General features: G+C 40.1%; 4 protein-coding genes across 13 annotated transcripts; 1 reads left to right on the forward strand and 3 right to left on the reverse strand.

Annotated features, from left to right (window-relative positions):
* Window positions 1-4,971: 4,971 nt before the first annotated feature.
* MRPS35 (mitochondrial ribosomal protein S35) lies at window positions 4,972-49,470 on the reverse strand. Of its 2 annotated transcripts, none has more exons than XM_032855191.1 (8): window positions 49,315-49,470; window positions 45,344-45,390; window positions 43,683-43,850; window positions 40,861-40,921; window positions 32,474-32,613; window positions 25,748-25,857; window positions 23,315-23,384; window positions 4,972-5,255 (listed from the first exon to the last, which is right to left on the reverse strand). In XM_032855191.1, exons 1-8 carry the CDS (start codon window positions 49,424-49,426, stop codon window positions 4,986-4,988), a joined length of 978 nt encoding a protein of 325 aa, XP_032711082.1. In that variant the 5' UTR covers window positions 49,427-49,470; the 3' UTR covers window positions 4,972-4,985. The 2 variants fall into 2 exon arrangements, with proteins under 2 accessions (XP_032711082.1, XP_032711083.1); XM_032855192.1 differs by lacking the exon at window positions 49,315-49,470 and adding an exon at window positions 49,206-49,308.
* Window positions 49,471-54,957: 5,487 nt separating this feature from the next.
* On the reverse strand, window positions 54,958-57,868 carry REP15 (RAB15 effector protein). Its single transcript, XM_032855195.1, has one exon. The coding sequence runs from the start codon at window positions 56,144-56,146 to the stop codon at window positions 55,436-55,438; it is 711 nt and encodes a 236-aa protein (XP_032711086.1). The 5' UTR covers window positions 56,147-57,868; the 3' UTR covers window positions 54,958-55,435.
* Window positions 57,869-57,875: 7 nt separating this feature from the next.
* PPFIBP1 (PPFIA binding protein 1) lies at window positions 57,876-231,862 on the reverse strand. Of its 8 annotated transcripts, XM_032855182.1 has the most exons (30): window positions 231,646-231,862; window positions 114,905-115,003; window positions 110,984-111,189; window positions 101,778-101,864; window positions 100,726-100,839; window positions 99,700-99,831; window positions 94,934-95,026; window positions 94,520-94,612; window positions 93,029-93,143; window positions 91,156-91,188; window positions 89,765-89,826; window positions 86,527-86,611; window positions 82,831-82,985; window positions 77,459-77,574; window positions 76,429-76,485; window positions 75,066-75,126; window positions 74,679-74,708; window positions 72,566-72,737; window positions 72,051-72,083; window positions 69,751-69,901; window positions 69,336-69,464; window positions 67,683-67,833; window positions 66,884-66,995; window positions 66,648-66,736; window positions 62,878-63,000; window positions 62,034-62,159; window positions 61,263-61,451; window positions 59,771-59,950; window positions 58,999-59,064; window positions 57,876-58,712 (listed from the first exon to the last, which is right to left on the reverse strand). In XM_032855182.1, the coding sequence occupies exons 2-30, from the start codon at window positions 114,966-114,968 to the stop codon at window positions 58,626-58,628; spliced, it is 3,111 nt and encodes a 1,036-aa protein (XP_032711073.1). In that variant the 5' UTR covers window positions 114,969-115,003; window positions 231,646-231,862; the 3' UTR covers window positions 57,876-58,625. The 8 variants fall into 8 exon arrangements, with proteins under 8 accessions (XP_032711073.1, XP_032711069.1, XP_032711074.1 ...); XM_032855178.1 differs by lacking the exon at window positions 231,646-231,862 and having other exon boundaries at window positions 86,536-86,611; XM_032855183.1 differs by lacking the exons at window positions 94,520-94,612; window positions 231,646-231,862.
* CUNH12orf71 (chromosome unknown C12orf71 homolog) lies at window positions 150,822-153,011 on the forward strand. Of its 2 annotated transcripts, none has more exons than XM_032855193.1 (2): window positions 150,822-150,847; window positions 151,310-152,155. In XM_032855193.1, the coding sequence occupies exon 2, from the start codon at window positions 151,353-151,355 to the stop codon at window positions 152,136-152,138; it is 786 nt and encodes a 261-aa protein (XP_032711084.1). In that variant the 5' UTR covers window positions 150,822-150,847; window positions 151,310-151,352; the 3' UTR covers window positions 152,139-152,155. The 2 variants fall into 2 exon arrangements, with proteins under 2 accessions (XP_032711084.1, XP_032711085.1); XM_032855194.1 differs by lacking the exon at window positions 150,822-150,847 and adding an exon at window positions 152,592-153,011 and having other exon boundaries at window positions 151,256-151,997.
* Window positions 231,863-248,540: the final 16,678 nt, after the last annotated feature.

The following is a 248,540-nucleotide window of genomic DNA, read 5'->3' on the forward strand; positions in this document are numbered from 1 at the left end:
ATTGAGGTAATGATAAATCATTCTCTAGCCCCTTACTCTCAGTTTGGAGTTGTGTTTGGACATACAATAATGAAGCTTCCAAATTTCAGATAAAGAGAAAAACCTGAAAGCAGCTTAGGACAAGAGGTCCATAACCTACAACGGTAGAAACATAAAGCTGACAGCAGTCTTGCCCACAGAGACCTGGAAGGCCAGTAAGGACTGGCATGATATATTCAGGGTACCAAATGAGAAAAATATGCAACCAAGAATACTTTATCCAGCAAGGCTGTCATTCAAAATAGAAGGAGAGATAAAGAGTTTCCAGGTTAGACAAAAACTAAAGGAATTTTTGATTACTATACTAGCCCTGTAAGAAATATTAAAGGAGATCCTTTGAGGGAAGAGAACCCAAAAGTAACAAACAGCAGAAAGGAACAGTGACAATCTATAGAAACAGTGACTTTACTGAAAATACAATGGTACAACTTCGTATGTAATTACTTTGAATGTAAATGGACTAAATGTTCCAATCAAAAGACACAGGATATCAGAGTTTATAAAAAACAAGACCCATTGATATGCTGTCTATAAGAGACTCATTTTAGACCCAAAGATACCTCCAGATTGAGCATGAGGGGGTGGAGAACCATTTATCATGCTAATGAACATCAAAAGAAAGCTGGAGTAGCCATCCTCATATCATACTAGACTTTTTAAATCAAAGACTGTAATAAGAGATGAAAAAGGACACAATATCATAATAAAAGCGTCTACCCAACAAGATCTAACAACTGTAAATATTTACGCCCTTAACTTGGGAGCAGCCAATTATACAAACCAATTAATAAAATTAAAGAAATGTACTGATAATAGTACAATAATAGTTGGGGACTTCAACACCCCACTCACTGTAATGGACAGATCATCTAAGCAGATGAAAAAGGAAACAAGGGCTTTGAATGACACACCAGACCAGATGGACTTAAGAGATACATTTAGAGCATTTCATCTTAAAGCAACAGAATACACATTCTTCTTAAGTGTACATGGAACAGTCTCCAGAATAGATCACATACTGCATCAAAAATCAGGTCTCAACTGGTACAGAAAGACTGAGATCATACCATGCATATATTTAGACCACCATGCTTTAAAACCTGAACTGAATCACAGAGAAAAATTGGAAGGAACACAAATACATGTTGGCTAAAGAGCACCTTACTAAAGAATCAATCAGGAAATTAGAGAAGAACTCAAAATATACATGGAAACAAATGTGAAAACAGGATAGTTCAGAACCTTTGGGATACAGCAAAGGTGGTCCTAAAGTATATAGCAACACAAGCCTTTCTCAAGAAACAAGAGAAGTAGGGTGCCTGGGTGGCTCAGTGGGTTAAAGCCTCTGCCTTCGGCTTGGGTCATGATCCCAGGGTCCTGGGATCGAGCCCCACATCGGGCTCTCTGCACAGCGGGGAGTCTGCTTCCCCCTCTCTCTGCCTGCCTCTCTGCCTATTTGTGATCTCTCTCTCTCTCTCTGTCAAATAAATAAATAAAATCTTTAAAAAAGAAAGAAACAAACAAACAAACAAACAAGAGAAGTCCCAAATACACAACCTAACCTTAGACCTAAAGGAGCTGGGAAAAGACCAGCAAATAAAGCCTAAATCTAGCAAGAAAAGAGAAATAGAGTAGAGCAGAAATCAATGAAATAGACATTAAAAAAAAAAAAACAGTAGAACAGATCAACGAAACTAAGAGCTGGTACTTTGAATTAGTAAGATCGATAAACCTCAGTGCCTGGGTGGCTCAGTCGTTAGCCATCTGCCTTTGGCTAAGGTCATGATCCCAGGGTCATGGGACTGAACCTGGCATTGGGTTTCCTACTCAGCAGAGAGCCTGCTTCTCCCTCTCTCATGTCCCCTGCTTGTATTCCCTCTCTCGCTGTCTCTCTCTCTGTCAAATAAATATATAAAATCTTTTAAGAAAAATAAAAAAAGATTGATAAACCTCTAGCCAGACTAATCAAAAAGAAAAGAGAAAGGACCCAAATAAATAGAATCATGAATGAAAACGGAGAGATCACAACCAACACTGAAAAAGTACAAACAATTATAAGAGAATATTATGAGCAATTGTTTGCCAACAAATCAAGCAATCTGGAAAAAAAATGGGTGCTAGGAACATGTAAACTACCAAAACTGGAACAGGAAGAATAGAAAACCTGAATAGACCCATAACCAGCACAGAAATTCAATCAGTAATCAAAAATCTCCCAAAATGCAAGAGCACAAGGCTGGATGGCTTCCAGGGGAATTCTACCAAACATTTAAAGAAGAATTAATATCCATTCTTCTGAAACTGTTTCAAAAAATAGAAATGGAAGGGAAACTTCCCAACTCATTCTATAAGGCCAACAGCACCTCAAACCCCAAATCAGACAAAGACCCCACCAAAAAGGAGAACTATAGACCTACATCCCTGATAAAAATGGATGCAAAAATTCTCACCAAAATACTAGCCAACAGAATCCAACAGTACATTAAAAGGATTATTCACTATGACCACATGGGATTTATTCCTGGGCTGCAAGGGTGGTTCAATATCCACAAATCAATAAACGTCATAAATCACATTAATAAAAGGACAAGGACCATATGATCATCTCCACAGATTCAGAAAAAGCATTTGACAAAGTATAGCATCCTTTTTTGATAAAAACTCTCTGCAGTGCACGGATAGAGGAAACATACCCCAGTATCACAAAGACCATATATGAAAAACCGACAGCGAGTATCATCCTCAACATGGAAAAACTGAGAGCTTTTCCCCTAAGGTCAGGAACACGGCAGGGATGTCCACTCTCACCACTATTGTTCAACACAGCACTAGAAGTCCTAGTTTCAGCAACCAGACAACATAAAGAAAAAAAGGCATCTGAACAAGCAAGGAAGAAGTCGAACTCTCACTCTTCACAGGCATGATATTCTATGTAGAAAACCCAAAAGACTCTACCCCAAAACTACTAGAACTGATAGAGGAATCCAGCAAAGTTGCAGGATATGAAATAAATGCACAGAAGGTAGTTACATTTCTATATACTAACAATGAAGCAAAGGAAAGATAAATCAAGGAATTGATCCCATTTATAATTGCACCAAAACCTGGAAGATACCTAGGAAAAAGCCTAACCAAAAAGGTAAAAGATCTCTACTCTGAAAATGATAGAGCACTTAAGAAAGAAATTGAGGAAGACACAAAGAAATGGAAAAACGTTCCATGCTCATGGATTGGAAGAACACATATTGTTAAAATGTCGATGCTACCTACAACAATCTACACATTCAATGTAATCCCTATCAAAATACCATCAAGATATTTCACAAAGCTGGAACAAATAATTCTAAAATTTGTGTGAAGCCAGAAAAGACCCCAAATACCCAAGTAATTCCGAAAAAATTAAACCAAAGCTGGAGGCATCACAATTCTGGACTTCAAGCTCTATTACAAAGCTGTAATCAGCAAGACAGCATGGTACTGGCACAAAAACAGACACATAGATCAATGGAACAGAAGAGAGAGCAGATATGGACCCTCAACTCTATGGTCAACTGATCTTCAACAAAGCAGGAAAGAATGTCCAATGGAGAGAAGACAGTCTCTTCAACAAATGGTGCTGAGAAAATTAGACAACCACATGCAGAAGAATGAAACTGGACCATTTCCTTACACCATCACAAAAATGGACTCAAAATGAATGAAAGACCTAAACGTGAGATAGAAATCTGTCAAAATCCTAGAAGAAAATATAGGCAGCAACCTGACCTCAGCTGCAACAACTTCTTGCTAGATATGTCTCCAAAAACAAGGGAAACAAAAGCAAAAATGTACTATTGAGACTTCATCAAGATAAAAAGCTTTTGCACAGCAAACAGCTGACAAAACTAAAAGGCAACCTATGGAATGGGAGAATATATTTGCAAACGGCTTATCAGATAAAGGGCCAATATCCAAAATCTATAAAGAAACTTATTAAACTCAACACCCCCAAAGCAAAAAATCCAGTCAAGAAATGGGCAGAAGACACCAACAGACATTATCCCAAAGAAGACATAAAAATGGCTAGCAGACATAGCATCAGGGAAATACAAATCAAAACCATAATGAGATACCACCTCACACCAGTCAAAATGGCTAAAATTAACAAGTCAGGAACAACAGATGTTGGTGAAGATGTGGAGAAAGGGGAACCCTCTTACACTGTTAGTAGGAATGCAAACTGGTGCAGCCGCTCTGGAAAACAGTTTGGAGGTTCCTCAGAAAGTTGAAAACAGAGCAACCCTATGAACCAGCAACTGCATTACTGGGTATTTACCCCAAAGATACAAACGCAGTGATCCAAAAGGGCATCTCACCCCAATGTTTATAGCAGCAATGTCCACCACAGCCAAAATATGGAAAGCGTCCAGATGTCCACTGACAGATGAATGGATAAAGATGAGGTATATATACACAGTAGTATTTTTATTCAAAAATAATTAAATCTTATCATTTTCAACAATGTGGATGGAATTAGAGTATTATGCTAAGCAAAATAAGTCAGAGAAAGACAAATACCATATGATTTCATTCATATGTGGAATTAGGAAATAAGAGATGAACACAGGAGAAGGTAAGGAAAAATAAAATAAGATGAAAATTGACAGGAAGGCAAACTGTAAGAGACACTGAACTCTAGGATACACACTGAGGGTTGCTGAAGGGGAGGTGGGTGGGGTGATGAGGTAACTGGGGAATGGGCATTAAGGAGGGAAACTGATGGAATGAGCCCTGGGTATGTTATATGCAACTGATGAATCACTAAACTCTACCTCTGAAACTAATAAAAAAAAATCTGAAATGTGTAACAATGGTTTTTTTTTTTTTTAGCATTTTCAAATTTATATAAAGTGAGAATGATTACAGATCTATCATAAAATTAAATCAAGGAGATTTTTCTAAATAAATCACATTAGATTTAATAGTTTCTTCACTGATTCTTTGTACTGAGAAAGGGTATTTTCATTGTCCCCTTCATTCTTAAGACTAACAACAGACTTTTTGTAGTCTTCAACTTCTTTCGTAGCAAGGAGCTCTTCTTTATTTACTTCCAGATTTTTCTCAGCAGCTTTCATTTGGAGAAGTGTTTCCAGAATATTTTTTTCAGAGGAGCTATTGTTCCATACATACTCTTCCATGTCTGCTTCAGTCTTATCTTTCTCCCATTCTTCAGTTTTCTGAAAGGAAAAAATGAGTTCTGAAATCTGAGAAATACGATCTAAAAACAAAGTTTTGTTTTTGTTTTAGGGAAAGAGAATCTGCAAAATGTGGAGAGTCCCTGTGGATACTCTGTATGTGAACTTTGATTTCCCTCCCTTACAGCACTGCTATCCACCTGCACCAACTGTTTCAGGACCCCACACTCTATGATGTGACTACTCCATTACCACTCACTAATTCTACAGAATTTATCTGGCTTGCAAATTCCACTCACAAAGCAACACTATTTCCCAAAAGATACAGAAAACTCATTTTTTGCAGCTTTCTAATCCCTAAACTCTTAACACATCAACACTTCACATTTCTGAGGTTAATAATAATGCGTTGAGAAAAGACTGTATTTATCTTTGTAACATGCCTGTGGGGATGACAAGGAATACCAATAATTACAATAAAATAAAAAATATAAAATACATGTGTAATACATGATTTTTAGTCCTAATGACTTCATATATTCTGGAATTTTATTTTGTTATATCTTTATTTTCGGTTCCTCTAAGGGAAACAATTTTTGTTACTACTTGTTTTCTCTTTTCTTTCTTTTTTTTAAGATTTTATTTATTTATTTGACAGAGAGAGACACAGTGAGAGAGGGAACAGAAGCAGGGGGGAGCGGGAGAGGGAAAAGCAGGCTTCCCTCGGAGCAGGGAGCCCGATACGGGGCTCAATCCCAGGACTCTGGGATCATGACCTGAGCTGAAGGCAGACGCTTAACAACTGAGCCACCCAGGCTCCCCACTAACATGTTTTTTCTTACAAAAGTTACTACTACGCTATCTTAGGGAACACTGTTAGGTTTTATAGCAACATAATTCAGATTTATGATTTAGATGAAGATGTAATATTCTGTGAAAAATCAAGGAACGCAGCTGATAAATAATAAGCCCTGGTTCAATAAGTGCTGAATGCCAGCCACATTCTTTCCAAACTAACACAGAACATATTCTGAGCTATATGCTATTATAGAATCATCCAATATTCTTAAAACTTTTGAAGGTGGTAAACCCCGCTAATTATAACATTTCTGAAGTATTAAAAGAAAGACAGATTTGTAAGGCTGTCAAAAATATTTTATCTCTGAAAACTCCTCTTGAGAAAGACCCCAACTTGAGCAGACAGAGCTCCAAGTCTGTTCAGAATTAAGTGAGTACCAAGGAGACGGATTCCACTTCTGCCTCCCTCCTGTCCCCAACCTCACTATTAGAGTCCATGAAAAGAGAAAAAGTACAAGAGGGGCGCCTGGGTGGCTGAGTGGGTTAAAGCCTCTGCCTTCGGTTCAGGTCGTGATCTCAGGGTCCTGGGGCATCAGGCTCTCTGCTCAGCAGGAAGCCTGCTTCCTTCTCTCTCTCTCTCTCTCTCTCTCTCTCTCTGCCTCTCTGCCTGCTTGTGATCTCTGTTGAATAAATACAATTTTTAAAAAATCTTAAAAAACAAAACAAGAAAAGAAAAGAGAAAAATCACAGGAAATGCATCCCTCAAAGGGTAAAGAGGAGCCCCACCAAATGCAAATAGGCCCCTGGATATGCCATGGACTCAGCTAACCCCATTTGGGTTAACTGAAGGCCAGGAAAGAGTCTCCTCCACCACAAAGAACCACAAGAAAAAGAAATCCTGTTTAAATCCGTCAAACTAAATAACCTTTCCTTCAAGATAAACCAATAGGATGTGGAGTGTTTCCCTGACCCTCAAATTCCTTAGCCAGAGGAGCTATACTCACAACTCCCTATATACTGTTTGCCCCACCTCCCTATCCTGAATTTATGGCTGAGGAAAACATATCAACTAACGTTCTAGAAACATACTAGCTGGTTGAGAATTAACTCTATACTCCTTTTTTAATCTGGCTGTGATTCACCCCATAGGCTCGGCAAAGGGGCGGGGTGGGTGAATAATGTGAAACAACTTCTTGTATCCTGTGCTTACAAGCCTGTTGCAAATAAGTTCTAACAGCCAAACTCTGAATTTTACATTAAAAAGAAAACTGACAAAATCATCCTACCCTACCTACTTTTTACCGTAATATTTGGGGAAGAAATAAATGTCAGCCCCTTAAAAAAAACAAATGCCCTAAATTAAATGTACCTTTGGTCCTATCTACTTTCAGAAGTGCTTTAAATGCTGAAACAGGGTCATAGTTTCTACATAATTCTAACTTATAAATGAATATCCTTAAGATTCCAACAAATACATTATATAAAGCACTATGTAAAACAGTCAATCTACCTCATACTTTTAAAAAAAAATCCTAATCTACTTCATTCTTGACTGCTAGAATACAATTAAGAGAAGCAATTAAGAGATGAACACTTTAAAAAATTATAACTTTCACCTAGGTTTATGTGGATTTTTTCACCTACTCTGAAATAGATACTTAAAGAGGTAACAAAAGTAAATTCACTGTAATCTCCATCATTTCATTTATCTTCCGCTTACGTTTGGTGTACACAATTCTAGGCTGCTTTGTCAAAGCGTTACAGGTGTGCCATGCTATTGATTCCCTCGGCCCTCAGGTGGCCAGGTGAGCCTGGAGCAGCGGAGCACAAGCACCCTCTTCCTTCACTGATCTCAGTAAAGACTTTTCTCTGTGTGCAGTGACACAGAAAAGGTTAGGAAATACTGCACTAAGGGATAACAAACATTTACAGAAGAAAATCATACTGTGTTAAATAGCCAGTGGTAAGTGAAAGTGACTACAATGTGTAGAAGGCATAGTTTCCTACTAATACTACACAGATACAAAGCAGTGTTAGGCTTCAGCTGCAAGCTAAACAAAACTCATGTTTTCAACAATTCTAATAAATTTAGGATCCAAACTCTGCACAGTTGAATATAAATTCCAAGATAATGATAGTAGCAATACCAGTAAATTAAATACTTATATGCCACGGACCTTAAATGCCTACAAATGTTAATTATTTCATATAACTCTTATTAAAACCTACTGGGTTCGATGTTAACATCTCTACAGAAAGAAAATTAAGTATTATGGAAGTTAAATAGGGGCCACAGACACCTGGGAATGTTTCAGATTTCACAATTTTTTACATTTTAGAAAATTAATACAGTGCATACACCATATATTTTGTTAACATTTCCAGAGAAGATCGACCACAGGACACCCTAAATCAAATACATCACCATTTTTGCAGCAACGTGTATACAGTCACAATAAATGGGATAAACAAAGGCTATAAATGCTTTTCATCCATTCAAGTCTCATTTTGCCACCAAATAAGTTATGAAAAAACTAGCAATTTCCAAAGATTTGGGGGTTACAGAGTTAGGGTGTGTATGTGTGTGATTTGCTCAGGATAGCACAGGGAGGTGGTATGACACAATATTTAATATGGGCTTTGGTGTGTTACGGAACTCAGTTTACATCCTAGTTTCATCACTTACTACTGTGACAGACTTGTGTTACAGAAGAAGTGATTCCAAGGGCTGTTCTGTGAATAAAAATAAAATAAAATAAAATAAAATAGGTAAGGAATATCCATGTACTTAGAGCAACTGGCTCAGAGTAAACACCAAATAAATGCTTGCTACTAATAACAACATAGCTTATTAAGATGAATGAAAGAGAGTGGGATTCAAATCCTTGTTAGCCTATCTACAAAATGTGTTTCTATGTCAAGGGCATCACTACCCCCATCAAACAATAAATAGAAACTTTCAGTGTAAATATAAACACATACCAATTGTCTGAATGTTCTGCAATTATTTCCACTCACAAAATTGTATCATTATTTTTATAATGTTTAGATAAAATAGTTAAAGAAACAAGAGGTCTTTATTTCTTATCCCTGATATAAAGGTAATGTTTTTCGTGATTCTTGTAACTTCATGTCTTCTTGATAAATGCTATTGCTGATTAAATTTTCCCAGTTAATTGCCTATTCTTACTAAGTTATCTCCAGTTTTCCTGCAGTCTCCTTTGGATATAGGCATTTTATGTCTAATCAGATGTAGATTAGAAAACACAGACACACACACACGCACACAAAATAGCATTCTTGTCAAGAAAAAGAAATTTACTTTTTTGAAGTCCTGTGTTAAATGTAAGAAAATATTTTTACAACATCTTTAGAATGTCTCTGTTTTTCAAGCAGGAAAAGTAAAAGCTAATTATTATCAATATATTTACTTTTTGAGGGAAATCTTTTCTAGTCATTAATGTATAAGTTTTCACAGATGAGTTATCAACCAAATAGAGCTTATCAGTGAAGAGAGAACAGAACTAAAAGAGATACTGTTCTATAAATGATATATTAGGAAGCTATTCTAAAACATCTTAATCTTTGTCAATGATATAAAAGCAGTAATACTGTCCATAATACTTGTCACGTTAGAATATTTTTCATTTCTGAGAGGTATAAATATAAAATCCTTGGGGCACCTGGGTGACTCAGTCAGTTAAACACCCAACTCTTGATTTCAACTCAGGTCATGATCTTAGGGTCCTGGGATGGAGCCTCCAGTAGGGCTTCCTCCTCAGCAGGGAGTCTACTTGGGAATCCCTCTCCTGCCCCTCCCCCGCTCTCACTCTTTCTCTAAAATAAATTTTAAAATCTTAAAAAAAAAAAGATATCAGAGAGTTACAGAATCAGTGATGACTAGATGAATGTGAATTTCAGACTGCAAGGATGTGAGGAGGATCCTTCTGAAAATCCTTAACCATCTTCTTTCCTGAGGGCATTTTCCAATTCTGTACAAGACTGGCACTTGGCACATGCAGGATTCTACTTAGGTAAAGAGAAATACGTGAAATTTGAGCTGTTACACAGGGCTCTATAAAACAGACTGGAACTGAAGAATCCCAAACATGACTGGTTTTAGTTCTGGGGTTACTTATGGAGAAGTTGGGGAATCAGAATCACACCTCTAAAAAGCACAGTAAAATCCCCCATAATCTCAGAGTGTTTAGGAGACAAAGTCCCACTAGAAAGAGGAAGTGTGTTTTAAATGCACAACCAATCACTCTTTTTTTTTTTTTTTTAAGATTTTACTTATTTATTTGACAGAGAGAGATCACAAGTAGGCAGAGAGGCAGGCAGAGAGAGAGAAGGGGAAGCAGACTCCCTGCTGAGCAGAGAGCCTGAATTGGGGCTTGATCCCAGGACCCTGGGATCATGATCTGAGCTGAAGGCAGAGGCTTTAACCCACTGAGCCACCCAGGCGCCCCCCACCCCAATCACCCTTTTAAAACATCTGCCAGATTCTGCTTCAATGTTAGAGGTTACCAAGCAAGGCTCAAAACTTCTGAAGAGTACAAATGACTCTACAGCAGATATAGAAGTTGATTAACCAAGTTCCCAATCAAAAGCCTTGAAGGCTATGCCTAAGGAAGAGCTGGACTAAATCTTAAAAAAACTGCAGCCCAGCCCTGGTGTAGCTAAATCATGACTGGACTAAAATGATAAATCCCTGAACCTCTCTGCCTAAGAGAAAAAAGAGGAAGTTCATTCTGATGGATGACAGCAGCTGGAGCATCTATGAGTCTTTTATACATAATGTCTAGCATGCAAGAAAGTTCCTAGGCATTTGAAACATTTGAAAAGAAGAAAAATGTAATTAATAACCAAGGGGAAACAAACAATAGCAGAACTCCAGATGATCCAGATAATGAAGTTAGCAGAGAAGGACAGTAACTAAGAAAAAATATGTTAAAGAAAAAAAGAGGAAAAGATAACCAATATGACTTAAATAATGAAAAGTTTCAACACAGAATTGGTATCCATAAAGAAAAAGCAATTAAATGAACACCTGGAATTGAAAAACACAGTATCTAAAATTAATAAATTACTGGATGGGATTAATAAGTCTAGATAGAGCAGAAGTCAGAATTAATGAACGCAAAAACAGACCAACACAAAACTACATTGTTATATATATCAGATCTGTACTATGGGATTATAACTATGAGATTCTGAAATCTTTTTATATTTTATGACATAACTCCAAGATTCCCAATGATTCTACTTAACAAGTTCCAACAAATCTTTGGAGGATAACTCTTAACATATTTCTTATAGACTGAATGCTTGGGTCTCTCCCCCCACTGCCCACCCTCAATTCTTGTTGGAATGGAACTCCCAAAGTGGTGGCATTGGAGGTGGGGTCTTTGGGAGATGCATAGGTCATGAGGTGGAGCCCTCATGAATGAGATTAACACCCTTATGAAAGAGCTTCCAGAGAAAGCCCTTGCCCCTTCTGCCATGTGAGGACACAGCAAGATGACAGCTGTTTATGAAACAGGAAGTGAGCCCTCACTAGACACCCAATCTGCCAATGCTTTGATCTTAGATATCTCAGCATTCAGAAAAACAAGAAACAAATTTCTTTTGTTTATAAACAGACCAGTCTGTGGTATTGTGTTATAGCAACCTAAATGGAGTAAGACAATGTCTTATACAAATAAAAATCAAAACTTATTTTTTAAGTTTGCAGTAACAAATCTTGGGAATTTAGTCTGGATCAATTTTCTTAAATAAGTTTATTTAAAAGCCTATAATTTTCACCATCTAAAACATAATTTTTCTATAACTTCAAACTTAAAGAACTAAAAGTGTTAAATTTCACAAAAATAATCCGATACCATAGACTTCCTGATGGGAGAGAACAATACTAATTACACAGTAGTTTTAAAAAAGTCAAAATAGAATCTGATGAAGCTCTAGATCCAGCTATCAACTTAAAAAATTACAGTATGGTAATACGATCAGCAGAATTCAAATGATGGGAAAGCCCACAGCAAACAAGAGCCCAAGATTTCGTCAACAAATAAATTGCAAGGAAAGAGCTCAACAGACCAAGCTCCCTTTCGGTCTGTGACTGCTCCTGCATACTCTTTCAAAAAACATTTCCTGAGAACCTACCATGTGCTAGGCAGTACTGGGAGAATCAGGATGTCTCTAGGTACCTGGCTAAAAATGAATGTTTTCATATCCAAGTATTTTAGAAAAAGAGTACCTATGCTTGTTTGTATTAGGCATCTGCTGATGAAAAAAAAAAAAAATTCCTCATTATTCAAATACAATAATAATGTAGTGGAACGCAGGCGGAGAGAGAAGTAGGCTCCCCACCAAGCAAGGAGCCTGATGCAGGGCTCAATCCCAGGACCCTGAGATCATGACCTAAGCTGAAGGCAGAGGCTTTAACCCACTGAGCCACCAAAATCCAATTTATAAGCTAATTATTTTCTTTTCTTTTTTTTCTAATTCTTTCTTTCTTTTTTGAGAGAGAGAGGGCACGTGCTAGCAGGGGGAGGAGCAGAGGAAGAGGGACAAGCCAACTTAGTGCTGGGCATGGAGCCCAACTGGGGGCTCAATCCTATGACCCTGAGATCATGACCTGAGCCAAAAATCAAGAGTCCAACAAACAATCGACTGAACCACCCAGGCACCCCTAAGTTAATCATTTTCTATGAGGTTAAATACACTTTGTTTTTGTGACTTAAAGGAGTCTATTACAAAAAATTTCAAACACATACAAAAGAGAATAGCACTATGTAAACTCTCACGTACCCATCAACCAGTCTCTCTCCACCGCACCCCCAAAGATTTTATTTATTTGAAAGACAGCAAGAGAGAGAGCAAAAGAGATAGAGAGCATGTGTGGGGTAAGGGGCAGGGGGAGAAGCAGAATCCTGGCTGAGCAGGGAACCCAACGCAGGGCTTGATCCCGGGACTCCGGGATCTGAGCTGAAGGGAGATGCTTAACCAACTGAGCCACCCAGGCGCCCCAAGAGTTTCTTCTTTTGAAGTGCAGCTGCAATGTATTAATTTTAAAGTATAAATAATGTCATCTTCAAATTACTGGGTGGCAATTAAAAATACCACTAAGCTTAAATTGATCACCATTTAGGCAGAGTTTGATTAACCTATAGACTCCTATTTTAATACTTCAACCACTAAACATTTATAATTTTAGCATTTAATTTGTATGAGTGTGTGTATAATACATATACATATATCTGGGCTCTCTTTTTTCTTCCCTGCCTACAACGAGAGAACCTGCACTGACTACAACCCTAGAGGAAGCAACCTTCCATTCCACATGATCTGTTCTCCTTTCTACAAATGCCTCAATTATTCATTAACTCAATAAATATTTATTGCACAACTACCCTGCCAGGCACACACTGTGCTGTCCTGCAATTGCCAGTCTAGTAGGAAACCTGGAGTTGAGTAGGAGCCAATCAAATGGAAGACTGCGATCCCAGCAGAGAAAAGAGCATCCACAAAGACCTGGAGATACCAAAGAGCTCAGTATATTCACGGAACTGAATGGAGGCCAAGGTGAGGAAAGCAGCATGGGATGAGTATAGCTTTTAGAATACTTACTTTAGAATACATACTACGTATGTCAGCACCATACATACAATCATTCACTTAACTTCCACGACAACCCTATGAGGTAGTACTATTACTATCTGCTTTACAGACCAAAAACTGAAGCCCAGACCCATTAAATAATTTGCCAAATCATACTGATTTTTAGTGGTAGAACAACATATTCCAAGGAACACAGAGACACTGTAAAAAAGAATATAAAGAACAAAAGAATAATTTAATTGAATCGATCACCTTTTTGTCCTCTTGTAAACATAAATTCAATACAAAGAAAAACACTGCATTCCATGCATTGGTCAGTGTATTCTGATGTAACAGAAGGCAAAGAAATAGCTGTTCCACTGAACACACAAAGTTGTCACCTTCTACCATCTTATTTACAGCTCCCTTTGCTTAGAAAATGAATCACAGTAATATTCCACTTCTCATGATTATAAGTAAGGCATTGAGCTACATGAGGAAAAAACAGTTTAACCATTAGAAAAAAATTCAAGTTATTTGAAAATCATAAAAAATAAGAAGAGGTAAATATCCATAATGAATTTTTTAAAAAAAGAAAGACTACTGCCAATTCTTTCAGTTACCATGGCCAAATGTTTAACTGAATATGTCAAGGAACTCAATTTAATTCAGATTGGTTTTTTAAAAATTTACTGAATGCTGTTTTGCCAGACATTGTACTCGGGGTTGGGAATACAACAATAAATGAAAGATAACGTCCTTCCCCTCAGGAATCTCATAGTCTAACAGGGTCAGTCAGACATGTATAAAGACAATTACCATAGAAGCAATAAGAAGAATGCTAACAGGAGGAGGGGGAAAGGATGCACAGATAACTTCTAGGACAGGCTACATCTGAAGTATATTAAAAGATTCATATGAATCAGCAAGGCCGATCAATTTGAAAAAGGGATCATAAACAGAAAGAACAGCATGTGTAAAGTTATAAAAGAATACATTATGTTCATTACGGCTGAGATACAGAATACACAGCTTATATTTCCTGAGAACTGGTAATGAGGTGGCAAACTGTTGTGAACAGACAGGCTAAGTAGTTCAGATTTTATCCTGGGTAATAGGGAACCACTCACTGAAGGACTTTATAAAGGAATATGATACAATAATTTGCTTTTTAGAAACAATTACTTTAACAGAAATCCAGAAGATAACTGGGATGGGAAAATCAATAAGGCTATTATAGTTAAAAGATGATGAAGACTCAGGGTGGTAGCGGTAAGGAACAAGAAGAGAAAATAGTTTTAAAGGATGTAATATGATGTTTTCCCTGACAGCAAAGAGAAGTGTCACCTTCATTGTACCATCATCCAAGAATATAGAACAGCTGCCTACTGCCTAACACATCAAGTAAAAAAAGTCTGTATCACAAATTTTTTGCCCTTCTTCTTCTTCTTCTTTTTTTTTTTTTAAACGATCTTATTTATTTATTTGAGAGAGAGAGCAAGTAAGAGAGAGCATGAGAGGGTAGACGGTCAGAGGGAGAAGCAGTCTCCCTGAGGAGCTGGGAGCCCAATGTGGGACTCAATCCTGGGACTCCAGGATCATGACCTGAGCTGAAGGCCGTCACTCAACCAACTGATACTAGATACATATACAAAAACCATCTTAAAAGAGATATACCAGCCTTCTGTGTAGTTTCTTTATTAAGAAGACTCAAAGATTGGGGAAATTATTCACAATCAGAACTTACATCAGACTCCCCTGTGGAGACTTTAAAATGAAACCTTCCTGAGTTTCACCACTAGAGATTTTAATTATATAGAGTTCATGGATCTGTAGTTTAAAAAAAGCTTCCCAGGTGAGTCTAATGCAACCCCTAGCTGAAAACAGGTTAGGGGGATAAATTTTCTTTCTTTTTTCTTTTTTAAAAAAGATATTATTTATTTGAGAGAGAGAGCACAAGCAGGGGGAGAGGCCGAGGGAGAGGGAAAAGCAGGCTGCCCCCTGAGCAGGGAGCGTAATAGAGGGCTTTCCATCCCAGGACACTGGGATCAGAACCTGAGCTGAAGCCAGAAGCTTAACCAACTGAGCCACCCAGGTGCCCTGGAAATAAATTTTCAACTGTCAATTGTTCAGTTTGAGAACACAGTAAGCTAGCAGCTAAAGTGCAGATTTGATTTCATCTCTTATTTAATAATCTGTTTTAATGGAAGTCAAAGTTGAATAACACTAAATATGATACCATGGGAAGAATATGAACTTTGAAGCTGCAGTTCAAGTCTCGAGTCCCTCAGCTAACAAACACTGTAACCTTGAGAAAAAGTATGTATCTCTCTAATTCTTGATTTTTCAATTTATATCATGAAGAGGTTGTAACAGATAAATCTGATTCCTGATCTTCAAAGTCAGTACTAATTTAAAATGGATGGACACACTAAACACTTTGTGTTCAGAAAAAAGACACCATTTTAAAGCACTTTTTAAAAATGGAGCTCCTCAGAGCACCTGGATAGCTCAATCAGATATGCATCTGCCTTTGGCTCAAGTCATGATCCCAGGGTCCTGGTATGGAGCCCGGCATGGGGCTCCCTGCTCAGCGGAGACTGCTTCTCCCTCTCTCCCCTGCTCATCATGCTCTATCTCTCACTATCTCTCTCTGTCAAATAAATAAATAAAATCTTAAAAAAAAAAAAAAATGGAGCTCCTCTCTCACTCCTCATCCCCTTTTTGGTTTCCTTTTTATTTTTATCCAGGGTGATCATTTGGAAAGCAGAGGTAAAAAAAAAAAAATACACAGGTGACTCTTGGAGCAAGACTAAAAATTTCTTTTAAAACGAAAGCCAAGGGGAGCCTAGGTGGCTCGGTCAGTTAAGTGTTGGATTCTTGACTTTGGCTCAGGTCATGATCTCAGGACTGTGATACCAAGCCCCATATGTGGCTTGGTGCTGGATTTGGAGCCTGCTTAAGATTCTTTCTCTCCTCTCCGCTCCCTCTCTAAAAATAATGATAACAATAATAAAAATAAAAATAAATTAAATAAAGGCCAGATGTGCTATTAGCCTGGAATCAAGGAAAAGGTAGCAAGTAAGCACTCTTTATTGTTCTGGTCTACTACAAATGCTCAGACTCATCATGGGAATCCAATTAATGTATTTAGTTATTTTTTTCTTTAATAAACACTGTAATATTAGTTTATGCATAATTAGATTACACAGAAGTTTATGCATAAATACATTTCACATTGAAGAGATGTACCCTGTTAGAGCAGCCATTATTTTTCTGGAATACAGAGGATACTAACATTGTCAAATATAAATTAGCATCAGGAAATAAACTCATAGAAGCAAACGTTTGTGGAAAACTTCCAAAACAATAAAGAATTAAGAATACTTTGTAAGTATTTGAGAAAACATAATCAAATGAAAAGCAAACCTAATCTACACATAAATCATACATCCGTGAAAATTAAGTATCTCAAACTGTTGCAAAGATATTTCTTATAAACTGGGCACAATTATGATTGCTGATTGTTAATAATTTTATCAATAGATCATTAATCTATACCAGTAAGCTAATTACTGCTAACATCTAACAAGTACGCTACATTTTTACTAAAAAGAGAGTTTGATACTTTGTCACCTTACTTTTGAAGACTTCTACTTCAAAAGGCTATAGAAATTGGGCACCTGGGTGGCTCAGTGGGTTAAAGCCTCTGCCTTCAGCTCAGGTCATGATCCCAGGGTCCTGGGATCAAGCCCCGCATTGGGCTCTCTGCTCCGCAGGGAGCCTGCTTCCTCCTCTCTCTCTCTGCCTGCCTCTCTGCCTACTTGTGATCTCTGCCTGTCAAATAAATCAATAAAATCTTAAAAAAAAAAAGTCTATGGAAATCTAAAAGAATGGACAACTGTTATTAAACATTCAGTGTTCTTATAAAGCACTGACCTAGATACTATGAAGAACAAAATACAGTAAGGTTGGATATATGCTAATGAAGACCTTATGATAGTCAGAAAGACAAAACATACATGGAATAACAAAAACACACATGGGAAACAGTCAACTGTTTCCAGTCATACATGGCACAACTGTCTGTGGTCAAGGGTCCTATTAACCAATATAGATGAGACAATATAACTTGCTATTTATGTGAAGTAGGAGTTACGCAAAGAATAAGAGGCTCAAATTCATCTGTTGAATTAATATCCAAAATATATGAAGAACTCATAACAACTCAAGCAGAAAAACAATTTGAAAATGAGAAGATCTGAATACCCACTTTTCTAAAGACATACAGAAGGCCTAAAAGACACATGAAAAGATGTTCCACATCAGTCATCAGTGAAATGCAAATCAAAAGGACAATCAAAGACAATGAAAGAACACTTCACACCTGTTACAATGGTTATTCTCAAAAAGACAAGAAATAACAAGTATTGATAAGGATATGGAGAAAACAGAACTCTGTGCACTGTTGGTGAGAATGTAAATTGGTACAGCCACTGTGGAAAACAGTACAGAAGTTCCTCAAGAAATTAAAAATATAACTATCATAAGATCAAGCAATTCCACTTCTGGGTATACATCCAAAGAAAAGGAACATTAACCTGAAAAAATACCTGCACCCTCAAGTTCACTGCAACATTATTTACAATAGCCAAGACATGGAAACAATCTACACGTCCACTGATGGATAAATGGATAAAGAGTTAAGTGTGTATGTATGCAAGCATATATACATATACACTATGGACTATTATTCAGCCATAAAAAAGAAACTCCTGCCATCTGTGACAACATGAATGGCCCCTGAAGGCATTAAGCTAAGTGAAAAAAAAAGAGAAAGATATAAAACATATGATCTCATTTATGTGTGGAATCTAAAAAACCTCAACGCATAGAAACAGAACAAATTGGTGGCTGCCAGAGGCTAGGGTTGAGCCAAGTGAGTGAAGATGGTTAAAAGGTACAAATTTCCAGTTAGAAAGCAAATCATGGGGATGTCATGTACACCATGGTGACTATAGTTAATAATACTGTACTGTATATTTGAAAATTACTAAGAGTAAATTTCAAAAGTTCTCATCACAAGAAAAAAAATTCGTAACTATATGCAGTGATGAGTGGATGAATGTTAACTAGACATAATGTGATCATTTCATAACATATACGTTATGGAAGCATTACTGTTTACCACCTGAAACAAATATAGTATTATACATCAATTATATCATAAAAAATAGGCTCAAAGCAGGTATCAACTGAAGTCTTGAAGGATATACTATAAGCAGAAAAAATTAAAAATTAAATAGTAAACTATACAACAACACTTTTGTAATATTTACTACTAAACCTTGTTTCTACTAGTGTTCCTCAATGGAAAAGACAAAGTCTTCCTCCTTATATATTAATCCCCATATGGAACAACACCAAGCAAGTAATAGGCAACCAGTAAACATGCACCCATCAATCAATAAACAGTTCATTTTAATGAAAGCACACCTGACCTTTGCTATATGGATGGTTTACTATTTGATAAACATTAACAAAGTGAAAGGGGTACCTTTTCAAACAACTAGTAAAATGCTACCTCGGCTCAATTTTGCCCTCTGGATACAATTTTACACTCTGTAAATAAGCCATACAACCTGTTCACAACCTGGCTCTGACTTATTTTCTTCATCTCAACTCCTTACCTCTGCCCTATCAGCCTTACACCCCGGCCACACCCAACTTCTTCGGGCTCTCTACATCCACAAGGCCAGAGTCCTTCACCCACTGCTTTACTGCATCTTCCTATTTATCTTCCAGAACCAGTCACCAGTTCTTGTGAAGCCTCCAGGGAGAATTAATACTCATTGGTGGCTCTCACAGCACCGTGTTCCTACCTCCGTTACTGAGTGAAACAGACTACATTATAACTACTGGTTCTCTCCAGAAATAAAAGTACCTAAAGGCAGAGCTCTTTCACTTTCATAGTCTGAGCAATACCTAGCACTGTACCTGGTACACAAGACAAAATCACTGCTGAACGCAGGAAAGAGTACACAACATTACAAACATCATTCAAGAGTTCTTTACTACCACCTGGAAATGTACGTGCATTCCATGTATTCCATGCATCATAAGGAACTCACAGACCAAACAGATTAAATGGTGATGATGGAGCTGCAAAAGGACTCTTCATTTTCATCAGATATATCTGCGATAAGATCTACTTTAAAAATGAACTTTTTTTTTTTTTTAAGATTTTATTATTTGAGATAGAGAGAAAGGGAGCAGGATCCCCACAGAGCAGGGAGCCTAACACGGGGCTCAATCCCAGGATCCTGGGATCATGACCTGAGCTGAAAACAGACACGTAACCAACTGAGCCACCCCACTGCCCCTGAACTTCTTACTTTAACATGAACTCTTTACTTCAAAAATGAACTCTTTAAAAATGAACTGAGTGTGAAATTACCAGACTCCGAAGTCTGTTACGTGACTTTCCAGAACCAATTTAGTACAAAGCTAGATGTATTTTTGACTGGCAATAAGATCATAAGATATAAGATCATAAGAATCCACATAAGACAGTTGAAAATTCAAATTTAAAAAAGGAACTATTAGTAATTAATATCAAAATCATTCAAGAATCCTTGGAATTTGATTTCAGATCTCTATAAAGTAAGGGTTTTTTTTCTTCCCCCAGTGTCTATCTTTTGTGCAAATCATTTTACAAAATGTTTCATCTGATCATTTCTTAACCAAATTACTTGTGGAAGCTTTAAAGAATATCATGGCACAAAGTTAAAATTTAGGAAGTTTTGTTATTATCAGCATGTCAGAATGCCGAGTAGGATACCTGTTCTAAAAATTCAAATACAACAGGGCACAGATCTGATTACCTATATAAAGTCTCTGTCAAGTTAAATGGGAATAAATGAATTTGAAATCCAAAGATAAATCTTTCTTCTTTTTAGTATTAACAGTAATATTAATAGCCACCATTTACTGAGAACCTGCTACCTGCCAGACATTTCATGCAAATTCTACCCGAAAACGCTTAGAAGAAAAGTGAACCTAGGAGGCCAACTAGCCAGCCAAAGCTACATAAGAAGTAATGGAATTCAAATCCAGGTCTATCAGGTTCCAAAGGATAAAACTTAATTCACTCCTATGCTAACAACTTGTCATACTGAAAGACTGAAACAAATTTCGACAACTCTCTTTCCTTCTTTGAACTGCGGAAGGATAAATGGTCTAAAGCATGTCTCTTATCACCTCCTAGCACTGCCGTAACCATTCTTTAACTCACTGCTTGAAGTCTATGGTATGTGAAATCTATGCTTTTCGACATCTACTTTGATATTTCCCAAGTTAAACTGTTTGAATAGCATACAGTAGTAATTTCTTTATCCTCAAGTCTAGATGAACACGTTCTCATAGAAGTTTCTGAACTGTGTGCTACATAAAATCAACTACTTTCCCCTCAACACTTAGAGGTAACCTCCACAAAAAGATTAAAAAGCCAGAAAATTAAGAGCAGCTTACTTTTAGGTATTAAATACTCCGAAACTAGTTAAAAAATAAAGAAATGGATTAAAAGGAGGTTCTCTAAATATTTGATTAAATACCAGTTTGGTAACATCAATTTCAAGTCTGACTTCCAGAAAGGAAGGAAAGTGAAGGAAAAAAGAACTTCAATTCAATAAAAATTCTGTTCCACCAACTCTGCAAAATTTCACGGCTCATCTGCATTCTCTTAAAGCTTCTTCACTGATGGTACTTATTTAGAAAGGATTAAGAGCCAAGTTTAATACAGAAATTCTTTAATTGTATCTGTTTAGGACAGATGTATGTGGCTACTTATTCTGGCATCAAAGTAATTAGCATTAAAGATCAAAGGCTACTTGTGTGAATCCAGAATACAAACTTGTTTGGATTCTATGTCATGGAACCACAGAAAGAATCCAGTAAGTCAACTTTCACTGAATTTATTTATGCCTGTCATTTCCTTTGGGGCAAATTTATTTTACAGGCTGTTGGCAAAAGAGACTCAAAACTGGTCAGTTTTTATTGTTTGGTATTAACTCTTTCAGCATCAGCCATAGAGCTGTAGCTAATTCGGCCATGCTGCTGGTTCAAAAGAGAACTTAATTACATTAAGCCAAAGGCATTTATAAAATCAACTGACAGGAAAGAGAGATTAACTGCTATTATGATGTTGCTCCTGAAGCCAGGAACTAGAAAATCCGGATGAATTATGATAATTAGAATACCTCAAAAGAAGAGAAAAGCTACCAGCTACTTTTTGTTCTTTACTAATCTGGCAACAAAATTTCCTTTTCTTTTATTTTCCACTTAAACTCTTGTGCTACAGTTTTATTGTTATTATGAAGAGAATGCTATGAGCAGTCTGGAGAATGGTTCCATGTGTTTATTCAATTACATCTCACGGATGGCAGGAGATTCCCAAGGGCATCTAATCCAACTATCTCTCCAAAGAGAGTGATCCTTTCACCACCATATCCCCATTAAGTAGCCAACGGATGGAACGTTCTCTACCAATTAAAAGTAGCACACTCCATCTTTAGAGGACTCTTAGAAAGTTTGTACTCAGTGACAAAGTCTGTTTCTCTATTGCTTTTACCTTGTTGTATACCTAAAAGTCATGAAAAACAAATCTACCCTTTCTTTAATATGAAGTCCTTCAAACATCTAAAGAGAGTAACACTCTCCTATCTCCATTCCTTCAAATGTTCCTAATAGAAAATACTACCGAGTCCCATGTCTGTTAGGCAAGCCACAAAAAAATTAATTTATGCATATTTAAAATTATTTTAATTTTTAAAAATAATATTTAAAACTTTGAGTTACCCAAACATATTAGATACCAACTTTAAATTAGTAAGTTGAGGGGCGCCTGGGTGGCTCAGTGGGTTAAGCCTCTGCCTTCGGCTCAGGTCATGATCCCAGGGTCCTGGGATCGAGCCCCACATCGGGCTCTCTGCTCAGCAGGGAGCCTGCTTCCCCCTCTCTCTCTGCCTGTTGCTCTGCCTACTTGTGATCTCTGTCTGTCAAATAAATAAAATCTTTAAAAAAAAAAAAATTAGTAAGTTGATGCTCAAGCAAAAACTTCCTTATAAATAAATGTGTATGCCTGTATTAAACCTCAATAAACCCAGACACAAGACTATTTTTAATACTAAAATTAAATAAATAATTGCCCTTAATTGTCCCTAATGTAAACTAGTGAAATGTTCACACAAAAGGCTATGTGTTAACTAAAAATTTTAATAAATATTTAAAATACCTTTCTATAAAGTTTTGGGGCACTGTTACGAAGTTTATTTAAACAGCAGGATGCATTCTAAATTCTCGAGTTATACAGATGAACTCCCTTCTATAACTTTGATAACTTTCAGCCAAAGTCAAACAAAAGAAAAAAAAAATTCCAATCTTCTAACCAAAGACATAAACTCTGAATTTTAAAGGCATTTAGTACTTGGTCATCTGATTTCTGTAAGATGGAACTGAGATGGACTGCTTAATCTATTTCAAGGTCCTCAATTTCAATGTCAGTAGAAGTTATTTATAACATTTCATCTGTAGTTTAGTGGTTCATTAAATCCTCAACTGAGTACTTGTCACAGACTGTTTTGAAATGTTACCACCATCTAAATTATACTGACAAAATTATTAAACATTCACACACAATAACTTACCCAAGACTCATGGTATAAAACTGTTAGCAGATATAGTGCATAATCATAATTCTGTCTCTTTAAAGGGCACCTGTAAGAGAAAGAGAAGAAGTCAAAATTTTAAAAATTCAGTACATAAAATAATTTGCAAAATATACAAACACTAAATACAAAGGATAACTTATATTCAGGTATTCTCTATATTCAGGGAATATCCTACCTTTTATTTCTCTTTGTTTTCATCACTAACGGAGTTATTTGTATCTGATAATAGTTTTACACTATTTTTAATATGACTGTGTCCAATCCAAGTGCCCTTCACAATCTTGGGGCTAAGAGTCTGCTGGACAGTGTGAGTGTATCTACTGAGTTCATTTTAAAAATAGAGATAGACTAGATAGAAATAGAAAATAGAGATAGATGGAGATAAACTAAAGACAGAGGCTAATCAAAATGTTCATCTTGATTTCTCCAGAGCCAAGTTTTTAAAAAATGAGCTACACTATTCAATGCTATATTGTTGTATTTAAAATGGAACTAATGACCTAATATTAGATAAAACTTCTACATAAATATAAGATAACAAATTAAGCTTTTAGAAATCATTAATTCCAATTTCTTTAAATATAAAATAAAATCATCATTTGACAGGAGCATATGGGTGGCTCAGTAAGTTAAGCATCTGCCTTTGGCTCAGGTCATGATCCCAGGGTCCTGGGATGGAGCCCCACGTTGGACTCTGCTCAGCGGGGAGCCTGCTTCTCCCTCTGCCTGCTGCTCCCCCTGCTTGTGCTCGCTCTCTCCCTCTTTCTGTTAATTAAATAAATAAAATCTTAAAAAAAAAAAATCACATGACAAGTGACTTTAACGGTACTCTGCTTATTCTATATATTTAGGTTTAATAGTTCTCTAAATAATTGCTACCATAAACACACACACACACACACCCCAACACTTGAAAACTTAGGGAAAAACTTTGTCAAATACTTACAGAATTTCAAAGAGCAACTTTAAAAGTTATTTTAAAAGCAACTTTAAAAGTTATATTTAAAAATTACTTTAAAAGTAATTAAGTTGCACAAACTAAAAACTCAACCTTATTTTACATTTTCTAAAGACAGTAAAAAAGAATATTACTAATATATTTCAAATCTATTTTCCCCCCATACAATAATACTCTAAAACCAGGGTTCCCAAGTTTTTCCCACCCCCACATTACTGCCTTCATTTATATATACCATAGTACTTCTTCTCACCATTAAGAAGGAGGACATAAAACTTAATTGATATTGACTCCTCCAAGAGCTTTGAAACTAGAATGGGAAGGGAGAAAAGATATCTGCCCACTTGCTTTTCTCTAAAGGTAGGTCTTTATATTTTGACATAATTCAAAAACAGCCAAATATGGTAAGATAAAAATAAAATAATCCTGGGGCACCTGGGGGCTCAGTCAGTTAAGTGTCTGACTCTTGATTTTGCTCAGGTCATGATCTTGGGGTCACAAGATCATGCCCCGTGGTAGGCTCCGTGGTGGGCATGGAGCCTGCTTTAAGATTCTCTCTCTCCCTTTCCTTCTACCCTTCCCCACCTTCCAAAAACAGAAATAAAATAACCCTTTTGTAAAAACATACCAATAACCCTCCTACACTTCAAATAACATAATTTATAAATTCATATGAGGTAAATTCAATACTGTTTTTATGAAGCAAATTCACTAAAATTCTTATTTACAAAATTGCCTGGGTAAATTAAATTTCTGTATTTAATCATTTAAATTTTGAACTAAAAGATCTTTGACTTTGTAAAAATCGGTTTAAACCTTAATCACTAGCAAATCACATTTTTGTTCTCTTCTAACATCTTCCCTGAGTCTTCTACACATGGATATATTAGAATCAAGACTGAAAAAATAACAATAATAATTTAACTAGGCAGTTAGGCAAGCCTCTCCATGTCCATAAAGAGGACAGCAACAGTAGACTAGTATGAAGATATTAAACACATGAATTGCAGGTGGCTGGGTGGCTCAGTTGTTAAGTGTCTACCTTCGGCTCAGGTCATGATCCCAGGGTCATGGGATGGAGCCCTGCATCGGTCCCTGCTTGGTGGGAAGCCTGCTTCTCCCTCTTCCACTCCCCCTGCTTGTGTTCCCTCTCTCACTGTGTCTCTGTCAAATAAATAAATAAAATCTTAAAAAAATAATAAATAAATAAACACATGAATGGGACAACTTCACTGACCTAATAAGTTAATGTATGTTGATGTAAAAGGCTACCCTGATTTTTTTTTATTGTTTTAATTTCTTTTCAGTGTACCAGAATTCATTGTTTATGTATACCCCGATTTTCAATGTCATTTCTTAAGGAAAGGACTGCCAGAGGACTGGAAGATAATAAAACAACACAATGACCAATAAAAACAACACAATGACCAATCCGCTGAACTTTTCTTTACCTGTCTGTTTTGATGGTAAGTACATCTGTAGTCTTGCAGTATCGCTCTCCCACAAGTTTAATGAGTTTCTTCTTTGCATGATCATCTAAATTCAAACTGGAAAGTTTAACCTTAAAAATACAAGAAAAAGTTATTTGAAAAGAATTATTTCAGATACTTTGTTTAGTGAAAAGAAAACCCAAAAACCCAGTAACAATATTATTTAATGTTAAACTAACCAAAAAGAAACTTTTGCAACCTGTACCGTTGTCTATATAGACTTAGCAAACGGCAAGCATTATGAAGCCTGATCTTACTCATGGGGAAAAAAAAAAGAGGAGGAGGAAACTGTTTTGAGTTGAAAGTTCTGGGCATTAGCACCTTTCCTGTAAGAACCAGTAAGTCTCTTAAATAAATGATATTATAGCTTATGAGTAGCACTAAGAATTAAACTCAATTAGTATTAGTAAAGCTGGAATATAAGAATACTTGGATAAAACAAAAATGCTTTAAGATATTTCCACCATGCAATTATGAGACTTTTATCATTGCAACTTGCTTAGGGGTATTTATTTTAAAAGGTACAGGTATCTCATGGAAGATGGTATAGAGCATTCAAGAAGGATCAAAACATTTGAAATTCAGCTCAACATTTCTCAAAATGTTAATACTAGTCCCAGAGGCTGTTAAGAATTATTTATCTAAAAAGGCTATTTTTGTTGAATATATTAAGATAATACAGAGTTAAGCTGGGTTCTTTATAGAAGGATTTCTTAGAAGAGGTAATATGCTAATGAGCATTCTGAAATTTCAAGACGCAGGGTTCTTATGTATCAATTTCCAAATTTATCTGACCTCATATTCTATTTTTCAAGGGACAGTTCATGGAATTAGTCTTCCTTAAAACATATTTTGGGAAACACTGGACTACATGAACAGTTTTTAATTTGGAGAGAAATTATGGCATGGATTGAAGGTATCTAAAAGAAGACTAGACTTGACACAGAAAAATAGGTTAGATATTAGAATAGAGTTAAGTAAGGTAAACCACACACTGTTTTTCCATGGACGGCATTAAGAATAAGAAAAATTCATAACTATATGAAGAGAAAAAAGCCTCAATAAGATTTTACAATCACATCCACTTCTCTCTAGCTTCAATAACCCTGCACTTCCCTCAAGACATTATAGCAGAAGAGCTTATTTATTTTTCCGTTTTTGCCACTAGACTGCAAACTCTCCAGGGTAAGAATGGTATCGGTCCTATTTTTGGTGATGGCCTAGCACTTAAAGAACATATGACATGTATTTGTTGAATGAACACATAAATGAAAAAAAGAAAGGATACATTATTTTTTTTAAGCACTGTGAATTTTTATTTGAACTAAGAAAATACAGGAAATAAATAAATAAAAATACACTTTTAAAGAACAAATGCAGGAAAAACAACCAGGTTATCAGCTTGAGGGATAAAAGAATATAATTCTGATTATTAACAATAAGAATTACTTATAAGGAAATAGTGAAATGAATGTACCCCTAATTATTAACATATTTGTACATATGCATGCATACAAAAACAGTACAAAGAATAGTTTTTATGTTAGAATAAGAGAATGGAATGATTTTTTCCTTTTAAAACTCCCTTCAATGTAATCATTTTCAACAATAAATTTAAAAATTTACAATTTAAAAAATTTAAGTGTTCTAGCTTTTTATGTAAGAAGTAGTAAAAAAAAAAAAAGGCACCAACGCTGATTACTGTAACTGCTTTAAAACTTACATTCACATTAACACTCTGAATGTTCAAAAATTATACAGCATTTATGCCAGAAACTCAAAATATTTTAGAGCTATGTGGTACACTCACGCCACCTGCTAGCACTCAAAGGCACTGCAAAATTGTAGTCGTTAACCTAGATTAATAGTCTGACTCTGAAGTTGAGCAGCAATCATTACCATTCTTTTTCCAAAATTCTAAAGAATGCTTGGACTTTTCTTTTGCTACATTTTAAAGCATCAATACTGTACTATTAACATTATCCCCAAAAACAACACTGATATTTCAAATCATAGGAGATCATGGTTTTATGTATGTACTTTCAAATGCCCATATTTAAGAGTTACATAAATTGAGAAATAAATCTAATTGTGTGAAATATCTTCTCTATTTAGAAGCACAGTACGTCAGTTAAAGAACTATAGTTATATACAAAAAAAAAGACCTGGGTTTGATTTCTAGATTTGCTACTTTATTTGCTAAGTGACCTTAAATCATTGGATCTTACTGTTTCCTCATTTACAAAACAAAGTACTCACAGGATTTTTGTCAGAAATAAATGAGAATAAATAGAAGAAAGCCATTTTTAAAGAAAAGTCCTACACAAATATTGTTTTTAATTCAGCACTACCTTTATGACTATCAAGAAAAATATGATACCATCTTTCTTTCTCTGAATTTAAAAATTTGAGTATTTTTTTTTAAAGATTTTATTTATTTGACAGAGTGAGAGAGATCACAAGTAGGCAGAGAGGCAGGCAGAGAGAGAGGGGGAAGCAAGCTCCCCACTGAGCAGAGAGCCCGATGCGGGGCCCGATCCCAGGACCATGAGTATTTCTTAATATACTACTTTATAATATTTGACTGGCTTCACAATATTACTTTAAATCATGCCATGCAACACCTGGTTAAACATCTGACTCTTGATTTTGGTCATGATCTTGGGGTTGTGACATCAAGCCCCACACTGGGCTCTGCACTGGGCAAGAAGACTGCGTGGGATTCTCTCTCCCTCCCTCCCTCCCTATACACCCGAAGAGAACTCAGGTTCTCTCTCATGCTCTCCCCACAAAAAATAAATAACAACAAAAAATAAGTCATACAGGAATGCACATGCTTTAGTCCCACTGTTTTACCTACTTTTACCCTTGAACTACATGACACCATTCAGGACACCACCACTGAGCTTCAACCGTCAGTGGGTAGAGTGAAAAGAGCCCAAGAAGGGCAGATGTGAGTTAGGAAAAGAACACAAAGAAGTGATGAAGGTATCACATGGTGGCATAAGACAAAAAGGAGACAGGAGGCGCCTGGGTGGCTCAGTGGGTTGGGCCTCTGCCTTTGGCTCAGGTCATGATCTCAGGGTCCTGGGATCAAGCCCCACATCGGGCTCTCTGCTCAGCGGGGAGCCTGCTTCCCCTTTTCTCTCTGCCTGCCTCTCTGCCTACTTGTGATCTCTCTCTCTCTCTCTCTCAAATAAATAAATAAATAAAATCTTTAAAAATTTTTTTTTAAAAAAAAAGGAGACAAAAGAGGATGGTAGCCTGATAGGTAAGTGGTATCTTGTGGGATACTTCAAATAATGCAGTCGGATTATTTTTATGTAAAATAAAATAAACAAACAGAACAAGTAGGGAACTGGATGTCTATTCTGGTACTGAAGATTAAGGCCCACAAAAAGTAAGGCAAAATTCTAGATTTCCGGATTCTGAGTTCAGAGATTTTTTTAAATCACTTAACATAGAGCTTGACAACAGTTGGTTGTTATTATCATCATTATTATTAAAAAGAGGCAACATTTATTAAATTATTAAAAATGTATCAGGTATTAATTACCCCTAGGTACTTTTAAAAAGATTTTTTAAAAACATTTTTAGGTAATCTCTATACCCAATGTGAGCTCAAATTCACATCCCTGAGATCAAGAGTCACATGCTCCTCTGACTGAACCAGTCAGGTGCCTTACTCCCTAGGTAATTTATATTAACCTGTGGAATGTTGGCCAACTATAATTTTAAGGCTTTTTTTTTCCCTTTTATCTAGATTTTCTAAAATTTATAGAGTAAACATGTATTGTCTTTTGTGATTTTAATATTTTCAATTTCTCCAAACATATAATGCTATGAAATTTAAACTATTCTAGGGGGAAAAAAAGGCTGACAAGCTTTGTAAATTTATTTCATAAAGAAGGCACAATCCTGATACCAAAACCTATCAAAGAAAGAAAATTACAAATCAAACATGGATGTACCTCTGATAAAATTTCTAGAAATTAAAGTTTATCTATTTGTTACCTTATAGTGTAAAACTGGTTGCAAGACTGTCAACATATTTTTGCAGTCTACATGGAATGTTCTTTTTCATTTTTTTTAAAATATTTTATTTGACAGACAGAGATCACAAGTAGGCAGAGAAGCAGGCAGACAGAGAGGGGGAAGCAGGCTCCCCGCTGAGCAGAGCGCCCGATATGGGGCTCGAACCCAGGACCCTGGGATCATGACCCGAGCCGAAGGCAGAGGCTTTAACCCACTGAGCCACCCAGGAGCTCTTTTTCATTTTTAAAAAAGATTTTATTTATTTGACAAAGAGAAAGAGAGAAGGGGAGGGAGGGAGAGAGAGAGCACACATGAGCAGGGGGAGGGGTAGAAAGAGAGAAGCAGGCTCCCTGCTGAGCAAGGAGCCCGAAGTAGGACTTGATCCCAGAATCCCTCGATCATGACCCTGGCCAAAGGCAGCCTCTTAACTGACTGAGCCACTTAGGCACCCCACACATGGACTGTTCTGATTTAAAATACAGATTACATGGAGTACAAAAACCAATTTTTTGAGTGTAAAAAAAAAAAAAAGGAGTCTCTACCCTTGCTATGATGTGATGAAATGGCACTTTACTGGTGAGGTTTTCCTCCCCCAAATACATACCAGTCTAAGCATGAGAAGAACATCAAACAAATCTAAAATGAAGTACATTCCACAAAATACATAACTAGTACTTCTCAAAAGTGTCAAGGTCACTAAAAACAAGTAAATTCTGAGAAACCACCACAGTCAAGAGGTGCCTAAAGAAATCTGAATAGGGGCACCTGGGTGGCTCAGTCTGTTAAGCATCTGCCTTTGGCTCAGAGCAAGATCCCAGGGTCCTGGGACAGTGCCTGGTGTCAACAGGGCTCTCTGCTCAGTGGCGAGCCTGCCTCTCCCTCTCCCATGCCCCCCAACTCATGTTCTGTCTCATGAGTGCTGTTTCTCAAATAAAGAAATAAAATCTTTAAAAAGAAAATCTGAATAAAGTATGAACTTTAATTAATAATGTATCAATATTGGCTCAGTTGTAATAAATGTACCACAACAGTAAAAATGTTAACAACATAAGAAATTTGGTGTGAAATATAGGGGGATTCTGTGAACTATCCGTGAAACTTTTTCATAAATCTAAAATTTTTTTAGTTAAAAACAAAAAAAAAAAAACAAAAAACAAAAACCCATCAGGTAACTGCTCTGTGACTGCTGTGTGAGAAAGCTATGCCATGTGGATCAAGACTCTTACGGGAGGAAACAGTGGTTTCAAATACTAACTTGGGAGTTACTACAGCAAGACACTTGGAACTGCAATAGTATGTGACATGCTCTGATGGGTAGAAGCAGGGATTTAATGTTTCTCCAAAGCAACATGAGATGAGGACAAACGATCCTAAATAAAATGCTAACAGCAGATCCATAGTAAAGTAAAAGAATGATGTACTATGAAATAATCAGGGTTCAGAACACTTCAGTAAGTGTAAATATAACAATATAATTCATTACTACATTAATTCAAAGGAGATCATTTAGAAAATGCTATAGGACTAGGACACATCGTTAAAATAATAGAGGCTATTATCTCAAACTGAATACCAATGTATAATTAGAAGCTAAAAGCCAGAGGCACATCCATTGTATAGAACAGCATAAAGGACTACATAAACATTATTTTAGAAGTTTCATCTAATGAAAAAGACAAAAAGAAAAGATAAAAACAAGGTATAGATATTTAAAAAGAGGAATTAAAACCACTATTATTTATCACTTATTTCCTAAGAAATCTCTGAAAGAGTAAACAAAAAGCCCGAATATTCAGATTTTGGTCTCTTATCAATGTTCAGCCTCAAACACTCTCTTAGCACAGAAAAGACCCTGATTTATGTTATTCTATGTAGCCATTAATAATATATTAAAGAGGGGCACTTGGCTGGCTCAGTCAGTAGAGCATGTGACTCTTGATCTTGGGGTTTTGAGTTCAAGCCCCACATTGGGTATGGAGATAACTTAAAAATAAAAAAAAAATATTAAAGAGTGATAACTTTGTATGCTAACAGATGGTAACTGCATTTATCATAGTGAGTATTTTGTAACGTATATAATCGTCACTAGGTTGTACACCTGGTATTAATATAATAATGTATGTCAACTATAGTTCAATAAAAAAATTAAAGAATGTTTAATAACCTTGGAAAAATTTTAATTCACATTGTTAAATAAAAAAGAGCAGATAACTAATCTAATATAGTATCATCCTATTAACATACACAAAGGTTGACTATATATATACTAAAATGAACTCCAGTAGTCAAGGTTATTTATAAGTGGTAGAATTAGAGGCAATTTTATTTAATACTTTAAAATTTTCACTGTTTTCCAAATTTTCTACGGTATCAGTTTTATATATACAAAATGTTATTTTGAATTAATGTATTATAATAATTTTTTTTAAGATTTTTATTTATTTATTTGACAGACAGAGATCACAAGTAGGCACAGAGGCAGGCAGAGAGAGAGGAAGGGAAGCAGGCTTCCTGCTGAGCAGAGAGCCTGATTCGGGGCTCAATCCCAGGACTCTGGGATCATGACCTGAACTGAAGGCAGAGGCTTTAACCCACTGAGCCACCCAGGTGCCCCTTATAATAATTCTTATTTAAAAAAAAAATATTCCTTACCCTTAAGGTTACTACTCGTGCTTTGGGGTTTCGGATAGATGGTCCTGCTGAAACATAATCAGTTGTGTCCACTTCAATGGGAAAATGCTTCTCACATTTTTCATCACTGTCCAGAGCAGCTGGCCACTCAGTACAGAAATCTGAGAATTAAGAAAAATAATCTCAAGTATAGTTTTGCCAAGTACATTCTCATTGCAATGTGCGCTACCAGACAAAATCAAATTACTGAGGGAGAGGACTCTCGAGCTACATGGAATGAAAGAGCAGACTGTCTTCTGCACCTCACAAACACATCATCATCCTTCACCCCTTTTCCTCTCAGATGAATCCTAGTTAGGGAATGTGATTAAATGAATGACTCAGATAACCTGGGTTTGGTGAGGAGCAGTAAGCTTGGTTAAAAGGAAGCTCTGACTTGATGGAAGCTTATTATTAGCTTTGCACATACCTAGTTATGGGACAGTTTAATCCCCCCTCACTCACCAACTAAAAGCAAACAGTTCATAGTGCTCAGAGTGTTAATTATTTTTGAGAAAAGCAACAGTTAATAGTAATTCATTCCCAAATGAAAGTTACTAAAGGTCTGAGGGGAACTAAAAGAGGCTCTGAAAGAGCTCTTAGAAGAGAGATATGGTCTCCATTCTCTCAGAAACTGAGCTGAATAGGGCCTCAAACTGAACAGGTACAGTCTAGGGCATTATTAAATAGATCCTTACAGTAACTCATGTTTCCTCTAGGTGACTTCTGTGCCAATGAAGCTAAATGGAAAGAGGAACAGACTTGTCCTCAGATTCAGGCAACACAACTAGCCTAGAGGGGAGGGGGGACTGGCTGTGACAAGTGGGCCACAACGGGAAGTTTCAAGCACTGTGACAAAAATGTGGCGCACCATCTATCTCCACAGCACAGAAATATAAACTCAGGCCTCCAGTGGAAGGGTGGGGCACAGGTGAGAGGGGGCTGAAAAGAAAAAGAGCTCCCGGCATGTCCTATAGCTATCTGTATTGAGGGACTCTGTAAAAAGGTAGCTGATTTCATTTTGCCCTATTCCTATAAAGTTAGTGCGGTAGAGGGCTCTCAGCTTGAGATGAAAACTTCTGGCACTATCAGCCTCCCCTCCATGGAAATTTCACTGCATTCTAAGAATCTTCATTCATTCTAAGAATACCTAAAAGTAATCGGTTTCTTAGGTCAAACCTATTAAACCTCAGGGGGTCTGTGCTTTCTCCAAAAAGCATGACTGCAGGAGAGGCTGGTCACAAGCACAGGCATATGTGGGAACTCTTCCACGTGATGATTTAAGGGACAGTGAAAGGTACTTTGTCAATAACATTTCCTATAGTTAACAATTTTCTTATAGTAGGTACTATATTTAGCTCCCTTTATAGGCTTTAATACCAGTCAGCAAAATGCCACAAAGACTCCAAGATCTATAACTAAATATATGGTAACAAATTAAGTATAGCTCACACCATTCCCTGAACACCCTGCTTAAGAGAGTAATACTCACACACTTGAGGGGAAAGAAGTAGCTCCGCAATTCTGACATTAAAATAAAATGAAAAGAGCATGATTACTGAAGTTAAATTTTATTCCCATCATGGAATAATTCCAATATCCTGCACTATAAGATGCCACACTGCCAAGCACTTTATAAGAGACTAGTTTGGAGAATTTTATGAGTTCTTGGGTTTGTACTGAGTCTTTTATTTTTTATAACTTTGAATAAGTCATTTCAATAACCAGATGATAATTACAACTTTTAAATTACCGGATTATATGTCTAAAAAATACAGCCAACTGGAAAGTACATAATAGACCCGTATTCATCTGATAGGTAGAGCAATAGACTAGACTTCGGAAGACCCTGGTTTTTACTTAACTTCTACCACTGATTATTAAAGTTTGGGTAAATTACCTAACTTTCCTGTGCTTCAGATTTTCCACTTGCAAGTTAGATATAAAATCTGAACTGACCTACTTTAAAAGAAAATTGAGAAGAAATATTTTAAAAGCTTTTGAGTTATTTGGAAGATACAAGCTAAATCTAGAAGCTGGCAAAAGTGTAAAGACAAAATCAAAGAAAGATTAAACACTTAAACACTTAAAATATAATGCTACTCTTCTGAATGTGCTATATGAAAACCATTCATTTAAGAATTATGAAGTATTTTAGAAGCACCTCATTTAAAAACCCATTTCTAGATTATAAATGCACATTCCAAATTAATATTTAAAAAGGAAAAAAAAAAGAGATTTATCACAGTGTAGTACATTCCTTAACTGGCTTCACAAAGGATCAAAAAGTGCTACATGGTTTGTGGCAAACAAGAAACAAATCTGGAATAATGATCAGCGACAGTCTATCACTAGGCACCAATGAAAACAGATACATACTAAAAGGATAGAAATGCATTCTACTATCCCAAAAAGACCACATACATGAAAGATAGGAGAGACTGTTCTTCCCTCATGTAAGAGTAAAGTCATTCTTCCTACTTTTTAAGACTTATTTCTTCCTTACATTTCTCAATAAAAGGCCCTTCCAAAAGCTCAAATTTTATCATAATCATGATCACTATACTATTTCTCCTTCCAGCATTATCAGGCTGCCTGTGAAGAGTTTTTACAGTTCATTTTCTTTTCTGAAAAGCCTTAACAAGTGTACTGAGCATTTATATATCTCCTTTTTAATTAGCATGAAGAATTCATTCAAAGGTACTAACTCTTGAATTAAACTACACAACCAATCGCTAACAGCTGTGAACCTAAAACAATTCCAATGTCCTTCTGTATGTAGTCCAATGCAAATTAGATGAGAAATTGAGTCTATGTATACATATGAAAACATGCATAAAACTATGAAAAAAAAAAATTCTTTGCCTTTACCTCCGCGCATGTGGGAAGGAAAAAGAGTAAGTGAGTGAGGGGTATCTGGGTGGGGCAGTCAGTTAAGCCGACTCTTGGTTTTGGCTCAGGTCATGATCTCAGAGTCATGAGACTGAGTCCCGTGAGGCTCTGTACTCAGCAAGGAGTCTGCTTCAGATTCTTTTTTTATTTTTTAAAGATTTTTTTTTTAATTTATGTATTTGACAGACAGCGATCACAAGTAGGCAGAGAAGCAGGCAGAGAGAGAGAGGAGGAAGCAGGCTCCCTGCTGAGCAGAGAGCCTGATGTGGGGCTCGATTCCAGGACCCTGAGATCATGACCTGAGCCGAAGGCAGAGGCTTTAACCTACTGAGCCACCCAGGTGCCCCTCTGCTTCAGATTCTCTTTCCCTCCTCCTCTCTCCCTCCCCTCTGCATGCTCTCTCTGTTTATATCTAGGAATCAATAAATATTGTTCAAATTCAATAAATTTAGAATTGGAAATATAATCATGGTCTGGTGATTACTTCCATTTTACATATGTATAACAAAAAATATATACTAACATAACTATACATATATAAAATATATAGAGAAAGAATATATAATAAATACTATATAGAAAGAGACTATGTGGGGCACCTGGGTGGCTCAGTGGGTTAAGCCTCTGCCTTTGGCTCGGGTCATGATCTCAGGGTCCTGGGATCGAGCCCCACGTCGGGCTCTCTGCTCGGCGGGGAGCCTGCTTTCTCCTCTCTCTCTGCCTGCCTCTTTGCCTACCTAGGATCTCTCTCTCTCTCTGTCAAATAAATAAATAAATAAAAGGACTATGTGGAAAAATAAGCAAATATACTCTCAGCAAGTAATTATCAGACCTATAAACAATGACTAAAAGAGAACACTTCTAAAATGAGGGGCTGAGGGGAAAGGAGAAATAAGACTACTGCTTTTCATCATCAGTTTTTCTGCTACTTGATGTTACCACATCTATGTATCACTGTGAAGTTCTTATTTTAAACAATTTCTTCAAGATAACTCTTTGCAAAGTATCCCGTTACTGACTCTACTAACTATTGTCTTGGCATCTTTCTACATTATCTTCAGTTTGGATTAAACTGATTTCTATCTATTGGCAACACTAGCAATATTTTCTTCCATCACTTTATGTATGTGCTATCTATAATGCAACAATTAAGTCCCTAGCCTACCTGAACAAGGACTACAATTTCTGGTTCTATTTATTATTCATAGCCACTTGCAGAGTAGTCTGAAAAAAAAAAAAAAAAAGGAACTTGCAGATCTGACAACTTAACAATTCACTGAAAACTTGAAAATTTTTCTAAAAAAAGGAGAAACTAGCAATGAATATAAGGCAATTTAATACATTAAAAATGAGGTTTTGTTCTTCCATTTTTATTGAGATACAGTTGACATAAAACATTGTGTAAGTTTAAGGTACACGATATATTGACTAGATGCACTTATATATATGTTGCAACATGATTACAATCACAACACTAACACAGTGTCACGTAATTACCATTTCTTTTTGTGTTAAGAATATTTATGATCTGCTCTCTTAGCAAATTCCAGTTGGAGAACATAGTATTAATAACTATAATCACTATTCTGTATGTTAGATTCCCAGAACTTATCATAAAACTGGAAGTTTGTATTCTTTGACCAACATCTCCCTCCCCCACCCAGCCCCTACTATTCTGAGTTCAGCCTTTTTAAATTTCACATATAAGTGAAATAATAATCCAATTGTCTTTCTCTGTCTTATTTCATTTAGTACAATGCCCTCAAGGCCCATCTGTGTTGTCACAGATGGCAGGATGTCACAGATTTAGTTATTCATAACTAAATAATATCAAACACATATACACCTTTTTTTTTTTTTTTTTAAGATTTTAATTTATTTATTTGACAGAAAGAGAGACAGTGAGAGAGGGAACACAAGCAGAGGAAGTGGGGGAGGGAGAAGCAGGCTTCCCACTGAGCAGGGAGCCCAATGCAGTGCTCAATCCCAGGACCCTAAGACCATAACCTGAGCTGAAGGCAGACGCTTAATGACTGAGCTACCCAGGAGCTCCCCACTTAGGTTGTTTCCATTTTTTGGTTGTGGTAAATAATGCTGCAGTGAACAGAAGAGTACAGATATCTCTTCAATACCATGTTTCCTTTTCTTTTGAATATATATATATATATCCAGAAGTGTGATTGCTGGATCACATGGGAGTTCTAATTTTTTAAGAAACCTCCCTACTACATTCCATACTGGCTATATCAATTTACATCCCTATCCATCAGTACAATAGGGTTTCCCTTTTTTCCACATCTTCACCAACATTTGGTATCCCTTGCCTTCTGGGTGATAACTATTTCTAGCAGGCGAGAGGTAACAGCTCCTTGTGGTTTCAATTTGCACTCGTCTTTCCACAATTAGTTATACTGAGCATCTTTTCACTTGTCCACTGATGATCTGTATGTCTTCCTTGGAAAGATATCTATTCAGGTCCTCTGCGCATTTTTTTATCAAATTATTTGGGATATTTTGGTGTTGAGTTGTGTTAAGTTCTTTATATATTTTATATACCCCTTATTAGATATATCACTTGTAAATACCTTCTCCCATTCAGTAGGTTGCCTTTTCATTTTGTTGATGGTTTCCTTCATTGTGCAAAAGCTTTTTATTCTAGTGGTCTCAAGTTTATTTTTGCTTTTATTTCCCTTCCCAAGGAGACATATCAAGAAAAATAGTGCTAAGATCAATGTCGAAGAAATGCCTATGTTTTCTTTAAGCAGTTTTATGATTTCAGGTCCACATTTATGACTTTAATCCATTCTGAGTTTATTTTTGTGTGTGACTTAAGCCAGTGGTCCAGTTTCTTTCTTTTGCATACAGCTGTCCCATTTTCCCAGCATCATTTATTAGAGACTGTCTTTTCCCCATTGCATATTCTTGCCTCCTTTGTCATAGCTGAATTGACCATATAAGCATGGGCTTACTTCTGGGCTCTCTATCCTGTTCCATTGATCGATGTGTCTATTTTTGTCCTGATACCATACTGTTTTGATTACTATAGCTTATAGTATATCTTGAAATCTGAGACTGTGAGATCTTCAGCTTTGGTCTTTCTCAAAACTGTTTTGGTTATTCAGGGACGTTTGTGGGTCCATACAAATTTTAGGATGCTTCCTTCTAGTTCTGTGAAAAATGCTGTTGGTATTTGATAGGGATTATATTCAATCTATACTTTGTTTGGGTAGTATGAACACTTTAACAATATTAATTCTTCCGATCCTCTATTTATTTTTAAATTGAATTGTCTGGGATTTTTTGTTATTGAGTTGTATGAATTCTTTATATATTTTGGATATTAACCTCTGACCCGAGGTTTGCAAATATTTTCTCCCATTCTGTAGATTGCCCTTTCCTTTTGTCAATGGTTTTCTTTGCTGTGCTATAGCTTTGTAGTTTGGTATAGTCCCACCTGTTAATTTTTGCTTTTGTTGCCTTTGCTATTGGTATCAAATCCAAAAATCAATGCCAAAACTCACGTCAAGGAGCTAACTGCCTATGTTTTCTTCTAATTTTGTTTTGTTAATGTGATACATCACTCTGACTGATTTTTATGTTGGACCATCCTTGCATCCCTGAAATAAATCCCATTTGATCTGACATGATCCTTTTAATGTACTGTTGAATTTGATTAAGTAATATTTTGTTGAAGATTTTTGTATCAATGTTAATCAAGGAATTTGGGCTGTAATACTTTTCTTGTAGTACCCTTGTCTGGTTTTGGTCATCAAGGTAATGCTGTCATCATAAAATGAGTTTGGAAGTGCTCCCTCCTGTTCTTTTTTGGGAAGAATTATTTTTTAAACAAGATTTTATTTGTTGATTTGAGAGAGAGAGAGCACGAGTGGGGGAGGAAGAGAAACAGAGGGAGAGGAATAAGCAGACTCCCCACTGAGCAGGGAGCCCAATGCAGAGCTTGACCCCAGGATCCCAGGATCATGATCAGAGTGGAAGGCAGATACCTAACTGACTGAGCCACCTTGGCACCTCTTTTTTGGAAGAATTTGAGAAATATTGGTCCTATCTCTTTAAATGATTAGAATTTGCCTATTAAGCTATCTGAGCTTGGATTTCTTTGTTGTTGGGAGGTTCTTGATTATTGATTAATAGCCTTTTTTTTTTTTTAAGATTAAAGATTTTTAAGATTTTTTTTTTTTTTTAAAGATTTCCTTTATTTATTTGAGAAAGAGTGAGAGAGCACAAGAGCAGAGTGAGGGCGAGAGCGCGAAGCAGTCTCCCTGCTGAGCCAGGAGCCCGACAGAGGACTTGATCCTAGGACTCCGGGATCATGACCTGAGTGGAAGGCAGATGCTTAACCAACTGAGCCACCCAGGCACCCCAGATTTCCCATTTCTTCATTGAACCCTTGAACCTGGTAGGCTGCATATTTCTAGAAGTTTATCCATGTCGTCTAGGTTGTCAAATTAGTTGGCATATAATTGCTCATAGTAGTCCCTTATGATCCTTTATATTTCTGAGGAATCAACTGTAATGTCTCCTCTTTCATTTACAGTTTTGAGTCCTCTCTTTTTTCCTAATGTGCCTAGTTAAAGGTTTGTATACATTGTTTATCTCACCAAAAAACCAGGTTTTAATTTCGTTCATCTTTTCTCTTACGTTTTTAGTCTGCACTTCCACTCTAATCTTTGTTATTTCCTTCCTTCTACTAACTTTGAGCTTAATTCTTCTTTTTCTAGTTCCTTGAGGTGTACACTGAGATGTTTATTTGAGATCATTTTTTTTCTTAAGGTATGCTATCAACTCCCCTCTTAGAACTATTTTGTTGTACCCCGTAAGTTTTGGTACGTTGCTTCCATTTGTATTTATTTCAAGATTTTTTTAAACTTTTCTTTTGATTTTTTCCTTGAACCAATGGTTGTTTAGGGGACATGTTGTTCAATCCCCATATATCTGTGAATTTTCTGGTTTTTTCTAGTAACAGAGTTCTAGTTTTATACCACTGTGATCAGAAAGGGTGCCTGATACGACTTCAGTATTTTAAAATTTGTTAAGACCTGTCTTTTGGCCTAACATATGATCTGTTCTGGAGAATGTTTCATATGTGCTTGAGAAGAATCTGTATTCTGCTTCTTTTGGATGTAACGTTCAGTAAACATCTGCTAAACCCATCCAGTCTAACATATAGTTTATATCCAGTGTTTCCTTACTGATTTTCTGACTGATCCATCTATTGTTGGAAATGGTATATTGAAGTCTCCTATTGCTGTACTACCATCTGTTTCTCCCTTCACTTCTGTTAATATGTGCTTTATATACTTAGGTATTCCTATCTTAGGTGCATAAACTAAGATGCATAAATTTAGGTGCATAAACAAATGTTATATTTTCTTGATGAACTGACCCCTTTATCATTAGAAATGAAATTCTTATGTTCAATGGTATTGTGAAGTTCATATACTGAAACAGTCACTTACCTTTAAGAGCTTCACAGTGCTTTTTAATTGCTACAGGAGTTAAATGCAGAAAATTGGGGATCTAAAATAGAGAAATTTAAAGGATAAATTCGCCTACTACCTCAAAAACATAAAAAAAACAATTTTTCATAAAACTAAATCCTAAGCACAACAAACCTTGTAATAAATAAAATCTAGTTTTTACAATATTAATTCTATGTCACATGTGTTATGAATTGAATAAATGAATTCTGTGAAATATAGATTCATGATGTATCTTACAATGACCATTGTGGGAAAAAAAATGCTGCTTTTATAGTACTCTTCCTGCCAAAAATCTACAGGTACACATATTTTAGTTATAAAACTAAAAGCACTCAAGGACACAGATTATTGTTTAATCATCCTAATTTCCCTGGAATACAAAAAGAAATAAAACTTATTCAAGGTTCTACAGTCTTAACATTTTGGTTAACATCCTTCTAGACATTTCTTTAAAAAATAGATACATGTATACGACTTTACATAAATGGATTCATACTGTTCTAGAAACTGCTTTTTAAAGATTTACTTATTTGAGACAGAGAGAATGTGCACATGTGTGCACACAGCTGGGAGGGGCAGAGGGAGAGGGAGAGAGAATCTCAAGCAGACTCTGCATTGAGTGTGGAGCCCAATGTGGGGCTCGATTTCACGACCTTGAAATCATGACCTCACCCAAAACCAGGAGTCAGACACTCAACCACTGTCCCACCCAGACACCCCTAAACTAAGTTCCCTTCTTTCATTTAAAGAAATGATAAGTTTCTTCAATGTTTGTTTTCTTTTATCCCTTGAAACATTCAGATTTCCAAATTTCATTTACCCCTCTCTAGCAGCGGTCAACTCCTTTTCCATGTTACCATCTCATTTTTTAACCATCATCTTTCAGCAATTTTTTTTTGTTTTTCGGTTTTTCAATACTGAACATATATATATGCTATGTATATAAAAGTAGCATATAAAAGTAGCATACATATGCTAAGTGAAGTAAGTCAGAAAAAGACAAATACCATGATTTCACTTATATGTGGAATCTAAAAACAAAATAAACAAAAAGCAGAAACAGACCCATAAATTCAGAGAACAAACTGGTGGCTGATTGCTAGAGGGGAAGGGACATGGAGGGATGGGAGAAATGGGTGAAGGGGAGTGGGAGATAAAGGCTTCCAGTTATGGAGTAAGTAAATCATAGGGACAAAAGGTAGAGCAGAAAATATAGTCAATGATATTGTAATAGTGCTGTATGGTGACAGATGGTAGCTACATTTATAGTGAGCACCGTATAGCACACAAACTTGTGAAACCACTATGTTGTATACCTGAAACTAATGTAAAATTGTGTGTTAACTACACTTCCAATAAAAAAAGAAGAAAAAGATTCTCATATAGTGGAAAACACAGTTTATGATAATTTTACTGTATATAACATGAACCATCTAAGATATGCCTTCTCAGGCAAAACATATTCATATTTTCTTTAAAAAGCTTATAGTTCATGGCACCTGGGTGGCTCAGTTAGTTAAGTGTGTGTGTTCGGCTCAGGTCATCCTGGGATTGAGCCCTGCATTGGACTCCCTGCTCAGTGGGGAGTCTTCTTTTCCTTCTGCTCCTCCCCTCCCCCTGCTCATGCTCCCACGTGTTCACTCTCTCTCTCTCGCAAAAATAAATAAAATCTTTTAAAAAAAGCTTATAGTTCATAAATCATTATAGATGCTACCAACTGAAGCATTTAATATGACATATTCTGCTTCACAAAATAAAGAAGTTGAATGACTATAAAAATATTAAATGATATTCTACTTTTCTGGGCAGAAAGTTTTAGAATCTCTTTTTTAAAAGTAGATTTCAAGGGTGCCTGGGTGGCTCAGTGGGTTAAGCCGCTGCCGTCGGCTCAGGTCATGATCTCAGGGTCCTGGGATCAAGCCCTGCATCGGGGGCTCTCTGCTCGGCGGAGAGCCTGCTTCCCCCTCTGTCTCTGCCTGCCTCTCTGCCTACTTGTGCTCTCTCTCTCTGTGTCAAAAATAAATAAAAATCTTTAAAAGTAGATTTCAGGGGCAGCTCGGTGGCTCAGTTGTTTAGGTGCCTGCGTTCGGCTCAGGTCATGATCCCCGTGATCCCAGGGTCTTAGGATCAAGCCCTGTACCCTCTGCCTCTCCCCCCGTTGGTGTTCTCTTGTGTGCATGGTTCCTCTCCCTCTCTCTCTCAAATAAATAAATCAAATCTTACAAAAAAAAAAAAAAAAGTAAATTTCAGTCACAATTCTCAATCTCAAATTAGGTTATTTCATTTTTCTGAGTTCCACTCAAAAGATATAGGTAGAAAAAATACAATAGAAAAGAAAAAGCCAGAAAGGAAGCCATGGGACCAACTGGTTATATTCTTTTTTTTTTTTTTTTAAGATTTTGTTTATTTGTCAGAGAGAGAGAGAGAGAGAGAGTGCACAGGCAGACAGAGTGGCAGAGGGAGAAGCAGGCTCCCCGCTGAGCAAGGAGCCCAATGTGGGACTCAATCCCAGGACGCTGGAATCATGACCCCAGCCGAAGGTAGTCCCTCAACCAACTGAGCCACCCAGGCGTCCCGCCAACTGGTTATATTCTTAAATGCTCAGGACTCTTTGAGTCTTCTCTACTATGGACAATCAGAATATATCATCCATTATTACCTGAAAAAAAGTTTAAACTAAAATACAATACCTGCTGCTACATATTGAACCCTCAAGTACAAGGCAGGGTAGGAGTGGGAAGAGGACCAGCATTTATTTAGAAATAAGTCTTAGCCAATGAATCAGCAATTTATCTTACCTTTAATAGTTCTAGATTTCCCTCCTTTGCCATGGGCACCCCCCTTTTTACTGGATAGCCCATTCGAATGGGAAGAGGTACAGCAGAAGGTTTAAATGGTGCTGCAACAGGATAAACACTAGGCCAATCTTGGTCAACAGTCATTTTCTCTGTCCTAGGAGGTAGTGCCTATAGAACATAAAATGGTTTAGTATGTTAAATATGAATATGATCTTTAATTTTAAAGCAAAAAAGCTACAAAAAAGGAAACACAAGCAGAATTGCAACTGATGTAAAATCTGACCTCTTATAAAGCTGCTGCTATTCAAATGAAAAACACCAAATCTACCTAATATTTTTGCACTGTTTCTGCAATGCTTCTGGTAAGGGACTCCTTTAATAGCACACTTCCTTCACTAAAAATTTCTGTGGATTTAGACTGTTAGCAAATTTTTTACATCTTGTTGAAGAGTAACAATGTATTTTGAAATACAGATCTTCCTCAACTTACAATGGGTTTATTGAACACTCAGTGTTTAAGTTGAAAACACCGTAAGTTAAAAACGCTTTTAATACACCTAACCTACCAAACAGCATACCTTAGCCTAGCCTAACTTAAATGTGCTCAGAACACTTACATTAGCTTACATTTGGGCAAAATCTTCTAAAACAAAGCCTATTTTATAATAAAGTGCTGAATATGTCATATAATTTATTGAATACTGTACTGAAGGTTACAAAAAAAAAAAAAAAGAATGGTTATATGGTACAGACTGGTTGTTAAGTATATTGGTTATTTATCTTCATGACTCTGTGGTTGTGCCTAACTGCCACTGCCCAGCATCGCGCAAGCTCATACCGCATAATGCTAGCCTAGGAAATGATCAAAATTCAAAATTCCTAGTACAGTTTCTACTGAATGTGTACTGCTTTCTCACCACCATAAGTTGAAAAATTATAAGCTGAACCAGTGTAAGGTGGTGACTGTTTATAGTTTTCAGAACTTTATTGATGGAAGTCAGTACAGGAGAAGACACTGAAAACTGAGAAATAGAGGAAATAAGAAAAAAATAATACGAACTTGGAAATAAGTAAGTAGGTTAAACTAACTGAATACATATATAATGAGAGATTATACGTCTCCTAGTTTCAGAGAATAGCTATGTGACAGTTTAGTCAATCACATTAACATACACGTATTTTTTTAAAAACTGTATTCATTAGAAGGGGATGGCCGGCATATAAAAGTAGGGTTTAAAGAAGCAAAATCTGGCAATGCCCAACAATGCAATACCAAAACTAGGGTAGTGTACGCCTTGGAAGAAGGTAATATTCCTGTGAAAATAACTATGCCTACAGGGTAAGACCAAACTGGTGAGATTAATACACACATCCCAGGCTTCATAATTATTAAAAGCACCATCAAAAATAATTCTATATTCTAGTTTATATCCCTATTTCCCAGGAATATGTGAGTCTATTTCTCAAAGATGATCCATTTCTTGGGGTACTGACAAAAACCAGTCAAAGACTAGAGCCAAGGCTCTGGCAGTCACCAAGTATGCATCCCCTTGTGAAGCCTTCTCGGGCAGCATTCTTCTGCCTGATCATCAACATGTGCCTCACTTCAGAACTTCAGAGATCATGAAGATGATATACAGTAGCGTACATTAGTTGTTTACCTTTCTTCTCAGTGGTCTTTCATATCTGGGTCTTCTGTCTGCTGTACCTAAAAGACAACACAGTAGTTGCAGAGAACTGATTATGTGCAGTTGTTCAACACTGACCATGATCCCAAAACTCTGAGATTATTTCAGGTATTCATGAAAATGAAACAATAATCCATCTTCTGTAAGCGCTGGGACTAAATCATCTTAATGAAAAGTCAGAAATAGTTAAGAAATGTCCAGTTATTTTTTTTTTAAGATTTTATTTATTTATTTGACAGAGATCACAAGTAGGCAGAGAGGCAGGCAGAGAGAGAGGAGGAAGCAGGCTCCCTGCTGAGCAGAGAGCCCGATGCAGGGCTCGATCCCAGGACCCTGAGATCATGACCTGAACCGAAGGCAGAGGCGTAACCCCCTGAGCCACCCAGGTGCCCCAAAGTCCAGTTATTTAAATATAAAATGTATTGTGACTGATGATATAGTGAATTAATCACCTAAAGAAATATTTTCAATAAATGTTAAGGTTCATAATCAAACTCACTTTCCCAACTTAAAATATCTAGTTAGAAACAAGACCTTTTACATCTTTAAAGATATTTGAATGGAAATGTTTTAACTATAAATATACTTGCTCATATTTGGCATTATTTGGTTCCACCAAAAAAAAAAAAACCCTTTGTTTTTCCTTCTGTATTGCATATTAGAACTGCCAATGTTACAGTAATACCAGTAATAACAAAAATCATGGCCATTCCTAATAAATCATATAACTACAGAAGGCAGTAAATTATTTACATATAGTATATACCTTTCAAAATATTACCTTATGTCTCTCTAAATGTTCTGCTTCATTACAGCATACAGTGCTGTAATTATTCAGCACTTTCACATGCCAGACACTGTGCTACATGCTTTTCATTATCTCACTTAATCTTATTTTTCACAATAACTGTAAGGACTATTATTATCCTTAGAGGTCATTTAGAGCCGAGAAAAGAGTTAGGGTGACAATAGGATTGCATATAGGACTCTCCACACTCTGAACCACTTCTATCTCTAGCTTCATCTCCCTTCACAAGGTCCACAGCTAAACTAAACTTCTAGTACCAGAGCCTTTGGACTTTCTCCAAACTTACTGGCCCCTCTGCCTGGAATGTGCATCCCTTCCACCTGTCTGGCTCCTGTCCCCTTCTGCCTCCCCATCTCATTTCTTTATCTGACAAATTTTTATTCATCCCTTGATAGTAATTCATTTATTCACTCAACCATTTGAGTGATACTGTATACCAGAAACAGAGAAGGCAGCAATGAGCAAAAGAAACACAGACCTTGCTTTCACAGAATGTAGTCTGTCAAATAAGATATTTAACAAGTGATTTCAATAAATAGTCATACTATTAATGGCAACATATAGCAGGGGACAAAACTTAAGTCAGTTAATTGGAGAGAATTGCCCTGAAAAGCTGGATTTTAAGCCTAAACCTTAAGGATAAGCAAGAGGTAGCGCTGGGAACAGGCAAGTGAGAAAGTTTCTACACAGAAAAGGAAATGTAAAATCAATTGAAATAGTTCAAGATAGCTGAAATTTAAGACTAGAACAGAAAAGACATTAAGAAAAGAAGTTGGAAATATTTAATAAGCACCTCAACTACAATACATCATTAAGAGAGCTCTTGATTTTCTTCTTCCAGACTTCCTGATCCCTGTAAATGATACTGCCAATAATCCGCTTACTCAGGATAAGAATCTAACCTGATTCCCGAGACTTATTCTTATGCCCCATATCAAATCCATCAGTAAGTCCTCCTAGCTGGTCCACTTTTAGCCCACTAAAGTTGGTTCTTCACACAGTGATTTTTTAAAAATATTTTATTTATTTACCTGACACAGAGAGAGAGAGAGAGAGAACGGCCAAGCAGGGGGAGCAGTGGGCAGAGGGAGAAGTAGGCTCCCCACCAAACAGGGAGCCTGATGCGGGGCTTGATCCCAGGACCCCAGGATCATGACACAAGCCAAAGAAGGCAGATGCTTAACTGACTGAGCCACCCAGGTGCCCCAGGGGTCAGTGATCTTCTAAAAGTATAAATCAGGGGCGCCTGCGTGGCTCAGCTGGTTAAGCATCTGACTCTCGATTTTGGCTCAGGTCATGATCTCAAGGTCATGGGATCAATCCCTGCGTCAGGCTCCACACTCAGCAGTCGGCTTGTCCTTCTCCCTCTGCTCCTCCTCTCCTGAAATAAATAATTATATCACTTCCATGTTCAAAACCCTCCAGTATAATCCCAAACTTATAATAAAATCCTAGAAGCCGTGCAGATCATTACATCAGATCATTACTTATCTTTCTGACATCTTTTTTTTTTTTTTTTAAGATTTTATTTATTTATTTGACAGACAGAGATCACAAGTAGGCAGAGAGAGAGAGGAGGAAGCAGGCTGCCTGCCAAGCAGAGAGCCCAATGCAGGACTTGATCCCAGGACCCTGGGATCATGAGCCAAGCTGAAGGGAGAGGCTCAACCCACTGAGCCACCCAGGCACCCTCTTTCTGACATCTTAAGACTATCACTTACCTATGTTCATTTACCTCATTGACTTTCTTTCTGTTCCTTGATCACACCTCTAAGCTTGTTCTCAATTCCTGGCCTTTGCCCTTGCAGATCCCTATGTCAACAATGCTATTCCCTTCGGAGCTTGGCATGGTATATACCATGGGCTCTGCTCAAATGTCACTTCCTCAAGGTGGTCTTTCCTGACTACCCAAATTTTATCTACCCTATAGCCAGTACTCCTCCCATCTATCATTTTCAGTACTCTGCCTTATTTTCCTTCAAAGCCCTAATCACCACTTGACACTGTACTGACATTGTTTTTAGTCTGACTTACCCAAAACAATATAAACTTCATAAGGTGAGAGACCTTGCTATATCCCATTATCTAGAACACTACCCAGCACACAGTAGGAGTTAAGTATTTACAGAATGAATAAAAAACTTACAAGACACAATCATTAAGACAATAAAGGGCCACTCTGACAAGGTAAGGAATCTATCCTATCTTAAAGCAATGAGAAATCATTCACAGATTTTGAACAAGGGAGTGGCAAGGTAAGATTCGCTTTTTGTATACTTCACTCTATCGCTTCTCAGCCTTTTGGCTAAGATCAAGTGTGAATACTTCACTCTAGTTGTGATAATTCAAGGTAGGAGAGCATGAGCAGAAACAGGGGCCCGTAAAGAAACTACTGTAGAAGTGAGAGATGGTGGCCTAGACTGAACTCTTGGTAATACAAAGATTAGCGATTGTATAGAAGGTAGCTTGGACAGCACCTGGTAAATTACTGGACACGGCCCCTCTTTGACATAGCTTTCCCCGACTCCCTCCCGAGGGCTCTTCCTCAATGCCCGTTACTCTATTCACTCTTCCATTACAGCGCCTCACACTGCATATAGTGTGACTCCGTTAACAGATCTGTCTTTTCCACAGATTCTTCCAAGTAAGAACAAGTGTCCTGAATGAAGGTCATCTCAATGATGTCTGTGGAATGAAGGTCATCCCATTTGGTGGCCTAGCTAGGGCTGGAATTCAGAGCTGCAATTTGTCCCACGAGAGCTGTATGCTTCTCTTAACGTTCGAGAAAACCCATGGTTCAACACTGCCCAACAAACATCACCCGGCACCAGTAACTAGCGTGACCCTGTGCCAGTGGCCGCGCAAAGGGAGGACCAGAAAGCGCGGGTCACTGTAAGGGGCTAGGGGCAGAAAGCTCGCAACGTCCAGCCCATCCAGAAGCAGAAATCGGCGACTAAAATTCCGATGACAGGGGTACAGAAAGGAGACCCACACCTGCGGCTTTGCTACCGGGAGCAAAGGACGTACCGGCTTCCCCTAGGCGGTGCGGACTCCGCCACCGCGGCGGCTAGCATGGATTCGGTGTTCCGCCCTCTCACCTCCCGCAAAGCCCGGAGGGGATGCGACAGACACTCACGCGGGCTTGGTATCGCGGAGCGGGTGGCCGGAGACACGGAGGTACAGAAAGCACGCAGGGTCCTGGTCCCCGGCTGCAGGGTCAGCCACGCGGAGAGCGCGGCAGCCGCCATGGTCGCGAGGACGGCAAGCCGGATGGGACAAACGCAGTCGGGAGTCAAGGGGCGGCTCTTGAGGCCGCTACTGCGCAGGTTCGCCCCGCCTTGCCCCGCCCCTATGGTGGAGAAACAGGAAATAGGCGGGCGTGCAAAGGCTGCCCGCTTGGAGTCAAATATGTAGGAAGATAGCCCCAAAACAGGAAAAACTAATAAAAGAAAACAAAAAGATAACAAAATGTTTAATTGATAAGTAAATAAATAAAGAGAGAGAGAGATAAATAAATAGATAGATAGATAGATAGATAAATAGATAAATAAATAGATTTAAAAAAAAAAGAAGCAGTGAGTCCAAAGAGGACCGTAAGGGATGGGGAAAAATGTGGTTTACAGAGGGCAAATGTGATCTGGCTGGGATTTCAGATGACACAAGAGTCTGGAAGTTTACATTAGGGCCCTGCTTCTTTGCCATTGCTGCCTTTCCACACTTTCTCGGTTTAAAGAAGTCTTGAGCTGGTGCAAGTGATATACTCTAAGAGCGAGACAGTATCTGAGAGTAGTTAAAAGGATGGCCTCTAGCCAAACTACTTCTGTTTAAAACTTGACTTCATTTTTTCTTGGCTGGGTTGATCCTAATCAAGTAAATATAGCGAAAGCTCTGGGTGAACTGTTAGCCTACAGTGAGCGCCCTGTGTGCATAGGCTGTGACTGTCATTAATGATTTCGTTAGTTCCTTTGTAGATCAGGTTAGAATTACAAAAAGACCTCATCAGGACCTCAAAAATAATGGTCTTTCTTTTTTTTTAAGATTTTTCTAAAAAGTTTATTTGACAGAGCACACGAGGGAGCATGAGCAAGGGAGCATGAGCAGGGGGAGCAGGAGAAGCAGGCTCCCCGCTGAGCAGGGAGCCGCATGCCGGGCTGGAGGCTCAATCCCAAAACCCTGGGATCATGATCTGAGAGAAAGACAGACACTTAATGACTGATCCACCCAGGCGCCCCAATAATGGTCATTTTTAAAATAAGATTTTTTTTTTCTACCCTCCTCTATTTCAATAAAAAGTTGTAGATTTGTGTGTCTGTAAAGGAGGTGAGTTCAAGGTCTTCCTGCCTCAAGGCATCTTGGATTGAAACCTATTTTGACAACCCTAGGATGGATTAATGTACAACCATTAATAAAATTATTCTCTATTGTTTTTAATAGGTACTACAATATTTAACCAAAGTACAAAATTACAGTAACAGGAATAACTGGGAACCAACATGACCGACTCTTGGTAAGCATACCAAGTAGAGCAGGGGGCTGCAGGTGTCCCAGAGTAGTGTGTGTGCAAGCATTCTGTGTGCTATGGACATCAATCATTATTGTTGGGGCGTGGGGAAGGGTAATTGGCAGATAGGGACAAGTATTTGTGATAATCACCATTCTCATCTTTTCTGGCCTTTTACCATCCCATAATTGTTCCAAAGCAGAAGTACAGTGTGTTAAATGTACTAGTTTCCTAGGGCTGCCCTAGGAAAGTACCACAAATTGAGTGACTTAAAGTAACATTTATTCTCTCACCAGTTCTAGATGCGAAAAACCCCCAGGTGTTAGCAGGGAAAATTAATAAAAGGAAATATCTGTTAAAACTAATAAAAGGAAATATCATTTAAAATGAAGTCTAGAGGCCAGATGAGGGAGCTCTCACATCCTACCACTAGCCAGCAAGTACAGACCCCACCAGGAACAGAGAGTACCTTGCAAGTCTTGCCAGTGGATACCAGTTTACTAACCCAGCAGGAGAAGACAGTTGTTCTCCTACCCCACCAACAGCCCAGTCGGTAAGAGACTGTCACGATTCAGCTAACGAAAAGGCAGCATGCCTCAAACTCCCAGTTTACTCCCTAGGACTTTTCATCCATAACAGCCCCTCCCAACTCCCTTCTTTATAACAAAGCAATCGTCTGCTATGTTCTCCATACTTGCCAATGGTTTTGCTGTAGCATTCATGTCCTGAACTGCAAGTCTCTGCTAATCCCTAGTAAACCCATTTTTGCTGGTAAAATAATTGACGGTTTTAAGATTAACAGTTGCTTCTGGAAGTTCTGAGAATCTGTTTATGCCTCTCTCCACACTTCTGATGGTTTGCAGTAGCTCGTAGATACATGGCTCCAATCCCTGTTTCTGTCTTCACATGGTGAGCTACCCTCTCCTCCGTTTTTAAGATTAAAAGTACAGCCTTTTGGTCAGATGGGTATGGGGTTTGAATCCAGGCTCTGTTTTTTTGTGTTCTGGGGAATATCTGCCTAACATCTCTTGAGCTTCAGTTTCATGGAAAATGGAACCGTAAGATCTTCCTCAGGGCTGTTGTGATTAAGTAGGTATGTTGCAGAAGGCAGAATATAAATGGTGGTCATGGGGCGCCTGGGTGGCTCAGTGGGTTAAGCCTCTGCCTTTGGCTCAGGTCATGATCCCAGGGTCCTGGGATTGAGTCCCACATCCGGCTCTCTGCTCAGCAGGGAGCCTGCTTCTCTCTCTCTCTGCCTGCCTCTCTGCCTACTTGTGATCTCTCTCTTTCTTAAATAAATAAAATCTTAAAATAAATAAATAAATAAATAAATAAATAAATAAATGGTGGTCATTTGAATTAAGCTCATGGTCAACAGAGCTGTGATTTTTGCTCTCTCCAGTTTGTATGTTCTAGTACAGTGAATTACAAGACCTATACCATACAAATTTGGGACAAAAGAAGTATGAATCTTTACAGAATTATTTTATATTCAGGGATCTCTCAGTTTCTGAGCAGGAAGTTGAGACTCATGTCCTCACCCTGCCTTCCTGTGTTTTCTTTTTGTCTTACTATCTCCCTAAGACATTAGTGAACAGACATGACCTGAGTTAGAGGAGCTGGAAAAATACTGTTTTCCCAGACATCAAGTACAATAAGGTTCATCCTGAATTAAAAGAACTCATTTGCAATCCTGTCAGCAGGCAATAATATGTTTCAGTCAGTGTAAACAGTAACACATGTACCTAGGAGTCACTAAGAATTACATAATTTTTCAGTTGGAAGAATTCTTAAAAGCGCAGTTGCTCACTTACGATAAACACTTTTTGTTCAGCTTTCTTACCAAATTATGGCACCGCAAATTATGTAGCCAGTGCTGTGTGGAATAATTTTAAATATTAAGGATTTTTATAATGGGGTTTTATTATATCTAAAACCCAGATTAATCCAGTGACTTTCTGTCAGAGAGCTACTTTTAGTTAAAACTTCTTCAAAACGTCTTCTTAGTTAATAGCAAAATTCTTAATTCTTAATTATGCAAATTTCTTAATTAAGCAAATTCTTAATTAAGCAGAATTGCTAATTAAGCAATATTCTTAATGTTAACTCTCCAGCAAACTGGAGAGAGTGGGTATGGAGAGAGGGTGAGACTCCCGAAGGCTTAACTTCCTGTATTTCCATACTTTTTTACAGCAGAATGCAGATTTTTTAAAAGTACAGTATTTTTTAAATCAGCAAAAGCTTCACATTTTTATTTTCACACAAAAAAAAGAAGACATGGTAACTCTGATTTATATCTTCCAGTTGTTTAGAACATGAATATTTACAATTTGTACTAGAGTTCTCAAAATTATTGTTAGCTTATAATTTAGTATGGAAAAATGTTATCACTGGGGCGCCTGGGTGGCTCAATGGGTTAAGCCTCTGCCTTCGGCTCAGGTCATGATCTCAGGGTCCTGGGATCAAGTTCCACGTCAGGCTCCCCACTCTGCCGGGAGTCTGCTTCTCCCTCTCTCTGCCTGCCTGTCTACTTGTGATCTCTCTCTGTCAAATAAATGAATAAAATCTTGGGGGAAAAAAAAGTTATCACAAGCATCATCTCCTTCGAATTAATTGAACTCATCCCCATTTACAGATAAGAAAACGAAGAGTTAAGTTGCCAGACTCTGCTCTTAAGATAATTCAACTCAAACCCACATCTGATTTCAAACTGAATGTTGTTTTTACTACCCTAACCACCTTCTTGATAGTTTCCTCGACACAACATTGCTACAGATATACATATACCGTCCCCATATGCCAAGGAAACATTAATTGGGTGTCAGGGTATCTTCCAGGCTCATTCAAAGTGTGTGCCTTTATTTCTTCCCTTGCATCCTTAATATTTAAGGTGTTTGGAAATACAGCATTAATTGTGGTAGATTTCATCCCTACATCCAATCATCAGCAAACACTGTATGCTTTACCTTCAACTCTTGTAACAGCTTCCCAGCTGCTCCCATGGGTTCTGATTTCACTCTTTCCTCCTTACAACCTAGTCACCACCCAGTAATCAAGTGAGGTGTTTTTGGGTTTTTTTTTTTTTTAAGATTTTATTTATCTGAGAGAGAGTGAGAGAGAGCATGAGAGGGGAATAGGTCAGAGGGAGAAGCAGACTCCCTGCAGAGCTGGGAGCCCAATGCGGGACTCCACCCGGGGACTCCAGGATCATGATCTGAGCCAAAGGCAGTGGCTTAACCAACTGAGCCACCCAGGCGCCCAAGTGAGATTTTTTTTAAAGTGTAAGTCTGATCAAGGCATGTCTGTCTGTCCCTTTATCACTCACAATAAAATTGGGTCCTCACAAGTGTGATTTGCTTGTTTTATTTGCTGGGTACTTCAATTTCGACTCCTATCACTCTCTCCCAGGCTCCCTGGACTCCATTCACACAGGCCGCCTCTGCTTTGCTTTACACACATTGACTCTGCTCCCATTTCAGGCTCTTTGCCTTTGCAGCACTCTAAGCCTAGAACATTCTTTCCCAGATCTATCTGTACTAATGCTCTCCCTTTTCATTCAAATCTCTGGTCAATTATCCCTTCTCAGAGGTCTTCCTTAACCTAAATCCCATATAAAGTAGTACCTCCTTCACTCTCTATCCCTTTATCCGTGCTTTATTTTCACATAACACCAGATATATTTTTAAGATGCATTTTATATAATCATATATTTGTCAATTGTCAGTCTTCCATCATTAAAAGAGAAATCACCAAGAGTAGGGACTTTGTTCTTCTTACTACTGGATTGGAAGGGTGTAGGACAGCACCTGACATAAAACTAGGCATTTACCAATCATGTGAATGAATCTTTAATTTACATTCTTAAGCACTTTTTGCTTCACTTAGCTTTCCTCCCTTATAGTACTATTACAATTCCACCCAGGCTTTTAAGCAAAGATGCTTTTTATAAGTGGATACATGTTAATCATCACTACGAGGCATTGCTATAGGGATCACTGTGTTTATTTATTTTAAATATTTTATTTGACAGAGCGGGTGAGAGAGCACAAGCAGACAGAGTAGTAGAAGGAGAGGCAGAAGCGGGGAGCCTGATGTGGGTCTCAATTCCAGGACCCTGAGATCATGACCTGAGCTGATGGCTGATTCTTAATCATCTGAGCCACCCAGGCACCTCAGGGGTCACTGTGTTTAACGCATAGGGAAAGTGGACACTCCAAGCAAGTCCCAAAGTAAATCCTACCAAGAGTCTCTGTGCACAGAGAAAGCAGGTAGGGAGGAGATGGGATCAAGGGCAGAGCTTATAGGAAGAGAGGGGAATGAGGTTTTGTTTAGTAGGAGTCCTGAATCGAAACTGGTGTTGTCAATGTAATTAAACCCATTCCGTAGTCTCATGGACCAGCTTCTCCCCCACTCTGCCACCTTCCACCCAAGCAGTAAAAATAAATTTTACACTTTACAGTTCTAGACTATTAAACAATCAAACAAAGACTTTTTCTTAGCAAATCAAACTTCAAGGCTGACTTTATTCTCTCCTTTCATTTTTATTATTGAATAAATTAATTTTCCCTGCAATATGAGCAGGGTTTTTCCCTCTCTGTTGTCATGACATTATATGCTTTGGCCCAGGTGATTATTTTCTTGCAATGGAGGGTGGGTAGGAAAAAAAAAAAAAATCCCATGTGGGATGATGCATGTGGATGAGCTCGCTAAAATACTTTTTCCTTTTTGCCTTACAGTCTCTTTGCCCACATCCAGTTCAGAGGATGCTAATATAAACCTTGCCCACCTCTCTCAGCCCATCTTTCTTACTCAGACAGTTCCCCAGCAGCTTTCTGATGGAGACACACTCTTCCGTTTCCAGGACAAACTGTGCCACGGCCTTCCGTCCTGGCAGCTGGCCTTGCACGGTCTCACTTTTGACACTGTCCAGGACCACTCCTCTGATATCTTTGGGCTTACCTGGCACCCCAAAGATGATAAACAGGCCCAGACAATCATCTCCTATCAAGTGACAGAATTCTTCCAGCTTATCAAATCGACTTCTCTTCCTGGAAGACCCCTCTGCCCTGGATTCTGCAGGGGACATGTCACAGGGCTGAGATGCCACAGGAGGGAGGGAAGACATCTGCAGAGTTTGCACTGCCAGCTGAAGCCTGATCTGTTTGTCGGCTCCCCAGAAGGTCCAAATCCAGTCTGCCCCGAATAGTACAGCTTGGTGCTTGGTCATCTTGGTGGTGGTAAGCCATTCGTCCACTCCCTTGTCTTGGCAGAAAGTGATGAAGTGGATTAAGAAGATCTCGTTCAGAGTGTTGGAAGCTGGGCACAGATTGCTCAGAGGCTCTTCGAATCCAAGATACTCCCTCACTTTCCGAGCTGCATGGACTATAGCCTCGCTGACAACCTCACAGACGCTGGAAACCTCTTTGCTGTCCTTCGGAGGCAACTGTTGCGATGAGTTTTGCCCCATATTTCCTCTGCACCTGATCAATACTGCTTCCAGAGATTGAACGTATGAAGCTCATGCGGAATGACTTCTTCAGAGTAGAAGTTTTACAGTGTTTTACAGTGAAGTCATGTCTGGTAATGCAGTCCCAGTTTTCCGACTCAGCATTGACGTGGCGTAGCTGAGGACACAGACACACAGCTCAACAAACATGCCCAGTCTCTGTTTGCCAACGAGGTGTGTTGTATTCACACATTCCTACTGGTTTATTAAGTTAGAGATGATTAACTCTCACCAAAACATCTGTTCTTCTCTAGCGATGTTCACTCTACTTCTAATACTGGGCAGTCTCTTCCAGGATAGGTTTCTGCTTTTCAAATTTTACTTAAAGACAGTATTTAGTTCTTTAAAGAAACATACATCTCCTTCTAAAACGAACTTCTTCAATTTTGATGGCGAGTCATTTTCCTTTGCTTTTCTAGTAACCCCTCTGCTAGGATTCCTTACGCCCCACCCAGTCCAGCTGCCTATTTCCTTTTGTACAGAAATTCCTCAGAGCCCTCAAATTTCCACCTGTCAATATATGCTATAACCCTCCCCCATGAAACTTATGGGAGTTTGCAAAGATAAAGCATCTGTGTCACTGTTCTAATAGGTCAGAAATAAAGCCTACTGGGTATTCTGCACAAAGGAAAATAAAGTCACAGAGCATAAAAACAGGAGACAATTATCAACTGACTTTATTTCTTTTCATATGGTAAAACCAGCAGTGCACAATGTTTTGTAAATAAAATATATCTCATCAAAAAAAAACCTTAACTTTATCATGTATCATCAGTTATGTTACACTGCCCTGAATAAAGAATATTTGGCATCTCTAACAGTCTTCTGGCACATTTTTTTTTAACCAGGTTTGAATAAGAAATTGTTTTTCAAATGGTGACATATGTTCACGTTAAAAAAAATACTAATATGTAAGAGTCCAATACAGTTACCAGACAATGAATAGTAGAGAGTAAAGGATTATTATTAGCATCAGATCATTTTAGTCACGAATAAACAGTAATTTGGTATTACAGGCCCTTGTTGAAAAGCTTGGTAACCTGCTAAGAACTTGCAAGATCACACCACTGATATTCAAATAGAATTTATAAGCAAATCCACGAGCACATACTGAACTGCCTCTCCCCACACCAATTTGTGACAACGTGTCTTTACCATGTTGGCTATCGTAGGAAGTGATGTAGTAGTGAATAAAAAATAGGATATTTTTTCAACTACCCCTAAAAAAAATGATAAACACAGTAAGTTTTTGCCACAGCTATTTCCTTTAGAAATAAATGTCATCTGGGCCCTGTGCTAAAAACATGAATTACATTTTCTCATCACAATATAGCCATTCTAAAACTCATTGTGCAGCCTCAGCATTACTGAACTCTGAGTGAAATGTTCAGATGCATATTCAGCTTAACAAAATCCCATCCACTGATAGCCTGAGAAATATACAATTAATAACAGTAGGTAGATTGTTAGTATTTTGATGTCATGAGATACTCAGCAAGAAGGAAAATAAGCAGCTTAATGCTGTGAAAGTTTTTGTTTTGGTCTGGTTTCTTCAGAAATTTCTACAAATTTGGGGGGGAACTTCTGAGTGCATTTGAGTTAACAGTATTCAAATGTCCCTGGTGTTCTTCCTTTTGAGGCTAAAGGATCCAAGATGAAGGCTGAAACTTTTTTTTAACTCTTCAACAGGGTGATGTGTCATCAGAGAAGGGGTATTTCATATATCCTAATTTAGTTGGGATGATCAATATTAACATCATTTTTAATATCATTAAAATTTAGTTGTGGGGAAGGAGAGATCATCCCAACCTTTCGAGGACCAGCTGGTATATGACCGTTTGGAGCACTGTATTCGCTTTTCATCATCTCCCCTATGTCACAAAATAAAAGTTCTGTTTTCTATGTACTAAATATATACACGTATTTAGAAAAATATATAAAATAGGACAAGAAGAGGCAAGTGGAGGTGGCCGCTGGCATTTAGCGGGCACGCGGAACACTTGAGGAAATTCCACATACGGATTTTGAAAGCATGTAATGTCCTGCGCTGACAGCTACAGTGCTGCCACACAGACGTGATGAGATCATCCACGCACTGCTTCCTGATCCCCAAATCCCGTGTACTGTTGAATGGGAACGTGAAACGCTACAGTAAAACACTCATATTAAATGCAACACTTTAAATATAATATATCACAGATTTTTACATTAAATAGAGGACAGACCACTACACTCTCATTCACCAGTGTCTCATTTTTCATGGTGTCTTCGGAATAGGCACACGCTGCCCCCCCCGCAACCCAGCCCTCCGTGTCCACTTCTGAGAAGGTGGAATGATCAATCGTGTATAATCTGCTGCTTGTTCTAGATTCTTTGAGTTGTTTGAGAAATCAGGTGGAGGAAAGCCGAGGGGCTCCTCATGCTCGTCCAAGTGCTCAGATTAAACATTGGAGTCCTCGTCAGTGATGCTGGCACTGGGGGAACGGGCGGCAAAATCCCGAAACATGTCATCCTCCTTTAACATGTGCTGGAAAACAAGGAGACGGGGTCATGAAACAGGAAGCCAGGAGCTCAGCACGACACACATTCCACTAAAACATGCAGTCCTTTGGGGTTATTTTAAACATCTTTTTAGAATAACATTTTTTCTTTAAACTTCTTCTCATTTTTAAAGATTTTATTTTTAAGTAATCTCTACCCCCAACGTGGGGCTCGAAGTCACAACCCCAGGGATCAAGAATCGCACGCTCCACCAACGGAGCCAGCCAGGTGCCCCTTTAGAATAACATTTTAACTTCGTTTTACAGACTTACTGTTAGATTGTTGATGCCTTCGGAGAACGCCCCTATCTGTCTCACCGTACCTTCTGAATCCTCCATCTGTAAAGAACACACCCATCACGTGACCTACTCGGTTGCATCATTTCAAAGAAAGGACAGCAAAATGAGCAGAAGTCAAAGAAGAAATAATGCAAGTGATACAAAACAGGCTGGGAGCAACAGAACACTTCTGAGGATACCTCCTTTCATTAGAGCAACCAGAGGCTAAGAATGAGCCCAAACGACCCTTTACAGGCACATCTAGCCTAATGCTCTGATATTGACAACGACATCAAAGGATTGGTGACTAGGGGGCAATACTCAAATCCAGGACTTCGCATTGAAAAGACTACATGAGCTGTGTATTTCCACTTGACTTAATACACAGATTTCCATAACCCAGAGACAGTATAACATCAGTAAACAGCCCAGCCTGGCAGCTTGCAAGCCCAGGTCTTCGAGCCGCTCTTCTATCTCAGTTAAGAATTACTCAGCCTCTCTGTGACTCGGTGTCCTTCCCCCTACACTGAGGATGACAAGGCTCTGTATGTTTTACTGTCACCGTGAAAGCTGATACATGTTAAGTGCTGAGGATAGTGCCTGGGACATAGCAAGCAACCGGGAAGCTATTGACTACTTTCTTATTATCTTTATTTTCAGATATTAGAGAAAAAACTGATCAGTAGACACAGTGCAGCAAGTTTCCATTTAGTGTTTCACGGCTGGAGGAACTTGAAAGAAAACAGGCATGTCCTATTGCCTTTACCTGCTCCAACCGGTCCAAATCATCTTCGTCATACAGGCGCATGTCCAATCCAGGTTTAAATCCCTTCTTAGAGGTACTTCCTGATGTATGTCCCAGTTCCATTGGACAAACATATTCTTCCCCATCTTCCTGTCTCTTCTTTCTCAGATTCCCAAAATTGCTGAAGGTAAGTTTCCTTGGCTTTAAAAGAAAAGCAAACATCCAGGGATTTAATAAAACTCATATGGCAGAGGATTGAGAATATGCATGATTCACTTATTCACTCCATTTATAGAGAAAAGCAACTGGATGATTAAATTGGTGTGACAAAAATAAAAGCACCCTGTGTGTGTATGATAGATGTGCCCAAATATAATAAATGATCCAGACTATGAATCTCAGAAGATTAAGCTTGTTCTCCTTATTCACCCCAATTAGCTGTGCAGTCACTGTGATAAGCAAAAAAATGCCAAGAGCCTTAGTTTTGATTAAACAGGACTTAATGCAATGATATTTCTCAGGGATGAATCCAGTTTTGCAAGGTTTTCCCATCTCAGATCAGGAAAAGAGAATGGTCCTAACTGTGTTTTCTTTTCGGGGGAAGCTATGATTATCCTGTATGCCCACTATGCTTCCACAACAGAACTGAGGTTGCTAAAGGAATCCTCGCTTGTTTGGAGAGAGAATTTCTAATGATACTTGGAAGAGAAACTCCATCTTAGTCACTGCATAGTCCCTGTGACTATCTGTTCAGCAGATGGTGATCAGGCTGATGTTGAGAATTTAAATAGAACAGAGTCTTTCAGAAGTTTCAAATCTGGCAGATCTTTTAAGAGAGAAAGGGAGCTAATGAGAAAGTGTCAGGCAGGTAGAGGAGGTAAAAGAGAGAGAGAGAGAGAAAGAAATATCTATGTATATAAAGAACTTGATACAAATTTGCAGAACAGCTGATAAACCCTATCTCCACATTAAGTTGGCTGAGATAAGAGACTCAGAAGAGTTCTCAGAGAAATGATTGAAAAGAAGAAAATGTAATCTGAATTTGGTATGACCCATGAATCCGGGTATACCTGGAAACAGCCATTCTCTGTTGGTCTACCTTGAATCATTTCTTAAGTATCTTTTTCTAACTTGCAAGACTGGTTTATTGCAAGCCAGACAAGTTGAATCTGTGTGAGAAATCTTCCTCTTCTGCTGGATTTATCCATAAAACAACTGCAATCAATGTTTGAGCCCAAGTCATGGACTCTGCATTGGCAATACATTGACTATACGCCAACGTCATCCTCTTCATCACTGTTAACTCTTAATAGAATAAACAATGTGAGCAAAGGTTCCCCCAGAAAGACACTTGCAAAGATGCATTTTCTTAATTACTCTTAAAGATGCACAGACCATTAACCCATCCACAAGACTCAGTAAACTCCAGAAAATGGGACAGTCGGGTCAAAACTAAGCCCCAGCTTTAGTTTTTGCTTTAACCAGTTATTAGAAGACAGAAGCCTGAACCAACCTTCACTTTGGCCGTGGCTGTCAGGAGTACATAATCTGGCAACTCCATGGCATCACGCTTTTGGTGCTGGGCCTCGGCCCCGATCAGAAGGTTGAAATGAGTGGCCAAATGTCTTCGCAAGAGGGTCTTACTTGGTGGGATGTTCAATAACTGAGCCATTGTTTCTACATTAAAACGAGGTTCTAGAACCTATAAAAAAAAATTACAGTCGTTTAAGGCACTGTGTATCATACACGTCTGCCCTGCGCTTTGTAATTGGCAAAGCTCCTTCATTTAGTCGTCACCAATGATCCCGCAACAGCCCAGAGAGACAGAGCGTGGACTTCGATCTTCAAGCTATATATCTTTATTTTGCCTAAGCTAGTGAGAAGTAGAGCCGTTCCCGACATCCATGCATTCCAAAGTTAGGGCTTGTAGCTCCCCGAAGTGGAGCCTTTGGAAGGCAACTCCTTATATCACTGTGCAGAAATAGAATCTGGATGTGGCAGGTGTTTCAAAACAGGATCCCATGAGAACCAGTGGCCAGATGTCACATAAGATAAGAGACAATGAATAAGAAATGGATTGAAATCTGATCTAGCCCTACATGATACAAATAAAAATATGGGGGAAAATACTCGGAAAGTAAAAAGACTCCCTAGAAATGGTTACAGGAGGGTTCAGTTTGATGATGCTAGGATTATGACAAGCAAACTGATAACGTCCTACCTCATTCGACTGATGGAAACAAAATGAGAAGAAGTCAGTTTTTCAATTAAAAGAGAGTTTTACCATGAGCCCACCATGGACACCACTGCCTCTGAGGTTGGGGGCATATTCTGCCAAGTCCACGGAGCGCAGCCACTCCATCACCCGGTGATTGGTCCACTGCTGAACTTCGGACGGGGTGACGCTATTCTGTGAGAACAAACAACCCCCAGGAGCTTCAGCCATGAGAGACTGTGGCTCTGAGAAACAAACGGAGGGTTTTGGGGGGGGGGGGGGGGGGGGTTGGGTGAGCCTGGCGGTGGGTATTAAGGAGGGCACGGATTGCACGGAGCCCTGGGTGTGATACATAAAACAATGAAATCTGGAACATTTTATTTTTTGTGAAAAAAGTAAAATAAAACAAAATAAAAGGAGCTTCAGCCTATTGACTGTGGGATCCCAAACACTCAAACTGCACCTTCTACAAAGTCTGCCTTCTAGAGCACAATTCACTCGACATCCCGCTAAGTGTTTACAGAAAAGGTGAAAAGGGGTCTGCTAAGCTCAATTTTGTTTTGAGGCATCTGTGCCAGTGTTCCAAGCTTTTTTCACAAACTCATGAAGCAGTGCTTTAGGAAAGCAAGTCTCTAGAGTGATATTTAACTCTGTGGCTTAAGAAGACCAGAAAATAAAAGACACCCGAGAAAAGGAGGGAGGGAAATTAAAACACAATCACAGATAGAGCTATCACAATGGGGGGGATATAGGAAAATAAGACCCGAGAAAGTAATGAGGCTGGACTTGAGGCTCTGAGGATGACAGAAGCCTTCCCTGCCGGCCCCATGAAGACGTGTGTGTCTGTTTTGCCCGCACAGTTGTCCAGTGCACGGGGAGCGCATGCAGCGGGAATCTCAACCTCAGGTGCTACCTCGTCAGACGGCCGCCTCCGCAGACAGTTAGGTTCAAAGTTATTGATCCTCAGGACCTGGATAGCCCTTTTGATACTGAGATGGTGTAGCACACTCACGACCTTCAAAGACAGTAAGTCATCCTGAAAAAAAAAAAAAAAAAAGAACAAAAAGAGGAGGTCACTGAGCTGGCCTAGAGCAGAAGGACCTTCTCAGGGAAATTTCAGAAAACACAATTGAAACTAGGAAACCCCTCTACCAACAGGCCTCGAGCGCTTGTATTTTCAAACCCTTTATTTGGTGACAGAACATTTTTTTCCTGTTCCCAACAAAATCCTCTCCAGGACCCCAAATTAAAAACAACAACAACAAAATTAATGTTGTATCAACAGAAGCCAAGTTTCACCTGTTTCTCTTCCAGACACTTTGAAACAGGATTGAGACCCCATAGCTCTGTAGAACACAGTTTGAAAGGAATCGGCTGGGTCACACTTTGATTTGGTGTGATAAAGCAAAGAGCTAAGAGCACATGATGTTCAGTGAGGACAGCAGAGCTGGGTTTGCTGAACTAAGGCACATCACCATTTGGGGGAAAATCAGAAAAGTATCTCTGTTACAGTATTCCCCAAGCCTCAAGGAATCTCTAGTTCTTGATTATTATGCTCTATCTGGCAGAGACTGTGAATAATTTTGCGAAAATTGTGTTGATCGCTGCGAAGGTTTTGGTGAGAGTTCAAGAGAAAGGAGACATGAAGAAGTTATTAGTAGCAACATGTATCACCATCAATTCCTTCCAGGTGTAACTTTCCTCAGTCTGTGGTTATTGGGAACGTTTCAAACATACCAAACACACCAAAACAAATTATTTCAGAAGGTGATGTGGAGGGCAGTGTCAAGATAAGCACCAATCTATTTCCAAACACACCCAGAAAATAAAACAAGAAAAATACCCATTTTAGACACACCTTACTGATAAACACATTAGTTGGTGGGGGCGGGGGGGGGGGGTGATAATCTATTGTAGAAATAGTTTTTAAATAAAAATATTGGACAATCAGCTTAAATTCTTAAAGCTACTGAGCAAAATTATTTCCTGAATTTTTTTCTGGATCAATTTCTTATAGGCACTTCCTTATAGTAAGTTGGAAGGCATTCAACACATTTTAATCTAAGTTTGAGACACCCATTCAAAACATTTCCACGTGGGTCAGTTTCAATTAAAGTTTTTCAGATTAAAAAAAAATCTAAATACTTAATGATTACAATGTAAATACAATGCAAATTATTTTAGCTTGAAAGATTTTTTTTTAAAAGCAGGGGCTGTTTTCTTTTAAATCAAAACAGATACTTTTTTTAGATTTTTTTAAGGTTTTTATTTATTTATTTGACAGAGCGAGATCACAAGTAGGCAGAGAGTCAGGCAGAGAGAGAGAGAGAGAGAGAGGAGGAAGCAGGCTCCCCGCCAAGCAGAGAGCCCAATGCGGGACTCAATCCTAGGACCCTGAGATCATGACCTGAGCCGAAGGCAGAGGCTTAGCCCACTGAGCCACCCAGGCGCCGTCTTTTTTTTTTTTTTTTTTTAAAGATTTTATTTATTTATTTGACAGAGAAAGAGATCACAAGTAGGAGAGAGGCAGGCACAGAGAGAGAGGGAGAAGCAGGCTCCCTGCCAAGGAGAGAGGCCGATACGGGACTCGATCCCAGGACCCTGAGATCATGACCTGAACCGAAGGCAGGGGCTTAACCCACTGAGCCACCCAGGTGCCCCTAAAAAAATCTTTTAGGTAATTTTAATTTACCAAAGAGCTGCCAAAGAGAGATAATAGTTCCATATATCCTTCACTCAGCTTCCCCTAATAGTTAACACCTTCTATAACCATGATATAGTCATCAAAACTGAGGAATTAACATAAACAAAAAATGGTAATTAAAACTACAGACTTTACTCAGATTTCACTAGTTTTTCCACTAGGTCCTTTCTCTATTCCAGGATCCAGCCCAGGATACCGTGTTCAAGTAGGTATTTTTGTGACTCAGAACTTCTGGGGCCAAATTTTCTAAGATGATTTACTCTTTTATAGTCACAAAATTTATATGCACATTTCTTGTGGTTTTAAGCCTGAATCTGCTCACGTTCCTGCAGAAGCATACGTACCTAGACAGGCAGGCAAGTATTTACTGAATTTGTTCCAGGCTGAGCTATTAAGAGGAGGAATCTGGAAACATCTTAGGTTCAAACACCCTGTGACTTTCGACTACTTTCTGGCTGTGGAAACTTGGTTGAGCTACCCCGTTTCTCAAGTTTCTCATTCCCTCATCTAAACACTGGGGGATAACAAGAAAGTCACCTCAAGGCTTGCTGAAACTGGAGTATTCATAGGAGTACGGAGCTTGAAAGAGTGTCTGGCACACAGTATACATGCAATGTGCCACATGCTCGTATTATTACAAGCAGGTTTACGCCATGTGCCCACCAAGGTACGGACTTTGGTTCAATGACAGAGAAGAAAACGAATCCTATTAAAGGAACCCCACAATTCTTTGACATTGAAAAATTAGCTGTTTGAAATTTTCAACGAAATTTTTTTAAAGATTTTATTTATTTATTTGACAGACAGAGATCACAAGTAGGCAGGGAGGCAGGCAGAGAGAGAGAGGAGGAAGAAGGCTCCCCGCCAAGCAGAAAGCCCGATGCAGGGCTCAATCCCAGGACCCGGAGATCATGGCCTGGGCTGAAGGCAGAGGCTTTAACCCACTGAGCCACCCAGGTGCCCCGAATTTTCAACAAACTTAAAGAAGATACTTCTGGGAGTTGGTTCCAGAGCACAGCTCACAAAAGGCCTTTTAAAGAAAAGAATCTAAAGCAGCAGTGCACTAACAGGACTGTGGAATCTAGAACAAGTTCTCCTGGAAACCATCTCTCCCACTGTTATAAAGTCCTTCTACCTCTTAGATGGAAGGATAAAAATACGAAACAGTAATGCAGGAATCAGAGAGAGTCCACCTCACCCTACTTCTTGCCTCTGCGATTCCTCCCCTAGTGGAACGGGGCTAAAGAGAGAAAGGAGGCAGGTTTTGGGTAATATTCTCCAAAGCAGAAGGGAGGAGAGGAGACGAGTCTCTAGATGTCAGGTCAAAAGGGTGGTCTCTTCTGAGCAGTCACTGCATATAGGAAGGTGTAACTCAGAAACTCCCAGGGCTTCGACACTCTACACTCTATTTTTTAAACATCTTTAGGAGAGGGGCGCCTCGGTGGCTCAGTCAGTTAAGTGGCCGCCTTCGGCTCAGGTCATGATCCCAGAGTCCCGGGACCATCTCACATCAGGCTCCCTTCTTAGTGAGAGTCTCCTCCTCTCTCTGACCCTCTCCCTGATCGTGCTCTATCTCACTCTCTCTCAAATAAATGAATAAAATCTAAAATAAAACAAAGCATCTTTATGACATATAATTCGCATATGAAATTATGCGAAAATTTACTCCTTCAAAGTGTGCACTTCAGTGTCTACATTGTTGAATATACATAAAACCATCTTCCTGGAGAGCTGAGTTTAGATTAGTCTTCACACAGCTTAAATCAAAGTTTTAAATTTCCCAACGGTACTGCAATCACCAAATCCTCTGACTTCAACTTAATAGAAACTCTTCTGGCTCTTCTTAAGTTAAGGCAACACCCTGAAACTCTGGTGGAATCATTGTGAAAACAATGTATTTTGCTCACTATTTCTGTGTCTTTCCAGAGAAAAGCAATTTGACACTCCCCTTCCCCAACTCCCAGGAGCCAATCACTTACAACAGTCATGTAATGGAGCATTCGACCATCTACCCGACCTTCGTCAAACTGGGTCTTGTACTGGGGGAGACCAATGTCATCCAACCACCCTACAGGAGAGAAATCAGTGTTGTTAGTAAGCCATGCAACACCTGTACTTGTGATTCAAAAGAAAAAGCAGCTTCATTCATTTATTCATTCAGTCAGTCATTCATTCATTTACTCATTCATGAATGAGTGAATTTAAAACCTCTTACTAGTGACCCAGTTGAAATCCAGCTTTCCATGGTTGGTTTCTTCTTCGGACCCCAGGGCTTGCAGTGCCAGCTGGAGCTTCTTTCGATGAAGTGAATGCTTAATCCCAAGTTCCTGAAATAATAAGCAGAAACACTGGTTTTACCATTCTGTCACTATGGGCTAGATGCCACTGGCAAAAGATGCCAGTTCCCCCCAAACGAAGCCAGTGTTAAAGACCCGACAATCCCGTTCAGTCAGCATACCAAGTCGGGCTGGTGAAATGTTGCTGAACAAAAGGCCCCTAAAAAGCCAAGACCACAGCAACTAGTTTAGCGGGATGCTCCATTCCCTAGTAGGCTCCTTCCTCGGCAAGACTGGAATTCTACTCTTTTTGTACAAAAGGTTAAACAATTAGGAAACATGTTAAATAATTTGACGTAAGATGTAGGGCTCTTTCCTTTTCCTTTTTGCAAAGTAAAGCTGAATTGCATACTTTACACTGAGAAGTTGGGCCAATGCTAAAGCCTCACAAAGATTCTGAGAAATACGAGCTTAAGGTTTATTATTATGTCTATACAATTATTTCTCATTAAAAATGCCCAGTGGCTTACATGTTTCATAAGGAATCATTAAGATCAGGTCCTTCTTGTTAAATCCATGTGATTAAATTAGAAAAAAAAAAGTGTGAAGTAGAAAACACAAAGTTTTTCAAGAGTACTGATTAGCTCCCCCCACTCCCCTTTCTGGAGTATAAAACAATTCTACATTTTATTCTCTTTCTCAGTAGCCATTGTCTAAACAAAACAGAGAAGCAGTCACCTTCTCCAGATCTTGCTGAGAAGCCTGCAGAAGTGTTTGGCCAGATGCAATCCAGTGCTTGCCCGAATTCAGGTAGGACCCCAAGCCCTGTTCCACAAGCCAATTGCAAACCTGCTCCTTGGTCCATTTGGCAAATGGCATATCCAAGTCACTATAAGAAAACGAACAACTGTATGAAGAACAATTCCAAGTCAGCCCTGTGGCTTCTCGAGATTGACCAACGTATACTGAATTAATGTAGAAATTCCCTAGTAATGCCCTATTTGACAGTGAAAAGCTGACTTTTCAGTCCATGTTTGGGGGAGGTGGTACTGGCATTGAAAATTACCTCAACAGGACCACAGCTTTCATTTCAAATGAAACCACAGAAGATTCAATATGATTGAGTAACTAAGATATCGTATGGAAGAAAAGCAAGTTGAACCAACAAGTCAAGTCACTGTACTAGCTTCAATCAACACGGTTTGAAGACTGAATCTCCAAACAGAAAACACTAGGTTAGATGGAGAGAAATCAAGTCTAACTTGAACTAACTGTAGCAGAATTATGGTTTCTCTCCAAATGGTTATCAGTGAGGAGAGCGCAACACGCCATCACAGAGTACAGGGAAATGTAATCACAGCAATTTCTGTGTCAAATTTTCAACTCTGACATGTAAATCATGTCTGAGTAGAAAAGGAAATCATGTTCCTTTTTGGGGAAAAAAATGTAGATAAACAAGACTTTTTTTTTTAATTTTTTTTTTTTTTTAAAACAGCACAAGGAGATCCTCTGCTGTGTATAAAGAAAACACACGGCAAATGAGACCTTCATGTGTTTGGAGAAAGCCAGGGTTTCCTCCTTGTTGAAACCTGTGCCCAGTCTTCTGCGAGGGTAGGAGGGACCATGTTCCAAAGATTTAGTGTCAATGATTTGTGCTAGATGTTTGCCACCCTTCTCATGCTGAGTAGGTCAGTACAGTAATTTCAAAACAGCCCTCAATTGTGGTAAGGATGTAGGAAAAGTTCCTAGAGTCTTAACAGATAAAGCATTACACAGTCCTGATAAATTCAGGAATTCTGTTAGAATTTGTGTCTTATGAATTTATGTAGGTGCTTTCACAGAATCCATTAGTCAATAATGTTCATCGAACAGTTACTATTTACCAGATACTCAACACATATTAACTCATTTAATCTTCACGATTAGACTAATTCATACCATGGGAAACGGCGGCGCAGAGCATGGATGTAGTTGCTCAAAGGTCACCCAGGTTACAGGAAGCAGCAAAGCCAGCAATCAGATCCAAGCAGTCTGTCTCTAGAACCTACTCTTAACCACTATGTTAGCCCATCTCTCTAGAGCTATGCTTTAGAGTACTTGGAGTAACTATTTTCTCAGTCAGACTGAAGTCAAAGAATCATTCTTGCACAGATGTTGCTGACACTTTAAGCTTCTATTCCTCCCCTGGCTCACGCAGCCCTCATCTTCTGCATGATTTTCACCAACCACTGCCAACCTGCACTGCTCTAAAGATGACGGACCCTTCTGCCAGGCAAAAGGGTAAGCAACAGATTCTACTGCTCAGCCCAGGGACAATCCTAACACTGCAAGTGCTCACAGCCTGGACATGTGGGTAGAGATGTCAAAGTCCATTCGTTCAGTTTTTCTCACCTGTTAGATTGTCCCAAATCTCGAGACCAACCCAGTCGTGGCCCTGCAGTTGCCCTTGTCCCTCCTCTTTTAAATTCAGGCTCAGACATGTCGTCTGGGTTGAATGTAGTTGACTGACTTCTTCTAAGTCTGAACAGAAGAAACAACATCACATTGCCTTGTAGAAACCTGAGGAGACCTTAGGACTTTAAAATTAAAAAGAACATTGCTTATGAATGGTCAGAAGAGACGTCTGGATTTACACTTTAACTGAGACCCAGTGAGTAAGCGAATCCCAGATCACAATCTTCCTTCCATAAAAGGAACAGCAAAGCCTTACAACTGCATACTTGTTTCTAGGCAATCTTCCATTTATTCCTACATTCGAGCAACACACAACACAAAGCCCCCTCCATATGTCTGCTGTGTTACTTACTTTCCAAAGAGTTTCATGATACCTCTGGATTTCTTTTTGGAATCCGGCGATGGTGGAGATATCTGGAAGGGACTGCCTCCCTGCGAATCTTTCGACTGGGAAGATACACCAGCCAGATCTAGGTGCTCAGCTGTCTCCTTCTCTGTTTCAGCTATTCCAAGAACAGAATACATACTTGGTGAGTTTTAAAGTATGGAATGAACATGACTAGATGCTACCCTTCTGACTTTAGCAACTGTTAACAAATTCTTCTTCTGTTGGTCTGTAAAGCAGTAATTTACAAAGAGCACCCTACAAATATTACAGATGGAACACAAATGTATGTCCTGCTCTACAGTCTGCTGTGTATCAGTGAACGATGTGTATAATATCATGTATGATATCATGCCTAAATTCATTAACTCACAAATTACTACCTCTTTGAAGTTCAAAGGTGGGATAGGATTGCCACATTCTTTCTTTAAGTGATCTGAGTACATAATGAAATTAATCTCGTTTTTTCCGTAGCACTTGGTACTGTTGACATTCTTCCCACATTCTTCAAAATCATCATCTCCTTCATCTTGTTAGGACGATCTCCCAGATCTGTCATCTGATCATTTCTTCTCTGCTATAGGACCTGTTTTCTCTTCTTCTTCCACTCTGAGATTCTGTTCTAGGCTCCTGCCAGCAGGATCTCTGAACAAGTTCACCCACTCCATGCCCGGCACTAAATGATGGCTTCTCTCATTCATAAGCAGCTGGTATCACAATCTCTGGTCCTAATCTCTCTCCCCAGACTCAGGATCTGAATGTTTATGGATATTCCCAATTTGCTGTGCCAGGAACATCTTAGACTCAACAAATCCATCCAATTCTCAGAAGAATTCTCTTAGATTTTCTTATTTAATATTCCCTTGATACTAATTAATATTCTTCCTGTTACTCCCGTTCACACTCTTTGGCATTTTCTTTTCACTCCCTCCTCTCCTTTGGCACTTACATCATATCCTAGTCACCAAGCGCTGGCAATTTTTTTTTCAAGAGAGTTATTCCTATTTATAACTTGCTATGTCCTACTGAGAAAAGAATGTACTGGATATGCACAAATTTTTCTTTTGATATAAAATCAGTATCTGTTGATTCTGCCTTGAAGAGTAACATCCAAATTTGCTACGCCCAGATCTCCCAGCATTCTCTATTTCTTAATTCTTTTACCTGTCCCTTAAGGCATGATCCCCCACTAACAAACACAAGCGGTACTGTTTCCTCAGTGTGAGACTACACATTTTTGGGAAAGAAAAAGTTGTACAAAAATCACAGAAATGGTGTTTCAGCAAGATATAAAAGTCGCAGAGGTTGACTTCTCTACGAAGCACAGCTGTGATTATAGGTTATAATAAGCAGCACTGGGCTCTTAGCATTAACAATGTATTTCTTCTAAGAAAGATGCAAAAACATTTGAAAATGTTGTCTGGATTTTATTTATCCCATGTGTCTTCTAGAAATGTAAGACCGCAAAGGGAGAGAAATCACCTGTGTTGACCCACATGAGTTGGTGTATGGGTATCTCAGGGAAAATCCAAAGGAACTTTTCCATCCAAACCCCAAAGCCATCATGGGTATGGGTGTACCAGAAAATGTTGCCTAACTCACCCTCATTCTAAAAGCATCCTGTTTTCATGTTTTGTTTTGAGATGTTTCCTCCCTCCCATGCCCCACCCTTTTAAAAAGGAAAACAGAGTTTCCCCTCTCCTAAAATCACTTTGGGGGAGGCTCCTTGGATATCCCAGAAAGCTTCCTCCAGTGTCACTAAATGCCACCTCCATCTTCAAAGCAATAAATGTCAGAAGAACGTTCCCTTAAGAAAAGTCAGTCTAAAGCAATCATTTGCAATGTCTTCTACAGACTTCTCGATTTGGCTGAAAACATTGCTCTCTGGGGATAATGGAGACATGGAGAAGGGACTGCCAGGACCTGGGAGTTAGTGTGAGACAGGATGCACTGGAAGGGTGAGAAAGCTGGAAGGTACGAGGCAGGAGAGTCCTGCCCTGGACTCTGAGGGTGCCGTGCGCTTCTGGGTCCTCCCAGAGCTCCTCCCAAGGTGTCATTAGCAGGGGTTAAAACAGCACGTAGGTTGGGAAGCAAAGGCTCTCCAGAGAGTCCACTTTAGCAGCAGGCGGAAGGAACTCTCTGGAGTCGAGGACAACATTTTCTGATCACTGCCAGCTTGCTTTCTAGAGATTGCAGATGCCAAGAGCAAGGATTAGCTCAGCCTGGAGGACAGCACTGGCGAAGGCTGGCATGCAGGGGTACGATACCTAGGGTGGGTGCACTGGCACTTCGTTTACGATCTTCAGATATCCCAACAACGCACACAATCACACGCAGCCCAATGGAGAGAACACAGGAGAATGACAAAATGAAACACAGCTCAAAGTCCTACTCACAAAATACACACAGGGGGAGGAAAGGCAAGCACCGCGCTGTGCTTCCAACATCGCAGATTCCATTAGCAGGAACAATATGGGGTTAATTGGTCCACTTTCGAAACAGATGAGAAGCTGTTTACAATGAAGTCAGAGAATGTCAAGGGTTTTGGTCTTTCCTCTACATTTATGCTCCAACAAGGAGAGCAGGGTGACAGCCTGCATAGAGCTATCTTTACCACCAAATTAAACCCATGGGGGCAGTTTCTTGCAAACTTTTCCCCCAGCTCATTCACCTTCATTTCTGAGAAAGAGAAACGCACAGATCGATGAACCAGGGAAGGGAGGAGATTGACCTTGTCCTCGTTCTGAGTGAATTAAAGCAAAGGCACGCTGGCCATACGCACCCAAGTTTGGTGCACTTGCTGTCCTCTTGTTACTTTTTATTTTAAAAAAGCCACGCCCAAAGGACGATCTGGCTTTCCGAGTGCCAAAAGGGTTGTCGTCCACAGATGCGTCATGCCCCGGAGCTTTCGGAGGGAGGCTCCTGAAGGGGCTGCTTTCTACCGGAGCTTTATCCTAAAAGACAAGTAATAATAAATGGAACACGGCATGGCTGTGCACAATTAGGAGTACACGCTGGGCACAACACCTGATCTGTTACACATGTGATTTTATTTAAAAGAATCATGGAACTGACAAGTTGATTATGAACACCAAGCACCATATTACAATTTAGAAAGTCAGTTCTGAAAGCTACTTAGGAAGCAAGAGCAGCAACAAAAATATGTTCGTCACTGACCTATAACCTGCATGCTTCGGATGTAAAATATTTAGGATATAGAAATTCTCAAGCTTTATTTTAATTTTATTTGCCTCATTCCCCCAGATGACATGGAAATAAGGTACTGCATAACCAGAATACTGGCAGGCTTCCTATTTTTCAAATGGTTACGACACAGACTAGGCTACAATGCTGTTCGCAGTCTTTGTACCGTAACTGCATCAGAAGCCCAGAGTAATATAATCACTGTGCAAAGTAGGCGTTATCCCCAAGCTTCTACACCAGCAGCAGAAAGCGATTCTACTCCAGTTATTTAAAATATTCTTCTCAAGGAATTACTAGTCAAATGAGGACACAACCAGTGACCATTAAACATTTTGTTTTTGAAAGGGTGTTCTGAGACATATTCATTATCTTGCCTGCAAGTTACCTGACACGGATCACCAATTTTCAAACACTACGACATGCTCAGATACACTTAACACCAAAACTAAACTTGTTGTAATTAAATTTTTCTTCATCGATTCAGAAGACTCTTTGGCTGTCTCTAACATGTCAAGGTCTTTATCGCAAACCTTAACTGTAATTAAGTTATACTTCTAAGTACTGTTGATTTTTTAGCTTTCTCGTTATTTGAATTAGCAGTTACAGTAACATGATCTATTATATTGTTTTAGTAGGATCCAAAGATGCTTTGATTTGCATGCTCTCATTCCTCTAACATCTCCTGCCCTCTGTTTCTGTTTTTGCAGAGGTGGAGAAAGGGGAGAGGGGACACAAGCTTTGAAGGTGGTTATTTTATCCTCCAAATTTATTGCTCATTGTAACTACAAGTTTATAGATGCCACAGTTTAGTGCAACCATTACCTATGTCTCACCACAGATGTCAAAATCATTTAATCATTTACTGAATTGGCAAGACAAAAAAAGGACAAAGGATGCCTGTAATTACAGCTGTGTGCACAGTCTGTGCCTTATCAGGGACACCTACATTACAACTCAAGGCATTCAGAGCCAACAGTCAAGGGAGTGCATCTGGAAGTGGCCTGTCTACCAGAATGTAGCCTTTACAGAGTTAATGATTGAAAATTAGAGGAAAGAAGAACCAGAGCCCTTGTTGATGAGGTCTTTAAAAAAGAAAAAAAAAAAAAAAGACAAAAAAACAGAACACCAAAATGTTTGCTGTATACACAGTGGTTATATTAAATAAACAGCTGTTCTCAGGCAGGTGACCTAAGGACTTTTTGTGAGGTCATAGGAAGCCCAAATATGATCATTAAGAACATCAATAGCCTGATTGAGAGTCTGGGGTTTTGTTTGTCTGGCTTTTGTCCCCCACCAACAGTTTATTGAGCTGAAACATAAAAAGTAACTATCCTAAATTGAACAATTCGGGGACATTTAGTAAACTCACGGTGTTATGCAACTGCCACCTCCACCTAGCTCCCAAACATTTCCATCATTCTAAATAAAACCCCTTACCTAGGAAGCAGTTTCTCTCCATTCCCCCCTCTCCATCTCTGGCAACCGCCAAGCTGTGTTCTGTCTCTATGGATTTATCTATTCTGCATACTTCACATAAATGGAATCGTGTACTATCTGATCTTTCATGTCTGGCTTCTTTCATATAACATGTTTTGGAGGTTCTGAGTTTGGGTTTTTTGGAGACATTTAAACAATCACATGTATCAGACATCACAAACATTTTTCAATTGTGATCTGGACATAAAAATTACCTCTGGAGGCTTCTGAACAGACTCCTTTTCCTGTTCAAAACAACAATATTTTAGATTCTTACAGGAATGGCTTCATATATTCACAATCTGTTACATACAATTCTAGAAATTAAAATAAACTTACATCTACATCTAAGCTACACAATCTCAGTTCCATTTATTTCCAATAATGGCTAATTAAAGTCTTCAGTTTTGATTGTATACACTACTTTCAATCGTTCATATTTATCCTTCTTAACATTTACCATTAACTGTGGTATCTAATAAATCTACATTAGAGGAACCTCAAGCTCTTCTTGAGAGTTTTATTTGCAAAATGGGAAAATGTGAGGATCCCTAAATATTTGCGTCTCAGGGTAACAGACAGAGAAACAACACAGAACCAACCCCGTCTGATGACTCTTTCTTCAGATTGCCCAGGCTGCTGGACTTTTGCAGACTTGAAGTTCTAAAAATAATAATAATAGTAATTAGGATTAATAATAAGTGGCTCTGGTGCCACCGTTTCTTAGGAAAATATCTTGGAAAGAAACTAAAACTGTGTGTGGGTTGAATCCTGGTCATAAAAGAAAACCCGGATTCAGGCAGTCACTTATGTGCTTTACAAAATTGTAACATTGAGTTCTTAAAAAGCAGAGGTGGTTAACTGTCCTGCCAATAACTCTAAATGTCCCACACATGTTAGAATAGCTGGAAAAACACTTAGACTGTCCTTGTGATGTCAACATTTGAAAATAAACCAGCATTTTTCCATGGACCAGTGGTGTATCCTTTTATGTATACATTTAGACCAGGAACTTTTTTATTTTTTATTTTTATTTAAATTTTAGTTAATATACCAGGGAACTTCTAAAATACTCACATACTATTTACATATAATCCTTGTAATTAAAATAAAGGACAGAAGTGTTACTTTTCAATTCACAAAGGAATCCATTTTCTGAATCTGGCCAAGTAGTTCATTTTATAGTTCTGATCGAGGCATAGAAGAAAAATCCCTCTGGCTGCCCATAGTAATTTGTTTGCTATCCTTGCAAAGGCAAAGTGACACTGTAAATATCCAGAGATTTTTTTCCCTTTCACATAACTAGCATTCAAGTGTACAGGGCTGCTCTTTTCAAAAATGGAAGGCAGGAATAGGTGACCAGTTTAGAGAGAGAAAAAAGCTCTAAGAAGCAGAATAACATAGATACACAAACTTTTAAAAGGCAATTCTCATGTACTCATGTGTACATAAGTTACTAGACATGTCCAGTACCAAATAAAGTAAAATATAATGGCAAGAAAAGAGAAGATCTCATCTTTGAACACTGCTCTGGAAATAGATTTTCCTAATTCAGACTTGAACTTGGATAAACATAGATAATGGACCAGTTTACTACATGGAGAATGCAAAAAACTACTGCAAACTTTCCAGCCATTACATCATTCTCTCTGACTCTTTTCTGCTAGGGTCAAAATGCAAGCCAGTACAAACCTGAAATTCAAAGCACTGCACTTCACATGAAAACTGATGAAGGAAGGCTAAAGCCGTGCAAACATTTGGCACGAGATAACGGATAATGGTCAATGAGCAAGTATCTCTTTGTTAACTCACAACCTCTCCTTCCCTGACATCCAACCACCACACCTGCATTAATGTATTCAGGCCTCAGTCATCTGCTTCTCACAGTGGTCACTGTGAGTGTGTCAGAAGCTTCCTCTCTCCCAGGTATCAATGACATTTCCCACATTCAAGAACGTGACTTACGAAAGACTATCGCACGGCTGGGTTTCAACAGAAGCACCGAGGATTATTTTTCCATCACTAAAAGAAGAAAGAAAAGGAAAAAAAAAATGGAATGTGTGTGCTTCACAAGTAAAAGACCATATATATTCTAAGTAAGCAGAACTGTCAAAAAAACAAAAAATTGTGCTAGGGAAGCTATTTCTCTTTTAAAATAGTCTTGTTTTGTTTTTTTTTTTTTTTTTTTTTTTTTTAAACACAGGCTCCATGCCCAGCATGGGGCTTGAACCCACAACCCTGAGATCAAGACCTGAGCTGAGATCAAGAGTCAGCTGCTGAACTTACTGAGGACTCCCAGCTGCCCCTCTCTTTTAAAATATTCTGTATTTTCTTTTGTTAAAAAAATATTTTATTTATTTATCTGACAGAGAGATCACAAGTAGGCAGAGAAGCAGGCAGAGAGAGAGGAGGAAGCAGGTTCCCTGCCGAGCAGAGAGCCTAATGTAGGGCTCGATCCCAGGACCCTGGGATCATGACCTGAGCCAAAGGCAGAGGCTTAACCCACTGAGCCACCCAGGTGCCCCTAAAATATTCTATTATATTTTCTTTTATTTGGTCTCATTATAAGGTTAAGTAATTGAGAACATGCTCCCTCAAAATTCTACTTGTTAATGGAGAAAGTGCTGTATCCCTGTCCCAAATCCTTCTTCCAAACAGCCTGGGCCACATGACCATTGCTATGGGGCTTGGGACCCACTGGTGGCCCCCCATGACTTAGGACATAAAACTTGAGTCCCCTAAAATCTCTCTCTAAACTGAACACCACACCTCCCTGGACTCCTGTCCTAGGACTTCTTGCTTCACACCCTTTATTTCAATAATCCAGAACTGACTGTAGTGATTGATTTACACTGGTTCCCTGGCACATGCCTTACAGTTTCTTGCTTCTCACAGTAAAACCTGTGTCTGTAAATAAATTGCAATGCACTCTTGTGTTTGCTTGATCTACTCTGCTGAACATTTATATTGTAATGTTGGGTCATAAATGACATACCTTTCTTCGAATGAAGTCTCTGGTTGAGGAGGCAATTTTGCTCTTTCAGACGTTTCCAAGCCCTTAGATGTTGGCAGTAATGAAGGGATTGAAACTTGCAAGATGCTGGTGTGGAACTGTAATGTAATTAGAGAAAGTAAAAAATCCACGAAATAAGTCAAGCAGAGAGAGTCAATTATCATATGGTTTCACTTATTTGTGGAGCATAACAAATAGCATGGAGGACAAGGGGAGATGGAGAGGAGAAGGGAGTTGAGGGAAATTGGAAGGGGAGGTGAACCATGAGAGACTATGGACTCTGAAAAACAATCTGAGGGTTCTGAAGGGGCGGGGGGTGGGAGGTTGGGGGAACCAGGTGGTGGGTATTAGGGCACGGATTGCATGGAGCACTGGGTGTGGTGCAAAAACAATGAATACTGTTACGCTGAAAAGAAATTAAAAAAAAAAAAATCACAAAATAAGACAGAAGTCACAGAGAAAAAAAAAATAACTGAGACAATTACATGGTCCATCAAAAAAATTTCATACACCTATGTTTAAAAACACTATTCTTCTATTTATAAAATGGTCTCTGGATATAAACATCAATGACTGTTAAAATCAGAGAAAACATTCTGGAGGACGGTCATTTTTGAACTTGGTTCTGAATAAAACATAATAAATACCATTAAGTAAGTCAATAGTTGATCCTGACAACTTTAAGCCCTAGTAAAAATCTTGGTTCTAACCTTATGCAAGTCACTTAACTGGGCACCAGTTTTCTCCTCTGTAACATGAGAAAGGCAATGCCTACCTTACAGGGTTGTCATGATTTGAGATGTGATTTAGGTAAAGTGCTTTGTAAACACACCTGTTTTCACTTTATTTTCTACCACGAGTCTAATATAGAATGTTGTTCAAACCAGTTCTTTTTTTTTTTTTTTTTTAAGATTTTATTTATTTGACAGAGACAGACATGGCGAGAGGGAACACGAGGAGGAGGAGTGGGAGAGGGAGAAGCAGGCTTCCCACTTCCCTGAGCAGGGAGCCTGATAAGGGGCTCCATCCCACAACCCTGGGATCACGACCTGAGCAGAAGGCAGACACTTAACGACTGAGCCACCTAGGCACCCCCAAACCAGTTCTTTGTGGATACCACTTAAAACACTTGGCTGAATAATACTACAGCAGCAACAACAAAAATGCCTAATACACCTTCCTAAGCAAATGCTTTGTGTATCCTAAGGATGGAATCTATGGAAGAAATTTTATACTCTGGGGTTGAATAATTTCCGATGACTGTAGAGCAGTATGGTGTAAGAGCCCATCATAAACTAATACATGAATTACTTAAAAAATATTGTGATAAAAAAATAAAATTTTCCTCAGTGAATTCACTCTGCCAGTCAACCAACCAATTAGTGACTGCGCCTCCCTTCTGAAGTCAGCCAGGAAGGTAGGGATTCACAACCTGGAACACACTTCTAGATGCCAATCAATCAACAACAGTCTCACCTCTGTAACCACACGTCCACAGCGGATGTCAACTCTCTCTAGCCTCTGAGAGTCCCTCAAACCCTGAGCTCCAAGCAACCCCGCATGCCCCACAAATGATCAAAGAAACTGTCCCTGACCAACAAAGTTCACCAAGATAACTAAATAAGCAATACATTTAGCTCTGTGGTTTTTTGTTCCAGTTACTGAGCGGTGGTCTCATTCCTTGACACTAAGAGGTTATAACATGTGAAGTCTATTAAAATCATCTGATTGGGCCCACGATGGAGTGGCTCGTGTTAAGCTCCATGTCAGTAAACCCAAACTTAGCTAAGTTTCTGTGCTTGGGGCTCCCAGAAAAGGCAGACCTAGGTCAACCAATAGGGACTTGCCTGCCCTTAGTAAGTTACCTGACCCACCCCGCCCCGAGACTTCCCTTTGCTGCACATAAGGAAAGTAACCCTACTTAACCAACCAGGAAACGACTAGCATGATCCTCTGCTCCTGCTTCCTTCTGCCTAAAAAAGCCCTTCATTTTGTACAGATCCATAGAATTCCTTTCCATCTGCTAAAATGGACGTTGCCTGATTCATAAATTGCTGAATAAAGCCAGTAAGATGTTGCAAATTTACTCAGTTTAAGTTTGTTCTTTAACAACAAGTCTGATCTTGTTGCTTCACGATTTCTTTTTGGAATCTTTATGATTAGTTCTGGGCAACTTACTGAGCCATCATCCCTGTGTTTAAAATTTTCTCAGCTGAATTTTTTTTTAAAGATTTTATTTATTTATTTGATAGAGAGAGATCACAAGTAGGCAGAGAGAGAGAGAGAGAGAGGAGGAAGCAGGCTCCCTGCTGAGCAGAGAGCCCAATGCGGGACTCCATCCCAGGACCCTAAGATCATAACCTGAGCCGAAGGCAGAGGCTTAACCTACTGAGCCACCCAGGCGCCCCTGAATTTTGTTCTTTAACAAGTCTTATTGCTGTAAAATAGGAGATTACTTCACTATCTTTTTTTTTTTATTTGAATCTTTATGATTAGTTCTGGGCGAATTATTGAGCCATCATCCCTTGTGTTGTCAAGTTCACAGTAGCTCCCGGGTTCCTAATCATGGGGAAGGAAATGGCTCCACTAACAAACTGATCCATTTCCTTGATTTTGTTTTGAACTTAGGACTTTAACTCCCAACTCCAATCTCCCTCCTAGCTCTTGTTTAACAATGTGGCTCAACACACTTAATCCTCATCAAATCATTCTGGTTCCAAAAGAAAAGTCTCATTAAAGTACAATTCACATAGGAAAGACTTTTTTAAAGAGATTATCTAGGCAAATCTTACATGTAACATCTGCCATTCTGTAAACAGGCAGCAAGCATACTCATTGACTGTCAGATGTTATTTTTCCCTTCAGTAGAAATATAATTAGCAATTAGGGAATTTTCCCCCTCTAACATATTTTTTATTTCCCCCTCTAAAATATTTTTTATTCCTTAACTAATCTTTTGCCTCTTTTTTCCAATTTTATTGGGATATCACTGACATGCAGTACCGTACAAATTAAAAAAAAAAAAAAGAAAAGAAAAGAAAAAAAAAAACATATTTTTTTTCCTTGCAATGAGAACTTTTCGGATCTACAGTCTTAGCAACCTTCAAGCATACCGGACAGCAGTGTTAACTATAGTCATCATGTTGTACCTTGTACCCCCAGCACACTTGTCTTATAACTGGAAGTCTACACCCTTTGATCACCACCCTCCAATTTCCCCTACCCAGTAATCCTTATGACTGACATCTTTTAGCCCTCTCCTACAGTGAAGAGAGAAATGTTCCCTCCTTGAATTCATTTTCATGCAATTCAAATTTCATTTTCTCATTAGGTAATCAGCAGGAATAGATGTGAAAAGAAAAGATGCCACTTGGTTTTTTCTCACTGCAAACAGTAAAATGTTAAAGGAAAGACGACCAAAAGGGGAATTGGAAAAGGTAGCCAAGACTGTTTAGTTAAAAAACAAAAACAACAACAACAAAAACAATTTTTCCCATTCCCAGTTTCTCTAGACAGTACACTGCACTAAAATTAAAAGTTCTATGGCAAAGAGGGCGGTGCTGTCAGGAAGCCACGGGTGTGCCTAGGTTAAGACCTCAGGAAGACTTAAGGTACAGCTGTCTCATTGAAACCTTCAAAAAGTTCGACAACTCTAAAAATAGAGGGATATTCTATAGCTGCCATACAGAAAACTTAAGATAGAGAAAGTCTTATGGTGAAGATAACTGTGGATATCCTTTACCTGATGGAGTGGATTATAAATTGATTCATAAGAAATTCCAAATGAATAAAATATTATACCAAATTAGACCAAGAGGGATAGAGATAGTAGAAGGCAGAAGGCCCTGGACCCATATAGATACTTTTGCAGAAAACAACTTATCTGCAATTACAGGTTCTTTCTCCTGGAAATGGAAAGATGACTCCCAAGGAACAACCAAGAGCCTAAAGGTCTGGGCCCTGTCAAGGAACTGGCCACACGAGCCTGGCTGGATTTGGGAACTGCTACTGACTAATGATACGTGGGTATCTTCCATGTCCATGTTCCCTCTTCTTAAATGGGAATGCCTAGTAGTTACTATGCCCATTCCACCACTGTATGTCAGGTGTGTAGGGGACAAATGGCTTGACCTTGAATTTCCTGGTTCTTTAAATGGAATGGAGCGCTACTCGAGAAGCCAAATCTGAGCAACTGCACCTACATCTTGACCGGGTCTGGATGACAAGGTCTTGGGATGCGGAAGCCTGACTGGAATAAGGCCAAGAGGTCTTTGACGAGGGGATGAGGACATTTTGCATGGGGGAGGGATATAAATGATTGTAACCAGAGAGTGGAGGGCAATTGTACTAGTCGAATATGGTCCTAGGGGTATATGCCATCCCATGTGTTCTTCTCAAATGTGATATTATTACTTGTCCATCAAGAGGTAGGGTTTTTGTTTCCTCTCTGTGAATGTGTGTGGGCCTATGACTACAGGAGAAGAGATGCCACAGGATTTCTGAGTCATAGCATAAAAGATGATATAAATATGCCCAGTCCTCTTATTGGGATGCTCATCCTTAGGATCTAAACACTATGCTAGGAGAAAGCCAGGCAGTCACAGATATTTCCAGCTAGTGCCTCAGCTGAGGTCCTGGCCAACAGTAGCACCAACCATGCGATATACAAATGCATAGCCTTCAGATGACTCAAGCCTCCAGCCTTCATGCCATTCCAACTATTGCCCAGTGGAGCGAAGAAGAAATGTTCCTGCTGAGCCTTACCCACATCACACATTTGTTAGCAAAGCAAGTGCTGTCATTCAAGTCACAAATTTTTGGGGTGGTTTGCAATAGATAATGGAAACAGATTTTGGCACCAGTCTGATGTGAAAGAAAAGTAAATGAGTTCAAGACTAAGTATTCCTGTCCAGCTGCTTTTTTCCAAGTCTAAAGAAGTCAGGGAAGATTTTAGTCCAGAATTTTTCAGAGGCACCATTGAAAGTGACTAAAACCAACCTCTTAATATAATCTCACTTTATCCCTCTTCATCTATTCCCTATTTGTTCTTTACTAATAAAGATTATTATTGTATAGACTGTAATCTATTTAGGATGGCATCTTTCTCTCATGTTCTTTCTGAATTATTTAAGCAATTTTTACATTGCCCAAGGTATTTATTTATTAAAGAGGGGGGAAAAACCAATCTTTCAAATAAAGTCCCACGAGACTGAGTTTTGACATGAAAATTGTTAAGACTCCGTCAGTAGCCACACTGAGAAAAGATCCCATGTCTTTCATGCTGTCAACAGCATTTTAACCTTCAATGACACAGTCTCTTCACTACAAAGATAATGTTGAGAGTCTGTAAATACCTCTTCTGGAACACTTGTGTTAAATGGGTCACGACTGGGAGATCCCATGACTGGTGTAGATGATAGACTTTTCTCCAGGTCACTAAAACCCTGTGCATCCAGCAAAGTGGAGATGGAACCAGAAGTGAGCAGACCGTCAAAGTCGCCATCTTGGTCTAGGAAAAGGAGGAGAATAGCAGCTTTTCATTTACTTTTCATTTTTGGAGGAATACCAACCGAATATAAAAATTTTTCTCATCCTCAAAAATCAAAAGTGAGTTTCCTCTGAAATCCTTAGAAAAATAACAAGAGGGCCTCTAGGAGACATGTTAAACTATGAGCACCTGAAGCCCGAGGGTGGTATTTATAGCTACTACCATGGACTCACAGCCTTGAAATCAGAAGTTAATTTAGTCCAACAACCTTCCCTAATTTTGTTTCAGAATTTGGGGCTTTACAAATTTCAGTTCAGAAACAACCAAGCTGGAGAATATCAGTGGTACAACAAACTAATTCTGAACAGCAACACAGTCACCATGAGAAAATCAATATTCATCATTCATCATTTCTGTGTTCTTATTTTTTTATAAATTTTTTAATTTTTTTATAAACAAATAATGTATTTTTATCCCCAGAGGTACAGGTCTGTGAATCGCCAGGTTTACACATTTCACAGCACTCACCACATCATTTCTGTGTTCTTAAAACAAAACAAAAACCACACACATATAAAGAAAAAAAAACAACAATAGGCAATCTTCTGATTCCTTAAGATGATCCTTCTGTGCCATTTATTTTAAAGAAGAAAGAATAGCCTTACGAACAAATGCAACCACACACCCAGCAAAGCGGCCAACTTTGAGAACTACATCTACATCTCCAGCGATGAAAAGGATTAGGTGCTGAACAACTGTGTCAGATACTCTTTTTTAAAACCAAAAAATGATGCTTAAAACACTATTCTCTGAATAGTACAAAATGGCAAATCATAAACTCATTTAAAGCTGTTAACTAGACTTACCTTCTTAGATTTTTATTAGGCATTTATTCTAATTTCATTAAAATGTAGGTATTATTGGCATTCTCTAAGGACTAAGTAAATACAAATACTAGTTAGAAATCACTGTTTACAAACTCTTCATTAGAACAGGACATAATTTTCATAGGTGGTTAAAAACTACCTCTTTTTATTATACAAATGTCAGTAAGTACATGATAAGATGTCCAATAGTTTTCATCATGAGGGACTGTGATGAGAATACTTAAACATTAAACCAGTTAAATCAAAATCATATCAAATGTACAGGATTGTTAAGTTTTAAATACCACACCAAGTGTTGGCAAGTGTGTTCACCAATTATAACTGATACATTGCTGTTGGCAATGTAAAATAATACAACTAACTTTGGAAAAGAAAATGAAAAACAACCTCTTTTTGCTACACATTTTATATGCATTAAAAAAAGATGAAGAAAAAATACATGAGGGGCGCCTGGGTATCTCAGTTGGTTAAGTGTCTGATTCTTTTTTTTTTTTTAAGCTTTATTTATTTATTTGAAAGAGAGAGAGCATGCACATGCACACACAGGCCAGGGGAGGGACAGAGGGAAAGAATCTTCAAGTAGCCTCCAGCTGAGTGCAGAGCCGAGGTAAGGCCTGATATCACGACCCATAAGATCATGAGTTGAGCTGAAACCAAGAGTTGGACGCTTAACAAACTGAGCCACCCAGGCGCCCCAAACGTCAGACTCAATCTCTGCTCACGTCTTGATCTCCAGGTCGTGAGTTCAAGCCCTATGTTGGGCTCCATGCTGGTCATGGAGTCTATTTTAAAACAAAACCAGATTAAACAACAACAACAACAAAAAAAACACCATGAAACTGACAAAAATGATCATGTCAATGCAATTATGAAGACTATTTACCCCTTTTCTTGATTTTCTACGTTTCATAATTATAGAAATTAATGTTTTCCCTTGATTTTTAAATATAAAAACTACAGTATTGAGATTCTATAAAATCAAATACTGTTTTAAATGTTATGACTAAGAAAAATTAATCCCTTGTTAATTTGCAATATTGTCTAAAAAGAGATACTCTCTTGAAGACAGAGAAAATGCCGAGTGATGAGAATCGCTGTAAGAACACTGACAGAGGTTCATTTGCTTGCTCATTTGGGTATTTACAAAATTTTAACATACACTAAGTCCTGTGGAAAATAAGATGAAGATCCATTTTTTTCCCCCTCAGAAATCCCCGTCTGAAGTAGGATTTTCTTTCTTTTTGAACTCATCGAAATTGAAATTCCAAAATCTGAGTATTTCACAAGCATCTCCGAAAAAATTTATTACTCATGTTTACTTTTAGAGCAAATAGCCCACCTTGCATTGCTAATGAACAATAAAAATTCCAAAGTTCTTAACACTTTTGTTTTAAATGACCCCCAGAGATTTTCCACATTTGAGGATGGCCAAATGGACCATGCACAGATAAAATAATACCACATCAAAAGGCATAACTATTTTATTAAGCTTTTAGTTCTAATTAACATACAGTGTAATACTAGTTTCAGGTGTACAATATAGTAATTCAGCACTTCCAAACATTACCCTGTGCTCATCCCAACAAGTGCACTCCTTAATCCCCATCAAAGCGTGACTATTTTTACTTAGATGTCTTATGGTTTTGATTTTATTTTATTTTATGTCTTAACTTAACACATTCAAAGCTGAACACAATCCCCCTTAATCATTTCAGTGCACCCTCACCAGGCTTCGCTACCTTGGTAAATGGAATCATCACCCACCTGGTCGCTTTAGTCAAAAATGTCAATCTTTCTTGATTCTTTCCTCTTCTTCACTCTCATCTAATTCATCACACCACTGTGTTAGTTCGAACACCAAAATATGTTTCTAATCAGTACCATTATTAACATTCTATTTGGAATCCTGTGAGAGCCTCTTGACTGGCTTCCCTTCCTTCCGATACTGCTCCCTCCTCCCAGTATGGTCCATTTGTTACGAAGATGCCACGGACTTGTAAAAACCCTTCAGTGGATCCCTCTGGGCTCACAGAGCAGAATGCCTCACATTGCCTGACCTGGCCAACGCTAACTTCTATCCGTTCGGCTCATCTCCTCTCATTCTCTCCCTGATCACTACCTTCCAGTCAGTCACAATGGTCTTTTTACTTCTTAAATACACCAAGCCCATTTTCCCCATAGGCTCTTAAAAAAAAAAAAAAAAAAAAAAAAAAAAAGATTTTACTTATTTATTTTTGAGAGAGAGAGAGAGAGAGAGAGAGAAAGCATAAGCAGGAGGGAAGGGTAGAGGGAGAAGCAGACTGTTTGCTGATCAGGGAGCCCAATGCAGGACTCGATCCCAGGACCCTGGGATCATAACCTGTGCTGAAGGCAGACGCTTAACCCACTGAGCCACTCAGATGCCCCTCCCCACAGGCTCTAGAACACACTGTTCTGTCTAGAATGCTATCTGATGAACTCCACACAGAGGTTCTCCTTGACCAACCAGTCCACAGTATTCTCTTTGGCCTACTCACCAAGAAAGTGTGTGATATTGTTTCCTAATGATACTGTTCAATGAATGAACAAACGAATTATTTTGGAATAATGGATATTCCAGGAAAATGAAACCAAATGTTAAAGTTCATAGCCACTTAAAATCAAGTAAAGTAGAAAAATCTATAGAGCTACACTACCTTTTTTACCTTGGGTCAGTATCACTGTATCTTGCATTTTCTTGTACCTGTTCAGGCACTGTCGAAGATCTTCTATTTTCCGATCCTATTAATAAAATAAATTGTCATCTTTAAACTATGACCTTAAACAGTAAAAGTAATTGCAACACAAAGAATAGGGAGACATGAATTATTTACATTATTCAAGGAATATTTCTAAACTTTAGTAAAACTGGTAATATCTAAAATAGTTTTCCTACGTATATCAGAGATAGAGAAAAAGTACCTCTAAATTTAGAGATCCTATCCTTCAGCTGCCATCTTTAAAAAACAAAAACAAAACAAGGTAATAAGATACAAAACAAAAACAAAAACAAAACAAGAAAAAATCAACTTTAATTATTCTCCTCTCCAACTTATGGGCATGTCTTGAAAGAAAGATCTACACCTGTCGTCTTTATCTGCTGTCATCAATCACAATCTGGCCTTTCTCTTCTCAAAACACTCAGCCAAAGTTGTACCAGTTAGTCATCAGAGACTTCATATTTACTAAAAATAAGAGAACTTTTCATCCTTTTTCTAATTTGACCTCTGATACTTGACTGACCCCATTCTTTCCTCCTTCTTTCTCCTTCACTTTTCTTTCCACTCTTTCTTTTCTTCTATTTTGATTTCTTAATTCCTCAACCAAATAGATATTCTACTTCCACTATCCCCACTATCTACCCAGCCCAGTCTATAAAATGTTAGTGCTTTAAGATTTTGTCCTTTACCCCCACTCTGGTGGATTCTAAAAAAATGGGTTCCCTAGCTTTTCACTCACTGGTTTTGGACCTGGCCATGTGACTTGCTTTGGCTAAAGAGATATCAACAAATGTGGTTAGGGTTTGCCCTCTCTCTCTGCTCCAGGGAACCTTCACTATGTGAAGAAGCACAGACTAGTCTAATGGAAGATGAGAGATCATTTGGAAAAGAGACATCCCAGATGGGCCCAGCTTATGCAAGAGTGTTAATCACTAGACATGTGAGTCATACCAGCCTAGACCATCCAGCCCCATCCCACCCACCAGCTAACTGCAGAGATCAACAAAGTCAGCCCAGACCAGGAGAACCCCCTAACCAACCATCAGAAGTATGAGAAATAATACATGTGATTTGTCATGGAGCAAAAGCTAACTTACATATCAACTACAGCTTAGTCTCCGAAAATCTACAGTTCTGTACTTTTCCTAAAATTGATTGGGTTCATTCCCTACCCAATCTATAATTATACATTAACCCCCAAATTTAGATTCATTTTCCAACTTTCTATGAGAAATCTCCTTTTAAAAGTCCCATGAACACATCAAAGTGAATGTCTCTAAAATTAAGCTCATTATTTGCCCCTGGTACTTGAGCTTAGATTCCATTAACTCTTTGAGGACACTATCATTCACCTCATTACTCAAACTAGAAACTTGTTCTCAAATCCAAAAAAAAAAAAAAAAAAAAAAATACTTCAAAGATTTTACTTATTCGAGACAAAAAGAGGGTGAGAGTGAGAGAGAACAAGTAGGAGGAAGGGGCAGAGGGAGAGGAAGAAGTAGGCTCCCACAGGGAGCCTGATGTGGGGCTCAATCCCAGGACCCTGTGATCATGACCTGACCGAAGGCAGGTGCTTAACCAACTAAGCCACCCACGAGCCCTCAAATCCAAAAAATTTTTTTAAAAAATCCTGTCAACCTGTGTAAATGTCAGCTTCATATACCCCTCTACCTTATCTCATTCTGAACTTTCCCAACATGCACTGGGCTGTTCCAAGCCTTGGCTTTTGAGACATGTTTGGTTTGTAAATACTCTCCTTAGAAGCTTTCATTTTCCTGATGAACAACTCTTAACTCTTGCCTTTCCTCAGATTTTGCTCAAATGCGACCTCTTTGAAGCCTTATGGAACTACTAAAAACTTATGTCAGCTTTGGTGCTCCTAAAGCAGTTTGAATGTCTAGTAAGCCCTCAGTCAACACTGGGAGATTTGTTTGTTACTGATGCTTTTTGAGAGAGAGAAATTAAGACTAAATGAATTTGTGATTACTTTTTTAAAAGTAAAAGCTATGGGGGCACCTAGGGGACTCAGTCAGTTATGTGTCTACCTTTGGGCTCAGGTCGTGATCCCAGAGTCCTGGGATCAAGCCCCATATCAAGCTCCCTGTTCACTGTTTTTCTCTCAAATAAATAAAATCTTAAAAAAAAAAAATTAAAACTACATGGGCCCCTTGCTAATGACTTTCTTTCCTTTTTATTCCATAGTGGGAAAGACTAGCAAAAAGAAACCTATATACAGGTGGGTGGAGAGGGCAATGAGTTTATTTCCTAATAAAGAGCAAATAAAGAGAATGAAAGGCAAAAATACAGAGTAAAACAGAGAACACAAGAATTAGAGAAAGAAACAAGATGAGACAAAAAGATCAAGGCAAAGTTCTTTGGCAGTTGCTTGTTTTTTTACTTCCTTGAAATGACTCTTTTCTTGGGAAAATGCCTCCTTGTTCTATTCATTGAGTAACATGAGGTAAGAGTAGTTCTGATGATGGGAGCTGAGCCCGACTGTTGCTGTCCGCTGGATATATGGCTGATCAGGTAGGCCGTGAAGAAACACCTTGCTTTAGAGGACACTGTTTCCCTGCTCTAAGCAGAATGAAATCAGGGAAACAATAGGAAAGAAGACTCTGGAGTCCCTGGCATTTGGCCAACAAAGCTAAAAGACAGCGTAGGGCCATGTTTTATTTCATGGTGCTGATGCCTCTGTTCTCGTATCTCACCTCTCAGGAGAACAGAGACAATCCCTCATGTGAAAGAATCCAGGAGTGTGAAGAAAATATATGAAGAAAATTAACCTCATCAGGAAGCTAACAGCTGTCATGGGCCACCCCTTTTAGAGTTCATGCTAGCCCAGAAAGGATGCACTATGGACTGTATCCTTTTTCTCATTTCCCACCTGAATATAAAGAAATGATCTGAGGGCTTGAACATTTTTCCAGATTCACAGGGAGGTGGGGGAGAGAGATCTCAGTGGACCCAGTGCTGCCAGTCACTGCTCTACCCACACAGTCACAATGACAACTGCCATCACTGAGAGCAGGCACATGAGGGTAGAAAGGGAGAACGGTTGTCCCTCAATGTCAGTAATATGTAGGGTTCTTCCAACCTGACATATCTCAAGAAAACACATGGAATGATCAAAATGGTACACACCCACATAAATACTTTAATTTCATCTAGATACCTTTTCTTCATTTGCTGCCATCAAAGATTCCACAGCCTTTTTCATTTTTTGCACTTCAATATCTGAAAATATCACAAGAACATGTCAGAAGTCAGTTTTGTTAACGTGTGTGACAATAACAAGGGGCTGACTCTTCAGACTGAAATGTTTTAATGAAATGTTTACCATCTATATCCTCTTTTGGGGAAAATCTGAAAAATGAACACCTTCCATGTCACCTGAATAGTCATCACTCCAGAAAGCAAACAATAAGGGTGAGAACTAACTACCCTCTCTCGAAGCAACAACAAAATCCTCACGAGAACACGGAAGGTGAAATTTCAGTGCTACAACCACGAAAACACAGTTTTTCATTAAAAAAAAAAAAAAGAAACCTAGAAAGCAGTGGGTGAAAGCGATGGACGGTGTACATGATGACATAAGCAGAGGACAGGATACTCAGTTTTAACCAAGATGGAGACATGAATGGCAAGAGCCTGATGGAATGTGGCATCTATAGCAGTCATGCTATGAAGTTGGTTGTAGGTTCCATACAGAAGGATAAGTACTTTGCTTCATCTATAAACATCATTTCCGACACTATTTTAAAAGATAAATGTGATTCTCCTTAAAATTTAACAGTCAAATATAAAAGCACATTACTTTAATAATAAAAGAACCAATATTTTAAGATGAAATGTCAACCTAAAACAAAATCACAAATTTAAAAAATTCAAACAGAAAAAAAATTGAGCTAAGGTTACCTGCTTCTGAGAAAAAAAAAACAAATTACTACTTAAGGTAAGTTTTAAAATGCATCATTCATCACTGATGCAACATTTTCAATATGAAGGTATATTCTGTAGAAATTGTTTTTTTTTTTTTTTTTTTATGCCCAATTCTCTGGACATAAGAATTCAACATCTGGAGGAAAGAGCCTATTAATTAATGATTTATCTCGATGATGCATTAGATAATCTGGGTTCTGTTAATCAGCCTGGGTACAATCTCTTGCCTAACACCAACAGGGTATGTTTAGTTCCTAATGTAGATCTCAGGGAAGAAGTGGGCTACAAAACATTGAAAAGTAATTTTCTCCTTTGACACTCTGTCTCCTGAACTACAAAGAAAATTCTTCCTCACCTCTGCTACTCTGGGTGTTCTGCTGTACCCTGTGGAGCAAAAGGGCTGAGTCAGAAAAAAAAAAAAAAATCAGCAAAATGACCTTTTACTCCTTGTTTTTACTATTTATTTACCCTCTATTTTGTGCACTCAGAAGAAATGGAGAGCTTATCGATGAAGCAACTTCACATCTTTGGTGAGAGAAATGTTTTTAAAACACATGCAAAGAACAGTCCAAGTAGTACTTTTGGTGAATGTAAAGGCTGATGGAAATACACCAAAAACCTTACTTTTGTCTTTGAGCTTCTTTTTAAAATTTTCATCTGTGCAGGAAAACCCATCGAATTGGAAGTTAGTATATATATTACAACAATAAATATTTTAAAAGTATTATTATTTAGTCTTTTGCCTAAGATAAAGAAACTAACCCTATAAAAACTGAATATTAAACACTATTTTGTGGCTTTAGGAATGGAACTGCAATGCATGATGCTCTGTGTAAGGTTAGAAAGAAAATATAATTCATCCAAAGACCTAGATTTGAGTTCCTACCTCTCTCACTTCTTCTCTGTGAACCCTGATTTCCTGGTATATTAAAGTTAGGTCTGTGGAATACAAGCAGTCCTTATATTCTACGGGGTGAAAACACCATTAGTGATGTTTGGTTGTAACATTTCCATTACAGGTCAGCACATGGCTTTCCTGAATGTGCCCAGCACTTGGCTTATGACACATGGACCTCACCACTCAAATTCAATGACTCTGACACGGTCTATCTCCCATTCAATGAGATGAATCCACTGATCACGCAGTGAGATCTTATGCCAACATCAGATTGCTATGAAGTTTCTAAACATTGCTCCTGACCCTTGTATTTATCGGGCTGTGCGTTGGCGATAAGCAGTTCATAGACCAGTGTCCGTCTTTGGGCATACTACTCCAACATGTCTTCTAGCCCACAACAGGATTCCATTTTATTCTTAAAACCCTAAAGGCATGACCTATCTGTGAACGTCCTTTAAAGACTACACAATTCTAGGGATGCCTGGCTGGTTCAGTCAGTATAGTATGTAATTTTTGATCTCGGGGTGGTGAGTTCCAACACCATGTTGACTGGAGAGCTTCCTTAAAAAACAAAAAAACACAACGCCAGAATTCTATTATATGCCAAAATATACAAGGGGGGAAAATCCTTCAATGGTTGATGAGTTGAGCTTTCTGATCCATAGGGAACTGCAACTACAGGGATATAAAGCCAGGGTATTCTAGAACCAAGAAAGACATTATAGGTAACCTAACTGAAGCCCTTCATTGTTCAGACAGTGAGGTTACCAATGCTCCCATAAAAATGTACTAAAGCTACACTCAATGGAATTTTTAGTTTCAAGAGTCAGAAGTTGATTTGGTAGCTTGCATGCCACAGTGATTTATAATAGCAAAGAAAGGTTAAATCAAACCTAGTGTTGTCAGGTGTTCTGTGCATTTATATTTCCAAATATAACATAAAAAACACATTTCATTCAAGTTATTTTCTATCACATATAACGTGTATTAAACATGACAGTCCATACAATATTCAAGACAAACTTCCTCAGTTACGAGAAAAATTTTTGATAAATTCACACATGTTTTCAAAAAAGAGGATTATTTTTGCTTTCTAGCAGGTCGAGGGCTCAATCCATGATAAGAAATTTTCATTGATTTTCCAAAGATGCAAAGTCCTTTCCTCTCTTCTCTCAAAAGGGTAGGAACGGTTTCTAAATCTCTTAGTTCGTGCTGTTTCAAGTTCAGTTCAGAGGAAGATAATCCTGGGACATGATAATGTTCCCTTTTAATGCTTTCTGTCACTTCCTTGTATTGCCATCTGAACAAGAACTGTCTCGGCAGAATTTACAATTTAGTAATCTAAAATAAACACCGCATAAAGTACGGAGTTGCCCTCCTCCAGCTGCTGAAGAGGAAGCTACTAGATCCCCAGGCACAGGGAAGAGTTTCGGAGGAGGCCCTGCTGTCCTGCCTCAGCTGGTTTCTGCTACCCTTCTCCTTTCTCTGAAAGGACTCACCACTGACACAGGGTTCTTTTGCAGGTGTGGGGAGTAAGGGAGGGCTGCACAGGGATTTTCTAACAAAGTAAGAGAACAAATGTCAAATGTATGTACCCACCTCGATCGAGAATTTCCACCCCTTCTCCTTTCATCTTGCACACCAATTTTTCCTGTAGCCTTTTTACTTCAGATTCCTTCTCTTCTAGCTGTTCTTTTAAAGATGCCAGTTCGTCCTACAAATGATAAGCTCATTTTACAACAGTGGATTATGACTAAAGGAGAATATTCAGGGAGCATGTTAACTCTTTAAGTCAATAATGAGTTTTTGGGAATGAAACAAAAAAAAACGATAGGAATCTAGATGCAGACTTCAGAAACCAGACAGTGGCAATAGGAAGCAGGAAGCAAGACAATTAATGAAGGTCAATGTCTAATAATTCTGGTATAAGTGTTTCAAGTTTCTGTGTGACCAAATTAAAACAAAATGCTTTAAAGTGTAATTAGGACCTGAGTAGCCCTAAGTTTTAAAGCTTATGTTAAACAAAAAAAAAATCTCCCCCAGTTAATCAAGGATGATAATCAAATTAGACCCCGAGTGTCATAAAAGCAAAATAAAATGCAAATTGGAAAATGTACATCAAGACTTGACTGAGATTTATTTAGTATTTCAAGATGGCATTCATGTTCCCTGAACATGAACAAGGCAGAGCTTAATTGATGGGTAAGCTAGCAAGTGATGAACAATGTTAGCCAAATCATGGGACTAACTAATTCATCTTCATCACCAAAATAAAAGGACAGAGTCTCCCAAAGCAATGGAAAAAAGATTTAACAGATTTTAAATCCCCCGCTTCTTTTTTACTATGTAGCTATTAAAGATTCCAAAGATTACTATGTAGCTATTAAAGATTCCAAGTCCTATTTACTAATGTTAAATTTTCAGTTTAATTTTGGTGAAGAATTAGCTTTAGCAAACTGAAATTTTGCTGGCTGTATTTTAGCACAGAAAATAAAGCTATGCAGTGCTAATAAGTGTATTTTTATAACTGATAAACATTTTATTTTCAGTCTCTTAATGTAGGTATTGTGTTTAGTACTATGAGAAGATCTCCAAAGAAGCAAGAAAGCTGGCCCTATACTTTTTACTTATGATAGGCACGGATCCCAAGTACAAGGAATTTTCAGTAGCACTGGCAAAAAGCTTCTTTACAGCAGTAATTTCAACTCACAGTCACGATATAGTTAACCTGTAAGAAAGTCCCAAAGGAAGAAGCAGTCTGATGCAAAATGGATATCTTTTTCCAGGTGCATTTTTACAACTATTTTACCAAGCTTGGATCTCAGGTACTCTAAGAGGGTGAGATCAAATTTCTAAATGAGTATTTTTATTTTGCCCATTTATTATTTTTCATTAATTATTTCATATGTTTCTGAAAACAACGTCAGGGATCACACTGTCCCTTCCATCAGCTTTTTTAAATGTATTTTTAAAAAAACAGATGACACACACACGATGAATGCACATGCTACTAAAAACACTATCAAGGCAAAACAGCGCAAGCCAGAAAGCAAACAGGCCCAGGACCCCATTACCCAAAGTCTACTACACCTTCAGTGACTCCCATTTTTGTTCCATCCGCTGCTTTTCATACTGCATCTGACCCACCTTGATTTTCATGCTAGAAAGTTTGGCCATTAAAGACTGGTAGAGAGACAGAGGTGTGAAAGAAACCACAGATAGAAAAAGACAAGCCTAAATATCCAAGAAAATAGTATCGGCTTATAAAGAAGGTTAGGTTAACTAACAGAAATAACAGGCTATGTTTCACTAGATTAGTTAAAACCCCAATTTTTTAAAATTCAGAATAGTGGTGTTCAAATTCAAGAAAGTCTCCAGCTTGGGGGGAAATTTCATTCACTTGTAAGATACTTCTTTATCATCTATTGAGTTGAGAACTTGTATTATGGATCATAGATAAGTGAGTCAGGCTATTTACAAATTTTTACCTTTGAGAAAACTTACCTTGGTTGATTTCAGCTTTTTTTCATACTGAAGTCTTTCATTGTCCATTTCACTGACTCTTAACCTCAAATCATTGATCTCTTGCATTAGCCCCTGTCAAAGAAGGAACAATGAAACACATTAGGAAAGTAGCAACACACCTATGTAGGCCAAAATAGCAGCTTGGAGACCTAAAGTCAACAAGCCCCTGGGTTCGGGTTGTATGAATTGGATCACACAAATGGAAATAAATGTATCTCCCTGAGACCCAAAGCATCTTTCTAGTTAAAACACTATTTTAAATTCTCCATGCATCTGGCCTACAAACATGAGATTATGGAAATCAAAGGTAATTCTTTAAAATTAATTAATGTATCATTAGTTTCAGAGGTAGAGGTCAGTGATTCATTAGTCTTATATAACATCCAGGCTCATCACATCAGGAGCTCTCCTTAATGCCCATTCCCCTGTTACCCCATCCCCCCACCCACTACCCCTCCAGCAACCCTCAGTTTGTCTCCTATGCTTAAGAGTTAAAAGGTGACTTTCAATTTTGATTAACAAAGGTAGCTAATCGCATACATCAACCATCAGCTATTTCTGGACTAAAAATCACCAAATAGATTCCGACTTTAAAAATTAACTAGAAAAATTTTCTTCAGTAAAGCCATTACTTTTAGGGCCTTTTCAGTGATCTGTGGGTTATTTATAAAAACATTTTTACAATTTCTTCCTTTGTCTAACAAAAATATAGATTGTTCATCAACCCAGTCTGGGAGAATGGAATGGAATTTAAATCCTTTTATTGTTTTTTTTGAAATGTAAACCTTTTAAACCAAGGATTCTCAACTTGTGGGTGGATGAGGGCCCTGTGATTTACAAATACGTTGTCATAACATGAATGTTACAATCAGAACAGGAAAAAGAAAATAATCCTAAGGTTTTCATAATACAAATACAGCCAGATGCTTTTCTCTTTCACATTAAAAAACAAAACAAAACAAAACAAAAAAAAATAAACTAATTTGCTTGTAAAACTTGTCTAAGTGTTCTAAGAAACAGTAACATATTTTTGTCTAGAGCCCAGACGGTAGGAAAAGGGAATCAGAATGCCACGCAATACAAACTTCAAATACTGTGGAAAGGATTTCTTTTTTTATTACAAACCATCAAGACCCCACCAATGGTTAACATGTTTTTATTCCTCATTTTACAAGTCCTCTACTCTTGAGCCACAAATAAGCAGATAACAGAATTATACAAAGATGCCATAAAAAAGAAAAAATACCATAAGAAATAAAACTTTCTTACTAAACTTCTATGAGTAATGATTCACATATGGGGAAAGGGATGCCTTTCCTAAATTACTTAACAGTACTATATAATAATTACTCATTAGTTATTATTATAATTATTTTTTCTTTTTTCTTTTTCTAAAGAGAGAGGGGAAGAAGGAGAGATGTTACAAGCAGACTCCTGCTGAGCATGGAGTCCTAGGCAAGGCTCAATGAGATTCTGACCTGAGCCAAAATCGAGTCAGAGGCTTAACTGACAGGGCCACCCAGGTGCCCCTAGGACAATTGTTTATTAATACAGTACCTCAGTAAGGGAACAGCTATTTTCTCCTTTCACGAATGAGGTCAGGAACTGTTTGACATCATTTAATAACATTTTAGTTGTGATTCCTTATCTACAGGTTCAGAATTCAAGTCTAAGGAAAAAGTCAGTTTCTCCCATTTATTTATCTCCCATTTATTAATCCCATTTATCTCCCATTTATTAATCCCATTTATTAATTTATCTCCCAGTAATTAATCTCCCATTTATTAATCCCATTTATTAATTTATCTCCCAGTAATTAATCTCCCATTTATTAATCCCATACTAGAATTCTTAGTGACCTTCCTTTATCTCCTGGTCTTTTAAATATATATCTTGCCACTTTTTCATGGTTAGCAGCTTTGAATTCCTATTTGGTATTGTCTTATTTTACCACTTCTTTTAGAAACAGTGACAACTTGCAAAAAGAAGTAACTGAAGAAAACAGAATTATAAATTGAGATAATTTTTCTATTAAAAAACAAACAAACAAACAAACAAACAAACAAACCCTACCCAAATTTCCCTTCTGGCAACACTGTAAGTATGAATATAAATCCCAACCTGAAAGAAGTCCTGTTTTTCCATAGTCACTCAAGCTGGAAAGTCTGGAAATAGCTCCTTAATATAAGACTTTAAAATAATGGAATTCAAATTATTTCCAATTCAGTTCTTTATGAAAAGAAAATCCCAGTTACTAGTCCCTTTTCCCTCTCCAAGTAACTCTTCAGGCTCCACAGAAACGCAATTTCTGGCATTTGTACTCTTACCAGAAGGGGGCACTGTTGAATAGTGTTAAGCATCTCCTATCAGCCATTCCAGGCAAGTCTTCAAAATTCCAGGATTTCAAGACTTTTACCCCTAATCTTTCAGAAGTGCTTATATTTCTTCCCCACTCCAATATTTTCTTAGAAATTAATCTCCAAATAATCTAAAATTCTAAGACAAAGTTAAGGAATTTTGGATTCATAAAACAGCCAGGGAAACTTTTGTTGTTTGTTTTTAAAGGAGGCTCCAACCCAATTTGGGGCTTGAACTCATGACCCTGAAATCAAGAGTTGCACGCTCTACTGACTGAGCCAGCCAGGGGCCCCCCAAACATTTTATTAAGGGAACAATAATAGGAAAGAGCATATTCAATTCGGTTTTAATTTTGAGGACTATTTTATTTATTGTCATATGTAACGAGGTTGATCAGATTATAGTTTATAATCTCTAGATATGCATGTGGTATTTTACCAATAGTGTTGAAAATATTAGAAAATTATCAAGGACTGAGTTTACAGAAAGTTTGATGACAGGATCACTTTGATTATGATTGAAAATGCATGAATGAAGGAAGGAAGCACCAGGAAAAAAAAGTTTTATTAAAAAAATGCAGACTGGGCACCCGGGTGGCTCAGTCGCTTACATCTCTGACTTGATCTTCAGCTCAGGGTTATGGAATCGAGCCCCACGACAGGCTCCTCGCTCAGCACAGAGTCTCTTGAGATTCTTCCTCACCTTCTCCCCCTGCCCCTCCTCCTGCTCACGCGCTCTTTTTCTCTCAGCTAAATAAAATCTTTTTTTAAAAAATGCAGACAAACTCAAGAGATGTGACTATTGCTCTGGAGTCTTACAAAAAAATCCTAACACATCCACTTCTATTTAGTCCCAACGCTTGGTTAACATCCCAGATCCAAATTAACCAGTCATGCAGGTTGACTCCCCCTCAACTTTATGGACACAAGGGAAAGGGCCAACTCTTGACCAGAACACTGCAACTTCTTTCCCTGCACCACAGTAACCTCTATGGCACACTGTCCATCTGTTGACTGAACTCTGTCATGTTATGCAGCAAGTGCGGAGTCAGGGAACGACAGAGAGGAAATAGAGGAAAATATCCAAACGGATTTTTTCAAGAAAGCACAAAAGGGACAATTTTAGAGAAACTGGGTGACTTTCTCAGTTCTGTTCTAAGAGCCCCAGCCTCAATCAAGTGAGGAACATGCTCATATAGGTTACTGACAAAGAACTTTAGAAGATTAAACGTGAACTAAGTTGGGGATTTTCTTTTGCTGTTGAGGAAGTAACACATACACCAAGACTTTCCATTACAGTTCCATTTTGGCAGAAAATTTAATTTGGAAAATAGCAATGGAGTACATCTCACTAAAGCCAGTCTATGCGGGACTTGCCCACAGTGGGTAACATACCTAAGGTACCCCGTTATCATGATGGTATAGAGTTGGCTTCAAAGAAACGTGTGCAAAGAAAACAGAGGGGGAAGAATACTTAAATGAGCTCTCCTCTCCGCTTCTTGGGACCCAGTTTCTAATGCAGTATGACAACTTTGCATACTCCAACCGAGGAAACAAGAGAGAGAGAAAGGAAGAGATGTCCTTGGGAGATAAGGGAGTCCTGCAGATCTTCAAATTTTTTCCAAATAAACAGATTTCAAACGGATATTATCTCTTTTCCCAGCAACAAATAATAAGCAAATAAAAGACCCAGATTAACAATAAAACAGTCCAAAGAACAAAACATGTTTAACCACAAAAATGGGTACTTCAAGTTGTAGAATCTATCCCAAATTTCACAAAAGTATAGCGAGCTTTATTTAATTGGTATGATTTATGTGTGGAAGAGACCAAAAGTAGAAGGCCAAACTAAATAAACTCTAAAAATCTGACTTTATGATTATATAATAAAAGCATGTTCTCTGTACGTATTTTCAAACTTACTTATTATATAGAAAATAATCAGTACAACTTAAAAATGGCTATTAGTAAAGTGATACACTTAAACCCATTATTTCCATAATGAAGAAAACCACTATGGATGGACAGGAGGACAGACAGGCAGACGAACAGAGAGAAGCTCCAAATGTCACAAAGTGAAAAGTTCTTTTTAAAGACTAATGAAAGGATTAAAATTTCATATCAAAAGTCTCACAATTTAAAAAAAGGTTATGAACAACAACAAAAAGTCTCACAATAAATATTGCCATGAGCATTTAGTGATTAAAAAGTCAATGTAAAAAAGCCAATGTAATTAAAGATTATTCCTAAAAAGGAGCACAGATGAACGAGAGCATGTAGTAATTAACTACCTCCCCCTCATGCCTACAAGGAATTTCAACTTGCTCTGGAAATATGTGTATGACATATACACATGCATATGTATGTAAGGGGGAGGGTATCACTTACCTCCGTGTCTCTGAACCTATCTTCATAATCCAATCTATCCTTCTCCACAGCGGTCAGTTTAAGCTTCAAGTTAGATATTTCAGCCATCAGATCCAACTTCTGAGTTTCTAAGGATGTCCTACTCAGAAGCTCCTATTGGAATTTAAGAGATACACTCAAAACTTGTTTTATTACAAATCACCACATATGATTGTGTCTTACCCCTGCAAAGCAGTAACTATCAAGTCGGGAATGTGGTAAAGATTAATCACTAAACAGATAAAATTTGAAAAAATTATCTGCTTCTGTGAAGCTTCATTGAGCAGAACTAAGTGTGCGCTGGCTTCCTGGGGAGACGTACATGCTCTAATACGCAGAAATCTTAAATGCGTCAAAGCCTGATGAGAACACTGATGCTGACAGGGTCGCTCTGCGTCAGGCACTGTTCTGATGTGGTTCGATCCTCAAAACAACCTTCTAAAGTAGAAACTCCTACTAAAGATAACTCATGAATTATCCTTGTTCAACAAATGAGGAAGGTGAGGAACAGAGAGGCTGAAAACCTGCCAAAGGTCATACAGCAAGGATGTGGCAGAGCAAGGACTCAAACTGAAACAGTCTCCCTCCAGTACGTACCCTACCCGCTATATTATAGGTGCTCTCGTCTAAGAGCACTGTGTGTGTGTGTGTGTGTATTACAAGTTTGGGTTTGTTTTTTTTTCCCCAGTAAAAGTCACATACGGTACGTATCTTTTTTCTTAACCATAAAATATATGCTCATCTCTGGGGGTTAGGAAACCATATGCAAATTTAAAGAACATTAAAACTACCTATAATCCTATCAATATTTTATTCCAGATTCTAATTGTATTTTCTATTGTATGCATGTGTTTTGAGACTCTGTTACCCTAGGTTTTTGCTTAAAATATGCCAGTCTTGGTGAATCATGAACTTCAATGCTGCATCTGAAGGGACACAACATACAAGTGCAGAACTTCAAACAGGTGAGCAAGAAAACCCCACCTCAGTGAAGGCTTCTGAACATACCTGCTGCAGCATTTCCTCTGTGGCGTTCAGCTTCTCCCGGTGCTCTTCAAGACAAAATTCCAAATCTCGAATCTTCTCCCCCTGAGCCTCCACCTGGTCTGTTAACACACTTACCTGTATTTAGAGCAAAATACTGCAATAGATTAGGAAGGATTTGGGTCCCACTGCAAACTTTATTTCTCTAAATAGAACAAAAACTGGAATGATGTCACTACCCATTTGTTGTAAGGAAAAAAAAAACTGTCAATAAGACAGCAGTCCTTTACAATCCTATTTAAGTGATGCTTCTTGACCTGCGGACTCCCAATTTTTAAGGAGGTTAGGGCTGATTGGGGATATGCAATACCTTGTAGTTATAGGTTAACATCATTTCAACCATTTTATACGAGAGGGTATGTGCATAGATCATCATTTTGGGGAGGTTGGAATGGGAGTGGGAGGTAGTATTAGAGATTAAGAGAGGAAATGGAGTTATGTTTGAAAGAGAAGCTGTCAAGGACTACATGTGAGTTTTTCCCCATGATCACCAATCCCGTAAATACACTGCAATTTACTTAGCTCAAAATATCAAAATAAAAATGTTTGTCGTGCATTTAAAACATTAAGAAGAAGAAAACTCAAATTTAGCCACTAAACCAGACTCCACTACTCACTTCTGTTCAGCTCACGGGATCATTTTTAAAATTGAAAATTAAATAGATTCAGATTCAAAAACATTCAGATTTATGAAAATCTGTGGTACAAAATTGCAATTTATGCTGTAAATTAAAAACACCAGATCAACTAAGATGACAGATCAGATCAGAAAGTCAGCTTAGATGACACTGTGGCTGTCATCAGAGGGGCCGAGGCTGCTCACTCTAGACTGGGGAGGCACACCTTTGTGCTGCCACAGTCCTCACCACTCCCTATTGTGTGTACACACTTACTTCTATCAGCACTTATTTCTATCAGCAATCCAGCTCCCAAGTATCTGAATATGCCATCCCAATTTAAAATGGTCTTTGTAAATATGTTGTGGAGGAAGAATAGCATTGTTAAAAATCACTTGCCTGAAGAACAAGAGATTCTTTATCATTTTCTAAACGTGCTAGTCTTTCTTGATACACCTCTCCATTTCCGGGCAGGTGTCCATTTGTCTGAAAAGATGAAGGAGTGTGTGTAAGGCTTGACTCTCTTTAAAACTGAAACGACTGTGGACAAATAAAATGGCATACATTCTTAATCCAAGGAACCTGAATAGAATTCAGCCAGCTTCTGCCGCCACTGGTAGAAAACACGAGACTAAAACTTGGTCCATTTGCCTCAAAATAGGTAAAACGGGCATGGTAGGCATGTTATCACCAAACCAGACAAGTTCCCATCAAGCAGAAAAATCATGACCTAAAAGGAACAGTGGTTACTAACAGTCGCTCGCAGGGACGCACAGCTGGGTCATGCAAAGTTTTGCGAGTGTGTGGTCAGGCAGAAATTCCTTATGCCACCTGAATGATCTGTGCTACTAATTCTGGGTGGGGGCACTGAGAATGTCCTGGGCTGCCTTTACGTGCCTCCCCTCTCCTCCCAAGTTGCAAACCCAGAACTGCAAATGCCTGTCTTTACAGAGGAGGCTGTGGGGGCAGCTCACATCAGCTTCCTCCCTGCTACTCAGGACCAAATCTCAGGGCAAGCCTTCCCTTAAGCTTTGAAGCCTTTCTTCCTTCCACTGAAAGCTTAGGAAGCAGTCCACAACGACTTCCCCCAGCCGTCCCCATCCACACCTTATCAGGAACTTTATTAGCTCCCATCCTGACTTCACTCTTCGTGACTTTGCTCAAGTCTATTATGTTATGCCGAGCTCCTGCAGAGCCTGGAAACAGGTATCATCCTGCAACCACAGCACTGGCCTGGGGCTCTGCTTAGACTCGTGCTCACTTTCTTCACCTCCCTCCAGCCCCGCACATTTTTATCAGATTTGGACATGTCTGCGCATGGTGTAAATGCCGAAGGAAACACCGATTGGGAAAGCGAGTCACATTTTTCTTTTTCTCAGCTGTCTCATATATAAAAGTCATTAAGGAGACACACAAAAAGGCTCACGGAGAGCAGACAACATAAAAACATCATTTTGAAATACAGCAGTATATCTGATATGTCCCTTGTTATCTCATGTAAATAGCTCATAATCATATGACGGGTAATCCCAACAGAATTTCCTGATTCTCATTCAACTACAACAGAAATAAAAGCCACTGGAGCTCAAATTGGTTAGACAGGGCCATCCAGAGGTCAATCAAGAAAGCAAATAACTTCAGGGGCGCCTGGCTGGCTCAGTCAGTTAAGCATCTGCCTTCGGCTCAGGTCATGATCTCAGAGTCCTGGGATGGAGTCCTACATCAGGCTCCCTGCTCAGCAGGGAGTCTGCTTCTCCCTCTCCTCCCTGTGCATGCTCTCTCTCATTTTTTCTCTCTCTGAAATAAATAAAATCATCAAAAAAAAAAAAAAAAAAAAAAAGCAAATAACTTCAGGTTTAAACCAGAGAAACACAAACTCAACCTTATCGCCCAAGGACACAGCAGATGTGACATCTATTATTTTCCAGAATTAACTGGTATTCTTATACTACCTTTCCAAATAATGCAGTTTCCCATATAAATTCTGGGATTAATAAAAGGCATGTGTTGAGCGCGCGCGCGCACACACACACGTGCATGCACATGCTAACAAAAAAAGACATTGCAGGATCTTGCTCCTAAAAACTTAGATGCACTGGATACATTTCCCATGAGGCCACAAAAGAATCAGAAGCTAATTGAGGAAGGCTGCAACATGTATTTAGAGTGGATAAAGTTTTTTAACATCAGCTTGACCACATACCTGCCCTATAACCATTGCATAATTCTGTTCATATTGTAAACTGAAGTATCCAAATACAATTACAAGTTGTGGCCTGAAAGACTTCCAACCCCAGGGACTACCATGAAAATGAAATTTATATAATTTCTTAAGGACAGTTTTTTGGAACAGAGCCAGGATGTATGATACACGTTCTCAATCTGAAGCAGTACTCAGACTGGCCTTCTACAGCTTTGAATTCCTCATTCTGATGATGAATGTTAGCAGGCATCTGCTTTTAAAACCCCATGTACTTTTATAAACAGATACATTTCATGAGGTAGAAAAAAAAAAAAGGTTTCTGTTCACTGAGGATAAAAAGCAAAAGTTGTTATTTCTTCTGATGAAAAGATTAGAAATGTTGCTATAGCAAGTTCTAGAAGGGTTTCACGAAGCTACTGCATTTGAAATGGAAATCAGATGTTCCAAAATCAGTATCACAAAACGATCTTAAAATCAAAATACTAAAAATTGACTCACAATGAGGATACTCACACTTCTCAAGACTAGTGATATTTACGAGAGCTCACAATGCTTGAGGAGTTCTTTTTTTAAAAGACCACAGGTCACCACAGCAAAACAAAGCCAAAGTTAAGAATCACCAATGGAGTAGTTAAATACTTTTAAAGGAGTGCGTTGACCTAGTCAAGCAGGTAAAAGTCTAGTCTCTTCACACATTTATTTATATTTCTACCAATTCTGTTACCTTTGACTTACGAATGCTAGCAAGAGGTAAATTCCATTAGGCAAATACCTTACCACCTCTATTTTTCCTCCAACTCCCAAGCTTTACCAACCAGACCACTCAAAACCTCCCCAGATGTGGCATGCACTCTCGAATTCTATTCCTTTGGCATGGGCCGTATTTTGGCCTGTGAAGTGTTCCTTGAGTTACCTGTTCACTCATATGCCAGTTAGAGATTCCAGATGAACCCTCATCGTGGCAGGCATCACACTGAACAGATGAGGTTAGACTTGGCTACATATATGTTCCCCTCTTCCAACAAACTGCCTTCTTTGTGAGTAGGTTTGCCTTTGCATCTGGCACACAGTGAGTTTGAACCAAATGACTGTGGAATGAATAACAAGTGATAGGTGTTCAATAACCATCAGATGAATACAGGATGAATGAACACTTGGTTGCAAGTTGGCCCTCTCACTTCTCACTCCGTGGTTGACCTGAAGCCTGTACTCCCTCTTGCTACCATGTTTAGGAGGTGTTTTCAGAGCCTTTTTAATGGACTATACTTGAGACTATCTTGCATGAACTCCCTTATATACTTATCTTCTCCAAAGCAGAGTATATATGGCCTCCAACATCTTCCCTTTCTTCTGCCATCTTGGGGGAATTGAGTCTTACTTCCTGCTCAAAGCTCATTATTCCACATAACCTTTGGATCCTTAATGTCCTGCTTCCCTGAGACTTACAATTACCACCTCTACCCATACCATTCTCAATTTCTTCCTCCTAGTGAACTTTCTTCCACTGGCCACTCCAACATCTACTCCAAGGCTGCGTGTCCACCACCATATTCACCCATCATTCCTCTCTGCCTCTACAGATCCATTTTTCTTAGCCAGTTCTCACCTCCTCCTTCTTACCTTATGCCATACTCTCTTCTCCCCTTACACTGGTTTCCCTTCTCTGTCTTGTCTTGTCCTTCACCACTTAGCTTTTCACCATATTCTGCCATGGATGGCTTCCTCGTGACCTTACGAGAGTTGGTCACTTATTCTCCTTAACGGTCCCTCAAGGCAAAACTATCTTACATTTCTTTTGATTCTCCCAAGATTCTTATAAAATCATGGGCATAGAATTAAAAACACATTGAGTATCAACTCTCCTTGAGTCGATTGGACATCCAAAGCACTGAACACCAGCTCAAATTACTTTACTCAAAATCCCAGAGATGCCTTCAAAATAACTCTTCCTACTTTCACTCATGATACAACCCCATACTGACCACATTCGATGCAACTGAAAGTTTAAGTCAAAATCAGCATCGGCTTGGGGATTTCAATAGTACAGTAGCCAACTAACAGTGTGTGTGGAGGAGGGTATGGGACACTCAGGAGGGAAAAGCAAGGCAAGGGATCCAGCTCGAATGCAACAGTGATACTTTAATTAAGGAACTCATGGTGTTTGCCAGATTTTCCTGGCACGATACGGGTAAAATGTCTAAACGGCTCTATTCCTTACAGAATTATAGAATCCAAAAGTTAGCCAGCAACCACCCCTGGGAATATGAGTTGCCTGAATTCACGCGGCAGATGCTCCATATAATGTTAAAGGCACAATATACCTCGCCCACAGTCATCTAGATAGAAGCTCTTCTATTTATATTATTTTCCTTTTAATGATCAAGTATAAAGATGTAATAAATGTTAGCATCTTGCCTCCCATGCCTCCCTTTCAAAAACTGTTTTATTATACAAAATTTCATTTGTACCTGAAAGTAGAGACCTTAAGCACCCATCACACAACAGCATCAAGGAGTACTACTTCAAGGTAGGCAGGAACGTTTCGCCCGTTATTTTTACTTAAAGCATCGTGCTATATTTTCCTTTAATTTTCTTAGTTCTGTTGGTTTGCATTGGTCTCCAGTTGACTCCCCTCTCTCCCCAGCTTCATTTTGCTTTGTTCTTCTTTCCAGAGCTCTGCTGTCCTGTCTAAATCCCAAACCAACAAGCAAGCAGTGATTTGCCACAATTACACTTAACTTCTGTTGTAACACACAACTCCGTTTGAATAGAACATTCCCAAATCAGAGTGCTGAGTAGCTAAATGACAACACGGAAAAGAAAATCAATTCCATTTTATAAGGACAACAAACGTTAAGAAACAGTTGGACTGCTGCTATAACACACACACACACACACACACACACACACAGATACACAGTCTCCACCAAAGTCAATACACTTATTTTTTTAAAAGATTTTATTTATTTATTTGACAGAGAGAGAGAGATCACAAGTAGGCAGAGAGGCAGGCAGAGAGAGAGGAGGAAGCAGGCTCCCCACTTGAAGAGAGCCCAATGTGGGGCTTGATCCCAGGACCCTGAGCCGAAGGCAGAGTCTTAACCCACTGAGCCATTCAGGCGCCCCTCAATACACTTATTTTTTAAATTAGTTTTAAAAACTGCTATCCAGTTTTTTATTTCATGATGACATTTTTCAAAATTCTGTATCAAGGAAAAAAAAGGAAGGCGCAGCCCTCTAAACCTCCTTTGGTTAAATTTATCTCCAGCCACTCAAAGAACCCTCTCACACCAGGGCCTCGTGCACCCTAACCAGCATTACCTCTCTACCGCTGCATGCAAAGATTCGTTTGCCTGCTCTCTACCAGACACTGGAGTAGGAGGAGAAACGGAGAAAGACAGGAAGGCCACGAACACCACAGTCACATTTCACCGGGGCCTAACAGCACAAGAAGGAATCTCATACGCTGCTGTCCAAAGAATAAATGAACGTGATGGTCAAGAGCACTGGAAGTCAAGCCACCAGGCGGCAATACTCCGCTCCCCTGTCCTCTCACCAAATGTGATGGAATCAGGGCGGTGAGGCTCTCACCTTGTGCCGTGCATAATGATCTCAGGGCAACACCACTGTCACTGGGAGCCACTGGAGCATCCCCACTGGAGTGTCCCCACTGATTGGCTGATGACGCTATGTACTAGCAGGTCTGCCTCCATCAATCTTGAAACACCCCATTTATTGTCTCCTCCGAAATTTCTGTTATGACTCTAAAAAATAAATATGATACCGAGGCAATACGGACAACCTTTTCAGGAAGCGGTCTATTTCTTCCAAAATCTCATCAGGTCTGCTCAAAAAGAAATCCAAAGGGAGAAATCCATCTCACATACACAGCATCACACCCAAAAAGCCCACTCGTGACCCTCTCCTAGAAAAGATGCCTGTTTATTCAGTGTCGCCAGAAAGTGCATCGAAGCCCAAAGCTCAGGGTAAGCCTGAGTACCTCCTGTACTTTCCAAGTCAAGAGAGCAGATGTGGTCAAAATCAGAAATATGGCTTTTATTTCTGGGTTGTAATTTTTCTCGGTGCTTGTTTTCCAGAAACAGAACACATCTTCTTCACTCAATAGCCAATGGGAGCAAGAAACAAGTGTTCTGGGGGTGAGAAGGATCCCAGTAGCAGGCCAACTTCTAGGATGCCCTACTGCAAAAATGGAACTCCATCTCAAATGCCTGTAAGAGCAGCAGGTGCCAAGTGCTTTCATCTGCCGGTCTCATTAGAAATATCTTGAGGGAGCGTCCCTGGAGGTATCTGGGTCTCTGTGGCCAAGCTCCAGTGGCTAGCCCGTGACACAGCTGATGCAGGCACAGCTCCCTGTCCATGCCTCCGTGGCCAGGGCCGAGTTTGACAGATGTGTTTAGTGTCCCCTAAAAGGTTCTTTCAGACACCTTACTTGAGCAGGGGAGACACGTTCTGGCCCTTCTTCACCTCATTTTCATGCCCACCACCATGTTCCCTGAAGCTTCTGCAGGCGGGAGAAAGGGACATGTTGAGACTACACTATTCCGGTTGCAGGGATAGTCCAAAGCCCTCTGAGATCCAGAATGACGAACGAGAAGAGCCCTAGAAGCTAAGACCCAGCTCCCATGTGAGTAGCTTCTGATATTCATGTGCCCATCCACTCTTCGTTCACTTATGCAATATTTCCTGAAAGCCAGCGATGTGACAGGATGCACATATAGCAAGAGAAGGGGAACATGAGATCAAGAAAAAAATGCTGTCCTTATTTTTCCCGCCCCTTAGCCCTTCCTGACTCGCTTTCATGAAAGAACAGACACATCTCTTTCCATTCGGTCCTCACAAACATTAGTTGCTGGGGATTTCATGATAAAGCTCATCTCTCACTTATCACACTGCGCTGGCTTCTCCCAAGAATTCTGCTGACTCGCTCCATTTGTTGCCCTGCATCTGTGGACACTTTCCATGGGAGTTTACCAGAAGCCTGGTACCAGAAGGGGGGAAGGCGGCTTTCACGTGAGCTAGGATGTCTCAGTGAGAGACTGCCGAACTCAGATGATCTGTGACCCTGTGACCCAATCTTCAGAGGAGCCTTGTTTGCCAAAGCTGGAACGAACATTCCCTGGAGACACACATGAAAAGGAAAGCTGGGCAGAGAGCAGCGGGGGGTTCTTGGGACGGTGGGCCTGGAACGGGTCATGTGGCGGAGAGTCGGGGACTGGAGAGAATGTGCCCCAAGTCTGAAGTTATGAGTATTTTTATTTCTATGAAAATTGCTCTAAAAACTTTTTTAAAAGATACACTTGCAATTAATAGGGCCTATTTTTTAAATGTAGGAATAAGATGAAAATGTATTGTGACTTATCAGGTCAGAAGCCAGTGAGGCAACACTTCACTTTATTGGCCACGATGCAGATTTGGATTTCTATTATCACAGTTCCACTCACTTTGCTGAAAAGTGCACTTTTGTCATTTCTGCTGATTTTGCGAAAAGCCTCATATTAAAGCTGCTAAGTAACTGGACACTTGTGGGATTTTATGCCCTGATCAAGGTCATGATCCTCAATGTCATCTATTGGGAAAGCATAGTATGAATGTTCTAGGCAACTCATGGAGTTAGACCTAAAGCAAACAGAAACTGCTTGCTTGGCTCAAATAATTTGACATATTTTTCTGTTTGCCCTCTTGAACTTAGAGCTTGATAAAGCATGTAATTCTCCATCATTAATATCTCTATTAACAGGATAATACTTCTATCTCGGTACTTGACCAAATACGGCATACTCAACAGATTTGGGTTTTTGTTTGTTTGTTTTAACCACAGGAGAGGAACTTCGGAGTCTTAAACTTGTCAGTGTTTAGAAGGCTACAGCTAGAGCTACTTTATTCAAACAAATTCATTCTTAGTGATTTAATATCCCCTCACAAGTAACAAACTATTAATGTGACTATTTTCTTTCTTCTCAACCAGCTTCTGATCATATGAAAGAATGACACAGGCAGCAGAAATCAGTAGGAAGATGCGACACCTGACAGGAAACCAGGGGGTCTCCTGGCCCAGACAAAGTAATTAGAACTGCAAATGCCCAGTGGCATTAATGAGAAGATCAGTATCAGTCTTAAGGACATGGGACTCCCAAGGTGGCTATCATTAAACATAAATGAAATCTTAATTATGTAACTGGTAATAAGTTTCTAAAATATTGTAAAAGCTTCTCCATAGTCTGAAAAATGTCTGTACTCTTGTAAAAAAGTGAATCATGTAGGAGTAACACGGAATTGGAGCCAACACTTTCTTTCCCTCTTTGCAAATGGATCCCGTAGTTTTCCCTCCATTCTCTACAATCTCTTCAGTATTATATTTTTGACTCATCTACCAGGCTCACTGACGAGCACTCATAAATTAGCTCCCGGGACTCACAATCCTGTGCGGCAGAAGCTGTTGTCCCCATTTCACAAACGAGGAAATGAGACAAACAGCTTAAAAAATTTCCCCCAAATCATGCAAGCTTCTACGAAACAGCCCCAAAATCAAAATTCAGGTCTGCTGTCTCCAGCACCAGCATTGGGAAATGCCAAGATACAATCCAACCATCAATTTTATCACAGTATTAATAATGTTCTCATTTTTGGTGGTGGTAAAATACACAGAAAATTTGTCACTTTTACCATTCTTAAGCATATAGTTCAGTGGCATTACTTGTATTACAGAAAGAACACTTTTTCTGTCTTCTTCTCTCAATATTTTTAGTGGCATTCTTTAGATTTTATTTGTTCCAAATGTATTAAAACCATGGTATTTACCAATGTGTTCAGGGAAAGGGCAGATCCGCCACACCATCCATTTTTGAGACAGATGCCTAGAAAGGGGCTTCGCTGTTCGAGGAAGAAGAACGCCATTGGAAGCCCAATTCTACAGCTTCCCTCACACCCTAGAACTGACATGACCCCCGCAGATCACTAGATGGCACTTCCTATCAGATACTGCAGACCTCCGCCTTGCTGCCTTTGGAGGTTCTATTCACTCTGCTTCCTATCTGAATTGCTCTTGGTCCTTTTACAGTAAATTTTCCAATAGTACTAAGGAAGCATCTATTACGTGCAAGGTTCTTTCCTTTACAGGACTATTTGTTCTAGGCCACAGCAGGTCATCCAAGAAAGCTAGTCCACCTTTAGAGGCAAAATCAGGTGATGGGCTGGAGCCCATGAAATGTACACTAACATTATCCTTAAAGGGAACTGGGATGCATTAAGGGATAAAAATCAGTGAACCTGCTGCTCTGTACTTTTTTGTTGTTGTTGCTCGAATCAGCTACTCTATGTTCTCAATTTTGGAATAAGCCACAGGAGATTCAGAGCACAGGATCTGTAATGTGCCATTATCTACCATTTGACTCTGAAGCCATTCGACGAGTGTTTCTGCTGTTGAATCTGGGATCTGGCATCTCAAACCTTCCTTCTCATCTGTGTCCATCATCTCCAACAAGCCACGCAGGTCTTCCACAAGGTGCAGAGCTCGCAGGCTTCCCATGAACGGGGAAGTGGGAGACTGGCAATCAAAAATCCCATTGGAATATTCCAGGGCCTTAGAACCTAGGTTAAAAAAATAAAAAATCACAGAGAGAGCAACAGGGTTTATATTACATAATGTCCAAAAGCTGAGGTGGCAAGCAAGTCCAGTCACAGCGAGGAATAATCAAAACAAGCAAAAAGGAAAAGAAAATAAAGCAGTCACATGAATCTCTCCAAGTCATAGTGATTCGGTGTAAAAATAAAATCCATATAATTGATGGTAAATATTAATCACCAAATACCTAACAGGGACGTCAACTGTGTATTACGGTAAGAATATAATGAATGGACTTTGGTGAAAGATGTGCTGACCTCATGGAAATAAGGGCTAAGAAGGTAGCAGATCAGTGTGGATAGAGCCAAGTACTCCCAAAAATATAAATTTAGGTACCATAAGTTTTGAGAAATTCCCTGCAAAGAAGTTGCACAATTTGGTGGAAACTGCATAGCATAATGTCAAGGGTAACAGGACCGGCTCCCAGTTAATTTACCAGAATTTAATCTTTGGAGAATTTCAATGAATTACATGTATACATTTGTGTATGTACACGAGTGTGTGTGTGTGTTAACGTTTTCTCCCATGATTTTGTTTGCAGCCTCGCATCAAACACTCTTGCTAATATCAGCTTTAAAAAATAATTTAAGCCCTTCTTTCCCTATTACTTATAAGGGAAAGCATCTTATGACTTGAATGTACATAACTAACCCATTGCCTGCTCAGAAACCACTCATATATACCTCTTCATCTCTTTGATTTTTATTTTCTGGTCTAACAAATATACATATTAATTATATGTACTAACTTTAAGTGTCAATAATTATGATATTTTGACTACCACACCTCATTAATCTGAGGGTCTTATAAAGGGAAGAAAAGTGCAAACCCATGTGTAAATTCTCTCTCCAGTTGCCACACAGCTTGATCAGTTCCAACCATAGGGAGAGGCATTTTCTTTCGGTTAGTCCGTTCCACTGACCTTCCTTAGAACTGGACCAAATGATGAGGACCAAAATCTGCCAAACTGTAATAATGGTAACCACTGATATGCCAGGCCCAATGGTAAATGCTTCCCATGACCTTCCCCTCAGGAACCATGTAAGGCTGAGAGGAAAATCCAGAAAAATAGAAATTGAGGAGAGTATGTCAGGGAAAGGAGGAATAGTAGAGCATTTTAAAAACAAAAGAGGCCATCATGTCCTATTCCAGTAGTTTTAAGCACTACGAACACCTGATAATACTATTCACAATAGATGTACCCACAATAACCTTCCACTCTTCTAAGTCTCCATCACAAAACAAGGTGAGGGATAGGGGAGAAATGCGTATTTAGAAAAACTCCTCAAATATTTCCAGTCACATCTCCGTCTACCTTAGGTGGAGAGCTACTGATAGTAATCTGAGAACATAAAGCCAGGTCCTACCCACAAAGCTACTGACTGCATCAGTGTGAGCTGGGACCCAGGAAGTCTTGATTTTCTGAATAACTCTAATGTTGGTCCTGAAGCCCTGCCAGGGCAAAGGAACAAATATACTCATCTAGTAGAGTATGTAAAACGTCAGTCCTCAACTACTGTCCAGAAACACCACTTGTCTTGACTACAGAGTTCCACCAAGAGTTTGAGGTTATAACCTCTGATAACAGCCTAGGATCTGGCTCTGGTTATATTTTCCGAAACTGTGATACAGTAAGTCCAATCTCTTTTCCACGTAATAGTCCTTCAACTGTGTGAAAGTATCTATCATGCCCTGAGCAAGAATATACTTTCCCAGGTTACACTTAACCAGTTCCTTCCTTACCAGATGAAGTTGTTAAATTCTTCGCCTTCACGGACACCTCCTCTTAAGTTTTACCAATAACCTCTTTGAAACGGATATTCCAAGAACTAAACACAGTACACAAGATGTGTTCTAATCTACAAAGGAGGTCAAATTAAAATCTGGTCTCGGGATATACAAGTAGAACAAAGGAGGCCAAACTTTGACTTGCCATAGCCCTCAGGGGAAGAACACCTGTGGTTTCTTCAAACCACTGAAACAGAGTAGGGTCAAATTTATGACCAGAAAAGATAAGCAACAGGGGCTGGGTAGCTAGAATGGAGGAGCAGTAGAGGCCACCCACATCTTGACCCTGACCATCAGATGGATGACAACCCCATCCACTGGCCCCTTCAACCCTTTCTTCATGACCATGGGCTCCTAAATACATAAAGGTACTTCTCCTGTGACAAAACACAGAATGTAACATGAGACCTTAAGGAGCCACTACCCCTAGGAGAGCACAAGGACCTGAAAGGATTTACCTACTGGTTGGTCCCTCTGGTCATGATGAGAAAACAAGCAGGTCATGATCTACACTGTTTTTGCTCTACTCCCGTAACAGAGAATCACTCAAGATTCATAACAAGGGAGGAATATGACCAGATCTGTGTTTCAGAAAGAAAATTCTGGTGGTCTAGAGAATGAGGAACCAGAGCAGGAAAGCAAGAGTGTCAAGAACATCAAGGGAGAGGGTTGCCAGGACAAAGCAAGGCAGAGCCCAGACAGGACAGATTTCAGAGGGGAAAAAAAGGAATGGCTAAGGGGCACGTGGGTGGCTCAGTCATTAAGCGTTTGCCTTTGGCTCAGGTCATGATCCCAGAGTCCTGGGATCAAGCCCCACATCGGGCTCTCTGCTGAGCGGGAAGCCTGTTTCTCCCTCTCCCACCCCCTGCTTGTGTTCCTTCTCTCAATTTAAAAAAAAAAAAAAAAGGAATAGCTGACTTTAAAATTTTACTTATTTATTTGACAGACAGAGATCACAAGTAGGCAGAGAGGCAGGCAGAGAGCGAGAGAGGAGGAAGCAAGCTCCTCTCGGAGCAGAGAGCCTGATGCGGGACTCGATCCCAGGACCCTGAGATCATGACCTGAGCCGAAGGCAGAGGCTTAACCCACTGAGCCACCCAGGCACCTGGAATAGCTGAATTTAAAGGGAGATAGAAGTGACAGAACTTGACTAAGCAGGGGCTATGAGGGACAAAGGTCTAGTGTGACTTAAATTTCTATGTAGAAAACTGTGTGGATGGACGATTATGAAACTAGATAAGATAAAGACTACTAGAGAGGCCTCTGAGAAAAGAAAATAAGCTCAAAGCTTTCTGTGATGACGCGGATATGCATATAGGCTATTTCAAAGGAGGTATCTGATTGGCAGTTAGAGACCCAAAGCTGAGCAGAGAATTGAGAAAGTAAATAGAAGTGAGAGTTACTGGTGGCAAAATAAATGTCGAATTCAAGGGAATAGATCAGAATATCCATGGATCCTAGGTAGAGCAGTATCTCTCAAAGTGTGACCTGCAGCTACTACCTGCACCGAAATCCCATGAGATGTACTTTCTTTCTTTCTTTTTTTTTTTTTTTTTGGTGGGCAGCAAAGCAAGGTTTATTTGGAGTACAGTAAAGTACAGATAAGTACAAAGCTCCCGAGGAGGAAGGGAACGTGAGAGGGTTGCCCGAGATGTACTTTCTTTCTCCTTGAGTCAGAACCACAGGATGGAAATGGAATTAGACATTTTCAAACAAAGTTTGAGAATAATACTGGTATAAAATGGAGAAGAGAGGCCAAGGTGAAACCATGGGGAATCTAAAGGCAACCAATAAATGAAAATAAAGTGGAAAAGGTAATAAAAGAGTTGTAATGAAAAAGCCAAAAGCGCAGAGTAAATGTCATGATTCCATCTTTCAGAGGACGCAGATTACCTGCTATAATCCCATCCATCTGCTCCAACGCTGCGGCCAACATGTCACTTGCGTCACTCATCATTTTGTTATTTGTCAAGGGCCAATTCCAACCTAGATCTGAAAAAACAATGATGTTACCATTATATCCTTTTAAATGACACATGCTTCCCAGCAGGTGTGACAGCTCAAGGCCAAATTACAACCCCACTTAGACGTCAGCTAGGGAGAGAAATTTTCTGAACTGGCAGAGCTGAATTACCTCAGTCACTTAACACGCTATGGCAGACCTTCTACCGTACTGCAAGACCACACACTCCACTAGTTAATAAAATGAGTTTCAGTTCTTGCATGCAAGGTGTTGAAAGTCCAGTAGAACGGTTTCCATGATGCCCTCTCCAGAACTCGAGGCCTCTGTGGAGGGCACCAGGGATGGCTGTGGAAACTTCCTGAGGGCCATGAGGAATGCTCAGTAGAGGAGATTTCTTTCTTCCTGCACCAGCCCCACCCAATTTCTGCTCTTTCAGTTTGCCTTTGTTTCTGTTTCTGTTTTGTTTTGTTTTCTGTAGATGGATTTACCACAGGACTTGTCAAAAGGGTTTACTAGCAAACACACTGAACACACACATACAACCACTGGTATTTTGTAATACGACAACAACTACCATGTACAAGTGTCTATAGTGGTCCTTATACATAGACACAAATTATTCATAAGCCCTAATCATGGCAACAACCCAATAAAATGGATACATTTGTCTCCATTAGATAGGTGATATCAACGATGTTTGTTGATTTTTGTACAGAAACACAGCAAATAAACATATAGTAAAGACCAGGTTTTAACCTAGGTCTGTCTGACTTCCACTATGATACATATTAAATTTCTGTTTATCTCATCTTATCTGAAAAATAGGCATATGCTGAAATTATGACATAATCTACTCACTCTTTCACCTGTTAAAAAATATATTGGAATTATTCTTGCAAAAAATTTAATTATGAACAAGAAAAAGTCAAGACTATGTGATTTCCAATATTAATTAATGCACTTCAAATACCAGACTAAGCACCTATGTGAATTCTCCCAAAAGGCCTAAATAGGGCCCTAGCTACTTTGCAGATACTATGGTATAGCAAATGTCTGGGAAATAAAGGATACGCTGTTTAAAAGAAAACTTTGCCCACTGTTTCCAAGCAGCCAGATCTCACCACTTTACTTTTATGAACATACTTACAGTTCTGATAAACAGCTTCTTGGATCAATTTTCTACTCTGCATTCATTCTGATAAAATGCCCTATCATCATGAAGCATTGCTTTGATTTCATAGTTTTTAGAGATTTCGTTGCAGATTTCTCAGAACTTTACTCAACTTCAGAAGTTGTAAAGTATCACTACCATTTTTGTGGAAAAACTATGGCACAAAAGTACTCAAGGCAGGTGTTTACAGTCACCCAGCAATTAGGAGTTAACAAAGCAAGGTTATGAACTTAGCTAGTTCTCAAATATTTACTTGCACAGTCCAGAGAGGTGGGGAGCAAATTTAATAGTCACAGTTCAGGATGAAAACTCAAAATTCAGTGACAACTGAGAACACAGAGATTTAAGCGGAAGACCATGCAGTCCCTGAATTTCATGTAATTAAGTGGCTTGCATTCCCTTTCATTTTAAAAGTAGCACTTCCAAGAGCTCCAGATACTACGATAAACATAAAAATAACACAAAGAAATTCAAGCCAGGCTCAGCTATAACGATGGCTAATAAAACAAAGTAATGCTCATATTAGAAAAACTCTCACTACCTCACTGAATTAGAAAAACATATATTCATCTTTGTTAGCAATATTTGTGTGCAGCATGAACACTTTTCACAGACAACAGATAGTTATGTATTTCTTCTCTGTTCCATTCAACGAGCCTTCAAATGCTCTGACACAGAGGTCTGAGAACCTAGACTGTGGTTTTCAGAGTGGTGAAGAACCAGTGGTTTTTTAAATTTCCAATCACTTGTTTAATAAATGACAATATTAAATTGCAATAAGTAGGGGCACCTGGGTGGCTCAGTTGGTTAAGCAACTGCCCTTAGCTCAGGTGATCCTGGAGTCCCAGGATCGAGTCCCGCATCCGGCTCCCTGCTCTGCAAGGAGTCTGCTTCTCTCATTGACCCTCCCCCCTGTTATGCCCTCTCATTCTTTCTCTCAAATAAACAAACAAGTAAAATCTTTCTAAAAAAGAAAAATTAAAATAAATAAATAAATTGCAATAAATGTTTATGGATGCTTATCTCAATCTCTATACTTATCATGTAACAGCCTGCATATAATAGTTAAACAGTCAATAAAAATGTATTTAATACTGTAAACGAGGTAGGTGCTAAAGGGGAAAAATGGAGCAGGAAAAAGGGGTTAAGATTTAAAGAGTTTGCAAACTAAATGGGGTAGTCTGGGAGAATGATGGATTCAAAGGCCTATGATCTCTAATAAATTAGAAATAGTATAGGTGGTCTGCTTCAGAGGCAGTCAAAGGATAGAATTCCTACAAACTGATTTTAAAAAGGGAGAGGTGAGGACATGAACAGATATATAATAGAAATTATCTCCAGCCAATAAACACTTAGAGGCTTAATGTCATTAATACAAGAAATTTTAGGGGCGCCTGGGTGGCTCAGTATGTTAAAGCCTCTGCCTTTCAGCTCAGGTCATGATCCCAGGATCCTAGGATCGAGCCCCGCATGGAGCTCTCTGCTCAGCAGGGAGCCTGCTTCCATCTCTCTCTCTGCCTGCCTCTCTGCCCACTTGTGATCTCTGTCTAATAAATAAATAAAATATTTAAAAAATATATTTAGAAAAATACAAGAAATTTTAGACAACAATGTGATACCATTTTATACTTAGTCAACTGGGGGAAAAAAAACTGACATTACCAAGTATTACAGAGGATGTGGATTCACAGAATCTCTTATAGAATGGCGGTGGGAATGTAAAATGGCTTAACCACTTGGAATAACAGTTTTGCATTGTCATCTAAACTTCAACATATTCATTTTCACGCTAACAATATTTATTCCAAGGTACATAATCATGAACACACACAAATGTTCATGGTAGGACTCCTTGCAAGGCCAAAAACGTGGATACAAACCAAATGTCCAACACAAGAGATGAATAAACTGGTGTATTTACACAACAGAATTACATACAGTTGTCAAAGCTAACTAAAGCAATATATGTGTGGTGTGAATAAATCTATGCAGTATAATAGCAAATAAAAATAAGTCTCCAATAAATTCAGTGAGACTTTTAGGAGTTAAAACAATATAAATTTAAATATATTTTAGAAATACATGTAAGATTCAACAAAACTATAAATACAAACAAAAAAGAGGAAATAGTAACATGAAATTCAGGATATGGCTACCTCAAGTCAGGGATATGGGGGGATAGGCTGAGAGGAAGAGTTACATAGTTAAATAAAGGTTACTGTTCAAATTTTTGAGTTAGGTAATGGGTTCAGAAGAGTGCTTAGTTTATTAAACATGACAAAATGAGAATTCCACTTCTGATAATGGTGAAGTAGATTAATTGGACAAACTACCCCACAAATAGCAATACAAAGCACTGGATAAAATATAAAAACGGTTTTGAAGAAACTGGAGAGTGAGCAAAAGCTGGTAGAAATTGGAGGGAATTCAGCTCTGAGTAAAGGGAACCATAATGAGTGAGATTCATTTTTATACCTCTTTTATCTGTGGGCACTTCCCAGTCCATGGGAGGGAGAGTAGCTAGGATCATGAAGAATATCAAAATCTTATTGGCTCAAAGGGAAGAAAGGGGTAAACCTCTTACATTATACACAAAGATGTTTAATACTAATTCATGGTAGACAGTGATAAGTTAAGAATATACAATGCAATCCATTAAGATTACAAAACAGAGAGATATTAGTAAAAAGCCAATTAGGTTAATGAAATGGAATACTAATAAAATCCTCAATCCAAAAGAAGGCAATAATGGAACAATGAGGAGATGGGAGAAACAGAAATCAAATGGCACGATGGTAGATTTAAATTCATATAAATAATTATATTAAATATAAACAGAATGAACACTATTAAAAGCCAGAGATTGTCAGACTGGCTAAAACAAACAAACAAACAAACAGAAAAACCCCACTAACAATATGCTGTTAATAGAGCTATACTTTAAATATAAAAAAATAGAAAATAAAAGGATGCAAAATGAAATACCATATACACAGTAAGCCCAAGGCATGGCTTTATCAATATAAGAAAAATGGCTTTCAATTGAGAAGTATTACCAGAAAGAGACAGTTTATAACAATGATCAACTCATCAGGAAGTCCTAACAACTGCAAATGTTTTTGCAACTAATAACAGAGCTTCCAAATATACAAGGCAAAATTCAACACAATTAAAGGAGAATCACATAAGTCATTTATATTTGATGTAATTTTTGATATGGTTAGATTTAAGTGTATGGTCCTGTCCTTTTTCCAGTTTTGTTTTGTCCCATCAATCATTTTCAACCCTCTTTCGGGAGAGCAAAAGCAGATACAAGGTAGGGGAAAAAAAATCAGCAATAACACAGAAGATTTGAACAATAGCATCAATCATCCTGATCTAATTTGATTTATATAAGGAAACACCCAAATGCAGGACATACATACTTTTCAAGTCCACATGTTTATATTCCTCAAGATATTCCACATCCGAAAGGCAACAAAGTCTCAATAAATTCCAAATGGACTTCAAAGGACTACACAGAAGAGTAAAAACAGCAAACTGAAGTGATAAAGTACTAATGTTAAAATAGAATTTCCATGTTTGTTAAAATTCTGACTTGCCCATTGGCTTGAGTTACTTCAGAGGCAGCTTAATTTAATGAGCATCTGTGTTGATAAAACGGTGTCAACTTTCATGGCTGGATCGAAGTATTTTTAAAAATAGAAAGGCAAAATGGAAAGGCTTCAGAAAGTCCTATGTTCTAAAAAGATTTTCCTATATCCCAAAACCATTTCTGAGAGGAAGATTCCCCTGGAATCCTTACATACTCAATACAATATTACTCCAAATACACTAAGAGGAATGTTAAAAAAAGACATTAAAAAAGACTGAACTACTGACACATGCAACATTATGCTGAGCAAAAGAAGCCAGACTTAAACAACGATGTACTATATGATTCCTTTCGTCTGAATCAAGAACAGGCAATCTATAGTGATAGAAAATAGGAAACGGTTACTTGCAGGAAGTGGTAAATGATCCTGGGGGACCTCCTGTTCCATATGCTGATTGAGTAGTTGGTTACACAAGTTTATACATTTGTCAAAACTCATCAAGCTATACACTTCAGATGTGTGCATTTCACTATGTATATATTTCATCTGAAATTTTTTAAAAATTAGGGATGAAGATTATTAATTAAAACTGAAATTGTAGTTTTAAGGTAAACTACATAAATGGATTAATATAAGTAGGAAATGCGTGGACTTATAACGATGTTACAAATCAAGGATAATGAATAACTACCAATTATAGACTTGAGGTCCAAAATAAAAGACTCAGAATATCCAAGTCCCTTTGTTCTAATTCTTTGCTTACCCAGAAACCTGATTATAACTCGGTCTTCTGGGTACACAAAATCATTTAGAAAATTAAACCTTCAACAGCCAATAATTCTCATACGATAGCAAATTCATTTCTGAATTCTAAATGGTTAATAATTTACTTCTTTGAATGACTTGCTTAAGGGAAAAAGTACCAGAAAATACAACTACCACAACAAACGAGTGGGGTTTGGGTTTAAGGTCATAGCTCAAACTCGAGAAAGCCCTATTTGTTGGGTAATTTAAACAGAGATCGGCTCTGTTTGCCGGAGTCCTCAGTCGGGCGGTTTCCTATTCCAATGGCTCAGTAAAACTAAGTTTAGAAAAGTCTTAGAAAAGCAATCTCCTGGGGATAACATTCATATATTATATATTAAAGGACAAAAAGAAAGACCCAACAGAAGTAAGTTTTGGGTGCATTTCAAGCGTGGTCAGGACCCATTTAGAGTAGATGTGAACAGGATAAAATATTAAGGAAAGTTCCAACAATGGGCGTGGTAGCTAAAGGGTTGGCAGAAAACCACAGTTTTTTCCTGGGTTGCTAACTGAGTGATGTTTTAGGGCAGGCTAGCTGCCCAGTCTCTCTGTGAAGAAAGGAAAAAAAAAAAAAAGACTAAGAAAACTAGTAAGTTTGTTCTAAACCTGGGCAAAAACAACATCTGTCCTAGCTTTCTCAGCTTTCCTTAATTAAAATGTTTAGGTTTGAAAGAGAACTTCTAATTTCATACCCAGAGACAGATACAACTCACTTAAAAGAAGAAATATCTCTATCTGAGAGAATGTTTACAAACATTCCACCAGACTGGTAGTGCCATATTATTATGTGGTCATTATGAAAACAATGTATTTTCACATAAATTACCCACAGACTTCTCATCAACCCAACCCCCACCCCCAAGACACTCACTGATTCCCAATGCATGCAGCAATAAAGTCTTAGCAAAGATAACGTGACTTTAAAAATGTAAAGACCAAAGGAGAGGAGTTGGAACTATCAGTGGTTCTCAAGGTGTGGCTCCTGGATCAGAAGCAGCATTACCTGGAAGCAAGTTAGCAGGCAAATCCTTGGGCTCCACCCAAAACTTACTGAATGAGAAACTCTAGGGCAGGGCCCAGCAATCTGGGTTTTTACAAGCTGTCCAGATGATCATGCTGTGCACTCAATCACTGTGCTAGAGCATAAGAGGCCATCTTTCCTTTTAGCACAACAAGCCCCACCCAAGACGAGGTTGGAACTGGTTACCAAGGTAAACAAGGACTCCTCTCCCCAGTCACTGCTTCTTTTGGTCCCAAAATAACAGCTCTGAAAAAGCAATTCAGGTTTCAACCGGAAAACTCTTTCCCTTTAAACTTCAACTACTAAGTCCTTATGTCCACAACATTTTCTGATTCTGACGCAATGCTCCCTGCTTTCTGGTTCTCTGCTATGTGTCTGTCATCACATACTTTCTCCTCTCTACTCTATTAGTTCAAATCCTTTTCATCTCCAATCCGCTCTAACATCCCTAGAAAATTAATTCAGAATCACTTGAAAAGGCAACAAGGTAAGAAGTGGAGGTCAAGGTGCACGGGAAGTGGGTGAAAACAGGAGAGACCAGGCTATTGGCAGCAGGGGTGATACCTGATGTTACAACATACATTTTTAAATCTGTCCAACTATAAAGTAGGTGCAATATTGCAATATTGATGATATAATTGAAAGTTTGAACACTGTCTATTTGATGATATTAGGGAATTATTTTAATTTTTAAGTTATAATAGTTATTTTTTTAAGAGTTCTTTTTTTTAGAGATTGTTAGCAAAATATTCCCTGATAAAATGATACATCTGTAATTTGCTTTAAGACAATAAAGGGGAAGGGAATAAGAGTAACGATATAGATGAAACAAGATTAGCCACGATTTGATCATTGTTGAAGGTGGGTGATAAGTATGTGTGGTAACATTAGACTATTCTTTGTACACTTTTATATATTTGAGATTTTCCATAATCAAATATTTAAATTCCTTCATCCGTATCTTTAGACAGTAGGATTTTCAAACACCCTTGAACCTGGTATGTTGTCTTAGATATTCTATTTTTCTATCATGACCTCAAGCACAACAAAGGCTCACCAAATATTTACAAAGCCAGTAAGAAAATACTTATTTTAACCACCTGCAAAAACAAAAACACACAGTCAGAAACAGCCTCTCACGGACAGAGAATTTGTAAGGCAGAGCATAAAAGAGGAAGTATTGATGACTGCACCTTAGTGAAAGTTACTTCTCTTGCTCGCTAAAATGAGGCCCCACAAAAGATGGTGTGGCAAAGTTGGCAAGTACTCAGATAAATGAAACAGCCAGGGAAAACAGGACAGGATAAAAGGAAATGAGTTTCTCAGCTCAATGCTATTAGTATTTAGGAATGATAACCTTAACAGAATTGATAAAATGTGCCTACAATAAGCCAAGATCCTTTACTTCTTGAATAAAAGGATGCTGCTGCTATTTGAAAAACGGACTGTATTAAGTATCAGTCAATCTTAAGATCTTGTGAGAAAGTGAAAGAATGTCCCATTTCTCCTTATCTATTATTATTAGCTATTATGACTGCAAAAAGTTACGAATTTGTCCAAGGTCACTCAAGAAGTAAGATTTGAGCCCCAAACCCATGTTGTTCTCAATAGGGATTTATCAAACAGCCAGTCAGCCCTGACCAGCATCACCAACCTTGACCCTTCTCATGAGCTTCTACCCAACTTAACTACTACCTCTAAGGCACCCATCCCTGCCTGTCTTGCCGTACGACAGATCCTTCCCTGAGCATGCACCTGCTCTCTTTCCTCTGTGTGGTCACGAGAGCTGCTCCTTCTCTGTCTGGACCACCCTCAGATGCCCTGGGACACTTCCTTTTTTACAAAAATAATTTTATCTAAATTTAATTAACATATAGTATATTATTAGTTTCAGAGGCAGAACGTGTTCAACAGTTGCAAATAACACCCAGAGCTCATTCCATCAAGTGCCCTCCTTAATGCCCATCACCCAGTGACCTCATCCCCCCAGCCGGGACACTTACTTTCAAGACTCAGCTTAGGCATCCTTGCCGCCCAGCCTTCTTGCCCCTCTCTTATAGTGCCCTGGGCCTGAGTCCAGGAGAGCCCTAATTTTGTAGTATGTGTCTCCTTGACTAAGCTGTAAGCTCCGTGACAATGGAGACTTGTGACGTCCGCATTCTCCGTATCTCATGGGGTAGACAGCATGCTCGCAGCACGGCTGTGCTTCAGGGGCTCCTCAAACAGGCACACCTTTGTCAGAAGGATTCTAGCTCCCAGATTCCTATATATATTCTTTATATATAGAATATATAAACATATTCATATAGAATATTGTGACCTTCTTCTCAGCTGCATATGTCAAAAACTGGTCTCTTCACCCTGACTTTTAAGATAACTTGGGACAAAAGAGACTGTTGCTATCACCTACAATCTTACAAAATAAATTTTCACACTCTTCAAAATGCAGGTGAACCAAATCCATTGCGATGATGTTATTTATAGGAGTTTGCAAACTTAGTTCCCAATAGAATGGAGGAGTATTAGGGGGTCTTGAGCAGGTTTTAACTTCTGATTTTTCCATGTACTCTAACCCTAACCCCCACCCATCTCTTCTTTTTAGCTCTTAGAAACCTGGGGACTCCTGCATCTCCTAATTTCCTGCCAGGTCTACCAACCTAGCTTGAGCTAGGTCAGCAGTTCTGGAATCTGTAATACCCAGACTGTGGCCTACAGAGGGCGGGGTGGGTCCCAGCTACTCAAAGCTCTAAAAGGAAGGGAAAGGACAAATCATCTTCTATATGCACCCTCTAAAGGAGTATTTGATCAGCTGGGGGTCATGACCCCACTTATCAGGAGGCAGTGAAATAAATTTAGCAGACTGCAAGGCAATGTGTATTTGAACAAAACAAAAATATCAGAGTCTTGCGGACGAGAAGGTTAAGAACTGTTTTGTGAAACTTTTAATTCAGTTACATATACACACACATCTGCATGCAATAAATAGTGACTGAAGGCCTACCACGTGCCAGGTATGGGAGACAGAACAGTGAAAAAGACAAGGAAAAAGAAGAAAAATACCTCTGCCCTTAGGTAGCTGACATTCCTGAGGTTTCAATGTGGTGGGGAGGTGGGGGGGGATACATATGTATTGCATCGTGATGTGAGAAAGTATATTTTTTAAAAGATTTTTTATTTATCTGAGAGAAGGGGAGAGGGAGAGAGATAGAGAGGGAGCGCACAAGCTGGGGAGGGGCAGAGGGAGAAGCAGCCTCCATGCTGAGCAAGGAGCCTGACCTGGGAGTCAATCCCAGGACCCTGGGATCATGACCTGAGCCAAAGGCAGACGTTTAACCAACTGAGCCACCCAGGCACCCCAAGAAAGTGTTCCCACACTAGGTTAATCCATTTGAGAAACATAGCTCTAAAGTAGTGTGGCTTAAAATGTGGTCTGTGGGGGTGCCTAGGTGGCTCAGTCAGCTGAGCATCTGCCTTCAGCTCAGGTGGTGGTCTCTGGGTCCTGGGATAGAGCCCCAGGTCCCAGGTCGGGCTTCCTGTTCAGTGGGAATTCGCATCTCTCTCTATAGTTTTCTCTCTCTCCCTCTGACCCTCCCCACCGCTCTTTCTCTCCCTCTGTCTCTCTCAAATAAACAAAAACTTTCAAAATAAAAACAATTTAAAAAACCAAAATAAATAAAATATGGTCTGTGAACTGGTTCACTATTACTGGTCTACTATGAGTGAAGTATAGAAATTATTCAGAAAATTTGATAGTATCTTGGTCTTATCATGATATCCAATTAATGATCATGTTGCTGGCCTGCCCAATTTTTTTAAATTGGATTTTACAGAAAGAATCAATCCATGATGAACTGGAAACAAGGCAGGAAAAAAAAAACTGGTCCTTTACCAGAGGTGGCTGGAGAAAGCACCACTCTGGAGGATACTGGGAGCAGGTGTCTTGGGAGTGTGAACACGGCACTTTGACTGGAGGCTATAGCTGTGGATCACAGACAGAGAGGAGACAACACAGGAGGCAGGAGAACCCTAACACCTGGGGAGTATGGTTCAGTTTCTCTCTGCACACATGTCCCATGGTGAAAATAGTTAAACAGCAAGTGGAAAACCGTGAGCGCTGACAATGACATATGATTAAAGTCAGAAGAAGTGAAATAAGAAACATTTGCTTACATAAAATTTTTATCAATGGCAGTCATATATTTCAACTTAAATGTCTAGTTACAATGCATCACAGCAGCAAAACACATAATTTCCGATCAACTGTGTTTTCATTATAGCAATAAAGTCTATGCAGTTCATGCTAACATGTCATAGTCTGTCACTCATACAACATGGCTAACATTGTACTGTACTTAAAAATGGAAGGATCCTGCCAGCATACCAAATTGATTGGGAAGAGTGGTAAAAAATTATGGGCCAGGCAACAGTTTTGTGGAAAAATAAGACTCTAGCATAATTTTAAAAACTAAACTGTCTAGTGGATAATTTCTGTTGGTTTCTGCTTCGATGAGGAGTTAGTCATAGCAATGGCTGTTCAGTAAGTGGAATGTCCTCTTGTTCACTAATAGCATATATACTTCTGGCCATTATCAACGGTACAGATATATGTCCTCGGCTGCTGGAGAAAAAAAAAATCAAAATAAAAAAAAAATCAAAACTACCAAGTACCATATGGAACCACAGAGACCTGAAATGACACCATTGAAAGTACAAAATATATTCTTAATATCATTATTCACTATGAAAATATTAAAAAGACCTATGGAAATTTTGTACAGTTAATGAAGACTGAGTATTAATGGGTAATACAGTGCTTTGCAAACTACTTCGATTTCAGTTCTGTAAGACCCACTGCAGCACTAACTGCTGCAGTGGGAGATGTCTTAGCCGCAGTGTAAAGAGAGTCAGGAAAGCAAGATGAAAAATTATTTCCCAACCCAAGAGCTGGGAAATGGCAGCCCATAAGCCAACTCTGGCCCCCTGCCTGTTTTTGTCAATAAAGTCTCATTAGAGTCACACTCCTTCGTTTATGTATCATCTGTGCTGCTTTCTTGACTAGCAGCAGATCTTAGTAGTTGTAACTCACAAAACCTAAAGTATCTCCCATCTGGCCCTATGCAGAAAAAGTGCGCCAACCCCTGCCCAATCCACCTCATGGTCTCCTGGAAGTCCACAGAACCCTCTCCCATTTGCTCATTCACCCACCGATTAAATATTTAAGTACCTATTATATATCAGGCATAATTAAGTGATGAGGATATAGTAGTAAAGAAAAAGAAAAAAGAGTAGAAGAAAGAAACCACACACAGTTTAAATGTATAGTACATGACATATGGGAAAAACAAAGCAAGGAAAGAGAATTCAGTTAACATTAACTTACTATGTACCAGGCACTGTTTTAAGCGCTCTTCATGCACTAATCTATCCAATCCTCTCAATAACTTCGACACAATACTTACCATTTTATAAGTGATAAAACTGAGCCATAGAAAGAGCACCCAAGTCATAGAGCTAGAAAAAGGATTTGGAGCCAGAGAGCCTGATTCCGGAGCCCATGCTCGTAATCATACACTGCGATGGCTCTTTGTGCAGAAAGCGAATGGCAGGGAGTCACCATTTTAGTGGGAAGACCCCGATGATAAAAGTGGTACTGGTCAAAGCCTGGTAAAGGTGAGGGGAAAAGTCACATGAATGTACAGTACAGGGAAGAGCTTCCACGTAGAAACCAACACAGTGTAGAAATGTACAAAGGCCAAGAGGAGGGAGAGCTTCATTCAGTCTGTATTTGAGAGAGGGAAGGAGGGGGAAGAGGGGGTTGAATTTACGCAGAATAAAATGCACAAGTCTTGGGGATGCCTGGGTGGCTCAGTGGGTTAAAGCCTCTGCCTTCGGCTCGGGTCATGATCTCAGGGTCCTGGGATCGAGTCCCGCATCGGGCTCTCTGCTTGGCAGGGAGCCTGCTTCCTCCTCTCTCTCTCTGCCTGCCTCTCTGCCTACTTGTGATCTCTGTCTGTCAAATAAATAAATAAAATCTTTAGAAAACTACCACAATTTAATAATGGTGTTCAGGAAAAAGGACGGACTCAAGCGCTGTGGCCTACTCTGTAGAAGGTTGGAGTGCCTATTTAGAGGTGTCTAACCTGCCCACTCCCAACCCTGAACATGACAAGTAGTTCCACTATCCACCAAAGGAGAAGGAAGCAAGAACTACAAAATCATCACCCACGGAGAGTCATCACCCACTGTCCTTTACACTAAAGACTAATAAAACACCCAGATCTTGTACATGAAAGCTGTAGGTCACGGCGGATTACCCAAGCAAAATCCACGATCATGGCATCAAACACTCCCACAGCACTTTTTTGTTTTTGTTTTTGTTTTTTTTAAACCTTTACTACCAAGTACCATATGGAACCACAGGGTTATCTCACTAGATGCTATACTTGGCAGGCGGGATCACTTAAGTTAGGTCCAAGGAATGTTATCACTACTCGACTGTGCTTTTCAAGAACTAAGCTACCACTCTTAATCATTTCTACCAAACTTAGCTCAAGACACAGTGCTCAAGTAAAGATTTGATAAATAAGTGAACAACCATTTATACCCATCAACACAAAATTATTTATGAGTCACCACCACACATGCTGTAGGGAACCGCACTGGGAAAGAAGGGTACATTAATGGACTTGCTCGGCACTTCTGTGTCCTAGATCATCAACGCAGATTTTCTTTTCACTTTATTAAAAATTCTGGCAACGCATACCCATCAAGAGAGAAAGAGCTATACGTCGAAGGACTAGGGCAGGGCTACCAAATGACCAATATAATCAGGATTTTTCATATTTTACTATGTCAGGTAGAGCTACTGCTTCAAAATCAGATGGATAAACTCATACATTCTTTCATACAGACAGATGTTTATTGAAAGAATATTTATCACATCCCCACCACATGCCAGGAACTGTTGCAGCCACCGAGGCATCGTCATTTACATGAACACACATGAACAATAAAGTCCACCTCACAGACCTGGTTAAGTGAGCCCACCTGCCAGAGACAGAGCATCTGTCTTATTTTCAACTGGCAAACCCAAACTTGAACATTCTAAATGACTGGGGGAATACGGTGCTTGCTTGAGTATAAAAACAAGGCAAAGAAACAATATACTTGGTTTTTACATTTTTGCTCTTTATACCATGTACACTGAATGTCTTTAAGTTATCTGAATCTCAGGATGCTGCAAGTCCTGCCTTCTGTTGGAAAGTAATATAGTACCCAAAATACCTTTTCCCATATGAAACTCCCTGCTGTGCGGACTTGGCTGTAGCAAGCACCGCTAGAGAAAGCTGGGCTGGTTCAGCTGCCACCGTCCGCTACTTGTCTTGATGGGCACTTCGTATTACTCAGCCGTCCCAGTCTTCATCATTAGTTCCCTCCCTATCACATTCTTCACAATGGCGAACTCCAAGAATCCCTACAAAATCCTCCCCTAATCTATTCCCATTGCTGCCACACTTCATCTCAGTAGATTACCTCATACCCTACGTACAGAGAATCCCGGGGAGCTCTCCTCTACCTTACTTGCCTGTTCCTGCCTTCTGTCATAAGAAAACTTGCCACCTACGGTCAACGGGAGTCTGCTTCACCCTCTCCCCCTTCCCCTGCTCGTGCTCACTCTGTCTCTCTCTCAAATCAAAGAGTAAATGAAACAAGATGGGATTGGGAGGGAGACAAACCATAAGTGACTCTTAATCTCACAAAATAAACTGAGAGTTGATGGGGGAGGGGGGTTGGAAGAGGGGGGTGAGGTTATGGACATTGGGGAGGGTATGTGCTATGGTGAGTGCTGTGAAGTGTGTAAACCTGGCGATTCACAGACCTGTACCCCTGGGGATAAAAATATATGTTTATAAAAAATAAAATTAAAAAAAAAAAAACCTTAAAAAAAAGAGAGAAAACTTGCCACCTTTATTGATCTTATCCCAGCCTTTTAAACAACTACTGCCTCCTTCCTTTCTATCTTCAATCTCTTCCATTCACCTATTCTTTTGTGCTCAGTCAATAAAATGTTGAAAATCTTCTGGACCTAAAAATCCTAACCAAAACCAACACGTGAAAAATTCCCAAATCCTTCCCTCTGCTCTTTGTAAGTTACAGACCTAGCTTTGACTCTTCATGATTACATCCTTGAAATGAATGGTCCCTACCTACTGCTTCACCCTCTCCCCATTCCAGTTTCGCTGCTGTCTACTCATCTCATAATTTTTTAAAAAATCCCCCCGGCAATAAAAGCAAAATTAAACTAGTGGGACTACATCAAACCAAAAAGCTCCCACACAGGAAAGTTAACCTAGAGAAGAGGAGAAAATATTCGCAAATCATGTATCTGATAAGAGGTTAATATCCAAAATACATAAAGTCATACAGCTGAATAGCAAAAAGAAAAACAAAATCTGATTTTAGAAATGGCCAAAAATTTTTCCAGAGAAGACATACAGATGACCAACAGGTACATGAAAAGCAGCTCAACATCCCTGATCATCAAGGAAATGCAAATCAAAACCACAAAGAGATACCACCTTACACCTGTCAGAATAGCTAGAGTCAAAAAGACAAGAAATAACCAATTCTGACAAGAATGTGGAGAAAAAAGAAACCCTCATGCGCCTTTGCTTTGAATGTAAATTAGAGCTGCCACTATGGAAAATAGTAGGGAGGGTCCTAAAAAAAATGAAAAACAACTGCATATGATCCCGCAACCTCATTTCTGTGTATCTATCCAAAGAAACTGAAACTATTAACTCAAAAATACACACACACACACACACACATAGCCATATTCACTGCAGCATTATTTGCAATGGCCAAGACAGGGAAACTACCTAAGTGTCTGTTAACAGGTCAATGGCTAAAGAAAGCATGGTGTATCTACACCTTGAAGGTATCATGCTAAGTGAAATAAGTCAGACAGAGAAAGACAAATATCATATGATCTCACTTATACGTGGGATAAGTGAAAAACAAAACAAAACAAAACAAAAACCAAGCTCGAAGATACAGAGAACAGATTGGTGGTTGCCACAGGCAAGGAGATGAGGGGTGGGCTTTCGAAATGGGTCAAAAGGTACAAACTTCCAGTCACAAAAATAAGTAAGTCATGGAAATGCAATGGACAGCATGATGTCTATAGTTAATAATACCGTATTGCATACTGGAAAGTTGCTAAAAGATGATCATTTCACAATACATACAAATACTGAACTATCATGTTGTATACCTCAAACTAATATAATGTTGTGGTCAGTTATACCTCAGTAAAAAATTAAAAAGGCTGAAAACAAGGAAAAATCGCCTTTTATCAGAGTATAAGTGAGATTCTGCAGAATATGGGTACAATGCAACTAAACTGAGGGGATTAAAAAAAAAAAACCCAAAAAACAAACACCATCCCTGGTGGTCTCATTTATTTCATGAAATAAAAGAATCCTACCACTGCCAAAGGTGACAGAAGTCCCATGTTCTCCCTTAATTTCCACCCCGAGGGCACAGGCCTGGGATCTTTTCAGTGTAAAGCAAGAGCTCTTCAAGTTTGCACAGTTTAGAAAATGATTTGCCAAGATGTGTGTGATGTGCCTTGTGCGTGGGCCTCCTGTATTTTAAAGATCCAATAAATAGTGCCTATGTAACTACGATTTCTGCCCCTGGCAGGTATCCGCTGAGAACCTCTTGTGTATGCCCCTTCTGCTGACCTGATCTTTATGAAGAGCTTAGCACCCTTCACTGGTTCCATAAATATTTTCTCATGACAGACCCCCACCCCAGGAAAAAATCTCCTACCTTACACATTATGCTTAAAAACCATGGAAATAAGAGTGTAAAAAGGGAAGGAAAAGTGAAAAGGAGGGAGGAAAGAGGAAAATAGGGAAGAAAAAGAAGAATGGGGGCACCTGGGTGGCTCAGTGGGTTAAGCCTCTACCTTCAGCTCAGGTCATGATCCCAGGGTCCTGGGATCGAGCCTCACATTGGGCTCTCTGCTCGGCAGAGAGCTTGCTTCCCCCTCTCTCTCTCTACCTTTCCCTGTGCCTAATTGTGATCTCTGTCTGTCAAATAAACAAATAAAATCTTTAAAAGAAAAAAAGAAAAGTAGAGAAAAGAAAGCAGAAAATAACTTTTATTAAATGCTTGCCCAACTGCAACAACTGGAACATTAGTGGCTGAGGACTCTGACGGGAAAAAGAGAGAAGCTCGCTAATAGCTAATGCAGAATCAACCACTGACATGATCCCAGACTCTCATTTGTACGGGACTGTCACCACTGAGGAGTTTCCTGAGTTTTTCTTGACTTGCTGGGGTCCCCAGAGTGTAGTCAAGAAGCGAAAGGAGGTTAGGAAGTAGATGCCAGAGATAAATCTCTGTGAAAATATCTTATGAGGGAATAGAAAGAGAAATGAAATCTCGGTGGCTGCCTGAAATGCCTTAACCTAGAAATGTGAGGTTAGTCTATAAGCCAAAGTGGAAAACTAGCCCAGAGGACTGATGCCAAGGGCCAAAAGGACTACTACCTGATACTACAGATCTCTAGGTGAAATATTTAAAACATCCTTGTCCCTGGAGAGAGTATTTTAGTCCACTGGGAAACATGGAATTCAACCCCTAGGCTTGTCTTCTCTGAAGAGGTCAAATGCTAGAACCATCAGGTTACCAGGCAGACGCTGGGAAGTTAGAGCTCCTCTCTAGGACTTGATGGAAGTCTCTCAGATTTCCTCCAATGGGAGGCCAGGCATGGTGATCAGGAAGCAACCAACTATAGCCACAAAGAGGTTCTGGTTCTTGGCACTGGAATGATTCAAATCTAGGACTGCTTCTCAAGGTACATGGTTGCCTCTGGAAAGATGAGGTTCTAGGCCTTCCTTTGCTTGGGTATGACATTGGCTCCAGGCTCCATGAAGAAAAAGAAACCAGTCACAGACAAACTTCTAGAATAGAAATCACCATTTCAAAGGCTAGCTGAAAGGGTTGATGTATTTACTATTTCTTGTTCAGTTAAACATGTGGCTCATGGCATGGGGGTTGGGTAGCAAGAGGCAAAAAAAACCGGTTTCAGCCAAGAAACCCATCCCTCATGAGGATGGCAGAGAAAATGACTCTCATTCATTAAATCTTTTTTTTTTTTTTTAAAACACCAAGAGGTCAGGTGGAGTAAAGACACGTATGTTTGTTCCAATTCCACATGAGAATTCCCTGAAGAGGTGCCTTTCTCAAAGAGACTTGTAAAAACTCAGCAGCAATCCCTAAGCTGACCAAGGACCTTCACCTGTCAGAAACTCCCAGTTCAGAAGTTATTCACTCTGGTGGGAGCACAGAAAGGAAAAAAGGACCATTGGCTATAGAAAGAAAAAAAGAGAGAACTAACCTCTCATCTCAGGGAAATATATGTATTAAGATTTAGAAAAATTTTTTAATTTTCTACTTCACCTTAGGGCACCTGAGTGGCTCAGCTGGTTAAGCATCCGAATCTTGATTTTGACTCAGGTCATGATTTCAGGGTCGTGAGATCAAGCCCCATGTCCCTATGTCGGGCTCCACACTCAGTGGGGATGCTGCTGAAGATTCCCTCTCCCTTTCCCTCTCCCGCCCCAACTCCACTCCCCTGTGCTTGCTCTCTCTCTAAAATAAATCAATTAGTCCTTTAAAAAAAGTAATTTTTTATTTCATCTTAATAGTGAAGATTACTAGAGCCTTTCACATAGTCAGAAAGGACCTCTGACCTTGGTGGCTTCCACACTACCACTGGCTTACAGAAGTATGGACACCAATGATGCCATGCAGTATCCAACCAGCCCCAAACTGCTTCCTGCAGGATATGGAGTTTTACCAACAGACTGATGGTGTTTTAGAACAGACTTGCAGGGACACAAGATCTACCTCATTTAGTAGAAAGGGGAGACAAGTTCCCATCCATCCTGGTCTCTTAAGCCAGGAGAAATGAAGTATGAGTTATGACTCCATGCCCAGAAGCCTAAGAAGGTATACAACAGTCACACTAACAAGACACGCTTGGGAACGGGTAATGGGGAAAACCTAAAAATACAGATGGGGTAAACAAACATGACAGGGGCTGGGTGCCTTCGGAGACAGAGGACTGGCAGATGCCTTGATCTTCCAGAAACTGGGAAAGGCCCAGAGGAGAAAAGGAAGACATCCTTCAGATCAAAAACCTCCATCTCTGAAGGAATCACTAGATAGTATCACAACGACTTGCCAGAAAATTCAGCTGCAAGCTCTCAGAATAAACAGTCAATCGAAAGCACTGGAGAGTTGTGAGTGTCAAAACTACGCAGCCAAACCAGGCTTATGTGGAAACTAAAGGATATGCAAAGATGGTGTAATTAAAACAGGCGTCAAGGAAAAACACACTACGCATCAACGTGTTCTTAGATCCTCAGAAAGAATGAGTGGGGCATTTTACAAGTCACGGAATCTGGCAGAAAGGCAGCGGCTGAAGCCCCCTTGCTAAAGATGCTGCTGTCATATTGGTTTTCCTTTACCTAACACTTCGATCCAGTGACTCATGAAATGAATGGAAGGGAGAGCACCGTGTACTACAGAACCACCGCCATCCACATTAAGGCACTCTGCTGGACTAGAAAAAGAGGAACTAAAATTGAGCTGTTTACAGGTTTCTTTTGGTGATTTCTAGGAGATTCCACAATAAGTACAGCTAGATTTCTGAGGCCAATTTATACGGAGGCTTAACTATAGGTGGTGTGATGGGTTGAAATGTGTCTCCCCCAAAACTCCTATGTTGAAGCCCTAACCCCCAGGACCACAGGACGCAATCTCATTCAGAGATAAGGTCTTTACAGATATAATCAAGTTAAAATGGGATCATTAGATCAGGTCCTATTCCAAGAGGTCTAGTATCCCAATTTAAAAAAAAGGGATATTTGAACACAGAGACATGCAGGGACAGAAGATGATATGAAAACATAAGAAGACGGCTGTCTACCAGCCAAGGAGAGAAGCTTGGAACAGTGCCTTCCCTCACAGCCCTCAGGAGGCTCCAAGTTTGCCAACGCTTTGATTTTGGATTTTCAGCCTCCGGAACTGTGAGAGAATAGATTTCTGTTGTTCAAGCCACCTCGTTTATCGTACCGTGTTTGGCAGCCCTAGCAAATGATTATGGGGGGCTGAGGCCTAACAAGAGGAGCTGGGTGGTAGGAGCAGCAGGTTGGCCAACTGCCGGGGATGAAATGACCCACTATCACAAAGGCACAGGGCACCCTATGAGGTGGAGTTTAGAGCACGACCAGCCTGGAAAATCCAGCTGCAGCTCTACCTTGAAGAACGAGTCTTCTCGAGCAACAATGGGCTGGCCATGTTCTAGTCTTTTCAGTGACAACAGTCATCAACTGCCTTTATGACCCAGTAATGAACGTGATAAGCTAATTCGATTAGATACAGCATATTTGCAATTTCAATACCATAACAAATATTTACAGAGCAATTATTTGCTCCCAGATTCAAATTTTATTCCTACCGAGAGCCCTGGCAATGATCTCTCTTGGAGAGAGCCCATCAATGTTCGAAAGTGACAAGGTACTGAATATATGTGGTTGTCTTTCATGCTTTCCTTTACAGCCCTCCCCGCCCCGATAATACTTAGGTACTTCCATAATTCTGAAAAACGACAAGATTAAAAAAAAAAATTCAACACCGAGTTTGAAGAAAAGAAACAAACTGCCCTCAAATCAAAGGCAAAATTATCATAATGATATTTATTCCATGTTTGTTCAGAGAGAGATTTATGCTAGGATCCTGGCAGAGGACATGTGGATATCTAACATGTACATCAAAGTGATCTAGGTTTGATGAATCGTTCTGTGCCAACGATGAACTGCTTAATAAAATGTTCAGTTTAAATGTTTATGAGGTGACTCACGCCTAGCAAGAACGAGGTCCCCTCCCATTTCTTCTCCTGCCAGGTCTCAAATACTTCAAGTCATTTTCACAAGAGCAAACATGCCATATGGAAGAATGCTGTGCTTCTCCGGCTAGCAGACAGAGACATTCTAGATTGTAAATCACTCCTGATCTTCAACTATGAGACACAGCTATGAACAAGCACAGAGAGAGCCACACCAGCTTGGGAAGATGCATACATACTAGGATAAGTTACCCTAGTCATGCAAAGAATAATTTCTATAGCTTTCCTGGTAAAAGCGTCCTCACATTTGCAATCATTACTATATCATAACGCTTTTAGGGATTTCCAGAAGATGTCCAGGACTCGGCTTCTAAATAGGACATACAGACCTATTTTAATTTGGAGGCAAACCAACTGACATCTTGAGTCAGGGTCACTGTTCTGACTGCAGGTTGTGATCTGCACAGGGTGCCCTGCCCTAGCAAGTGGAGGCTGAAATCTGGTCTATTCGGGCCCAGAGGCTGTATCTGCCTGCGGGGCCACCATTTTCTAATTACACAAAAGCTCTCTGAGGACTAGGGCCATATTCACCTTCTTCTCTGTGGTTACCCTAGGGATAAAGGTCCACAGTCACCTCAGCAAAGGGCAATGATTTTAAACATGTTTAGTTCAGAATGTGAAATAGTCAGTAGGACTGGAGTTTACAGAACAAGGAGGGTGTGACTCAAAATGAGGCTAGAGATGTTGACGGCGGCCATTTTGACAATTTAAAGATTATCCTAAATACAGAGAAAGGTCATTGAAGGGTCTCAGCCATAGGGGTGACCTAATGTGATCTGTGTTTCTACAAAGTTCTCTCTGGCTCCCATGCAGACAATGAATCTGAAGGGAGCGAGAGAGAATGTGAAAGGTACAGGTGAGAGTTGGTTGACAGACAAATTGATCCCAATGGGGTGTACACACTAGGAGATGGAATCACCAGGACTTTGTGAATGACTGGATGCAGGGCTGAAAGTGAGAGAGAGAGAAGGAATGATGTCCAGGATGATTTCCAGCCTGGGCCATGAAAAACTGGGCAGACGATGAAGCTGTTAGCAAAGAGCACTGGAGGAGAAGCAAGTCTGAGGGATCAAGCTTATGAGTTCAGTCTTAAGAGTCGAGACTTCCGTAAGACAGAAGGCTACTATGTCTTCTAGTAAACACTGGTACTAAAGTATGATATATCATACTTTTTTTTTTTTTAAATAAAATCTGAGAAACACAATTTTAATCAGAGTTTAGAAGCACTCTGGCCATACTCAGAATATGACTATACTTCTCAAATTATTCCCCATGACTGCATTCTTGTCCCTATGTCTAGAGTATTTCTGGTTGGACCAGCTGCTCTGAGAGTAAATAAATCTCAAAAGAAACAGAAGAAAAGATAGCCTACCTGGTAGGAGTTCTAGGTCACAAAACTCTGTGACCACCATCCTGTCCTCCATCTTGCCCCCACAATGTGTTCCAATCCTCACCAATGAGTTGTTGATAGATTAAGTTACCAAATTCATTAAGAGCAGTGAGTTTCAGGGCCTGGTCCCCAGAGGAAGCAGCATGAGCAGAACTTGGAAAGCTGTGAGAAATTAAAAGTATCGGGCCCTACCCCAGACCTACGGATTCAGAAATTGTGAGGGTGGAACCCAGCACTCAGGGCTTTAACAAGTCCTCTGGGTGATTCTAATGCACGCCCAAGTTTAGGAACCATGGACAACTATCAATCACATTTCCTTCACGATTGCTTCCTAATGCCCATAATCCATTTTTTCCTGTTAAAATTTCCTCCCAACTCAAAAACTGCAGTCTCTGTCTAGGTAAAGCTCCTTCCCCAGGTGACGTCATTCTTCATTTGACTGCCATGCTATCTCCTTCAAGGTGTCTGGACACCCAGCTTCATCTCCTCCAATCTGAATCCTGCCAGTGTCATTGAGTCAACTGATGGTGGCCCTGCCCTCCTGCTCCGAGTTCCTTCATTCCATACTGGCTGCACCCCCAGAACACTGCCTCGTGCTGGGAGCTACAGCATGTTCCCAACAGGGACCTGCCTTTTATTTGGAGTCAACAGTTTCTAATATACAGAGAAAACCTACTGAAAGTCTAGCAGCTGGTCTAAATCAGTGTGTCTCGAGGTGGAGTCTACTGGAAGGACAATGCAAGAGTACAGATACTGAGCCCCGTTTCTAGTCTCTTAAACTAGAAATTTCTGAGCAAGGGCTAGGCATTTTCTTTTTTTTTTTTTTTATTATGTTATGCTAATCACCATGGAGTACCTCATTAGTTTCCGATGTAGTGTTTCAGGATATACTGCGCTACGCATTTTCAACACACACCGAAGTTTGCTCAGTCCTGCTGTAGAGGAACCGCTATCTTGAGAACTACAGACTTAACAGCTTCCTGAGCACAGGACACTGAACTAAACTGAAACAAAATGAGAAGAGCTTATTTGGTTCCTGACCCATGGTCCACGTCCTAAATGCATTCCGCAGATTTTAAGTTTTAAAGCAACATCACACTTGGTACTCTCTGTATGCTATCAGTGTGTCTTCCCCAGCCTACATGTACAGAATTTGCTTTTCAGACCTAATGAATTTTATCTTTTCTCTTTTTCAGACCAGATATCGGAGCTTTACACAGTCATTAAGAAGATAACCTTTTCATGTATTTCTCTTGGACTTACTCAACTCTAAATTGTGAATGTTTACATTAGCTTTGACAAAATTTAAACAGGGAATTTTAGGTGCAAAAAGAAAACACCAATATAGCTGCCAAATAGCAAATGAAATTATTTATAACTACTGACACATTGTCGCACAGCCAAAAATATTTCCTGGCTATAGTTATGAACATAAAACTTGCTCCCCCCACCCCCCGCCCAACCCACTGCCCCACAACGTCCTCCTCTCAAGTGGGTACATGAGCTCCACCCCAACCCCCACACACACCCTAAAAACGCCTGCAGACAGATCCAGAATCAAAATAGTTACTACAAAGCATGTTATATAAGAGGAGCAGAACTGCGTCCAGAGACAAGCAGTTTTTAATACCACTGCAAGAGAAGTAGCTATGAAACAGAAGGGAAAACAACAAGCTCTTTCCTAGAATTAGCATCCAGGGTCTTTCTCAAAACAATCTGTGCTCATGTTGATCTTGTCAAACGCATGCAAATCTGTTTTTAAAAACTGCAGCACTGTCTAATTAAATTTTCACTCTTTCTAAACTTTGTCATGGAAGAACTGGCACATACACACACATCTGAAATCTATGAGAAGTACTTGCCTTGGGTGGTTCTGATGTATGCTCTTCACTTCTATTTTTTAAAAGTTGCCAAATTCTATTTCTGAGATTCATTTTAAGAGAGTAATTTTAATAGATGCCCATGAAAAGAACTTGCATGGTTCATTCTGCCCAGCAGGAAAATGTCTGTTTTTTTTTAATCGAGGTACAATTTATATACAGAAAAGTCACCCTTTTTAGGCATACAATTGGATGATTTTTGATGAATGTACACAGTTGTGTGACCACCAAAACAGTGAACTGTGTTGCCCATCCAAGTTGCCACATGCGGCTACTGCGCCCTTGAAGAGTGGCTCCCCCCAAAATTAGAAGTACTGTAGGTATAAAATACACACCAGACTTCAAAGACTTGGTTTAAAAAAAAAAAAAAAAAAAAGCAAAAGATCTTATTAATTTATAGTGAAATTTTACTTTACATATAGTGGGTTAAATATTAACATAGTAAAATTAATTTTACCTGTCTCTTTTTCCTTTTTTGCTGTGCCTCTTAGAAAATTAAGTTACTATAGAAAATTAAAAGTTACTGACTTGCATTTGTGGCTCAAGGTACATTTTTATTAGACTGTGCTTAAGAGATTATTTCCAGCCCCCAAAGAGCTCCCTCTCCTCTTTGCAATAGATATCATTTCTCCATTCCCAGCTCCTGGCAACCACTGATCTGATTTCTAACCCTGAAGTCCTTCTTTAGGTTGTCTCTAAAAAATATATCCTCTTTTTGTCTTCTATCTTTTAATTTTCCATAATCATCTTGTGTTATTCTAAAAATAGTACTTTTTTAACTTTAAAAGATCTGGAAATGCCTGCCTGATCATTTCTTATAGTTTTCATTAACCAATGTCATTTTCATTAACCAGTTCCAATGCTGACAGGACCACCACCACTGTGGGTAACAAACTGCCTTCCAAAGGAGGCACGCACAAGTAGTTCATAATTGAATGGAGACCACTGTGCAAACACACAACAGCTCTACTCAAAGATGCCAAGGGATATCTGAGCCAGAGGTGGGGAACCTACTGTAGCTTAATTTTATTTAGCTTTAGGGAAGTGGAGAGAAAGCTTTATCTGTGCTAAGAAAAGGTTGGACAGACTTGTAAAAGCATTTACAGGTAGGAGGGGGAGCGAGGACAGGAAGCTCTGGCCCACGGGCAATGCCTACAGTGGGAGCTCTGTGATGACTGATGATAATGGCCAGAGGCATCAAGACATCCAAGCTGCATATCTCCCCAGCCCTCACCCTAGCCAGGCTCACCTATACACATTCTGCTTTTCTTCTAAGTCCCTTCTAATTAAAGTGAAGTTAATCGTTGTTTACAATAGGTATTCACATCTTCTGCTTCTATCCACATTTACTCTTTATTCATCCTCCAGTTACGACATACCATCTTTCATAGGTGTAGGCCACCTCCTATGCATATTTTCTCCCATTGGGTGAGTTTGGGCGCTGCATGCTAGTCTACCTCTGAACTCTTGGGGTCCTTCTGGATTATCAACCTTGAGCAGATCTCCCTAGATTTCTATACCTCATTTGGACCGTCCCCCTCCCCTCCCTTTGCAACACCCCAGAGAACCAGAACAAAATCTTTGCATTTTGAGCATTTTATTACGAGTGTTTTAGGGAACTGTAGTAAAATGCCAACTAGGCTCTGAAGTTTCTTGTTTCCTCTGAGAGTCTACATTCTCCCCATCCTCCACCCCATAGGTTTCTTGTGAAAAACTCTCTCCACCAAGAGAACCATCTGCCAATTCAGATTAATGGCAAAGCAAAAACTAAATGTCCAGATTGGATGGGATTCATTTTGCCAGGTCTCTGCTTAGCCCCAAAAGGATCCCTTCCAGGCATTTCCATCCTGACTGGAAAATGGACTAGAAATGGAAAGTCTCCATTGCAGTGCCCACTTGAAACACTGAGAAAGGATGAGAACTGTGGTGGTCCCTTAGGACCGTCAGAATCCTGGAGAGGCTCACAGACCAGGCACCAAGCTGGTGGACAGAGACACTGCTTGACAACCACAGGATCCACCTTTCTCTTGTGGCAGGCAACTCCAGCCCAGGGGAAGGAGATGGTCAGATAATCATACAAACACCAGTATAATTATTAAGTGCACACATGATTCTGATACACAATCAGAGCTGGAAATAAGTCTATGCTTAAATTTCTTTCTAAAGATTTTATTTTAGAGAGAGAACACACATGAGCAGTGAGGGTAGGCACGGAAGGGGAGGGAGAGGGACAAGCACACTCCTCGCTGAGCGAGTGGCACCAGACTTGGGACCCAGTCTCCACAATCCTAAGATTATGACCTGAGCCAAAACCAAGATTTGGACGCTTAATCAACTGCATCACCCAGGTACCCCCTACATTTGAAAAAAAATTTTTTTTAAGATTTTTATTTGACAGAGAGATTATAAGTAGGCAGAGAGGCAGGCGGGGGGCGCGGGGAGAAGCAGGTTCCCTGCCGATGTTGGGTTCCATCCTAGGACTCCGAGACCAGGACCTGAGCCGAAAAGGTATAGGCTTAACCCACTGAGCCACCCAGGTGCGCCCTATGTTTGAAATTTTAAAATAAAAACATTTTCTCCAGAGAAGCAGTGCCAATGAAACAGGAAGTAGTTTCAAGTTCCTTAACTGTGAAATAAAAATAAACCATTTACCATGCATTCCACATATATAATCTCTAATCATTACCAAAACTCTACAAGAAAAGCATTATTATCTCTATTTTGTAGATGATGCAGAGCCAAGTTAAAAATGGATTTGCTGTTGCTAGAAGTTACCTTGAATTTGACAGGCACTCAATTGGTAGGCACCTAGTTGTTAAATTGATAAAAACCGGAAGAGTAGAGGGAATATTTTAACAGAGAGCTAGGAGAAGACTGTGGATTCCCCGCATTTGGTGTTGTGTGAGGCACTACCAGTCTTGGCCTAAAATAGGTATATTTTATAATATCTCCTGACATTAGGAGATAAAACAAGACAGGCTATATGCCTGTCTGGTAACTGCATAAATAATTCTCATTTAGTTCTCACTTAAATAAAGAAGCAACTGTCTCCATCATGCAAAAGTCTGGCCACGGGCCCCTGGGAAATTAAAGCCAGCCCCAAACGAGGTTAATATCAGCAATGTGTATAAGAAGGGCTGTTGGAAGGGCTGAATGACAGAACAAACACAGACTGTTACGGTGCCTGCTATTTTTCAAAATACTTCAACCTAGGCACTTGTGACACAAAAGGGATTATTATTTTTAACCTATACTCTGGGGCAGTTAGCATTTGAATGACTAATCAAAAGCTCATGTAGGGGTGCCTGGGTGGCTCAGTCGGTTAAGCATCCAACTCTTGATTTTGGCTCAGGTTATAATCTCAGAGTCTTGAGATCGAGCCCCGTGTTGGGCTCTGTACTGGGCGTGGAGCTTGTTCAGGAATCTCTCTCCTTCTCTCCTTCCCTAACAACTCCACCTCTCTACCTTTCTTTAAAAAAAAAAAAAAAAAAGAGAGAAAAAAAAAGCTCGTGTAAACAGAAAATCGAGTCAATTATCTGCTGAACACAAGAGGGTTGCTGCTTAGTATAACGGCGGCCACAAACGAGTTTTCATCAATGAAATGGTGTTCACCGTGGCCTGTAAGTATCGTACAGATATATTCTGTTTATGCTGAAGTGGGAATAAGAACCTATCCAACCCAGCTGTCCAAACCTTTCAAAATGGGCCTTGCCAAAGACTGCCACCAGTCGTCTTTCTAGATGCTCTGGAAGAAATATTCTCACCTGATCCTGACAGAAAAGCCAAATCCTGATTCTAGGCTATCGTCCCATCTGCCTTTAATGAAACGTTTTGTTTGGAGTGCTACTCAAATACACAAAAGGACACAGCGTTAAAGACCTTTTAGGGTAGCTCTGTCCAACAGAACTCTGCTGCAATGCGGGAAATGTTTGTCTGCCCTGTGATAAGCTAGCCACTGGGTACAGGCGGTCACAGAGTGCTGGAAATTTGGCTGGTGTGACCGAAGAACCAAATTATTAATTTAATTTGAATTTGAATGGCCGCCTGTGCCTGGTAGCTACTCTATCGGACAGCATAGTTATGGAGCTTACGAAAGAAGGCTGGGTGCAGATTTTGTGCCTGCTTGCTATTAAATGCTTGCACATGGGAGACCTACAGCTCTCATCTACTGCGATTGTCCACTAGCTGTATCAGGCCACGGTGTATGACTGGCTGAGGCTAGTTCTCAGCAGCCCACCTCCAGAGGGCCTCTGGACTCTGAAGGCAGATCTGGGTAATCTCAACTGCACCAGAAGTTAAGATTGGGATAAAAATACACAACTTGGGCAGCTGTCATGGAAATTAAATGAACAAGCCTTGGAAAGCCCCTAGCAGAGTATGTAGCACTGGTAAAGGCTTCATAACATTTAACTTTGCTTTACACCAAAACACCATTCTCCTTTAATGAGGTCCATGAGCTTCGATAAGGTCTTGTCTGTTTGGGAATAAACCTATAACTAGAGCGTAGGAAATTGTACGGTGTCCTCTCCCCACCCCCCCAAAATTGACACTAAATATTTCAGTTAAGAATTTGATTTGATTATGCCACAATAATTCTTATAAAACAAAACAAGCTATAGGAATAAGGGGACTTACCATTTTCTAAAGAACATCTCTTATAGTCTACTTACTCTGGGTCCCCCCCTTAACGTGTGTGTGTGTGTGTGTATGTCTGTGTTAAAATACACACATCATAAAATTTACCATCTTAACCATGTTTTAGTGTACAGTTCAGTAGTACTGAAGTTAAATTCATATTTACATTGGTTTCTGTCTCCAAAAATTAAGCAACATATTAACATGTAAAGATGATAGTAAAAGATGTCTAAGGTAAATAAACATCAAATTCAAGCTAGTGACCATGGGAGAAGTGGGATAGGAGGGAAAAGGGAGGAATACAAAGGGTTTTAAGTTTTATCTAGAATGTTTTCTTTTTAAAAAATTAGGGGTGCCTGGGTGGCTCAGTCCATTAAACATCTGCCTTCGGCTCAGGTCATGATACCAGAGTCCTGGGATTGAGCCCCGTGTCGGGCTCCCTGTTCAGCGGAGAGCCTGCTTCTCCCTCTCTCTCTGTCTCTCCCCCAGCTTGTACTCTCTCTCTCTCTCAAATAAATAAAATTATAAAATAAATTAAAAAATTAAACATGGCAAAATGTTAAGACTTGACCAAAATGAGTTTTAAGTATATAGGTGTTTCTTACATTATTTACTATATTTTTATGTATTCTCTTAAAAATGTTTATTTTTGACCGTATTTTACACTTAAGAGAGAAGTTGCAAACACAGTATCCACACATTACTCCACCCACTCCCTCTAATATCAACATCTTGAGATCAGGAAATGAACTTCGATATAATACTACTGTAAAACTATTAACTAAAATAAAGAACATGTTGAAATCACTCTACTTTTTCCATTACTGTTCTTTACCTATTCTTGGATGCTACCCAGAATCCCTCAGTACTTTAAAAAAAATGTATTTATTTACTTTGGAGTGGAGAGGGGCAGAGGGAGAGAGAGAATCTCAAGCAGACTCCCCACTGAGTGCAGAGCCCACGGGTCTCCAGGTGGCTGGACCTCACAACCTGAGATCAGGACCTTAGCTGAAATCAGGAGTCAGACCCTTAACCAACTGTACCACCCAGATGCCCCCCTCAGTGCATTTATAGTTGTTATTTCTCCTCAGTGTTCTGTAGTCTTTGACAGTTTTGCAGCCTTTCCTTGTCTTTTATGACCTTGACACTTGTCAGTTATTTCATTGAATGGTTCACAACAGGAGTTTGTCTGACACTGTCTCATTCTCAGGCTGTGATTATGCATTATGGGCAAGACTACCACAGAAATGATGCTGAGTATCTAGTGCATCATATGACAGTGTTTGTGATAATTTTTGTATTGTTAAAATAGTTCATAATTTCAAAAAGATAAAAAAAATAAGCAGCGATGTTAGACTGGGTTCTCCAGAGAAACAGAACCAATAGTAAATATATGTATATGTGTATGTGTAACACACACACACACACACACACACACACACACACTGGTTTATTATCAGGAATTGGCTTATGCATTTATGGAGACTGAAAAGCCCAAGATCTACCACCTGAAAGCTGGGGAGCCAGTGGCATAGCTTCAGTCCAAGGCCAGAGGCCTGAGAACACCAGGGGAACTGAGAGAATCAATTCCAGTCTGAGTCCAAAGGCAAGGGAAGACCAATGTCCTCACTCAAAGACAGTTACAACAAATTCTTCCTCACTCAGTTTTTTGTTCTAGTCAGGACTTTAAAAGAGTAGGGTGAAGACTACCCACACTGGGGAAAGCTATTTGCCTTCCCCAGTCTACCCATTCAGAGGTTAATCTCATCTAGAAACACCTCCACAAACAGGCCCAGAAAAATATTTAATCAAATCTCTGGGTACCCTGTGGTTCAGTGAAGACAATATACAAAATTAACCCTAACAGTAGCTTAACTTCCAAATTAAAACTTCCTGCATATTTAGGTTCCAAATCCCATCAAGCCAAGTGGATTTTAGGAAGTGTTCCAATTTTTAAAGTTATCATTATCACTAGCTTCAGGCCCAAAACATTGTAGATTCATGACATACTATCATTTAAAAAAATTTTCAGAGCGCCTGGGTGGCTCAGTCACTTAAGTATCTGTCTTCGGCTCAGGTCGTGATCCCACGGTCCTGGGATCTAGCCCTGTGTTGGGATTCCCTGCTCAGTGAGGAGTCTGCTCTCACTCTCCCCCACCTCCCTTTGGCTCTCAAATAAATAAATAAAATCTTTTTTAAAAATTAAAAAATTCAAAAAATCTCAGAGGTTTTATTATGATTTTACTTCAAGAGAAAAGGTGATGATGAGCCAGCTTATATTCAGATTAACTGTGACTCAAGAGAAGGTTGATCAACATTAACACAAGCTAATAAGAACCAAAACTCCCTTATTTCTGATCTCTTATTCCAGGTGAAAGCTGAGTCATCTTTTAGAATGAACTACACTGCTCAGTATGGCATCTTTTTCTAAAGAGGTTCTAGGTCATTGCTTCTTTAGAAATAAGATAGTGGAATGAAATCTATATATATCAAACAATGCCCTATTTTTCTGGGACAAGAGAGAACGTGAGTTTCAAAGACTTTCACTATTGGAGTTGTATGTTCAAATGAAATATATATGTTTATGCACACATAGCTGACCCTTGAACAACATGGCTTTGAACTTATACATGGATTTCTTCTCCCAATACAATGTAATAACTCCTAAGGCAATTAGTATTTAAGTTTTGAGGAGTCAGAAGTTATGCTCAGATTTGCAACTGTGGCGGGGGCACTCAGTACCTTAACCCCTGTGTTGTTCAAGTGTCAACTGCACTTGTATATATAAATATGGAGAGAGAGAACAGTATATAGATAAATAAACTTTCAAGTCTTTCCTGAGGCTTCCCCCATTTGAAACTTTTTATCTTCAGGATCACTCTAAATGTTGGTGGTTTAGGCTGGGAAATAATTTTTTTCCAACTTACATGTTTATATTTAGTTCAAAGTGTTCCATTTCCATGGGTAACGGTACCATAGCTTTTCCCTCACCTTCAAGGAAAGAAAGCTACTCACAAATGCTTTTCTAGGTTCCCAGTGCTCTGGAAGGCAGTCACAGGGATTTTTATAAAAAGCCAGAGCAGAGTGATTTAGGTCTTATTATGCCGAAGAGGAAGGTAGACACCCATTTTAAGTCTTTTGGCCCACCCCAAATGTGGACACCATTGTTCTGGGCCATTCCCATGTACCACACACCTTCTGCTGTCTCTTAGAACACACAGCTCCACTCAAAGTGGCTTCTTTCAAAGAAACAGTGGAACATGGGTTTGCTTTTGGGCTGGGTCAACTCTCCTAGGGATCTTCTAGGGAGAAGGGAGGAAGTCAGCCCCTTAGAGACAAGAGCATGGAGAGGGTAGGAGTAGGGGCTTTAGACCCAGACTTCCTATGTTGAAATCCAGGTTCTAGGGTTTATGATCTTGGAATGTCAGCAAGTTATAGAACTGCTCATGCCTTTGTTCCTTCAACTTTGTTCCTTCAACATGGCTGCCAGTTGGTGCGGGCTGTCAGCTGGGACCTCGGTGAGGCTGTCAGGAGGAAACCTGCACGTGGTCTCCCCGTGTGGCCTGGGCTTCCTCCTAGCATGGTAGCTGGGCTCCCCAGGAGAGTGTCCCAAAAGAGAGCCAGGCAGGATGAGTGTCACCTTTTATTTTTTTTAACTGTTTCTTTTTGTGTTGTTTTTTTAATAGATTTTGTCCATTTATTTGAAGGAGAGAGGACAAGCAGCGGGGCAGGGGCAGAGGGGAAATGAGAAACAGACTGATCCCTGACTTACTTTTCTCACCAGCCCAGGATCATCCCAATGAAACTCCCCACTGAGCAGGGAGCACAACATGGGGCTCAATCCCAGGATCCCAAGACCATGACCTGAACCGAAGGCAGACACCCAACTGACTGGGCCACCCAAGCACCCTTTTTAAACTATTCTTTTAAAAAAATTTTTTTTCTAGCTTTATGAAGGTGTAATTGACATAGAACATTGTGTAAAGTATACAGGGGTGCCTGGGTGGCTCAGTTGGTTGAGCATTTGCCTTAAGCTTCTCCCTCTCCCTCCTGCTCTCTCTCCCTCTGCCTGCCACTTCCCCTACTTATGCGCTCTCTCTCTCTCCATCAAATAAATAAATAAAATCTTAAAAAAAAAAAAAAACGAACAAATAACGATACTCAGCCGATTGGTTTGCTGTGAGGATTAGAGATGCCCACAGAAAATGCCTGTGTGCCTATGCCACACGCACAGGACCTGGTATGTAGTAAATGCTCAATAAATGCTAGGGATACTGTAGGTCCTGATTCCATGCCCCAGTGGGATTAATCTAGGTCCCCAGTCACTCATGGGAGTTGTGATCATTTGCCAGCTGTTGGGTAGAAGATATGTTTTTTTTCCCCAACTCCATCACCTGAAACAGAGTTGCCTAAAAAGTATTATTTAGCAGAACCTAAAATTTAAACCTGTGCAATAGTCAAAAACCTGAAGCACAGCAGGCTTTAAATGTAATCTCATTAGGGGCACTTGGGTGGCTCAGTGGGTTAAGCGTCTGCCTTAGACCCAGATGGTGATCTCGGGGTCCTGGTATTGAGCCCCCAGAGCCCCTGTGTCAGGTTCCCTGTTCTGCGGGGAGTCTGCTTCTCCCTCTGACCCTTCCCCTGCTCATAAGCGTGCACACAAGCTCTCTCTCACTCTCTAGTAAATAAATAAAATCTTTTTAAAATATGTAATCTTGTTAAATGGAAATAAAGAAGAAAAATATTTAGAAAGGCTCTTAAGTAATTGACAGATTCCAATGAGTTGAGGTTCTTTTAAGTCAGACTTGTATTTTTTGGCTTTTTTTCTAGTGTGTGTGTGTGTGTGTGTGTGTGTGTGTTTAAATTCATGCCCCTTTTTTGATAAATATAAAAACCTTTTGGTTTCTCTTAATGCTATTTAAAACTTGACATTTTTACAAAATGGACCAAAAGCAAATCTAAGCAATGTTATTTTAAGAATATACTTGTTAAAACTACACATGGGCTTTATCTCTAAGAAATGGAGTAGGTGCCCTAGTCCCTTCCTGGAAATCACTGAACTGACCAAAACGCACCATTGTACAGCCTCACAGTTTACACCAAACTGGAGGTTGCTAGTTTGTCAGGATGATTTTGTTATAGGAAAGTTTTTTTGGTTTAGTCTATCCAGCTGAGAGCCCTTGATCCTACATGACCCACATTTATCCTCAGAATTGCGAATTTGGAAACAAGAATTTTGAAACAATGAAAGATTTACTACCTCCACCTATGGTTTACCCACTGAGAACAGTACAGCAGTGAAGGCAGAGTGACCAGATTGGATCACTGTGGGGCTATGATCTGACCAATTCCCAAATAATTTCATGATGCCATTAGAAAGGAAAGGGTTCACAACAGTGGTTAAGGGAAGAGCAGTCTGGGAAGTGGGAGGGCTTGGTTCTAGAAGAACCAAGACACCTTATGTTACTGGAGCCACTTAACAGAACTGGACAAAAATTCAGTTAACAGAATTGGTGTAAAATGCAGGCTTAACCTTGCAATAAGACAAAAGCCTAGCTGGGAAACTCGAAGAAGAAAAGGGAGGTCCTCAGCACTGCATTCTTACAAATTTCTCTATATCCATCTTCACTTTCTTCCTTCCAGTATCAGGGTATAACAAGCCTGGCCCTCTAACCATGCCATGAGTCCCACCCTTACACTCTTCAAAAGCAGCAGCCAATCTCTTATATTTTGAAACTCTCCCTCCATACTGATTCCTTGCCCCTTTTTTATTTGGGGATTGGGTGCAGAAACTAACCTTGACTCAGCTTCCTCCTCTTACTTTCTTATTCAGATATTTCTAAAGTATAGTCTGTATTCACTGTTCTCACTTCCTTTCCTCTCATTCATTTCTCAACCCCACGCAAACCTACCAATTCCATTCTCATAGAAGTCCACCAATAACATCCATGCTGCCAAGTCCATTGTAAGTTTTGTTTTAATCGTGCCAAGTATTTCAATATATTTTGAATTGCCTGGAAGACTGCCCTTATAAATGAATACCACTATCCTGAGTACCGTCTTACAAGATAAAAGTCCAAGCTCCCTAACAGGAGTGGAAACCCTTTCATGATCTCCCTGATCTCAGTTTAGATCTCCCCACACAATAAGCTGTTTTTCACCTGTCCTTGCTCAAGCTGTCCCCTCTGTTGGAAAGGCCCTCTCCCCCAACCCTTCTATCACCTTTTTGAGAGAGAGAGAGAAAGAGCACAAGCAGGGGGAGAGGGGAGAGGGAGAGAGAGAATCTTAAGCAGGCTCCACACTCAGCACAGAGCCCTACACAGCGCTTGATCTCACAACCTGAGCCAAAAATCAAGACAGTCAGATGCTTAACCAAATGAGCCACCCAGAGGCTTCCTCCTGAGCCTTTTTACTTCACAAACTTCTACTTCCTCATAAATACTCAGATCAGACGTAATCTCCTCCAGGAGGCCTTTCCTGATATCCCCACCCCAATCTCACCCTGGCTGCCTGAGGAACCTCCTTTCGTTCTCCCACATTATTTTTTAAGTCCTGTTGTTGCACTTACCGTTCTGTCCTATAACAGGCTGTTTATGTCTGTCTCACCAAATAGGCTCTACACTCCCTTAAGACAGGAGCCATCTTCCACACCCACATGAGAAGAGGGAAGGAACCACCATCGAATTTGCTCTTCCACCCTCAAGAGGGATCCTCTTCAGACCCAGACAGGATGAGCACAGAATAGGGAGGAGCAAGGGGATAGTTCTTGTAGCTTTCTATCCCTTTTTTTTCTCTTCCCATATTTCTGACTCCAACTTGGGTCTTTGTGTTGCCATAGTAACCAACAGTCCCAGAACACAGACCTCTGGCAGTTGGACTTCTAGTCACTGCAAGTCAGGATCTGAAGGATTTCTAACATCCCCAGTTTATGGCCCAGGAGCTGGCAGTGCCTTTTTCATGTGGGCAGCCACCAGAGCAGGGCGTGACTGTGTTTGTGTGTGTGTGTGTGTGTGTGTGTGTGTATTTCTTCCACCCCCACACACCTACTGCGGCATCACAGAAAAAGCTACACTAAAAAATGCCAACAGATGGTGGGAGGATGGGCATCTAAATGGCTATAACCTTTCTGGAAAGCAATTTGATACCAACTCCAATTTATCCGTGATCTTTGATCCATCAAAGCCACAGATATATATAGAGAGAGGGAGACACAAGGATTTATTGATAAGGGGGTTTACTCAAGACTTATTAAAACAGTAACAACCACTTAATGGTCATCAATCAGAAAGTCATTAAAAATGACAAAATAGCCATATACAGGTTTACTGGAGGGTATGCCATAAAAGAGAGTGATCTCCAACAGCTGATGTGACACCCACACATATGTATGTGTATGTATATGTACAAATACACAGGTACACACATATGTACATATAAAGAAAAAGGAAAGGAAATCCACCAAAATCTTTCCAGGGATGGTTATCCATATCTCTGGACAGTAGGATCATAAGCGTATTTAATTTCATCTTCATACTTTTCTGTATTTTTCAAATTCTGAACGATGATCATTTTTTCCTTTTGCAACACAAGTTGTTTCAACTGCAGCAAGACAGATGACAAGCAGTAGCAGGTGGAGAGGATTAGCTGAGAGGGTTGTCACACAAAGAAAGGCATTTTTTCAAGGGAGGAGGGTGGCTTTTTTTGTCCTTCCTTAAAGAATACAAAAATTGGATGAACTTCTACCAGAATGGCAGAGTAACAAGCAGAAATAGGAATGAATAACATTAACGCTTAAATACTGTGACTTCCCTCTTCTCCGCAATCCCACCAAGTTTTTTCTTTCTTTTGAAGATTCCTGAGTTGAGGGAGACCTGAGAATGAGTCCCTGAACTCCATGGCACACTCAACCTGCAGCAGCGACCGATCGGACAGCACAGACTGCAGCTCGCAGTCAAACCTGAGCCTCTCTGTGGGTTATTTCCCCTCGGAGGACATCTTCTCCTACGAAAACACCATCTCCTGGGAAGACAAGTCTCCCAAGGGTCTTCCAATCCTTGTCCCTCCGATCCAAGGGACATGGAGGACAGAGAGTACAGGCAGACTCCTGAGGAGACAAGACCAGATTCGGGACGACCCAAAGCAGTTCTGCAAACTCAGCATCACCCTGGCCTGGGATGTTGATGTGGGCTCTAACAATTCAGGCGCCGTAGCTAGTTGGGACCTAACTGGAAGCAATCAGTGGATCAACAAGTATCCTGAAGAGAACAGACAACTGACTCTCAGTAAACTGGACAGTCTTGTACAAAAGCTTGAGACATTTCTAGAAAATCAGAAAGATGATGAAGATGATGACTCTGCATTCCCTGGATCTGCCCAGGAGGAAGATTCCCAGTTGTTCAGCAGCCCCCCTCTAGATATAGCTCAGGTCAGTCATCAAGAACATGATGCTTGTCAGCACTTGTCCCATGCCTGCCAGCATGAAGGCATCATCCAGTTTCCACAGATTCCACCAAGACTTCGGGAACATGAACTTGCTGAGGTGAGCAGAGAGATGCCTCACAGGCAAAAAGGAGATGGACCTGGATGGTGGGGGGAGCAGTTTGAAATGATGCATGGAGCATTATTCCCTGCTCTGAACCAAGGTCAGCCTCCCTCAGTGTCTGACGTGGCAGGAGAGTGAGGGAGAAAGCAAGGAAAGGGGTCAGGGTGGAGCTGAAGGGAAAATACTGAGGAGCACTGAAGGAGAAGAGAGGATAGGGAAGTTAAGAAAAGTTATGATACTGCACCCGCCCCATGTGTGTTGAAGTATTAAAATTTTGCATTTACAGTTGGATTTTTTTTTTTTAAGATTTTTAATTTATTTGACAGACAGAGATCACAAGTAGGCAGAGAGGAGGCAGAGAGAGAGAGCTGAGAGAGCTCTCTGCTGAGCAGAGAGCCTGATGCAGGGCTTGATCCCAGGACCCTGGGATCATGACCTAAGCAGAAGGCAGAGGCTTTAACCCACTGAGCCACCCAGGCGCCCCTACAGTTGGATTATTTTTGATAGAAGGATTTGAATTCTATAAGTGGTAAATATTAGCCAGATTGTTATCCAGGATTTGCATATTTAACTCCTTCATTTTCTTGGCAGATGATAAGCCAGACAACTGCCAGCCAAATGACAAGCACTATAGAGACCTCCTCAGTCTCATCAGGTCAGCCAGAGAAGGAGGACACTCATTCCAGGACACGGGCCCTCTCCTGTGTGAACTTCAGGTGGGTCTTCCGCTGGCTAAGGCAGCAAGTCCTCTCCTCACTTCTCAGGAGACCACACCGCAAGGAGGCCACTGAGAGCCCTCATAAGTTGGCACGAAAAAAAAGACTCTCTCACAGAAGCAAGAGAATCCAACCTCAAGATTCCCTCGAATTAGGACACCCTCTATCGCCAGATTTTTTAACCTTTTGATAGCCCCCATTCTACAATCCCCATGAGTTAATTGTTTTCTAATAAATATAACACATACTCTTATATTAGTCATGTCTTCCTCTTCCAGCCCACCATCTTGACTCAGGCTGAAAGTCTGTATGTTGTCTGGAAGTCTGAAATATATTCTCTGCGAATTTTAAGTAGTTTTAGCCTTCCTAATTTGAAGGCTTTCTTGCTCTCCTCCTCCTCCCTTCTTACTGTATTTTACCCTATTTTTATACATTTTTATCTTAATATTAACCCAAATGCCCATTTTCAGAAGGCAGTAGTATAACCCAACAGATTCCCAAGATGGTAGTGTGGTTTTGGTTGAACTTCTATGGCTCGAACAAGTGGCCGAGATACTGAGTCACTCAGGAAGCAGATTTCAGTTGGCAGCGTATCAGGAGTTCAGACGGTAGATCCGATGTTCCCAGGAGACTTGACTGGTTCTAGTGTGTGCTACATTGGCTAGAATGAGTGGCTCACTCGGGAGGAATGTGAGGATTGGGAATGCTACTTAACCACTCCAAGTTTAACCCTCCTCATTCAGAAGACGGGGAAGATAATAATACGAACCTCACAGGATTGCTGGAGAACGAACGAGATAATGATAATTTCGTTGTTGCTGCTGCTATGGCTTCTCCAGAGGATCTCCCCAAAAAACCAGATCCAAGGGACATCCCAAAGGGAGAGTTTAAGAGTAATTCACATTGAAGTATTTCCCACACAGAAGCAATATTTACCCAAAGTTACAGGTTTCTGCAGATCTTGACTCAAGCAAGTCCTCTCCCAGTCCATTCCCCACTGTGTCTTTTGAAATTCCTTTACAAATGGCAAACTTCCCTCAAAATTTCAGCTTCTTTTTTTTTTTTTTTAAAGATTTTATTTATTTGTCAGAGAGAGAGGGGGAGAGAGCGAGCACAGGCAGACAGAATGGCAGGCAGAGGCAGAGGGAGAAGCAGGCTCCCCGCCGAGCAAGGAGCCCGATGTGGGACTCGATCCCAGGACGCTGGGATCATGACCTGAGCCGAAGGCAGCTGCTTAACCAACTGAGCCACCCAGGCATCCCTAAATTTCAGCTTCTTTAAGGAAGACTGTACTCACCTCTCACCCTTTTGCCCTGACCTCTCCCTCTTACTGATGTCAACTCCCTTCCCCACGACCACTACCATCCTCCTTAACCACCCACAGGCTTACCCAAGAGCCTTCCTTCAGCTTTTGACCTGCAGAGTTCAGGTGCCTAAAGCATCGGAGTCTTTGGTCTCAAATTCCTCTCTTTCCTCAACTTTAATTCCCTTTTCTCCTTTCCTCTTCTCTTTCTTCCTTCCTTCCACAAATATTTAGCACAAAGAAGTTCCAGATACTCTTCTAAATTACAAAAACAGACACTCAATCCTTGGGACTCAGGTGGCTCATTGATCAAGAGAGAAAGCCATGTAAACATAACCACCAGAACAGCTTACAGGTGATAACAGTTTGTATGAGGTACACACTGATTACTAAAAAATAATTCAACATGAGGAGGTGAATTGTTAAAAGTTTCATGTCTGAGGTTGCTTGAGTTAGTTTAAGGTGGAGGACTTGAAGCTGCTGGATAAACTGGTGTGGCGTTAAGTGTGCAGTCCTGACTGGTTACATGTGAGAGACAGTGGGGACGATATTGCCCGAAGAATGACAGTACGATGGGGAGGGAAGACATCAAACAGCAGGGCTTTCTTAGCAATACACTCATGGTCACGTCCTGAGCTTCTTCACAGGCAGACTCCTCACTTTATCCAAATCTCTAAGAGCATTTCCCTTTGACTGGCTCCCTCCAATGCCCTCCCCCACCTTCACTTCTCTTTGACTTTGCACGGACTTTGAGTCCAATTACCGCACCTGTTCAGGAGTTTTGGTCCCTTCTTTCCAGATCCAGCCCAGGCCCCTCCTTCCCCAACTGCACCATAGCCACCACATCTAGTAGCAATCACAAAGCCTTGCCCTTTCCAGAGCTTCTTTCAATCCATACTCACCACATTCCGCAAAGGAGACTCGTGTTTTTCCTAAGGGCCAACACATAAAACACAGGAATTACTTCCTCCATTCCTGAAGAATTCCCCCCACTGCCTTTTCAAGTCTGCCCACTGCCTGGGGAATTCGTCCTTAAAGACTCCAAACTCTCGAGTTACTATGAGGCCAAGAATAATCCTTCTGGCTTAAGCTGACCACATCCTTCCAAGCCGTACCCCAGACCCCATCCTGCCACCCCCCACCTCCCCTGTGGCTTGTACTTTTCAGCTCTCTTTACATAACTACTTTACCTACGGACTAACTTTTAGTTCCTTTTTATCAGAGGATCCTAACACAGTGTCTGGTACAGAGCAGTCTGTCTCTATAAAACTTTTAAAATGATTTGAATATATCTTATTTCTTTCAACTTTTTCCTAGGTTTTTTTTTTTTTTTTTTAAGTGAAATACAACAGCTGAGATTTGCTTTTCTTTAAGTTAAAAGTTAGGGCGAACAGAGTTAAGCGCAGGTATGGGGATGGAAAGGGCATAGACAGGAAGTGAACAGAAATCCATGGAAGGTCAAGAGAGGTGGTGACCCACTGACTGAGAAACCTAACACCAGGGGAGGTTAGGGACTAATCTGGAATATCCATTCAACAAATATACAAGGAGCCTTAGTGTTGCTTTAGGCTAAAAGGATGATCTGTCTAAAAGATGACATCTCCTACTTTCACGGCACTAGTAACCAGAACTCTGTTATTTTAACTCTTTCTCTAGTAATTAAGTCAAGCTCTAAGAAAAACTCAACTGAAATGAGCTACTTGGAAAGACTGCCCCCGGTGAATTAGAGGCCCTGTTCATTAGCAAGATTGCTTACATATTTGTGCTTACTTTTCAGTGTTATATAAACCTGCTTGACAGGTATGAGGTTTATCTCTAAAATTCAAATGATGTATTTTACAAGCCTTTACAACAAATGTTCTTTGTAAGAATTAGAATTTGAAATATTCATTGGGGTTATCATGCTACATCTCAGAAAGCAAGTCAAAGTGCTTAAAAACAGGAAATATTTCAATATCTCCTCATTCATTATGGTGTCAAATATGCTATGAGGCTATTAGCCACATGCTAAACTACAACCAGGTTCTCCACTTTTTGTCACACACATGGGGCTGGGGTTAGAGGAGGCCCGTTATACATCAAAAGGACTGAGAGCAAAATGGAAGTGGTCCCTGGAAGGTCCTACCTTTGCTGTGACCTTAAGCTTCGAATGACTGCACTTGCCAGAACTAAGACTTGCCAAATTAACCAAAACATTTTGGGATTCCCATTATCTTAATATCCAAAACTAAAACAACTCCTTCAAGTGAACTGCTCAACCTTGAAACCCACAAAGCTCAGCTAGTTGCACTAGAGAAGTGTTACCTTAGATACTCATATTCTAGAATCAATAATGTCATAATGAGCCAGAATGTGGTGAAAACTTACCAAGCATACATAGAGAGCATTCAGCTTTCTCCACACACAGGAGAGACTAACGCAAATTTTATTGCCCACCCCATGTCAATTTCTTACTCAGTAGGATCCCAATGAGAGAAAAAAGTATGTGCGCCGTACCAGCAAAACAAAATCATTTTCTTCAGACTTAACATAATGTTGAAATTTCATGGCTCCAGAGGATACACAGGTCTAGGTCTACCTGGTTACAAAAACAGCCTCCGAAATCCTCTTATCAAACAACGAAAGGAAAAATGAAACAAATTATAAATGAATTCCTAAGAACGCCTGGTAGGGTTTTTACCCCAAGAGTTAAGAATGGTTTTGTTTCGGCAGGAAGGATAGCAAAGTGCCTCAAAAATAAGTCTTTGCATCATGAGTTGCAAGTGGAAGGAGGTCTATGGCAAGCAATGTACTCTCTAATTGCAAGATGCATGAGTAGGCTTTATACTGCATTGCTAGGAGTCAAGCTTTTCCCCCTACCCCCTCACCCCCTCATCCCCCAACAAAGAGAACAACACCCTGCTTTCAAAAGTGAAATGAGATCCTCATCAGATAACACGGAATCACTGAGTGAGCCAGTCATGGGTCGGGTGGGTACAAAAGCCTTAAGATAAATTCCCAATGGGATTATAAACCTAGACCAAGAAATCCCCCTACCAAACAACTTGTTTACTATTCCACCGTTCAAAGGAATTCCACAGTCTTGATGCCCTTTGGATTTCAGTCGAATATGCTTCCCAAAGAAATATTTCTGAGGCCTTTTCAAATGGGAGGGCACACATTCAGACTGTGGCTGTTTAATGAAAATTCCTCTCATTATTACTGAATTCTCTTGGTCTAGAAGAAAATCAGAATGGTGATTTAACTTCATTTGTCCTCATCTGTGTCGATGAAGATTTATTATTTTAAGTGCAAATCTCCCTCTCCTCATAGAACTTCCCCATGCACCCACTCCACAAAGGTAAACACCAGACAAGTTCATTGTCAATACAGGCTTGGAGAGTTGTTTCCATGTTTCCCTTTCATCGCCTCAACAGCCCTCTGTCTTTGGGACCTAGATTTCTCCCAAAACAGGCATGACGATGAAAAGGAGAATTCTTTGCCAGTAAAGTGACCACAAATTCAGTTAGCACCATATCACAACCACCACCATAACCACAGACGCACATAAGAATCCAAAAAGAATGCTAACCCACTTGCTGTGAAGAGCTCAAGGGTTATATGGAAGCGCTAAATCACTACACTGTACACCTGAAACTCATATTCCACTGTATGTTAACTAGAATCTAAATAACAACTTAAAAAAATTGAATGCCAAAACCATTGGGTGAATGGCTGTTAGGGAACAAGACATACACATGGTCTCGGGGAACTACCCAGCAGACTACGCGTTAGTTATCAGGGGGATTAGGTACCTTCACAATAGAGAGAACTGGTGAACGCCAGCTTAACCAAACGATTTCATTCAGCCTAACCAACATTACGTATCTTTTGTTGCTACCACCGTTGTGTTTACCCTGAATTGGATCATGAGGAATCCAACAGTCAAATGAATCCAGAATATAAGAAATTCTTCTAGACAATTCTAGACAACCATCTTAGACTTTTCAAAATTTAACACCATGAAATACCAAATAGAAGAGAACAAAAAAGTCAGGGAGAACAGACAATTCACAAAGGAGACCAAAGAGACATGATGACCAATTGCTATTCATAATCCTTCACTGAGTCATTCACCAAATTCTCAAAACGATGATAAAAAAAATTTCTTAATAGATAGACAAATATGAATATGGACTGTATCTTAGGTCATTATATCTATATCTTATCTTATATCTGTATCTTAGGTTATTATAATAATATTACTATTATCTTAAATCATGTTATTATAATAAGAATATTATGGCTATGTAAAAGAATGTCCTTTGTTCTTAGGAAATTAAGAGTGAAGCATCACGGTATCAGTAACTTACTTTCAAACATACCAGAAAAAATATATAAAATAGAAAATGAGCAACAAAGATGGGAAAAATGTTAAGAAAAACCTCAATAGATAGGAATCTAGAAGATTGTTATGAAAATAAAACATTACATTTGCTATACTTGTGTGAAAATAGTATGTTAAAGATGTACATATTTAAAGCATTACAATCTTTAAACAGAACTTAGGCACTGATTTCTCAAATGATATAGGCCAGGCAATTCTCTAATCTGGATTCATTCATTCATATTAGCACCTGCCTTTGGATTCACCACAGGCTGCAAGGAATTTTCAGTCTCCTGGGTTAATAAACATCCATCCCACAAGTCCCTCTAACTGTAAAAAGTTGATCCAGTTGAAAGCAGACCAGCATACAGGAATTTTTTTAGAAACTTTCAGATTTTGGGAGTTTATTTAGCTTTTGTTGAAATTTAAAAGACTAATTTTTGCCAAATGGTGAGCTAGGCTCTTTTCTCATTTGAGTTATCACAAGTTCCAAGTAGCCTGGAGACCTCAAGTTTACCTTCAGAAAAGACCTTCTTGGACATTTTCTGTTTTTCCCAAATCAAGGAACAACCTGCCACTTTATAGTACTAATTCTTGCAGACTGTTATCAACATTTCCTTTTATTTCCAGCAGTGCGAGAGTGTTTTGCTTTTTAACCCTAAGAAGCAGCATATGCATACGGTCACCTATAAGGCGCTAAATATACTGGGGAACTTGTGAGAGCAAAACAGTGCTTCTAGAGTCCTTACTAATTGTTTTTGGTAAATTCCTCTTACAGGATTAAAGTTATACATTTTTTTTTTCTTAAACAAATTTACACATTCACATATATTAACACTTTGCAAATAATTCAGAAAGTTCAGAGACTCCTTGAAGACTACTGTTCAAACCCAGATTCAAAACCCAAAGTTCTCAACAAAACTTTCTGGCTTCAAGTCCCAGGCCTACCTCTTATTTGCTGTGGATGCAGGGATGTTACTTAACCTCTCTGGGCCTTCCATTTTATCTACAAAATATGATCCTAGTAGTACTAACCTCAAAGTGTTGTGGTAAGGATTTAGAAAGAGTGCCTGGCACACAATATGTGCTTACAAATTTTAGCTGCTGCTAGTTGCTGTCACATATTTCCTTTTTAAAATCTTCCTGTTAAAAATCTGCCACAGCTCCTTATGCCTATAGAATTATGTCCAAGCAAACTGTCATTAAATCACTCTAAATTCAGATCCCAATGTACTTTTCCAGTCTTATTTTATAATGCTCTGCACTCGCCCCTCATGTTCCTTGAGGTACTTATTCCCCTGTACTTTTCTGCCTCCGTACCTTTGCTTATACTGTCCCCTCTCTTCGCAACTGCCCCAACCATGTTAGTCTACCCTGCTACCTACCTACTCCTAAATGCACCCTTTCAAGGTTCATGTTAAACTCGAGCTCTTCTGCAGGAGCGAGCAGACTAGAAATAATCTCACCTTCCTTTGTGCTACCATAGCACTCCCTGTAATAAGTGCACATTTTATTGTGTTTTACAGAAATGTGCTGCCATGTCTCCCACTAGACAAAAGCCCCTGTGTTCTGCTTATCTTTTCTTTTCATGCTCCAAAGTCCCTGGCCCAGTTTCTTGGACATGGTAGCTCCATGATAAATATTTGGTGAAATGAATGGTTAATCTACAGGAAAGAATTGAAACAGATAATATCTGAAATTGCATGTTATTTCCTCTCATATAAAATTTAACTAGCTTCTACTTTAATTAAGTCTAGTCCCTGGATATTTATATTGGGGGCCACCGAGCGTGGCGTACTGTAGATGTTTCCTGAGTGGAAAAGCTCAGTTTTGTACAACAGACAAAGCTAGTCAACAAAAGAACAGTCACATTTTTCTATTTGAGTAGAAATTCATATTCTACCCTCTTTTTTAACTTGAGAATATCTTTTCTAAAGTCTTCCTATTTCCAAATCCTCCAGATAACGTTCAGATTCCTTTACCCTTTCAAATACATTTACTGGACATAACATCCTAGAGGCTGTGCACTAAGATAATTAGAAAGACACTTCCCTTGAAGGGCTCATAATTGTTGGGGGCGGGGGGGGACGGACATCTTGCCAGACACAGCACAGGGGACGATCTGGGAGAAGAAACAGACAACACTGGCAAAGGGAAGAGCCTAAGCAAAAGCCAGAAGTCCTAAACATAGCAAACAGTGTAAAGTGTAGTTTTGCTTGAGCACAGGGAGGTAAGAGACAGAGAAATCTGAAGTGCCGGGATGGAAGCCAGATCACGAAGGAGTTTTGAACTGTATCTTCCAGGGAGAATGGAATTTTGAAGCAAGCTATTGAGATGATTAAATCCAGAAAGGTTTCTGATCACAGCAGCAGAGCAGTGGGACCGAAGAGGGAAGCTGGCAGCAGGAATAAGAGGAAAAAAAAAAAAAGAAACAGCTAGCCAGGCTATGTGGTGAGATGGAGAAGGACTAAAATGCAGTTTTAGCCCTTATGTAGTTTTCTCAGTATGGGTGGTGGTCCTGCTGTTCCTCTCACAGGCCAGCTACAACACCCTCCATGCTATACTACTTTCTCTGACAATTAGTAAGTATATACATGAGTTAATGTAATAAATGTAGGAGACAGGCAATCATCTAAGCTGAAATGATGCATCAGACTCCTCAGGTGACCTGAAGTAGGTTCCATGCATTACCAAGATAACTTCTTCTTGCTCTTTCATTCGTTCATTCATTCATTCTAGTCGTTGCTCCCTCTAGTCGCCGTTCTGCTATGTCTGGCTGTTATCATTTCATGTCAAGGACATGGGGATACACAAGACCTTGCTCCTTTCCTCCAGGTGTTCAAAGCCTGGCAGAAGCATTGTCATCCATTCAACAACAGGAGTGACTAACAGGGCAAGCTGTCTGTAATGGTCTTCATCTTACACAAGGCTGTTTAAAGACGTCACAATACAATGGGTCACAATACAAACTCAGAATTCATTTTTACCTTAAATGACTGGTTTGGTACGTGAACTACAGCACTGAACTGAAAAGGGTTGCTGCCACAATAATTGGGATTACTTTGCTTATGTTACACATCAGGTACCTGTGGACGTGCCCCCTCGCTAAAATTCATTTGTAACCCCAAAATCAATACAAGCAGTGTTCTCATGGACACTCATGGGCATGCACAGCACAGCAAAAAATGTGAGTTGCCTCTGAGCACGGTCCCAGCTGAAGGGGAACAAGGCAATGCTCTGCCTTCTAGTTTCAGATCAGCACTCGTACTATAAACACGTGTTTCTAGGGCACAGGGCTAAGCACAAGAGGGCTGTGACATGCCTTACAGAGAAAAACGGGTATGTTAGATAAGCTCTGTTCAGGGATGGGGGGCGCCTGGGTGGCTCAGTGGGTTAAAGCCTCTGCCTTCATCTCAGGTCATGATCTCAGAGTCCTGGGATCGAGCCCTGCATCTGGCTCTCTGCTCTGCGGGGAGCCTGCTTCCCCCCCACCTCTCTGCTTGTGTCTCTGCCTACTTGTTCTCTCTCTCTCTCTCTCTCTCTCTGTGTCAAATATGTAAATAAATAAAATCTTTTTTTTAAAAAAAAAGCTCTGTTCAGGGATGGGTTAGAGTGCAATTGATTGTGAGTTCAATGCTAATGAATCAACAATATTAAATAAGGTGTCTTAAAACAGAAAACAGAAACAAGGCCATGGAGGGCACCAGGGTGGCTCAGTCGGTGAAGGGTCTGCCTTCAGCTCTAGTCATGATCCTAGAGTCCTGGGACTGAGTCCCGTATTGGGCTCCCTGCTCAGAGGCGAGTCTGCTTCTCCCTCTACTCCAACTCCCTGTTCATGATCTGACTCTCTCTCAAATTAATAAAATCTTTAAAACAACAGCAAAAAAAGAAACAAAGTTATGTACTCATCAACCGAGAAAATGTTGTGACAGAGACTGACAGGAACCTAAAACTTACACATGCCCTGGGGCCAATGGCTCAGCATTCACTAATTCAGCACCTGCGGTGACTGCTACAAATGAGAACTGACTGTATCTATCAGGTAAAGAGTACAAACAACCATCTGTAGCACGTGATTTTCCTCAGCTCCCCCTTCGGAGGATTCCAGAGGGCCACAAAGGGAAGAATCAGAAAACACTTTCTGAATCCTATAACCCTCCAGTAGAATGAGTGAGCATTTTTCTGCCCCTCCAGAGTCACTCAGACTCCCAGGGAAGTGCTTGCTGCTGTATTGGCTGGCTAAAAAGGGGAGGCCAGAGAAAGGGCCAACAGGCCAGGGGGTGCTGTGGGTCAACGTAAACAGGTGTTTTGGGTGTCATTGTTTTCTGCTGCAACTAGTCTTAGTTGGAAGGTCTGATACTCCTTGAAGGCCATTTGCTTCCCGCTTGATGCTTGTTTTTCTCACTATCCCAACAACACAGGAGATTCCCTCTGGGATACGAGGCTTCAAAAAGGGCTGTTATGTGCCAGACCTCACTCAGGACCCATTTCGACTATGAAGAACCAAATAATCCATTCTTTAATTTCTAAAAGTTTATAAACTGCAAGACAATATAAATCCCATACATCATCCAAAACTTGTGCAAATGCCCCAGGATTCATGTTTCCCTCTGTAAAAGCTAATCCCCTCAAGCAGGAAACAACTTCTGGACACTGATATCTTGCAAGCTGGTGTCCTGGCTCCAGAAATCCCATGCATTAGAACCAGAAGCATTCACGAAGAGTTCCATCCTGGGTCTCCCTCCCTCCCAAGGTTGACATAGTGTTTATTTGTCAAACAAAACAGTCATCCAAGTTCAGACCTGTTGAAAAGCTTCCAAGCAAGATGAGAGGCCAAGGCAAGGGGGAGGAACAGCTAATCAGAAATCAAGGGCAGGAAAAGCTGGACCCAAAATAAATATAGTACAAAATGCCCAAAATAGCCCAGAAAGACAGCTGATGACCTTTTCTTCTAAAATCTCTTAATATCACAGTATCAAATAGCCTATGTATCTAAAATCAAGCACAGAACTACTATCACAAAGGAAAGGAACAAAGTAAAAAAACAGAAAAACAGGAAAAGCTGGTAGTACAGTGACAATTTGCGTTTTAAAATACAACTAAAACACAGAAGACAAATACAATTAATGCACGGTACTGACAAGTCCCTCACTGGCGAGGGATTGACCTCGGTTCAAGGCAATGGTCACAGGAAGCTGTTGAGGATATTTCGAGCTCTGAAAGCTACCATCATTTCTCAAGAGATAGCATTTTTTCTTTTTGCCTAAAGACTAATGGGTCCTGCTACAATGGCTGTAAATGAACGCACTCCTAAGTTAAGTCTCCTCTTAATTGAACAAGCTCTGGGCTGTGCCTTCTCAAGCAGAGGGAAGATCTTGGCATTCAAGGAACACAAAACACAGCTGGGGACACAACCTCATTTCTTTGATTATGATGCACAAAGCCTTGAGCAACTGCTAAATAATAGATTTAAGAATTACTGAAATCCCTTCTCCCACATCCTTGCTCCCTAAGCCATAGAGAGCCTTGGCTGATTGAAATTCTGGGGCCAGAACCATGCTTTTCAAAAAAATGTCATATTAACCCACAGATCCACTACATGAGAGCAAAAGTTCCCTTGGACCTTCTTCCTTCTTAAAAAACTGCTGAGACTTGGGGCGCCTGGGTGGCTCAGTGGGTTGAGCCTCTGCCTTCAGCTCAGGTCACGGTCTCAGGGTCCTGGGATCGAGCCCTGCGTCGGGCTCCCTGCTTGGCGGGGAGTCTGCTTCTCCCTCTCTCTCTGCCTCCTACTTGTGATCTCTCTCTGTCAAATAAATAAATAAAATCTTGAAAAAAAAAAAAAACTGCTGAGACTATATGCGTATCATCAGAAGTGCTAAGTGCTTCTAATTAAATACATAAATGCAGAGCACTTGAAAGAAAAACACATCACCTGTCCCGTTATAGAGCCAAGGCCTGTGTGCGCACACACCCTCCACATATTCTTATTTATTTGCTAAATGTGTAAACATTTCCTTTCTGTCTACAGTTGCAGCCTTGCATATCTGTATCAAGGAGAAAAAAAAAATAAAAGTCACTGACTGCCAATTTCCTAAGGGGTGGGGAGAAAACAAAGCAACTAAGAATAAAAAGACGGTTGTGGCTTTGGCCCAGTCGAGCCAAGAGCTCAAGCAGCCCTCAAACTCCATCCACACCCTCGCACACAAAGGAAGCAGCTGCTTAAAGGCAGAGTTCTAAAAGCCCAACCACACCTCCCTTTGATTGTAGAGGAGATCCTAGATACTCCATAGAAGAGGGAGAGAGGACTAGAGGGGGACAAATGGAAATAAAAATCTTTTGTGACTTTCACAATGGAAAGAAATTCATTTACATATTCCCTCAAGTTATAATGAACCAATAAAGTTCAAGACATAACACATATGTGACATGATTCCAGTTAGATCACCAACCCCCAGCAGCACCTTGAGAATCCATAGTAGGAATTTACCTAGAATAGCGAATGTTTGGTCCACAAAAGGCAGTGAGGACATAGAAAACTTCAACCGCCCTATGATAATTAAAGTGAAAAATACTACCAGGGTATGGACAAAGAGGGCCCAAAGGAACAGAGCTATGGGTGCTGCTTTTCTTTGGGACACCATTATCTCAGTGGCCTGCTCAAAAAACACTACATGAGGGTACCCAAGTGGCTCAGTCAGTTAAGTGTCTGCCTTGATCATGATCCCAGGATCCTGGAATCGAGTCCCACATCAGCTCCCTGCTCAGTAGGGAGTCCACTTCTCCCTCTGCCTCTATCCCTCCCCCTGCTTGTGCTCTCCCTCTCTCAAATAAGTAAATAAAATCTAAAACAAACAAACAAAATCCAAAAAATCCCACTATATGACAAGGTGGAGAGATTACATAAGCATGCCTGCTTGATGACACGGACAGTCCCACGGCCTTCCTTATCCTGACGAAGAGAAGACCCCACCAAAACCAGAGCAGAGGCCCCACCTCATTCTTGTGTCTGGGGCCACTCAGCCTCCAAAGGGGTAGAACCAGACAGCTTTCGCCATTGCCACCTGTGATCTCAAGAACCATGAAAACAATGGAGAGACCAGGGGGTTGCCTCTGCTCTGAGGCAAATGATATTTCTTCTGTTTGCCAGTTATCAGAACATCTAAATGACTGGAAGTACTGAAATTTTTAGTTTAAGTTTTCCCTATATGTCCTCCTGCATCTTCTTATACTTGGGTATAAGAGGACAAAGGTCAGAACTTAAAAGTAATAATAACACGATTTGGTATTTATTCTCATTTTATTAATCCAATGTCATTTCGATGACAATTAGTAAATGTTTTCAAATCAGTGTTTGATGCCTGGAACAACAAAACAAATCCAGTTTTGGGGGGTGGGACACTCCCAACTGTGTCATGTGGGAACTGAGAATTTAAACAGAGATAGAAGAGAAGGCCAAGTACAGCTTTCATAATCCAGCTAGGCCAATTATTTAACTACATTTATTTATGTAGCTTATATATAAATATACACACCCTTTAATGAACAGAGCATGTGTATTAAAGACCATTAAAGCAAATGTTGGTGTGAAAATAAATCTACATACACTCAATATAGCCTTTTATCAGTCACAAGACTCCAGTCATTTAATTTTTTACCTGCTCTGGACATTAACTATTTTGTGAACCTAGGTCATATTTTGAAAACACTCCTTCGCCCACCTTCCTAAGTACCCAAATCTGCAGTCAAAGGAACTTCTGTCTTGGGATGAATCGGTGAAAGAATCTAGCATTCAGAAAAACACAAACACACTCAAAAGTAAGTATTATGTTTAGAGAATTCCCAGAACCCTGCTCTGCCTCAAAATGCCAATCTAAATCAGCTTCCTGATTTGACAGACAAAGGAACGGAGGCCCAGGGTAAACCATACAGAGGAAAGGCAACAGCTAGTTAGTAGAAAAGTCAGAACTAGAATTTCAGAGTCTTGGGTAAAATGTTCTCTTTGCTCAAGTCACTCTAAAAGTTTTCTTTTCAAAACACTGGATTACTGACTTGTTTGATCAAAATCTCACCAAGGGCAAAACTGAGCTTAATCTAGATCATATGTCCCAATTGCTAGTTCAGAATCACTAACAGGTAAAAAGATTTGCCAACCCCAACCAGTCAGGATGTGTCCCCTAGCCTGGGTGTGGTGGTGTGTGGTAAATCACCCACAGAGGTCTTCTGACTGGCTCAGTCAGTTAAGCATCTGTCTTAGGCTCATGTCATGATCCCGGGGTCCTGGGATTGAGCCCCACATTGAGGCATCAGAGCAGAGGGTTTCTCCCTCTGCCCCTCCTCCCACTCGTTCTCTCAATCTCTCTTTCTCTCTCAAATAAAATAAATAAAATCTTTAAAAAAAGAAGTAAATCACCCATAGAGCCTCCCACCAAAGCCCTCTAGTAAATAAAGACACTTATTTGCAAAATATCTGGCAAGAATTGAGAGTCAATTCTTCCCAAACAAAATTATGATTTTTCCTTTGTGCAAGATGACCCGACTTCCCCCTGACTCTCAGCTCCACTGGCCTCTTCTTGAACTAACCATGTAAAGCAGTTTCAACAACCAAAAGTGTCTTCACTGACTCACCCTGGGGAGGTATCTGCCAAGAACACATGGACAAATGCTTTCTTTCATCTTCCCTCAGATTTCAGTTTAAGGCGAGGCAAGTAGGAAAATATTTATTAGTTTTCACCATACTTAAGAAAGTAGTCTTATATTTTAAAAAGAATTACCTGAAAAGTCCTATAAAGAATCAGATGCAGAGTCAACCAGCAACATCCATAATAAGATTCGGAAAAACAGTAAGAATAAGGACTATTATTTTAGCGCCCATGCAACACACCCAAAAGCACATGGCGGATACTCTGCAGCAAACTGTCCCAGCAAACCTATCAGATCAGCATGTTAATACCCCTTCTTTAGAGATGAGTAGCTAATCCAGAGAGATCGTGGGAAAAGAAGGTGAGGGAGCTGTGACTTCCACAAAGAATGGTCACACAGCAAGGCCCCCAGGCCCACTCCTCATATCTGTTTGAAAATACTTTTTTCTCCCCCAGTTTGGTAATTCTAACGATTAAGTCCATCTTAGCTCAAAATTCATACATTAGGGACTGGTTTTTCCAAGCTTCCTTAAAAGAAAATTAGACTTAAAAAGAAATTTGACAAAATCAGAATAAATTTGTTCAGAAAATGCTTTGAGAGCTCCTTCTGAGATTCAGCCTCCCCCGCCTGGATCAGTATTTATTTCTTTATTCATCTCTTCAGACTCTTTAGGTCTCACAGCAGAGATCGTTCCCCTGCGTTGTCAGCTTTCCAAGCTCTTGATCTGGCTGACAAGATATCCTAAGGATTTCTAGGGTAGCCCAGATGTCTATCACTTCTGGATTTAGTTTCTCTTCCTCTCTGTAACCCCTTCCTGAATCCAAGCAGAGCTCTTGCTGTCAGGGAGCAAGCCTTCCCACAAGGCAAGCCTTCCCACACCACACACAGAGCAGACAAGGTCCCACCTGGCCACACCCTCAAGAGCAATCTGCCAAAACATCTTCATCTGCTCCTGACTAGCATACTCAGACGGTCAGGCTGAGGCAGACAAATCACCTAAAATCAGCGTGTCTGCTTTCAAAGATATTCATTTAGTCCAATATCCTTCCCCAGATCGGCAGAGTCTAAATTACTGAGTAGTCCCCGAACAAACAAAATACAGTCATCACCAGAAGACAGGCACGAAAATATTCACTGAAGCATTATCTGTTATTCATCCAAACTGGATAACCACCTGAAATGTCCAGCAACTATAAAACAGATATATAACTCAATATTGTGAAAGTGAGAATGGCGGAAAAACTATAAATATTGGAGATAAATTTCACGAATATAATAAGAAAAATTCACCAGGCACAAAAGAATATATAGGACATGATTCTAGTCACATGAACTTTTTAAACAGGCAAAATGAATTAATCAGTTATTTCCAAGGGCATTGGGGGTGCTGGCAACTTTCCATTCATCTGAGTACTGTTACAAAGCTGTACTCACTTTGTGACAATTATTCCATCAAGCTATCCACTTATGATTTGTGTGCTTTCCTCCATATTTCCATAAAAAGCTGACTGAAAGAGACCTCAGAGAATATCTGGTCTGCTCTCCTCAGTTGGCATAAATAAAAGTAATTATTTCCCGTGTATGTTAAATTATCGCAAGGACACACAGGAAATCCATGGAAGGGCTGGGACTGGACATTGCATCTTTTAATTCCCCATCCAAGCACCAAAGCTCTCTCTCAAATGTGGGAGGATGTTTCTCCAATTTCCTTCCTTGTTGTGACTATGGCCAAGGTTTAGAAGAATTAGGATCATATTTCTATTAAGAATAAAACCCAGAAGGCTCTAGGTTCCTACCAAAGCAGGGCCAGGAAGAGCATTTTAAACACCACTTAAGATATGGCCAGTCAGAAAAAGTCAGCGCCTTGTTCACACTCTAGGTTTTGCCACTTACCAGTTGTGTGACCATTAGCATTCTCCCTCCTTTCTCTGAACTTCAATATCCTCATGTATATTCCTGAAAATATTAACTTGTCCCTTGCAAGGTTGCCATGACAATAACACAAGGTGTCAGAGTAGGGCCTGGCACATCGCAAGCAGAAAAAGTATGTGTTGAATACTGATTGACTTGAATGAGTCAAGTACTTGTCACTTAGCAGATGCTCAAGAAATAGTTAGGTGTTATTATTATTACTGAACAAGAATACCAGAGAGGAAGAGAGTAATTAAGCTTATGTGAAAACATCTCATTTTTCTAAGCCTATAGGGTCATTAACAGGTTGACCCAATTCTCACTAGCTTCGATGTGGCACTGAAATGGTCTGTGGGACAAAAGGCAACAAAGGATTTGAGAAGAGGGTGGTACTGTTCATGGGCTACCTGGTCTGTATTTCCATTCTTGGTGCCAAACAGATTTGCTCACAGACTGCCACACCACGTCAAAATTCTACAATCATCCATGTTAGTCACAGCACTTCAAGAATTAAAAAACTTTTCAAGAGGGGGATGGGTCATCAGTTCTCATAGACTTAATGAGTCAACCAACATAGTCAAGTAACTTTACTACTGGGAAAAAATTTACACACTGAACATACAGAAATTACCTTTCTATATTCAGGCTTTAAAGATGTCAGAAATAAACCATGGAGAGTAGAGAGTTTACTCACATTTTAAAAAGCGAGTCTAAGATGGATTTTTTTCCTTCAGCTCTTCAAACCTCCCATGTACTTATTGGCCAACCGGTCCATAAAATTCTTTTATACTGGAAAGAAACAACTATAAAAAAAAAAATTAAAACTAATTTCAAATTAGAGCATACCAGAAAAAAAAAAAAAAGCTGACAGATGATAAATTATTCTATAAGCAATGAAGAGCATCTAACAAGGTAACACGTGTAATCAAAAACAAAAAAATGTGGGCTGTCTGCATGGCTCAGTCAGTTAAGCACTCGCCTTGGACTCAGGTCATGATCCCTGAGTCCTGGGATTGATTCCTCCCTGGGGCTCAGCAGGGAGTCTGCTTCTCCCCATCCCTCTGCCTGCTGCTCCCCTGCTTGTGCTCTCTTTTTCCCCCTCTTCTCTCTCAAATGAATAAATAAAATCTTTAATATTTAAAAATAAAAAAATAAGAACAAGAAAATGTGTTAAGGACCAATAGATTTAAGTAACTTCCTTCTAGTTATCCTTCTTTCCTTCTTCCTCCTTTCTTCTCCACTCCCCCACCCCAGCACTCCCTTCTTCTCTTTCTTCCTTAGTTCCCAGTTGCTAGGCAACCTCAAATATTCCTTGAAGCCTGAGTTTCAGGAGAAAACCACCAGCATTCCTTTTTATAGCCAAAGTACCTGCACCATGTTAGACACTCTATGAATGTTTGTCAAGTACATAAATGAACCACAATTTTACTATATTTAGTTGTTAAGGTCAAAAAAAAGAAAGAAAGAAAGAAAGAAATCAATTAAAAAAGGGAAAGTCAATCAATTAAAAAAAATCAATATGCAGACAATATGGTAGAAACATATACACCCCGTGTTCTAGACTTGCGACTAGACTTAATTTCCTTACTTCTTGTAAATAACATACTCAAGAAAAAAAAAAAAAATCCCAGTACTGTATGTATGGCATGTACATACTCACCATTACAGTAATAAAATATATTTTGGAAGTAAAGGAATATTTGGGAATAGAAGTTCCTTTTGAGGTGCTCACTATTCAAATACCTCATAATACCTCCATCTAAATAAGAAAGCAAGTATCTCCCAGTTAAGTACTACAGATAACCTCATTTGGGGTTATCAAATGTACACAGAGTCAGAGCCAGTCCCAGACCAAATTATGAAGGAGCAGTGTGGCTCCTTGCTTCTTCTATCTATCCTTCTGAGGAGTCAGTGACCCCAGATGTTTAAGTAGGGAAGAAACAGGATCAGCACTAAGGTTCAAAAGGCTTAATGGATAGCTTTCCTGGGGATATTTTCATTTGAAAAAGAGCTTCAAAAGAGGCAGCTGCTTAACACTGAAATAAAATGCATTACTGACAATGGAATTTCAGGCATGAATGGAGGATAAAGGCTGTCTTAAATCTCTCAACTCAGGTAAGCATCTGTCCATTTGGTCGCCCCTAAAGCTGGCTTCATATATAACCCATACAGGCACACCAATCCAGGTGAACTTTTAGCAATTAATCGTGTATACATAGGCAAGCCCAATTTTAAGACTAATGTGTGCTCCAAAAATAAAGTTATATTCATCAACAGTTTTCAAAGTGAGTGTGCAGGAACCCTACTCCGTAGGTGCTTCTGAGAATGGAGGCCAGAGTGAGTGATATGGGACAGCCAACACAATTTCACTCTTGTCTGTGTTACATTGAGATCCAAGGTTTGGCTGGAGAAGTGGTTTCCTTGAGTGCTCATAAAATGGTTGAAATTAACAATTACATTAACAGAAAATTCCCATGAGTTTATAACATAACTGATCTGGAACAATAATCACAGCAAAATCCAACCACCATTTCTAGCAGGGCCTTTGTGGGGGATCTGAGTTCTAGCTGGGGTCCCAGAGCACAGATCAACCTGGGTCTGAGTAGGCCTGAGCCTGGCCTGTGCACCCTTCTCCTGCCCTGGAGCGAACAGCAGGAGGAAAGACACAGACATTGCCAGGAGGAAGGGACCAAGAGTGAGGGGACAGCACTGAGATGGGGAGAGCCTGAGGATGTTCCAGAGGTGGGGAAATAGGGACCTCCGCAGGAGCAAGACACAGCACATTTCTGTGAGTCAGTTACATCCCCAGGCCCCTTCCCAATCCCCATCAGCCTCCTTGCTAGAAACTACATGTGCAAGGTTTAGAGGTCACACATCTAAATACAAACGAGGGCCTATAGGATACAGACGAGGATAGAGAAAATCAGTGGAGTGCTTTAAAGAGAAGAAAAAATATATTCCATATATTTTATTCCATAAAACCCAATTCTAAACATGTGCAATAAAAAAAAGTTAAAGACTTGTAAGAAAGTGTTGCCTGAACTTGCTTCAGAGGAATCCATTCAATTGGGAAGCACTGAGTATTTTCAGTCCCTCCCTTAGCACAGAGCTCTGATTATTTGGCCCAACCAAGACTGAATACATAAAGACACTTATAAACATGAACCATTAGATTTTTTGAGTTTCCATCATGAGCCTTGTTTAAGTAAGTCAAAGATGTCCTTTGTCACACAGTTTCGATCGAATGCAAGCGACTTTAGTCATTTCCTCAGAAACAGACGTAAGCTATAAATATGAACTAACACAGCCACTCACAAAAAGGTTCGCTGACAAGTTTAATTTAAAAAGAACACTTTATTAAACTGAGAAATAAGCCACAAAAAAATTCAAACCCATGCAAACAACATTCCTAGCAGAAAAACCTGTTGTGTAATGGCAAGGATAATTACAAATAGCCTGTTACTTGACTCATACATTTTTCCTACACAAAAATGAACAACTACAACAAAAAAGTCTGTGTTTATGTTTACTTATTATTTTTTTAAAGATTTTAATTATTTGACAGGGAGATAGACAAAGAGCACAAGTGACGGGAAGAGCAGAGGGAGCAGGAGAAGCAGACTCCCCGCTGAGGAGGGAGCTCAATGCTGGGCTCAATCCCAGGACCCTGAGATCATGACCTGAACAGAAGGCAGAGGCTTAACCCACTGAGACACCCAGGCGCCCCTGTATGTGTGTTTATTTAATAAAACAATCCTTAGCATCTTGCCCAAATCAGATTTCAAATTCTAAGAATAATCCTCCAAACCATTAAGTGACTTCAGTATATCCCTTTGAGATGGGAAAACACATTACTACTGCTTATTTTCTAAATTACTTCGATCTTCTAAAGCATGACCATCACAAGTCAGAATAACACGTTAGACATACTCCTTTAGAGGTGAAGTTATTTTTTATTGTAATAATACCTGTTTCATACCTTAAATGGAATCCAGGAGCGCCTGAGGAGCTCAGTCAGTTGGGCATCTGCCTTCGGCTCAAGTCTTGATCCTGGGGTCCTGGAATCAAGCCTCACATTCAGCTCCCAGCTCAGCAGGGAGTCTGCTTTTCCTCTGCCCCCCCAACCCCCCAGTCATATACTGGGATGCTTGTGCATGCACACTCGCTCACTCTCTCTCAAATAAATAAATAAATAAACCTAAATTGAATCCAAAGTCTCTATGAAGGTATGGCTTAAGTATCTGAAGCAGAGGTCTGGGAGAAAAAAAAAAAAAAACACCCACACACAAAAAAACAGCAACCTGTTTTTATAAACAAAGTTTTATTGGAACCCAGCCATACCTATTCATTTACATACTGTCTATAGCTGCTTTTACAGAACACAATGAGAACTGAGTAGCTGCAGAAGAGAGTCTAAGTCTTGCAAAGTAAAAAATATTTATTAACTGATCTGTCCCTTTAAGAAAAAGTTTCCTGACCTCTGGTCTCTATGTCAGTATAGCACAGCTGACTGGTTAAATACACTCACAGTTGACTAAATGTTGAAATACGCACTAATCCCGGCTTAGTCATCTTGTGGGACAACTACCTAAATCACTTAACCTGTGGCTGCTTTAATTTTCTCATTTGTAATACAATAATAGATAATATTTGTTGGGAACTTACGTACCAGGAACTATTCTAATAGTTCTACTTTCAATAAATGAACAATGCATTCATTTAATTCTGGCAAAAATGCAGTAAGGAAAGTAAATGATTATCCCCATATTACAGATAAAGAAACTGAGGCACAGTGGTTAAATAACTTGCCCAAGGTCACACTGCTATTAAGTGGGAAGATCAGGATCAGAACTCAGGCAATCTGGGTCCAGAGCTGGTATTATTAATCTCTGTGCTATACTGATAATACTTTCAATTTTTGAATTGTTACAATTTTGAAAAGTTACAGATAATAAAAAGAAACCTCAAAAGGTTTGTAGGCTAGAAATGTTAAGTAGAGGTAGTAAAGTATACCTCTGCACAGCTTAAGATAAAGTACCTAAAATAAGAATATAAATGGACTTCCACAGACTTGCAAGACTCCTCTGATTCTAAAATTAGAGCTTACCCTGAGGTATGAGGAACATAAAAGTCCACAATATTCCATTTTTTACCAAAGTAATCAAAGAACCAAACTAACTAACCACCGTCTATCTTTCCCTTGGTAAGCTAAGGCCACTTCAGAACCTTCAGGAAGTCTTCAGGATAAAGACTTACCAGGGACCCCAAATCTTCCGAATTTGTTCCCATCTAGTCTTATCCTCAGCCTGGTTTCCATCTGGGAAAAGGCTGAGCAAACATCCACATAAATTACGGAAAGACTTCTTCACAGCCTGGCAAGAATAACTCTATCCAAATACCAATCTCTGCATGTTTCAGGAAGACGTCCCCTGCTGAATCACCCCCGCCACTTCCTGAAGTTCTCCAGGATGTCTGGAGGAAATGTGTCACCTAAATGTGACCCAGTACTCTTTTGGACTGACAGACAAGTTTATACAACCCAAATAATAATAAGGGGAAAATATACTGTTAAGTTACTCATCACCAACTTCCCATTTAGATAGAGATGGTCTTAATCTTCTTTTCAGTCAAGCTAGTCTTTCATTGGCTTGTAATGTCTGCAGAGTCAAGTCCAAATTCTTGCCTTGACATTTAAGGCCTTCCTGATCTTATGCCTTTGCTTCTTTTCCACTCCTACCTCCTTTATTTTTGGTCTTTCATGTAACAAGGACAGCTTATTTCTCTTTCACACATCACCTCTACTCCTGCCTCTGAACCATACTCATGCTGTACTCCATTTTTTCTACTCCCAACACCACATCCAGTGTACAGGCCAAATCACTGCGCTCAATATGGGATATAATTTGTACTTCCTGTGAGGATTGGATCCTCACAGTCCCTCAGGGGAAAGAGGTATACAAAAGACTAAATAAAGTTGTATAATTAAAGATGTGAAAGTACTACAGGACGTAGATTACAGGATCTAAAAAGACTTTAGAGAGAGGCTATCACTGAGTTGGACCTTGAAGGAAGGGGGAGGCTCACAGACTGGTTGAGTTTATAAAGTCGGAAGGGTAACCATATGGGATAAAGGTTTACATCACACATTCCAGAGCCAGATAGGCCTGAGTCCATAATCCTGGCTCCCTCTGACTGGTGTAGGAGTGATGATCAAGTAAGTTAGGTTGCTGCCTAACCATGACCAAACCATATTTGTATCCCATCCTCATGTCTTGCTCAAGTAATTAAACCTTCCGTGTTATGTCCCTAGGGAGTCTTCCCCTTCTCTCACTGCCAACAAGATTTAGTGTTTCGACCCCTTCATTCATTTGGGCATTTAACCACATATTGATTTTCACTGTTTAAAATATTCTAGAAGTATGCTTTGCCTCCTCAATAAGACTTTGTTATCAAAGAATAGATTCTTTCAAATAGACCCTTGGCATTTGCAAATTTTAGGTTCAAGGTCCCTGACAAGTAGTGCTAGCTGAGCTGAGAAACAATTTAAATTATATGCGTGGGCTGTCTGGCAAGTTACATGGGGCCCAGACAACCACAAACATCGGTGTTCCTACACGGCTTCGTGTTCTGCCCATCCAGGAACTCCTATGAACAGACTTAAAACTTGTTTCTCCTTGGGATGGTCAGAAAAAAGCTCACAGCTAGGGCTAATGATAGAAGTAAAGATCAAGTTAAACAGTACAAGAAAGGGAAGGCTCTCAGCCAAAAAAATACACATTAGAGAGTTGAAGAAATTACATGTTATAGTATATTTGCAAATCTGAGGTTGGACAAATGGCTTGGAATTCATCTCTTATGCTTTAAGAGGGTTCAATGTAGGGTGTATGGTGTTCTCACAATACCAAGCACCATGAGGTAAATACTAGCTGAAAGGATAATCTTATAATCTCTGATGTCCCAAAGTCCTCAGCGAACCCAATTTCTTAGCCAAAATCAAATTTCCCTCAAGGTTCCAAAATTTTAGTATTTGCAATGTCTACTGACATATTACATCAAATAAAGCCCACATGGCTTTAAATTAACATGTTGCCTCACAATCATATTTGTAGTGTTTAGTAATGGCTTGCCTTTTTTTTTTTTAACGTTTTCATGCACAGCTTTCTTTGCCAACGCTGGCAAATTATTTCCCAGAGAAAGATTCTAATTCAAAGATTCTAAGCAATTTGAGGAATTAAAAGTTGTTATTCTTTGAAAGTTTTGACTGAGTTGATTGAAATGATTAAGGCTTGCTGGAAGTTTTATGTAAAAATAAACATGCACAGTTGTGTGCGACATGGGACGGGGGGTGGGGGGAGGGAATGAACATGGCTCAGTTTCCTAACACACCAATTTCCTTTGTGGCAAATACTTCATGGGCTATCCTGAAAATTATATAACAAATATTATGAGCTACAATGTAAAATTTACCTAAGAATGTATTTTAAACAGTTGATTTCAATTAAATTTGGGGCAAGAACTTTAGAGCAGACATTCCTGTTATTTACACATTTCTTGGAGCACAGGCATAGTTTTGTAGAAATTGGAGATGGCTGACTACACTCGTATGTCCTCAGAGGGAAAAATATTCTATAATTGTTCTGAAGTATGTTCCATCCTTATTGAAAGTGTAGGAGAAACAATTGCACCAGCCCTAAAACCTGGCTTTCATACCCAAGAAATCTAGTAGAACCAAGACCTTCCACCTATATCACTGGCTAATGTGTTATTGCAAATGTCACTCAAAAAATACGAAGCCAAACCACTCTGATCCCACAAGCACTCTGAGAAAGCATTCTGAACTAATGTGAAATTTGTATAGTAATTGTTTCACTACAAACCATGACTTCAGTCCATTGGCATATAACATTTTATCATGGCAAACGAACTCTGTGAACCAACATACCCCACAGAACTCACCATAGCTCTGGAAAGTGGGTTGGCTTTGGATGAACTCTGTCATTGCTGACCCAGCAGAACAGCAAAAACACTTTCCCTTAAACTGTCCCACAAAGAATAAATTTATTTCCACTGTCAGACTAGGACCATGATCTCTCCATCATGTGTGTTTAAGAAATACATGTGGGCTGACTGACTTATTTCCTAAGAATTAAGGTAGTGAATTTTAAGGAATTATGAAAAAAAAAAAAAAAAATTCCCTCTCTCTCCTCCTTGCCTCTCTTTTCTTACTTTAACAGGCCAAATGGGAAGACGCTTTCTTGGAGGGTAGAATGGCCCTGGCAATGATCATCAAAAGCCCTAAAAATCTAATAGCCTCTGACCTGGCACTCCATACTAACTAAGCTAAAATAAATACCTGGACAAATAAGCACATGATTTATGTATATAATTTTCACAATGTTACTTGTAAGAAAAAAATGTAAACAATCAAAATGTCTAACAATAGTACCACTGAAGTCCCTTCCTTAGACAGACTATTAAGCAGGCCAAGGTTGCCAAGGTGAGTACCAGTGGATAATAACACAGAAGGACATTCATGATCTATTAATTGATCCCTTTTTGTAAATATATACATAATAAGGTAAAAAGTCTCTGGTTTTGAACACTTTCTTCTTGATCACTGAGCCGAGAGCAGTCTACCAGGGATGAAGGAAGAGGTATACACACATTCAACCCTCTCTCACTCCCAGGGTCTGTGCCAGGTCTCCTGCCTTCCTCTGAGATAGGCAGTCATACTCCAGCATGCTCCCAGTGGTATTCTTTGTAGGGCAGAATTCCAGATGAATGTGGTTTTATTTTCCTTTTTGCTTTTCTATACTTCATAATTTTACAGTAAAGATTATTTTGCCAAAAGGAGCAGAGCACGATGACTAAGGGCACAAAATATGGAACAGATAAGCCTGGGTTTTAATTTTCCAAGTCCATAAATTTTTGGCTATACGATCAAGTTACTTAACCCAAGGTGCCCATCCAGCAAATGGGCCAAATAATATTATAGCCATCTTTTTATTAGAGACGTTAATAGAAACCCCATGTTGAATAAAGGAAATGATTATTATGTACTATGTAAAATACAAACTTTAAATATTTGTACTTTTTGAAAGATTTATTTCAGAGAGTACACATGCACGTGTGCATGAGTGGCGGGAGAGGAGAGGGAGAGAGAGAATGTCAAGAAGATTCCCTGCTGAGTATGGAGCCCAAAGCAGGTGGGGCTCAATCCCACCACCCCAACAACACCATGACTGGAGTGGAAACCAAGAGTCGGACACTCAACCAACTGTGCCACCTAGGTGCCCCAAAGTGTTTGTACTTTTAAGAAAAATAAATCCAAACCCCAGTCTCACAGAAGAACCAAACAAATAAAAACATGGGGAAAACTGTATTTGCAATGGTAACAAAAAATGCATATTTAGCAGCCCTGAATTACCATTTCACACATACCAAAACGAAAATCCCTAATACAGTTTCAGTGGTGTAGTGAAATTGCTGGTATTCCATTGTTAGCAGCACTAAATTTCGTATGAATCTTTTAGGAAAGCATTTAGGCTTTATTAGAATAAGAGTAATTCCTCCAAAGAATTTATCTGCAATAAATAATGTGCCTAAAGCAAAACATAATATGCAAAAAGGTGTTCATGACGGAATCCTAAATAACAGTAACTAACCGGAAATATTTGAATATCCACTGTTAGAGGAATGGGGAATGGTTTAATTCATCTTGGCATGTCAAAGCAACAAAATTAGGAAACCATCCAGACTGTCACACTGAAGACCATGGAGAAACAAAATAGTCTGATACACTTTTAAGTGAAAACAACAGAATTCAAAATATCTATACCCCATCCCTATATGAAATATATAGGCCTGCACACAGGAATAACTGAGATGAGGAGAAATGTGTGGGAGTAGGGAAGAAAGGCTTCTAGACTGAGGAGCAGTGAATTCAAAAGCAGAGTGGACCAGCAGTTGGACCAGAAGACGTGGTCGGTCAGCCATGCCAGCTCTTTCTATTGCATGGTAAATAATACCATAAACTTCCTATTTCTAAAGAAGGAAGGAAAACCAAATTTTACTAGTATTTCATGAATAGTTGCCAATGACACCCTCTCTCAGTCCAGATGGCAGCCAGTCACATGAAAGGAGTCTCTGAAGGCAACCTGGGAGCTCCATTGCCATGAGGCACCCTCCATTCCTGTGTCCTTCCAATGACTGCGAAATATTACAGTCTACATGTGCCCTCGTAAGCAGATGGATGAATGATATCATTACACCTGAACCAAATGACCCCTGTGAAACAGATAAGTGGTTTACAAGAGCCACAGCTAGATGAGAACAGCAGTCGTTTAAGTGCGAGAGAGCACACACTCGTGAATGACACCTCTACTTGTCCACACTGCACAACCATACAGCAGCCCTCATTCCTCTGAAGTACAGATGACACTGTCACAGTGAGAAAGGTTCCCAAAAGAAACATTTTGAAAACAGAAGTTCGAAAATATTTCCATCATTATGTTCATCTTTCCCCAAATAATATCACATCCATAAAACCCATCCCATCTGTACTCTCTAAAAATGTTGACACAGAATTTTCTAATCTGCCTTAAAATTTACAAAATTAAGAGTCTTCGTTTTTGAAGTCCTATTAAAAGTAGGAAAATGCAGCGTGTTCCCACTCTTTCTTAAAGAAATGACTGAGCTTCTCAAAGAGGAAAATAACCGCTACCGTTTATTGAGGGCGCGCTGCTTATGGATCAGCACTGATCAGTGCTATTTGCTAATCCCTCAATCTTCACCACCATCCCTGATGAAGAGACTGTGATAATCATCTCACTTCATAGAGACAGAAACTGAGACACAGATTAAGCAAATTATCCAATCTAGTAAGTAAACAAGACAAGAGTCTAATCTAGGAAACAGAACCACGGAAGGTCTGTTCTTAGCCACTCTGAATACTATGCTAGATTACAATTTACTGGCTGATGTCAACTGAACCTTTGTGCAGCTGGTGAATAAAAACAAACAAGCAGGGAACACTACATGTCTCCCATTTGGATCTGCATTTTCTGAAGACAGACTAACTTTTTCGACGATAACAACCGAAAAAAAAAAAGTATGTAAGAAAACCGTACTTCAACACAGAGCTTAAAATTAGTGTATCACAAGAAGGAAGCAAATGCAATCATATTATTTGCACTGAAGTTATCAATGACTCAGAAAAAAATTCCCAAAATTAAAGGATTGAATATTAATGAATATAAAATTATTTTTAAAACTTTTTTTATGTCCTTTTAATCCCTACTTTTGTGTTTACAATATGTAATACATTAGTGCAATAAATGTGTATGTTATTTATAATACATATATGTATACTGAAGGAGATGATCACAAACTTAATGATTAGCGACACCCTGCTCAGAAATTGAGAGTTTAGAATATTGCAGAAGGCTTTAGAACAGAAAACAATTACATTTGCATTTCAAAAAGCTCTTCCTGGAGGCAATGTCAGGGGATGAATTAGGAGCAATGGTGTAGCTGTGGTTCCTGAAGGCTTGAACTCAGCAGACAAGGGAGGGAGAAGAAAGCATCTAGGACACTTATCAGTCATGGAGGAGCCGAAGTCAATGATGATGCCACAGTTTCTGACTTGCGGCGACAGGGGATTCAGAAGAGAACACAAACCAAAGTGCATGCGTGGTGGGGGTTGAGGGGAGTGGGCTGCGATGATAATTAAACTCTGATCCATTGAGATCACAAGGCCCTGGAACCACAGGGTGAATGCATAAAAGGTAATTGGGAAAACAGGTCTGGAAAGTTCAGGGAAGAGCCTGGGCTCATTCATGGCTGAGCTTCATCTGTTTACAAGTGGTCACCGAAAAGCTAAGTTTTGGTAAGTGCACTAGGGGAGCATGCCTGAAGGTGGATGGGAAGGGCACCAGAATTAACAGAACAGGTTGTGGGAACAAAGCCATTAAAGAAGACTGGGAAGGAAGGAAGAGTCTTGGAGATGGGAGAAGGCCCATGAGAGGGCAGAATGAGGAGGCTGAGGAATTGTGGCATGCTGATGCCTGCAAGGCAAAGGCTACAAGGCTAAGGGACCAGTCATGTGCACACGCCATCAGTGATGTCAGAACATCTGGGCAACACATCTGCTTCCAAAGCAAAATGAGGTCCCTCTGCTACCATTCCTTACATTACACTACATTCCTTACACATCTAAGATGATCTTGGTAAAGAAAGGCACAGTATCAGCAGGCTTATATTCTACAGAAAGGAGAGAAGAAGTTACAATTAAGTGGTCATACACAATGCATCATGTCGTTCCTAGAAAAAGGACTTTTCCACTATCGATCTTGATTTTATAGTCAACGAATACAAAGAACATAAAAGTGCTTTCTGAGATTAAGAACAAAACCTCCCTCAGACCCAGAAAACATGAAGAACTTCTGATGCTACTCTTGCTACATTTGCTTAACTGCCTGGCCAACACTGATGATTCCTCTTTCCCATCAGACCCCAGCAGCCCTCCGTCAGGATATAAAGACAGGCTTTGACGTTTTGACAAAACTATGGATCTGTTCAATGTCTTCTTCTAAGGGGAAATAAAAGCTAGACTGAAGGCATATTTTACTGTTTCCAATGCCCTTAAAATTTTTTATAATGTGGAATTTCTCCATAATGATAAAGGATATAAACTTGATCTTGAGGCTCAGTTCCTGATCGTATCTCCTTGGTCTGTATCCTGAGCCAGGATGAAACCTCAAGGAGGCTAAACAACCCCCTCGGACTTAAAAGTAATGCCACAAGCTGAATGTACCAGCTTTTTTCCCCAGAAGTTTCTACTACAGATAATTTTAAAGGTATATAAACATAAGTGGATTAACACAATGAATGCCATCCACCCATCACCAGCTCCAATAATCAATCCTTACGGCCAATCTTGTTACATCTGTATTCTCTCCCACCGATACCTCCGTATCACCTTGAAACAAGTCCCGAAAACAATATCATTTCTTCCATGAATATTTCAGTGTACATCTAAAAGATAACAAAACTCTAAGACTATTTATCCTAAAATTAGTACTAATTCTTACCATTAGGAAGAGGAATTTCTATCTCAATACCATCCCATTTGCAGCCAATTGATGATCACATTTCCAAAGATCTTATAAAAGTAATATTTTATGAAAAGTCATATTTTAAAAAACCATTTTTTTGCATTAGGATCTCATCAGGATTTACCACTGTGGTTGGCTGGTAGTTAAGAATTTTTTAATCTGGGGCACCTGGGTGGCTCAGTTGGTTTAACATCTGCCTTCAGCTCAGGTCGTGATCCCAGAGTCCTGGGATGGAGCCCCGCATCGGGCTCCCTGATGCTTCTCCCTCTATCTCTGCCCCCTCCCCCGCTTGTGCTCTTTCACTCTCTCTCTCAAATGAAATACTTTTTTAAATTTTTTTTAAAAGAATTTTTAAATTTATACATTTTCCCCTTCATTTCTCTTCCTTCTCCTGCAAATTACTAGGTAGAAGAAACTGGGTTATTTGTCCTGCAGAGTACCCCATAGTCTGGCTGCATTGGCAGGTACAATTTAACATGTTTTAGTTCACCTTTAAAATTCAGGTGGCTAATTTTTTTTCCTGCCCCTTGTCGATAGATAAAGATATCCTACAGTGCGCTGAACAAAAACACCCAGGGGCCCCATGCTGTGTGGTCTTCAATCACCATCTTTAACTTCTCTGTGCTTCAGGGTCCTTCACAATAAAATGAACATAACACACTCTACACCTACTGTATGAGAATTCAGCAGGATAAATTCAGAAAAAGGGCTTGAAAACACAGTAAGCGTTCTAAAAAAAAAAATTAAAAAGTTGTCATTGTTACTGTTTTTAAATTATTATCCCTAATTAAAAGTGAAACTTCCCCTCTCTCAAAACTAAAGCTCAACATTGAGGTACCACCTCCTCTCTTCCCCCACTAAGTGACAACTCTAAATTGACTTTTACCCTGAAGACTTTTTGCTTTAGTTGTGCTCTTGACAATTTTTGTCTATCATGGCACTTCAGAACAAAAACTACCCCTGCTGTGTGATAATACGTCATCCATATTTTGCAAACAGCAGGAGAATCGGCTGTCCTTGAATAGTCACAGATCTAACCTTCTTGGTTGTTTAAAAAGCATTCAAGTGAGAGACAGATTTTTTTTTTCCTTAGACTGAGGAAAACCATGTGCCAAACCTGGCATTTAACACCAGCAACTTCATGAATTCTAATCTGCTGGAACTTAAAGCCGCTGGATTTCTCCCCTCTTACGTTTTAATTATTAATAACCTGAGATTTTTTAAAAAATATTTTATTTGAAAGAGAGAGCACAAGCAGTGGGGAGGAACAGAAGGAGAGGGAGAAGCAAACTCCCTGCCATGTGGGGAGCCAGATGTGGGGCTCGATCCCAGGACCCCAAAAATCTTGACCCGAGCCTAAGATATTTAACCAACTGAGCCACCCAGCTACCCCAAGGGTTTTCATTTAAAATATGTATTTATTGCCCACCACTGGGCCGCATGCTGGGGGGTGGGGGTGAAAAATTAGTAACAGGGCACAGTTTCTGGAAAAAAATCTGCAGTCCATTAGGAGAGAAGAGAGGTTTATTAATGATCTATACTGTAATATAACATAATGATAAGTGTCACGAGAGGGGAGCTGTTTAAGAAGGAGATAAGAGCTAAGATGAAAGACTGAACAACGTGTAGGATTTCAACATGCCAGAGAAAGGGTTGAGAGAAACAAAAAGCGAATTTCAGACAAAGGAAACTGGAGCAGGGGGGCTGAAGTGTGGGGGTATTTAGGGAAAGGCAGTAGCTCTGGCTCAAGTGTAGGATGCATGAAGGGACAAGGAGAAAAGAGGCTAGAACGATTCAGTGGGGCTAGAACCTAAGAGCCCCTGATGAGTAGGGAGCAGTAAGGAGGCTGGACTAGATTCTGTGATTAACTGAGAGGTTTTGAGGATTTCTGAGCCAGTGAGTGGCACAGTCAGAGCCGTGGTTTCCTATAAATTAATATGGACGCACGGAGGTGAAGGGAGACAAGGGGACCACCTGTTTCCTAATTCAGAAGTCAAGGACCTCTGAGTCAAGTCCGGAAGAAAGCAAGCTATGAATACCAGCTATATTGTGGATGGAGGGCGTATGACTTGGTGACTAAAATGACAGAAGTGAAAGAGAACTCAAAGTCAGCTCCAGAGTTTGGAGCCTAAAGGTCTGGAAAAAATAGTGGCACCATTAACAAAACTGTCAGTCAGTTCAAAAAGCTGGGGTTGGAAGAGAGGTGACACAATGAATCCCATCTGAGTATGTGGACTCTGACGTCCCAGAAGCACATACACAGAGCGGGCCACCATCACCAACAGAGGAGTGTGGAAAGAGGGCCAGGAAGAGAATCTTGGAGATGTAGTATGTGTAGGATCCAGCGAGTGCAACAGATGGAGAAGTCGTGTTCAGAGAATATTCTTCAGGGCAGGACAAATTATAGGATCCAAAGTATGGAAGAGCTTCCCAGGAGTCATGAAGACAAAAGACAGATTGCGGAGCTTAAAGAAATGAGGGAAGAAGTAAAGGTGATGAATGTAGACCCCTTATTTAATAACTCCATATAAAAAATAAAGAAAAGAGGGGATCTAGGAAGGAGCACTGAAAAAAGAGTTGCATACAGAAGTTCCCCCTTAGCCACTATTTCACGTTCCGTGGTATCAGTTACCACTGGTCAGCGGTGGTCCAGAAGCAGGCGGTGAGCCTCCTCCTGACATATGATCAGAAAGTCAACGGCAGACTGACACTACGTCACGAAGCATGGGTCATTCAGCTCACTTCCTCTCATCACACAGGCGTTTTATCATCTCACATCATCCCAGGAAGGGTGAATACAGTATAATAAGATACTTTGAGACTGCAGTCATGTAACTTTTATTACAGCATATTGTCCTAATTGTCCTGTTTAATTAGTAGTTATTATTCTTTTTTAGAAAGAGTGCGCAGGATCAGTGCAGGGAGGGGCGGAGAGGGACAGACAGAATCTCCAACAGAACCCCTGTGAGCACAGAGCCTGACTCCGACCCAGGGCTCAGGGCTCGACTCAGACTCATGACCCTGAGATCCTGACCTGAGCTCAAATTGTGGGTCAGACACTTGACCAAATGAGCCACCCAAGAACTTGAATTATTAGCTATGATTGTTAATCTCTTTCTGTGCCTAACTTATAAGTTAAACTGTAACTATAGGTATGTATGCATATAGAAAACATCCTATACACGGGGTTCAGTACTATTGTGGCTTCAGGCATCCACAGGAGGTCTTGGAATGCATGCCCGGTGGATAAGTGGGCCCTACTGTATCCATTTTTTTTTTTTTTTAAGGAAAGGAAGGTCTGAATATTTTTATGCAAATAAAAGGGGAAGAAACAAGTGAACACCCCAGGCAAGAAAGAAAAGGGGTGACCCTGGAGACAAAGAAATGGTGGCCCGTGAAAACACTAGGGTAAAAAAAGAAAGCAAAGCTTGAAAACTAAAGATGACTAGCTGTCAGATCTGTTTCATTGGCCTACACAGAGTTTCAAAAAACGTGATTTGAGCTTGTAGAGATTTCACCTAGAAAACCAGAGATTTGATTTTTCTGGAGGAAACAGAAGAATGGCAACACCAGGCCCAAGCCTCCAGAGGACAACCAACCACGGCTGCTGCCTCCACTCGAGGTGTGCCTGGCACCCTGCAGCCGGCCACAGTCCCTGCCTGTGGCCACACTCACTGTGATGACTTCAATGGCTCCTCCTGGCAGTGGAGTTGGTGACCTCTGACCCAGATCTTTTCAATAAAATGCTGCTGTGATGTCATCCTTATAGAGTAACTGGGGACTACAGACTGAGACTTGGAAACTGAAAAAATACTATAATAGTCATGGAAGGAAATGATTAGGAAGTCAGCAGGAGATGAATAATCAACGGATTGTTATCTGTGAGTCTGATGGAGGGAGCAGTGATTTGTTGCTTCGCCTGGCAGTGCCCTACAGCCTCGAAGCAGAGGTCACAGGGCAGTCATGGCAGGAGACAGGAAGAGGAGGTTCTAGGGTGCTGGGCGGGCCTCATTGAGGAGATGGAAGGCGCTGGTGGCCTGGGAGAGTGAAGATGAGGCACCCCAGGAGCCAAAAGCAGATGAGGAAGAGGGAGAGACCTGTATAAAAACATTAGAGGACAGACACACGTCAGAGGCTAAGTGGAAGAGCTGAGAGACTTGGGGAGAAAGCAAAAGCAAGGAGAATTAGTACAAAAGGGAAAAGTTAGCCCCACAAAAATTTGACCATTAGTGTTTCTTCATCTCCCTGCTATTCAACTCCTAGAAATAAACTGGAAAAGATTTTTTTTTAATGGAAAGAAAAAAACAAAAACAAAAAACCAGGGAAACATGACCAGACTTCATAAATCAGAGCAGGTTCAGAGGATTATATTTTTGTGCAATGAGCCATGTAAATGTTGAGGAAGGCCATTTTTAAACTACACACTTGACTTCCCTTCAAATATCCTTAGTTATGATTTGGAAGATTAAAAGTACATTCCGTCTTTGTTCTTATATGCAGAGGACTGTATACATTGTCTCAAGTTTTGAAGAAGGAAGGAGATCAAAAGTTCAAAGTTTAGCAAATTCTCAGTGTCTCACACAGCAAATGCCTGTAAAAAGGAAAGGAAGAAAACCAGCATTCATGACCTGCTTGCCCGGTGCCTGAACCTCTGTGGTCTGCATAGGCCCTAAGTCCCTTTGTGTTTAAAAGAAACACACATACATACAAAACGACGTGTTAAACGCAGAGAATAATTCCACACAGTTACACCCAGACTGGTAGCCTGGCCGCTCTCAGAACAGTAAGGGCTGGTGGTCCCATGACAGAGAGATGAAGGGGGAACTTAAAGCTTCATCTTCAGTGCTTGGGTGACTTATTTTACAGCAAGAATGCATTTGCAATTTTAAAAAAAAATTTTAAACTTGAATAAAATGGAGCTAAAGCAAGCTTTTAAGAATCAAAGAAATGTAAATCAAAAGGAGTCCCTTTATTTCACGTACCACAAAGCCTACAACACAATGTTTGCAAAGGTGTGGGAAAATGGGAAGTCTCAAAGGGTTGTTGCTGTTGTTCTCTCGGAGAGACAACACAAGCACAGGGTACAAAACTGAAAAGGTGCAGAGGAATTGTTCTCAAAAATAAGTCTCCTTCCCTCCCCTGTGCCCCAGACACCCAGTTCCTCTCCTTGCAACCAGCTACCTGTAAGAGTTTCCTGGGTGTCATTGAGAAAATCCACTAAATCACAGGAGGGAGTGCAAACTGATACACTTTACTGAGTGACAGTTCAGCATCTATCAACATTTAAATATAGGTACCATGTTGCCTAGCAACTCCACCTATAAGACTACAAGAGACAATCTATGTACCTAGATGCCCACTGCAACATTTTAGAGGTAGTGAGTTAATTGGAAGCCAATTAAATATAGAGTACATCCACCCAGTGGACCACTATGTTGTCCTTATAAAACATGAGAGGGGAGGAAAAAAAGGAAGCTGCCCCCTCCCCCAAAATCAGTATGAAAGCATTTTCATAAGCCAACATTTTCATAAGCCATAGGATATGCCTATGTGTGTATGACCACTGTCATGTCTGGGAGGAGAGTCAAACCATTTCTAATCTATGTTTATTACAGACCATTAGAAATGAGAAAGGAGTGAGGGAAAAGAGATTTTCATTTTTTTAAAAAAGTCTTTATTTATTTATTTATTTGACAGAGAGAGAGACACATCGAGAGAGGGAACACAAGCAGGGGGAGTGCGAGGGGGAGAAGCAGACTTCCTGAGAAGCAGGGAGCCCAATGTAGGGCTCGATCCTAGGACCCTGGGATCATGACCTGAGCTGAAGGCAGACCCTTAACGACTGAGCCACCCAGGCGCCCAGAGATTTTCATTTTTAAATACTACGGTACTATGTGAATGTCACGATGAGCTGTCACAGACTGCTTTGAGGACTTAAGATTTTTAAGAAGTTCAAAAAAATAAAGCTAACAGAGATCAGTATTACATGGATGAAGTTGCATCTGTAAAAACATTTTGCATGTGTGTAAACCTGGCAATTCACAGACCTGTACCCCTGGGGATAAAAATATATTATATGTTTATAAAAAATAAAAAAATAAAAAAATATAGAAAATAAAATTTAAAAAAAAACAAAAACATTTTGCATGTAGACTATTAAAAAGCCAAAGGTATGAGGCACCCAGGTGGCTCGGTCGGTTAAGTCAGTTAATCTTCAGCTTACGTCAGATTCCCGGGTCCTGTCAGATTCCCGGGTCCTGGGATCAAACCCTGCATTAGGCTCCCTGCATTAGGCTCCCTGCTCTGCAGGCAGCCTGCTTCTCCCTCCGCCTCCCTCCCTCTCTGGCTCTCATGAATAAATAAATAAAATCTTTAAAACAACAACAACAACAAAAACAACAAAGGTATCATAGGTACAGACCTGAATATTCAAGATCTGCCCTAAAGGCCCAGGCATGAACAAATGAATGACTCTACTGAAGGCTGAATGGAAATTGTGTGTGCTGAGGGCTGCCAGGGCCCCTGACCTGGTGAGGGAAGCCAGAACATCCCAGCTATCCACAACATGCAAGTTTCTCTTCTTATAGACCAAACTCAGCTCCCATGAAGTGACTGAAAATACTGGGGATGGACAAAGAAAGGTGATGGGCAGGAAAGAAAGACATCTAATAAAGGCGTTCCTTGGGGCCCCGTCTGGCTCAGTGTATCCAACTCTAGCTCTCAAGGCTCTAAGCTTGAGCCACATGTAGGGTGTAGAGATTCCTTTAAAAAAAAAAAAATAAAAAAAAAAAAAAAAAAAAAAAAAAGTATTTCTAACCCCTGGATTCCAGAAGATCTCCAGGAATATTCCTAAACTCAACTTTCTAGATTTCAGCCAGAAGCTGAACTTCTTTCCTGAAAAAGTAGACATCAAGAGTAGAAAATAAACTTGAATCCAAGAACTTATTATATATTTATCAAGGGGAAGTGCAGAGATGAAAATGCTGTCGACCAAGCAGTTAGACTACTAGACTGCGTAAGTGTCCCTCTATCTCCAGCGCTGATGTGTTCACTTATTCATGGAAGTTTTCCAGTCCTGCCAGCAGATAAAGCCCTGGAAAGGAGAATGCCCTCTAAGGCAATGATCATTCAGAATCGGCTGAAGGTTGTTAAATGTCTTTCCAGCAGCTAAGCCCAAACGCCCTTCCAGTATTGGTCTTATTTCTCAAACTCCCTGGATTAGTTTTCTGTTGCTGCCACAACAGATGACCACAGACTTGGCTGCCTAAAATACCACTGTTATCTCACAGTTTCATTGGGTCAAGAGTCTGGGCACAGCTGGGTCCCCTGCTCCAGGCTTCACAGACAGCAATCAACATGTGGCAGGGCTATGTTCCTTTCTGGAACCTCTGGAGAGGAGTTCATTTGGATTGCTGACAGCATTAATCCCAAGTGGCTCTAAGATTGGGGTCCACATTTCCTCGCTGGCTGTGGACTGGGGGCCGGTCTAGAGACCACGTGGCTTGCAGCCTCCTTCAAAGTCAGCAATGGTGAGTGAGTTCCCCTCATGTTCTAGTCTCTCTGAATCCCCTGGGCCTCTCCTCCCTCCACGGCCTCCCTCTCTGCCCCATCTCTCTGACTCAATCTCCAGCTTTTAAAAGCCCCTTAGTTACTTACATCAGGCCCACCTAGATAATCAAGGCTACCCTCTCTCCTTTTTTTTTTTTTAATATTTTATTTATTTATTTGACACAGAGATCACAAGTAAGCAGAGAAGCAGGCAGGGCGGGGGGAGGCAGGCTCCCTGCTGAGCAGAGAGCCTGATGTGGGGCTCAATCCCAAGACTCTGGGATCATGACCCGAGCTGAAGGCAGAGGCTTAACCCACTGAGCCACCCAGGCGCCCATACCCTCTCTGTCTTAAATTAAGGTCAGCTCATTACTGACCTTAATTCCATCTGCAAAGCTCCTTCAGAACAGTACCTAGATTAATGTTTGACTGAACAACCAGAAGACAGGCATGGGGGGCGGGAATCTTTAGAATGATGCCTGCCACATCCATTTCTATTCTAATGGAATAGACTGAAAAATAAACTGACCCAAGGATTCCAATCTTCCTGGATTTTTCAGAGTCTGATAATGAACTGACACTGCTATTACAGGAGTTATTTTGATCAAACCTGCAAAGAACTCTGCTGAATAAATATTAAAACCACCTTTATAATCAACAAAACTATGGCTCAGAAGTTAACTTGCCTGAGACCACAAGAGCTCGAAGTAGGAGAATTAGAAGGATATCTGGTTTTGACAATCTTAAAAAGCCCATTTCTTTCGATATTTCTGAAAGCAGGGCACAATTATGCCTTTAGAAAAAGAGTGGCTTTGTTGGTAGAGCTAGGACTAAGGAATAATGATGCTTAAAGCAGAAGAGAAGGAAATCCAACAGGATTTAGCAACTCATTGATTCTGTGAATGAAAGGTGAAGGACAACATAAAATCACACCCAACCACCACTACAAGGACAAACTGAGGTTTAAAACATTAACCTAAAACTTAATCTTATTAATTTAAAACTAAAAATTACAAAATAGGCATATCATGGGATACAAGTCCTAACGCTGAGCAGGCGGCAAAATGGCATGTTGAAGAATGTGCATACAGGTGTATGTCAGGAGTGTGTACATGTTCACACACACATGCTTTCACTTATTTTACTAAACAAATATTTAAGAAGCACCTGCTAGGTAGCAGACACTTATCTAGTTGCTGGGCATAAAGCAATAAACAAAACAAAGTCCCTGCCTAACAGCAAATAAACAAACAAGTGAATATATAAGAGATAGTGATAACACCATGGAGGGAATAAAGCAATAGGAAAGAGGGAGCTCAGAAAGGAGGGATGTTACTTTATATGAGCTGGTCAGGGAAAGCTTTGTTGACGTAGTGCTGTCAGAACACAGTCCTGAAGAAAACGAAGGAGACATGCAATTCTCTGGGGAAAAGCAGTCCAAGCAGAAGGTACTTAAAGTGCAAATGCCCTGGGGCAGGAGTGGGGTTGCAGAATTAAAGGAACAGAAGGGAGGCCATGCTGCTGCTGCAAAATAAACAAGGTGGGGAAGAGGAGGAGGAGGAGAAGTCAGTGAAGTTAGAGAAGCTGGGCGTGGAAGAGGACAATGTGGGAGTTTTAGTGTCACCAGGAAGACTCTGGGGGAGATGAAAAGGCATCAGAGTTCTGCATGAAAGAAAAATGGCACTGTTTATCCATAAACGAACTAGAGTTCACAACACCAAATCTAGGAAAATACTTCTTCCTGATGAGGTGATTATAAATTTCCATTTTCCAGTTTTACTTATTATTTTACAAGAAAAGGTACGTTGCATTAGGAATCAAGTTGGTATTTAAGTGCACCAAAGTGACCCTAAGGTTGTTCTCTTGGGACAAATGGTTAGGTTATCTGGCTCTGGATCAGGAAGGCTGGATCTAGTTCTTGATTTTGTGCACATTCAAATTGCCTAATGGCTGCCAACCTCCATATATTTCACTTCAGGGGAGGTACTCATGCCCACCTCATCTGGCTGGTTGGATGTAAGTAAAAGACTCAGTACTCAGCTCAGCTCCTAATAACAGTGACCCCCACCCCACCCAGAGTGGTCTCTGTTCACATTACCTCCAAGCACAGACCAACCAAATCTGCTTTAAGCAACAGCTAATATGAGCGAGTAACCGTAGCAGGCATTGGGTGCGGCTCACGTGGTAATCTGGGCTGCTTGCTTTTTACCTCCTCTCCGCAAGTCACTCTCAAGGAGAAACCAGTCTAACTACCAAAACCCAAACTGAAAGGATCCATTTGGCAGCAAAGAACACCAAATCCAAACCACCAAAACAAACAGACTAGCTTTGCATTTAATTCATCCCTGAGGTTCCCCGAACTCATCTCTCAAGCCTTTTTATTACCTTAAACCTCTTCTTCCTCTTCTGTCATGATCTAAAACAGCCAATAATTTGAACTGCTTGAGAAACAAAGGGAAAACTCTGGATTTTCAAAGATTAAAAAAAATAAGAATATGTTTTACACAAGAACGAACTTCTGACTACATATTTTAAAAACATTCAAATACCTAGAACTCTCCGTGTGTAATATTTACCTACCATGTCAACATACATTCTCTCGGCAGAGAAGACTATTACACAGACTTTATCATTAAGGGAAGCCTCAGCCACTTTCATTCGACATTCTAGTTTAAAGGACAATTTTTGTGTCTTGTCTTCTGAGGAGGAGGAATAAACAACTTTACCATCTTCTGGCCCAAGCGTCCTCTCTAGCAAATGTCAGCTTGGCCCAGTTACACTTATTTTTCGTGTAGGGAAATGGCAGGGTTTGTTCCACATCGGCTCTGTGTATGTGCGTAGAAATTTCACCATTTAATTTTCATGTCTGGGAGGAAAGGAGCTTATAATTATGCTGGGAGGTAGAACCGTAATTAGGTTTTCAAATACCATAGGTATCCCTATGATCCAATTTAAAATAACAGAGAGTTCTGGTACTGTGTTATTGGGTTGGCTTTTTTTTTCCCCCTTGAACCATCACATTCCTCAAACCTCAGGAATCATGAGAAAATCTTAGAGTTAAAAAGTGTTTTTAATTAAAAAAAAAAACTAAGCTAATACAAACTGTTATTAGTATTTAGCAGAATAAGAATTTCATACATACCTGTAGAAGCTTAAAAATTATTCTGGCTATGAGTTATATCCCGCAAAATAGGTTAATGGCAAGTTTAGAAAATAATCAGCTTAACCTTATTACCTCTGGGGATGCTAATAAGATTTTACAATCACACAGCTTCCTAACTCTCCGGCCACACAGTATACTTTATACGTGGCTCCTTTACACTTAGGGTTTGCAAAAGATGAAACATACACATTTTATAGGTCTTACTCAAGTGTAAGCAGCATGTTTGTGTTTGTGTGTGGTGTTTTTATGTGGAGGTGGGAAGCAGGGTGGAGAGTATATATGCAAATGCTTTTCCCCACCCACCCTCAAAAAGTGAGTAAGATATTACTTGACCTATACAGGATAGTATGGAAGACATAACATGCAAATATTCTGCATAATTACATTTATTCCCACTTTTCTGTACTGCTCCCATTCTGGGAAGGAGAGAGAGAAAATGAAAATAAACACTCCCAATACTTGGTTGTATGATCTAATTACTGGAAGTAGCCCTATTCATTTAAAAACCCCCGTCACTGGTTCTAAACACCAAATAATCTTGGAAACATCTGAAAGTGTTAAGGGAAAAGACAAATCTATGAGAAACAGAGTATGTACACATGCCAGTCAAGCATTTGTAAAATATAAAATGCCTAATAATTTTATTCCAAAGTATTTCAAGAGCCGACTTCACTCAAACATGCCCAATGCATTACAAAAATCCCATGAATGTATAAACTGTATACAAATACCCAAAGTCATATGGAGCATGGTAAGGCCATGTTATGTGAAACACTGATTCCAGGAAATAAAGGAATAGAGCTTCAATATAAAATGGGATTTTTTTAAACAACTGAGTAATTCTCGGCACACGAGATTATCAGAAAACCAACAAAATTAGAGAACCTGTTTGGAAATCTATAAGGAGAGAGAACTTTCTTGAGCACTTGGAAATAGAAGAAGGCAGTTCACATTCCAGTAACTCCAGGTTTTTCTCCAATAAATTTTCACTACTCATTTTTCATATAAAACCTACAGGGGAGCATTTAGCACTTAGACAAAATGTAATATGCCTACAGTGTTGGAAACTTTCTGTGAACTGCCCTAATCATAAAAATAACATGTATTCAAAAGAAAGAGCTCTTGCAAGTAGCAAATATACCCACGGAAAAAGCTATGTCAAGTATCGTTCTGCAGACTTTTTAGGTACTTAGTAACCATTTTCACATTTTGATTTTTTAGATGATTCCATTTGTATTTCTTTATATTCCCTTACTTGTAGAAGTATTGTAACCATGATTTTACTCCTCAAAACTTTAGTTTGACTTACAAAAAGCTCAGCAAGAGGAGAAAACATTTTCCTTCATTAATTTGAAAATAACTTAAGCTATGAACTATATAAAGCAGGCTTTTTCTTTTTCCTAAAAATACATATGAAATCAGTCATGGAGGATTATCAAATAACATGACTTGACACAATTTCGGATACTGAGATTAAACAAAATCCAAGCCACTTGGTGAAATCAGTAAACACCTGGACAAAGTTGAGTTTTTGGGGAAGGGGGATGTGATCTAAAAGGGGCCGTTGAGATTTTAAGACTTTTAACCCCTCTCTTACCCCCTCCCTCCAAATATACATGCCAGAGGAAATGTAAAATACTCACTTTTCTTAGAAATGCAGGCCGACACAGATTAATTTATTAGCCTCCAACAATTCAACAAGTCCAAGAAGTAACCAGCTTGAAATCTGAAGCAGAGAGGTTAGATGGTTTATTAGTAATTCTATGACTTGCCTCTCTCCCGGTCAGTGCCGGGTGTTACGGTGGCATTTGCCTAAAAGCAGCAGGCAAGAAGAAAACTCTTCCAAAACAACACAAATCTGGACAGAATGGAATTTTCCTGTTCCTTCAGTAAATGACAATTCTAATGTGGACAACATTCAGGTTTTGGGAGGAAGAAACAATCAACAGAAGACTTCATTTTGAATTCCTAATTCCTATAAACCTAACCTTATCCAAACCTTTCACAAAATCTGTGAAACTGGGAATGCAAGCGAAGACCACGTCAGCTAGTCTGGTACCAATGTTCTAGGTATTGCCAGCAAAGTTTGTTTGGGGATATTCCAAAACTGGTTTTTTACTCTGTGATAACAAATGTTACCATTGGCAGAGAATGGAAATACGGCTAAAGATTGAAGTCTCGTACAATATTCCTTTCAGTATTTAGGTCCCTCATTACAATACAGAAATGATTGTTAATGCTCTTTGACACTCCCAGATGGCCGTGAAAATGTCCGTATTAGCCATCTGTAGGTCAGAAACCTGTTAGGCATGTAGGAAATTAAAAACCTGTACTGGACCTTTGATTTCTCCAACAGAAACTAAGCCTATCAACCACAACAAATGACTCAAAACCAGCATGATACTATGCCAAAAAATACTTTACCCCAAAAGCAGCAGATGTACTCAGGAAGCAGTTTTTATTAGGCTAATCGCTAATTGCAAAATATGCTATATTTATTACTTATGATTCAACTTAAGTTTCATAATTTAAGTTTTAAGCATTAAATGTAAGTTTATTTATTTTTAAGTGTTATTTATCTCAGTAATCTCTACACCCAACGTGAGGCTCAAACTCATGATCTCGAGATCAGGAGTCACATGCTCCACCGACTGAGCCAACCAGGCTCCCTAGTACTAAATATAAGTTTAACATGGACAATTTTTTTTCTCCCAATGAGGAGCTTCTTTCAAGCATAAGGCTATTTTTTTTTTTTTGCATAAAGCTATTTTTTAAGTTATTCACAATCTTATGCAAAATGGTGCTCAAAATGCTTAAAGGAATAAATACACAGGGGTCAGGAAAGGAGATAAAGATCAGGACAATAAACATAAAACAGGCGCTTTGCCCCCCAAAATATAATTTCTTAAAAATAATCTGAATCAATGAAAATACAAGCTTGCCAACAGGTGAAAAGCTTTAATTCTGTCTTTGTAGTGCTATATGGTAACCAAGCCATTATTAGTCCTTAGAGAAAGGAAGAAGAACTGGATTAAAATATCTTTTGCCTTCAATGCTGATTTATGATTTCCTCCACAGAAAAGCACAATTTCTGCCAAGCAGAGGAGCACAAGGCTTAGTTTGACCATGGGGGCGGGGGGAGGGGGGGAGCAAGGGGGAATAGCAATCTTTTCTTCATATAATAATCACTTTTATATAGTCCACTCATGTAAAACACAAAACAAAAGCATAAGGGATCTACAGTCCTGGCAGGATCTGCAAAAATAAGGAACAAGAAAAGCCACGTTAAGAGACATTTCCAGAGGTTTTTCAGCTCTCATGAGAAACAAGCAGTTGTTGCACTTTCTATGACCTATGCCATGGAAAAGGGATGCCTTTCTTCCGCCATTCTCTCTCTGAATAAAGCAATTTTTTAAAAAGAACCAGAAGGAACCAGCTATTTTACAAAAATCATAGAATCTTATCAAAGTCTAAATATTTTCTGACGCATCTTAATGAATCTCCTCACCCCCTTGAAATGGCTAGACTCATTCAGTTACTGGAAGGGCCTGCCTTCCCCGAGTCATTTTGCCCACCCCACCCCCCAGCTTCATCTCCCATGAGGACTGTCCTCAGAGATAAAACAATACTTTTGCATGGTTACGCTGACAAAAGTTTTAAAGCGGCAGCCCTGTCTCCCTGAACTCCCCAGGACTTCAAACTCCAGTTCTCCAAACCACTTTGATTAGGTCACCATTTCCAGACCTCTGGTCACACTATCTCCCTACCCTAACACTGGCAACCTTCCAACGTGGCAACATTCCTTAAAATGGTGGGTATGGAGTCTAGCACAAGAATCTCCAACACAGAGCACAAAGGGAATGTTCTCTCCAGGAAAACGGACGCTACTTTCCATTAAATCTGCTAAACGTGGTAAGGTTAACTTTTCTTAACTCTCCGTTACCAGAGCATCACACATTTGTGCTCAACGACAACCCCCAGGAAGAGTATGCCCAACCAAGTCATCTTCATTTTTAGTTGAGTTTTTAGATGTCAATTCACAACATAACATATAGCCCTGTTCATGAAAACAGTATCCGCTTCACTTCACCAGGTCCTCTCGTAAGGATTATTTTCTGAATTCTGTCACCAGTGGTCTCTCCCAGCTTTGTTTCAATCACAACTCCCAATCACTGATGAAAATGCGGAGTATGAACTCTGCAGTGAGCACTTTGAAATTCCAAATCATTTCCTCCTAATGCACATCTTTTTTGTTTTTTTAACCAAAGAAAATACCAGTTTTCATAAAGCAAGCATTTTAAGCAGAAGCTGAGAAATCTGGTGAATGGCAATATGTTAGAAAGGAATAATTCGTTTAAAACTGTTTTGTTGGGGGCGCCTGGGTGGCTCAGTGGGTTAAGCCTCTGCCTTCAACTCAGGTCATTAGGCTCCCCGCTCAGTGGGGAGCCAGCTTCTCCCTCTGCCTGCCGCTCCCCCTGCTTGTGCTTGCTCGCTTTCTCTCTCTCTCACAAATAAATACATAAAATCCTTTAAATAAATAAATTATTAATTGATTTTTAAAACTGTTTTGTTAGGGGACGCCTGGGTGGCTCAGTCTATTAAGTGACCAACTCTTGGTTTCAGCTCAGGTCAGATCTCAGGGTCGTGAGATGAAGCCCTGTGTCAGGGTCCAGGCTTAGCTTGGAGTCTGCTTAAGCATCTCTCTCCCTCTCCTTCTGCTCCTCCCCACTGCTTGCCCTCTCTCCCTTCATCTCTAAAATAAATCTTTAAAAAACAAAACAAACAAAACAAAAACTGTTTTGTTGGACCGAGCATGACCACTATCTCTACCAGCACGGATGTCTCTACTATAGTTGTCTTGATGCATGGCTATGCATTCTCTTCAGGATGCATCTTAACAGGAATGCCAGCAGATATCTACAAGTTGCCAGTTTTAAGTAATTTACCATTAATATGCATCTAAGCACTGAATGTTAACCAGATGGGAATCATCAAACACCTGTAGTATCAAATTTGTTGAAACACCGGTATTCCCAAAAGTCAGCTCTTTGTGCCCTGTTCAGTTCTGTGAGACAACAGGTTTATCCAAGGCACAAGCAAGAGTTGCTTATCAAGTGTCTCTTTCATCATTTTTTAGGTAACACATATAATTCAGATAGCTCTGTCTCATTGTTCAATTTGAAGGCCTGGAGGAGAAAAGAGAAGTAGGAACTACTTGATTATTGGCCTCAGCTGGCTCCATCTCCCTGGTCTAAGAGGATCTCCCCAAAAATTTTCTCAAAGGTATGGAGAATGACCAAGGGAATCAAATGAGGGCCAGCAAGAAGAATGAGGTGAATGGTGGTCTCTGGACTTGAGCCTGTTGAGTCCCTGAGCCTAAAGCCCAAAGTGATGGATGTATTTTCTTAGGGACCTTTTCCTCACCACAGACAAACTCTGCAGACAAGAATGGTTTTTTATTCAGTTCACAGATCACCAATTCACAGAAATCCAATACCCAGAGAGTCAGCCACAGAACATGAAGACTCCTTGGTGAGTAACCATCAAGCTCCAGGGGCTTTCCCAACACATGTCCTGCATTATTCTGGTCACATCCACAGAAAGCCTTCCTGAGCACCCTTGGGTTTCTGCAGGCCGATCCACGAGGCCCACTCATACAAACAAATGGGTTCTCCAGCAAGACCGCCAACGGCCTTCAGCCTCTGGACAGCTGAGAGAGCAGTAAGACAGAAAAGGCTGTGGAAGGACGCTACACAACAGGGCACAAAACAGCATTCATCCAGGGCCCTGCTGAGCACAATCCCCAACCCAGCTGGACGGAGTGGTGACAGAGGCAGCATTATGGAGGGCGAGCTCAGACTTGTCAGTCACCCACTTAAGGAAGTTCTGCTCTCTTCATAGCACTGTAAGTCCACTGTAAGCCCCACCCAGGGCAGTGACCAGGGCGGGGTCACAGCAGATTAAATTCAGTGTTACCAGACAGCCCTCTGCCAGAGGAAAGAAGACTCTTTTTCCACTGTGAGGCACGGATTGGAACCACAGCTAGAATCCCACCTCTGGTATGGTGGGCTGGATAAGAATACACTTTTCCTCCCCGGTCCTCAGCCTCATCTGAGCCTTAGTCCAACCTCGATGTTCCATTCCACAGCTGGGCCTCTCTCAAAGCAACCCGAACAGTTGTTCTCTGCTCCGGGCAGCCCTCCAGTAAACCTATACACACAGTGTCAGTGTCTGACCACAGTTCAGAACCACTCAGTGAGACGCTGACTCTCGGGTCGACTGTCAGGGATTAAGGCAGCAAAAGGGCACACTGACCCAAAAAATAACCGCAGTTGAATTCTCTTCATTAACAGTAGGTTTGTGTATTTAAAAGATGTGCAAGGAAAATGTTTACAATACTTTCCCTTTGGGGGTACCCGGGTGGCTCATTTAAGCGTCTGCCTTTGGCTCAGGTCACGATCCAAGGTTCTGGGATTGAGCTCCACGTCGGGCTCTCTGCTCAACGGGGAGCCTGCTTCTCCCTCTCCCTCTGGCCTGCCACTCACCCTGCTTGTGACTCGTGCACATGCAGTAAATAAAAAGATAAAATCTTAAAAAAAAAAAAAACTTTCCCTTTGAAATGCAATCCACAGGTAATCGGAATTGAAAATACACCACCCATTTCCATTCACTGACAACAGAAGTCAGAGACCGACAAATTCAACATTTGGCGTTAAAGGCAGGACCCTGGTGAACTAGTCAGAACAAAAGCCACATTAGGATTAGAAATGTCTGAGTCAAAAGAATTTTTTTTTAAATATTTATTTGTCAGAGAGAGAGAGAGAGGGAGAACACAAGCAGGCAGAGCAGCAGGCAGAGGCAGAGAGAGAAGCAGGCTCGCCGCTGAGCAAGGAGCCCGATGTGGGACTCGATCCCAGGATCCTGGGATCATGACCAGAGCCGAAGACAGCGGTTTAACCCACTGAGCCACCCAGGCGTCCCTGAGTCAAAAGAATTTTAGAGGCGTGTGGGACTATCTTACCTACCCCTCTTTTCTAAAGATAAAGAAACCGCTGGTCAGCCGTGGTGTGAGAAAGCAAACACACCTGGAATGCAGTCCACTAATCAGCAATTAGGATTCCTTCTTCCGCAGGTTCCTTCAAGGTCTTCTAACACCTGTCTACTTAGGGGCCAGACTCTGTCAAAATTTATTTTCAAATGACAGAAACTCTCCACTTCAAAATATTCTGCCTTATTTCTGGATGGCAGCTTGACACACCATCTTCATACCCTTTAGCAGCACACCAATTTGAAATTAAAAAATCACTAATTCCATAAAAGGAATTAGAGACAAATGAAAAGCCAAGTAGTTGAGCTGCCACAGACATTTGGCCAGCCAGCGTGTGAACACAGATGGGGCTCTCCTGTGGCCTGAGAATGCAGAACACGACAGAAAACCTGTCCATCTCTAAGTGACTTCAATTACACAAAGTCATCAAAGAGTACGTTTTTCCCCCCAATTTTTTTTAATTTCCAAGACCTTCCATGCAGCCATCCTCCTAGGTCCCAAACAACTGTCTGATTTACAACATTCCCTCTAAACCAGGTCGGGTGTTCTTTAGAACTTTATTTATAAATCAAGTCAGTTCCTTCTAGCCACTGCCAGTTTAGAAAGATGGTACCAGCACGGGTCCCTAACCTAGGGTGACCATGATTATTTTTAATTATCATAGCAGCTAGGGATGGAGAGATGAACATTCCCATTTTCCTTCCGGTGCCGCTCACCATCTTTGGGAATTCCTCCTGACTGCAGTTCTGGATCAGATGCTCCCAGAGGACAATGAGCAGGCTTCTACCAGATCATACTCTTCTGGAACCTTAACCAGATGTGTCATGATTGTAGATAAAAAAAAAAAACAACTTGAACTCTTACGTACCATGTTATAAAATTTATTTTTAGAACTAGCCCAGTGGGGGTGCCTGGGTGGCTCAGTGGGTTAAGCCTCTGCCTTCGGCTCAGGTCATGATTTCAGGGTCCTAGGATGGAGCCCCCCTATCAGGCTCTCTGCTCAGCATGGAGCCTGCTTTCCTCTCTCTCTCTGCTTGCCTGCCTGCCTGCTTGTGATCTCTCTCTGTCTGTCAAATAAATAAAAAAAAAAAAAAGAACAAGCCCAGTGACCTTGGGACACTTTCTGTGCGTCACTTTTCCCATTTGAACGGGAATAAGAGTACCTATCTCCATTGCCTTGTTTGTGTAAAAGAGAACATGGAAGTATCCACTTGAGAGCACCTGTAAAGAGCCCCATGCTCTTATGAATTAGAGCACATGAAAGCATTGCCACATCCTAAGTTGTCAGTCAATGATCACTAACTATTACACTGCTGCCCTTCGGAGTCCTAACACAGTAGATGTCCTCTTATCTGTGCTTGTTGTACTTTTTACCAACCAGATCAACTGCAAGTTCTTGCGTGTGATGAGGAGAGAACATAAGCTTTGAAATTAAGCAGGAATGAACATCTAGGTTTTACACTCTACTACATTTCATTGATTAGAAAGAGATTTTTTTCCACATTCAACACTGCTGAAATTGGAAGGTGTCTTCCATTCAGTGAAACTGGGTATTATCTCTTAAGCAAGTTATTTAATCTCTATAAAACTGGTAATATCAACTTCCCCTCTTAGTGTTGGGGGAAGGATCAGTAACATAATCATGCAAACCCCTAAGACACAGCAGGCAGCCTGATGTACCACTTCATTCTGCACCCTTATGGGCCCAGTGTCTTGTACAAAAGAGGCTTAAGATTGAATATTTACATATATTTAACAAAGCAACCCATCATCCATGGAGATTTAAAAACACTGCCCAGACCCATTCCAAGCCAATGTGTGTGGCTGTCCCAGCTGGAGCCATCTCTAGAAAAGATCAAGGGGTTTCAGTACAGGAACTCTCAGGAGGGGCAATGTATGGGCACGCAGAGCCCTGCGCAAGACCCTGCAGCTGCTCTCGCTAACCCAGCAGAGCCTCGAGACTGTCTAACTCCCTGCGGATACCAAGCTCAGGATCAAAGTGCAACAGTAGAGCCAGAGGGTGTAGGAAGCGGCCTTTTACAAATCCCGTAACCACTCCTGGCATGCAACAACACTTAGCTCATTTTTAAGCACTTACTTCATTAGGGTCCCCTAAACCCTTTACCATAACCCCAATGAAATACAACCAGCTTCATCCACATTCCTGTTTTCTGAGGCCCAAGGCTGAAGTCACAGCTGAGTGGCGAAAGTCTGCATGGTTCCCAGGTCTGGGCCCTTAATCACTGTGTCCTATCTCAGGCTGGTGATGCCACATCAGCTTGACAAGGAACCAGGATGCCCCCACACGTCAAGGTCTTGCCTTCAAAACAGGCACACAGCATCCTCTCCAGGGGCGTGTCAGACCCTCTGCTCCAGGTGAACAGGGGCAAAAGCAGGTAGATCTGTGGAGCGCATTTCCAAGCCCCTTGGTGCTGCCTCGGTCCTCAGGCTCCAGGAAGCCCTAACAGGCGGTGTTTTCTGTTGAACCTTTGTCTGTTTCTTTTATCCCTGACTTATTTCCCACAGCTCCAGATCACCTCTGGTTTTCCCTTTTCTTGATAGGCTTCCTCCACCTTTTTTCCTTTTTTTAAAATTCTGGTTCTTCAAAGTTGAGTTACTTCCCCCCACACGGTACCACACTTCTTGGCAAAGAAACTCTTCTTGATTCATCCCCGGCAGATGTGAGTCTCAACGAAAACTCATAGCTGGAGATTCCATCTGAAATTTCCAGAATGCCAACGCGCACGTGGAGGCATGTCAGAAAGATAGACGAGCCGGAGGAAGACACGAACCGCATTACAGCTCGCCTTGCCGGCTCCTTGCACGATCAGATCACCTGACACTCTAGAACTCACACCAAGAAAGACCAGCGAAGTAGAGAGTTCAAGAAGACATGGTACCGTACGTGTTCAACAAACTCACTTCAGCCCGTCCCCTGCAACAAGGTCACGATGCTACATTAACTTCCTTCTCGTCTGAGGAAACCTTGAAAGCTTATTTTATGCCATCTCCCATTTCCAGGCAATACAATGGACTGGCTGGCAGACCACCTCCTTCACAGGCAATCACCAATCGCCCCATACTTCCAAGAGGTGAGATGTGTGTCTAATACAGAATGTATCACCAGGGCAGCTGGCGCTGTTCAGTTTCTGAATAAGGAAGAGTGACCTATTTATCTCTCCACTACACCTGGAATACAAACAGGTCCATGACATCTTGCGCTACGGAGCTCCTGAGCGGCAAGGCAAAGAGGACAAGGGTTACACAGGAGTGGATGGGGGACTCGCTGGGGAGTGAAGCCCACTGGTCAGAACACACACCTTTACTCTGTGCCAGGCTCAAATCATCAGACTTCCCTACCTCCGGACCCCACAACACACTCTAACGATGAGATAATGGGTCCGCAGAACCCACCGCCTCCTTCACTCGCTAGGAAAGGCAGAAACTAAGGAAGAAGCATGTTTGCTTTTGCAGATATGATTAATCTGAGGTTGGAAAAGATGTAGGGCGGTTTTGGCCTTATTTAACCATCCCACTCACACCACAGACCATGCCAGACAGTTATAGACATTTGCTGAGCACAACTGGCTTTTGGAAATGCCAGAAAACCAGTTCATTTTTCAAAGCACATTAACTTCTCTTCCAGCCATATAACTCCTAAATTATTATCCTCAACTGTATCAAAATGCCCTATCAGGTGATTGGAACTTCAACACAGGCTATACTCTCCTATATTTGCTCTCCAGCCAAAGGGTCCCCTGGAAAGTTCTGAGTTTGATGGTTTGTGTGTCTTAATCTGCTCTGCCTGACTTTCGTGGTGGCGACCCTCCAATTCTATAAATTCAACAGGAGTTTAAATATTCCAGAAACAGATGCATTTACGTACACACAGGGTTAACATTCTAAACACGCAGTAATTCCTATGTGGGCAAAATCACTTAACAGGTCAGCCATTTCACACATACAGAAGCTGGCCCCAGCTACACCACCACCAGGTGTAAAAATTACCCAAGTATCTCACAAATTCTGAAAAGCCAGAGATCTGTTTATCATTAACAAAAGGGTATGACCTCTTCGTTCAGTTTTTCTAAGGGATCCAAACTTTCTGACGGCAGATAAAGAGACCGTATATGTTGGAATTTTGGTGTCATCTATTACTGTTTGTTTCTTTTTTAAGGGGTTAGCTTCTTTGCGACAGGGAAGAAGACATTGGTGTGTTTCACCCAAACCCCACTTTTAGAACTGGCTGTGCTCATCCTGGCTCCCGACAGCTCGAGGGAAGGCCCCCAGCCAGCTGCAGGACACTGCTTCAGCAAGGTTAAGCCACCAGAGGGGCTGGCCAGTTGCCAGCAATGAGCTGATTCAGGAATACAAAGGTCCAGCCCCTCGCTTCCACTGGGGCCATCCTAAGACCAGAGCTCCCCATACGGGCAGCTGGGGACTCCACTGCGGTGGCATTGCTGGTCAGCTTCTCCTCCACCGAATCCTACTACCTTTTCCTCAGCCCTAAAATCCTTCAGCATCCAATTCCTGGTCTCAGTAGGCTTCCAATGCACCTCATCAAAGACAGGCTGTTTGCTGTTTTCTAAGTGTAGAAAGCTATTTTTTCAATTCTCCTGAGGAAGTTACAGGACCTACACATGTTCTATCACAACAAACTATAATAGGTGCTATGAAGGCTGAAAACCATCTTTGAAAAATAGTGTTGGCTCGGTTCAATAAGTGCACGTTTTTGATAGTCAGCCCAGAACACTTTCTGAACACCAGCCCAATGCAGTCAACAGGGACAGAAGTGAAATAATGCCCCAGAATATCACAGGTTCACAAGGAAGGAAAGTGAGACATCACCAGGCTAGCGATCTTCACGTCACAACATCATGGGGCACTGAAAACTGACACCAGGTCATGAGAGGCCGGATCTGCTGTTTTCAACCTCAACCCATGGAGCCTCCCCTCCCCACATAAGGCACACTTGCATCAGGACCTCAAATCCTAGGAAATCAGTCTAAGCTCCTTAAACAGTTCTACATAGAAGTATGAAACAAAGTGCTCAACACTTTATCCCCATCATTTCAAATTTCCATAAGAGGAAACAATTCCTGGAGCCGACAGGTTATAGACAACTTTGCAAGAAAGCAGATGCAGACAGGCCTGAGCAAGAATCAAGACCCATGGCTACGGCATTGCCCAGAAGGCACCACCGCTTTCCAGAACAACCTTGAGGAACCATCTCCCAGTCGTTCAGGCTCTAGCCCAGCTGAGGGCCGGGGATGGAGTGAGGGAGGTCACAGAAGCAGAAGTCTGAGCAAAAGCAGGTACTGGTGCAGTGTCTGTATCTTATTACCAAAGGTTTGGGTTCAGAATGTTAAAAAATGTAGATAATGTACCCCATATGAAAAACTCAAAATCACACTCCTGCTTAACGTTTTATCGCTTTTTACACGTCGTCCCGTTTGACGCTCACAGCTCTCCCTGTGAGGGCGGGGCTAGTATTAGTAGCTCACTTTTATGCCCAGGACCACACACCTGATCAATGTGGGGATCAGACTGCCAGATTCCTGGTTCAGGGTTCTAGCCTATAAAATCCGCCAATTTGCAGTTTCTCTACATATTTCTCCAGGACTGTGTGCAAAGCCCCCAGACTTTGCTGCCCTCCTACACGTGCCTTTCTGGCTCCCAGCTTCATAGCTACAAATCTGGATTTCAGAAGAGTAAGGACTACCCATGCAGATGGTCCTAAACAGGGCCACCAACCACCCTCAGACGTCTCTCTTTCTCAAAGACTTGAGACAACCCAGACACTGTGTTGGCACCACAGCTGACAGCCGACTAAGGAGATCAAGTTACAGGACCACCAGTGTTTGATATCTCTGACTAACCCGGTCCGTGTCAGCCAAATACACAAGAAGCGGGGTTGCGGGGGAGAGCAAAGGCTAAGGCTCACCGATTTCTTAGACACAGTCACAGCTCTTAGGAAAGACTTCCACCCTGCAGTAGGATTTGCTACTGTCCTTTGAGACACTTGGTGGATTTTACTCTTGCCAAGTTGGCATTCTGTTTCTGCAATGCAAAAATGCTCGGACTGAAGAGATCAGATGGGGATTTTCACGTTTTCAGGAACAGAAGCGAGCCTCTTTCCGCCTCAGGTGGATGCATTACAGCTTGGGGGAGTGCTAATGAGAGCTAATTACTCTATTTACTTCATAAGCCAACCAGCCAGCAAGAAGAAACGCCTGGGTAAAACTCTCCGCGTTCTCAGGCTTGGTTTCAAAGGGCTGGTGCCAAAATGATCTGGCTGAAGTGACAGGCTCAGGGCTGCCCAACTGGATTGTTATCTCGAGATCACAAAACACAGGCCGTCTTTTGGCCTGTGTATCCTGTAAATTAATAGTCACAGCAGCATCAATTTTATTCTTCCATGCTTAATCTACTCTCTTCACCGTTATCAACACTCCCACCTGTGCCCCCAAATGTCCACTCTGACTGTAAATTAAGAAATCAAACATTAGGCCTGAATTTTAGGAGAACAACTGTCTTCCTACCACTGAAACTGGGTGTGGCATTTTACAATGTCCTACACTCACCTGGCAATAGTCACAAGATTTGGCCAACAGTTCATTCACTTTGATCCTTGAAGTCTAGACATAAGAAGGAACTTAGAAATCACGTAAATTTCACTTAATCATTGATACTTAACTGTATCCACGTGTTAGGTAAAGCATATACATATGGCATGAATTACATAAAAATACAACTAATTTATGACTCTAATTTATATAACTTATATAAATTACATTTAAAAAGAGGCTTTCTCATCCATGTTTCTCCATTCCTGCCATAGTCGGGGGAAGGGGTAGGAGATGGAAAAACCACAGGACAACAGATCTAAATTTCCCAGAATAAGAATAAGAAGGTTAGTCATTAACTCAATAAAGCCCCAACCATATTAACCTCTCCCTCTTCCAATACTAAGATGGTGTATTGTTGAAAATGCAACCATGGCTTCAGGGACAAAAGTAAGAAGATTCAAGACACATTTTAAAGAAGATTGCCAAAGGGCATTATCTTCAAGTCCATAGAAATGAGGCTGCATTGGATTATAATATAACTCTAAGCTAACATTTATAATTACTTGGCTCAATTTATTAAAATGAAAAAGTCTAAATAAACAAAAGGAGAAGTTAAATGGCCAGACCAACCTCACGCTGAAATTCTTCAGGCAGAAATAACTTCCATAATATTAGTGGAGGCTTTTTATGTGGATGACAATCTAACATAAGGACTAATCAGATCCAACTCAATTTATATATGGTATGAAAAATGGAAATTTAATAACGGTTCTCCTGAGTTACTTAGCAACCTTCTCTTCTCTCATGATTTTCTACGATTTTTTTTTTTTTTTAAGAGAGAGAGAGAGAGAGAACAAGTGCACAAGCAAGGGGAGTGGCATGCAGAAGGAGAAGCAACTCCCACTGACCAAGGAGCCCAACACAGGACTCCATCCCAGCACCTTGGGATCATGACCTGAGCCAAAGGCAGACGCTCAATGACTGAGCCACCCAGGCATCCCTATAACTTTCTTTTTAAGACTGCTTTGTTACCTGAATGTTTATAATACATGGGACAAGTAAGTAACATGAATGCTGCTTTGTTACCTGAATGTTTATAATACATGGGACAAGTAAGTAACATGAATGATGCCAAAAATCTCATCTATGTGTAAAGGAATGACTAGGTTATGGCCCTTCCCAAAAACTGCCTGTGCTTTTTTATATAAACGTGTAGACAAACATGTTTTACTTTGGCTTTGAGTACAGTCCTAAGCTGGGGATTCATCACAAAGTCGTCCAAGCAGAAATATTTCAGAGAAGCAGCTGACATCCGTAACAAAAAACAAAATCTACTCAACAGGATAATAAAGAGGCCAGATAAAGAAACATTTCTTGCACAGAAATATAAATAATATTTACTAAAATTTCACAAGTCTGAGCAGGTTTGCCAGTTATTCTAAAATTTTTTTTTTTTTTAAACAAAGAACAGTAGCATTTTTAGCTTTAAGACTAGGTAGTCATCATTACTGAGCTCCTGCAATGAGTAAGCCAGGTGCTGTGCTAGGCATCTGGTATATGTAATCTCAACTTAATCTTTCTCATATCCCTGCAAGGTAGGCACCGTTGCTTCCACTGACGGACAAGAAACCACGGCTCAGACTGGACAAACCACAAAGTCACAATGTTAAGATATGACTCTACTGGGATTCCACCCAAGATATGGCTGACCCCAAAACCCAAAGTTGCTGCTACCTTCTGCCCAGCAGTACCACTAAGAAATCACAACCAGAAATTACAACGATGGAATTGTTTCCTAAGTACAGAGGATCAGCTCTAAGGTTAGAAGCTCTAGATTTTAATTGTGCTTCTATTGAGTGGTGGTTTCCTCCAAATTAATGGAGATGAAAATAGTATTTAACCTCCTAAGGTTGAGGAGAAAAGCATATAAAAAAGCCCTGGTCGAGGCACTTTTCGAAACAAGTAAGCACTATTTGTATTTGCTATTATTACCTTCCTCTTCAAGCCTCAGCTGTGAACAGCACCTGGGGAAATCCACCCACAGGGCAGCAAATTACCTTGATGAGGCCTGAGCAACAGAGCCTGGAGCCCAAGAGAATCGAAACTTAAGGGATAAGGAATGGAGGGGGCTTGGGTACAGTCTCTGCTCAGTGTACCTTCTCAAGCACTAGAGAAATAAAATAATGGTTGTGGGCAAGCTCTGTACCAGGCACAGCCACAGTTCACTAGACAAGCTGCTGGCCCCAGTTAGTCAGCCAGGTAAGAAGCTCCTGCCTTCAGGCAAGTTCACGTCTACCCTGTGGTAAAGGAAATTCAGACTAAACAAGCTACTGCCCAACAGGAACCTCACCCTTTCTCATCAACTTTCCCTACTCACTCATGCCCGCCCACACCCCCCACGACACCATACACACAGAGATGGGGAGGGTTTTCCATGGTACGGGGGGTGCCCAGATTCGACCAAGCACTTGAGGCCTGTTCATCCCCATTAGGAAACTCTATAGTGGTCCAGAGTAGGAGCAGAATTTTAAACATTGACAATTTAATACAGTGATCTCCAGAACAGAGAAGGTTCATTTCAGTACAAAGAAAGGTTGAAGACGGTGAAAAAGAAAATCAAGATTTGACTCCATAAAAAATTTATAATTCTATAGAACTAAAAACAAAATTAAAAGATAAACTAAATAGAAATTAGAGAAAAAAAAAACCGAGGTCAAAATATGTGCAGTAATGATGAAAGAGGATTAATAAGTAAAATACATAGTATATGACAAATGAGAAAAATACAAATCCCCAATAATAAATAATAAAAGGGCAAAGTTCAAGAACAGTTTGCTAAACAGGAAATGCAGTCAACAGTCATATAAGCATGTTTGATTTCATTAATATCAAACAAAACAGAAAAATGAAGCATTTTTTCTCCTAGAAAATTGCCAAATATTATTAAAATGAGAATAGCACCCTGCTACTGGTGGCAAAAATTAGTACACACTTTTTTGGCAACTGATACCAGTATCAATCAAGATACCCATATGCATGACCATCCTTTTGTTCTACTTCTGGTCATCTACGATAAAAATAAAAATGATCTGAAAGAAAATGATGACTGCATAAGATGCTCATCAAATACTGAAAACAGGCTCTGCAATCAGATTAAATAAATCACAAAATATCCCTAAACAGTATTTTACAGTCCTTAGAAATAACATTTACAGTTATTTTTGTAGTGTGGGGAAAGGCAAATAAAACAATGATAAGTAAAACACAAATCATATACTTAGAATGCTTCAAATACTCTAAGTAAAATATATAAATTTATAAAAATATATACATATATAAATTTATTAAAAATATATAAGTTTTTAAAATGGACAGAAACACAGCAACGTAGTTGTGTCTTTGTGTGGTAGGATAACTGCTTTTTACTACACCTTTATGGTTTTCCTATACAACAAAATCTTCGATAAGGTGCATCTCACTCTTGTAATTACAAAAAAGTGTAAGTAACAATCTCCCCTGTAAACCCACAACAATAGAAGGAAATCCAACAACCCTCCAAACCACTCCCACAATTACCCAAGCGTGTAGCAGGCAGGTAAGGCAGTAAACTGAGGGGATAGAGGCTTTGTTTTAAATCTGGGCCTAGAAAAACAGGAGGCATCTTGATGTGAAAACAAAAACTTTTCATCTTCCACTTGTCAAAGCATATTTTGGAAATTCATTAACCAAAACATTTTCCATCAGAGGATTTAAACCCACACACCAAAATTATCTCCAAAGAATAAACTAGTTAAGCAAGCAGGAAGTTTACCAGGAACACCCTAAAAATTAACAATTGTTTTTACGGCTCTGATAAAGCCAGCCAGCTCATGTTGGTACACAATGTAACACAAACAACCTCTCCAGTGAGTCCTCCGAAGAGGAGTGCAAGAAGTCCTTATCATAAGGGTTTTCCTTGGCAAGAATAACGGATGCCGCGGAAATTGAGCCTTTTGGGGTTCACCCTCCTAAAAGCTGATTTTACAATCTTAGAGATGGCATCCATTATCCGCCTTCATCTTCACAAACCTACCTTTTCCACTTCAGCACTCCTGTCAGTGCAATTCCTTACAATTCCTTGCTCTGTGCCATGCACTGTAGGGCGTTCAGCAGCACCCCTCGACTCCGTTCACTAAATGTCAGTCCTCCCTCCATCCCCAGTTGCAACATGAAGAAGGTTTCCTGACATCACCAAATGACTCCCACAGGGCAAAATCACCCTAGCTGAAAACCAGTGGTACAAATCACGTGTTCTCATTGCCGAATTTTACAAAGGAGGAAACAGACACAGCGAGGCCCATCTAACTTCAAAGCTCGAGATCCAAAACTCAGTACTATATGGGTGCACAGGTAGGAGGCGTATCTTCTAGTATAACTTAGGATACACACCCATCTTTTCTACTTGGGTCCCTATGCATCCACCCCCACAGAGCCTGGCTGAGTCGGCCTTGGTGCACACCATTCACGTAAACCATTTCTCTCATCACGTAAAGATTTATAGATAATGCCAGATGAGAGTCTGGCAACAAAGGCACAGTAATGGCCTTCGACAAGTATATAATCTATTTGAAGAAATAAGACACAGCCATGGAGAAGCTATTCGGAGTACCAGTTTTGAAGAACACTGTTTCCTCACCTGTAATATGGAAACGATGTCAGGACTGATCTCATAATTCACTGAAAGAGTGCGAATCAAGTTCTTTTCACGAAATAGGATTTCAAAAAACAACTAGATACCAAATGCCTGGCAATATATAGGCACCAGCACAGGACGGATTAGAGTATCTCAAAAATCACTGGGCTGGCATGAACTCTCTAAAACACCCTAAACCCACTACCCCTTGGTACTTGAGCATTTGAAAATCCAAAAATTGAATTACCTGCTTCCAGCAGAGTTTGCGGGCGGAACTCTGACGGAGGCTCTCAGCAAAGGTTTCCTGAATGGCTTCAAGCAGGCCTGGAGGAAAGAAAAGGAAGGATTCAAACAAAGAGAAGAGCCAGGAGTAGGAAAAAAGGTGGAGTGGACTCAAAGCACTCCGGAAGAGCAGAGCCTGGGCCTCAACCCAGCAGGACAAGGGAAGACAAGGGAGGGAAAAAAGGTCAAGACCAGAGGAGGTCATCAGGTGACCTCTAGGTGACCTGTAGTGACGCTGACCAGGCTAGACCCAAGAAATACTTCTAAAAAAGTAACCAAGGGCTGCTACAGCTTTGTAGCACCATTATGAAGGTGGAGAACTTAATTTCTCAGGCTAAAAGGTCAGCATTCCCTGAGTAAAATAAGCAGATGCTTGCTTTAAATTTACATAAGTGAAAGTGATGATTTTCCAGAACAATGAGTCAATCTGCCCTAAAAGTAAATCCAAATAAGTTCTTTCCCAAGTCCACAGGTCCTCCTGTTCTCTAAGGGCATCAGCCCAACACAAGGAAACAAGAACCCAGGGTAGCCAGATTTCCTGATTTTAAAATCTGGATTTCAATTAGGTGAAATCTCCCAAACTTTAAGTATTGGCCTAAATTTCTTTAAATACCATGGAGGTCAAACCAAACCTATCTCCCTGCAGTCTCCACCCCAGGGCCCCCAGTACAAAAACCCTGCCGTTAGCCATAGCCCACAGAAGGTCAAGTAAAGCTTTCTGGGATATTTGGAAGATCTCTCCGGCAATGTGTCACAGAACACAGGGAAGAAACTAACTGTAGAATAACGAGTAGAGCCTTCAGCAATGGACTGTAGACAGGCCCCATAGAGCGCCCCCCCCCCGGCTGAATACAAACCGGCACTCAGGTGACACCTCAAAATATCCACTGGCCAGGGGTACCTGGATGATGTAGTCACTTAAGCGTGTGACTCGTGACTTCGACTCAGGTCATGATCTCATAGGTCATGAGATGGGGCCCCATCTCGGGCTCTGCACTCAGTGAGAAGTCAGCTTGGGGATTCTGTCCCTCTGCTCCAGCCTCCACCCTCCCCACCCTGCTCACTCTCTCAATCTCTCCCTCTCTCTCAAATATATAAATAAATCTTAAAAAATATATATATCCACAGGCCCTAAGTGACCAATGGGCTACTTACAATTAAGCAGTTACCAAAAATGGAAGAATTCCACACATCGGTATACCACCTCATTTCCCCATTTTAAAAACATACAGTAGTATGGTGACTAACATAATAAATAAATAAATAATTTAAAAACAGCCCCCACTCACTGCCTCATTATAGACAGCCCTCCTCTGCTGTCCTGCCCACCAACCCCCTTCCCCTGCGGTATATTCCATAAACTTCTACCTCCTTTGTTCTGCCTCAGGTGAATTCTTTCATTGCTTGTGCCACTGGCTTTGACCCAATCATCACCTCATATCTGGGGATCCTCATCTGCTCAGGAGAGACATCCCACTTAAGACACCATAGGGTCAAAAAAAAAAAAAAAAAGACATCACAGGGTCTACATCAGAGCTGACAGGGATGTGAACAAAGGCCATGGCGGAGGTAATAAAGAGTGATTCAAAAAATGTATGAGAGGCAAAAATAAAAGTGCTGATGGCCAGGAGAGGGTCCCTAGGATACCAGACACAAACCTGACCCATTGCAAATTTTGACAATGAAGGGGAGTCTCTAAGACCAGAGGGAAACAGGCTTAAACGTGCACTCTTTGACCTCTAAGAACAGGGCCATCCTCATGGACTTGTGACCTGTGTTGGCACACAGGACTCCATGCTCAGAAAGGCTCCCTGCTTGGTTTAATGTTCTGCTGTCATCATTTTGAGATTCTTAATTTAACTTTGAACTTGTGTTTTGTAAGTGAGGTCTGATGGGGAAATGGAGCATGCATGTGAGCAGAGGAGACCCTGCTCAGTACGTGTGGCCACATTCTTACACAGTGTTTGCCATGACCCAGAACACAGAATTTCTGTGGATTCATGAGGCATGGGAGCCCAGCAAGACTAGCTCAAGGTAAGTACATTACAAAGACAACTAAGTGAGCAGGTAGGTGTTGACAGCTCCCAGAAGCCATGCTTTCCATTCAAAGGAACCACAACTCCTTTTGCATAAGGAAACAAAGCAATGTCTTTCTAAGATACAAAACCAACAAAAGAATCCTATCATATCCTCTTACTCCTATTACATCCCTGTGTTAGCTGATCCTGCACACTGAAAATAATGGCATAGAAGGAAAAGGAAATATAGGGCAACCCATGGTTCTTTTTCCTTTCAGTCCTTCCTTAAAGCCAGCCCTTCCTTCCATAAGACAAAAAAGACTAACAGAATGCAGGTATCAAGAAGTGAATAAGAGTAATCCGTTAGCTTTGGGCAGTGTTTCCACATTCTGGTAAGAACAATACACATATGCACGTACAAATTACAAAATCTGAAGTGTATGATTTCAGTAATTCTGCAGCTGTGTCAAATAAACTTATATTTGCATTTAACGTTGGACTTGCACCATATAAAGAGTACAAATCATGCTAATAATTTAAATTTTTAATTTCTCTTCACTTAGAACAATATTAAATAGCAAATGAGGATAAGTCAAGGGAGAGAGTGTAGAAGGAAAAGCTTTTTATGCTAGTACCTTTAACATTGCTTTTTTCATGCTTTTTGAACAACAGGAAACACATTTTCATTTTACACAGAGCTCTACAAATTCTGTGGCTGGCCACTGAGAACCATTGCAGTCAAGAATATCATGCCTAAAATGTTACACATGGGGCACCTAGGTGGCAGAGTGGTTGACTGTCCAATTCTTGGTTTCAGCTCAAGTCATGAGCTCAGGGTGGTAAGACCGAGCCCCATGACAGGCTCCACACTGGGTGTGGGGCCCACTTGGGATTCTCTCTTACCTCTCCCTCTGCCCCTCCAGGCCCCACCCCACCACATGCTCATGCATTCTCTCTCAAGTAAGTAAATTAAATCTTAAAAAAAAAAAAAAAATGCTACACACACCTGGAAAACTTCCTCCAGATGTCCTCCAAAGTAACCCCCAAAAGAGCCACTTATGGACTGATGGGGGTGATGATTTTTACTTCCATGCTCTTAGTTACTGAATCACTTTTCCCTTTTCCCCCAGGCACCTCACATCATCACAACACATCTGCTGAAACAGCACAAGCCTTTGTCTTTCCAACTAAAGACGGACCTAGAGACAATCAGTTACAGTAAAGACTATAGAAGACCTTCCCCAGAGCAGCATCTAAGGCAGAGTCCTCTCTGCTGGGCATCCCCCTTCTACAGAGTGCTTCCCCGAGCTCTGGCACTGCGATTTTCACCAAACTCAAGCTGTTTCTCACCACTCCGAGTGCTCGGGTTTCCCCTGGGAAGTGGTTTTGTGTAAGTCTGGCTGTCTAAAAAGGCCTCCTTCAAATACAGTGAAGTTTTCCTTTGTCTCACTTCATTCTCCTCTTCTGTTTGGTACCACCACTTTCCACTTCAATAAATTAATTTCCTGCCTGGAGACACATCCTGGGAAATGTGTCAGTTTGTATTGTTTAGATGAGAGACTTCTGTCATTCTTTCAAATTTTTCCTCTGCACCAATAATCCTGACAACCAGCCTCTCAGGAACCTGAGTGGCTTGTCTATGAATTTCCTTTCATGGCCTCCTATTAGACTGAAAAAATGTAGACTGCCTGCGGTGAACTTACTCAACTCTTAACCCTTCTGATCACATCTTCTATTTCCCCATCCTTCCTTCTAGCCCATCTAAAGAAGGGCTCTTACGGAATTCAGGGCTAACCGGCCACTCTCTACCTGATTGTTAATGCTGCTTTAACATCACCCCCACCCCCAACCTGTACCTGCTTCATACCAAACTATCACAGCATGCCTCTCCTGGTTTGATTCCTTGAAAGGCTGGGCTACAGAGTCACCTATGGTGCATCCCCTCCCTTACAATCCTCAGTTTTTTGCACTCTGGACTACATCTCTACTGGGCTACTAAACCTGCACTCTCCAAGTTCATGAATGACCTGCTGGCTGGACCAGGGGCAGTTTCTCAGACCCATCCTTCTAACAGGTCTGTTGTGCCAGATGGCAAGGACGGTCCACATGTGTTGGGTCTGCTTCTTCCCTCTGTTACCACCATCTTCCCCTTCTCTGGTTGCTCCTGCTCTTCCTCCTCTACTAAATTTCGTTAGTCTGATCATGTCTAAATGTCAAGAGTTCCTTGAAGGATGTGTACTCACTTCTATTTTTAGTCTACATCTTCTTCAAAATAGGTAGAGGCAATTAGGAGATACAAACTTCCAGTGGTAAATAAATAAGTCACAGAGACTGTAAGTACAGCAGAGGGAATGTGGTCAACAATATTGTAACAACAGTGTTTGGTGACAGATGGTAAGTACAGCTATTGTAGGGAGCACTGCAGAAAGTACAGAATTGTCAAATTGCTAAGGTGTGCACCTGAGAATAATATAACATTGCAAGTCAACCATCTTCCAATAAAAAAGTTAAATAAAAATAAAATTGGCAATATTTGATATATTGTACACAGCATAACAAAAGGTAAATAACTAAATTTTCAGTTTTGCTTTTTTAGTTTCTGAAGTATTTTATGGTTTGTTGTGTTTCTGCAGATTATGGGCATTTCTCTAAGATTTCCAAAAGTAAATCAAACGAAACATGAGCTCTACTAATTACTTTTCCATTACAGAGGACATCTCTTCTTGATATTAAAAACTTTCATGGCCTAGAAATAATTGATCAACATTAGATTCAAACAAACTTCAGCATGCCACATTCTGTCATTACCCTTGCCCCCTATTTTCTAGTCTTTTAAAAATATTTGACTATAAAAATGCTAATAAATATATATACTGTTTTAAAAAAAGTTCCCTGAAGGCACCATACTTGTTTCTCTTTTTATTCTACACCTTCTCCTTTACTGAGTTCATCTATTCTTACTCATTATATAAAACAGCTCCATGGAAACGATCCATCAATATAGGATTTTGCGTAAACTCCAAATCTAAATTTCAATTTTTTCTTAAAAAAGATTTTATTTGACAGAGTGGGAGAGAGAGAGAAAGGACAAGCAGAGTGTCAGGCAGAAGGAGAGGGAAAAGCAGGCTTCCCAATGAGCAAGGAGCCTGATGTGGGGCTCAATCCCAGGACCCTGGGATCACGACCTGAGCCAAAGGCAGACGCTTAGTGACTAAGCCACACAGGTGTGCCTAAATTTCAAATTCTTAACATCTTCATGTGGATAAAATCAACTAAGATCTTAATGGCTTTTAACATGCCAAGTACAGAAGTAAGCCAGAGGCAGTAATACAAAGTAGTTGAAGATACTGACCCTCGAGACTATATGTACCTGCATTTAAATACACTCCAACAGAGGATAGTCCAAGATGGCAGAGGAGCACAAGACCTTAGTTATGTCAGGTCCCAGGAATTTAGCTAGATAAATATCGAATCATTCTGAACACCTGTGAACTCAACAGGATATCTAAGAAGGAACAGTTGCAACTCTGCAAATAGAAGTGATCACTTTCTGCAAGAATGACAGGACAGAAAACTCACATCAAAAAAGAGAACAAGAGCCATACTGACTGCCAGGGATCTAATCTGTATGGACATAAGTGAGATGTCAGAACTAGAGCCCAGAATAATGATTATAAAGATACTAGATGGGCTTGAAAAAAAGCACAGAAGACACTAAAGAATCCCTTTCTGGAGAAATCAAAGAACTAAAATCTAATCAAGTCAAAATTTGAAAGGCTATTAATGAGATGCAATAAAAAATGGAGGCTGTAACTGCTAGGATATAGTCTATATCTCTCTTCTGAAGAGAGAGTTAGTGCTACAGAAGACAAAATGATGGAGAATAAATAAGCTAAGAAAAAGAAAGATAAACAACTAGCAGATCATGAAGACAGAATTCAAAAGATAAATGATACCATAAAGCAAAACAGTATCAAAATAACTGGGATCCCAGAAGAAGATGAAAGAGAAAGAGAGAGAGGCAGAAGGTATATTCAAGCAAACTATAGCAGAGAACTTCCCTAAATCTGGGGAAAGAAATAGGCATTTAAGTCCAGGAGACAAACAGAATCCCCCTCAAAATCAATAAAAACAAGTCAATACCCCAACATATAGTAGTGAAGCTTGCAAATGTCAGAAACAAAGAGAAAATCCTGAAAGCAGCTCAGGACAAGAGGTCCATAATTAACAAGGGTAGAAACATTAGATTGGCAGCAGACCTATCCACAGACTTGGCAGGCCAGAAAGCACTGGCATGATATATTCAGGGTGCCAAAGGAGAAAAGTATGTAGTGAAGAACACTTTATCTAGCTAGGATGTCTTTCAAAATAAGTGGAGTGATAAAAAGCTTCCAAGACAAAGAGAAACAAAGAATTTGTGATTGCTAAACCAGCCCTGCAAGAAATAATAAAAGGGATCCTTTAAGCAAAGAGAGATCCCAAAAGTAACATAGACCAGAAAGGAACAGAGAGATTATACAGAAACAGTGACTTTATGTGTAATACAATGGCATGAAATTCACATCTTTCAATAGTTACTCCAAATGTAAATGGGCTAAATAGCCCAATCAAAAGATACAGGGAATTAGACTGGATTAAAAAAAGCAAGACCCACTGATATGTTGTCTGCAAGAGACTCATTTTAGACCCAAAGTCATCTCCAGATTGAAAGTGAGGGGATGGAAAACAATTTATCATGCTAATCAACATAAAAACAAACAAAAACAAAAAAAAAAACTGGGATTGCAATCCTTATATCAGACAAATTAGATTATAAACCAAAGACTGTAATAAGAGATGAGTAAGAACACTATAACATACTTAAAGGGTCTATCCAACAAGATCTAACAACTGTAAATATTTATGCCCTTAACCTGGGAGCAGCCAATTATATAAATAATTGATGACAAAATCAAAGAAACACACTCATAATATGTTTCAACACCCTATTCACTGCAATGGGCAGACCTTCTAAGCAGAAAATCAACAAGGAAAAAAGGGCTGTGAATGATACCCTGAACCAGATGGACTTCACAGATATATTCAGAGCATTCCACCCTAAAGCAACAGAATACACATTCTTCTTCAGTGCAAATGGAACATTCCTCAGAACAGATCACATTCTGGGTCACCAATCAGGTCTCAACCATTACCAAAAGACTGGGATCATTTCCTGCATATTTTTGGACCATAATGCTTGGAAACTGGAACTCAATCACAGGAAATTTGGAAAGAACTCAAATGCCTGGAGACTAAAGAGCATCCCACTAAAGAATGAATGGGTAAACCTGGAAATTAAAGAAGAATTTTTTTAAATTCATGGAAATAAATGAAAATGAAAATACAAATGTTCAAAACGTTTGGGATGAAGCAAAGGCAGTCCTAAGAGGGAAACATAAAGCAACACAAACCTTTCTCAAGAAACAAGAAGGGTATCCAGTGGAACAGAGTGGAGAGCCCAGATATGGACCCTCAACTCTATGGTCAAATAATCTTCGACAAAGCAGGAAAAAATATACAGTGGAAAAAAGACAGTCTCTTCAATAAATGGTACTGGGAAAACTGGATAGCTATGTATAGAAGAATGAAACTTAACTATTCTCTTACACCATACACAAAGATAAACTTGAAATGGATAAAAGACGTCTACGTGATGCAGGAATCTATCAAAATCCTAGAGGAGAACATAGGCAGTAACCTCTTCAACATCGGCCACAGCAACTTCTTTCAAGACCTGTCACCAAAGGCAAAGAAAACAAAAGCGAAAATGAACTTTTGGAACTTCATCAAGATCAAGTTTCTGCATAGCAAAGGAAAAAGTCAACAAAACAAAGAAGCAACCCAAGGAATGGGAGAAGATATTCACAAATGACAATACAGACAAAGGGCTGATATCCAAGATCTATAAAGAACTTCTCAAACTCAACACAAACAAAACAGATAATCATGTCAAAAAATGGGCAGAAGACATGAACAGACACTTCTCCAAAGAAGACAAACAAATGGCTAACAGACACATGAAAAAATGTTCATCATCACTAGCCATCAGGGAGATTCAAATCAAAACCACACTGAGATACCACCTGACACCAGTTAAAATGGCCAACATTAACAAGACAGTAAACAATGTGTGTTGGAGAGATGTGGAGAAAGGGGAACCCTCTTATACTGTTGGTGGGAATGCAAGTTGGTGCAGCCACTTTCAGAAACAGTGTGGAGATTCCTTAAGAAATTAAAACTAGAGCCACCCCATGACCCTGCAATTGCACTATGGGGTATTTACGCCAAAGATAGAGATGTAGTGAAAAGAAGGGCCATCTGTACCCCCAATGTTCATAGCAGCAATGGCCACAGTTGCCAAACTGTGAAAAGAACCAAGATGCCCTTCAACAGATGAATGGATAAAGAAGATATGATCCATATATACAATGGAGTATTATGACTCCATCAGAAAGGATGACTTTTGTACCAACATGGACAGGACTGGAGGAGATTAATGTTGAGTGAAATAAGTCAAGCAGAGAGACTCAGTTATCATATGGTTTCACTTACTTGTACATAAGAAATAACACGGAGGTCACTGGGAGATGGAGAGGAGAAGGGAGTTGTGGGAAATCGGAAGGGGAGACAAACCATGAGAGACTGTGGACTCTGAGAAACAAACCGAGGGTTTTGGAGGGGATGAGAGTGGGGGATTGGGTGAGCCTGGTGATGAGTATTAAGGAGGGCACATATTTCATGGAGCACTAGGTGTGGTACAGAAACAATGAATTTTGGAACACTGAAAAAAAAATTTAAAAAAAAAGAAAGAAACAAGAAAGGTCTCAAATACATAACCTAACCTTATACCTAAAGAAGCTGGAGAAAGAACAGTAAAAAAAATCCTAAATCCAGCAGGAGAAGAGAAATAATAAAGATCAGAGCAGAAATCAATGAGCTAGAAACCAAAAGAACAGTAGAACAGGAGCTGGTTCTTTGAAAGAATAAGATAATTAATTATTAAATAACAAGAATAAGATTGATTAACCCTTTCCTGGACTTAGCAAAAAGAAAAGAGTAAGGATCGATATAAAGTCATGATTGGAAGAAGAGAGATCATAACCAACACTGAAGAAATACAAGTATATATTATGAGCAACAATATGCTAACAAATTAGGCAACCTAGAAGAAACGGATGCATTCCTAGAGACATATAAACTACCAAAACTGAAACAGGAAGATAGAAAACCTGAATAGACACATAATCAGCAAAGAAAGTGGAGCAGTAATCAAAAATCTCCCAACAAACAAGAGTCCAGGCCCAGATGGCTTCCCAGCAGAATCTACCAAACAGTTAAAGTAGGTATTAATTCCTACTCTTCTGAAGCTGTTTCAAAAACTACGAATGGAAGAAAAACTTCCAAACTCATTCTAGGAGGCTAGCATTACCTTGATCCCAAAACCAGACAAAGACCCCACCAATAAGAAGAATGACAGACCAATATCCCTGATGAACACAGATGCAAAAATTATCACCAAGATATAGCTAATAGGATCAGTACATTAAACAGATTTTCACCACAACCAAGTGGTATTTATTCCTGGGCTGCAAGGGTGGTTCAACATCCACAAATCAATGTCATACATCACATTTATAAAAGAAAGGACAAGAACCATATGATCCTCTCCACAGATACAGAAAAAGCATTTGACAAAATACAACATCCTCTTTTGAGAAAAACTCTGCAGTGTAGGGATAGAGGAAACATACTTCAATAACATAAAAGCCAGCTATGAAAAACCCACAGCAAATATCATCCTCAATGAGGAAACACAGAGTTTTTCCCCTAAGGTCAGGAACACGGCAGGGATGTCCACTCTCACCACTACTCTTCAACATAGTAGTCCTAGCCTCAGCAATCAGACACCAAAAAGAAATAAAAGGCATCTCAATCAGCAAGGAAGTCAAACTCCATTCTTTGCAGATGACATGATACACTATGTAGAAAACCCAAAAGACTCCAAGCCAAAATTGCTAGCACTCGTGCAGGAATTCAGCAACGTGGCAGGATATAAAATCAATGCACATAAATCAGTTGCATTTCTATACAGTAACAATGAGACAGAAGAAAGAGAAATTAAAGAGTCGACCCCATTTACAATTACACCAAAAACCAAAAGATACCTAGAAATAAACCTAACCAAAGAAGTAAAAGGATCTGTACTCTGAAAACTACAGAACATTTATGAAAGAAATTGAGGAAGACACAAAGAAATGGAAAAACATTCCATGCTCATGGACTGGAAGAACAAATACTGTTAAAATGTCTATGCTATGCAAAGCAATCTACACATCCCACGTAATCCCTATCAAAACACCATCAACATTTTTCACAGAGCTGAAACAAAACTAAAATTTGTATTGAACCAAAAAAGACCCTGAATACCCAAGTAATTCTGAAAAAGAAAACCGAATCTGGAGGCATCACAATTCTGGACTTCAAGCTCTATTACAAAGCTGTCATCAGCAAAACAGTATGGTACTGACACAAAAACAGACATACAAATCAATGGTACCAAACTGAGAACCCAGAAATGGACCCTCAACTCTATGGTTGTCTAATCTTTGACAAAGCAGGAGACAATACCCAATGGAAAAAAGACAGTCTCCTCAAGAAATGGTACTGCGAAAACTGGACATGCAGAAGAATGAAACTGGACCATTTCCTTACAAGCTATTCAAAAATAGATAAAATAGATGAAACGCCTCAATGTTAGGCAGGAATCCATCAAAATCCTAGAGAAGAACACAGGCAGCAAACTCTGTGACCTTGGCCACAGCTACTTCTTGCTAGACGTGTCTTCACAGGCAAAAATGAATTACTGGGACTTCATCAAGTTAAAAAGCTTTTGCACAGCAGAAGAAACAGGAGACAAAAACCAAAAGACAACTGACAAAATGGGAGAAGATATTCGCAAATGACATATCAGATAAAGGGCTAGTATCTAAAATCTATAAAGAACTTAGCAAACTCAACACCCAAAGAACAAAAAATCCAGTCAAGAAATGGGCAGCAGATATGAACAGACATTTCTCTAAAGACATCCAGACGGCAAACAGACACATGAAAAAATGCTCAACCTCACGTGGCATCACAGAAATACAAATCCAAGCTACAATGAGCTACCACCTTACACCAGTCAGAATGACTAAAATTAACAAGTCAAGAAGTGACAGGTGTTGGTGAAGATGAAGCGAAAGGGGAACCCTCCTACACTGTTGGTGGGAATGCAAGCTGGGGAGCCACTCTGCAGAACAGTATGGAGGTTCCTCAAAAAGTTGAAAACAGAGTTATCCTATAACCCTGCAACTGCATTACTGGGTATTTACCCCAAAGATACAAATGCAGTGATCCAAAGGGGCACCTGCACCCTTATGTTTATAGCAGCAATGTCCACAGTAGCCAAACTATGGAAAGAGCCCAGATGTCCATCAACAGATGAATGGATAAAGAAGACGTGGTGTACATACACCCCCCCCACACACACACACTGGAATACTCAGCCATCAAAGAGAATGAAACCTTGCCACTTACAACAATGCGGATAGAACTAGAGGGAATTATGTTAAGGGAAATAAATCTGAGAAAGACAATTATATGATCTCACTCACAAGGAATTTGAGAAAACAGGGAAGCATAGGGGAAGAGAGGAAAAAATAAAGCATGACAAAATCAGAGAGGGAGACAAACCACAAGAGACTTAATCATAGGAAACAAACTGAGAGTGCTGGAGGGAGGTGGGTAGAGGGATGGGGTAATTGGGTGATGGACATTAAGGAGGTCATGTGATGTAATGAGCAGTGGGTATAAGACTGATGATGAATCACTGACCTCTACCTCTGAAACTAATAAATTTATGTTAATTAATTGAATTTACATTAAAAAAATACTGTGTCTAACATGCCCAATCTAGGGAAATTCGTCTAGCCTCTCTGTGGCTCAGATTCTTCTGTAGTATAGGAATAACAACAATACCTTTTCTTTGGGCTGATGTAGGTATTAAATCCAAGTTAAAATATGTAATGTGCTTAGAGCAGTGCTTGGTACACACCAAGTATGTGTAAGCATTAGCTATTACTATTACTGTTACTGTCATTCTAAATCTAAAAACCTAGTAAGACAAGTACTATAACTTTACCCATTTATATAACGAGAAGAAAAAGGTAAGTTATTATGGGTCATGATGGAATCTCCAACTCCAACTCCAACTCCAGGAATTTACTTCCCATTAAAACTCAACTTTCACTTGCGTGCCATTTTTCTTAAGATTTTATTTATTTTATGAGAGCGAGAAAGAGAAAGAGAGAGCCCACGCACACACGCGAGTGGTGGGAGGGGCCGAAGGAGAGGGAGTGAATCCCAAGCAGACTCTGCACTGAGCATACAGCCCAACATGGGGCTCAATCTTAGGATCCTGAGATCATGACTGAGCCAAAAACCAAGAGTCAGATGCTTAACTGACTGAGCCATCCATGCACCCTGATGCCTTTCTCAATTAATGGTGTTTTGCCCCTCTCCCCACTCCTCACCACTTATATTCCAATAACATCCAACATACTATTTTTAAAGTCATCTTTATAACGTAATTTTCATAATTCTCCCCACCTTTAAAAAAAAATCTCATTTAAAGCATAATCTTGTCACTCTCTTAACCCTCTAAGGGCTGACTCCATTACATCTCTTAATATGGATCTCTGTACCTTATCTTTCTCTAAAATTAATTCCACTGCACTCTACATTTCACAGCAAAGCCCAGCATGCTCATCTCTCTCTGCCGCCCCCCACCATCGTTGCCTCCTCAAAATCTCTTACTCCTTCAAGACTCATTCAAATCCCACCTCCTTTAGGGATCCCACCTAACTCAACCCTTTATTTGAGTGACTGACCTACCTCATCTGATCTTCCCACACCTACCTCCCAAAGACCCAACAAACTGATTTTTTTAACTTTAATGCTTTTTATATTTCAGGACTAATGCATGAATGTTATAAAATAAACATTAATGTGCTTTTTAAAAAATTAAAGCCCCTTTCATCTTCCCTGCCATGCTTGGCTCTCATGAGTCACCCATTTAATAATTTTTCATGTATTAACAAATATAAACTATACAGAACTGCTTGGCTGTTTTGCTTAATGCATAATATACTATAAGTCAACATTTTTTTCCAACCATTTTAACAGCTAAACAGTAGTCTAAATCTGTTTATTATTATGGGCCATTTCCTTTCTGCCCCCATCTCCCATATGTGAATATTCTCCAGGGTAAAGGCTGTTTTGTTCTTACATCTGCAAGAGGACCTCATTCCAAGGCCAAGAATTCCAAAAACAATGTATTATCATATTTAGTCCTCATAATCACCCAAGTATTCCCATTTCACAGAAGACAAAAGCACAAAGCCAATAGGGACAAGGGATTCTAATCTACACTTACCTGACTCTGGAGTCCACACCCTTCATCCCCAGGCTATAGCTATAAATTTTTCATAAGGAGATCCCTTTCAAACAAAGTTGGAAGACAGAAGAGCTCCAAGTATTCTGGTGTTGGTGGGTAGAGCTGAGGAGAAGAGATGGGCACTGGCCAAATGGCAATTACACGCAGGCGAGTGGTTACAGCTATAAAGCTAATATACCATTCAGTCCTTCGATCTGTGTTTACTGAGAACCTACTAGAAGTTGAATTACTTGCCTCATCCTCTACAGGATCCCCATTACACTCTCCCTCAGGAGTAGCTGCACCATTTGTTGTAAGTCTCTGTGCCTAATGTGCCATTATTATTTTTATTAATAATTTCTAACTATTTTGAAATTATTTCTAAAAATTCTATGAGACAAATATCAGCACCATCCTTTAAAGACGGGAAAACTGAGACCCGGAGAAGTTAAATCATTTGCCAATACTAGATTATAATAAATAACAAAGCCAGGATTCAAGTTGAGGGTATGTGTGGCTTTAGACTGACCCCTCTTGTTAGACAGAATGCTGCTTTTCAACTCTTAGAGAAAAGATGAACTATGACTTTTTAAAATTTAGACTCAGGATTACATTTGGCTACAAGTAACAGACCCAACTTCTGTGGTCTAACCAAACAGAGATTTTCTTTTTCTCCCAGAAAGTCAAGAAATGGACAGACAAGGTCTGGTATAGCAGTTTCAAAATGCCATTAGCTTCTTAGCCTACTTAACCCTTAAGCTTCTTGTGTTTGGTCACAAGATGGCTTCTCCACTTAGAAAACAGCCTTCAGGGGGCGCCTGGGTGGCTCAGTTGGTTAAGTGTCAGCCTTCAGCTCAGGTCATGATCTCAGGGTCCTGGGATCCAGCAGGCTCCCTGCTCAGTGGGGAGTCTGCTTCTCTCTCTCCCTCTGCCTCTTCCCCCCTGCTCATGCTCTGTCTCTATCTCTCTCCCAAATAAAGAAAGAAAATCTTAGAAAAGAAAAAAGAAAACAGCCTTCATGTTCCAAGGAGGAAAAAAGTACAAAGGCCTAAAGGTAAGCTCAGAGAGGCCATCCTCTTATAAGAGCTTTTGAAATTGGGGAGGGAGCCCAACCCACCTACTTCCATTCCATTTGCCAAGACTACAGCACTTAGACACCCTACAAGGGATTCTGGAAAAATTAAGTTTTTGTTGTTTCTTTCCCCCGCTGCCAAACTGGCCACAGTGGTAAATTAAACAAAATGGGGTTAGCTGTAGGGAAGACATCAGTGGGATGGATTCTGGTGGCATCTAGCTGGGTCTGCCCCATATGGTGACACAGAACACAAGTCACCCTAGAGAATCAAGGTACTCTGGGAAGAAAAAAAGCATTGAAAGAATCTTAATTCCTTATTTATTTATTTTTAAAGATTTTATTTATTTATTTATTTGACAGACAGAGATCACAAGTAGGCAGAGAGGCAGGCAGAGAGGGAGAGAGGAGGAAGCAGGCTCGCCGCTGAGCAGAGAGCCTGATGCGGGGCTTGATCCCAAGACCCTGAGATCATGACCTGAGCTGAAGGCAGAGGCTTTAACCCACTGAGCCACCCAGGCACCCCTTAATTCCCCATTTAGAAGCTTTCTGGTTGCTGCAAAGTTAAAAACCGATGGGGGTGTGAAAGAATCCATAGCAGCTGACCCAGAATAAAAACAGAGAGAACCAGGTGACTTCACATAAATCATTCTGGCCATCTCACAGGTTCAATGGGAGTGTTCCCTCAGAGTCCTCCACCGTTTCCCTTCTTCCCACTCACTCACTTCCCAGTTAATATAGAGGAGACCCTATAGGCTCACTGGACTCTTCTATCATTCATAAAGAGTAGTAGAGCGTGTCCAAATTCTGATTCAGACAAAGCAAAACCCTCTACTACGTGTTGTTATAAGCAGCAGCATCTTTAGACACAGATAATGGTTGCAGAAACATGACTTATGCAATTACAGTTACACCAACAAGCTAGAATATTAAGAAAGTAGGACATCGAGTTCTAGCCTTATTTTTACTTTCTCCCAAATAAAGTCAACTCCATAAACTGTCCTCGCAAAAACCTCATAAAACTCTGTGGTGGTGAGATGACATCTGTACAAGTATTATAGAGAGAAAGGTGACAAAGAGCCAGCAAAAAGGACTGGATCCTGCGAGCTAGATCCTACATATAGAGATATAAGATAACGTAGGCCTCTTTAGCGATATGGTAGAGTACTATATGTATAGCATGAAAGAATGAACACCCTTCCCATTGAGCCTCCTCCTTCTTCACAAGAACCTCCTTGCCTGCCTAAAGAATTTGGCCACTGGGATGCCTGGATGGCTCAATCGGTTAAGTGGCTACCTGCGGCTCAGGTCATGATCCCAGGGTCCTGGGATCAAGTCCCATGTCGGGCTCCTTGCTCGGCAGGGAGCGTACACTCTCTCCCTCTGCCTGCCATTCTGCCTGCTTGTGCTGTCTCTATCAAATAAATAAATAAAATCTTTAAAAAAAAAAAATTGGCCACTTGCTTATGAATGGGCTTGTCGATGAAAACAGCATCTTTACTCTCTCCTACCAGGTAAAATTAAGTTTGCCCTTGTTAACACACACCCACACGGAATCAGCCACCTGCTCTCCTGAACTTGCATCTATTTTATGTCAAATGCTTAATTTCCCAAATTTAAGAGAGATGTGGAAACACCTAGCCTTCCTCTGGAGTTCAGGGGGTGTCCATGAAATCTACAGCCAGCCCCAAACTTTACAGTACTTGATCTTCTTCCTCCAGGATTCACAGTTGAGCCATGAGCCTTTGCCAGAATGATTGATGCTGACTACAATTTAAGTTTGGACAATTCCTTCAGTCTTGGACATTTTTAGGTACACCCCTGTACAAAAACCACCAAATGATCCTTCTATTCTTAACTCATTATACTTGCCAACAAAAACAAGAATTTGCATGTGGGCCAGTCAAAATGTGAGTCACAGCAAGTTCTGGGGAGACACAAAACCCAAGTCCAGTCACAAACTGTGACACCACACCCACCAGGACCACACTTTGGGTCCAAAGCCACATTTCAGAAATACAAACTCTTCAATGGATATAGACCGGTACACATTTCACTCAGACCCCCCTCTCCCAACAAAGGTGCCTAACAAGTGTGCAAACTTCAAATTCCTGGGGGAGCCCATTTTTTAATCTAAAACCAGTTGTTCGGCATTTTAGATCCTTCAAAATGGAAAAAAATATTAAAGAAAAAGTAATCCTTACCACTTGGCCTTTTGAAACATTGTCATCCACTTACACCAAACTGGCATCAATAATGACAAGATTTAAAATACACAGCGTAAAAGAAATAGAAGAGTCTTTGTATTTTTTGTAGGGTGGGTTGGTTCAGTTTGTTTTTTTTAAGCCATTACCTCCAATGAATAAAGCATCAGTCTTTGTGGTTGTAACATATGTGACAAAAGCTCTCGGCTTTTTTGACTAGGAAAAAGGTTCTGACATGCATGGTGAAGAGTTTGAGGGGAAAAATGGCAATAATAAACTAGAGCTAATCAACTACACAAGCCCAGAGCAGTTTTAGGACAGTGTCCATTTTTGGACGGTTTGATGACTGATTTAACTGTGAAATTATCAACCTTTAGTTGAAGGGAACTGGTGGCCAGAAGACACTTTGTTCCATTTATCCCCAGACAACACCCAGTGTCACTAATCTCAACAGCTTTGCATCTCATACTTACACCCATCTGTTCAACCACAGCTAAAAAAAATAATAATAATCCCAGCTCACTGAAATATTTCACGATTGGCTGCTCAATTGTGACTTTTTTTTACTTAACTTCAGAACTAATATGGCTTTCTAGGGAAATCTCTGGGAATAAATAGGCCATCATTATGCAATATCTCTTGCCTATCTTTCCACTCTGAAGCAGTATTTCTTTAATAAAGAATCAAGACACACACCCAGTATAAATGAATAGCCATTCTTTCACTCCTTGTTTTGAAAAGGTAATTCAGATCAGGTCAGAAATGTAATAATATCTTTGAAAAGACAGAATCAGATGAATGAGGTCTTCTTTAACAGTTTGAACAATGTGCTATTCGGAATTTGACAATCTTTTTTGAAGAGCGAGTGAGCATGGGTTAGAGGGGAGAGGGAGAGAGAGAATCCCGAGACTCCTCACCAAGGGGGGAGCCCAGTGTGGGGCTCAATCCCAGGATCCCGGAGATCATGATGTGAATCGAAACCAACTGAGCCACCCAGGCACCCTGGAAACCTTTTTAAATGGAAGATGAAAAACTCAACAGGCTAATTTTAATATAACAAACTACCAATATAAATTAACTATAAAAATACAAATATTTCCTGAATATGAAAGGCATGTTTTTAACAAGGAGTCAGCTAGTTGGTAAGAGGGGAAAAGTGACCTTGTTCTCATTTATCTCATGCTGGTACAGTGAGTAACAAAAAGACTACATAAGCAGTTAAGCTCTCTCTCACTGAACTTGTTTCCAAAAAATGTCTATGATGCCCTTGAAATTAGGCTCTATTGATCTGGAACTACATTGTGCCCTTCATTTCAAGTCAACATCTACCTGCCCACAAAGGCCAGATTATCCTATTTTTTTAAAGTAGCTATTGGAAGTATGATAGTTGCTGGCTAAAGAGAATTTAACCAAAACCTGATCTTACCCTTCTCAATGACTCAATTTATCTTTCAAATTCTGTCCTTTAGGAGTACTTTGTTTTACTATACCATATCTGCCTTATAAACTCAGAGAAAGGGAAATAAATATTGTTAAAATTAAGTACATAAAGTAAGTGTTATTACTCAAACCGCGAATGAAATTTAAAGCATTAGCATATTCAAGTCTCTAAGCCAGGACTAGTTTCCCCGAAAGAAAGCGTAAACTAGAATTTGGCACATCAACCCAACACCGTAAAGACGCTCTTTACTTGACTGGTGATTACAAACTGCACTTTGAACACTCTATCAACCAAGGCTCCAGTGAGCTCACATTAACCCCCAAGGAATTCTACATTACCTCCTCTTTCCCACTGGAAAATACAGTGTGTTTTATGTACTTCCCATGGAACAAATAGAAGAGACCCACTTCACAGCCATTAAGCAATTGCTATTTCTTAGCCCCAAAACACAAACCAAAATTAAAATGGCCTTAACTTTTCCAGGAAAACACACCTTCCCTTTGTAAAAAGACTGCTCCTTATCCACCCTGTACTAAATTTTTTCAAGAACCAAGAATAATACAGACCCAGGTGTTTTATAAACAACTGCAAAACAAAACACTTCTTTCTAGCTCTGAAATCTGACTGTCATCAGCTAGAAAGATGGAGAACCTGGTCTATGAAGTCCTGTGTTCCCTATTTCTCTCCATGGGTTTAGAAGACTTAATGTGCCTTTTCTTTCTTTCCTCACCTCCTGGAAATTCTCTTTCATTCAAGGCACCTGGGATGCAGCTTTTGCATCACTATAAAGTTCACACCAGACCAGGCAACAGAAGGATCCTCACTGCTGAGGAACAGTGATGAATGAAAAGGGAAACTTGACTCCCAAGTCTCAGCCCATACGTGGTGTTTGTTTTGTTTTGTTTTTCTTCTTCTCCAAAAGAAAGAGCCTCAAGCACTGATAAGTGAGGGTTCTGAATCAGTTTATGGAGTTAATTCTGTTCCCCAGAAAGTCAATCACAACGGATTAGCGACCTGGGTACACAAGATCTCCCAACAGGAAAAAGATTTCAAACAGGAAATAAACAAAAATCAGAATCCTATACTTCCACTTCTCAAAATATCTTTTCCTCCCAACAGCCAATTGCTTTTCTTAACTTCCAAACCCGGACACTAAATCAAGTTCTTCTTCTATTGCTCTCTGCACTTCTTATTGAAAGGAAGGATTTGTTTTGGGTCCCACATGTTGAAAAAGCCATGCTCCTGTAATTAAGAGTTTGCATGCCCCACCTTCCACCCCATTTCCCTGTGAAAACTCTCTTTTCCAAAAATGATCCTTGAAAACACAACTACAAGCCCTCATCCTTTTCTCAGGCAGCCACAGGGAGATCTGAAGATTCTCAGCAGTTTTCCTAACCCCTCCAGATCACGGTTGACCATGAAAGAAATTCTGTTAAAATGTCAGAGTGAAAAGGAGTTGGGAGTTTTAGAAGTGTGCCCCCAAGAGACGAGTTTTCCCACAGCTCATAATTAAAACACCCCAAGTGAATTTCTCACATCCTGACTAGACCATATAAGAGGACATTTTTACATTGATATATAAGAATATTAAGAATAACAATGATACTCTTTCATTTAAATCACCGTGTAACAGGCCACAGGGAAACTAAAAAAATACAAACCTTTCGTTCTCTCTCAAGGGGCATAATTTTTGAGTCGAAATTTTATAAACTTGTGACATCTTTAAATACCGCCCCCCAACACACACACACACACACACACACACACACACACACGTTCTCTATTCGGGGTTCTCAAGTATTACTGGGAGACCACGGTGTGGGGGTCTAAGGAAACAGACAATACCTTACACGTCCACCGTGGAGGTACTTTTCACATATGTGCTAGCTGGGAGCCCCAGGAGTTAAGCCCTTTCCCCCCAAAAGTTCCCGTTCCCCCGGGGAAACAGGAGTGAGTTGGAAAGGAAATCGAGCCGGGGAAGAGGAGGAGCAGCTGCAACACCCAGCTGCAACCACACAACGGTGCCCCTTCCCTCCGGTCTCTGAAACGAGCCAAACGCCCTTACCTGGGGGGTGGAGAGCCGCCGGCACTACTTCCAAAAGTTCTGGTTCACCTTCCGTCCGAGTTCAAAGCCCCGGCGCGGCGACTCCGCCGCAGGCTCTCAGCCCGAACCCTTTCCCGTCCCGCTCCCGCCTTCCCCACCCCGCCGGCCCTACACCATGTCAGGAATCCGGGCAGGCACCGAGCTGGGAGCTGACATCACTCCCAGTTCCAGGTACCTCCCCTCCCCCCTCCCACTCGCCTTCTCTCCTCCCTCCCCGCGGGAATTAGCCAAAGAGCGTTCGCAAGGGGGTGGGGCCGGCCGCGCCCGGGCGCCCGCCGATTGGGCCGGGGGGCCGTCAGTCAGAGGAGGCAACTAATTTTATACATTCCTCTCCGAGCGAGACTGGGGCTGGGAGTGGGTGGTGGTTGAGGGTGTAGTTGCTGCCTTTCCTGCTATCTTTAAGAAAAGGAGGTGATGGTATGGGGAAGAGCCTTGCGGGTCGTGTTTTGAACTAATCTCGGCGCATTTACTACCACCCAGAGCGGAAATGAAACTAGCCCACCCCAGCCCCCTTTCTAAGGAAAAACAATTGCTTCTGTGTCACCGGCAAGTACGAGTCCCGCGGCGCGTGGAGCAGAAAATGGCTAGCTTTAAGTCATGCAAATAAAGGAAGCCGCCAGCTCTCTCCTCTGCCCTTTTATCTTGGGGCTGCTGGGTGTTCCCTTAGATGGGGAATTGAAAACTTCAAAAGCTCCGGAAAGGTTTGGAAGAGAATCGTAGAAACCCCGACCCAGCTCTGAATTGTTAACTGGTGGCGTTATCAGCCATGTGCTGCTTTTGCTTTTAGTGGTGAGAATCACACCACCCGAGCTTTTGGGCAAATAAAATTGAATCTCCGAAGTAAGAAAAATCACTGTTTACCTTTTTAAGTACCTTAAGGCTTTTGCTTTCATACACTTCTGAAGGGGGCGGGGGCGGGGGCGGGGGGGTTGTCTCACAATTGACTTGAACAAGCCACATGAGAATAATTACTGTTGAATGGAGCCAGTTGCAGTGGCTGAGCTATCAATTAAGAATTAACTAACATTTACTCTTGACGGATATCATGCTGTATAATCCCCTTGGCTGACAGAACAGAATGATTCTCAGGAGACAGTTCTTTCAATTTGCCTGATATCTGATCCAAGGCAGAGCTGAATGGTGAACCGTGGTTCTATTTATATTAGATAACATATTATCCATTACCTTCTGGAAATGTAGTGAATTAAGTATTGGCTTTCTGTTGGTTTGTATTGTTTTTTTCATTGATGACAACATCCCCCACGTTTCACCAGTCTGCCAAAAACTGTAGACAGATGCACAGAGTCAAACATTGATCAAACTTGATCCTCACAACCATCCTGTAAAATGTTATTAGCCCCACTTTAACATAAAGAATCAAAGGTTCAGCCAGATAATGTAAGTAAGTTACTCCAGAACCTCCAGAACTGGGGCTGAAACCAAAATCCATTGACACCCCTCACCAACAATTTTTTTCTCTTCACAGTGGCAATTGCTCACAGTGGACACTCGTTCAAACACCATAATGCTGAAAAACATCCACACGCCCAGGCCTCTGTCCTCTTGAATCTACATTCTATTACCACCATTATGCTGTTTGTCAGACCTATGCTATTCCAACCTCCTAACATATTTCCGATTCCATTTTTCCCCCACTTCTAGGTCTTTCTATGCATCACCACCAAATGAGTTTTCTAAAACACTTCAGTTTTGCCATCAACATCTTCCCCTCTAAATCAGGCTTCCTTTCCCTGCAGTTCTTAGCTAGCCATTTAAAACTCTCCCTAGCAAGGGGTACCTGGGTGGCTCAGTGGGTTAAAACTCTCCCTAGCATCCTTTGTATTTATCTTTACCACCTCATCTCCTACTTCACTCCAGCAAAACCCAAACTGGTCTATCACAGATCCCTTGATTCTCACCTTCTGTCCTACCTGGAATCCCTGCTCTTCTGTGTGTGAAGTCTTGCCCTTCTCTCAAAGCCTAACTCAGTCCTCGTCCTCTGTGTGTGCTATAGTGGATAGTAAAAGAGCTTGGGGTCCATTGCCCAGTTCTGGCACTTACTTGGTGCCTAACTGGGTGAGTCACTAAAATTTTGCATCAGAAACCTTGATCACCTCCTTTATAAAATGGGGTTGATAATACATCGGAAATAATTGTAAGGGTTATTGAGATTGTCCAAAGGTATAAACATGGTTTAATATGTCCAGTTTTATATATCTCCTTATCTTCCCACAGGATTAAGCAAGCTCCATGCTTAATCCTCTTTGTATTATTTACACCCAATTCAAAGAAAAGACTCACTAAAAATACAGGACTACAGAAAAATGGATCATCATATTACCCTGACCCCCCTCCATTCCTTAATGTACCCAGAACCCAAATAATCTCACAGCCAGAAACTATAACTCTCTCTCATATATTCACCAGAATCCTTCCCTTTTCCTCCTCTCCCATCATTCATGCAACAACCCTTAACTTATCTTCTGCACAACCCACTTAACCTGCCTCTTAGCCACTCGTCCTTCCCTTCCCTAGTCAGAGACACACTTATCAGTAAGTAGTGCCTGTTGCCTGCTCTGCCCACCAGATGCCTTTGAACAGTGGCCTGGTGACTACCAGTCTTCTTCCAGACCCAGTCACAAGAAGGCTGCATCTAGGCTCACATTCTACAACTGACAGCAAGTGGGGGAGGGAATGTCTCACCCCCACAGGGATGGAAGGATGGAATAACAGGAAGTTGCCTCCCATCCCCTCTGCAGCTGGAGTGATAACAGCTGCCATCAGAGTCCAGAAAGCAAGAGTCAAGAGGAAAGCTGAAAACAGGCGGGTGCTGAAACAGTAATGTTCATACCAGGGGTTTCAGAGTGGGCGAGAAGGAACCAGTGGGTAAGATTTCAGCCTCCTCCCTGCACTCTTCTGCTCCCCCTTAGCAAGAGTTAGAGCTTCTCTTTTCTACATTTAGGCTTCAGCATAATGGTTCATTTAAAAAAAAAAACAAATTATGCATATGTATACTGACCTCTGGGTATCTTGGAGAAGCCCCCAAAGGATTAGAACAATGCAACAGAAGTGAAATAGGATGCCTGACTAGCGGATACCTGGAATTTCCCCACTATCTTGGATTCTAGCTGGCTTAATGGAAAAGTCCATTTATAACTCCTGTGGTTTCAACACTAATTAGCTCTGTAGGTCTAGATATCTATTGTCCACCTAGTTCTTCCTATGGTTAGCCTTACCTTTAGTACCTATGAGTTGTGCCAGATACTAACACTATGGGGTATGGGTGGGGAGAGGAACATTTTGAAAGCAGGAGACACCCTACAGAGAGTAACAAAAATAGAACTTGAAATAGACCCCAAAGGTCATCTGATGCAACCCCCATTGGATGCCCTTCTATAGCATTCCTGACAAATAGCCTCCTTGTATGCCCTGCTTGGATTCACCTGGTAACAAGGAGCATACGAACTCAGAGAGCAGCCCACCACTCAAAATCTTTCTCCTAGCAAGCAGTTCCTGCTTTTCTGACTTTGTCTTCCAAAGACTCGGTCTTGTGTCTTATTTAATCCTCATAACCATTCATTAAGCTAAGTGTTATTATCCCCCCTTTTAACGTAAGGAATCAAAGGCTCAGCAAGGTTATATAAGTAAATTGCTCCAGAATACCTAGAACTGGGATTGAAACCAAGGTCTCTGACTACAAGCATTTTTCTCTTTATACACCTGAAGCCTTGCCTGTCCACAGTCTACCCTTTTTCAGTTCTGTCCTCCCGAGAAACAGGGAGCAGGCTAACTCTTCATTCCTCATCCCCAAGCCTGTGGAGGCACATGCCCCACTTAGTTTATTTAGATGCAGATACCAAGAGAGGTTCACCTGACTCATCAAGGTCACATCACATGCCTGTCTGGCCTTCACAGGCTTCCAGCAGCCGCTCTCGAGAACACTGTCCTGATCATTCTTGACTTTCCTTTCAAAACACTTGAACGTGTCACTTTACTAGGGAACAAAGCCCAAACTCTCTTTGGGTATCCAAAGGCCCTTACATCCCTTACATCCTGGTCTCCAACTTACCTTTCTACACTTAGTGATCCACTCTTCTTCATACTCCCATGTTGTGCAAAGTTGGCACCCATATTCCCTAATAAATTTTTTCCTTAATCTGATTTTTGCCCATTTCTAGTAACATCTACCTCACGGGATTTTGTGAGGATTTGAGGAGACATCATGGGCAAGGTGATAGAGCACATTGCCTGACACATAAGACATCAGTAAAGAGAGTTTCCTTTTTCTTACGCCACAAAACAATTGTACTATTATTTTTAGAGAGGGCTTATATCCCTCACTAAGTTCCTGAGGACAGGATGCCAATTTGTGTTATCTTTAAGTTCTTTAGGAAATCCAAAGCCCTGCTTCACCCTATAGACATTCAATAGAAATTAACTGGTACTGACTGACTGAATGAATGAATGAATGCTGTCTTTTGCTTAAAACTTTTCACCTGCCAGGAGCTATCTCTTTAGAAACTGGTAGCTCTAGAGAGCTACCAGAGAGCTCTTGCTCTCTCAGGAAGAACTGGACCAAAGTTGTTTTAAAGGATGTGGGTGCCTCAGACTCTTCTTACCCTACTCACACTGCTAAACACAGAATGAGTTGGACACATGGTATAAATCATGAACCCAAATTCAAATGAAACAAGCCTAGCTTTAGAATTCTTTCTAAAGGAAATTGCGGCTTATTCGTCTGATTCTAAGCAGGGCATTGGTGATAACCCAGGCACCATTTTAATATCCTTTAGCTGGATACTAGGCCACTGATATCATCTATGAAACCAACGTTCCTCCCTATTCCCTTCCTGCCCATGGAGACAGGTTAGAAAGAAGACTGGTATCTCCCTTCAAGTAGGGTCTTATTTCAATAACTCTTCCCTTCCAACCCGGATTGTCCTCGTTATTCTCTGGTTACCTGTCAGACAAATCCAAAAACCCCGCTACATTCAATTACCCATTTTATTATTCTATTTATAAATGGAAAACAACTTTAAAAATAGAGACTATTGCTTTTCATGGTCCTTGATTAATGTTCAATTAATGGCTATACTAAACAAATTGAATTCCCTTAAATAGTTAAGCCCATTTACAAACATAGTTAATTGAATTTCCTAAAAAGTGTGTCTGGTTCCTAGACTCTGAGAGAGTACAGAAAGATGGCTGGTCAGTCCTTCTAGGACACAGCAACAATTCCTCTCTTCTGTTCCATGAAGATGATGGACAGAGGGTTCTTCCCAAGCAGGCCAAACCCAGGCTGTCCAGGGATGACAAGTCACTGCCATTCCTTCTTACAAATAGGCACTGTGCACAAAGCCTTTTTAGAGGTCCCGGGAATGTACCCAATCAACAGCAGAGCATTATTCATAACCAGTAACTCTCACTTTAATTTTCATCTGCCACAATATTTAGTAAGGCTTGTTTTTCAAATACTATATCATGGCTCACTACTAATCAAAATTTACCCCCCTGGAGAGTTGTAGTGTACCCCATTCTCTGGACGACTGCCACATATGATTCCCAGACCCCAGACTAATCCATTAATTTCTACCCCACTCACCTTTTCACCTGGACAATCATTAATTTACTGTTGCTTTATTCAGTCTCTCCTAATCCTTAACTAGAATACTTCTACTTAACTAGAATTTACATTTTAAATGGCAGCTTAGATTTCATTGAAACTTCTAGGGGGATGAAAAGGAATGGGTTTTAGTAAGCACAGATGTAAAATGAAGATAGGACAACTGGTTCAAATAAATGCTTTTGTTAAAGGGACTTTTGTGGCAAGTCGAAACTAGTTGAGGATTAACAAATCTTTAGGCTAGAGCATCTTATCTTCCAAATCCTATAAAAATGAGGTTCTCTCCTGCTTTCCCTAGCTCCTCCAGATTCTATCTCCAGAAAGACCTTTTCACTGAAGGATGCTGACTGTGTAGCATGTGAATTGCCAGTAATTAGTATGGTGGTTTGTTAAACCAGCTGGGGTATTAAGGAGGCAAAGAGAAAGTGGCTCAGCCATCACTTTAGTATGTCTGTCTTTAAGTGCTTTGAACCTTGTTTCTCTTATATCACCCTGATATAATTTCCATTTGACCCTATATTGCTCGAATTCTGAATTAATCATAGTGTAATAGCCATAGAACTACCTTCTCTATTGTAAGATGCTACTCTGAAAAAGATCATCACCCATTCCTGAATAAGAGTAAGTGTAAGAAATAGCACCTCCTCTTTGGTAAAATTAAAGCACGGAGTTCTAAGACATAGGATCACTTGACATTTTTGACACTTAGCATAAGACAGAGGATCACTTATAAATGGGATGACATCAATGCTAAAGAAAGCACTGGAGTGGAGCCACAAACCCCTGGATGCTGCCAACCCCACAGCTTCCTTCTGACAGAGTCCAAAATGGTTCTTCACAGAATTCTCAGTTAGCAGCCCGAGATCTTTGAATGGTACTGACTGGACCATGGATTCCCACCTGAATCAAAGACGGTCGAGTATAAACTTGCCAACAGCATGGAGCAAACAAGCATGGGAACTCACCAGCAGAGTTGCCTACTAACTAGTCTCAGTGGCCCCATCAGATCTCTCCCGATAGTGAATGTGAGACACATTAAAAAATAATAACAACAACCCAGAGAGTAAAGCAGAAAGAAGCAGAGAGGGACATAGAATGAAGGCAAGAAACAGAAGCATGAGTAAGGAGCATTATGAAGTCTAGAAAGTGAACCATGAGACCATAAACCCCAAAAGAGTAGTGGAAAGTAGCAGCGGAAGTAATAGTGAAAGAACAATGATAATAAAAATGATGATAATAGGAAACACCAATTTCTCTCTGGTACTATTTTTTTCTTTTTTCTTTTTTTTTTTTTAAAGATTTTATTAATTTATTTGACAGGCAGAGATCACAAGTAGGCAGAGAGGCAGGCAGAGGGGAGAAAGCAGGATCCCCGCAGAGCAGGGAGCCCAATGTGGCACTCGATCCCAGAACCATGGGATCATGACCTGAGCCGAAGGCAGAGGCTTATAACCCACGAGCCACCCAGGCACCCCTGGTACTATTTAAATGCTATAAATATATTAACTCCAATCTTCTGAGGTCTGTTTCCATTTCACAGATGAGGAAACTAGGCCACAAAAGGCTAAGTAACTTGCCCAAAGTCCCATGCTAGAGTGATTCAACCCAGCTGAGCACTAGAGTCTGTGTTAAGAGGGAAATTGAGTTACCAAGAATAATAGACACATAGCCTTACTGTTGAATATTTAACCATGCTCCTGTTCTTATGAGGCTTGATGATTCAGTGGTTTCCGGCATTCCTTCATTCCCTGGATAGTCTCATGCTAAATCTCCACCACTTGAGGTAATCTGGAACTCCTGAAATAATCTAGCACTGGGACTTCAAATGAGACAATAACTGTGAGAGCATTTTACCTTCCCTGAAATTAATGGCCCAAGTGAGGTGTTTTTATTCTGAAAGAAGGTGAAAGTTCTGAAGATGCAGTCCGGTGATCAAGATTGAATTTTTCTCGTAATCACATCGCTCTGCAACATAGCTTTGCATCAGGCTCAGTCTGTCTTGGTGGTATATTTTTCCACGCACTGTGGGAATTTTAGAGTGTGTTCGTTTTCAACATGTAATTATCATTACATATTAATTAAATATAATTATATTAATTACATGACCCTGTTCTACCTCATTCCTTCCCTAAGCAGCTAGAGCAAAGAGGCTATGATTACAGGGGCAATGAACAAAGACCCAAAGAAAAGCAGCTCGAATATTGTTTTATCCTTCCACCACCTCTCACAACAGCAACCAGATTACTTAGGGTATTGAAGGAGTTTTAATTTATTCTAACTCTAATGAAAAAAATCAGGCCATACATTACTACCATCTTCTTTTTTCACGAAAAAACTAAAAACTTTTCTTGATCAACCCCATTTTGCTTTTATTGAGCCCATTCGTGAGAGTGCCCACAGATGTGATGACAGGTGATGGTTTCTTACAGGGCTCCTTTGCAGGATTCTGAGCTTTGCTTTCAAAAGGGCAATCAGTGGACATTGTGAATCAGTGCCTCCCTCAGCATGTAAAGAAGGGAAAAAGTTGGAGCTTAGAGTCAACCCTCCCTTAGCAGAGGTTGAGTAGCAAGACATTGAAATCCGCTGAAATGCTAGCAGAAGATTTAGAACTTTCTGTGTTGTACTAAAAATTATTTCCATATGGTATCATTGTTTGAAAAGTTGTTAGCATTGGGCATTTAATCCTGATTTGTTCAACGCACTGGCTTCTCAGTGCTCTTAGAAGGTAATAAACATGTAAAAGAAAATTATCACCCCTTTCAAAAATGCCACTCAAAATCCCCTGACTTTACCTCATAATGAGGACTAATCTTATAAGGATCAGCTTTCTTTGTCCTGTCCTATTTTAGATATCGGGGTTGTGTTCCGTTGCCTTCTAAAGCTTTATTTATTTATAGAATAAAAGAGTCATATGTGTGGAAATAATAACACTTTTGTCAGAAAGTCAGGCAGCAACTTGGAAGCTCCAGGGTCCAAGTGCCACTCTCAGCGGAGCACACTTCTACAGACTTGGAGAGAGAGAAGAGAAAGAAATCGCGTACCAGTAGCAGAGACCCTAAGACTATAAATAAGCAAATTATCAAACAGTCTGCGTTGTTCACCCCAGCAGAGTCTCTCAGCTCTGAAATGTCCCTGCCTACTCCCCATATACACTCTCCCTTCCCCTTGCCTAATGTCTCACTGACCAGAAATAGATAAAAAAAAGCCCGAACTATTCTTTCCTGTGACCCTGTGACTCAACCTCCATAAGACATTTAATGTTAAACTTTAAACACCTTTGTTGGTAACCCTTTCATGTTTTCTGAGAACTAAGTCCTAGAACCTGATTTAATCTTCTCAGCAAATCTAAAGGTAGGTGCAGTTATTATCATAACCTTCCAGATAAGGAAACTGAACTTGTTTTAGAAGCAGAACTTGCTCCATGGGCGGGAAATGTGTGGAGTCACAAAGGGTCCATGCTTAGAGGGGCCCCATATTTGGTTTAATCTGCTGTCGCCATCTTGAAATTCGAAATTCCTTAAAGGGCCCCACATTTTCATTTTGTACTGGGTCCCACAGAATACATAGTTTATCGTTTCTAGAAGGAGTAAATTTCCCTAGGTCCCTTTATTGGTTTTCTAGGGTTGCCATAATGAATTACTGCAGATTGGGTGCCTTTAGGCAACAGAAATTTATTTCCTCACAATTCTGCCAGCTGGAAATCTATCAGTGTCAGCAGGATTGCTTTCTTCTGAAGCTGCTCTCCTTCGGCTTGTGGATGGCTTCCCCCTCTCTTTGTCTTCACATGGTCTTCAGGATTAAGGCCTATCCTATGACTTCGTTTTAACCTAATAACCTCTTTAAAGACCCTATCTCTGAATTCAGTCACATTCTGAGGTAGTAGGCATTAGGTCTTTGATATCCAAAGTGGGGGGCAGGTAAGGAGAGGACAGATGGAGAAACAACTCAGCCCATAAGAGTCCCATAACAGGGGCTCCCAGGTGGCTCAGTGGGTTAAAGCCTCTGCTTTCGGCTCAGGTCATGATCCAGGGGTCCTGGGATCAAGCCTCGCATTGGGTTCTCTGCTCAGTGGGGAGCCTGCTTCCCTCTCTCTCTCTCTGCCTGCCTCTCTGCCTACTTGTGATCTCTGTCAAAGAAATAAATAAAATCTTAAAAAAAAAAAAAAAAAGAATCCCATAACAACCGGTGTGTGGAAGAGCCTCTAAGATTTGTTCTATTCATTATTCTCTATGTGTCTTCACAAATACCTATGTGAGTTGTAAAAGTGTCTCTTATCACCCTTAGGAAAAGCAGAGGCATAGAAAGGTCAGTACTTGCTATCATGAAACTAAATGGCAATACAGGAAATGCGTTAGTAGTACGATGTCAGCGCTGGGTTGAAACCTCAGCTCTCTTGGCCCTGAGTCCCCTGCTGGTCCGGTACCACCTTTCACAACCTACACATACAGACACCGCTGCCAGGGAAGACGGGCCCTCTCTCAATTATAGGTTCTGGACTCTTTGCCTTTGGTAGATTTCAAAATAGCACAGTTCACTGTTTCTAGCCAGGAAGAAAAAATCATTACTCTTCTCCTCACAAGTTACACAAAGGCACCTCTGTGGACTACATCCAACATACCATTGTGTTACGGTTTTATCTTGTTCTTTCACTGGCTCCAAGCTGTGAGTGTGAGCAGGGAGAAGTGAGTTTGTGGAGATTAACAGGAGAGTAAGGTAACTCATTTAAATGATAAAACAGGAAACCCATCTCCAGTTTGGACATAGATAGTGTTGGAATGTGAACAGATCTGGAGTCCGGACCAAAGACTTGGGCAGTATTAAAATATGGTGTGGCAAGGCAGTGGGCAAGGGAAGCACCAGATTTCTTCTTTTATTATTTATTTATTTATTTATTTTTTAAGATTTTATTTATTTATTTGAAAGACAAAGATAACAAGCAGGCAGAGAGGCAGGCAGAGAGAGAGGAGGAAGCAGGCTCCCTGCTGAGCAGAGAGCCCGATTCGGGGCTCGATCCCAGGACTCTGGGATCATGACCTGAGCTGAAGGCAGAGGTTAACCCACTGAGCCACCCAGGCGCCCCCAGATTTCTTCTTTTAAAGAAAAGCGTTTCTTGACACCTGCTGGGCAGGGAAAGCGTTTATCGTGCTTTGGCTTGCAGGTACAGTGATGTGGGAAGGGTCGGAGAGGAGGGACAGGACTTTGGTCTTAGCCCTGGCCTTGATGCTAATGGTGGGCAGGATACTTCACCTCTCCAGACTCAACCTTCTTTTCGGCAACATGGTGCTTTCAAGTCTCACGCCTGTCTCTCAAATTCAGTATTGTTGATGGGGTGTAGCAAGTTGTCTTTGCAAAAACAAGAGAGCATGGCATATGCATACAGTTTTTCATTGATAGTCAGTTCTCAGTTACTGTAATGTGATCTTTTATAATTTATTAGTTTTTAAAAAGACATTTTCCTGGAAGATTAGAAAAACCATACATCAGCAGGGAAACCAGACAATACTATGACCAGATGATCAAAACTAACATGACTAATGAGGGGAAGATGGACTTTGTATGACTGCAGATAAGATGCCCTGAGAAGGACACAACACCACTTAGGTGATTTTCTGGGCCAAGATGCATAGTATGAATCAAATCATGCGGAAACATCAAACAAGCCCAAACTGAGGACCTTTTGTAAAATGATTGGTCTAATTTTAAAAATGTCAATGGCATGAAAGTGAAAGAAAATTTGAGGAAGCCATCCAGATGAAAGCAGGTTAAAAAGACAAATTACGCACAAGTAAAAGTTGTCTTATATATTCCAATGGGAATATATGTATATTCTAATAATATATTAAGAATATATTAATATATTAATAATATATTAGAATAATATGTATTAGAATAATGTATAATATTATATATTATATATAACATATATAATATATATTATATAAATATATAATATATAATATATAATAATACATAATATATAATAGAATAATATATATTCTAATAATATATTAAGAACATATTCTTAATATATTGAGCTGCTTAATTAATCAACCCTGGAACCAGCCTGGCTGCAGACATTTTGTCACATGATGTAATAAACGTCCTTATTCTTTAAGCCAGTATTGCTTAGTATCTGTTACAGACAAAAGCTTCCCAACAGTTAAACCTCTATTTTTAAACAAGATAATGTGGCCATTTGCACTGCTCACTTATCAAACACATGTAGCAAAAGTTCTTCCAAAGGAAAAAAGTCATGGGACCAAATCTGGGTTTTGAGCATGTGGTGAGGTCACTAGCCAGAAGCTAAAGGGAACACGAGTTTCTAGATTGGGACAGGCAGTCCCAGTCATGCCCAGAAACTGAGAATGGGAAGGCCAGTCTTACTTTCTGGAACACTCTGACTCTGGAATAAGTACTGGGATTTAGATTTGCTTTGGCTTCCAGAGGGGGATTCAATATGGGGAATAGACAAGGTGGAGGAAGCAGTAAAAGCTGTAGCTCAGTATCCGTGCCTCATGTATACTCTGGGTGAAAAGTGGACCGTTGGCCTTTCCAAGCCTATGTTAATGAACTCTGCATCAGTGTGACTTCTGGGAATAGTGATCAGTGGCAGAGATGATGCCAAAGAAGGGCAACATGGCAGGTGGTGTCTGAAGGCTACAGCACTGGTGGAAGCTGAACTTGACAAATCAATGTTAGTTCACTGATTCATTAATAAACCTTTATCAAACACTTGCTATTTCTAAGTAATGTTGTAGATGCTGAAAACACAGGGCTTACCATGGCATCGTTCCTGCTTTCACAGAATTTACGATCCATGTTTGGAAGGCTGTGTGTCACACGAAAAGGCTACAGACACTGTACTCAGATAGATGAAGATTCAAGTCCTGACTCTTCCATTTACAGTGGGACAATGGACTTATCCTCTCTGTGCCTCAGTTACCTTATGTAGAAGAATGGAGATAATGGGGTGCCTGGGTGGCTCAGTCATTTGGACATCCTACTCTTGATTTCAGCTCGGTCATGGTCTCAGGGTTGTGAGATGGAGCCCTGTGTTGGGCTCCACTCTTAATGGGGGGTCTGTTTCTCTCCTTCTCCTTCTGCCCCTCAGCTTGTGTGTGTTCTCTCTCTCTCTCTAAAATAAATAAATAAATCTTAAAAAAAAAAGAATGAGGATAACAATAATATATGACTCACCAATTCACTCTGAGGATTAAATAATGAAATGTGTAAGAAGTGTTTCACATAATGCATTAAACATAGTAATCATTTGATAAACATTATCATTTTTATTATTATATGTGTAGTTATTGTTACATTATCAGTTAATAACAATCATTGTTACTGTTGCTATTTACATTCGTTCTCTTCTTGTGCTGAAGGATAGAATTTTGCTGATAAATCTGAGTGCAGCCTTATCTGCAAGGCCACCAAAGATCAGGTTGATATGTTCAGAGACTTGCTTCAAACGCACTAACTGCCCTCTTTTCCTCAACACCTTTGATGTACACACAAGAAAGCGTGAGTGTGAGAGGCTGTGAAGGTCTTGGAAGCCCCAGGACTATTGTCTCCTCACATCAGCCATATTCTTACCTGGAGAGATTACTTCCATCTAAGAGGGAGCAATGTACTTTTCCAAATGCAAAGAAAACATTCACGTTGGGAAGGAATTTGTGTCATTAAAACTCCAAGAGCCGGGGGCTTTTCAGTCACTTGATTTGCTATGAAAGATCTTTCCATTTCTCCCTAATGCTTCACTGACCATATTTTTGAGGAAGAACATAAGAAAATGAGAAACAAATTATTTCTACATCCACACTTAAGAACATTAACTGTGCAGTGTGGACAGAATATCACATGTGGTATTATTCTGAAAAGGCCTGGATCTCATCAAGTACAAGTACAGGAGGACGTTTGGCCATGTATAAGACTGCTTCTTAGTCAAGTGCTCTTCATCTGGTAAGCTCAAATGTCGCAATAGACACTACTGCTTGTTCTTATTCAGGAAAGGAAAATAACCACACAAACAACACAGGCATTTGGTAAAGTTCTAAAAGAACTCCCTTAATTCCAACATGCATAGCTTCTTTTTCTACCTAGGCCATGTATCGGTCAAATGCATTTAATTATGTACTTGATAATACACTTATTAAAACTTTTACTTGCTACCATTTAATTCCAAAATGGCTGTTACCCATAAATTAAAATTTGTCTGGATCTGTTTACAAAAGAAAATAAAACTCATTTGTCTTGTTTACATATACTTTTAAAAAAAAATCAAACTAGACTTTGAAAAGTAATTATCTCATCCACCTCTGTCTCCACCTACTCAGTTTCCCTCCTTGGATCTACAACTAAGAGTCTGGAACAATATAGACCATAGATTAGGCTGTTAGCCATTCATTGATGCCATTGAACATCCAGGCTTTTTTTTTTTTTTTTTTTAATCTCTTGTGGTATCCATCAGCCTTGCCCTAAGAGTTGTAAGGCCAAACTAGATTGTACATTCCTTTCATGGTTGCAAGAGGACCTAAGGAATTTCAAGCACCAAATGTGCACACAGTGAAATCCGAAAGTAAAATAAGAGATTTTTTCTTCTACTATCTCTTTTTAAGGTAAAGGAAACTTGCTCAGACACTTCCCCTCTCCTGGTAGATATACTCTCAGGTTTCACTGGTCAGAAATGAATCACATGTTTGCTTCTAAACCAATCATTAACAAGGGATCAGGGCCTTGTGTAAGCCAATTAGGATCTGATCCCCAGTGGTACAGGGCAAGGATACCTCTCTCAACAGTAAGAAGGGGAAGTGAGGCATGGCAGCTGGGTAGTCGTTGCTACATTATTATGAACTTTGCCTTAGTTGTTAGGCTGTATCACTTGGAGGTTATATCAGTAAAATCAGTCAATTTTAAATCAAGAAGAAAGAAAAACCCATCATCCCAAGCAGTCAAACAAAAACTGATGTATCACTTGGTCAGTAACTATTCTATGACACAGAGTTTTAATGAGTCTTCTCAAATGCATGTAGAAAAAGAGATTCGAAAACTGAAATTTTAAAAAAATTAAAAATTAAAAACCAAGATGGTTTCAGACCTTATGAAGTTAAGACAAAATTGAAGCTAATCTCCTAGGTGACTAACGGGCCCTCTGACAGAGGAGCTGTCCCGTCTCTCACACCCACCCACCCTTACACATACCACCCCTCACTGTAAACTAAATGTCCTATGGAAATCTTTACCTTTCCCCAATTCTGCGGGATGGCATGCCTGGGACCCTTAATTTGAAGATACCATCTCATCTACCTCTAATCTAAGGTGAACAATGTAACCTTGGACTCAATTTCACCTGCCAGTGAATTTAGTTTTGCTGCCTTAAGACTTGGTAAGTCCCAAACACCTGAGTACATTTGTTCCCACCAATTTGCCCTCTCCTCTCTAGCCTAGGGTGATTATACAGTCTGTGTGAATGAATCCAGTCATGTAACTGGGAAACTCATTTGCCCTACGTGGAGCATGTTTTTCTCCTCTTCTTCTAATCCTTTATCCAAGTGCAAACCTCTCGAAGATCTAGCTAGCCCTTTTCCTCCTATGGTTGCCTATCCTTTTTAAACTTTGACTCCTTCACCCTGGATATAGATCATTCCTTTTCAGACTTTTAGCATTCGGAGCAAAATAATCTCTCAGGAAATTTTGCTCAGTAATTAAGATGGTAGTGTCCCCCCTTTCAAATGGACATATTTTCTGATATGTGTACAGGTAATGTGGTGTCCATATAATCCTAGTTTAGTCTCTGCTCTTGTGGAGCTTACATTTCAACAGAGACAGATGAATAATAAACCTAATAAATGAATAAATTATATATATGTTAGAAATCATAACAAAATAAAGGAGGACAATTGGGAGGGCTGGAATGGGGATGGGAGGATTGCAATATGAAACATGATGGTCATATATGTCTCATTAAGATGACGCCTTTAAAAGTTGAGATATGATTCACATACTATAAAATCACTGTTTTAAAGTATACAAATTCAGTAATATTTAGTATATTGACAAGGCTATGCAACCATCACCACTATTGAATTCCAGAATATTTCATCACTCTAGAAAGAAATCCTATACTCATTGGTAGTCACTCCCTCCCCGCCTGCCGCCAGCTGTTAATCTACTTTGTCTCCATGAATTTACCTATTCTGGACATTTCATGCAAATGGGATCATACAATATGTCACCTTTTGTGTCTGGCTTCCTTCACTTAGCATAATGTTTTCAAGGGTCATCCATGTTGTGGCATGTATCAGTATTTCATCCTTCTTTTGTGGTTAAGTAAACACTTCGTTGTATGGGTAGACTATATTTTGTTTACTATTGGTTGATGGTTATTTGGATAGTTTCTAGTTTTTAGTTGTTAAGAAATGCTGCTAGGAACATTCATCTACAGGTTTTTGTGTGGACTTATGTTTTTTAATTCTTTTGGCTATATATCCAGGAGTGAAACTACTGGGTCATATAGTAATTCTACATTAACTTTTTGAGGAATTGTTTTTCCAAGAGACTATTTCATTTTACTCTGCCATTAGGAGTATATCAAGTTTCCAATTTCTACACATGCTCACCAACACTTACCATTATCTGCCCTTTTTATTATAGCCAAGGGGATGACATTTGAACTAAGATTTAAAGGCAACATGGAAGTGAGCCATGTGTGTATTCAGGGCACAGACTGGCAAGCAGAGAGACAGCTGGGGCAAAGCCCTTGAGGTGAGAGTATGCCTGACGTGCTCCAGCAACAGCAAGATGGACAGCGAAAGTGGAGTGCTGTGATCGAGGGGACAAGTGGAGCAGAATGAGGTGAGAGCCAATGGAGGGCCAAGTACAGGTTGCTGAAGGCCATTGTCAGGATTTTGGTTTCTTTTTAAAAGAAATGGTAAGCCACAGAAAGATTTTGGAGCAGAGGGGTGATGTGATTTTACCTACATCATAACAGTATCATTCTGACTGCTGAATTATATGTGGACAAGGGTGGAATCAGGAGAATCAAAGAGAGAATTGGTAAAATTTTGCAATAACGGTGATGTTATTATTAAGAGCAGTTGCTGTCAAGGAGATGGTGAGGAGAGCTTGAATTCTGCATATGCTTTAAGGTAGAACCAAAAGATTTCCTGCCAGACCTCAAGTGGAACATTAGAAAGAAAGGAATCAAAATTTGTGCTTCAGTGACTTTCTTTCCTTT

Source organism: Lontra canadensis, unplaced genomic scaffold, assembly GCF_010015895.1.
Source record: "Lontra canadensis isolate GAN:19392208 unplaced genomic scaffold, GSC_riverotter_1.0 scaffold9, whole genome shotgun sequence".
Lineage (NCBI taxonomy): Eukaryota > Metazoa > Chordata > Mammalia > Carnivora > Mustelidae > Lontra > Lontra canadensis.

Coding starts and splice junctions, on each gene's coding strand:
- MRPS35 (XM_032855191.1), bottom strand. CDS start 49,426: ATGGCGGCTGCCGCGCTCTCCGCGTGGCTGACCCTGCAGCCGGGGACC. Junction 32,614..40,860: donor GCACTGTGAAGCTCTTAAAG/GTAAGTGACTGT, acceptor CTTAATTCTCAG/ATTTCTGTACTGAGTGGCCA. Junction 23,385..25,747: donor CTTACCATCAAAACAGACAG/GTAAAGAAAAGT, acceptor TTTCTCTTACAG/GTGCCCTTTAAAGAGACAGA.
- REP15 (XM_032855195.1), bottom strand. CDS start 56,146: ATGGGGCAAAACTCATCGCAACAGTTGCCTCCGAAGGACAGCAAAGAG.
- PPFIBP1 (XM_032855182.1), bottom strand. CDS start 114,968: ATGATGAGTGACGCAAGTGACATGTTGGCCGCAGCGTTGGAGCAGATG. Junction 94,613..94,933: donor AAAAGCTGAAATCAACCAAG/GTAAGTTTTCTC, acceptor TCTCTCTACCAG/TCTTTAATGGCCAAACTTTC. Junction 82,986..86,526: donor ACTGACCCAAGGTAAAAAAG/GTAGTGTAGCTC, acceptor TCCTTTTCCTAG/ACCAAGATGGCGACTTTGAC.
- CUNH12orf71 (XM_032855194.1), top strand. CDS start 151,353: ATGGCACACTCAACCTGCAGCAGCGACCGATCGGACAGCACAGACTGC. Junction 151,998..152,591: donor GGGAACATGAACTTGCTGAG/GTGAGCAGAGAG, acceptor TTTTCTTGGCAG/ATGATAAGCCAGACAACTGC.